Source organism: Hippoglossus hippoglossus, chromosome 7, assembly GCF_009819705.1.
Source record: "Hippoglossus hippoglossus isolate fHipHip1 chromosome 7, fHipHip1.pri, whole genome shotgun sequence".
NCBI lineage: Eukaryota > Metazoa > Chordata > Actinopteri > Pleuronectiformes > Pleuronectidae > Hippoglossus > Hippoglossus hippoglossus.
The window spans coordinates 7,982,077-8,227,436 of NC_047157.1; the positions used below are offsets into that span (position 1 = coordinate 7,982,077).

Sequence of the window (245,360 nt, forward strand, 5' to 3'; positions counted from 1 at the left end):
TGAAACACTCTCTGATGAGAGTATGTCTTAGGGAGGGGCTAAGAAGAAATGATTGAGTCAGCCGATAGGCAAATCATTTCGGATTTGGGCCCTGACTGCAAATCCTTTGTCACTTTTAGATTTCAGCTGGTAGTCTGGGACAGGAAGCAAACCTCTGGCCGAGGATCTCAAAGTACAACAAGGAGAGTGGTGTATAACAGATCAGAGGGGTAAAATTCACAATAGGAGGTACACATGTGGAATGATATAATATGATATAATTGGTATACGTTATACAGATATTGTGCAAGAGGACACTCGTGCAAAATGATTACTGTAATTAATTTTAGTGTAATAGTTTCGTTAATTAATTTTGTTCATATCAGTGCCAATCTAAAGCAATTTTACAAAACAAAAAGAGAATTCCACAGTAACAGAAATCCACATGTGCTTTAATTTGCATTGCGATGAAGATGCATAATGTGACCGTGTGTCATTACTTCACTGTCTTGTTTTCTGCATCAGGTCACATTGAAACCAGGTCGAAACCAACCGGGGTTGAGTTCAGGAAATGTTGTGGTTGTTACGGGGAGCACGTGAAGGCAGCATCAGCAGTGACGCCACACATGGGCGTGTTGTCATGGCTGCGCTGCGGGACGGCTCCGCGCTGTAAATACTTACCGAGCTGAAACTCGTCATGTCGGCGCTGGTGGCGGACGGCGACACGGAGTCACAGCTCCGCGCGGACTGAGCAGTCCGGACGGAGGTCTGGTAAGTGGCTACAGAACAGGACCAGCGGTGTTCACAGCGATGGACAGACGCGAGTTAGCTAGCTAGCGTCAATGTGACACCAGCTAAAGCACTATCACTCTGTCACCGGAGAGTCACGCAGCGCTCCGCTCACAATTTCGCCAATTTGAACGCAGCGTCTCTTTTGTCTGTAAGCTGCGGCACTTTACAGACTGCTGATGTGTTTACATGTGAGCTGCCATGTTGCACTTCCCTGCTGCTGACACCCAACGTGTCCAGTTCGTTCGCCCGTCAGTCACAGATGAACATTACGGTGGCTGATAGGAAGCTGGTGATAAGGAAGCCTGTTCACGTCAGCTGTGAATGTTAGCAGCTGTCCTTTACTGCTTCTGATTGGTTAGTGTATGTGTTTATCAGACCGATTAATCACAGCTCTTCTCTTTTACACCGTGTGGTTGCTCTTCCCAGAGACCCAAGTGATTAAATTACCAACATTTTGAACGAGGTTTGGTGTAACCCACACGAGAAAACCGAAAGTGTCCGGGCTTTTTGGTTTGACTAGCTAGGAAGCTAAGTCAGGCTAGCTGATCAGTGGGAGGTGTCGGTTGTTCTACGGCACCGACAGCTCTGGTCAGGTTTGTCAGTCTGTACATTACACGGCGAGAACAGTGTTTCACACCGAATGAAGCATCATGGGAGTAAATGCCGCACAATGATGGAAGCACTAGCTGTTCCGTTGGGTTGTTGCTGAGCTCACATGTGTTGCAGGGCTGTGACATTAAAGTCCTGTAGCTGTTACAGGAGCCTTTTCAGCTGTCATCCCTCTGCTCATCATCGTGCTACAGTGATGAAGCAGAGCCCAGCTGCTGCTGCTGCTGGACATAGTCAGGATTGCTCTCAGCCACACCCACTCCGGGGAGCAAAGTTTCAGTCATTTGCCGTTTCTCTCTGTTCTTGTTGTTGTCCCTGCTTGGCTCCACACATCTAAATCACAGTAATCAAGCCTGAAGTGCTCCCCGGGTTACATCACAGAGATGACTAGTGGCTCAGAGAAACAGAGGTGATCAGCTGATTGCGACTTGAGAAGAAATGGGGGAAGTTTTGAGTGGAAATGGTCACGGTAAGACGCTTTAACACTTGGCTTAAGTTATGGGAAAGCTTTGCCCCTGTGGTCATCCATCTGTTGGGAATATCGAGGCAGCTTGTGCAATTGCTAGCTTTACAAAAAAATAGTACTAATTTCTTGAGAGCTCTTTTTGTTTGATTGATTGTATTTGAGTGCTTGGTTTTCTGAACAGCTCTTTTCCCATAGATTCTTGGTACGCAAGTTGTCTCTGTCAGCATTTGCGAGGCAAAATACATAGTTTCTCCAGACTCCGTTGTTTTATGGCATCCTTTCTTAGAGATATTATAATTTTAATACAGAGTTAAAATATTCAGTTTGTGGATTATAGCCGGCTTCAAAATGCTTCTTTATGGAGGTTATGTTTTCACCCCTGACCCTTTGTTTGTTGGTTGATTTGTTTGTTTGTTTGTTTGTAAGCAAGATTACATAGAAACAACTAACTAGATTTCTATAAAATGTTGTGGAAGGATGAGACATAGGCCAAAGAAGAATCCATTACATTTTGGTTTTGATCTGGATAAATGGGCAGATCCAGAAAACTATTGTTAACATTGATTCAATCAACATTTTCTTTGATCTCTCAGAGAATAATTCATGGATCTTGATGGCAAAACATCAGACAGACTTCTGGTGAACAGACTGATGTGATATTGAAATGTAAGAGCTTGACAGTTGGATCTAAATCACCACAGTGCAATAACATTTCACAGTAGCATGTATTGTTTGAGTATTAGTATATATATTCTTTTGTATATTTAAATAAAATGTGTATATTTTTGTAATGTTAAACTTTGCAGCAGGATATGTTATAATTCCTCTTGGAGTATAAACAACTCAGCCAGAGGAAAATCAACCTGGAGCACTTGTATGAAGCAAAATGAAATGTTGCATAAGTGGGCAACCGATCGTATTGATTCAGTCATACATTATGTAATCAATCAAACCTCCACCCATCTGTTATAACTCTACTGGATGACTCTCACTGGCCTGTTGAAAACTGAATGCAGGTTTTGGTGAATCAAAACATGATCTTAGGGGGGAGATCTTGAGGGGAGACTGTAATGTTCTTTTTCCCCTACCATTAACTTCCCAGCTGGTCAGACCAATAGCCTTCTGCCCACAAGTCTGTAATAGTTTAACAGACTTTAGGTGACAGTTTGAGTTGCAATGTATAAAGCTGTCCTGAGAGAGTCATCCGCTGTGATATAGAGTGAATCAAAGTCATTGATTTCTTTCAGAATAAATGTTGTTATTCATGGCAGCAGTTTAACATGCTGTAGTCGCAGGTCCAGATTTGGAACCATTGGTGCGTTTTACCCTTAAACTGTGTCCAACTGGCCCATATGGATTTTTCTGGACAGATGTCGATTCCGATATAAAGCAGTAAAAAAATTCAGAAACTGTCGATTGTCAGTTCGAAGGATGTCCTTATCAAACCATTATGACAAAGAAATATAATTGTGGCTTGTGTGGGCCATCCATCCACCCTCACATTACATATGTAAACCCTGAACAGGCGGCCACGTGTTTATCTATATAAGTACAATGTAAACATGAATGCACATTGTCTTTAATTTTTTTTTTATTGTTTATTATAAAATACATGTATCATGCACTGATACCAATATTTTTGTCAAAGGAAATTGGGCAACTGTTGAATTGATCTGGTTCTAGTACAGTGTTTTATAGACTAATATATTAATGAGGTAAAGGGTGACATGTCATCATGGTGCTAGATTAGAATTCACAATGCAGCGATGTTTGGGCTTTTGCCTTAGTAATGAGGACGTTTCGATCAAGTACACAAGACCAGAGTATTTTACTTTATATGAGAGGATTTTTTAGCTTTACACATGTTTGCAGTTGCCTCCTGTCTTTTTTAATATAATCAATTACCTGCAGAATAATCAGACACATGATGATCAGTTTTTCCAGGCTGCAACATGCCCATATTTCAATAGTCCCCCTAGTCTCTTTGGTCTGATGACTACCATGTTTGTGTGTGTGTGTGTGTGTGTCTGTGTCTGTGTCTGTGTTTATTGGAGGAGGAGCTGTGTGCATGAATGCTTCCTTTTATATGATCTAGACCAACAAGTCTATTACATGGACAGTAGCAGCTTTGTTTACTAGGGAGAGTGCTGTAATAAACTTCATTATAAGCCTATGTCTCAACCACTTCCTAAGCCCCCATTCATTCTCCCATTCATGGGCTATTCACTCCCTGGCAGTGCCAGCTGTACATTCATATGTGTGTGCATCAACAGAATGCCGTTTGCCTGGACTTTTTTTGGAACCATATTGTGGATGTCTCCCAGAGCTGTGGCCTCAGTAAATAGTGTTGTTCAAGGTTAGAGAAGCATTGGGAAAACAATACTACTACTAGGCTAACCTAACCTAAAACCAACCTTATCCTAACCTTAAGACATAAAAACATCGCTCAACATGCACAGTAATACCACACACACACACACACACACACACACACACACACACACACACACACACACACACACACACACACACACACACACACACACACACACACACACATAGAGGTTGGTATTGCTAGCTCATCAGCAACAGCAGTGGCACAGACCAGTTTGCCACTGAAAATGAGCATCATGGCAGGTGCCCATTCATCAAACATCCTCCAACCCCACCCCTTTTCTTTTTTTGCTAAGCCCCCACCCCCCCAAAAAAATAACAACATGCAGACCCTCCCCCTGAAACGTATGCCCTTCCCCCCTCCCCTCTGCTTGTCTGCTCATTGGCAGTGGAGCGAATGGTGTCCCTGTGGGCTATGAAAGAGAGGGCTGCACATCCTTATGTGGAGCGTGATGCGCATGTTTTCGTACATACTGATCCATAAACACAGTGTGTTGGCTTCAAATGAGTGTCACTGAAGCTCACGTCCCCCCGGTGATTGACTTCAGCATCAGGGGAGTCCTATGCCGAGCAAAGCCCATTGGCCTGTTTTTATGCGAGAGCCGGAGAACGTCGACCTGAATGCAGAGCTCGTTGGGCAGCCGCTCTCGCTGGCCATCCTCCTCCCTCTCCTCTCCTCTCCTTTCTGTTCCTCTCCTCCTCCTACACGCTGGTAATCCTTGCTGACACAACGCACAAAGGACTAAATGCTGGCTGCATCCTCCAGCAGCAGGGCTCTCTCCTCTTCCTCCTCCTGCTTTGATCGTCTACAGCTCGGCTGTTTGCCTTTACAGCCGGACACTACTCGCGGCTGTATATCACGTCTCTGGAATACCGGCCTGGCTGCCCTCCTCCTCTGCCCCCTGCATCCCCTCCTCCTGCTCGGTCAGTTCATTCAAGGAGGACGTTAGAACACGGCTTCAGCCCTGAGGAGGCTTCTTTTTTTTTTGCTGGTGAAGCTTTTGGTGGCACGATGGTAGCATATTTTTTTGTCCATCCTCTGTTGCATTTATGTAGCAGGAGGTAGGAGCTGCTACCTCTCCTTCCCTATTTTTGTTGGTGTCTTTATTCGCTCAGCTGCACATCACTATACCAACAGGTAAACCAGCTAAACAGGACATGCTTTATCAAGCATGCATTATCTGTTTGGGTAGTTTCAGTCTTTTTTCATGAATTGTTGATGCTGTTAATATTTGAACAAAGAGCAGAATATATTCTTCTTGACAATTTTTGTTCTCTTTGAAAATAAATTCAAGTAGCATTTCAGAAAAAGGATGAGTCCATCTATTTTCAGTGAAATGTGGCTGCTTCTTTGTCATCAGTGGACAAGTTTTCTGATATCTCGTGCAAAGCCAACACGTGTGTACCCGTGTCCATGGCTGGTTACCACTGTTGTGCAACATGTCATTGCAATCTGAAGTAAAGCTAGTAGATGTGCCAAGCAGCCGGGCTGGTAACACCTTGCTTGCCTGGCTGCTGCTTATTGCTTTTTGTGTGACTGACTGGTGACAAACAGGCACATAAATGGTTGTTCTACCTGTCCTGCAGGTCGTTTTGTGTTTCAGTGTATGGACCTTTGATTGTTGGCAGCTTAATCACAGCATGTGCATTGCAGAGGTTAGAGGCATTTGGGTTTACTAGTAGCTTTACAACATTTAGTGCTAAGTAGTACTGAATTCAGATTGAGAATGGCCACAGCAAAGTAAGGATCAGTATAAAAAAAACAGACTTTAATCACATTGTGTAGGTGAAGGCTTCATTTAAGGACGTTTGTGTTGCTGAGAATACTGTAAACATTTTTCAAATTGAATCATTAAATTCATCTCTCGAGCACTGATTGAAATTATCCTATCCCAGGATTGCCAGATAAAACTGAATGCTTTTAATGTTTACCTCAGATGAAGTTAGGGGAGCTTAATACATAAGTACCAACATGTGATTCAATATTGACTTTTGACTTGACGTTTGACTTGAGGTCAGTTTGCACTTTGAGTTAAGTGAATCATGCTCATCTTACAAGAGAAGCCTAACAAACACTGCAGATGATCAAAGCTCCCACACAGCAATGATTATGTGACGGAACAATGCCTCATGTTTATAAAAAGTAAAGTCTTTTCCTGAAACACAATCCCCTCATAGGATCACAACTTCTTTGTTGTAAGTCATTTCGTTACCTAACTCAGCCAGCTGGTGAGAGTGTTTTTTTGTTCAGATAATGCAGTAGGCTTATCCAGTCTTAATTGAGCAACATTTGCCTGACAAAAAAAAGCGGAGGAAGAAAAAGTCCTGCATGTTCAAGAGCAAAGTTCAAAAGAAACCAAATAGTAAGAATGTGCCAAAAAAGGGTTCACTCCCCTGTTAGCAGGATGACCGTTTCGTAGCACTCAGGGTTTTCAGATGATCCTGCAGGTTGACCTGGGATAGCGGCAGAGCGAGGCTCGCGGTGATACATCAAACTGGAATCGTAACAGCAGCCAGCATGTTCAAAAGTGGGCTGAAGATCATGGGGAGTGAGTATGATCATTTACAATGAGTTGATATGATAATTTCAGCAGTGTTGAATGTAAAGTAAGTGTCCAGTAAGGGAACAGGCTTCACTGTGCTGCAAGTGTCTTCATGAAAGGCTGCAGGGGTATAGTGATATATAGGTACGGTTCTGCTGGTATTAAGTTGTCTTTTTGAATATTGTTGCGAGCGTCAAGTTGTGTAAGGATGAGAATCTAGTACACTGTGGATTTGTTTCAGTAGTTATATGTGATCATTGTGAATTATTTCCCACATTCAACACTCAAAGGCTGCTTTTCTTAATGGAGATATTGATATCGCTTTGCTTAGTGGGATTTGAGAAAAGATAGGCAGACCAAGCAAAAGCCTGAAATGTATTATTTGCTCACTCTGAAGAAATCTTTGTAAATGTGTTATTTACTCAGGGTCCTTATTGATTTTCCTGAAAGTCACCCGGCCACCAGATGTTTCAGACATGAACCAGTTGCAGCAGGCTCATATTAAGGTTGATGAGGCTAAAGTCACAGGAGCCTATGTTTAGATTACACTTTGCTAAGCATTTAGAGCCCAGTGGCTACTGCGAAAAACAACACAGGCAAGCAGCCTATTCTTATTAGACATTAGAGTGGGGATACAATCCAGTTAGACCACGTGTCACAGGACACACAGCCCCAAGTAGGCCTCAGGCAGTAGCACATGTCTAATTGTACTGGTTCTGCCAATAATAATACTCTTGACTCATTTTCCATTTTGAAACTGCACAGTGACAATTATTACAGTGCTGCGCTGGGTCTGGCTGTAGGTTTGATAAAGAGCTGCGAATATGCTTATCTGCTTCACAGTCGATGTGTGTGTCCCGACCTCACTGAAATCATCCAAGTCTGTAGGTAGTTTGTCTGGTTCCTGGCCTGTGCGCCTGAGTCTTATGTAACACTGGCCTGCAGGGACATGTGTTACAGTGTTGTATTGATTCTTAAACGTGTTATATGTGGTCACTTCAAACCAACTATTGTTTCCGTCGTGCACCTGTAGAATTTGAAATCACCCCTACCCACTAACTCACTCACTCACACAGATCCACCGACTTACGTTCCCTCAGCTGAGAGGAAACATGCTGATCTGCTCTATAACACAATGGCAGACTGATGTAGAGCACAAATGGGGAAAGGATACAATTCAAAAAGGCCTTTAAGCTGAATCTTTGGAATCATAATAAACATATTTAATGGAAATGACATAATATTCCAGAGCAAATATTTTGAGTGTGAGCAATATGTATTGTTATGGTGTGCATTAGTGTTGTGGCCACACGCCTGGTTGTTTGTGTGATTGGCCCTCAGCAGTGTGGATGACGGAATCCAGTCCATCTGTTATTGCAGGCAGAGAGCTGTAATCCTGCCTCTCTCAACCCTTGGTCGCAGATTGGCAGCGACATTTCAGCAACACAGGTGGCCTGGTCATGGCTGCCTTTAACACGCACACACGGACACACACACACAGACACACAGAAAAGAAGATTGAATGTATGCTGGATAGTCAACCTCTGGAGGAACCATGCTCACTTTCAGCTGCACCTGGTGTATAAAGCTATTAACCTGCATTGTTGAAATAAGCTGACAACAGACACCTGGAAAGTATAAAAATAGAACCAAATATTTGTAAAGCTGTTGCTAAAATGTCAATTTTGTGTGTTTTATAAACAACAGACAAAACCTTTTCATACCATTTTAATGGCTCATCTTTATGAAGCTTCCAACCTTTCTCTGTTTTTTAAACTTTTTTCATTTGCCAGCTGTTTGTCAACTGTAACTTTCACATTGAAAAGTACATAATGGCTCTGAATCATATAGAAGAGGAAATGTTTGACTAGTTCTGTCCTATAGTTTATACATCAGGATCTGATGTAGTATCCAAAATAAACCAGAAAATGGGTTTGGTGACAAATTACAAAATGTACTTGAGACAGACATACATTTATGTTGAATTAGTTTAGTCTCTGCAGCCTGTGGCAGATGTCTCAAATAATTCAATAAGTAAACTGCTATTGGTATTAAACTGCTATTAACAGATGGCATTTTATTTGAATTGGTTACTATCATTTATTAAAAGAAAAAAATTTGACCATAACCAGGATTGGATGTTTTTCTGATGCTGATTTATTTATACATAAGTGCTCTTTCATGTCTTTTAAGTCACATGATTTGTAATCTTCGCTATTGGTGATTTGAGTGATTTTCAGTCCTGCATTTAATGTCCGCCCGATCATTAGTGAACTATAAAAAGATCCATTACAAATTGTTGCTGTCTGGTCCATCGGCACAGCCCTGGAATTTGGCCTGTGACGTTAAACACAAGATATGGAAATGCCTAAGTCAACATAGAAGTGCAAATACAAAAATTGAAGTAGCAGCGCTCATTGTTACGTCAGGCTACAGAATAGAGTTGTTTTCACTTCTGCATTAAAAAACGTTTAGAACTTAGCTCCTAAAATTTCTTGAAAAACTTCTGAAAGTCTTTTTTTTTTTTTTACAGTTAACCTTTAATATTCTGTACTTAAAAAGGTGCTGAGTAGTGTTCTGTAAAGCTAGCGCAGCTGCTTTATTATGTACAGAGGAAAAAGATAAAGCTGACAGTATGAAGTGGTTTCCCTGTAGATGTGTGATAGGAACTTGTTGTGTGGGTATAAATTCATCCCCTGGTCTATTTAATCATGATGTCAGTGTGTTCAACCTGAATCCTCTCTGGAGCACAACGTGTGGGAGCAACAGAGTGGGAGGCGGTGGGTCTGTATGGGTATAGCAGTTTAAAATGTAGGTGGTAGGTAGAATTTATTTATGTCTACAGTTCCCCAACCCAGAGTGCAAGTTTGTTAATCGGTTTTATCATGAATTTTTGTTTTCAGCATGCTGTACCTTTCGAACAGAATGTTCTCCTCCCTAGTTTCGGTCACTGAGAAAATTCATCGTGATTGAATTCTCTGTTCTCGGCAGATCTAGATCAACTTGGCATTTCCTGCATCCATCCACACCCAGCATGCTGGGATCTGTGTGTCTGTGACAGCGTCTCTGTTTGCACGCTGATATGGTAAATGACTGGCTGGGATATTATTCCAGCGCATGAAAGAGGCTAAGCTGTCGTTTTGGACAGTAAAAGGAGCATAAGCAGCCTGCTTTCCCTCCTCTGATCCCCTACATCCCATATGTTTTCATGCGTAAGCAGATGCCTTTAATACCTAAATGAAATTGTAATCTTGATAAGCATGCGAGTGTAATCTCAGCTACATTACAGACATCTGTCCACCCTGTTATTGAAAGATTTTTTTTTTAATAAACCCTTTCACTGAGCTGTCATACTGAGTGAAAAGTACCTGACAAACGGAGGGTGTTAAGAAAGATTCTAGGATTTGTTTCACACAAAAGTGGATTGTGTTGAAAGTTTGTGTCTACACCAGCATTTATAGATGATTTACTCGATTTTCTCTGTCCACACTAAAGGCTTAAGTGTCTTCATTGTCCTTCTAATTTAGATCTGTGGTTCTTGTAAACAGGGGCATGATGGATTATCACCACCATCTGCTAGGGAATGTGGTCAAATGTATGACCCCTTTGGCAAGCACGAGACGTGATTTCAGGGTGCAGGCTGTTGTGTGACTTTAGACTGTTTTCTGTTATTACTTGTTTTATGTTGAAATACAGTCTGGTGCTGTAGTCCAGGTGCTGCTACTGATTGTAAAAGTACAATCAAAACAAATAGGTTTTTAAAAAGTCAATTTTCTTCATCTTCACTGCAACACATAGGGTGGTATTGTTTGTATGGGGTGTTAATTCAAAGCAGGAGCTGTGAGTGTGAGTCTGTCTTAACACTGATTGGTGACAGCAAGTAGGATGTGTGCCTGTGTGTATTAACTTATAGTTTAACAGAGGTTTTCTGAAAGATTTTCTAAAAAATCTATATTGCTTGTCCTCTTCTTGATGCATATAAGATATCAGTTGTAAAGGAAAGAAGCATGAACACACAATGTGGATACATTTTGTTCTCTCTGTCATTTAAAGCTGTAGTTATATTGTTGGTAGTGCATATGAACAAATGTTATCTACAACTTGTATTGTATGATTATACACAAACAGCATTAGCTATAGCAATTACTTTTAAACCTTCTTTATAATCGTAGTGTTGGAGGTGCAGTGTATGAAAGTGTACCAGTGTATATTTCTGATTAATGCGTGTGATTGGATGAATCCTGCTGCTCAGGTTCCTCTGCAAAAGTTCATTTTTCTGAGTATATTGCTGACTCAAGCTTCCCCCACTGTAAATGCTGCTTCCTTCCTGTATTAGCGCCTGGAGGAATTTGTTCAAACACTGCAGTCATCAGTCACGGGTGTGAATGTGTCAGTTCTTGTACATCTGTCCCTGTGATGAGATTTTGACTTTTTTTATGAGATCAAGGAAGGTTCATACAAAATGTTATCTGAGTTGTACAGTGCTGAGCATTCCAGATTCATGTCAATTTGTTTGTTTTGTTTCCTTTAGGATCTCTTAAGTGTTTACAGCTTACACCTCAAGTATAGGGTTATGTTTAAGTAGCTGTGTGTTATGATTAGTGCATGAATGTGGCCAATGGGCTGTCTGTTAATGTGTGTGTGTGTGTGTGCGTGTGCGTGCGTGCGTGTGTGCGTGTGTGTGCACCTGTGTGTGTGCATGTCTGTGTCAGGTCAGGGCGTGATTAGCTCACTAGGGCGTTGCAGTCGAGTCCAGCTGCTCTCTCCAGAAGTGTGCCATGACACGCAGCGAGGCCTCCAGTGCAAGATCCACCAGCAGAGAAAACACTGCTCAGAAATGGAGACGTATGGCATGTTGCTTTATGAGTCCCCTCAGCAGCCACTGATGGACACGAAGAAGCAACACCCTGGTTGTTTGATTACCTTGTTTAAAAGCAGTGAAATGGTCCCACTGAAGCTTATTTGAAGATGTGACATGAACTCTGGACAAGGATCAGCTGTTTGTTTTGACTCAGTAAAAAAAGTTAATCCACTTTTATATTTTTTAACTTTGTTACAGCCATTTATTGACTTCATAAATACTAGTATTGTACCGTGATTTGTTGCTGTGTTTTTCATTGAACTTTTTTCTTCTTTTATCTCCAGTCTCCCCTGATCTGTTCCCGGAAACACCCCTGGTGCCGTCCCTACGCGCAATATCGTCGGTGCGAGCCGGTCCCGCCCCTCATAAGCCCCAGAGGCGCAGCAGCCGGAGTGACAGTGCTGCCAGGCCCCACCCATTGCGCTCAGCTCCCAGGCTAGGCCCCAGCAGAGGCAGCATGGAGGTGGGTATGCGTGTGGTGCGCGGCCTGGACTGGAAATGGGGAAACCAGGATGATGGCGAGGGCCACGTGGGCACTGTGGTGGAGATCGGTCGACAAGGCAGTACTACTACACCGGACAAGACAGTGGTGGTACAATGGGACAGTGGCACAAGGACCAACTACCGCACAGGCTACCAGGGTGCCTACGACCTGCTGCTTTATGATAATGCTCAAATTGGTAAGCACTCAATCCAATCATCAATTGAATGTATTTTTTGGTGTTAGCCACTTTGCACTTTGTGTTTCTGTCCACAGGGAACACCAACAGGTGTTACAGTGTATTCAATATTGTTGCAATGTAATTCAATGTTGCCAGCAACACAGACCCTTTATCAGATATTGATAGTGTAGAAGTGGCAGTTTCTGAAGGCAAGGACCCCCAAAAAAGTGCAGTATGTTGTTAAGCCTTTAGAATCCCACCTCCTAGATGTTAAAGTTTTCCTAATTCACTTGTCCATCAGCTGCGATGGTCATGTTTTTGTTGAAAAGCTGTGTCCACATGTTTATCTCACTTGCTTGTGTCTGTTGGTCATGGCGTTGGTGGCTCATGCAGCCTTCACAATGCCCAGTTTGAGTAAGCCTGGTGCCATTTCTTGTCATCAGCCCATCCAGTCCTATTTTTGACTTGAATGACACAAACATTAATGCTGGACTCTTAGCATTTTGCTCCATTTAATGTGACATTTTTCTGCCTCAGAAGCTTCAATTAATGGAGCGAAAGAAATAGAGGATAAGAGATGAGGAACTGAGGTCGTGGAATTTTTGTCATGCTGTTTATGCCTCAGTTCTTCTACTTCTCGCGATATTAGCGTTTTTGTGAGACACGAGATATGTAACTTGCAAATGTGAGTTGCAGTACCGGAAGTAGATGTTGTTGGAAGAATGTATTTCTTAGCAACAGAAATGAAATAGAAAGACATAGAAATAGGAACATATGTTCAACCACCTCTTCTACCTTTCCAGGCGTGCGTCACTCCAACATCATCTGTGACAGCTGCAAGAAGCATGGCATCATGGGAATGCGATGGAAGTGCAAGGTGTGCTTCGACTACGACCTCTGCACCCAGTGTTACATGAACAACAAGCACGACTTGAACCACGCTTTCGAGCGCTACGAGACGGCACACTCCCAGCCGTGAGTACTGCGCTGCCACCGTTGATCCTCATTTGATTTCTAATTATGATGTCGTCTATTACAACATCTCTGCTCGACTTAACTTGCTTTCTTCACATCCAATTCAACTCATAGGAGGTAAGCCTTTATTTGTGCTGTTGCCTTAATTCCGGCGACATTCGGTTCAGGCAAGGCTTTCATGGCAATATCATCACATTTTCCACTTTTGTTCATTCCTATACCCTCTGCTAAATTTCTTCTGGTAATCTGGTAATCAGCTCTTGTCAGCTTGTCTTCCTCAGTTAACTGACCAGATGGAGCATTTCTGGTTTCATTTTCAATACACTGCAGTTTTAAATTAATGACTTTGCCACTACTACATACACTCATATATTAGCCTGCAGTGTAAATGTCATGGGCAGGGTCTTGGACTCTGGTCAAATAATCAGCGTTGACCCTTTGATACAACAAACAGGTATTTTATTTTGAAGGGATTAGAGAGGAGTTGAGGAGATGTGGTGCTTTGGGCTCCTGTTTTTTTATTTCAGCTTTGTTTACAAAATACAAATTTTAACCAAAAGCCAATTTTCTAGGTGATTACATCATGATTCACTTAATTTGTGTCAAACACAGTCCATTCTAACTAAAAACAGAAAAGCACTTTTACTGACTATAGCTTTAGCCCGTCAGTGGGGCGGGGCAGTGTGCTTTCGGTCTGCAGACTGTGTCCTTTCTCTAAGTCCTCAGATAAAGTCGTCGGAAAGTGGGTCAGACTTTCCGTCGAAATCGTCGCCAGATCATTGTGATAATTTGATGATTTTTAAGAACCAAAAGGTGTTGTTAATGTTGTTTATCTCAGCTTGGTCAAAACATGCCTGGCCTTGTTATGGCTTAATGTTTAGTGAGCTGATTCCAAGTCTCCTACGTATGCAGATTTAATGGAGTGAGTTCTCCTCTTCAGAATCTACTCTTCTGCATCAGTTCACAGTAAAGCTCCAAATGGCTTTAGGCACTGTCTGAATGTCAGCTGGATAGCCTGTTCTCATTTTAACGAGGTGATATGTATGACCCAGATTTCTTCTATAGTTTAGCCTGGTCCGGGTTTCAACGCAGTAGCATTTATTTTCCTGTCTGATGTTCAGTGAAGTGTGTGTGTGTGTGTGTGTGTGTGTGTGTGTGTGTGTGTGTGTGTGTGTGTGTGTGTGTGTGTGTGTGTGTGTGTGTGTGTGTGTGTGTGTGTGTGTGTGTGTGTGTGTGTGTGTGTGTGTGTGTGTGTGAATCATGACTTGTCGCTTCAATACAACTAAATATTGAAGTCAGCCATGAGGTTTTTTTCTCAAGAGCTTAAAAACCACTATTTAAATCGGTCAGGATGAGCATAAAGAGTTTATTCATTAAAGTCCATATGGGAAAAATCTGCAAATGTCTGACAATGACAGCAGTGTCACAGACAGAACAACGAATTCACAGTTTTAGTGCGTATTGAAACAGTTCACCTCATGCATCAGTGAATCAAATGAATTGTTCTACCTCCAAAATATTTCCTGGTCGTGACTTGAACCTAGTATCTTTGCCATCTCTGTTCTATCACTTCATGCTTTTAATTTTTCTGTGATCACGTCTTCGCTAAACAGAAAAAACATCTTCAGTAGAATCTAATTTTAGATTTTGGTTGTGGCCTCATTTGATTGTGTACTGCGTGGACGAGGGTGGAAGAGGAGCAGCAGATTTTGACTTTTAGTGAAACCCCGGCCCTCTTCCAGTGAGACAGAATAGCACAGTTTACCATTCTGACAGGAGGTAGAGTCTCATTTCATCTCCCTCCTCAGTATTGATTTATCATTAAGGCCCAAATGTTGTTTGGCTCAGCAGTGTCCTTCATTAAGGTGATATTTTATTGGTGGAGCAAACACATTTATAAATGTGACCCTCCCAACAGGTCATTGCTTTCCATCTGTCGACACTGCACAAACACTGGCTTGGTCTCACTGACGAGTCAATTTTCATTTTGCTGAATTTGGAACATTTTTATAATCTTTTTATATAATTTATACTATACAATTTCAGTTTTAAGATAGTAATCAATAAATAGAAATTGATTTGTTTGATCATTGATGTTGGTTTAATCTTTAATCTGCGTTATTTAGAGGCCGTTTTAATCCCACTTGAATTGGGGTGGTTCATAGCATCTGAGTGAGATGAAGCTAAACTTAGACAACTAAAAATAACTCAACAGAGATTCCCTTCTTGAGGATTGAGGCGTGTTAATACCAGAGCTCCAATTTAAATGCGTAGTGTGTTAATAACACAGCCAAAAGTATTTTAAAGACTCAGTCATGCTGTTGTTTGGTAGTCCAACACTAGGGACATATTCTATTGTAAGCGTCCTCCTGCTCAGTGGAGTTAATAAGAGTGAAGTAAAATGTGGATGAAATTACAGTAACATAGCACATTTTAAAACTGTTTATCTTTATAGAATAGTCAAGATTGATATTTAAAAGTCTATATAGGAGATTGAGTGCTACATTTCTTAAATGGATGAATATTGCGTTTCAAAATTATGTCACCCCTAAATTAGTTTAATTTAATATGAATGATATTGAAAAACATAATTGCGAACAATTCAGGCATCTGATCTGCAGAGATTTTGAATGAATTGACGTCACTGCTAACATACTGGGCCTCTCTCCACTTTGGCTCTCAGTGAGATTATTTTCATGGTGTCTGAAACATGAATGGTATATTGATGCTCATAAGTGGCATAAAAGACCGTGACTCCGCTGAAGTCATTCAGTCATGATGTGAATGAAGTCGTCAAACATCACTTCAGAGCCTTTGTGACTTTTGAGACAGTGTATCAGATGTTGGCTTGGTGTTCATCACTGACCACTGTAAGAGGACAAGTTCCATATTTGTTCACGACAGCAGTGTTGAGAACTAATTTACATAAATCCCATCATGATTTTCAATATTTTTTGCCACTTGGCTACAGGATTGCTCATTCTGCTGCTCAATATTCCTATTATACCCTTTAATTAAATTGCAGTTATACACCCTCTGGAAGTGTAATTACAATGACATTTTGTACGATAATATAATATAATATAACGTGCAGGCCTGAGCACTTGCGAACTCGGGACCTGATGCGGCTGCGGGGGAGAGTGGACAGGGACCGGGGGCGAAACGATACTTATCACGTATTACGGGGCTTACTTCCAGTTGCCAGTAGGTGGCGCTATCACTACATACAGACTAATAGATCAGTTCAGGTCAGGACTCTGATCATAGGTGAGATTTTTGGGGCAATGCACAGTGGAGTTTAAAAACATCCTTTTCACAGTGAATCAATAGGTGGTGCTATGACTGTGACTTAATATTGACATATGGAGCTGTTCAGGCATGGACTCTGATCATGTGACAGAATTTTGGTGCTGATTGGACAATGCACAGTAGAGTTATGACAACTTCGTCTCCTTTGGCGAAGGATCAACCTTCACCGCACCTTAATGTTTACACTGTTTGATGAAATTACAATTCTGACCATGGTCTTATAGCTTGTCTGAGGTCATTTGAACTGTATATTGTAAAGCAGCCAGGAGCAGTTCATCAAAGTATAAAACATGTCACTTCCTGTTGCCAGCAGGTGGCGCTGTAACGATGAGTCAATATTGACAGATGGATCTGATCAGGGCGGGACTGTGATCGTGTGAAAGAGGTTTAAGGCTGATTGGACAATGCACAGATGAGTTATAATAAATCCCTCTTTTCTGGCGAATCATCAAACTTAAGACGCCACACCACGGTCACACCGTGTGACGTACACTAAAACTTTGAGTTAGTTTTAATCTCCATGTTGTTGAGATAATACTCACTGAGTTTAAAGTTGATCTGATGAAAGCTCGAGGAGGAGTCAATCAAAATACATGTTTAAATGGTCAAAAATGACCACTCAATTAAAAATGGCCAACTTCCTGAATCAGTGGTCAATTGGACCATGTACAGGTGCATCTCAATAAATTAGAATATCATGGAAAAGTTCGTTTATTTCGATAATTAAATTCAAAAAGTGAAACTCATATATTATATAGATTCATTTCACACAGAGTGAAATATTTCAAGCGTTTACTTCTTTTAATTTTGATGATTATGGCTTACAGCTAATGAAAACCCCAAATTCAGTATCTCAGAAAATTAGAATATTGTGAAAAAGTTCAATATTGTAGACTCACGATGTCCCACTCTAATCAGATAATTAACTCAAAACACCTGCAAAGGTCTCTAAGTCTGGTTCAGTAGGCTACACAATCATGGGGAAGACTGCTGACTTGACAGTTGTCCAGAACACAGTCACTGACACCCTCCACAAGGAGGGTAAGCCACAAAAGGTCATTGCTAAAGATGCTGGCTGTCCACGGAGTGCTGTATCCAAGCATATTCATAGAAAGTTGAGTGGAAGGAAAAAGTGTGGTAGAAAAAGGTGCACAAGCAACAGGGATAACCGCAGCCTTGAGAGGATTGTGAAGCAACGGCCATTCAAGAATTCGGGGGAGATTCACAAGGAGTGGACTGAGGCTGGAGTCAGTGCATCAAGAGCCACCACGCACTGACGTATCCAGGACATGGGCTACAGCTGTCGCATTCCTCGTGTCAAGCCACTCCTGAACCAGAGACAACGTCAGAAGCGTGTTACCTGGGCTAAGGAGAAAAAGGACTGGACTGTTGCTCAGTGGTCCAAAGTCCTCTTTTCAGATGAAAGTACATTTTGCATTGCATTTGGAAATCAAGGTCCCAGAGTCTGGAGGAAGAGTGGAGAGGCACGGAATCCAAGTTGCTTGAAGTCCAGTGTGAAGTTTCCACAGTCAGTGATGATTTGGGGAGCCATGTCAGGCGCTGGTGTTGGTCCACTGTGTTTTTTCACCAGGAAATTTTAGAGCACTTCATGCTTCCCTCCGCTGACAAGGTTTATGGAGATGCTGATTTAATTTTCCAGCAGGACTTGGCACCTGCCCACACTGCCAAAAGTACCAATACCTGGTCTAATGACCATGGTATCACTGTGCTTGATTGGCCAGCAAACTCGCCTGACCTGAACCCCGTAGAGAATCTATGGGGTATTGTCAAGAGGAAGATGAGAGACACCAGACCCAACAATGCAGACGAGCTGAAGGCCGCTATCAAAGCAACCTGGGCTTCCATAACACCTCAGCAGTGCCACAGGCTGATCGCCTCCATGCCACGCCGCATTGATGCAGTAATTCATGCAAAAGGAGCCCCGACCAAGTATTGAGTGCATATATATATGAACATACTTTTCAGAAGGCTGACATTTCTGTATTAAAAATCCTTTGTTTTATTGGTCTTATGTAATATTCTAATTTTCTGAGATACTGAATTTTGGGTTTTCATTAGCTGTAAGCCATAACCGTCAAAATTAAAAGAAATAAACACTTGAAATATTTCACTCTGTGTGTAATGAATCTATATAATATATGAGTTTCACTTTTTGAATTGAATTATCGAAATAAATGGACTTTTCCATGATATTCTAATTCATTGAGATGCACCTGTATGTCCGAGATACAACAACCTTGTGTTTTAATGGCGACCCATCAAAATTTGATGCCCCGCCACGCTCACACCGTGTGGCGAAAACTCAAAAATAGAGGTTGTTTTAATCTCCATCTTGTTAAGAAGACACTCACCAAATTTAAAATGTTCAAAATCCAAAATGGCCGACTTCCTGTTGCGTTAATTAAATTGGTGCCTCTGACTTTTTTCTTTCGTTCGGTCTTAATAAACGTGTGTACCGAATTTTGTGAAGATTGGTTAAACGGAATTGCTGCGTTTTAGGGGGCGCTGCCCATTTTCGAATTACTCCAGAATACGTACATTTTCATCAGGCCTGCACACCCGCGAAGTTTGAGTTTTCGAGTATGTTCAAGCCGTCAAAAATGCAATTCATTTGCCTGAATAATCAAAAGAAAAGCAATAGCACTGTCGGTGCTCGGGCCCTAATAACAACTAAATTCGTTAGATTTTCTTTAATGCAATTGCATTTAACAGCAGCCAGTGTTGAACTTCCCTGATAGTAAAGAAACAAGTCAATGCTTGCACATTTTCCAGCTCAACAAATATAAATAAATCAAACAAGACATTTTTTATCAATATAAGTCACAATTTGCTGCATACCATTTTAACATGAAATGGTCTATTCATAGTATCTCTGCATTCTTTCTTTTATCAAATACATCTTTGTCTAATTTTAGTGAAAAGAGTTGTGATTGTTGCCTGGCACTGGGACAGAGTGTACATCTGGGAGAACATCACATGAAAGAGAGGAGCACTGTACAGTATGTGATACCGAACACACAGCACTTCTTTATTTCCCCACTACACTGACCCATATTTCACTGACAGCATTTTCAAAAGACTGATTTATTATCTGGCAGTCATGAGACACCCTGATATTTGCCTGGAAAGGCAAATTTAACTTGGCTTCATAATGAGTGGGAGTTATTGTGGTGCCAGCAGTGATTTATGTGAGGAGACTGATTTGGGCTCAGCATAGTTAAAAGGGAACCGCTTTCATGTGGACCAAACATGTGTGAGACTTTAATGGCAACAAAAGCAGGGTAGATCTATTTGTAGTTTACAGCCAAACTGTAGGCAGAAACTTTATTAGTGTCCCGAGGGAGCAATAGGAAGTTGTCAACAAAATAAACTGCTGCAGTAAGCCGACACCGGAGCGGCACCATCACAGACACGGTGCGAGACATGATCTGGATGTACTGTGCACGAGTGTTCCATTGTAATTACAACGGATTTCACAGGATTAGCATGCTAACATTCTCAGATGTGCAGATTAGCATGTTAACATTTCCAGTTTCCTAGAAGACGTATTAGACAACAGGTGTCAGATGGGAAGTAAATCAAGGTGCAGGTTTTATGTGCTGTTCCTAAAGCATTAAGCTGTTATTAAGGGACTGTTGTATATTTCCTCATTTTTTTAAAATATGACTTTTAAATAAACTATATTTGAAACCTAATTATTCGGATTCAAATGCAGAGAGGTGCTGTCGCTGCTTGTTAACTGTGTTCAGTGTTTTCTTTTTGGGCATGTGGTTTAAGTCTTGTAGTACATAGATGTGTGTGTGCATGCTGACAGTGCTCAGGGCATATGTGTGTACCATATGTTTACAAGTGGGTGGTTGGTATGCAGTTTGTTAATCAGCTCTTCAACTCACAAACAACACACGTGCACTTTCTAGGAAACCTATCAGTCTAATCCTTCCTTTGCTTATCAAGATACAATGCTAAACCTGACCTCAACAGTTTGTGTTCAAAGTATATCATACCCGTCGCTACAACTTTCCTGCAGGGGTTTCCGGGCTTTCTCTGTAAAAAAAAAAAAGGAAGTGACTGGAATTTGCAAAAACTTGTTTCTAGTGGGGGGAGTGGAATTAGAAAATCTGTAGATTTTACTCTTGTTTCCACTCCCACCACAAAACTGCTGTCTTTATAAATGTATTTTGAAAAGGGTTTCGTCGTATGCAAGATGTGGACTAAAACAAAGTTGGTGCAGATGACAAGTCAATGTATTAAGTTATTTTATGTCTCACCAAGTAGACTTAGTCTGGATTTGTGTTTTCACAGTTGTCAAGTTTCCACTAGGCCTTTAAGTAGAGGGTAAACAGGGCAGATATTTTAAACCACAGCCGTTGTACTTGAGCTAAAAAACTATGATACCTACACCTGTTATAATTCCATAAATCCCTGTCACCTTTCTCGTGAAAAATAAAATGTTCTCGATAATTTCTTGGTCCTTTTGGTTCCTGCATAACAAAGGTTAATCTGTGTATCCCACTGAGTTTGTTTCAGAGACTCACGCTAACCCTTGGCTGACTGTTGACCTGGCTGTTGTGTCAGTTGGTGTAGGCCTCTTGTCTTGATCCTGTCTGGGAGCAGAGGTGACATGCTCATGTAGGATTAGAAATCTTAATCCCTTGAAAGAGCTGTTTTGTTTTTCAGAGTAGCTTCACTACCAAACAACACAACAAACCCCAAGGTCATGTATTTTTTATGTGAATTTGGGCCATCTGTCAGTTTACATCCACTTTACTCATGAAATATTTTTTAGTCAAGTTTTAGGAATAGTTTTCTCTTGCTGTAGTAGTTCTCCTGTCAAAGAGCGTTCTCTGGTATGGTTTTAATTCTTCAATGCTGAATTAAATATTATTTTTGCCATCAGGAAATTGGTATAGATGTGCACAGTATCTCCATGGACCATAAAACTATGAATTCAGGAAGTCTGTTAACCAAGTTTGATATAGTTGTCTTTATCACAATTGAACCATATATACATATCCTGAATTCCTTGAAAAGCTCTAAAACCACAGATACACTATAGCAGTGCAGACTAATGTACGCACAAACCTTTTGTACTGTTTCTACATGTGCAGTGTTTCCATCTTATATACAGTAGATATTGACATAAATACATTCACAGACATTCATGCTCTTTGACCTGCCCTGAGGTAGCCTGCTTTCTGATTCTCTGCTGTCAAGGGATTAGTCTCAAAGCTCTGTGCTCTCTTCTCAGAACAGACCTGTCGAAGGTCAGTCTCACACAGGAGACTTCCTGTTAGTTGACTCAAAGAGCCAAGCGTACGACTGTTTTCCACTGTAGCACCCAGGAACCTGAGAAAACTTGCCAGTGAAGAAGGATGAAGGTAGATGATACTACAGCATTAACCTGGTGTTAGAGAGACAAGGAGGCAGCAAAGCCTGAGGACTACGGCTCTTACGAGGCTCGTCTTCTTCGTCTATATGATTTTGACTTCATCCAAAAAAGGAAGCTGGGGTTTGATTTCTTCAAAAAAGTATGGGAATAGGCAGCTCCTTTGCACCAAGATCTGATCAAATCTTTACCATAAGGTACGTCACATTTTAGGAAATGACTCTATGATTGCACTTCAGTAAAAAGTGAGGTGTTGACACTGGTGTGGAATGTTTCCTTAGTGTATTTTAGTTTTTCAGTCAAAGACCTTGTCTCAAGTTTGATATCCTGCTTATCTCCTGGCCATTTTTGGAAGAACGACCACAGAATAGACATCATTCAAAAAACTTATAAGAGATCACCTTTGGAGCCAGGAGACCTATCAGTATTATACTTTGATATGAGACTGGAAGTCAAAGGATTTGGTTTTCATGACATTCAGCCCATTGTTGATTGTGCTAATTGTGCTAGTAACTCCACAATGTACCTTTTTGTTGTCAGGAGATCACAGCAGACATGTATAGTATGCTATAATATGCTCAAATGCTCAAGCCTTATCACATGTGTGTTCTTTAGGAAGGTTCCACCATATCTATTTTAATTGGCTTTTTAATTATAATCTGTCTATTGAATTAAGTCAGACAACAGCATTTTGTTGATTTGATTTATGGATCAAGTTCATGTTCAAATATACCATGTTCATTGGTCAGAAAGAATGTTTTTCCTTGATTTGTATCTCATAAGGTTTAAATGCTTTATTAATGTTATTTGGCCGACACATTTTTTATACCTCAATAATTGGTATTCCAACTGTGCATATTTGTGTGTTTTCTATCGTGTTTTCTAAGACATAAAATGCTTTAACAGTATATGCATACTTAATCAATGTAGGACTGTCGCAACATCCTAATATTGATAATAATAATAATCAATATCAAATCAAAATATGATATTTATATTGCACTTTCATAAACAGCTACTACAAAGTGCTTCACAAAGAGTACAAATAAAAACAAGACAAATAATAAAAAACAACATTTAGAATTAAGGACAACAAATTAAACAACTCAGCATCATTTAAACTCATAATCATAATAATAATAATAGACAATTATCACATGAGTTATTGATATTGTGTTAATAAAAATCATATGATAACATTGTGTAAATCAATCCACTTCCCCTTTATCATAATGGGGAAATTTGTGTAAATAGTATTGCTCTGACCATCAGCATCTGTCTGCACAACCCCACTTGGTATTAGTAATTTCTATTAGTAGTTTTGGAATAATTTGAGTGTCATGAATTTGCTAAACTACATAAAACATACTTAAAACAATGTTAAAACGTCAATTGACCAATTCCATTATTGTTGTTTTTCAAACCTAGATATCACTATATTGTTGTGAATTCTTTTGGCCAAGATAATCGTTAATTGTAAATCCGATATTGCAACAGCCCTAAATCAAAGTGTGATGTCTTAATTTTTTCTCAGATGGTGTGTAGTCAGTTTTTTTCAGCTGTATGTCCATGCTCTTTAAATCACAGAGTAAGCTTGGCACCGAGGCAGAACCTCCCACGGATCATCCTCAAAGGAATCTTCCAGGGGGTTAAAGTCGTTCGAGGACCTGACTGGGACTGGGGCAACCAAGACGGTGAGTTGTGTGTGTGTGTGTGTGTGTGTGTGTGTGTGTGTGTGTGTGTGTGTGTGTGTGTGTGTGTGTGTGTGTGTGTGTGTGTGTGTGTGTGTGTGTGTGTGTGTGTGTGTGTGTGTGTGTGTGTGTGTGTGTGTGTGTCGTCTGTTGGTGGGGGGGGGGGTCGCACTGCCATTGCCAACTCAAAAGCCCCCCTACCTTCCTGAGTATGGAGCTGTGCCTCTTCAAAGTGTTCCACTATCCATAACCCATACCAACACTGTAACCTCACGTCTCATTAACCCATGAAATGTTCAATTAGTATGTGTCTGCATGCACTTATATTGCCAGTGACTTATTTGAGTCTGTTCCACAGATGTGCCCGTCTCTGTGTGTCCTTGTTTTTCTTTGTTCAGACCTGTTAGGTTGCACAAACTGAGAACCCCCTTCATTTAGTCACTATTGTCTGCGGTGCAAGTAATAAGAAGGCAAAGACTGGAGATTATTTCTTGCCTTGAATTATGTTTTCGTCTGCATTTTTTTTATCATGTGATAAGCTGTGAGTCTGCAGTGTTTTGAGAAATTTGTCGCCTATCAGATACAAACAGCCCACACATGGTGATGTTTGAAATTGTTTAAATAGTAATTGAAAAAAACAATCTTCCACATCAGTGGACTAAATTTAAACCCTTGAATGTTCCCTTTAGGGAGAGGGAGAATGTTAATATGTCTTTATGATTCCTGGTCTGGGGTCGTGGTTGTCTCTGAGAATAGTAATGGTCCCTTTTCTGGGCTGGAGCGAATGAGTCAAAATGTCCCTTTAGTGTCTTTGAAAATCAACGCCCCGGGGTTAGGTCAAGTCACTCATCAGGCTCAAATGGCGTTTGCGATAAGTGCATTCGGGACGCTCTGAGGATGCTCACAGACCCCCATCCCACCATGTAGTCTTACGGGTCACTGGATTAGTTGGTGTGCTTACTGAGGCAGCTTGAGGACTTCAGTGACTTTAGGGTTCTTCTCATTAAAACCTGATGTATGGATCTCAAACCATCCTTTGAAACAGCATGGACACTAATAATGTGGCTTGGAACTATGTTATTGTTTAATGGTGATTCTGCTTCTGATTTTTCTTTTTGATGTTTTTGTATTTTTGATTTGAGAAGGGTAGCTGTGTTGTAGGTAACATGAGAGTGACTGAGGCATGTTTCTCTGTGTCATCTCATTTGTCTCACATGTCTCTGTCTTCCATTCTTACCTGATGTTTAAATATTGTCTCTGTCACTGCGTGTTCACTCTGTTGAAATGTTCTCACAAACATAACAAAATCCACTTTATCTTTCTCTAACCATGATTTTCTTTAACGAGCTGATATGCTATTGGTTCTTGCATATTTATCTGTGTGCATTTATGTGTGTGTAGGCGGGGAGGGTAAGGTTGGGAAGGTAGTGGATATTCGTGGCTGGGATACAGAGTCTGGTCGCAGCGTGGCCAGTGTCACCTGGTCTAACGGCACCACCAATGTCTACCGAATGGGCCACAAGGGCAAGGTAGACCTGAAATATGTGTCTGACGGCCAAGGAGGCTTCTATTACAAAGACCACCTACCAAAGCTCGGTAAGACTATTTTATAAGTCTATTTTATTTCATTTTATTCTATTCTTTTATATATTAGTCTATTTTATCTAAGTTTGCACTCCTGAGACACTTAGTCGTTAATTTCTCAGTTCTGTGGTTCACATTTCAAAATTAGAAGTAAATCAAAGGATATTTGCTTTCATGCATAATCAGATCATAGTCTGTAATATCACTACGTTGTGATAAGTATAAAACTACCCTCTAATTTACTTAATTATTGGGTGACAGCTGTAAAGTACTAACAGTAATTCTTTTTTTTATCACTGCAATGTCCTGAGACAACACAGCGATAAATACTAGTTTTAAACTATTGTCACTCTTAGTTTTGAAAAGCCCCCATGAGTGGGGGTCTGAGTTTGATGCTGACACTTGTCCATCCAGGAGAGCACGCAGAGCTGCAGCGCCAGGAGAGTGCTGATGGCCACTCCTTCCAGCAGGGAGACAAGGTCAAGTGTCTCTTGGAGGTGGACATCCTGCGACAGATGCAGGAGGGCCACGGAGGTTGGAACCCCAAAATGGCCGAGGTACTAAACTGTTTCCTTCAAGACACAAAGACAAATAACACAATTCAGATGAAACAATTGACAGCGTCACATAACTCCCTGTTGAACTGTTCTATAATGCACAAGTACAAAGTGTACAGTGGCTTCAGAAAGTATTCAGACCCCTTCACTTTTGTCCCACTTGATTGTAGATTTAATTTTAAATGGATTAATCTGCCATTTCTTCCCACCTATCTAAACTCAGTAACTCATCATGACACAGTGAAATTGTGTTTTTAGATATAAAACTAAAAGTGCTAATTGCAAGTATTCAGACTCTTAATTCATTAATTTGTTTGCCTTTCTAAACTGTATTCAATCAATTCAGTTTGGCACAGTTTGATCCCAGTGAAGTTTGAGACAGATCTCAAGGACTAGACTGGCACTCAGGACAGTTCCCTTGAGTTCAATCTAGCTGCTCTAAATTTCACATACTCATATACTCTAATGTTGAAAAATGCTCTATGTGGCAATGTTAAACTGATGAAAAAGAATCCTCAATCTGTCCTCTGATCCGGATCCACACCAACATTTTGTGGGTTCTTCCCTGACCCATTCCGCATCCTTCAACCAAGTTTTGTGGAAATCTGTTTTGTTGTTTTTGTGTGATCTTGCTTGCAATCATACAAACCAACCAACAATACAAACCAACAGGGATGAAAACATAACCTCCTTGATGGAGATAATACATTAAACAAACCTAACTCAAGTGACCACAATTTTATCATTGAAACCTGTTAAATTCAAACCTGTTATACCAGTTTTTTCCAACAACATAATAAACTGAGTGCATGCATGTATTTTTTGTGCTTTAGGAAAACATGGCCTCACACATGGCTTTTGAACCTGGCATATAGAATATCTGTATTATATAAGTAGCTCAGTTTGATGTTGGCGTGCAGTGGAGTGAACAGAAACAGAACATCCAACTCTCAAATCACAGCTGCTAAAGGGAACATTAAGGTCACAGACATGCAGAGAGGGACACCCGGGGTGAAACAGTCTATTTGTGTTTGCAGTACATTTGTCGGATCGGGACTGTCCATAGAATCACTGACCGAGGAGATGTCAGAGTCCAGTACAGCAACAACATCCGCTGGACTTTCCATCCTGGGGCCCTGACCAAGGTACAGATAAGTTTCTACTAAAGGATAGAGACAGTGTAGTTACTTAATCAGTACATCTTTAGTTGATTTTAATAGCTCCTCAACTTTGTCTGTGTGTCAATAGTTTGTCCGTCTGTCTTTCTCCCAGGTGAACACGTTTGGAGTCGGTGAACAAGTCCGAGTGTTGGAGGACATGGAGAGTGTGAAGAGACTGCAGGCTGGCCATGGAGAGTGGACAGACAGCATGGCTCCTGTACGCTCATTTAGCCTGATAACTCTTTGAATGCAGCATGACTGATGAGACAATACTTCAGATTAGAGACGATGCATTACAATTTCACATTCAGATAGACACAGCACACTGGTGATTGAAAAACAGTTACAAATAATTGCAGTTTTGCTGCAGGAATAATGCACCATAACAGGTTTTGATATTCAAAAATGTATTTGTAAGCAATAACAAACCATAAATAATAAGATTTAGTATTTTATTCCTGAAAGTTTATTGAACTAACTCAAAATTAAACAGAAAACATTTATTGCTTTATTTAGGATGTGGTTGTTACTCTTGATTTTTCGTAACCAATATTTACTTTTACAAAACAATGACTTCTGCCTACTTCTATATCCAGGTGTCCTCAGGTTACTTGTTGTCAACAACTTGCTAAAATAAACACCCTATTTCACCAAAATTGACTGTACACCTGGAAGTTGTCAAGTTCCGATTTGTTTCCTTGATTACAGTCTGGTAATTTGCCTAAAATTGAAGAGGTGTAGAAAGAAGTAGTTTCTGCTGGATTAGTTTTTCCATTGTTTTTTTTTTTCTTGGTCCCTGTCTCACCCACCCGTGCCCCATCCACCTCACTTACTGTTTTTTGTCCTAGGTGCTTGGCCAGGTCGGGAAGGTGTTGAAAGTATATGCTGATGGTGACCTTCGGGTGGCATTCGGAGGTCAGACATGGACGTTCAATCCAGCGTGCCTCTCGGCCCAGCCCGTGGAGGTGGACGCCAACCTCATGACGGCCGAGAACCCCAACGAATCTGGAAGTAAGACCTCTGCCGGGACGAGGGGGCTCATCTGTAACACTCCAGCTTTGGCTTTACCCTCTGCGTGCATTCACTCATCTTCCCCTGCCTTCAGCTCTACTCTTCCTTCGCCTCATGCATGCTTTCACATACAGGCTGCTGTTGTGTCTTTTTTCAGCGACCGGTGGACAGGGTGTCCATTTATTGAAATGTTCTTCTCTGTGGCATGTCATGATCCTGCATGTTGACAGCGAGATGCTCTGGCCGCACAGCAGACATTTGTCATCATGTCAGAACTTCTTAGCGGTCTCTTAATCATGACTAAACCTTTCCTGTGCATGTGTTCACCTCAGCAGATGGGAGCTTGTCAACAGAGTGATGTGTGTGCATGTGTGTGTGGTCCAATTGCACTGCATGGGGGGACATTTTGACTCATTCCTGTGGTTTTTGCATTTGGCTCAGCCTTGAAAGATTAACCAGTGTGACTCTGTTGTGCTGTTTTGGCCTCTGCAAGTCTTTGTGACAACATTTCTAATCATGTGGTTCCAATTAGACTGATTAAGTTAGTTAATCACTTTTTCACTCTTCTCTCTCCCCTTTTCTTCTCCTTTTATCCCATCTCCTCTCCATCTGACTACGTCTGTGTGCAGGTACTGTCATCTCAGTGTTGGAGAAGCTGCTGTCTCAGTCTACAGAGCAGGACAATCCCAGCCGCTTGGTCATTGAGGCAGCACATGGCAGTGCCAACAAAGTGAGGGAATTGGTGCAGAAATATCCTGACAAGGTTAGTGCAGCACTCCCTTCTCTTTGCTGCAGTCCACTGCCCGTTCCAAGAGCTCCTTCCACCAGGACACCAAGACTGGGGGTGGGGAATTTAGGGGGTTAAAGTAACTTGGTGACATAGGATACACTGGCCTTTGCTGGCTCTGTCAGATAAAGTAAAAGACTGAAATAAATTTAAATGTTCACATTGCACACCTCTCCAACAACCCAGCACCAAAACGTAGGGTGAAGCAGTTGTCTCTCCACTCTTTGTTGTTGTGAATATGGTGCTGTATATTGTATCACTCTCCTAGGTCATGGACTCCCATATAATAAGATTTACACACACAAGAGTCAACAGCTTCTCGTTTTTTTGGGTTGTTAATTTATGATATTTACACCTATAAATATGGAAATTAGATGAATAATTTAGTACTGGACATGATGAGGATAACTGTGTCCATTAATAATTTATGAAACTGATTCTCATTATGTCATCGGCTTGTTTAGTCAAGACTGAGGTTGAATAGTAATGATAATAGGAAAATAAGGGAGGGACAAAGTTTTCTTTTTCAACAGCCACCATAAAAATTATTTACTTAACTTCTGTGGAATTACATTGTAATATGACAGTTATATAAACACATTATATAGAGTAGAATATTATATGAGATGTGTTTCTATTAAAAAATGAGTAAGAAAAGTAATATCTTGTTGCAAAAGGAAATCAAAGTAAATTTCACTTGTGTTCTCAACTGCATTTCTGCATCTCCATGTTAATGGTTACACAACATGCTCAGATTATGTATCATGTGTATGACGCTGCTGGCTGTTCATGCTCAGATTATCTCCAGTCGGTCTGTGCTCAGCTCTGTTAGTGTCTGAGGCTCCCTCGTCTGAAATGAATCTTCGACCACGTTTGTGTCTCTGGCAGGTGGATATAAAGAACCAGGGCAAGACTGCACTGCAGGTCGCTGCTCACCAAGGCCACATGGAGGTGGTGAAGGCCCTGCTGCAGGCCAACAGCTCCGTCGAGGTCAAGGATGAAGATGGAGACACGGCATTGCACTACACTGCCTTTGGGTGAGGAGGACACACACACACATATACATACTGTATGCTCAGGTTTTTTTATCAGAATACAAAACTGCCATGGTAACACACAGACACACTCCCACTTGTTCAGCAGAGCTCTCCTACCATGTTATGTGATAATCCATTTACACCAGGGACAGCACTTAAGTGTTGCCTAATCAGTCAGCAATATCTCCTCCCCTCCTCACAAGATGAGCACATGCTCAGAATCTCCGCATCTGATAAAATCTCTGTGGGAATTTATACTTGTTCAAAATAACTTTGTAATGCCGACGTCTTGCGCCATACAAACAAAATGTCAGCCTTAGCACGCAACCCTGGAGCTTTGTGTGGCTCCTGGTAGGTTTACACAACAAACACGTGAGATTCTTTTATATACTGCTTTAAATTACCTTAATTCAAAACACTGTTTGGACAGGTTGAATCACTCAACGTAAATGAAGGACAATGAGGATTAATCTGCGTGTGGGTCTTTTTGTGTCTTTTTGTGTAGTAATCAGGCAGAGATCGCTCGGCTGCTGTTGAGCAAGGGGGCAAACGTCAACCTCCTGAACAACTCCATGTGCACGGCGCTCCACATCGCTGTCAACAAGGGCTTCACTGATGTGGTGCGGGTGCTGACTGAACATTCAGCTGACGTCAATCTCCAGGTGAGAGGATTTAGGATGCTTAATACTTGATGCTACTCCATTTAAACGTTTGGATCAGATTTAGTGTTGAAAGGTCACGGTCAAAACACATGTTTTGCCTTGTGAATGTGATTTCACAGGAACACCTCAAGAGAGTTCTTTCAAATTTGGCACAAATGTTCACTTGGACACATTAACTGATTAGATTTTGGTGGTCAAAGGTCAAGGTCATGATGGCCTCTTAAAACATGTTTTTGGCCTCTTAAAGGCAGAATTCCTCTACTTTTGATCAGTAGTCACTGAATTTCAGTGGTTCAGGGCTATTGCGGTATTTGTATTATTCTTTTCTTTTCTTTTGTTTATCTTATTTAACTATATCAATGTTGTGGTAGTGTTGATTAATTCTGCAATGAGGCAATAAGTACAAGTAATAACCAGTCTGTGCTGGTGTAGTTTGTAGAGGACATCAAACGATTGTCTTTGTAAACATGACCTGATGAAATGTTTGTTCACTTTTGTGTCATGTGTGATAAGAGAGAGCAAACCTTTGTCCCACTCCTCTCTGGCCCATCAGGACTGAATAGAGAGTGACGTGTAGCCAGAGATTGAGCGTAAAAAACTGAGTGTACATCTGGGCAGCAATAAACAAGCTTCTGTGCCAGTGTCAGTCATTTATTCGACACATGTCATAAACCACTCACGCATTGCTTTTTTCAAGCAGTTGTAAACACACATGAATTTATGGTGTTTGACTGTGGCCCTGTTTCACTTCATCCCTCAGCCTCATTAAGGCAGTTTAGTTTCTCTTTTAGGGCATTTTGTCTTACACGCCTCCAACCAGGCCCCGAATTCATAACTCTTCTTTTTCTGCTTGAGTTGTGTAGCTACTCAGCCAAAAACACGTCGGCACAGAAATTGTTCGTGTGCAGAGTGTCTGTTAATGTGTGTGTGTACTATTTAGAGACTAAACTCATTTAAGTTTACTAATTAGAACCTTTTTGAATTACAGGATATTATTCTGTAGAGGTTAATGATGCTCAAGTCGACTTAAGTTACTGCAATTCATATAATTGCCGTTATAACAGAATTGTGATTTTTTTTTTTGGGGGGGCATTTTGTTTTCATGTTACAGCATGTATTAAGAAAAGGTCTATAAACCTGCAGCACCAATTTTGATGTGTTGAACAACCTTTTTTTCCCCCCTCCCCAAACAGGATTCATATGGGGACACGCCTCTTCACGACGCCATTGCGAAAGATTTCCGCCAAATCATTGAGATCCTGGTTGTGGTGCCCAGCATTGACTTCACTCAGCAGAACCACAGAGGCTTCAACCTCCTGCACCATGCTTCTCTAAAAGGAAACAAACTGTGAGTAGAAATAAAAGATGGAATCTAATATATCAGCTTTTGACGCTCAGACATGGATCCACATGCCCCACACGTACTAGACGAAGTGAAAATAAATGATGACATCCAAAGTCAAAACGAATTGACTTTCTATTTTTCAAGAGGCTAGCGATGTTTTGTCAAACACTTTAACACAATTGAAGTTCCCTTGGAGCTAATATCCAGAACTGGATCTTATGGTATACTTTTGTAAAGGCTTTAACTTTCAGTCTTTGTGGTTGCCACTTGGTAGAGATTAACAATAAGACCTAGTAAATAGTCTCACGTCTTTTTTCTTAATTATCAGCTCAGTTGTTCTCATGTGCCTGCGTCTAATGGGAGCAATGGAACTGATTGCTATGGGCTTGTGTGGGAATCTCTCCTGCGTGTTTGAATGAGGACTCAAAGGTCAGCTCTCTGCACTATCAGTACAAATGGAGAGCTCATCTCCCACACAGCTTCTGCTGGTGTCAGCAGGCTGGCGTTCAATATCCGGTAAAAATGCAGCAACCTTTACTTTTGCACCCAGCACGTTGACTTGTCCTTCAAATTTTCTCCCAAAATACATTTAGTCCAGCTATTTCTCGGCAATGCAGATTTGGGATCCTTGAGTGGACAAAAAATCTAAACAAATTCTTAACAGTGTGTAACAAATTATTTCCCAGGAAAGAATGACTCAACTATAGGTTGTATAACTGCTTTGTCACGGTGAGAGTCAGAAGGAAAGCACTTTTTGATTGATTGATTTTAACCCAATTACCCCCCACATGGCTCCATACGTTTCATTCCTCCCTACATCTGTCATTAACACCATGAGGAAATTGGGGAAAGATCAGCTCAGGCCATTTTAATCCTCACCAAGGTGCTTGAGGCCAAACATCAAGCTTGCCTCCAAGGTTCCACAGTGTTGATTTTACGCTGATTGACGCTGATCCTCATCGAGGCACTGACCCAGCCTGGCTGAAAAACACAGTACTTAACTGAACATTCTCACAATGATAAGGTTTGATTCCTCAAACATGACTGTTATGTCTGGCTCCTTTTGAGTGTATCAGTGTGTGCCTCTGTGCATTTTTTCACATCAGCTCCCACACACCCTGAGTAGCCTGGAAATGTTGTGAGAAAAAACTAAACATGGAGGATCAGTGGTTACCTTTTTTGGGGGGTTTTATCACAGTTCTCATTAGTACTGTGACTATGTTACGAAATCATGTTATTGATAAATTTAGTACTGTACAAGTTATGTAATTCATACTTTTCCAATCCCATGACCCGTCATTTTAAACCAGTCTGTTCAGTTTGTCTTAGGTATGATAATTGTTGACTGTTTGCAATGTGCGTCATCAAATAACTGCTCAGACATCATCATTGATCTTATATATGCATGACTGCAACTGACCAGAGCTGATTTGATCACGTGTGAAGATATCTAGACAGAGTTCAAAGTAAGATGGATCAAGAAAATATCTTTTTTTTTTATACCTGTTTGAAAAAATAAGTAATATACTAAGTCTTCTTAAAAGTTTGAAGGATCTCTTAGAGTTGATATTTTTTACTGTGTACAGAGTCCGCCTGACTGGTCTGGTCCTTGGCTCCAGGGCTTTTACTACCTGATATGAACTTTCCTTCCCAACTTATAACATAGCCCTGTAATGGAGAATTGTCCCTGGCCAAGGGGCCATGAAGGAAAGGAAGAAAAAGGAATACATCTGCCTCATAATACCTCTTAATATACTATTTCTGCCCTGTAGTGACACCACATCACTAAGGTCTCAGTCTGAGACATTTAAGGTCTTTTATGTCATTTGATGCATAATATCCTGGAAGTTTAAATTTCAAAGAGGAAGGGATCGCTGTTCTCGTCAACAGAGTAGATTACCATAGTTGGTCCATTTGCTTGCAGACCCTCCACTCAACGTGCGCCAACTGTCAAATACTAAACCAGTCAAAAATGAGTCACACACACGTCATTTCTCATCAAAAGAAAGCCGTAAAGAATCTGACATCCTATCTTCTCCTTCCAGTGACCTACATGTCATCACTCCTACTGTCAGCCACCCTTCTAGAAATGATCCCACGAAAAATACAATCTCAGGACAGCCTTGTACATGAGCACATGTGCGAATGTCGGACAGAGCAGGAAATACATTCGGCAAGCAATAACTGCGAGAGAGGAAAAAGGAAGGGAATGGAGGCCGCAGTGGACGGTCATTTATTAACATCCAATCTGTTCTGGCTAGTGTCATATGTGCGGTGCTGAGTTTAGGCCATGCTCCCCAGCATTCATTTAGCCTGACATCGGCTGCCGAGCCAAAAGTAGAACCACAGAGGATTTACAGTGTTCAGGACCAGCTTGGTTCAGCAGTTCATTCATATATCATTAAGCCGGCCTCACATTACACTGATACAGTCCAGGTGCAGTGGAGTCGCTGTGTGTTTTCCTAGTTTGTTTTGGCTTTAATACAAACCATAAGCTGCAGTTGAATCGATCCAGACTTTAGATTGAGGGTTACTTTAACCTCTGTAGAGTGAATTAAAGATTAATAGTATTTTTAAGGGGTTTAAGGATGATTTTTTTCCCCCTGCGGTACCTAAATTGATGGTTGCTTTGAGAGTAGAAAGACCATCCATAAAGTATATATTTTATGTCTGACGCTACTCTGGAGCTCCTGTCAGCAGCTGTGACCCTCTGTTGTTTTTTTCTGACAGAAAGTTGAAAATGTTTTGTTTATTAGACTATTTATTTATTGTGGGGAAATGGAAAAAAGGGTCTAGAGGCCAAGTTCACTAACAGTCCTGGGAAAGAAATGAAACGAGGCAAGCGGCCAGATTTTTTTCCGACATGACAGAAGAAGCAAATAGATGTAGAGGATGGTTAGTCTGTTTACTGTAAGTTTACTTGGCTGGATTCTCCCTCTTTTCCTGTAATCTCAACTCCTCATTGCAGCTTTGTTTTCTCCTCACTTTCACCAGAAGCACTTTGACCCCTACAATTTCTTCTAATTCCACAACATACTCACTATAATTATACACAAAATGAAAATTCTTTATTTTCATTGTTTTTGTCATTTATAGGCGTAGAATTGGTACATTTCTTCAGATTTTATCAGAGTTCTATCAAATAGTGATGTTAACTCCAAAAATAACCGAATGATGACATCAGTCTCCACAAAAGTCATTAGCAGTCTACCCAGGATGCCCTCTGGCTGTTTTTTGCGAAGGCATGTTTGCACAAAACTGCCTCAAAACGTCAGCCCAGGTCTGAATATTCATGAACACGCTGGAGTAATGATTATGGAAATAATCCAGAGGAGTGAGGCATTGTGGGTACAGCGCTGACACAGCTGACACGGCTGTTATCTAATCTGAGAGGCTTCTCCCGAGTAGCCAGGGCGAGCTGCTCTTTAAGTTAATTAAGGTGCGTTGGAGACGACTCAGATGCAGGAGCAATATTCCCCCTTTCATTACCTTCACAACACACACTTGCAGATACACACACTTGCAGATACACACACTTGCAGATACACACACTTACAGACACACACACACACACACACACACACACACACACACACACACACACACACACACACACACACACACACACACACACACACACACACACACACACACACACACTGAGTTGCATAGCAAGTACCAATGACCTCCAACACAGTGTGTGTGAATGAGTGATTTCAAAACCGTATCATATTATTCATTTGGGTCATAGCAGAGTTTTAATTTTATGTTATAATTTAAAATAACAGGTAGAGGGTACTTATTGGCACAGGTCGTCCTCCAATGCATATAGTTGATAGTTTAATCAACCATGTACATCATAAGTATAACGAACTTAAACTAAAATAAAAAGTGAACAAAAACAAACATTTTAGGTCAATCATCTGTTCCCCAGCTGTAAGGTTAGCTTAAGACTGAATAATTGTTTTCTTGACATTCTTTGCTCCTCAGTATGTATATTGTTTATTTATTGATTATATTTCATTTTATATTAATAAGCTTTTTATTGTTGTATTGGCCATAAAATAGCTTGGGTTGTATTTTTGGATGGATATCACATTTACTGGTAGCTCAATAGCTGTTGGTGTGCAGGTTTTCTGTACTCTAGATATTGAGCAATACATTTACATACTCTTGTTTTTTATTTATTTGAAAGAAGCTGTCTTCCTATTCAGTGATGGAAGTCAAAAAGTGAACCTTAAGTAGAAGACCAATAGCATCGCTTATGTGCTGTTCCTTCTTTTTTTCATTTAGATAATTATAGTTTAATTTGTGCAACACCAGTGTTTACAAGCAGTTAACCCCAGTAGAGCTAATACTAAAATAAATCTAATGTTCATAGAAAGTTTAGTTCACCTCACACTGAAGCCTCCATGGTGACGAGGCAGCTTGCTGTGCAGCCTCTGAGGCTGTCGGCTTCAATTTCACACGTCATCAAACAAACTCAGCGACGGAGCAGAGGACAGCTCAACAGTGCAGCCCTACCTCGCACTGCAGCATCAGCCAGTTGCATAAATCAGAGAAAACAAAGTTCTCATAGTCTCACTTTACTGAATGTGGCCTCATGATGCACTGCAACTGACCTTTTTCTCCTTTGGCAAGTTTCACTTTAAAGAGAACAGGACACAATCTGATTTAAGTAAGAGAAGAGATTAAGATTAAATGTCTGATCTAATGTCTGAATATAATGGCAAACTACGAGGATGGCAGTGATATATTATTATTTAGAGTTTAAAGCAACAATTTACATGGAACACTTAGAGGACACTAGAGGAGTGCAACAGAAAGGGCTGGCTCTTTTCACCACGGACAGTCGTTCATCAGGAGGTCAGGTCAGGTGACTATATTTAGTGACAACTGTCTGCCTGTTGTGTCTCAGTGTTTTCTTGTTAGATCCACTTGTTACCAGTTCTGCAACAGCTACATCTCTGTCCAAGCTCATGTCAAGTACGCTGTGACACAGGATAAGCCTCGTATTCTGAGAAGTTTATGTTGTGTTCCTGTTGTACTGTCTGAACTTGTGTGGTTGCAGTCAATGTCCCTTTGTCTAATCAGGATTGTGGGCATAATACCAGACTAATAGGTGACGAATTAACCTCTGTCATGAAAGCTTATCACGTTCAATTACAGTTGAATTGTTACCTTCAGCAGCTTTTAAAGTATTTTTTTTTTGGAGATTGTAAAAAGCACCGGGGCAGCTATTAAAGATATAACTGTTGTTAATTAGGGCCATGAGTCATGAGGGCTGTTTTGCAAACTGGCTAATTGAGTCTTGTGTTGTTTGACCCGGCGGCAGGGCTACAGAGAAGATCCTCGGCAGAGCACGGCAGCTGGTGGACGTTAAGAAGGAAGATGGCTTCTCCGCACTGCATCTGGCCGCCCTCAACAACCACAGAGATGTTGCTGAGATGCTCGTCAAGGAGGTGAGCCGAGGACAGGAGCAAAACAGAGTCCTTTAAAGCTCATATGTCCAGACATCTTTTCTTCACTGCTTTTTTCATTTTGAATTTCTGGCACACGTTCCTAGTAGGGAATTTCAATATCCTTTATTCCATACCACCTCTTCCACAGGGACGCTGCGACATCAACATCCGCAACAACCGCAACCAGACGCCACTGCAGCTGGCAGTGACACAGGGTCACACCGAGCTGGTGCAGCTTCTGGTGGCCGAGGGGGCGGACGTCAACATGGAGGACGAGGACGGCGACACGGCCATGCACGTTGCCCTCCTCCGCCCACAGCTGGCCAACGTTATGCTCAGCCCCACTGTGGGAACCAGCAGCACAGAGGAGAGCAGTGAGGGCTGTTCCTCCACGTCGCTCTACTGCAGGGTGAGAACCGACAGGATGGCTGGGAAGTAGCATATTGTTGACCTGTTGTTTAAACATATGTTTCTGTTTTTAAAGAATTGATATTTATTTTAAGGGGAGCAATTTATTAAATCAACTATAGCTGGAACATTCTATCATTCATATTACTTTCAGTAGCTATTACTATTATTATTTTTTCAGGATTGTTAACAGGCCTTATTCTGTATTTACTTAAATTACTCAACTCATAATGGGCAAGAGTCATTACTTGCCTATAACTCATTAATGCTGAATTCTGGGTAATGCTGGGACTTAAAAATGACATAACAAAACTTTAAAAAGATCCCACAGGAAGAAAAAGTGTGTAAATACAGACTAGTCAGCGGGTAAATAAAGACTGTTACGAAAGGAAGAGAACAAAATAACATTCAAAGAAGAGTCAAGATAGATCGGTAAATTAAGACTGAAGCTAGGAGAAGGGATTAATACAGTCTTAAGGAGGTAAATACAGCTTAAGAGTCAGGTAAATAAGCAAATAAAGCACAAGGAGGGAATGGTAAACAAAACCTGAGGGAATGAGTGTCAGTGTTATTTGCTTATCGTCTTGGGGGTTTAATCTAGGATAAAGGAGCTAGTTGCCAGGTACACGATGGAATGAATGGAGTGAGTCAGGTGGGAAGACTTAAAGAGATGGTTAATTTAAGAGTATTGTGTAAACAGGATAACGGAGAGGGCTTAATTTAGGAGAAAGTAATCAGATAAGAGTGCACTGCGGTGGTATATAAGCAAGAAGCACCGAATGTTTCTTGGGGGAACAAGAGAAAAGAATCAAAAAGCCAAGTAACCAAATGGATTAAATTATTTTACTGTATTTATTAAGGATTTATTTTCTTAGAGATAAAATGTACCTTTAATTACAAGTTTTTAAAGGATGCACAGGCAAAAAAATGTATGTAGGTATTTATTCAGACATATGTCAGAATAATGGGCTCCAGACGTTGTGCTGAGTTTTGCATTTCATATATGAAGAATGCAGCAGGAGATTCTACGAGCATCTGAGTAGATCATGCAGGACGCAGGACATAATGTGTAAATTCCATTGGGGAGATCACGTTATTGTTTACAGCACATTGATACAGGCGTTGGTCCTTACTACCAAAAGCCCTTGAATCTCACTGTTTTTCCAAGTTGATGTCTTCTTTGGCATCTTCTTCATATATGGCCCCTCTTTTCCTTCCTGAGATGTTTGTATTGTTCTTGTTTTTGTCCGTTTTTGCGTCTGTTGCGTGATAGAAACCTAATCATCACGAACACTCACTCACGGTGAATCCTCAACATCCTGCGGTATTCTCTGTAGATTCTACCGAGAATGTCTGGGAAGAAAACCTCCAGATATTGTCCAGAGCCTCGGACATCAATTTGCGTTCTCACATACAGTCCCTCTGGATAATTTAGGAGATTATTCAGAGTTCAGTGCATGTTTGAAAACATCTTTACAGTGACAATATTGATATGGCAAAGATGGCCCTCCAGTTAAGATATATGATAAATGTAAACTGAGTACAGTGTAAACACACATTGTGCCACTTTTCCCCAAAGGATATCATGATCTAAGAAAAAGACCAATTAATCCAGGGATTTTAAAAGAAGTCATGTGGTATTATTTACTCCCACAGGCACAGACATATCTGATTGAGTCCTCAGGATTCCATCTAGTCTTTGTTGGTGTTCAGTTTTTTATCTCTATAGTCTATCTGTGGAAAGAGAATTCCATGCATCACTGCTGCACATAAAAAAAAAAAACCTATGGCAATTCCAATTTTTATTATCACAAGCGAGGATAAAATTATTCATGTTGATGAAGCGCATGAAGAGCTTTTATGAAACCGAAGCTGCATGTGACTCTTCACTGGAGTTTGGTAACATTACACTGAAATTATTGATTATCTTTCCCACCTCGAGACAGAGCAACGAGCTGTCAACACATCAGGGACACATCATCACCTTTATAAAGCAAATAACACAAAGCAGCATTATAATAACATTCATTTGAAGTCATATAAGTAAGTTTGAGATCTGTTTAGCTTTTCTGAAAGAAGCATCTGCGAGGCTGGTAGTGTACACTAGGTTTATCAGAGTCTCACCTGCTGCTGGGAGCGGTGAGACTGAATCAAAACAGCAAAAGTTGTGGACTGTAAAACCAAAACAATGAGCTGAGAGATGCTCCGTAGATCTGATAATCCTCTGTGGATTCATGCTCTCATTATTACATGCAGTCATCTGACCTGTTCTTAATATAAGTATATTGATTAGAGCAGCTTTTAACACCCGCTAAGGGATTTGTACATAATATGTTCACATTGTAACTGTGTCCACACTGTAATGAGGATCAGAATTTTAATTAATAAACCTCCTTCATGCTGTTGAGAGACATATACTCTCGTTTGGTTTTCATCATTAATAGACCTTGACTCTCTGATCTGTGCTGCACTTTAAATACTGTTATTACTCAGTTAGTGTTAATATCATTGCACTGATGAAGAATGTCCTTTCCAGTCTACATGACCGCAAACACTGCAGCTCCACTTAACGTCCTGGGAACCTGCCAAACCGACCCACAACCCCCTGCGCGCACACACGCACACACGCACGCACACACACACACACACACACACACACACACACACACACACACACACACACACACACACACACACACACACACACACACACACACACAGCCTTGAAGGTGGTCAGACTTAAGTGCTCACAGCTGTTTCGACCACTGTCAGCAGATGAGTTTTTATCAGTGATGATTAGATTTGGGGTTATGTATCGGCATTAGCTGGATTGCACTGGTTTTATTTCAGTGACCGCTTTGTTGTTTACATCGTTGTTGACAAAGTTTTCTAGTCAGCATTTGCATGAGTGCTTGGTCTTATTGAGCGTGTGTTTTGACGACTTCTGCCTTCTTCTGTTTATTCTCTTTCGTTCTCTCTTCCCTTCCTCGTTGTGTGGATCCACAGCTGAGCGCTTCAGGTCTTCTGGGGAATACGGAGCTGAGCGTCGGGGCAGCTTTGGCCTGTTTTCTAGCACAGGAAGGGTCTGACATCAACTATGCCAACCACAAGGGCAAGAGTCCTCTGGACCTTGTGGCTGACAGCACAATGCTGCAGCTCATCAAGAGCTTCTCAGAGAAGCACAGGTAGTTGTCAGATTCTTCATACATATTTTCTCATATACAGTATATTCCATTGACAATGTGATGTGTAAAAAATTGTACTGGGTTTTATGCGTTGTTACAGTGAGTGTTGTGTTGTCCATCAGGTTGCAGCGTCTGCAGGCCATCACATCTGGACAGGGCTTGAGCAGTGCGAGCCTGCGGAGGGTCCACACTACGCCCAACACCATGACCAACCTGGTTCTTCCCACGCCACCGGGGCCCAGCGAATGCCTCATCTGCTCCGAGCTGGCTCTGCTGGTTCTCTTCTGCCCCTGCCAGCACAGCGTGGCCTGTGAAGGTGCGTTATTGAGAAACATGGATCTGTACAAACGCATGCTTTTTTTATCATATTGATCTGCCTTCAGAGTTCATGTGTGTGTCTTTGCTGACCTGGTCCTTGTCCAAACAGAATGCGCCCATCGGATGAAGAAATGCATCAAATGCCAAGTCACAATCACAAAGAAAATTAGACAAGGTAAGACTAAGCATTTTTATGTTGGAATGTAACTGCATGTACTGTCTTACATGTTTCACTGTTTCCCTCCAACCAGGTTTAACTTTTGCATTCAGTCCTGTAATTGTTACTGATCTAATGTTCATTCGTGAGTTTTTTTTAGTGATTTAAAGTTTTAAAGTCACCATTTTTGTGTTTATGACCTCTGCCAAGGAGTTTAAGTTTTGATCTTCATTTGTTTGTAGGATTACTCAAAAACTCTTTCATTGATTTCCATGTAATTTTGGGAGGGCTGGGACATGGCCCAGGGAAGAAACCATCCAATTTAGGCGCGGATCCAAATAATTGGACGGATCCAGAAATGTTATTCTCAATCCATAGTGGTAGCAGATTTAACAGATTCTGGGTGACTGAGTGAGAACTGTATAGCCACAACTGCAGCTAAAACTCTGAGGTCTGACTGACTGCTTGGATGGTAACAACTTTATGGACATAGCGCCAGCACATGGCAAATTGTGCTGCAGATACAATGCAGCACCAGAGCCAAACACCAAGCCTCAGATCTCTTCTTAAATTTTTTTTCATTGGTTCATTATAAAGCTGTGGCAGGACAAATTAAACTGTGGCGGGGGCCACAGATAATGAATGGGAAAAGCTTCTCTGACATGGTGAGATAGGGTATTAAGCTCGACGGACATATACTCTAAGAGGGCCCTTGTAGTTTTCCACAATGTGTACATCGCAGAGAGGACTGGTCCTGATCAGGTATCAGTGAGACACAGCTTTGGATGGTAGATTAAAGCACCTCTATGTCAAGAGCAAGACACTAATGAAAAATGTTTGAGTCATGCTATAGTTTCCATAGTACCCAGCCATATATGACCCAGTAGCTCGGTGAAAGAGCAGGGCAGTAATCTACAGTTATTGTCTAAGTCTGTAAATCCAGTCCTTAATTGACATTTACATTACAATCCTTTACACACACAGACCAAACAGAGGTAGACTGCAGTCCTGGAAATGAGAACTCGGAGCAGCACAACCTGCTGGAGCAGCTGCAGTCCCGCTACCGGCAGATGGAGGAGCGGATCACCTGCCCCATCTGTATCGACAACCAGATCAAGCTGGTCTTCCAGTGCGGACACGCCTCCTGCATCGACTGCAGCGCTGCGCTCAAGACCTGCCCCATCTGCCGGCAAACCATCCGCGAGCGGATCCAGTTGTTCGTCTGAGCTCCTCTGTAGCTCTTACACGACCCAAAGAGGATGTCGGTAGGGGATTGGAAAGATGTATGGGTGGGGGTTGGGGGTGGGAGGGGGCAGCTGTTACCGCTTGAAGACCCAGCGACCTGTATCTGCCTGTCGCACCCTCCTGCTCATGCCCACCACACGTAATCAAATGCGCACTCTGCCCATGATGCTTTACTATAAGATGCTGTGTTACATCATCCACTGTTTGTTACATTCTCTGTAGTTTCCCTCCTGAGCAGCACGGGCAGGAACACGTCGATCACTTTAACTAAATTTTTTGCCGTCAGTACTGATCATCCGTCGAGCTCAACAGGAAGCAGACAATGCGAAGCTGGGAGAAAAAGGTCCTCAGCATCTTCTTTTCCACCACCTGTAATCTGTCCTCTCTTTGCTGCTTTAAGTGGATGTCTGTTACCCATCATCCTCTCTGGCTGTCTGGCCCCTTCTGTTTACAAAGCTGCACAGAATCAGTCCCGTGTCCGCGCCCCCTCGGCCTGTCCTGTGAATTATGTTTGCTCTCATTTGTATCAATCGCTTAATAATCAGTGTTAGTCTCTGCAGAGGGAGTTGGTATAACTAAAGGCTCTCTTTATAGTCCCCAACCACTCGCCTGTATGCAAGGGGAAATACACACTATATATGCATGAGTATATGCATATTGTAAAGCTGGAAATGACTGTGTCGTCATGGGTGATTTGTCGTTGTTGTCGTTGTTTTTATTTCTCTCTGGTTACATTTGTGGTTTTTAATGTACCGATAAGTGCAGGTTTTTATTTATGTGTGACAGGTGGTTTTACTTGGTAATGTCCTTTTCTCAGTTGGTGTTTGCTTGGCAAAAATATTATTGTTTCTACTGAAATTCACCCCAAGCCTATGTCCTCTACTCAGGGTATCAAATTATTGAAAGCACTTGTGATATCCATGAAAGGTTAAAGAACCCCCCCCCCCCCCCCCCCCAACACACACACACACACACACACACACACACACACACACACACACACACACACACACACACACACACACACAGTTTGTCAGATCATTTTAGTGGAGGGTCACTGAAGGAAAAGGTCATTGATAACTAACCCTGTAGATGGTGGAAAAAACCCTTTTTATAAACCCATAACTATTGTTTTCTCTCATTAGTGAATTGAATGTTTGCAGATGAGTTTCTGCAACAGACTGACATTCTCCTGCATTCTACTTCAAAACAATACAAAATAAATGTCCTTAAAACATCCCAGAAGCACCACTCAGCTCTAACTCTGTTTTATTTTGGACAGAAAGAATTGTGTTAGTCTGACCACAGTCTGTCTGTCTGTCTGTCATCTGACTGATGTTGAGACCCCTGTGAGATCCAAGTTCACACTTTCAAGGAGGGCGCTCAAGTTTCTGTTATTTATCCACCAGACGTATTGTAAGATAAAGAATCAGAAGGGCAAAAACATGACACTGTTGTGTTGCATCTGTGGTTCCTTGTTCTTAGTCGAGTCAATTCAGTATAAACCCTGTTCCCTTCCTTTCTCCTCTGGAGTTCTGGATTGTACATCATCCTCATCCTTTCTGTCTTGGTGTGTTTTCTTGAAGGGCTTATGCATATGAGAAAAAAATTTGTATTTTAATCTTTTATTTAATTTTAATTTTCTATAATAAGCTCCAGCAGACAGGAGTTTTTTTTCTTTTCTTTTTGGTCTTTGTTAGATCCCAAATTTTGGGAGAGCCAATGTTAAAGATGTACATTTGAATGTCGAGGGGGAAAAAAATGTATCCTGTCTCACTCTGCCTTTTTATGTGTAAAAGAAAAGGTTTAGGAGAAGGAGTAATGTGTTTACCACAAGGTTTATTTTGAGGAAAGAACTTTTACATCAGTGCCAAATCGCATGAGGATGTGCATGGGCATGTACGCCCGAATTTATCTTAAAAAAAACCCTGCTAAGCTCAAGCGAGGGTTCTGTAATTCCAGCAGTGTGAAGTAAACTAAAAGCAAACTTTAAACGTCAATGTTTCGTTACGCAACTCAGCACACCTGGTTACAGTACTGACATTAGCGGCTGAGCTAATGGCGTTAGCTGTAGTGCTCCCAACCTCCTCATGCTCTCAGTGACAGGTGACCTTACGCTCACTTCCAAAATATGATCAGTCCCATATAGTTTGGAGCTTTTTACAAGTATATATATATATCTATATGTATCTATAGATGTATATATATTTATATTTTGTGAGACATCAGTCGAGCAACGAGTTTCTTACAGAAATGGCACCATTTTAAGGATCTGTCCACTGGTGTTCTAAGATGATGGATTCACAGGCAAAAGGCAATAATGTTTTAGAAAAAGGGGGAAGACGTTTGAGTTCTTTTTTTCCCTCCCCCTTAAAGAGGCTGCTGCAACGGCGAGAAACAATTTATGTATAAACACACGATAAAAGCAGCAAACGTTACTATTGGTGTTTGTACAGTTCAGCTCTTGGAGTTCTGATGTTGGCCTTACTGTCCATTCCTCCTCTGTTGGTGTTTTTTCAGTTGTATTCTGTACAAAAATATTTTGCAATAAATATGGAACTGTTTTCTAAGGACCTGGTGTCGAGTTTGTAATTGTAATTTTGAAGCTATTTTGAAATGATTTTATAAATGTCGTCCCACTGCAGACGAGTCACGTGAAATAAAAAAAGCTTTGACTCATGAATTGCTTCCTCCCCTTTACCCCCTGACCCACCTGAAAACATCATATTCATATTATACATTTGATTCTCCACAACATCAGTGTTGTCTCTTTACTTTGATGACAGCTGAATATCTTAGTGGTTTATTTAAGGCAGGTAGTTACAATATGGACGTGACATGGTTAACATGGAAATTATTGACATTCACATTATTAACTGGTTTATATTAATTTCTTTGACATTAATTATTAACATGATGTCCCAAACATTTTGTGATAATATTTTAGTGGTGTTAAAATTTAGGAAGTTTGAAAAAATAAATTCAAACTTTCCATAATGACATTTTGGGAGAAATACATGAATATGCTGATGTGATGATTTGGGGATTTTGTTTGTAATTTACAGTGTAAAGTATTATCTTAACATTTCTTGACCTGTTTGGGAGTCACTCCCTCCTCGTGCGTTTCTCCACAGTGCAGGTAAACAGCAGGCGAGCAGGTTGTGATTTCACTAACCCATTTAGACAGACTGGTATTTGTGCAGCAGTCTCCTGCTGCTGCGTGCCACTTCTCAGTCCTAATTGTCTTAGGGCTCAGATGGCTTTGGCATATGACTCAGCGCTTTAGCAGTGACGTCCTCTCTGAGGACAGGAAGAGAGCTCTGAACACTGGGAACAAGCACAGAGCCACTGTGTCCTACCACCAATGTCCTGTTTATATATATATATATATATAAATAAATAGTGACCTTTATTAATAGGTTGTTCTGATACACAGCATATGTATGAAATTGTGTCAGCACATTGTTTATTGAACTGTTTTTATTCAGCAAAGAACTTGTGTATTTCTTTATCTTACACATATTTGTGTTTATCCATCAGAGTGACACAGTATCTTTTCATGACCAATGTACTGGCCTGTATATCTCCACTTATATGCACACAGATCAAAATAGCTACATGATGTAATTGTAGGTGTGATTGGCAGCGAAATAAATCAATGCAAACCCCCTGACCTTCATTTTCACTTTTGAAATATGACATTGAAATTAAAAATGAAGTTTCCTCCTTACAATTATATGAAAATGTTAAAATACCCAAACATTCAAATCAATTTGATTTTGACTTAAAACTTCAAAATGTTACTGCAGCTGTTAACAATTTTTCCAACATTTTTGACATAGGCTACTGAACTATTTCAAACTATTATCCAGGGTTGTGAATATTATCATGCTTTCAAATGTGTTCATAGTTTACACTCCAGTATCCATCTACATGTATGTATCACTGTGTACATTCTGTGTACATGTATGTTCTTTTATACTGCTCTACTATTTTCAGCTGTTTCTATTGATCTCTTTGTGATGTTAATACATTTTGACACAATATAACCTCCAGTTGTCTGACACTAAACATTTACCTTCTGAGCTTGTGCTGTTTGCAGGTCGAATGTATGTTATCCACACCATGATGGGATGAGAGCGCCATCTAGTGATACAAAAAAAACAGACAGACATTCAGATCACGCACACGCACACACACGCACACACACGCACGCACACGCACGCACACACACACACACACTCCATGAATATGTTATTGTTAGAATTGTGTGAATGCATTTCTATGGAGTGAATTTGAATATTGTCTGAGTTTGTCTTTGTGTAATTTCCTTTGTGATTTTCTCCACACCACCTGCACATCCAGATATGTGTTCATGAAAGTTTCCTTAGTGGCCTGTAGGGGGAGCTGGAGGACATTGAGGCTGCAGTTTCAGGGCTGCAGCCTCAATGTCCTCAATGTAACAATTTAATCATTGTCATGTTTTGGTATGTTTTATTCAGCTTCTGTGAATTTTATACTATGTGTGTTTTACTATGATTACATTTGTGCATTTTGTGAATGGAGTTTGGCTAGCGTCAGAAAACTGACTCAGGCAAATAAGTAGCTGGATCTACAAGACCAACGAGGCAATTTACTCAATTACCCCACAAGACTGTTATCAGCCACTCTCTGTATTTTCACATGAATTTGCATTGGATTTTAACAGTTGGTTATCAGGGAGGATCAGCACTGTGTAGCCTTTACTCCAGGGGGCGCACTTGTTAACAGAACTGCTCCCTGATCTCCATGTGAGCTGAGGCTTCCTCCTCCTACTGACACAGTAACTAATTTTTCTCCAGTACCTTTCTCATATCTCTGTTTCAACATTAACTGCCGAGCACAGTCACATCAACTTTTACCCCCTTCAGATTAAAACTCTTGTTTCCTGCTTGGTTTTTAGTTGACGTGTTTTCATCCTGCTGGAGCTGACCTCTCACTCACTGAAAGACGAAAAGACAATCCCTGGATTTTATAAAAGTAGGTTTAGATTTAGTTGAATAAAGTTACACTCGTTGACAGGTCAACAGTTCAGCTTTGTTCAAGTGAAAAAACAACAGAGTTTCGCTCAGGTTAGAAAACAGATCATAAAGAGTCACGTATTTTAAAAGTGTGTGTTGAAACATTTGGACAGGGTCTGGTTGTTTTCCATTGCTCTCATATTATAGCTTATGTTCCTATAATTTCACAGGGGTCAATTGTTTTCTGATTTATAAAGGAGAGAGGTCTTCTCTGCATGATATTAGATGATATTGCAGATTAGAGGGTTTATTTGAAACGTCTAGGTTTTATTTTCCCGTTGCTGTTCTGTCATTTGCTCCTGCACCGTAAATATAAAGATAATAAGCAGAAACCATTGAGTTAAGTTTTATGAATCTCACACAGATTTGTTTCTACAATGGACAAACCAGACACTGGCTCCTTGAGAGGAGCTTTCATGTTCTTACATCACCTGAGAGCCACTGTAGCTTCTCCTGTCGGCCTCGAGGGGGAGGCCACTCAGTTAGGTTTAATATGCAACTCCACCGCTAGATGTCACTAAATCCTTCACACCGAGCCTTAAATAAAGTCAATGATTATTGAAGCTACATACACGGCTCAGAGATTTCCTATGATTACACTATTGCCTGGTTACTGGTGACTGTTATCGCTCCATTATTATCTCTCCAGTCTTGTTAACTGTCTATCTGATAAATTCTGTTTATTTTCCACCGCTGCAGTTTGCCAGACACTCTTGTCAAACATTTCACGTTTCAGAAAATGCAGCAAACATTTCCATCCCCAGCCAACATCGATCAAACACAGAAACCTCTGTGTCCTGATTGTGTTGTGCTAAGAGTTCATGAGCTTGATGCAATAATGATGATCAGATTCACTTGTTTGAATAACAGCTTCCATATCTGGAGCGTCGACTTACTCTGATGACAGTGATGCTATGTTTTCACTCCTGTCTGTTTGGTTGTTGTATTGTTGGTTTGTTAGCAACATTATGCAAAAACTATATAATGGATTTCTGTGGAATCTGGTGACAGAATGTGTCAGGAAAGATTCCATTAAAGAGGATCGGGATCAGGGAGCAGATTCTGGAAAAAATAAAATTCCGCTTTCTTTAACATTGTGACATAGGGAATTTTCACTGTTTTCCCATGCAGGGAATAATTCATGGATCTTGATGGAAAAAAGTCTGATATATTTAGGGACTGATGTCTATGAGTGTGTGACATTTGGTGCAGCTTGATTGGATATAAGGAGACTGTTGGGCCTTGGCTGAGGTACGAGCTCTGCTGGGTGCCATTCCAGTTAATAGATGTAAACAAACTGAATTAAGTTAAAGACTAAAGACATTACAATGAGCTGTATGTTACATGGTGTGGTGTCCTGACATCACATTGACAAAATACTGTCCCAGCAGCCTTTGCTCCTCTTCGTCATCTGAACTTTATACAGTAATCAGGTGTTTTGGAGGAAAGCACCATGAGCTCCTGGGATTTGTTTTCTTTTTTTTTTCGCAGCTTAGGGCTTTATAGAATCGACTCTCGTGCAGGACAAAAGAAACCAGCAATTCAAGATGAGGTGGCTTTGTTTACACTGTCACTACACACCTGTTGTTCCATCAACAAGTTGCGCCGCATCATTGGCTTTTCCGAAAACGAAAAGATCGCCGGCAGTTGAGCAGTTGCAGAGGATTTGCTGATGGGGTTTGTGTGGTGAAACTGGGTTGTTAGGCTGGGGGGAGACGGCGTTGTTGTTACGTTATTGTTTGATGAATGCAGCGGCCGGCGGTTCCCTCCGGATCATCTTACTGCTCTAAAATGTCTGAAAGCAGATGCTGGTTTCAGGAGAAAAAAGTTGAGTTGCAAGATCAGATAATTTCAGTCACTCAATAAAATGTGACAAAAGGAGGAGGACGGGACGGACAAAGGAAGGAAGATGTGCCTCTCCCTCCTCCCCTCCTCCACTCCTCCACTCCTCCACCCCTCCAACACACACTCAACAGCTTCAAGCAGAAACACTGAGCTCCTTTGGCTTTTTCTGACACTCTGTCAAACCATTGTCTGTGTCTTTGACATTATTTATCTCATACAAATATTTATTATGAATAATTTCAGTTTATCACAACAACACTTCATTTAGATTTTTGCCACACAACATATAACAGCAAAAAAGAATTATAATAGAAGAATAATGTGACAGATTACATCATGAACCAATGCTTATTATTCAACACTTACTGTGACTGATGACAGTTATTGAGATTTCTGGGAATTTAGTTATCACCTCAACCAAACTTGTTTCGTAATCTAAGATGATATTTTAATACAGCTCTATATTTGTCAGTTGTGTGCTTCATTGTGCCACTTTTTCCACCCTGTGGAATTTCTTTTCCATGATTTTTTTTACATCATGAACAAACACAAACACACTGTAATGATGTCACCATGGTTATGTTTGATCACAATTTGTAGATAATACAGTTAATTCAGCCTGTGTTACCAACTGGAAGTGTGGTCATTACTGAAATGGACATTTTAGACATACAGGCTATAATGAAAGAAACTAATGAATTATGGGAAATGTAAGATATGGGTTTTTGGAGCATTAACATCAAAATCGAATGGATTCTTCCCTGACACATACGAAATCCTTCCACCAACAGGGGTGAAAACATAACCTCCATGGCTGAGGTAACTACAGCAACTATACAGACTGATTTTTGAAAATGTAAATCATCCCATTACTTGATGATGACACATGAATAACACATGACACATTATATGTTATAACTCAGATGAGAAAGGTCCTGATTCACGTTCATTGTTTTGCTGATGTGTATAAAAGAGGAAAGATAGAACAGAAATGTCTTTTTATCCTGATGATAGTGAGTGATATTAACATTAATGGCCTGACTATTGGCTGCCACAGTCACTTCTTTGTCATCGGTGGTTAATGATTAAGGACCTTCAGGTTTATTGTTCTTTGTTCTGCTTTGCTGTGTCACAATGAGATTTAAAATAGAAAACACATGTACAATCGATATGAATAATATAGGAGCTTGTGTGTGTGTTGAATTTGAAATGATGAGCTGATGTTCACTCTGGGAGGTGAGATGAAGAGAGAGCATCTTGTTTTTCTCCGTCTCTGCCTCTGTCTGCAGCCTCCCAGGCTGACGACAGCCACCTGGTTGCTATGATGGGATTCCCACTGATGCAACATCGGCCGAGCTCCGCTCCCCTCTCTGGGTACACGCACACGGCCTAATTTTAGTCTGTCGTGTTTTCGCTCATGATATTACAGTTGTTATGGGAGAGGTGTAACAAGAACCAGTTTCTTTGTGTGTTTTCCAGCACCAGATCATGTTTCATGTGACTTCGTATCTGCTATAAAATACATTTCCACTATTTATTCCACTTCATATGCCTCTGTGTGACAGTGAATCACCTGAGCAGCCATGTTTTAATGTATAGCCTTCTTTTTTAACTCCCTTCAGACCAGCCCCACCTTTGTGTACCTGCTTAACACTTCAATGGCCTGCCCATGCTACGACTGGTGGGCCCCCCTCCTCCATCCCACCCTCATTGTAGTCAACCTGCTGTTGCCTCGGCCCAGAGGCCTCTGCTGCAGCGGATTTGTTAAGAAGGTGGTCATTACATTTCCTATAGGAGAATACAGGCCATATGTAGAGAGACTCACCGCAGCAGATGGGTAAATTGGATGGGAAGCAGGTTAGTTAACGCCTGATGAGACCCAGATAACATGTGATGCCTTTTCTTTGGAGATTACTTAAACAATTATATACACGCAGGAGGTTTAAAGTCCAGTCTGTCGAGTTTTTGAAAACCATAAATAATATCAGAAAATTACTCATCAGGATTTTATTTTTCTATCTTTAACAACAGAGCCTTAGCATAACTCATCAAAAACAGACAAAAACAATACACAAAGAAAACACAACACCAAAATCACACTAAACAATACCAGACAACTTTAGGTCCAACAGCCTACTTAAATAACAAAGGGAATTCCCATAGGCTTTTAGTTTTGTTCCCCTCCTCAGCTTCAATAAACTTTCCACATCTATTGAAATATTTTCTAAGTTCATCATCGTCATATCCTTCCAAAACAAAACAAACATTCTAAATTGTTAAATATTTAAGGAATCCACATCTCATAATACCACATGAAAAAACTATAATATAATTTCATTGCATTTACATAACTCATTATAACTTTGCCAAACTAACAAGCAAAATAACCCCAAAAATCTACTCTGGTCTTCACTAGCAGAAAAGTGAATATTGGTAATGTAATTTACATTCCCCTAAAAACTCTGTCTTCTCATCTCCTAGATGTTCCCATAAAAACAACCCCTACAGCCTATTGTTATGCTCAGTAACCCAGGCTACCTGGCAGAGGGGGGGAGTCGCAGTGACCAGTGACTCTACTAGAAGTGGGCAGGGGTCACCCTCATACCCTTAAACTGGTTCAGGTCACACCTTTCCAACCAAAGTTTCTCAATGACTATGACCGGCTCAGTCTCACCCCCCTCAAACGTGCAGTATGGTGTCCCACAGGGTTCAATCCTAGGTCCCATTCTATTTTCTATCTATATGCTCCCCCTTGGTAACATCATCTGTAAACATAATGTCCATTTTCACTGATGACACACATCTCTACATTCCAATCAAACATTGCAACTCTCCACAAGTGCCACACAGAAATAAAACACTGGATGGAAAACAACTTTATCCAACTGAACCTCTCCAAATCCCATGTAATTGTCTTTGGTCCCACCTCCAGCATGGATGATATCACGGCAAACCTTGGTGAACTAGCACCATTTACCAAGTCCTCAACTAGACATCTGTGCGTGGTCTCTGACTGAATCCTGAGCTTCAAACCTCACTTTAAGAAGGTTGTGCAATCGTGTTTTTATCATTTAAGAAACATTGCAATGGTTAAATCTTTTATCTCTCACAGACCTGGAAAAAAATCATTCATGCCCTTATTTCTTATCTTCTTAACTGTAACTCCCTTTATATTGGTCTTACTCAGAAATCAATCCACGTCCACAGTAGTCCAGAATGCTGCCGCTTAGCTTTTAACAAAATCCAAAAAATGCAACCATATCACCCCTTTTTTAGCATCCTTGCAATGGCTGCCTGTTTATTTTAGGATAGATTTTAAAATTCTTTTAAATATATTTAAAGCCAGGCATGGGCTGGCCCCGCCCTATATTTCCGACCTTTTATCTCCCTATGAGCCAGGAACACTTTGTGAATTTCATATTGTTGGTTGTAAAGCACTTTGTTACCTGCATTGAAAAGTGCTATACAAATAAAGGTATTATTATTATTCATTTTATTATTAAAACAATGTTTTCATTCCTTTCCCCCCTCCCACAACCAAATCTGCATAGTTTTAACTGATCATCTCAGTCGGTTTCCTCTCACAAACTGTAGGAGACAGAGGGTGTTGTCTTAGCTTTTCCTGCTGCTGTTGAAGCAGGTTTTGCATCTTGGTTTGACTTGAACAAAAGACATCAGGAAGAGACCCGAGCACGAGAGAGCAGCCTTGTCTCCTGCAGCCGTTGCAGCATCCGAACAGTCAATGCAAAGTTATTTGCATAGGAAAATACAAGTGAAGTCTTTGGGAGTAGGGGAGTTTGAGTGTGGCCCACCACTCGAGGATCCACTTAGGAGAAAAAGTGAATGTTTCCTAACACAAAAAAACAACAATAAAAAATGTTTTTATAAGTGTATTATAAACTGTAGTACATATTACTACAGCTTTTTCCAGAGCTGTGACTACAAATTCCTTTTAAGCTGCTTTACCTTTTATGTTTCTGTTACAAAACATATGGCTTTTACAGTGTGATCTGCTCTGTAGCTGCAGCTCTGCTAATAGGCACAGTCTCCCCCACTCGTACAGGCCGACTGACTGATTTGCCTCTGATGCAAATATCAACTGAAGACATGGTGCAGCCATGACGCAGCTCAGACGTCAATGAAAAAAATAGCTGTAGGCAAAAAAGAGAGAGATTTGACTTTCAGTACCAGGAGTTATCTGTTCACCTGGTGAAACTTTGCTTCCACTGAATCAAAACAGGTCTCGTTATTCCATGTTCAGTTTTTCATTATCAAAATATATAATGGTATATGGAATCTGAAAACACACTGAGTAATGGACATTAAATTGTAATGTTTGCATCACCCTCACATAATAAGTGTGACCATTTGAATGCTAAATTAAGTTAATTCTTAGTTTTCCAATTTTCTTAAAAAATGTTTTACATCGGTACTACACTGAGATCACGTGTCAATCAAAAACTTTGCCAAGGAAATATAATGCTTTATTTGGAGTTTTTTAGTTTTTTGATCCATGTGCAGCATATATAGTGCAACACAAAAAACTTTCTCTCTCAGGCTCTTTTTTGATTCTTCCAACATTTTTCTTGGCAACACCATGCAGACTGTCCTAAAGTGTGTTTAATCCACATTAGTTTGATTAGTGATTGGTGATCCTAGAGAAGCTAGCAAGAGCAGGCCACACTTTGAGAAAATGCAACCAATACATCCCATCTCCTCCCATGGGGCCTGTAATGAAAGTTACGCCCATATGAACGCACACTGTGTGACAACTGATAGAAGACAACTTTTCCGATACCCGCTCACTGACTTCTGTTCTCTTCTCTGCTTCAGTGGTGTATGTCTTTCCGAGTTTTGGAGACTCCGGTCATGTGCAGTGTGAACACGGGCAGGTTGCGTTCAGGCAGCCAGGCAGGTAGGTACAGTAAGTGACAGAGAGGTACGTCAGCCAATCATTTTATTTGGTTCAAGTCAAATAATTGGTCGTGTCCATTACAGTCCTCTGAGGGCCACAGACACAGTTTATTAACTTTATTTATTGATAGCTTTCAGCATGTGAGGATGATTTCAACAAATAAGAGAAATCGTGTTGCAGAAACATATTAACGACCCTACCTTTAATTTTATCTCCATGATGATACAGATGAATTCGGACTTGAATGAAACAGCCTTTAGAAACAACATCAACAGCTCCTGGATGAATGATTCTTATACTGTAGTTCCAGCTGTGAGTGACCATACAAATTAATTTTCCAAAAATAATCAAGACATACCATGTAATTAATGTAGCTGCCGCCGGTCTTTGTGCTAAGCTAGCTAAGCTAACATGTTGTCGGTACTAGACACACAGAGATGAAAGCCATTTAAATCCTCTTACACAAGACAGGATAACAAACATGGGCATTTCCCTAAATTTTGAAGCGTTCCTTTAAAGTGCAGAGCATGTCTGAATACAAGAAGTACAAAACCAGAGAGCTACTGAAGAGATGCACTGTGCGTCAGGTATTGTAGTTCTTTCACAACCTCTCCATGAGTAATACATCAGGTTATGTGAACAGAAACGTTGGTCCCATTAATGTAAATATGGTAATGTCCTGTGTTTATAATAATAGTGTGAATCTGATGGAACAGGTTACACACACACCTTTCTTTGAACTGTGTGTGTGTGTGTGTGTGTGTGTGTGTGTGTGTGTGTGTGTGTGTGTGTGTGTGTGCGCGCACTGGCGTGGTCCCTGTCTGCGGTCCCCCCCACATGAATGGAGTCGGGCCTTGTGCAGTCGACAGCTGTCTCCTTTGAACGACCAAAGACAAAAAAGGCCTTAAATCCAGCAACCTCCCTCTTTCATGTGTTCATCCGATACCAGTCTTCCTCACCTTACTGTCACTCCATTCAGCTCTGCGGCCTGAGGCTGCAGCTTGTTACCGCACTGTGTTCTACCTGCGGACCATGTGGAATCATTTGGTCCCCCTGAATGTTTACAGGAGAGAGAGGGAGAGAAAAGACCAAAGTGCAGCTGTGTTAGAAATTAACAGCGTTGTTATACCAGGGGTCAGGAACCTTTGTCCAATCAGGGGCCATTTCCATTTTGATTACATCCTTTGAGGCCACTCTGAATTATGGAACATGTCACACTAACTTCTTTCATGTGATGGTTGGAACTGCCTCTCTACGGAGAGCCGTCTGATGTCGATGATGATGATGATTATACTCGCACCTGATTTGAACCCAGATAATAAGACAATAACTTAGTCAATTGTTAAAAAATCTATGTATAAACAATTGCCTTTTTATATCGTAGAATTAACTAATAATTCATAAAATACTTTATGACTATTTCTGTGACTGTTGTGGTCCTCAACAGTCTTCAAACACTTCTCAGGGTAATGCACGTTGTTTGATTTGAGGCGTGTGTGAACTAGTTGTGTGTAAACACATCCTGCATCCTGATCATATGTTGTTGTAGAGCTGCCTTCAGGAGGGAATATGATCTTCTATAACTGTTCTCCTTATTAGACTGTACATTTAATTGTCACATGGATCATTTTTTTGACTCCAGTTGTTTTAATCAAATTACCGCAGACATTAAGACAAGGAAGGAATCGATCCACAGGCAATTTTTACCCTGAGGCCTCCCAACCTGTAAATCCAGCCACGCTAGACACAAAATAAAAAGTTAAAATATCCCAAAAAATACTGAACATGTGTCTGAGGCAATTGACAGAGTGAAAAGCAAAACTAAAAAAGTCCAAAAATTTACGTTTCAGTTTGCATACAGTCAATAAAGACCCCCCCCCCCGTTTGATATTTTTCCTTTTTTCCATTTAAGAGCGTTTACTTGAAAATGTAAAGACGTCTGTTTGTTTAGATCAAGCACTAGTTTTTCTGAGGCCTCTGCAGATCATTTCCTCTGAGCAGGAGAAGAAGCTGGCAGTGCATCGTTTTTCTTCTGTATAATTTTTTTACATTTTGGCTCAGGGTACAAAGTTTCAGTTAAACAAGGTTTATATTCACCGTGCCTCCCATACACCTAATGCCCTCTCGGAAAAAAAAGTTAGAGATGAAAGCTAAAAATAGGACATTTGGAAGAAGTCGGGGAGTCATTGTGTTTGTGTGTGTGATAACCCAGGCAGTCAGCTCTGTGTGTGTCGGACTGCCTCCCTTCACTGAGGGTAATTAGAAAATCCTTAGGGCAGGATCTGCTTGGCTCTGACTGTGTGTGTGTGTGTGTGTGTGTGTGTGTGTGTGTGTGTGTGTGTGTGTGTGTGTGTGTGTGTGTGTGTGTGTGTGTGTGTGAATTTCCCCTTTGCAAAAGGAGGGCTGAGGCCTAACACTGTACCAGGCAAAGGTTTCCACCGAATCGTTCTTGCATAACTCAGTGAGTGATAACACCGGTGCATTCCTCTCAACACACATCACAGCTGCCAGCATCTTTGGTTTTTTCCCAGTTCCCAGTTAAATACAGTCTGTCTCACAGCCCAGGATGAGCAGATTCAAGCTGGACAGAACAGGTTTCCCATTCTGACCCTTTTCAAGAGGAGACAGGACTTAAGGCGTTGTGTTTGAAGATTCTCCCTCTTGAATAGACGGAGAGGTTGGCTGATCTGCGAGGGCAGAGGCCATATTCATCAAGAGGTAGGTCAGCTGGGGTTAAAGCTGAAGGTGTTCCCACATCTATTGAGTGTCTGTAGCCTCCGACCTGATAGGAGACAGAGGAGGTTTGACTCATGGGAAATGTACAGACGTCGGTTTTGTTGGCTTCAGTCTTCTTCAGAGGTATAAAGAATAGATGAAGGCAGGTGATTAGGATGCATTTGTAAATTCAAGCCGTTTATATGCAGCTTGTGATATATTTCTACTGCACAGCTAACTTCCACAATGTTGATTCAGAGTCACTTCCTGAATGGCTCGTGGATTAGACTCTGTAAACTATGCAAAGTTTACTGACTGTAAAACACCTGCACCAGCAGCTCAGTGTCTACACTCTACCTGCACCCTCAACACTTCCTTGCCCATCACCGTCCAACGAACAGCTGGTCTCCATGGCTCCTGCTCTGCTATAGGCTCTCATGGGACTGCGTTGCACCTAGCTGCCGCTCTGTGATTGGCTGGGAGAACGAGACAAACCAATGTTCCTGGCGTCTGGAGACTACAGTGTTTACAGAGCGGCACCCAAATCCAAAGGGTGTGTTTGGAGGGTTGTAAAAGCCTGGCTGAGCTTTGAGAAGGGCCAGTGTGCTGAATGTGTTAATGTGTAGCTCTTTACAGTGACGGCTCTGCGTAACAGAGTGGCTTAGGTAATGTTTAGGCTTGTGGACTTTGATACGCGTTTCTGCCTGATTCATACAAAAGAATGAAATCTGCCGATCATTTACCTGCATACAAATTCAGGACAGACTCAGGGCTACTCAAGGTCGAAGCTGATCTGGGATTTTCCAGAGTAGGATGCCTGTATAGGAGTTTTCATTTTTTAACCTCACTTCTATTCACCCCTTCATAGCAACCTGCAATTCAAGGATTTTGCCATCACATTACATTGCACTGATGGTTTTCCACTGAGGCTGAAGTTACTACATACGATTGGCTCATATCCACTCAACAACACAGCCTTTGTACACATGTTCTATGTATTATAAAGCAGGTGTATTTCTGTGAGTTATTGTAACTAGTTGAGCTCCTGGCGGCTGAGGCTCAGGAGGTAGAGAGGGTTGTCGGTTTGATCCCCGTCTCCCCCATTCCGCGTGCCGAAGTGTCCTTGGGCAAGAAAAAAACCAAATTGCCCATGACCGATATGTATAATTGATGTATAAAAAAGGGCTCCACATAGATGCACTGTATGAATGTGTGTGTGAGTGGTCATCAAGACTGGAAAGATCTATGATCTAATCAGCGAAGCTGGGAAATCAGTTCCCTTTAAAATAACCACTCAACCACCTTTGTCATAGTTTTATATTTGAGGAACCTGAGCATTGTCTGCATGAGGAACAAAAGAACCAAAGTCATTAACTTTATCTGCATAGGTAAAATCTGTAGAACTCTCAGTAACACTTTCTTTTAAGGATAACTTCAAGAAATCAGTGCTCTCCTTCTCTGTTTCCCATTGCAGGTCGGATGAGGTGAGGACTATAACACCTTTAATCGATTTTCTTTTTAAATATCTTGAATCATACTGTATATGTTTAAGATCTCCGCCTGATATTCTCCTCCCTATGAATATTTATGTCTTTTGAGTGGGAAGGTTGACTGTCCTGGTATCTCTCTGCCCTGCTCGCTGCTGAGGTCTGATGTACATTTTGGCTATCAGCGTTACATAGAGCAGTAAATTTCTCCAAGCTATAAATCTCACTTAATTGCAACGGTCTTACATTTCTCAGCGGTAATTTACTGCCAACTGGCCTTGATGGGAAACAATTCTTTCAAGTTAGTTTTGTAAGCTGAAATCATGAGAAGACCCGAAAAGTGGTTTGTCATAGTTCTGTGTGCAATGCACGTATCTTTTGTGTTGAAAAAAATCTGGTTTGTGGAAGATCTCTGTGCAGAAATGCATCTTCCTCTGAGGAACAATAAACAAGTGAAAGTTAAATAGGAAAGAACAAGCTAACAATGTCATGCATGCAGTTAGTGTCACCTGTTGTGTTTGAATCAGCAGCATTTAGCCTGATGCAGCAGGTTTCTCACAATGACGATTTTCTCCAGGTGGAAACGTTGAGTTATATCTGACAGTTGTTCTGGATGATGAGGAACAAACTTGAACACGAGGGACACGTTTGACAGCTTCCATTTTCTTTTTCACTGTATTTAATATTGTGCGCAGTCAGACCAGATGTGCAGTCCCATTTGCGTCCTTCTTCTAATTCCACAAAAGTCTGTCTGAGTGTAAAAGTGGACCTCATATCTCACGAACCGTTCATTTTATTGACTTCACACCTGTGTGTCCTTAGTGGCCCAAGGAAGTGCAGTGTTGCAATTTGGACACACAATATGTTCATTATTAATAGGATTGGGATAAACAGGTGGATTCAGTGGGGGCAGGGCAGTGTGCCTTCAGTCTTCGGACCGAGTTGAACATGTCTTCCTCTATGTCCTCAGATAAACTCAGTAACTGGCAGCCTGCGGTCAACAGTAGGTTGCAGGTTTCTGAGTTTTGTTTCTCCATGTCGGACTGACACAGACGTTCACGGGTGTTGCAGGTGCTGATCTCCATCATGGCAACAACATTCACAGAGTCACTTCTTGTTCGGCAATTTGTCCTCAAAGTTAAAGCTCAACGTTTGATCTGTTGTTTTGTATTCAGCTGAATTACAAAGCTTTTATTTTGAAATGTTGGGATCTTGGATCTAAAGGTCGGAAGATTGTGTCAATTGCTAAACAGAACTCTGAAATTGTTGACATGCAATGTATGAAAAAAAAAACACCAGTATAGTAAATAATTAAAATGTATATGTAAATCACACACATGAACAGTAATGAAGCAAATTCAGTTTCAGTTAATGAAAAATATTGATTATTGAATCTTCACTGCAGATAAACCAGTTAGGACAAACATAACGTTTTCTAACTTCACTCTGCACCATAGACAGTTTATAAAAGATCTCTGCACACAACATCCAGCACACAAACAATAAAGAGTGACAGTATATTGTAGAACTGTTTGAGGAGGACTCACGAATGACAAGGAATCATTCAGAAGTAGCTCTGGACCATTAACACAGGAGATCAGCCCAAACAGGCAGGTTTAGAATGACTCTGCAGTAGTTCCTTCACCATGCATAGAGTAAAGAGGGCGTTGTTCTTCAGTAAAAAGCGACTGGAAAATGTGCCCTGACATTGTGATTGTTTTCAGTTAAGTAAATGATGCAGGAAGAGCTGGGGAGAGTTCTGGGAAATGTGGTGATATGGTAACAGACCCCCTGATATTTCAGTTTATATGTTGATTTAAAAAAACAAAAAACATCCTTGTTTAACTACAGTAGATTTAAGTTTATTGACCTACTTCCAATTTTCCTCAGGCATTTTAAAATGTCTGATAAAGTGTATGATTTTACTTTTGGCCCAGCCTTCGCCCTGACACACACAGAGGAAGTGGAGAGGTGCAGTGTACAGGTGAGGGTGTTGGGAGGGGGCTGGTGGGCAGTGTTTCTTGGTAACTGGTCCCACTGGGCTGCTTTCCGACTCTGGCTTCACCTGAACCCTGCCTCCCTGGAGAGCCTCCACATCAAAAACATGTCTTGCATCATTCGCAGGAGCTGCTGTTATCCTGCAGCCAGAGCCCATGATACACTCAGTGGGAGAGATCAGTCATTATCCAGCACACAGTGAACACCCTCTCTGTCACGGCCTCATATCAACCAGCAGGAACACACAGAGAGATGGAGCATTACACTGAAGGATGCAAAAATATAAAGTTATAAAGCATTAATACTATAAAAACCTCTATATTGTGGGTTATACAGTTGTGTCCTATGATTAGCTGTACAGTGTTTGGGGAGATTTTTAACACAGTTCAAGTCACCACAAAATAGCATCTTCAAAAGAAAACCAGCTGAATGAATCTTTTTAAATAACCTCAGTGGTAGGACTGTTGCTTTTTATGAATTGTCCTCAATTGTCACATTGAGGAATGAGTTCCTTAAATTTGTTCCTCAAGTTTCATTGCTTTGAAGAGTTGTGTTACAGCTGAACAGTATATACAGTATAGGATTACAGCATTTATAGAAGATGTCATACATCTATTGATGGTGATGATAAAAGTACAAGTAATGAAGTAATAACATAAAAAAAAATCCATCGCACTCCCACATCCACTAGTTCTTATTGCTGATGTCCTTAAAAATATTTTTAAAATTCAGATCTCCTTCAATTACAGTAATGTGAACTTGGACCTCTTGTAGTGGTTGAATATTTCCACTTGTGACCTTTTTAACCGAATAGTGATTTTTATGTCTCAGTGCTGGGACAGCCAGGTTGTCCATCTGTCCAGCGTTGGATTGTTGTGAACACAATATCTCATAGACACCTACAGGGGCAATTTCTTCAGATTTGGTACAAACGTTCACTTAGACTCAAAGATGAACTGATTACATTTTAGTGGTCGAAGGTCAAAGGTCAATGTCACATGTACTTTTAAATGTGACACATCAAGAACACCCATTGGGAAACGAATCACATCTGGCACAAAAATTCACTTGATTTCAGGGTAATATCATTAGAATTTTGGTTGTCTAGGGTCAAAGGTCAAGCTCACAAAACCATCTTTTTGCCTTGTGAACCTTGTGAAAGGAAACCTTTATTGCACAAATGTTGACTTAGACTCACAGATGAGATTTGGGCGGTTAAAGGTCCAGGTCACGGTGGCCTCAGAGAACATCTTTTTGGCCTTTAGAGAATTTCAAATTTTTGGACCTGTTGTCACTTGGACACTGATTCGATTTCAGTGGTCAAAGGTCAGGGTTACCTCATATGAGTCTGGAAAAAGATTATGTAGACTGAAACTGCACTGGTTGGCGACAGAGCGGCTATTCTAGTTCTTTTATCTTTTTATCTTTCAAAGAGATAAAATAGTTATTCACAAAAAAAATGCTAAATGGTTGATGTATGAAGTATGAAACCACCTCTCTGCATTGTGTAAAGAGACTTGTATATTTCCACTGATAAAACCCTTGAGGACAGAGATGTGATGTCAGACTGACACTGGGATCCAGCAGGAATCTTTTTACAGATGAAATTCTTGGTAGTTCGGGGCATTGATACAAAGAGCAGGTTCTTAGTGTGAATAGTGGTGAGCAGTCTTAGATCTAAAGTCTTGTGATGCTTTATTTTGGGTTAACTTTCTTCTCTTTGATATAACATCCTGTAGCCCTTTTCCACCACAGGCCCCTTTCCGGGTACTTTTTTGTTAGGAACTTGACCTGCATTTCAGTAGAACTAAGTCAATTTAGTTCCTCCTCCCTTCCCTGAAATGGCCCCTGCTTCAGAGGTTGCACTCAGGAACTTTCAGGGCGGAGTTTGGTCCGGTACGAGCCATTCATGACACTGTGGCAGCATTCATTCAGATAAGAAGCCACTGAGTGAATCAGTGAGAGGACATTACTTGCAATGTTTCTCGACAGTGAAAACATGTGCAGTGGACTTCCTGTCCGTTGTGTGTTTGTGAGCTAGAAGAACAACATGGTGACTCTGTCGTCTTTTAGCATCATGAGCAAAGATTGCAAAACAGACTTTCAGTGAAAAGGGAAAGTAGTGACATGTTGCCTGATACACAAAGAGACCAAACCAGACTCATCAGCCATGTTTCTTACAATGAAACTATGATCCTACAGAAGCGTTTCTAAACCAGTTTTGATTCTCCTACAAATTGTTCTGGAGCAAGAACCTTTCTCTGGACTGATCTGGAGGAGACAGGAGTTCCTATTTAATGTAAATGTAACTGTGAATATTACTTTTGTCTATCATAAGCCTTTCCACTAATCTAATAAGTGTGAAATTGACTCAAATGATCCTCAGCTGTACAGCTTCAGCTTCACAGAATAACGTTTCCTGCCCGGAGGAGTCAAATGGCTCATGTAATGGTACACTCTCTCTCTGTCTGTGCCTTTCATATGTTTTCATGCCTGTATGAATTCAACATACACACACGAGCTAAGGCCTATAGCCCTTTCTCTGAAAATCATTGTCATTCTGCACATGCTAATGCCTCAGTAAACACGTTAGACAGTGAGCTAATTACCCTACAGAAAGTCTTATGGAAGAAACAGGCAGGTGTGTTTGGAGACGGTATGCTCATAATGCCCTCAATGAACACACAGACACGCGCACACACACACACACACACACACACACACACACACACACACACACACACACACACACACACACACACACACACACACACACACACACACCGTTCACAGCCTGACAATGCCATATTCGACCACGAGGCACGCAAAGGCTGACATGCTATTTAGAGTCGGTCACAATGAATGATGACCTTGAGGTCGGCATTTAAGCTCATTTCCTAAACAAACTGCAACGTCTCGGCTGTGAATGACTGAAACTCGACCCGGCCAGCAGCTCTGCAGGTGTGTTTGACAGTGACTGTGTGTGTGTGTGTGTGTGTGTCACTGTTTGTGTAAGATGTGTGCACATGGATGTTTAAGGAGGACAGGGTTCCATACAGAAATACACAAAGAAGTTTTTGCCGTTGGCAGTGACAATGCATCTTTTATTGTTGCAGCCAAAGATACATCATGTGTTTCAAATCATTAACTATACAGAACTAATGTTTAATTTAGCTCTGTTCTCTGGAGAAAACCATTACAAACGGTACACTGGTTATACTCTGAACCACACCACTCAACATTTCAACTGCCATCATGCATTGCACATGATCTGAATAGTGTCAAGTATTGTTTTTTGCCTCTGAAACACTACATACGATTATAAACAACTTTCCTTTCACTTTTCTAATGACCTAAAACTAGAGTCAGGTCAATGATTATAACTGGACTATATCTATAGTTGCATCAACCAACATCTTCCTCATTTTTTGTGAGCAATTCCGGAAGAAGTACAGAACATTTTGAGTCAGTGCTGTCTTTAAGGAAATACATCTTTGAGTGACAAGATTAAATTGTTCATTGAGCGTCGTACATTTTGTCATAGCTGCCTCCTCACTATGCTGGTATTTGTATTTTTAAGTGAATTTGTTTCTCCTGATCCATGTGTTCCCTGTGTTTCTATCAGTCAGTCTTTTTATACTTTATCTTTCAGTGTTTTGTTCACAGTAGAAAAGAAGCAGAAGCAGATATTACATTGTTTAAACATATTTATAGTTTTAGCTTCTAGGATATCATATGTTAATCCTTGAAAATGGAATACAAACAAAGGTTGATGTAAACCGAAATGTTACTTCACTAGTTTTCACAGTAAAATGTGATTCAGAGCCAACATTTAGTGCCATGCACAGAGCACTGTGCTGTTTACAGAGTGTGTTGGAGGATATGTAGGCATCCCAGAAGACATCCGCATTTAACTATGACCAACCTCCTTCTCTAATTTAAGCTTTGAACCAGCACATAACTCTGTAGGTATTCTATTATGTTTTAACAGAAATAATCAGCTGAGAAATGTTGGAGGAAAACATAAACCTAACACAACAACTTTTCTCAAAAACATATATTGCTAAAGTGAAAAGCGATGTATATGATTGTATTTGTAATGTTTTGGGATGTTTATTGTACATTTATATATCCTTACTAATAAACATGGGGAAGTTTATGTGGCTTTTGATGTGTATATATTATTGAATTATTGAATATTAGTAAATTTGTCTTGTTCCTTGTCCCGAATGTCAGACTCATCACAGCAGCAGTTTGGCTCCGACCTAGCAGATGAGCCAAACAGGTGTGTTGTGGAATAAGATGCAATAATAATTGGTATGCCTCGCTCTGTCTCTCTATGGCAACGTGCCCCATCGGAGATTATGGGATACGACCGCACCATCCACACACACCATCCCACCCTAAATCCTTCGGGGGCCAATTACCCGCTGCTGGTGGCAGGCGGCAAGTCAGAGCACGGCTGTGGCTTCTGGACCGCTGGTGTGCACGCTGCTCCCCTGAGGATTCTCTGGCTTTTGTGAAACTAAATCAGACTTGAATCACCTCACATCACCAGGCAAAGACAAAACTTGAATATAATACAATTTTAAATATTGCAATACAGGAAAAATCCAAACTCCTAAAAAGTCATGTAATTCATATATCTGCAATCTCCTATACAGTAACGTGGTGTGGGACTTTGCCGTCCCGGTAGTGAGGCAGACAGGGAGCTAATTGGTGAGAGACTTGGTAAAAATCAGTGGTTGAGTGCTGATCAGTGTAATGAGGGGCCTTTATACATCACACCTGGGCTAAGTCCTCCAATTTCCTCATAGACAAAGTAAATCTCTGTAATTATCCCACAGTCACCTGAGCAGAAGGGCAGTGTGGAGGAGACAGGTGGATAAAACAACAGAGAGGACTCAGCAGACAGATGCTGCATATTGAGAGATGAGGCCTCTAATTTGGGGAAAACCTATGAGAATATCATCTGTTGATGGCTTCTCACCACGTCTATGAGTTTTCACAGAGCATGGAAAGATTGTTATCCATTATTCATCACTGATGAATTTGTTATAACACACTGGGTAGTGTTCAGGATCAGTTTCATGAGCTGCCTGGTTTACAGTACGAGGTGTCTATTTACTTCAGGACATGCAAACACAGCCTCATCTGAGTGCTGTGACTCGTCCATTACACGCAACATTCACTGCTTTAATAATCAGAATCTGTGTAAATTGCATTCACAATGCTTTGTGTCTGTTCAGAGGACAGTGTCAGAATATGTGATAGGGTATATCTTAAGTGTTTATATAAAGAACAAAAATATTCCAGATACTACAGCATACATATAGATATATGTATATATATATATATATATATATATACAGTATATAGAATAATTTGGGTAAAACATGCCCAGCTGTCTTGAGACAGTTTTTCTCTCATATCTCTGATTTGTTTTGTCTCAGTCTGTTAATGAGATGTTGAGCAAGTGTATATTAAACACTAAAACTAATATGGTTTCTAAAGTACTACACTGACTTTAGCATTTATCTCAAAGCAACACCATGTCCCTGTGTACAGACTCATACAGGCTGTAAACCAGCGGCACACTGCTACATTAAGGTAGATTCACTCTTTCTATCAGGTTCGAAACTGTCCTAAATTCAAACACTGTGTGGGTGAGTGTAGAAAACAACAGTCAGACAACAGTTTTAAGTATTAAAAGCCCATTGTTGTTTATTTGTTGTTGTTGTTTTGGGCTTAGTTCTGCCATGATCTCAAAAGTGCTTGGACACGGATCTCTAGTTAAGGCTAGCAGGCTCTAAATTTACTTTATCCAGTTTTGTTCTGAACCAAATATGAAACATTACAATAGTTTAATATTCATGCACATAAACAGGTTTGTTATGTGAGAGTAGCTTAAGACAATTTAATATGGTATTGTAGCCATTTTAACACAAATTTTATATTTAGTGCTTTACACTATATCCTAAATGATGCCACATTTAAATTCTTTATTTCTTTCATTGAATACCTTGCTTTGCATGCTTCACCTGGTTTCTGTTCATGTCAGATGATCTGTATGAAACTACTTGCTGAGGCGTGTAACTCACTTCAGACAATCAATATAGCAAAGTCTTATTCACAGGTATAATGTCACACATTCATAAAATTAGCAAAGGAGATAGAGAGAGTGAAAAATGATATGTGATATATCGCTGGTTGCAGCTTCCTCTCCGAAACTGTGAAAGTGACCTGCAGTAATTTTGTGGCAGTGAGTAAAGACCGACTGCAGGACTCCGCAGAGCACTGAAGCTGCACCACCGCTGCTGCACGAAGAGCTGTTCACCTGTTTATTCAAAGTTAAGGTAAGCTCTACCCAGAACCCAGAACTGAAAAATCAGCTGTCATTGTTGTTAACGTGTTGCTGTTGAACATATCACGTGTCCAAATCACACCAAAGTTGACACTGCACTTCATTAGGCCTTTAACAATACACATACAAAGTGTGAAGCCAATAAGATGCACAGTTCTTGAGATATGCGAGCCACATTCAGACACACAGAGATTTCTGGAGTTATTAAAAGGTAAACTGTAACAAAACCAGGAGAAAATACCACCAGTGATTGAATAAAATAATGATTAAGTCATACTTTAACATACAGATGGACACATAAAGACACAGCATGCTGAGGGATTGACTGATACGTCCAAGTTAAATGATTTATTCCTTTATCTTTCACGTGTTTGATGATTAAAGAGGTTACACTCTCACTGTCTTCTGTTTAAAGTGAACCCTCCAAGGTCACCTCTTATAATGTCATTCTCAGCTTGCTAAGCACCATAAAAGCTGCATCATGACTTCCGTTAAAGGGCTGAGGGGAGATTCATGTCCAGCTTTACTAGTAACCTTGGATACTGAACGAAGATAAGTGGAGGTTTCTGCAACAGCGCACGGGGAAAGATCAAAAAAACATTCGTCACTGTCTTTCTTCTCGCCGTTGACGGAGCTGTGGCATGGATCCAGACCGTGATCCCCACGTTGGCTGTTACTGTACAAACGAGATACATACGAACCTGTCAAACTGTCCTGTTGTGTGTCCGTTAATGACGTTAACTGTTTTCTAGTGAGCAAGATTGTACATGTCACAGGTTTGTCCCCACAGTTCAAACCTCAGTTTCAAATTTCAAACTGAAAAGGTAAGAAAGTAAAAGTGTGACAACAACAAATCAGTTAAAATACAGTGAGGTTTATTGTATAGAGCAGGGAGACGTCATGGAGTTTTATTTTCCCAGTTTGTGTGAACAATTTAATCATTTTATGTTTTCAAATAAAAAATGTGTGCACCTGAATTACTCATGAACATCATATATTTCGTCCCTACCCCTCTTGTATAGGCAGCGGTGGAAAGTAAGTACATTAATACAAGTACACTTTGAAGTGTTTATATTTTAATTGTGTAATTTCTATTTTATCAATGTTACTTTTACTTAAGCAGGGATATATGTCTTCCACCACTGTGTGAAGGGCAGCATGTAGTCAGTCTTTTAGATGTGTTTATGGTCAAAACTATCCACATTTCTCAGTCCAATATCAAAATAAATCCAAGAGATGTATAGCGTGAGTCTAAAGGTTGCACGTGACAAGACTTGTGGCATTGGGTGATAATTCATGCTTCACTGAAAGCAAAGATTATTATTGTTAAGAAAGCCCAAACTATGAAATTGTTTAAACTTTTTTCCTACATTATTTCCTTTATGTTTCCTCATTAGGTTTTTTATATATATATATAAATCCTTGCATAAGAGTATTGTTAGGCAGAGCTTGAGCGTGTGTATGTGAGCATATGTGTTTGCTCCTGTGTGTTTGTAGTAGTAATGTATCTGTTGGGTCAGTGCTGCTGATGCATATATACATATCCTGCCTTGCGTGACCTGCAGGCCAGATAGCCATCAGTACCCAAATAAGTTCAGGTCAGGCCCCTGTGCTTCACTCCACATCTCATTTGGTTTGCAAATGAAAAACCTAAACAAGGCAAAGCTTTCAGCACAGAGCCATTTACCAACCTGTGCCTTTGAAGAGACTGAGCTTCACTCAGGTTTGACGCAGTGACAGACAAAAAAACGAATAGGTTACCTTTAACGCTCAAGCATATGATTTCTGTCACTACTTACTAAGTCTAAGTCTGGCGGTCTGGTTGAGTGTTAAATGAAGCAAAACTCTGTTTAATAAAAATACAAACTACACTTGAATCTATTTTGTGGCCTCAAATATAACTCATATCTAGAAGATTGGTGGTTTTGACTGTTTCATTCTTTTATTTTGTTTTGTTCTGCAGTGTGGATATGGTATATTCTGTTGAGGAACTAACCATTCAGTGTGAATCAGCTCATTATCCACAGTGTCATTTGAACCAAAGCTTTATTGTAATGACTTTCCTAGAATTAAAGGTAGAACTATTTGATTGGTGGATTATGGGTGATTTATGGTTGTTTGGCCCAGTATTTTCCCGACTGCTGTTTGTTTTATGATTTACAAATTCAAACAATCGCTGTCCTCCATCTTTGCCAGGTAGCTCCGCAGCAACCCTTGCCACGCCCCTGCTGAAACAGGATACGGTTCTGGCATTGTGCTCATTGTGAGAGACTAATCCCGACAATTACACCTCAAGACCGAAAGTGGCTGCCTTGCCCAGCATCCAGCCAAGCCCTGGCCATGCAGGCTCTGGACTGGGCCCCTGTTTGCCCCGAGGGGGCCAAGAACCCCCCCACCCCACCCCACTTGTTGCTGCTCCCCCACCTCAGACTGACATCACTGTGCTGGTGGATCTTTCTTAACTTTTATTCACCTGCACTTTGTTCACCTGCCGCTCTCGCTGTAACTCAGTCAGATTATTGTCAGGAAAAAAAAGGTGTGTGAACACAAAGAGAGGGAAGGCTTGAGAGCAAAGGGCAGGTATTTCAGGTTATGGCGGAGCTATACAGCTGAGAAGCAGGTGAAGGTTTGTGCATGTGAAAATACCTCACAGTTTTACAGACAGTATTTTTGAGTAGCTAGGCCCCCATGGTGCATGTCGGGCCTCATGATTTATTTTCTCGGCTTGGACAGGATGGGTGTGTTCTACAGTTAAGGATGATGGTGGTTTTGCTGTTGTCTGTGTAGTAATAGGAGCAGAGGAGGTTGTTCCCACAGAAGCCTGAGCTGACATCATAAAAAAACACACAACAAGGTACCTGGGGGCTGATCAGGAGGGTGGAGGTGAGCGAACCGGTGAGGTGGGAGTCGGGTGGGGGGGATTTGGGTTTGGTCTCAACCACCATTGGCTGAAGGCTGCATGGGGGACACACCTGTGAGCGCCAGAGGCTAAGGACATTGGCTGCGACCTGAAAATTACACCTGTGGGGGAACGCGGGAGGGGGGGGGTCAGGCTACATGTAAACCAAGCCCTTTACAAATTCAGTCTCTGTCTACTCGAGGAGCTTAACCGCCTAACACCGCTGACAAGAGCACCTGGGAAAAAAAGATAAGTTCCGCTCGGGCAGCAGGAAGATAGCTGACGCTCTTCAAACTGGTTGGTTTTGTTCCGGGTTTTGTCTACAACCGCATCGACCTGAGAGGGACGGCTTTTCTCCTCCTAACCACCACTCCAGAGGTCGACTGTCCTTCAGCGGGAGCAGGAAAGAGGAAGACCAGCCAACGGGGCGTCAAGAGCCCTCATACAATGCTTCCTCTTGTCTTGGGTTTATGGCTCGGCGACCACACCTGGGAAAAAAGACGGGGTAAATTCACAAACGTGATCCCTCCTTTGTCTTCGTTCTCCATCTTTGAGGCTCGAGCTGTCGTCATGACCTGTTGAATAGCGGTGGCATAGTTAAAAAACTTTGAGGACATTTGTTCAGCGGCTAAGATCAGGAAATGTGCGACAGACAAATTAGATCATTGTACGAAGCCCTCGGCGATTGGGAGCGGGTCTAGCAGGGTATAGGTAGTTTCGATGGGAAGTGAAAATAATGTGTATCGAATTCCAGTTCCATTTAACCACAGAGAAAGAACAGGAAACAATAGAAGCCAACGCTCATTCCTAAACTGGATCGACCAGTTGGGGCAGGTACAGGCAAACTGCCAGACTTGTCAAAGGATATGAAGACAGCGGCTGACTCCTTCTTCTTTTAGAGCGCTCAAATACGCTTTACGAGGAGACATCCACCAAATTACGGTATGAAACAGTTTTACGAATTTATAATCTATCAACAGCAACACACTAGTTTAACAAACATTATTGTTATGTAATAATTAAATTAGTTCAGAACTAATTTTCTTCACAACCTGTTGAACTGTAAAGCCTTAGTTACCTGTTCAGAGTTTTTATTTCCACTGTCAACCTGTTTCTGCTTTTCTCTATTAGCATTTTAGGATAGATATTTGATAGAACAGGGACAGTTTCGTGCACTTTTAGAATGAAAAAAAGGAAGTGGATAATGAAGTGGATCTCTGTCGGACATAAAATGTCTGCTCGTCTGTTTTCCTCGCCTCAGAGGTTTTGCTGCGAGTCTAGACAGACGGCAGTGTTGGAATTATCAGAGCAGAGAGTTTCGACTGGATAGAGGCGGGTATATGGTACTGAGTTAGATATTTTTTAAGATGATGAACACGGGATGCAGTCTGGGAAGAAGGAGGGAAAATGGAGGGAAAATGTCGACCGCATACTGTACGGCGGCGGCCCCAGAGCGAGGTGGAGGATTGTGATTGGTGGAAAGAGAAACATTTGTTCGTTTCTTTCATAAACCTGAATAGCTGCGAGTCACATGAGCGCGAGTCACTCTGCCAGAGTGTGACGACGGGGGCGGGAAGTGCAGAGTAGAATTTCAGCAGAACCCGGGATTTGAGACCAGATGAAATGGTGGAGCGGTTTTAACGCTGTTTGTTCCTGTTTCCAGTTGCAGGGTTGAGAGGAAGGGGAACTGTTGCTCTTATCACCTCATAGGGTGAGAGGTGAAGTTAAAGCTGCAGTTTGATGCAGCTGATAGGAGGAATGACCCAGCATTATGGGCCGTTTAATGGTATGCTAATGTTTGAACAAAGCTGTTTGCTTTTTTCCTCAAAAAGCCACGATAATAAGGAAATATAATATATATTAAAAAAATGATTTCCTCTTTTTGGATTTATTCCACATTTAATCAACTTTGGTAAACGTAATGTAACATTTTGTGCCTCCAGGGACGCGACGACATGTTAATATATAATTATTCATAGTATTATGAATAATTCAACTTTTTTTAAACCACTGAAGCAACCAGTAAAAAGGAGGAGCCATGGATAGGCAGCTAAATTTAAGTCTAACTCTAATTAAAAAAAAAAAATTGGCACATGACAACAAAAGTTCAAACCCCTTTTGATAATCAAACCTGTTGAATATTTTAATCCTTATTTAAAATTTAACAAACCACAAAGGTTGAGTAACAGGAAAAGAGAGGGAGGAACTCCTAGCTTTAATGTGTAAATTATAACTACAGTATACATTCATGAAAAAGGTAGGTGCAGACGGATGTGGTGATTATCACTATCATAGCCTGAATATGGCCCTCAGTGGTCTGAGGGCCCAGTTAGGTGGCGCTGAGATAACGTCTGCAGTTAAATAAGGTTTTGGGTTTCCCCCCGCCATTGTTTTCTCACAAAGAGAGCAACTATTGATTAAGGGCCAGGCCAGTTTGCCTATCGGGTTGTTCACTTCACAGTGGAGTCACATTCCAGCACAGAGGGCAGAGTTACCTGATCACGCCTCACTTCCAACAGGCAAAAAGCACGGGCAGCCGTCAGTGGCTGAAGCTCCCGCTGCATGTAAATGAACGAGGAAAGGTCTGAAGTGTATAACCTTGAGAGGGAGCAGAGGAAGAGATATTTGGACTAAAGGAAGGACAAAGTGAGAGGAAGTTTGTTGGACGCAGGGGTCAGACATTTCGAAAGGTAACACAGGACGTGCTCCACTTTGATCTTTCTCTTTAGAATTTTCTGGGCTAATCTTTTTTTCACTCTTTCTTTCTCTCTCTCTCCCTCTTTTCTTCCTCAGAGGGCCTGCAGATCTGGTTTATAATGCTGATGATTAACTAAATAGAGTCTGGGAGAGCAGGTCTGCTTGGCTTTCTCATTTCATGGGGCCTGACTGACCGGGAGGAAGACGGAGCATTCTCAGGCAGCGGGCTGGAAATTCAAGATCCTTTTTTTTCCTCTCTCTTTCTTTTTTCAGCCCCCTCCCTCCAAATATACTCACTTTACTTTGGTTTTGTTACATTCTTTCCTTGGGGTACCTTTCATGACGGTAAGGTTACAGGTGCATTCTCCATTTTCCTTCTCCACCTTCTTTCCCTGAACTTTTCCCTCCCTTATAATCTCTTTTCTTTCTCTCTCCTTCTCCCTCCCCCTCGTGCTTGTGCTCTACTTTTGCATTGCTTTCAGGATGACTGGAAACCTGTTCTTTCTTACCGAACACAATAAGATCTCACCTTATCATCAGGAGGCTTCTGTTCTGAAAGAATTTTGTCATGTGCTTTTAAGAAGAGAAGAATGTTTTTTTTTAAACAAAATTTTACACTTAATCAAATCTTTGTTTGAAAGAAAAAGGGAACTCTCCACTAAAACCAATGGCTTATGTGATGACATATACAGGATAATATACAGATTTTGGACGGATAAGTGGATACAATATTTCTTTAATGTTTAAGTAATTGAATAATAATGTTAAAGCGTCCGTTTGGGGTGTGGGTTTTCACGCAGTGTACCTGTGAATGATCCACGTTATTCAGTAAACGAGGGCTGTTTCAGTGACCTTCTGCATACATGGTGTAGCCTCAGGTCGAGCTGAGCAGCATTCCATCAGCCTTTCATCACTCAGTAAACAAAGGCAACGGCCTGAGAGGTCCACCAACGAAAAACTGAAAAAATATATATATATTTTAAAAAGAATTTGACGGTATAGCTTTATTAGAGCCAAGATGAGATGTTGCAGCAGAAAAACACAGTTTCCCATCCGCTGGGATACAGGAGCAGAAACAGCCTGAGGCATGCGTTTGACTTGGTGGCATTTTGGTTTGCACCTATGTGATGTGATGTGCTGTGTTTAAAATTAGTAACCGCCATGTATTGTGTGAAATGCAGCCCTCCCAGACTTGCCGTGCCGTAGATTTAGACTAGTTGGAACAGGTTTGGGCAATCATTAACAACTACTGTGGCCCAGTCTTCTGTGACAGCAAGTTTAAGCTAAAAACCTCAGCCACAACAAGGACTCAGTAATTATACTACAGAGAGGTGGTCTCCAAATATGGACTTCCACACTCTTATTTACAATCATATTCTGCTTTTCAAACCACATATTACTTAAGGCTGAGTTCCCTTTTTTCTTTCAGACAAAGATATGTAAGTTTGGTGTACTGCTCTCACCTCAGTCTGCCTCAGCAGATATCACATTGATTTATTCATTAACCTTTAATAATGGGCACTGATATCACATTATGTTCCAGAGGCAAAGGTATCTCAGCCTAGTATCAGTAAGTGCTGTTCACCTCAGTGGATTTAGTTACAAGATGTTTTTGTGTTTGGGTGATTATCTCCATCTTACGAGGCAGCATTGGATATCATCACTTTCTCTAATACTGCCTGGTAATGATGATGATAGTCATCTGCGGCCTGCACAGGACAAACCACCGTTGCAATGTTAGAAGCGGCGTGCCCCTGGCGGGGGCCCTGGGACGGCTCAGGTGCTTGAGCGGCAGAAATGGCTCTCAGGATCCATCTTACCTTACAGTGCTGGATTGTACAACTGTTGTTCTAACACTGTCTGGTAACGATGTTTCCTGGGTGACTCCTTGGTCTCCGGCGTGACTCTTGGGTAGATGCCCATTGAAATGTATCTTTTAATCCCAAACTGTTCAAATCTGTAATTCTCTTTTTGATGTTGTCACTGGCAGTAATCACATGGTTAGCTCTGTTTTCTGAGGTTGAAAGCTTGGAAAATATTGTCAAGTTTGTCACTCGAACTTAAGTTTCCTCTCTGGAGTAAATTCTTTTGAAAGAGATGGATTTCTGTTACAAACCGATCTTTTACACAGTGATAGCCCTAAAGGCCAGCTTTCATGCTTTTTTTTTTACTTCTTTACTTACTTCCCTGTCTTTTTTTTTTACTTTTATGGCAACCCCACCGCACCCAAAGAGTAGCAGTCAGTTGATGGTTCCACCGGTCCTGCGAGGCCTTGTTTCCTTGTTCCCTCCCCTCAACACTGTTGGTCTTTGTGTTGTGTAGCATTGATTGGTCCAACTAGACTTACTTGCGTGGCACATCTTGAAACTGACACATGAGCTCACCTGAGAGCGCTTTACTGGTTAAAGAGGAAGAAGAAGAAAAACCGCTACAGCCGCTTTTGCCTCCTCTCTGGTTTCTGAGGCTTTTCTAAGACGGTTGACAGATACGTTAATGCTTCAGGCAGACACTAAACAGAGTTCTTACCTCAAAAAAGAACTTCAGCTTGTACAATTAAATATGTAGAAATGTAAAACTTGCACTGATTCCGTTGCACTGTTGATTTAAAACAATGGAGATTAAATATGATTTAACTGAGGACATTGAGAAGTCAGAAATGCAGAAATGCTAATTTAATGCGTTCAGCCTTTCAACAGACAAAAGAAACAAAGGCAAATAATAGACTTAGGCGAGCAGAAACCTAATATTTGTTTAAGGAGGGAGAATTACCCCGCAAACATGGAGCCGCACCTTTATTTGCCCACCCAGCTCCATTATCCAAGCCACAGAGACATTTGCGTTGGCGTCACATATTTGTGTTTTAATGCAATAATGTAGAAAGATTGGAACAGAGTTTACCAAGCTTACTCTGCTTCTCTCCTCGATCTGTGTACTCTCGCCTTTTATTCTCGCTGTGCATGAAGGGTTGTAATTTAAATGGATGAATGGATGAAAGTACAGCTTAGTACGTTACAGCATCTGTGATTGCAATAAAAAGAGGAACTGCTCATTTCACTCTGTCTCTGCTACACACTGCTCTGTTTCCTGCGGCACTTTGTTCTTCCTCCTTGCACAGGTGAAAGCTCAGAGGTCATCCTTCCAGCCTGTTGATAGGCGTCTTACCAGACATGGTTAGATGTAATAATTGGTGTCTAATACTGTCTGGTAATGCCGTCCATTAAATGGCATTACCTTCTGCTCTCTTACTTCCCCCTCTGTCGCTTTTCCTGCAACTGACGTGCAGCGTATTGACAAAGGGCAGTCCAGGGAAGCACATGAACATATTGACAGTAGTGGCAGATCGGGCCAAATGACGATGACTATGGAACTATGATCCTCGCACTGGAAGAGTGATTGATTATGGGGGTTTCTTCCATGTGACTTGAGTCAGAGTTTCTTCACTGAGCAGCAGTCCAGGTTACAACCGCTCTACTTACAATAGGCTTTATTGATGAAGTCTGCACCGTGGAGCAGCAGGAGTGTTAATGTGTTAATAAGTGTTAATAAAGCCATGTAAAAATAAATGTCTAATAGAAAATACCTTTATCTGTTAAAAGATCCCTATTCCTCTAACCACAATAAATAAATTCCTTCTAGGAGCTTTCAGGTAAAGTACAACAATGTGCACAAGTTTTGTGATATGATGTAATGTAAACAAAAAGATTAAATAAAGTTGGATAAAATTTGAAATGTCTGTCCGGTTCATTTTCTCTTCCCTAAGAAGTTTTTACAAACTTTCTTTTTCACATCTCCCGTGCTCTGGCCCTTTGTTGCAGCTTCTGATGATTGTGAACTCTTCCCTCGGACAGACCGGAATGTCGAGGCCCAGTCAGGTGTGGATCAGGTTACCACTGAACAGAGCTTCTTTTTAAATGCCTCAATTTACCCATGAGTTCCCCCCACCTGCTAAGCCCTCATTGTGTCCCAGTCTATAGCTGCACACAGTAGGCTAACTTGATAAACCGAGAAGCACAAGGCGTGTTTTCACTGCCAGGAACCAGGCGACTTACAGTGGGTACAGTGCAACTGAGATCCATGCACTCACTCTGTTTGGTCACTGGTTAAATTACATGGGATTTTTTTTTCAAAGCACTGCTCTTTCCCTCTCACAGTGACTCACACACAGAGCCAACGTGGTGTTTAAATAGACCTGTTAGTTCATGGGTTCAGTTGACTGGTTAAACGCACCTCTGATTTTATCAGTTGGAGCACAAACACAAAAACCATTTAGCCGTTTAACTTAATCAGCCCCAAGCCTCATTGATGCTGGGGAGGAAGACATCATTGTGTTTTCACATTCAGGCTCAAGAAATGACCAAAGTCCCAGAAACATCACATCCTTTACAGCAAAGTTCTAAATATTCAGAATGTTTGTGGTATTTTTTTATATGAAAGAAGAAATAAATACACTTAACTCTGGCAAATTATCCTTTAAGTTATTAATATAAACCTGTTTCACACCAGTGGGCCATTTGTCAGTTAACAAACAAGATTTTTCTCTGCCGGAAAAACTAATGACAAGGAGAAATATTTGTGTCCTGTTGCAGCTGCTGTTTTCCCCTTCCTACTTTAATATTGTTTTTAAGCATCAAACTCTGCAAAGAATAAAAAAAAGATAAATAAGTGTCCCTTCTTTTTCATGTTGGTTATATATTAGTTGATTGCAAATAGACATGAGTCTATCCATGTCTAACAAAAGACATTTTGTCACACGTGGAGAAACACACATTAATCAGTGAGACGTCTGAAATCAGTTTTAGGGCCCTGGTGTTGCTGGCTCAAAGTGAAACTGGTCTGACTTACTGGGACATTTGAAAAAAAAAACAGAACCACATGCACATCTTCTTCTATGATGAGTCCAAATTTAAACAACTATATTTATATGGCTCAAACATAAACATAACTAAAACCAATTGGGTTGTGAAGCTTTATTTTAAGGTCTTTGGTTTAATCCTTGTTCAGTGCAAGTAAAGAAAATACATGTGTGTTATTATAAGTTCAGCACTTGCTTTATGTGGTTCAAACATTCTTCATAATTTACAGTAAAATAAATTTGAGTCACATAATATTAAGCTCAACAACCATTCACACACACGTGGTCTTTTCTGTGTAATATGAAATGATTGAAAGTAAGGTTTGACTAATTTATGTAAACTTCTAGGATAAATTACAATTCTGAAGTCTTTATATAATCTGTGATTAAAAGAAACTCCACATTAATCAGGTATTGCCAAGTGTATGGCTTATTTGGTTTTACCAGCATTAAGTTAAGCATCAATGTTGCCTGGTTGGAGAGGTTTTTCTTTTTCTGTTTTCAACCCTTCAACCGATATAAAACCATCAACCCTTTTATAATGAAAAATGTCACTTATTCTATTCTTAAATTGCTAGAGAATATTTGTTTCATTTTTCATGAAGTAATCTCTTAAAAGGGTTATTTACTTTGTGATGCACATGGTTTGACAGAGCAGCAAATGGAGACATACAAGTTAAAGCATGTATCAATAAAATGATAATGCAACCGCTTCAAATACTGAATAGTAACAGGAGGTAACTGTAATTAGTTAGTTCCCCCTTTGGTGACGTAACACTACTGAATCACATTCCTGGCTGGCGCAGAGCCTGTAGAGGATTCCTGCGCTGGTCTGTGCATGCTTGGTGCAGTCAGACCAGATTCCTGCAGCACTGCCGGCTGTGGATCAGGAGGCCAGGCTCACTGAGGAGGGTTTGTCACTCGGGTGGAACAGCTGCACAACCAACCTTAAACGGCTGTGACATACCTGAGTGCTGATGTACATTCAAAGTGACAGGCTGTTGTATGCGGGGAACTCCTTTAATGGTTAATCACAAAGCAATGGGTTGGAGCTGAAGTACGTGCAGATCGGGTAAATATGTCAACTGCATCCGTCCCATCCTGTTAATGAGCAGTGAGGAGCCACAGCGCAGCAGCCAGGACTAACTCCAGGTTTGAGGTAGAGGCACCACTGCAAACCCGTGTCCTGCGTGACACTCAAGCCCCTTTTCCACTGGTCAAAAACACACGAACACCCTCTAACATCTGGATTTGTGTCTGCATTCACTCCCGGGTCCAATGACTCTGCAGTAGATGTGGGTTTATCAGCTCTGACTCCAGTCGGCAGTGATAGACACGAACCACCCAGGTGAATGTACTAATTTGATAGCCATGTGAAAGAGTGCGTCAGTTTTGCCGCTATTGGCAATGGGAAAGACGCCAATCACCTTTTTAGAGATTTTACCCGGATTTAAAAATCCCACATATACTGATAATTTTGGTGTAAAAGAGGTGTTATACTATGCTGCCAACAGTCCCTCCCCACACTTGCACACCAGCGTCAAAATGCAGCATCATTTCACATTAGGACTTAAATAACTAAACAAAATGAGCATATTAGAAACGTGCACAAACATTTAACCATTTTCAGATACATTCAGAATACACTATGACATAGTATTATGAGATACTTATGAAGAGAATGACTAGGCCTCCTCTCAAACCTGGGGCCCCTGAGTAGTGTTATAGTTTTACACACTCCATCCACCACCCCCTCTTACAGAAAGTGGTCAGATGTGGTACTTTGTAGGCGCCATCTTTTGTGTATTTTGTGTTCAGCTCTTTTCTGTTATTTCTGAAAGGCAACATTTGGTACCTGAAGACTCGATCACTGTTATGATGCAATATAATCAGTCGGCCATTGTCAGCTCAGTGTTTGAACAGAAGTAGATGACATAAGAAATCACACACACACACACACACGCGCACACGCACACGCACACGCACACACTTGTGTGGATTTTAGGCCAGTCTATAACAGAACAACAACAAATAACAAATAACTGGTTTAGTTTTTTACTTACACACAAAACTGCTACTCCAGATGTCTGCCTCTGCTGTTAGACTCAAGCCCTGAGCCTCTCTTCAGATTTTGTCTTGTCTTTATGTATCCTTTCAGAACATTATTGTAGATGTTACATGATCATTTAGCATTAACTAACTTTTCATAAATTGTGTTATATTGTATAAAACAAATTAAAAAGTGATGCAGATATTTATTGTTGTATGTATGACTACAAAGTTGCTCCCTAGACACTGAAATATTCCCCACCTGTTAGCAATGTTAGCTTGCTAACATTTGGTTTATAAATGTGCCAACAGCATGGACTGTATATAAAGATGGCCGACATGACAGCACCCCAAAAGTGAAAGCAAAGCTTCTTGATTGCCCCCTGGTGGCTGGCAGTAGTATATGTCATAAACACCACCCAAACCATGTTAGCAAATGGGACATGGACCCAACTGAAAAGTCAAAGTACAGATCAAAGGTTTAGTTTAGTTTAATTTTAATCATTTGTTTCTGACATTTTATCTGTTGATAGACATCTGCTGATATATATATATCTGTACTTAAATATATTTCTACATATTATGTTTTTTTACGCTTTTGCATTTAACAAGTACATTTGTCCATCAGTGGTACTTCAGTGTGCTGAAAATAAGTAATCAGATTCCTACCAATCATTAAATTGATACCCTATAAATATAGATGAGCATTTTATTATTAAAAGTGTGCCATGTAAAGTTCACACGTGTTCAGTTTGTGTTGTTAGAGCACTGCGCTGTGGCTTAGTTGACATACAGACACAAACCCAGGAACATTAGAGGAGGTATTACTCATCCCAGTGTGTTTGTATTGTATCTGATTTCATTTTAAACAGGTCCTTCTGCTGATAAATTCCTTAGTAGCTGAATGGACTTAACTCAGGTACACAGACATATGGTGGCCTGCAGCTGGTAGTTACTAGGAGTAAGAATGCATAGGATCAATGGTTAAATAGTTTTGATGCTAATTGATGCATGTATGGTAATTTGCACAGGTTAAAATACGATTTGTCTTTTAGAACAAGTATGATGAGTTTCACTATCTCTGGCTATATCTCTATATGTATTGTTACTGCTTGTGTCCCATTAACTGAGGCCTAAATATTCAGCAGAAAAACCGCCATAGCCCAGGTCACCTCAAGCAGTTTGAATACCTAGACTGTGTGTCAGTGGTATTGGTTTCCTTGACTGACTTCTGAAGTACTGGTCAGTGAAGCGGTCTCTGCACTCCTCGCTTCAAGCACACTTCTCCTTAGTTGGTGTATTTTAAGACTGAACCTGGAGAATCTCACCAACTGCTGCTGTTATTCCTGCTCTCCCTACTCTGTCATACTTGTCTGCTCCAGTGTGATTGGTGAGTCATTTTCCACCGTGTCTTTTCGTTGCTCTGGAGGGTGTAACCATCATCATGAGTGACGTTAGTCCAGGAGGTTGCCTTGGATCACCAGAAAACAAGCACCTTGCATGTTTCCCTGCATTTAGAGAAACCACAGAGGCTAAACCCTTTCCCTCCCTTTGTGATGATGACGAGATGCACCCAAGTTACATGGATCACATGAAGTCTTTGTTTAAGAGCCATTTCATTACATTTATATGACTCAAACTACGTTTTTTAAGATGTTCCCAATGTCACTGCCATGAACTATCAGTCAGGCTCTGGTGTTAAAGACTGATGATGACCTATGGATGTGTTCAGTCAACAAATATCGCACACAGACGCCATGTTGATAGAATAATACGTATAATACAAGTCTGACCTAATGATGTATAAAGACAATAACGGCACCACCTTCATTTAGCACAACAGCTGTTTATCTGGCTTAAAAAACATGCTTGTACATTTTCCCATGTTAAAGTCAGTCTTGGCTTCGTGTCTCCATCTCCAGCGAGAGTGAGTGAGTACACACCCTGGGAACATGGTGTTCCCACCCGCCTCTGCAACCCTCTCTGCTTTATTGGTGTAATTCTATAAGGAAATCATGAATAGCAGGGGAGTGAGAGAGAGACCCTCTTTAAATGGCCCTTTCTTTACATTGTAACTTAACTCCATTTCTTCCGCTATAACACCTTGACAAGGAGAATCCCTGCAAATAATGGGTTGTGCAGGGACACCATTGCTGCAGGCTGCATCCCTGTAATTGCTAAGCACTTCCTGGTACAGACGGCAGTTGAGATGACATGGGAATAGGCGAGTCTCCAAAGACACACACACACCTTATGGTGTCACCGCCCTGAGATACCCGGACTAGCACACACACACACACACACTTTGACAATAATTAATTTCTATGTGTTTCATTTAATTTCACATTACTGAATATAAGTTTTGTTTCTCTGATAAAATACTTAAACCTTATGAAAAGCCTTGTACATTTTCATTCCCCTGCCTCCACATGGAAAAACCTATGATGTGACGTGATGTGGGGATTTTGTGTAAAAAGAAGAAAGGCCGAAACAAAATAACAATCATTAACAAAATGCAAATAAGAAGAAAGGTAGCACAACAATAGTAACACAGACACACAAATTACACAGGCATGTACATTTACACATTTATACATGCGTTTTCACACACACACACACACACACACACACACACACACACACAGACACACACACACACACACACACACACACACACCACACACACACACAGACACACACACACACACACACACACACACACACACACACACACACACACAGACACACACACACACACACACACACACACACACTCAGCCTCTTGGCAGATGGTGAACCATGAGGTTGACAGGGCTGTAAAACAAGCCTGTTCTCTTTGTCCACCTACGCAGCACTTTGCACACTGTGTCTATCAGATGGCAGCGTTTTATCAAGGTGTGGTTGACACTGGCTCCATACAAAGCTCTGTTCAACAGGAATACTGGAGGCCTGCTTCCAGCTACTGGGGTGTCGGTGCTGGACTCACGTTATTGCCTAGCAGCTCTTGGTTATCGCTGCCATTTTGCGCCAAAAGTACATGGGACGTTTACAGCCATGTGTGTGTGTGTAAATGACTGAACTGACGAGACTGTCGGGTGACAGCTGCTTCCTTCTGGTACATGTGAAATGTGTGATAACACATGCTGCAGGTTGTGATGACAGCTGCATTTGTTCTTTTATCTGAACTATGGAGGAAAAGAGTAATACGGACTCATTAGCAGTTTACGGGACATGGTTGGTAACCTGTGTCCCCATCCGATATGAGCCTATTAGTGATGGGGCAACTAAATATGACTAAATATGACTCAAACCATGTTCTCCTGTGGTCGTCACATTGCATTTTAAGTGTCAGTGGGACTCAGTTCTTGTCAGGATTAAAAGACCAGCTCCAGAGTGACTCCAGACTTTGACTCGCTGCTCCAAACATTTTCCAAATACACTCTGCTAGACATGATGCACTTTATCTACATCAAACTGAGATGTATAATGCATACATCTCAGTTCAGGGTGACCAGACTGCATGTGTAATTATACAGATGCATAGATGCTGGGTCTTAGTGGCACCCGCCCCTGTCAATTATCAGGCAGTTGGGAGGAAGAGGGGAGATTATGCATAATTGCCGATGCCGACCATGGCTGTGCCTGGGTGTTTCCTCCTGAGTCAAATCACTGAGACAGAAGGTGATTAGTGGATTTGCCATGCGAGCAGACAAATACTATGTTGCTCAACTGCATACTTGCTGCAGGATTTGGCAGTAGACAGAATGAGTAATGATAATGTCTGCTAAATAAAATCCAAGAATGATTCGACCTGATGAATGGATTTCAAAATAAATCAGGGTTGACAGTAAAATAATGTCTAGAGGCTTTAACAAGTGGTCAGATGAACGTGGAATGTATTTAGGCGTTTTGCACTTATAACTCATAGTTTTTTAATAATATTAAAATATGTCGCCTGGTAAGATTTTTTTTCTGTTTGCGGGAAACAAATATTTCTGAGCCGGCAGAAAATATTACTTTACCTTTTGTGTCAGGATATAATACTGTGGAAAACTGGCAAATCCATTTTGATTGACACTCCACTCTCATGTTACCATCGGGTTCATACAACAGAGGCTTACAGGCAATTAATATTGTATGAAGCTAAACTCAGAGGCGGGGTGGGGGGGTGGGGGGTGGGACACATAATCGTAGTTAGCTCGTCTTGAGCTGTTGTAAGATTCAGTGCGCAAGGGGCAACTGTTGCTAAGGCCCCGTTACCCGGGTAACCGCTGACTGTTTACTCTGGTCTAGTGCGCAGAAGACTGCAGTGGGCTCAACTGCAGACAGGCCGAGTGATTTCAGTCTCTGTCAAGTCCGTCGGTTTGCTGCTTGTCTGCAGATGGACTAGAAGGTTGAGCACACATGGCGGAAAGAGAGTGGACTGAGTAGGTTTTTCATGAAGTCAGACGGTGCACGTGTGTGACACTGGAGTGGCAGGTAAATCCATTTGCTTCCAAATGTAGCTACAACAAGGTCATAGTTCAACTCCTGCTTTCTATCACATTACACTGCATTTGTTTCCAGATGCTACATGTTCTTAACATGACATCTTTAAAAAATGTTATTGCCAAATGTTACATTGGGGAGCAGGTTCCCGGTTTGAATCCTGGGTCAGACAGGGCTTTTCTCTGTGTGTTTGCATGTTCTCCCTCTTCCCACAGTCCAAAGACATGCAGGTTGGGGTTAGATTAATTGGAGAAATTGACTGTAGGTGTGATCATGAGTGTGAATTGTTGTTTGCCTTTGTATGTTGGCCCTGTGATACACTGGCAACCTGTCAAGCGTATACTCTCACGTCTTTCACCCAATTGGCTCCGTCTTCCCCCGCGACCCTCAAAGGATAAGCGGTATAGATAATGGTTGGATGGCTGTTGTAGACAGAATCAGTAACCATGGAGATTGAGGTAATCTGATATGAGCCTTAACAACTAGACTAACACAGTGACAACATCCAATTGTTGTTTAGATATTTCAGTCTGAACCAAGGCATTGAACTGACCCACATTGCCACACAGAGCAATGAGTTCATCATAGTTTAAAAATAATATCATGTATCATCTCATTAATTGTGTACAGCATTATTAATGAAGAGTAAACTGTTACCCTTCCTTTCCACACATCATCAAATCCTCAGTATATTGTGACTAAAGGTAAAACAGATCTCATACCTAATCCCATTTTCTCACACACTAACACAGGTCTACTCTCCTCCCCTGGTGGAACATTTCTAGCCATCACTAACAAGCTGCTCATGTCGTCTGAGTCCTGGGTGGAGTCGTGCACTGAGGGCCGGGGAGACACGGGGCTGGAGAAGAAACAAGATGGAGTGCAGACAGAGGAAGTGGAGGTTCCCTGCCAGGACGACCAGCCTGCAGAGCCGGCAAACCTGAGGCAAGAGGTATGTTCGTCAGTTGAGCACAGTGGAACGCAGGAAGTGACATCAGCGGGTGGACTGGAGCAGGTCCAGAGGGAGGAGATGCAGAGAAAGAAGTTTTCCCACATGAGCGTCAACCGGGAGGGCCGAGCTCGAGGGTCAGGTGTGTGTGGGACATAAATAGAGATTTGTAATTGAGATCCTGTCTAAACTGTGTTATCTGTTTTTACACATAAATATACAAATCTAAACATCTGTAAATCTTCAGAAACCACCTGAAGCTAATGAAAAACTGTTGTAATCCACTGATTTCTTTTTTGTAAATTTGTATTATTCTGCAGTGTATTGTAAGTGTTCAACAATGTCAGTGTATTAACACCATATACTGACATGTACGCGTGATAGAGCTTATGCGAGTGTATAGCTAACTGTATTCCTGCTTGTTTTCTGTGTGTTTGTGTATGTAAAAATAACAGGTGCTGGCTCAGTGCAGCGATGTCTCCGTAGGTCCTCTCCCAGGGGCTTGTCAATTTGCTCCTATCCAGACAAGGACAGAGAGCGGCATCGAGATGAGCCCCGGGGGCCTGGTCCTTTCTTCTTCTTAGGTGGAACCAATGGGGCCGAAATGTAAATAGAAAAATATGAAGTGCTAGATTTTTCACATTAAAAAAAATATCATATGAAAGGTTTTCCTGTGATTGTGATGGAAACCTTAAGAAAGTTGATCATTAATAAAGAGAGACACAGTTAAAACAAATGTCTATGTTATGTGTTCAGTTTAGTTTCAGTTTTTAGTTTCCTCTGTTGTGTGAGCTGAAGTGTGATTGATTTCCTCTGGGGTTTTTCCTTCAGCGTGAGCAGTTACTTTGAGAGCAGAGGGTGGAAGAGGATTTACAACAAGCACAGGGAGGATTTCAAACTCAAGTGGTGTGAAACCAAATCACCAGCCAACTACTGCAACTTTAGAGAAGGTATAAGAGTGCCTAGGACAGAATCTTAATTAATGTGTTTAAATATATCTACTACCCCCATATATCTGTAGCTGAAAAATATATCTGATGTTTCATTCCTCTTTCTATTCCTGCTCTCATTTTGCTTTTGGTAGAAATAGGTGTATGGCCTTTTGTTCACATAAAGAAATCCTCACGTGTTGTTTCCAGGTGAACAGTTGCTCTACCAGATTCCTAACAACAAGGTGCTCACCACTAAGATCGGCCTCCTCAGCAGTCTGCGGGAATATGAGCGAGTCAGCAGCAAAGTCAGCCACGGTCAAGGACTGAGGTGAAGTGTGTCCCTGTCTCCCTGCTGCGTTCGTCTCTCTTATCCAGACACCTTGTATCTATTAAAAGCAGACAGATGTAACCGTCGATTCACAGGACCGACAGTTGTGGCTCAGATCTCTTAGCAACCATCTGGTACCACCATGGAGAGTCGGCTCTGCCTGACTCTGCAAACATTGAAACACGTATCAGCTTGTGATACTATTTAATAAACACAGGCAAATTGCCTAATCAGGAATTAGGTCTACACATCTGAGTCACACAAGCACGGTTTAAAGTTTTTAATATGTCAACTATATAAAGTTCTTCAGTCACTAACACACACCTTTAACACAGGAAATATGACTTAAATACCAAACATTTGTTTGGGTGTTTTTGTTTATAAGCAAGAAGGAGGTAGAGTTGAAAAAAAAATGATGTGACCCAAACTAACAGAACTTTTATGGTGGAATAAAACAAACCAGACACAAATTATTTTTCAAAAGCAGGATATTTCTATATATTTTAAAGGAATAGTTTGACATTTTGAAAAATAGAATCAGATATTAGAGTTGAAATTAGAGACTGACAACATTGTCATGTCTGTATGCTAAATATATAATGTAAGTAAAGAAAACATTTGGGCATCTCTAAAATGATTAATGAGAGATGAGATTAGAGAACAGATTGTGATCAAATTTCCCTAATACCTGAAAATATCAATTTATCAGAAAATTCAGCCAAAAATATGACTGCTGACATTTATTCATTGAAAAATAAACTTGACCTAAACCTGGAAACTGTACATTTGTGTTCATCACCTTGTGTTCATCACCTGTGTGCTGCATATAGTAGAGTGTGTCGGCAATAATAGCAGTGGTTCTGTATATTTTAGCCCATTTATACTTTGAATTTCCTCTGCACATAAACATACTGTAGTGTTATGTTTTTTTCCTACCTTCAGCCAGTCACTGGCTTCCAGTCTTTTAATTACATTACACCTGGGATTTCAAATCACTGGCAACATAACTGTTCAAATTTGTAAAGTAATCTGTAGTAATCTGGTGTATTTAAAAAAAAAAACCTGGCAGGTCTGACTAGACAACTAGCTGAGGACATGTAGACATTCACTCTCCTGGTTGCGTTGTACTTCACAGGAGGCTGAAGATGGAGGAGTTCATTCCCATCACCTACCGCATGGATGTGAGGGAGGAGAGGGAAGCTTTCTTTGCCCAGCAGGAGGGTAAAACACCCAAACACATCCCACCCACATTAACATGCAACACATCCTGATGCAACAACAACACAACACCACTTCAGTTCGATATGTTTTGTTTGAAGACTCCCAATCAAACATGACCTATACTGCATCCAACAATGAAAAGAAGCAGTATGCGCTCAGCAGTGTTAAGACAACAGTTGCCTTGGTGATTGTTTAATCAAGAGGTTGAGGACGTTGGAAAATAATGCACTTCACCTCCCATAAGGCCCTGATAAAATCACCTAGGGAACATGCTGTTTCCATAGAGATGAGTCAGCAGAGGGCAGGGCTGAGACACAAACACAAGGAGAGACGCTCAGCAGGATCTGGATGCAGAGTCCCTGCAGCTCTGATCTGAACTGAGACAAATAATAATACCTTTAAGATTGTAACACGGAAACCTAAAAATGATTTTCATTATATTACAGACTGGTTATTAAATGATTTACCTGATTCTGTGTTGTTTGTAACAACTGATAGCACAGCATTATGACCAGTGGTGTGCAGGTTATGACAAACATGGTTATCACTAAGTAAACAGGAGAAAGATGGACAGGTGGGTTAGATCTCTAAGTGATGGATGAATCTACGGTGGAGAAGAAAGGAGAAAAGTAAAGGAAACAAAAAGAAACAAAAAAACAACACAACCATGAAGGAAATAAATACTGGACACACTAAAATCGCTTGATAATTCTCCTGTTGAGTATTTTCAATATAATATAGCCACTGCCATCATGAAACTTCAGTTGTTACAAGTCCTGCATTCATAAGATTACTGTTATTTGCAAAAGCTATCACTTGATACACACACACACACACACACACACACACACACACACACACACACACACATTCACACAAGATTAAAAATGTCATTACTTTTAATGATATCTGAAATGGCATCACGTAGATGACAATAAAATCATAAAATACTCATTAGACATCGAGTGTCCCCTGTCAGTGTTATTATATAAATATATATATATACTTAATGTTTCACTACTCCATAATGCTAATTTTCAAAGGGGAAGAATTGCATTGTGGGATTTTTACCAGCACAAATGTTGGGAAATAGAGGGTGATTCCACATACGGAATAAAGATTATTCACAGAATAAAAAAATGCTATATTGCTACCTTTTCACAAAAAATACTTTATAACCAAACACAACACAACATTCAAAAATTGTACAGAGCAGAACAGAAAAACCTAAAACAGCACAGATTTAGAGTAGCATTTACCTTTTGTATCTGTGTGACTGTAAGCAGGTGAGGGGAACAACGAGAGTCGCATGTGGATCTGTAAACCGACGGGTCTGAACCAGGGCAGAGGGATCTTTCTGCTGAAGAGCCAGGAGGACTTAGCCGCCCTCAGACTGAAGCTGCAGCACATGGACGACAGTCAGGCCGACAGGAAGCTGCATCACTGCCAGGCTCAGGCTCGCATTGTCCAACAGTGGGTGAACTTAGCTTCAAAATTAAATGAAAAGTTTGGAGAAGTTTTAACAAGCACCGACAGACTCGGAAATTAAATTTAAAATGAAATACAAATCTCCACAATTGCAAATGTGCATGCCACAGAATGTGGATGTACTGTCGTTCTTACTGTCTTGAAGCTAACCTGCCATTGTTGCCCTCAGTTACATCAAGAGTCCTCTCCTCCTAAAGGGGAAGAAGTTTGACGTTCGCTCTTACCTCCTGATCGCCTGCACTGCACCTTACCTGGTCTTCTTTCGCCATGGTTATGTGCGACTGACCTGTGACCTCTACGACCCCAGCTCCAACAACCTCTCTGCCCACCTGACCAATCAGGTACACGCAACGGAACCAAGCGCAAATCAAGAATTTGAGATGATCTGCAGTGATGTTAGATTGAGTCTTTTTTGTAAATCAGGCACTTACAATGTCTTAATGATTCATCCCATCAAAGTAGATTAGAACATGGGCAAAAAACGTTAAGTGGTTATCTGCACTGGAAAAAAAACAGAGTACCAATGTAACTATAGTACTATTGTACTACACTGAGTTCATTTGGGGATTTTGAAAGTTTTCTGTCAGTCATTCACAGTGTGATTTTCTGGGTCGTAATTTCAGGGGACATTATTTCATGTGTTTGGTCTAAAGGATTTCTAATGTTTACACAAAAAAGACTAAATTCATCATGATAATAGTGAATAAAAGCAGCGCTCGCCTCCATTACTTCCAGTCAGGCTGTTTAAATCAAATGCAGTTCTGTCACCATCTATCTCTCTGCCTCTGCTCTGTGTGTCTGTGGTCCCCCTGCTGTCCGTCTCCAGTACATGCAGAAGAAGAACCCCCTGTACAGCCAGCTGAAGGAGGACACCGTGTGGTCCATGGAGAGCTTCAACGCCTACATCAACGACTGCTTTGGGGTTGCCAAGGGTCTGCCCAGGGACTGGGTGCTGGGCATCTTCGCAGTGAGTTGCTGCTGTGTGATGGAGCTCTCAGGGACCAATTACCATTTTAATGATGACTGCTAGTGCTCGCAGCTAATTGAGATTGTGGTTTGGTTTGGGTGATTTCATCGCTGTCTGAGGATGAATCATCCTCTTACTGAAATGAAGTATCACACTGTTTGTTTTTTTAATCCGATGAGTCGTACATTAAACAGCGTGCTGTTTAGTATCAGTGGCACATGTCAGAATAAATCCTCAATCCCTGACAGTGACAGACTTTGAAATGAGTCTGTGCAGTTCTACATAAAACCTGCTGCTGCTTCACAAAGTTAGGATGAGAATCTTCTGCACACACACGCACACACACACACACACACACACACACACACACACACAAAGAAAGACTGATGTCAGCTAATGAAGACAATAACGAAGGCCATTACAATTAATTGAAAGACACTATGTTCACCTAACAAGTGCTCCACAAAATACATATGAATAAAAAACGCCATTAGCCTTAGTTAATAAATGATAACTTTATAAGGGGATATATTATATTATTTTACATCACTGTCAGGCGTAAAGGTTGTTCTGCTGCCCCCAAGTGGCCAAAAAACTATATATTGCAGTTATATCAAGGGGCAACATCCCGGGCTGAGCGATGAGGCCAATACGGAAGTGCAAAAAGCTGCAGTTCACTGGGTGGCCACTTGAGGCTGGCTCCAAGAAGGAGTCAATTCCCATTGACTCCCATGTTAAAAAGCCCGACTTTAGAGCAGAATTAAACCTGTTTACAGCATGGTTCAAAAATCGGTTTTAGTCTCAATCACTTAGTTCTTCCTTCATGACAACTCTGAGGGGGGTGAATTTTTTTCTAACTCACTCGTTTAAATTATATAGAGGTTTGATATTATGAATAATTATCACTTGATGGACAGGTGACGTCACCGTTAGCTCGCGACTCCAGCTCCTAGCCTGTTGCCTGCTCGGCTTCACCTGAGCTAACAGGCTAACAGGCTAACCCCCGTCACCGAACAGGACCTGAGTCTGTGGAGAGGTTTCACTCACATATCGGATGAATAATACGGTTTGATGTTCGGCTTGTTCCCCGGACGGAGAACTTAAAGACGTCTGCGCTCCCGTTTCTGTGGTAAGTAAAGTTTATTTTATGTATGTGTTAGTAGTGATGAGCAGGTATCGGTGTCTCTGTACCTGGCTTGTTAGCTTAGCTCCGCTAGCCTGCAGGCAAGATACCAGCAGTAATGGCGATGCTAACGGGACCGTACGGGAGTTATTACCGACATGAACCGAGACAGGCGACTGTGTGTGTTTGGAGAATAAGCTCCACCACGTAAGATATCTAATGTTATGTAAAGTTGTTTCACTCGCCAACCCATTTGACTTGACTACGTTACACAGATTATTATTCTGCAGAAACAGATTTACTGTGATCAACTGAAACGTGAGTATTTAAAGTCACATCTGCATTTTCAGAGCAGCTGTTTAAAGTAGCATTACGTCTCCTAAAGCTCTTTATTCAGAGTATTGGTGTTGATGTGTTGTAACGTGTTAGTGAAAACTATACCTGTCGGCTACATTCAGTTTTTACATCGTTAATCTTAGGCAGACTTTACTGAATTATTGTGTTAAATAAGTGGACATGCAGAATAATGTATTTTTTTGGTCACATAAATAAATTATAGGAAGTGTAACTTTACTAGAATAGACATTCACATAGAGAACCTGAGGCTGATGTCCACCACCTATTTCCTAAGCTGAAATGATTATGATCTGATGAACTTTGAAGTAATAAACTTTTAATTTTACTATGTAAAAGTCTGTTAAGGAGTTAACCTGGCACATGTATGACTTTACGTATCTGTGTATTTGTGTTGAATGTTCCTCTAGGTGACTCAGACAGCCTGCACCTGTGGATGTCCAACATGAGACACAACTGGAATCCAACCAGACTGAACACTGAGGGTCATCACTTCAACACTGACTCCAGGTACAGACCTGTTTCCATAACTTACAAACAATCAAAGCAAAGTATTGCACATAATACATAATGCATTAAATTATAAATGCAATACTATTAATGTGGAAGAACTCCATACTGTACAATCATTGTCTTGGTAGTGCACTGTTTAATCCAAAACCATATTCAAATACATAGTTGAATATCCACAGAAAATAAGGATACAAACTTTGTTCATAAGTAACACTTCCTCTACAATAATGCCATACTTTTATGTTTCCTGTCAAGCTGGTGCAGGTCGTCCTCATGTTGACCAGCCTGAAGCTGCCGATCTCCACCATGTTGCTGCTGCCACAGTGGATGCTGAGGACATCAGGTGCTGCAGTGCTTCATCTAATGAAAAGAAGAAACTCACTATAAAAGGATGTTTTATGTTGTGTATGTTCCAGCAAAGACTGGTTCTTACAGTTTATTCTGTGTTCAGCAGGTGGAAGCACCACAGATTTCAGACAGAACCAATGTACTGGGCTCTGGGTTTGTACCCTCATGGTTAAATGCACATATTGTAAGTCGCTTTGGATAAAAGCGTCAGCTAAATGAAATGTAATGTACTGAAAGAAATAAAACATTGTACAAATAGATAAAATGTCTTTCTACCTCATCTGTAATATTCAAGGTGATAATCTCCCACAGAGCTGTTGATAACAGTCCACATCAAGTCTCTCCACTTCTCTCAGTGTGAAAACATAATTATATAATAAATATGAGAACCAACAGTGGTGTGTGGAGATTATAATCATATCTAAACTATCTAATTCACTGTAAATTCCATAACAGGCTAAATAAACAAGGTGGCAATAGTAATGGTGGTTATACCAGCATGTATCACAACATTTGTGAAACATAGTTACTATCACATGCAACTTACACATGTAGCGTATTCATATTAACTTATTAACTTATTAAAATCAAGTCACAACCAAACACGACTGTAGTAGTGTAGTTAATTTGCTTCAATCTGTTCATTACACGTGTTAAATAAACGGTACCTTTTATAACAATTACATATTAAAAACCACTTGAGGCATGTAAGCAAATGATTATGATAATAGATAAAGCAATAGGTTTTGTTGTTGTGTAGTTTCAAGTTACTTACCTCTAGTGAGTTCGTTGTAAACATCGCGACCATCCTGAAGCAACAACACCGCAGCGCTAGCCGGTTAGCAGCCGCGGGTAGCATGTAGCCTAGCTCCTTAGCCTGAGCTAACCAGGTAACGTTGAGCTCTGCGGGCGTGGCTCAGCTGTCAGTCTTCACTCGCGCTCCTCCTCTTTGCCCATTTATTGGTTAGCCAGGAACTAGGAGGAGTCAGCACCGGCAAGATGGCGCCGGGTGAACGCCTACTACTAGCCTAATTTTCACTCTTCAGAAACCAACGGGTGACGTCACGGACCCTACGTCCATTATATATACAGTCTATGGTGTGTACACACACATCAAAGAGAAGCAGCTAGTCTGACATCATAGCACCAGGCTTTAGCACCAAGTTCTCTTTGGTGTGTGTGTTCCCTTTGGTGTGTGCTATAATCTCATTTCTGATATCTCCTTTGTCCTAGTTGATCAGTGTATGGTAGGGGTAGTACACGGAGAACAGAGAGAGCACTTCCGACAGGAATAGTACGATTTTTAAAAACTAAGCCAATAAGAGAAGTATTGAAAAACAATATCAGAAACATGAAGATGGACATCGACAGCATTCTGCCCATTGTGACGTCCTTTTTCCAAGGCATGACATCAGAACAATGGAATCTTTCGAAAAAAGGCAAACCTGATGTGGCCACAATGACCATACTCGGAGAGAAACTGCTGGAAATTGTCATTTTGATGACACAATCCATCCTAAAGGATCTTGAGAGCACAGCTGTGCCTGTGTCTGAGAAGAGTGTGATTTGCTCTTTGGGCAACACACTTCCTCAGGTTTTTGCTCAGGCTCTTGACGTTCCAGATGAAATCAATCTTGTAAGTTCAGAGAATTTGACCCAGTTGACTGCTAAAGAGATTGCAGAGTGTGTCAACTCTGTCCTTTCCATGGGCGTGGACAGTGTGAAGGCAACTACTCCTCGTGTCACACCTCCAAAAAGACTACAAGGTATGATTCAACAGGCCGGCAAAATGATCAAGGGACTCATGAGGAATCTGAAACGTATGTGTGCACCTTCTAAGAGCAAAAAGAAGGTCTACCAACTGGTCAATGAAGATGACAGTCAGTCATCATCCTCATCCCAGAAGACAATCTCAGAAGACAGGGAAAGTCTTCTGTCTGCAACATCCACAACTGTCCAGGAGATCATTAAGGAGGAGGTCTCTCAATACACAGAATCTACTAACGTTGAAATATCCGACTATGATTATGATCAGTTGGAATCTGGCTCCACTCTGGAGATTAAGAATGTTGCAGATGACGTTGCTGAGGTGATTGTGGATGAAATCATGTCGCAAAACAAAGATGATCCAGAAACAGCCCAGAGCACACCCTCTCTGAAGAAAGTGTCTGAAAGGATTAGGACAATCGCTGCAAAGCAGTTTGCCCAAGCGTCCATTTGTCGTATTGTGGGCAGACTGAATAACAAGTACTTTGACAGCCTTTACAACCCGGCCTTTGACAAGGTTTTGGGTAGGCAGTCAATGCAATCTGTTACGAGTGATATTGACGCTCTGCTTCCAACAGCAGTTGGTGAGATACAGCAGGGGCAGAATGGGTCTCAATGGATGGATGATATTTTCAGTGGTGAAACCCTCGAGTTAACCAACGAGCTGAATAATATCCTCAGCAATCACATAGATAGGATGAGATTTAAGATGACCTCAAGACCAAAAGCCTCACAACCACGGTGCACAAGCATAACGGTTTGTCCGCCACGTGCTATAATATCAGCTGACATCCTTGCCATTGTGTGGTGTTTCCTTGGAGTAATGAGGTGGTGGCTTCACACACAGTCAGAAACTCTCACTTCCACGGTGATAACACATAGTTTAGAAAAAGCTGTGTCAGAGGGCCCGATCGGTGGGGCCAGTCTGCCTTCGGCACCTGGTAACGGGTCTGGCTCAGAAAGCAAGGTGACCACTCCTGAATTCAGTGAAGAATACAGAGAAGAGCAAGAACCAACAGTGGAAGGAAGGAAATTACCCATCAGGATAATTGTTCTGAAGCTGGTTTCGAGGATCTTTGCTAAAGCAAAGTTGTCGAACACTCTCAGATCACCAAACACCATCATCGAGCGTCTACTCGAAAACATATGGGTCGAAATCAAGGATGACGATTTTGAGATCACCCCAAAAATGATGAAACAACTTGACAAAGCCGTTTTCAAAAAAATCTGCAAAAAGTGGCACGGGGTTGTAAGTGTGCTGTTAGAATTGGAAATGGAAGACCCAACACTGGACAAATATATTGTCTCTGTCGTCAAAGATCTGCTTGTGACACCACCATCAAGATCCAGCGCCATCAGCAGGTTCTTCTCCAGACTGTGCAACGCCTTCTCCAAACCTTTTTAATCAAGAATCTTGTTACCAGATTACCAGAATGAAAGTGTGTAACTTGGATAAGTTTTAGTCTTTAGTCCCCCACAGATTCCCATTTCCATTTTAATTGTCGTTGCCTGCGACATTTGAAGGCTTTTGAACAAAGATTTTCAGCAAAGTGACTCTTTCTCCACAGCAGATGTTAAAAAATGAATGTGTGTTTTTGATTGCCCAAAGGCAGCTCCTTGCCGAGTCCTTGCAGAGTGATCACAGTACAGTTCCTCCGGCTGCAGCAATAAAATCTGTACCCTAATGACAAATTATGAGAGGACTTTTAAAGGGGTGAAGAAGAAATGTAAAGTAAAACCCTCCAGCTTGTCTTACTGTGAACATGCGTGGTTTTGACAGATGTTATAATGATGATGCAGTTTGCACATGTTCTGGTGTTTACTGCGGCCGTTGAATGTTGAATAAAGTTTAACAACGATAGTTTCCGTCATTTTATGTACTTTTTTATGCACCCAGGTGCTGCAGCTGAAGGAGAACAACTGCACGGTCTGATTGCAGCTGACTCGCTCCCACAATATTTTAAGGTCATGTGACATGGTGATGTTTTGCAGCGCTGGTAAAAGTCAGACAAAATTTCTAACCAGCATGCATCACGTTAAATCAGTGCGGTGCAGAGTCACATGAAGTCAAAAGAACCCATGGCTTCCCAAGGTAGCTACCGCTGCTATAGCAACAGTCAATATTTGGGGGCGTGGCTTGTTGGAAAGCCTGGTGCTATGATGTCAGACTAGCTGCTTAGTTATCTTGGATGTGTGTGTTCTCTTTGACGCAACAGTGTTCTCTCTGGTGTGTACACACACATCAAAGAGAACTAAGCAGCTAGTCTGACATCATAGCACCAGGCTTTAGCACCAAGTTCTCTTTGGTGTGTGTGTTCCCTTTGGTGTGTGCTATAATCTCATTTCTGATATCTCCTTTGTCCTAGTTGATCAGTGTATGGTAGGGGTAGTACACGGAGAACAGAGAGAGCACTTCCGACAGGAATAGTACGATTTTTAAAAACTAAGCCAATAAGAGAAGTATTGAAAAACAATATCAGAAACATGAAGATGGACATCGACAGCATTCTGCCCATTGTGACGTCCTTTTTCCAAGGCATGACATCAGAACAATGGAATCTTTCGAAAAAAGGCAAACCTGATGTGGCCACAATGACCATACTCGGAGAGAAACTGCTGGAAATTGTCATTTTGATGACACAATCCATCCTAAAGGATCTTGAGAGCACAGCTGTGCCTGTGTCTGAGAAGAGTGTGATTTGCTCTTTGGGCAACACACTTCCTCAGGTTTTTGCTCAGGCTCTTGACGTTCCAGATGAAATCAATCTTGTAAGTTCAGAGAATTTGACCCAGTTGACTGCTAAAGAGATTGCAGAGTGTGTCAACTCTGTCCTTTCCATGGGCGTGGACAGTGTGAAGGCAACTACTCCTCGTGTCACACCTCCAAAAAGACTACAAGGTATGATTCAACAGGCCGGCAAAATGATCAAGGGACTCATGAGGAATCTGAAACGTATGTGTGCACCTTCTAAGAGCAAAAAGAAGGTCTACCAACTGGTCAATGAAGATGACAGTCAGTCATCATCCTCATCCCAGAAGACAATCTCAGAAGACAGGGAAAGTCTTCTGTCTGCAACATCCACAACTGTCCAGGAGATCATTAAGGAGGAGGTCTCTCAATACACAGAATCTACTAACGTTGAAATATCCGACTATGATTATGATCAGTTGGAATCTGGCTCCACTCTGGAGATTAAGAATGTTGCAGATGACGTTGCTGAGGTGATTGTGGATGAAATCATGTCGCAAAACAAAGATGATCCAGAAACAGCCCAGAGCACACCCTCTCTGAAGAAAGTGTCTGAAAGGATTAGGACAATCGCTGCAAAGCAGTTTGCCCAAGCGTCCATTTGTCGTATTGTGGGCAGACTGAATAACAAGTACTTTGACAGCCTTTACAACCCGGCCTTTGACAAGGTTTTGGGTAGGCAGTCAATGCAATCTGTTACGAGTGATATTGACGCTCTGCTTCCAACAGCAGTTGGTGAGATACAGCAGGGGCAGAATGGGTCTCAATGGATGGATGATATTTTCAGTGGTGAAACCCTCGAGTTAACCAACGAGCTGAATAATATCCTCAGCAATCACATAGATAGGATGAGATTTAAGATGACCTCACGACCAAAAGCCTCACAACCACGGTGCACAAGCATAACGGTTTGTCCGCCACGTGCTATAATATCAGCTGACATCCTTGCCATTGTGTGGTGTTTCCTTGGAGTAATGAGGTGGTGGCTTCACACACAGTCAGAAACTCTCACTTCCACGGTGATAACACATAGTTTAGAAAAAGCTGTGTCAGAGGGCCCGATCGGTGGGGCCAGTCTGCCTTCGGCACCTGGTAACGGGTCTGGCTCAGAAAGCAAGGTGACCACTCCTGAATTCAGTGAAGAATACAGAGAAGAGCAAGAACCAACAGTGGAAGGAAGGAAATTACCCATCAGGATAATTGTTCTGAAGCTGGTTTCGAGGATCTTTGCTAAAGCAAAGTTGTCGAACACTCTCAGATCACCAAACACCATCATCGAGCGTCTACTCGAAAACATATGGGTCGAAATCAAGGATGACGATTTTGAGATCACCCCAAAAATGATGAAACAACTTGACAAAGCCGTTTTCAAAAAAATCTGCAAAAAGTGGCACGGGGTTGTAAGTGTGCTGTTAGAATTGGAAATGGAAGACCCAACACTGGACAAATATATTGTCTCTGTCGTCAAAGATCTGCTTGTGACACCACCATCAAGATCCAGCGCCATCAGCAGGTTCTTCTCCAGACTGTGCAACGCCTTCTCCAAACCTTTTTAATCAAGAATCTTGTTACCAGATTACCAGAATGAAAGTGTGTAACTTGGATAAGTTTTAGTCTTTAGTCCCCCACAGATTCCCATTTCCATTTTAATTGTCGTTGCCTGCGACATTTGAAGGCTTTTGAACAAAGATTTTCAGCAAAGTGACTCTTTCTCCACAGCAGATGTTAAAAAATGAATGTGTGTTTTTGATTGCCCAAAGGCAGCTCCTTGCCGAGTCCTTGCAGAGTGATCACAGTACAGTTCCTCCGGCTGCAGCAATAAAATCTGTACCCTAATGACAAATTATGAGAGGACTTTTAAAGGGGTGAAGAAGAAATGTAAAGTAAAACCCCCCAGCTTGTCTTACTGTGAACATGCGTGGTTTTGACAGATGTTATAATGATGATGCAGTTTGCACATGTTCTGGTGTTTACTGCGGCCGTTGAATGTTGAATAAAGTTTAACAACGATAGTTTCCGTCATTTTATGTACTTTTTTATGCACCCAGGTGCTGCAGCTGAAGGAGAACAACTGCACGGTCTGATTGCAGCTGACTCGCTCCCACAATATTTTAAGGTCATGTGACATGGTGATGTTTTGCAGCGCTGGTAAAAGTCAGACAAAATTTCTAACCAGCATGCATCACGTTAAATCAGTGCGGTGCAGAGTCACATGAAGTCAAAAGAACCCATGGCTTCCCAAGGTAGCTACCGCTGCTATAGCAACAGTCAATATTTGGGGGCGTGGCTTGTTGGAAAGCCTGGTGCTATGATGTCAGACTAGCTGCTTAGTTATCTTGGATGTGTGTGTTCTCTTTGACGCAACAGTGTTCTCTCTGGTGTGTACCTATGAGTTATATTAACACGAGTCCAGTCATGTGAGTCTTTAAAAAAGACCCGCCAAATAAATGAAGAAATGCAACATTTCAAATATGAAGCTGTAGATCTCCAAAATGGCCGCTATGCTGTGTGTCTCTGTGAAGCCTAATGAACAATGGCTTGACTGTTTTCTTCCTCCCCATGCATCAGAAGCACATGCAGCGGATCATGACTCAGTGTTTCTTTGCAGTCAAATCCAAGTTAGACTGCCGTCTGGGTTTCTTTGACTTGATTGGCTGCGACTTCATGGTCGACGAGGACTTCAAGGTGGGTGAGGAGGTGCTGGTAAATGTCCAAACGGGGGTCAGTGTCCAACATGTGTCTTAATGATGTCTCCATGTGGTGCTAACAGGTGTGGCTGTTGGAAATGAATTGTAATCCAGCTCTGCACACAAACTGTGAGGTGCTGAGGGAGGTGATACCCAGCGCAGTCGTGGAGATGCTGGGTGAGCTCAGACCTAACGTCATCACCAGAAACTCACGTGTAGCAGATAGCCATGTTGTTACCAGCCCGAGTCTTGCAGACCTGCCTTATGGCCTCCTGAGCACAGCCTGCTCAGGTGTGCTGCACCTCTCACCAGGTCTGCGGTCAGAAAGTCAAAATATTCTCCTTTCCTAACCACTATTCCTTCAACCCGATGGAATATGTCAGACGAACCAGTGTGCAGAGAAAACCTAAGTTTATTTACGACATAAAATATGTACTCACTTTATGGTGAAGTGACAAATAATTCTGGTTTCCTGTCAAAAACAGAATGGCACCTGGTAATAAAAGATGTTTTCAGTTTACAGAGGAAACATCTAATAATTGAACCATATTCACAGGAAGCATTAACAAAATAGATTTTTTTGAAAATGAAAACAAAAGGATCGAAACATTATAATAATATAATAACATGAGGAATATACGTTACACAAGTAAACTTGTAAAATTGTTAGTTTCATGTATTCCACAAGAGGGATTGGAATGACTTTATTATTTAGTATTGCTGATGATATTGTGACATAGAATTTCAGTGTGCTTGTTGTTCACTGTGAGTCCTGACTGGACAGATGCCACAGAGAAGAAATCAGGAGCTTAGATAATCTGGAACTGGATCGTGTCAGGAGAATGAAACAGTTGTTCTCTTTTTATATATTTACGTGGGTCTGTCCAGGTGCAACTATGATGCTTTAAATGTTGCTGCTGCAATGAATTGTGGGATGGCATTTCCTCCTTTCCTTTCTTAAAGGATAGTCCAGTGTCTCCTATTCTAATGGAGATAAGATAGGAAGCATTGATTACCTAATCATTTAGAGAATTCAAACAGCTCTTTTCATGGCAGCCACTGAAATACTTCAGTTATTTCATTCAGGTTCCTAAGCAAAATTGACTATTCGAACACACCCCTGGTCTCAGCTCTTATACGTTTAAATATCCTGAAACAAAGAATACACAACCAAAACACAAGGAAAAGATAGAGACCCCCCTTGAGGCCATCACAAAGTCAACCGAAGACAGCCTCATTATTTCATTGTTTGCATGACACAGTCACAGTTCCTTTAATCAACGTTACATTTTTCTAATTTGTGTATCGGTTAACAGTTTTTTCTTTTATTTGCTGTGATGCTTTTCTCTAGATTTAACTCTGGAGATCTTCAACAAGTGTCGTCTCAGGCAGAGAATCCTTCCTTTGGCCAGCCAGAGAGAGTTTGTGCTTCTCTACAACGGAGTTTTTCCTCCTGATTCAAGGCCGGCCTGCAACAAGAACGACACAAACAGTGAAACCCTCCAGAAAACCACCAACAAGACACAAAAGGCTGAACCCAGAAGGTGCAAGTCAGGATTGGAGGGTAAAAATGTCTCCGAGAGTGGTGCAGGACGGGGCAGTTCAAAGTCCGGCCATCATCCTACCTCCTCCTCATCATCAGCGCAGAGAGCTTCACATCCACACAGCAGCAACTACAGCACACAGAGTGTCAGGAGTAAAACCCTGAAGCCTCAGCTCCAGCTCAAGCTCAGCAAATGTACTCTGCATCACCATTTGAAGGCCACAGGTGACGTGAAGACGCAGGTCATCATGTCACCGTCATCATCAGAGCTAATTGAAGGGGTCTCCGTCTGCGGCTCTCAGAAAACAACACAGTGTGCTCCTCTATCTGGACTTCCTGAGTGTGTAAACAAATGTGAAAGAGGAGAGGAACCCGGTGAAGAGAAGCTTGGAGAGGATACAAAGAGTTTAGTGTTAGAATGAAAAGAGGAAGTGTGAAACATAAATGCAAATAGCAGTGATCCAAACAGCTAAAAACAATTGACACCTCGCCCACATGGTGCTTTTATTTTCAGAGAAATGCCAAGAAATGCTTACTGTGACAATAAAGAAACAAATTTTGTCTTCAATACGTTTATTTTTTTTTGTAGGGACTACGCCATAAAGACTTTAATTCAACTTTAATTCAACTTTAATTCAACTTTAAACTGGAAAAGCCGTGGAGAGATTACCTCCAAGGTGCCGAGGGCCAACAGTCCCCTTAAATTCAAGCTGCAACAAATTTTACACACTTATAGATATTAGTTTCCTGATTTTTTCATGTAGATCCATGAATTATTCCCTGGTCAATTGGTGAAAACACCCCCCAAAAAACCTGCTCTATCTCACAATGTTAAATAACGTGAAAATAAATCTTAGATAATTGGGATCTGCACCAAAATGTAATGGGTTCTTTCCTAATGTATACAATGTGATTCCACAAAGTTTTGTGGTAATGTGTACAGTAGTTTTTGTGTAACGCTGCTCACAATCAAACAAACTAGAATGGCATCAGTGGAGCACAAACCTCCTCCAAGCCCACAGTCCTCTAATGAAACCACATTTAAAGGTCCAGTGTGTAAGATTTAGGTGAAAGGGATCTATTGACAGAAATTTAATATAAAACATCCTAGTGAGTGTTTTTCATCTAAATTATACAAATTGTTGTTTTATTTATCCTAGAATGGGCCCTTTATATTTAAATACTTAATATTTACATCGGGAGCAGGTCCTCTCTATGGAGGCCACCATGTTTCTTGTAGTAGCCCAGACTGGAAAAACTAAACACCCTTTGAGTTTTTATGAAAACTGAAGGTTACCACAGGTTCTCTTTCATGTTTGGAAGGGGAGGATGAGGTGAGGGGTGTTCAGCTGCCACATGCAACTTCACCACTTTATGTCACTAAATTCTACACAATGCAACTTTAAACTCATTACATCCAGAGTTTTATTTGGATCTTCACCGAGTTACACACACTCATAAATATCAGTTATAACAATTTCTTGATCTGCACCCTTATCTGGATCCACAATAAAATTGAATGGCTTCTTTCGTAATCCATAGAGTACCTTCCGTTTCGTGATAATCCATCCAGTAGATTTTGTGTAATCATGCTAACTAACAGACAAACAAACAAACACATATTTTAAAAAAATGACCTCCTCGGCAGAGGTAAAAAGGCTTTTCTTCCCGTATTTATTTTCTGTAACTGAACCACATGACCAACAGCATCAAAAGGAAAAAAACATCCGTCATGTTGCATCAAGCTTGTGTCACTTCCAGACACAGGAGAACAGCAGCTCACTCAGACATGGTTTTGTACAAACCCTCCCACCGTCTAATTCTAACCAGTAAGATCAACGTGAGGCTCCGCTCTGCAGTTGTTGTGCCTTGTTGTTTTGACTGCAGCCGTTTACCTCTTACCATTTCATAACTCATAATTATCTGTCCAGACCCAGGGCTCCGTGCATGTAAACACAGGCAGGTATGCTCCCAGCTCTCGTGACAGGATGCTTGCTTCATCCATGTTTCTCAATGAGGAGGCTGAGAGCATCCGAGAGTTTAAAAGACAAGCTGCTCAAGGGATGTTTTCTCTCTCCGTCTCTTTTGTTTCTTGTCCTGCTGAAGCATCAGCCCGTTCCCTGTGTGAGTTCAGAGCGTCAAAGTGAGGAAGCTGCTCAGCTCTGTGCAGACAGCCAACTGACAGGAAGGAAGGAACAACTTTAACTACTACGCCACAGCTCAACAAAAACTCAGAAACATCAGACACTGGGCGTCTGTGGAATCAGACACTACAGGCTGGCAAAAAGGGGGAACTGGAGCTTAAGCAGCAACCCCCCTCCTCCTCCCACAATATCCTCTTTTGGACCCAACCAGCCCCCGTTTTAATGTTATCTCTTTGGTTTTAGCGTGGCTCTCGCTCACACACAAACACACGTGTGAGGATGATTGCCCGGGCAGATGGTGCTCAGTGTGTGGACTAGAAGCTGAGAAGAAGCTGAGAGGGACAAACTCCTCGTCCATCATGGGATGCTGCAGTGTGACCCAGAGGCATACTGGAGTGGACGAGGTGGGCCCCGATGAGATCGAGCTCCTGGAACTCTCTGGAGACAACTTAGGGTAAGACACAAGTTCACAGTTCAAAGCTACAGAAATGTTCAGAAGTAGAAAAGTACTGGTAGGAAATGGATACTCTCATGACAGCACTTTGATCCTGGAACAAAGTTACAATGGAAACAACAAGAGCATTCATCCAAAATGTGAATGAAGCCATGTTCACAGCTTTAGAGAAAGTGGATTGGATTGGTTTGTTAAAATGTGGTTTTAATGCATGTTCCGAAGGAGGAAGCAGTGACTGTCTCTGAAGTGAACAGAGCACCATCCTGCAGCAGCTTCTCTCTAACCTCTGTGGTGTTCTCTAACATGTGATTACGTTACGTTGTCACGTTGTGGAGGTGAAAATGTAACAAAAAAAAGGAGTGTAAGCCGCTGTGTAACCTTTATCAAAGCTGCAGTGACACCAGGATGTACTTGTTGTCACACGGTAACAGGATGTGCTCTCTGACAGAAAACCTCCAGGTTCTGTGGTGAAGAAAAGGTTCAATTACAAACCATCATGAAAACACCTGCAGAACAACAGGTCACATCGACATGATTTTCACCCGTCAGCACCCAGCACAACAACAAGCCAGCCAAAATAATTGGCTCCTATTTAATCAACATGAACTTGGGAACTCGGTGATGCTGCACTGATGTGATTAGCAGATTACTATAAGACAATGGCTGCAGCGTGGAGGGCTTTAATACAGAGTCGGGGCAGGACAGATCTCCACTGGTTCTCAGGCCCATGGATTAACTGAGGCTAATTACAACAGTGGCTACTGGTCCGTGTGTGTGGCTGTGTAAGGATTCATACTTGTGGTCACAGGCCACACATACAGATGAAGATGTGATTTATTCAGACTTGAGTTCAGACTTATTCAGACTTTACTCATAATTGAGATCACATTTTTCTGTGAGTCTCATTTCCATATATGGTAATGGTTAGTTTGCAAAAAAGGAGGCACTTGTGTGTACAGGACATTTATAGACGGACTTCAGGTATAGATAGATAGATAGATAGATAGATAGATAGATAGATAGATAGATAGATAGATGTACATCCAAATGTTTTAATAAATTAAAGCGAAGACAGATCAGTCTATATCTATAGTCATGATTGATCTGGTGCTTGTCATTGAGGTTTTTGATATTTTGCCCTGTGATAAAAGCGATCAACATGAACCCCAAACAGAGAAAGATGTTGTCCAAAGGAGAAATTAGAGAGAGCACCATATGATTCCATATAAACCGACTCAGAAATACTGTGTCCCACTTTAATAATGGCAAATTATAAAACAGAACATATTTAGTAAAATAACTTCTATGATTTTTTTTCTGTTTTGAAACTGCTTTTTATTGCCCCTTTTCTGTGTATGTAAATCCACCACAGTTTAAAAACCTGCTTAGCATTAGTTCGTGGTGACACTGGGATAATTGAGGCAAAGCTTATGTTTGCAATGGAAACAGGCAACAGAATATGGTGGTGAAGGGTCAGCAGGTGGGTCTGTCTCGGCTGTGACTACTGTAAGCAGATTATGTCTGGCTGCTGCTGCTTGAGGGTCAGGGCAGGTCATTGAAATAGTTGCATCTTCTCTGCTGTATTTTTCCTTGGAGCTGACTGAGGGCTGCATCCAGCCCAGGCTCACACCATCTGGAGATGCAAACAAACAGCGACTCATAATTACAGTTCTCACACTTTAAAGCCTGCAGTCAGCCTGAGTCATGTGTGTCTAAAAACTGACCACATACAAAATAAAGTAAGCAGTGAGCCACTGAGGGTTTAGTGCTGCTGCACTGACAGTGACGTCTGGTGAAATGTTCTTATACACATATGTGTTCTCTCAGGGTGTGGAGTCTGGGAGAAACCAGGCTGCAGTTGAGGAGAAGCAGCAGAGATGAGCAGCAGCCACAGCCGCCGCCACTACCGCCGCCACGCTACCCTTCAGTACGACACCCGGAGCAAGAGGTCACTGTGTGTGTGTGTGTCTCTGCTTGCATGTTGTGCACTTTTCACAGTCAGACACTCTCACAGCACTCTGCTTGGTGTTTAAGTGTGGTGAGAGGTGCCTCACATGAATAGCAACAGTTTCCACTTGGTGCAGTTATTTGTGTGTAGGCCAGACCCAGTCTGTACACACACACACACACACTGTGGGAATTTCCATGACAAATGCGAAAGATGCCACATTTTTGTGTTTGGTGTGATTCAAACTTCACAGGAAATAAAGAGGGCACACAAAAACCTGAGGTTTCACACGTCGTTCCACTTCGATGATGAAGCATCCAATCAGCCTGCAGTTGTTTTCAAATGTATATATCAAATTCCCCTGATTATGTGACATTTTTGTTAAACAACAATTACTGAAACAGTGAAACACTGTGTAATGCATGAGCCACTGTAATGTTGAAACATGTGGACACACACGCACACACACACTGATGGAGGCAGTAATATGTGACAGTAGCTTTGAGTCTCATCATGAACAAATAAAAAACTGATGATATTCAGTATGTATGGACTGACAGAGTTTGCAGGTGGTGCTGTGGGGCAGGAGCAGAGATGAGCTGCACCATAGGATTTATTCCCAGCAGCCAATCAGAGGCTGGGAGGGTCAACCAGCCCACATGTATGGAGAGGTTACCCACTCCTCTCTGGTGTCTCTCTACAACAGCTACACACAGGTAACATGGCACATCCCAGTCAGCTGAGAAATGAAGACTCGAAGATCCTATAATCTTGCAACATATCCTAAAAATCACTCGAAGATAGTTATAGTTTCTGTTGTTGGATGCAATTAGTATGGCAGGATGTAGGTCTTCATACACCCCCTAAAACTGAACGTTAAACCTCTATGTTTTTTTGATATATGGTAAAATATCTTAATTTTATCGATGTGAACAGAAGAGGAATAAACACAAAGTTGATGAAACAGTTTTAAACGTGATGAAATCATGGGCTCTTTTGTCTCCGCAGGAAACCAGCGAACACTTCCTGGTGCTGTTCTCATTTCACCTGCTGATCCTGTCTCTGGACCACTCTCGACAGGACTTCATCTATCAGGTATATTCTACGACTTCAGGGAGACAACTCTTCACAAATGTCAAACAAGTCCTGGATATTGAACAAAAACTCACAAGTCAATTCGCTCTTGGCAGCACAGCTGTCTGCCTCTGTTTCTAACAACAGATCAAATGTCCGTTAATGTAAAATGTGAAGTTCTGAATCTCTGCAGATGTTTTTACATCTACAGACTCTGTTCTCATTTGCTCCTTTTCCAGCTGCAACATTAACTTTTTTTTAGCAGAAATCTTCTCAAGAAGCAAATTGTTCAAACTGCCCAGAGGTGGTGGAGTCCTAACAATAATGTAAAATGCCTGCGTCTTTAAAACACCACACTGTAGGTTTTCTCTTGAAACTTCTTTTTCTTCATACGTTAGACAAATTGTCATAATCAGAATCTCAGACCAGACTAATCTCTAGAGACACGAGAGATTACACAGTACATGTGATTTTTAGGTGCAAGTCTTAAACTTTAAATTGAGCTTTGTATGTTCAATATATTGAAATGTGCACATATGGAAGAAGGAAGAATGATTAAATGTAATTCCATTTGTGAATGTGGGTAGTGGTGGCATCTGATTGTGGATTATGATTATGATTACAACTAGAAACATTGTCCATATACTGAACACCTCTTTTACTATCAATACCGCCATCATTTCAATTGTCATTGCTCCTCCCTCAATCTCTGTAAGACTTTTTCTTTTGTATAAATACTCTAAACATTGATATTCTTCTCCATTATATTATACTATAATGGTATTTTGTTGATGTTGCTGTTACACTTGACATCTACTGCAGTTTTGTCCGTCCTGGGAAAGGGATCCCTCGTATTAGACTGTCACCAGAGTCATTAATGTTGGTTTTATGCTGATTTCCTACACTGAAGCTCAATGACATGAATTATTTTTGTCTTTTCTTGTCTTGCAGGGCATCCTTCCTCTTTCTGGCCTCACCTTCCAGGCTGTCTCCCTGGAGGCCGACACGTCACATTCACCTCACATGTTTGAGATCAGCGGTGAATCAGTGGAAATTACCTAATTCAGTTGAAACACAGCGACGCAATGTAGAAATGCTGAGCTTGATCTATTTTGGTTCCCTCTTTTAATCCAGGACCAATGGTGGATTCCAAGGTGTTCATATGTGACAGTGTTGCAGCGTTACAGACATGGACGCAGCAAATAGAAGACAGGAGATACAAGTCAATGACACAACCCATGAGTCCCTCTCACTGCGCCCTCTCCTATCTAGTAATCCCCTCTTCTATATCTGGTTATCACTGTGATAGTGGTTGAGTTGTAGTTTTGAATTGTTCACTCATTTCTCCTGTAGTTACCGTGTGATATGCTCTGGAAAAGAGAAGAACTGCTCAAATACTTATTACAAGCTCCAATATGGCAGTGGGAGGGTTCACCCATACAGCACATGGGTCAGCCAGGATACATATCGATCGTCCATATCGTCAACTCACAGAGACAGGTAATCACTACTCTCACTCTGTTGGGATAATCTGCTCTATATTAGTTCAACTAAACATCTCTGACCAGAGAGGACCTTTGTGTGTAGTTGGTTCATGTACTTGTTTCTTCTCATGACCACAACATCCTATTAGAAGCCAATACTCTCACTATAACTACAAGCTTATCACAAAATACATTTTGTGTTTGAGTTTCATTGAATCATAAGAAGAATTACAGAATGAATCAGTCTTGTGGAAGATATGAACGTATGTGGTTTGACAGAAAAAACAGCCCCATGTTTTCACTTCCACTTTTTATTTTACACTTTATTATCATTACATTAGACAGAAGTAAAGAAGTAGTTGACGTCCAGTCTATTCACGCTCTGTAAGAAAAGGGTGCATGGACACAGGTAATGAAAGCAGGAAGTATGAAGTAATAGATACCTAAACACAAGTCTTTTGTCAGCTTTGGATTAAGGCTCCACATAAAACAAAATGTACGAAATCATATAGCAGCGCCACTTACAACAAGACGTCTTGTCTGTGTATTTGAAAATCAAAATCTCCCACAAGTCCCTTCATTTCTTTTGTATATGATGTGGGTAAACATGTGGCTCCGTCTGAACCCTCTGCAAGTTTTCTGACATAAAAAAAACCTTCTAACAAAGTCAGGCCTCAATTTAAATATGAACCTGTACTCGTATTAACATGACAATGTTTTTTTTTTTCTCGAGGATAATTCATTATTATTATATGATCATAACTTAGGTCTTATTTTAGTAGTTTTGACAAATGAAAAAACAATGAGATTGGTTGTAAGCTAACTATCAGTATATATATATATATATATTGTTTACAGTATTTTGTATTTCCTGCCCCCCTCCAACTATTATTATTATTACTAAAGTTTCAATAGAATATTGTATGAATAGTACAAATTTGATACAAGTTGTATTACGTGTGCATATGGTAAATAAACATGAGTAGTCATGAAGGGAGAATATCTGATGTGTTTATGTGTCACAGTTCGTCTGCAGTGGTATTAACTGTAGACAGCTGCACCAGTAACAGTGGCCTTGTTCTCTCAGGGACGCCAAGAAAGACTGATGGTTCTCTTCCCTCAAGACGTCCTGCTGCTGTCAGTTGACAACAAGCGGCTGAATATAAGATATGAGGTAGTGTAAAATGACTCTATGGGAAAATCCATAGTAACGCCTCCTCCACCACTGTGGCATTACTGCGTGTCCCAGTAGTCATTACACAGTGCTTGTTATTTTGACACATGACATATATCAGGGGTAGAACATTATGTAACTCAAACCTGCTGCCTGAGTCATCACTAAATGAGTCTGCAGATAAGATGAAGTGATACTGACTGTACGATCAGTTGAATAATTCCTGCACATCTTATTTTCCTCTGGTCGTCTCCATTACAGGGCAGGTTGCCTCGACACAGCATCAGAGCAGTGGAGCACTCAGCCTTGCCCGGACGGCTGGAGTTTGAGCTGACAGGTAATCTGTACAAACCTGTGACTCTTTTCTCTGTATTTATTTCAGTTATTTCATATAATCTGTGTTTTGTTTCAGGTGATCTGGTGGAGCCCCTGCAGGTCTCTTGCACCTGTCTGGAGGATTATCAGAACTGGATTTTTCAACTACAACAGGTTAGACTGTAGAATATATTATATATACTGCAGGAGAGAGCTGAACATACAAAAGAACAGATTAATACTTATTTAAAACTGCTTTAAGACCATTTTCTGACACATACTGCAAAGTTTCTAGCTCCTGGGCAACCACTGGTTTTAGTTTGGCAACTTTGTTGGGGATCAAGGACATTTTTGGGTTATTCTTTTTCAATTTTAGCCCTGTTCCTTGATTCGGGATAAAAGAGTACCTTCTGAAGTTGCAATACAAATGCACCAAGGTGATGTCTGTGAAGCCACCTCGCATCAACAAGGTTTTTGTCTCTGATCTGCAGCCGGACAGAAGCAGCCACATCCCTGTGATTCAGGCTGCACCTCCAATCCTGCCAAAGCTGCATAGGAGCAGGAAGGAGTCCCAGGAGCCGATAATGGCCGCCGACCAATGTCACATCAATGGACGCAGCTGACTCACCAGAGAGTGAAAGTTCACTGGAACTAACTGTGTAGATAGCTTGTACATATTACTTTTACATATAATTTCTGCCACAGAGTTGAGATGAAGATGCCCTAATTTTGATGCATGAGGTTTCGTCACAGAGGAACTGAAAAGATACTTAGTTCTTTCATGTGGGGACAAACGGAAATGAGGCCATGACCTGGATTCTGACCAGATGTAGACATTGTAGAGCTGTATTGGTTTTAACAGAAACAGAACTGATGAACATTACTTTTGCAGAATAAACTGTTTAAAAAAAGAGTTCAAATTCATTACTTCAACACAACGTAGAATGGAAGTGTTTTTATTTCAGTGGTTAAACATTTACAGTAGTGTTGAGATATCCAGTAAACATCCAGTGTATCACAGTATCTTTATTCACTGTGGTATTAGAAATCACTCTGAATGCAAAGTTTATAACTATGGAATGTCATGATATCTTTTTTATATATAAATTACTGTTAAAAAAAGTAAATGAACAATTTTCTACTCTTTATACATGTGGCCATCTACAGAAAAGTACATTTACATCAAGAATCTCCTTAGAGAACAACCAGCTAGAGGAGTATAAATACACACGCAGCCATAGCAACCACTTAAATTACAACTAACAACTTAGATAAAGAAAAAAACTTTGGGTTATAAACATTTCATGTGCTACTGGTAGAGTTTACATTTGAATGTTGATTATAGTGGTTCATTAACGACAGATTCAGCACAGTTACACTGCACTATTGATCATGTGGGGATTTTAACACTAATGATATAAAGGCCTTAATTCAACTCAGTGCTATTGTTTTGTGTTTTATTAGTGTAATGCAATAACATCAAGCTTCACTGAACTGCTGCTAAATTGATCTGTACTTTTGAAGCTACATTTGCACATTTTAAATTTGGTATTGAATTTTTTTTACTTTAAATGACAAGGCTCGTGCTATTTTAATTAAGTATTCTTCTGCGGTGAACAAATTCCATGAAAAGCTCAAATTCCACAATGTGGTGGTAAATGTTTTTACTTTTTCAGTTCCTCAAACCAGAATGTGTATTTCAGCACCAAGCCCATTATATCCTGCCAGGGGCTCAATGCCTTTAAAAACAGACAGGTCATGAGCATATATCTAAAAAAAATATTTCATAAATCACTAAAATAGCTGGGAACTTCAACCTGAGTAAACAGTGAATTTGTCGGGGACTATATTCAGTGGCAGATTAATATATATTTAATACTCTAGTCGGTATTTACAACAGTAGGATGGTGTGAAGTCCCAGTAGTAACTTTATGAAGCAGGAGAATAAGCTCTGATAGACAATTCTTGTCAGTAAGATCAATTTATTGTTGTGATTTGGTTCTTTCATGGAGTTTTACAAATATTTACTTTAACATCCTATTGGAGCATTGAAAGTATTTGTGTAGTGCAGCCTTCTAAAGAGACAGTCAGACATTACTGCTTCAGTAAAAAAAACAAAAAACTAACCCTAACCCAATTGTGAGTGTTCATGCAGGCCGGATTACTGTTACTACACACCATTTACAGTACATACGGGGACGGCGTTGTCCTTTTTAATAAATATTAAGGCTTATTTTGACAATCCACGTCTTTAACACATGGAGGGAAACTAACTGGTGCGCTGTAGTGCTACTGTTGTGTAGTGTACTGAAATGAAAGCAGCAGAACAAAGACCAAAGATAAGAAGCCTGTGATGTGTGTGATGAAGCTCAGCAGCAGGATCTGCCTCAGGTAACTTTCTACTGTGGTAATAATACATGAATAAATGTCCTGCACCTCACAGAGATCAGTTTACTGCACAAGAAAAGTCACAGATGCTAAATTAACCTCATGCTACTGATAAGAGTTGATCTCGTCTGACATGAACACATTTATCTTTAGATGTGATTAGGATGCATTCTACTTAATGTGCATTCATGCACAGTGTACTCCACATTTATAATAGAGATACTATATTTTTTTCTCTGATTTTGAATGGTATTAAAATGCCTTCACAGACAGCATGCACAAAGCAAAAGCTCATAAAAGGTTTAGGAAATACAGAGTGGCAAACTGCTAAAATATCTTAATGTGAACTGTTGTCAACAGACTTATGTTGTATGAATTTGTGTTATTGTAAAACTGTGATGGAGAAGCAGAAGCTTTGTACTGTAATAGTTAGCATGGTAAAGGAAATTAGTAAGAGCAGTCAAAAGTGGTGGCTTTTGAAAGAACCTGCAAACTACATAAGGCTCCCACATCCATCTAGAATTAAAAGAATGATCCAGAAGCCTTAAAATTAAACGGCTAAATTGCACCTCTGACACAGGAAGAGCTGCTGTTGAACTGGTCACTCATCTCCCTCCAGTTTCTGTGTGACACATTTGATGCGGATATTTTCCCGGAGGTTGCGAAGGCGCGCGCTGCGACTCGTGATTTCCTCCACGTAGGTTTTGGGGAACCAGCCCCGTTCCCCATCTGACAGTCGGATGCCTTCCACCCAGCCTGGTGAAATACAACATGCCTCAGACATCAAACAAGCCATTACGTATTTTTTATTTAAGTTCAGACAGTCAGTGAGAATCAAATAAAACACAAACTTTTTATGGACACAAGTTAGATGGATTCAGGTGCAGGTTGAAGGTGGAATGCAATTAATCCAGAATAAGACTTAATCCAAATTCTTACCATCACTTGTAATGGTCTTAGCGTGAAGGATGTCGGCCTTTTCCAGTGTCAACTCATCGTGCTCTTGGGCCTGATAGCTTTTGATGCACTGGACCTGGGATATATCTGAGAGGGAAAGAAAAGAAAGAAAAGATGAATGAAAGCACTTTGGAGGCTGGTTCATGAACGTGCAGCTCTCTACTGACCATCGTTCTCATTGGCCTGCTCGATGTCTTCCAAAGGATCAGATGGAAACATTGCCGTGATCCACCTCTGCTTCCCGCTCCTTGGAAGCCACAAAACCAACAAAGCCAGTTAAAGCACCATCTGCTAGCATCTTGTTTTCATATGAGTTAAGTTATCATTGAAGGGATGAAGGGCTGTTACTCACTCAGTGTGGGATTTGAGCAGGATCTGGTGTTTGAGCTGCTGGCCTTCACACAGCTGCAGGTGGAAGATGAAGCCCGAGATGCCCTGCAGCTTCTGACTGAGATCCTTCACTTTCAGCTCTCCTATCTTGGCATGTACGAACACCATGAACTTCCAGGTACTGCAAAAAGATGTCCATTGTTTTCATAGTTAGAATAGAGCCATGTTGTGTTGCTTTGAGCCCATTTTCACTGTCTTTGCATCAGATCAATGGGGATGTGCATCAATGTCTGCTACAAGGTTGAGATCCGTACTTGGCCGAAGTTGGAAATATTTAAATTCTTATTATTAATCCTTCATATGGAATTAGAGAACACTCAGAAGCTAATTAGCTTAGCTTAGCTTAGGCCATTTTAGCTTGTGTCAACCTCATTGACAACAATACTCCAGGAAGTCTTTGCATCCAGCCTAGAAATGGTCCAACAAATAATCCCCCAATAGAACCACAATGTTGTTTCTTCTACAATTCGGTTTCTGCTTGAAGTAAACAAATGAGATCTAAAGCTGTTTGCCCATGCTTCCAGTCTTATGCAAAGCTACGCTAACAGGCTGCTAGTTATAGCCCCACAGTTAGCAATTAGTTAGTTACAATCATGATGAGTATGGTATCAGTCCTCTCATCTAACTGTCATCAAAAACACAAGTGTATGTCAAACAACTTTATTTCTATAATGTGATGCATTGTTATGTTAGTTACAGTTGATCAATGGTCCTTTGGGGTATTGTATAGACTTATTCTAGACTTTACACTTTGGACCAGAAAATGAGAACTCTACAAACATTTAAAGAAACCTTTTGTTTTATTTCAAATCCATATTGACTGAGGGTTTAAACCTATTTAAACCAGTGTTCAGAGCATAGACTGTAGGATGGTTCAGAGGGATTAGTTCACTGCCAGTTTGAAGAGACCCAGTGACTTATTGAACATACATAAAGTATATGCCATGTGATCACTGCATTAAATAGACCTGACAAAACCAAACCTATCCTGTAACTTAGGGGGAGAATATTGTATATGAAGAGAATCCCTGTTATTTTGTTGAATGTCCTCAATCATCAGTTCAATATCTTCCATCGACTGAACATCACTTACTCCTTCCTCCTGGACAGCAGGAGACAGTCGTTGAACAGGTGCAGGTACACAGGCTTGGTGGGTAACTTCAGCTTGGATCCAGAAATACTCATTGTTTGCGTGTCCACCTCCAGGAGTTCACCGTGTTTCACCAGCCAGCGAGACTGAGAGATCAGAGGAAAGATCTACAAAGAAAGGAAATAAGCTGTTTAACAATAACCACAGTGCAATAAGATGGTACATGTGGCATATATGGGCCATTGTGGGTAAACATTTTTTAGCCCCAAATCACATTATCATTAGCATCCAGACTTTGAATAGACCCAATAAAATGTGTTTGGAGGAGGAAGCAACTTTTGAGCTTCAGCAACCAAAGTCTGACCTACAGGTGAGGCCAGGGGAGGTTGGCTCCTCTTCATAAGACAAGAAGGGTATCTCCAAAATACCGACATACATTTTTTGCCACAGGTCTATATTGTTTTTTGTATTCTTATAACACACATTATTTAGAAAATTGTGCTAATATATTAACTATATCTTCATTTTTAATGTCGTAGTCTAATGTAGTTTTTGCAGATCTCAAATCCAAGTTTTTTTCCCATAAAATTATGACAAATTTACAGATTCATACTTTTTCTCAGAGTATTAACCTCCCTCCCATGGCTCCATATGTTTTTTCAAACCTACAATGCCCCCGATATGATACAGCTCTATGATGCTTTGATTCACAATTTTAAAGGAAGACAGAAAAAGTTAATTCTTCACCATCCGGACTTTAGATCAATGCATAAAGACTTCAGTCACCTTTCCCTCGAAATTAATTTTCTTATTGAGGTGAATCAGTTCCTCCATCCTCTTCATCGACTGTACACTGGAGTTACATTCTTTGATGATCTAAGAAGACACACACCAACACAGTCATTACTGTTGTGCCTCACCAGCCATAATACTGAAGCTTATCCAACTGACTATTAGGGATGATAATCACCACCTTTTTCAGCTCATTGAAAGCTTTCGTGGCAGTGTCCTCATCTCGGGAGCCCGGTGTTGTCCTCTTTAAGATATTCTGAAAAATAAGAACGTTTTTGAAGATATGCCGAGGAATAAAAAATGCTCTTGTCATGTTCTGTTAGGGAAGGAAACCTGCTGGGGCAAATTACTTGGCCAGTCCCAATATTAACCCATTTACAGTTTCACATAATTGGGTTTCAAGTGCGAACACGAATCCTGCAGTGAACATTTAATCATGTACCTCCACCAGCATTTTAAGCCGTGTGATCCTCTGAAATGGGAGGATTAGAAAAGAGGTCAGGGGAAGTCTTTGGCAGATGGGGTCCTCCTCCAAACGAGCCAGGATGCCGGGGAAACGAGGGTTGTCGTGCCTGAGATGACAGGACGAGCACATTTAGAGAAACACCTTAATGACTTTTATGAGAAACTCTGAAGATTCCAGTACCTTGTTTGCTTTGACAAAAGAAATTCTTAAGCATACATTTCAATGAATCATGTGCAAGTTAAGTCATGCAGGTGTAAAACAACACGCTCAGAGGAAATTCTGGACATTCTGCATGAAACAATTGGATTTTCTGCATTACAGCCATGAATGTGCACAGATAGAGAGAGCCTGCATACATATACATATAAGTTCAAGTTTGGTTGGTTCATGTTTTCATTATACATACAGTGGAGGCAGTTACTCACAGCAAACGCTGGTATGTCTGTTCTTGGTAGGCCTGGTTGGTTACATAAGGTAAATAAACCCTTCGCAGAGCCGGGCAGTGATCCAGGACAATGTCGCACACATCAAAGCGCAGAATGTCGAGCTCCAGTCTGCGTTCCAGATGCTGAAGGAACCTGCATACAATAAGTGAGCAGAAAATACAGTCAATGAGGGAACAAAACCTGGTCACTGAGATGTTAAAACAAAGACCTGAGCACAGTAGAAATATATTAAATATCAGTTGCAATTTATTTCACCTCTCACTGACATCTTTGACCTCAGGCAGCTTGGAGAAGAGCCACTGCCTATCCTGAGCTCCAAGACACTCGGCAACCTCCTGCGACAGCATGAAGTGGTCCACAGCGATGGTTAGGCTGCGGATGTACGATGCTTCAGAGGTCACCAGCTCAAACTTTGCCTGAGTGGAGGAGGGAACAGGATGTCAGCCTGCCATACAGTGCATGAACAGCTGTAGCAGTTCAATAGAAAAACAAATGAAAACCCAAATGTAATCCATCATAAGATGTGAAATCTCTTAACTCACCTCTTGTAACTTCCTCTCCTCATTGCTGAAATTGTCAAGCTGACCACTGGTTCGTACATCGGGAATATCCTGCCAGAGTGCAAAAGCAGAACCTCGTGAGGAGCGGAAGGAGCTGGATGGAGACAGGTTTGATGGAGATGGGGCCCCGTCAGACCCCTCGTCCCTGAGCCCCTCGTCCTCTGTGCCCGGCTCCTTCCCCTGTTGCCTCTGAATCTCTCTGTTGATGGCGACGTCACTGTATTCCTGGTACAGAATCGCTACAGGAGGAAGCAGGAATGAAATAAATAAAAATACTGGCTATGGAAAAGACAGTTAGGGGAAAATATCTAGATAGACAATCTAAATAGATGCAATACAAACACTTTGAAAAAAATCTTTCTTCAAGGCAAACTTACAACTCGGTAACAACCTTGACAGCCGATTTGAATTAGCAACAGTTGGAAGGGCAGCCAAGTCGTCTTCGATGGATTTCTTTCGCATTCTGTAATGAAAATGTGAAATGACATTGATCTTTGATTTTTGCACGTTTTTGTGTTGAAACAACGGAAGTCTGTATTTACCCGAGTTTTGTGCTCCATCTTTGCAACGGCATCCCATTGTCACTGCTGGGCAGAGGAGGTGCAGGTCCTACAGGACTGTGGGGGGCGCTGTTACTTGAACCTCCTGAGCTGCGGTGCCTGGAGTTGGACTTATCTGAAAAAGATAAGAAGCAGGACTTGAAGATGAGGTGAAGGGATGAAGCAAGACACCTCATGTAATAAAGGGTCAAGAGGCCCTGTACTGTAATAACCTCAGTTTAAACCTGTCTGGATATTTTCAGACATATTGTTTGTTGTTTCGTGCTCACCTTCCTTCTTAAGCCATGTACCAAATATATGAATGTCCAAGCTTTTAATAATAAAGTCGAGCTGCAGCTATATATTTATATATTCTAGTAGTTTCAGGCATTTTTAGCTCTTTACAATCAAATGGCCACAACATATTTTTTTGCCAATTCTTTCCTACTGACTAATTATATGTATTATATTTTATATTATGGTTGATGCAATTGCTCCCCTTTTTCATTACTGACCATTACAATATCCCTTTCTAATATGATTCTGATGGAGGTGCTGGGAAAACAAAAGTGATTTCTTTGTGTGTGAGTTTATCTGAAGTTAAAATGAGAATGTGGCCTGTTGGATATGTTGCAAAATGATATATATATATATATATACATAACATTCATATATCCATTATGTATCTTACCAATTAATGTAATATAGACTTTATGTAAAGATGAGTGGCATGACTGCTCCCCAAAATGAAGCCAAAGCATCTCAATCGCCTCCTGGTGGCTGGCTGCAGTATAGGGTTAATCATAAATCCTGCCTCCTCCATGTTAGTGGATGGGACCCTATGATGAAACGACATTAGATCTTTTGTCTACTCACAGTCAGGGTTGGGACAGAGGCTGTTGGAGCTCTGTCTGTCCCTGGAGGCTACCCGTGCTGACAGCGACTTCCCCAGCTTCAGGGTGAAGGAGTTCTTCCTCTGAGACAGCTGAAGTCTAGATATGAGTTCTGAGGCTGAGAAGCGTCGCCGCTCTTGGTCCCCATGACGACTGCGTGACAAAATGCTCCCCCCCGTGGCACTGGACATCTCTACACTCCCGCTATCTTCCCTCATCCCCAGTATTGAGTCCTCTATTATCTGCAGTGGTTCTGTGTGTAGATTAAAAATATCATCATGACTGAGGCCTGGGAGATCTGTAGCACCGTCTGTGGATGAGGGACTTGACATAGCCTCCAGGGAGGATAATCCACTGAGGTCCTCCTCCAGAAAAGAAGCAAAAGGTCCAGGGAAGATGTAGTCCAGGATCGGGCTGCTGAGAGACTCATCACTCGTGCTATCTGGAGAATAAACCTGCATCTTTCGCCCTGGAAACCAGAAAAAACCTTAAGAAGAGCATATAAAGCATTTTTAAATCGTAATTTGTTGCGTCTTGTCAATCTTGTTAGTAATGAAATGAGATGCACACTCACGGATAGACTTTTCTTTCACTGAACCTTGTGATGTTCTCCTCTGTAGCGGGCAGGAGTTTGGGCTCTGACACCCTGGACCTTCAGGTGAGGATGGTGAACAAGGTAACTGAGATTCCCATGAGTCTGTGTTTGTGTATAGAGAGGACAGAGGGAACGACAGAGGGAGGCTAAGAGCTGTGTGGGGAGGACGACATACTGTTGTGACAGTTTGTGGCTTTTCAGTCTGCTCAGGTTCGCCATCGCCCACAGTTGTATGAGAGTTTAAATTCAAAGTTGTTTCATGTTCATTGTCTGTCCTCTGGCAGTCGTTCTTCATGTCATTCAGCTCATTTAGTGCGTGTCTGTAACCATTCAATGAAAGAGTGTGTGTTATGCATTGTGCATCTGGAATAACAGCCTGCCTTGGGGAGCTGAGGCCATTTAGTTTCGGAGTCACTGGTGGTTGTAGCTCAATAAAAGCCAATGTTTCCTCCTGGCACACTGCAACATGCTTGAGATGGCACGGGTGGAGGAGAGGCCTGTCCTCCTGGACCTCGCTCAGAGCCTGGGACTCTCCTGAGCCAGGGATCCACATGCTGGGGCTCTCTCCCCCGCAGCGAAAAGCATGAAGGTGAGGTTGGAAATCAGGAAAAGGTGAGAATCCATACCCAGGGAGCATGGCTGAACGAAAACATGGGAGCTGCAGAGGGAGAGTGGGGAAAAAAACAACTTATATTTACTGTACAGTTTATACACCAAGATCCAATCAACACTTCACAGTGATAAAGTTTGCTGTTTCACCTTATGACAAAACTAGAGGAAGTGTGCACCCAAACCTGAGAAGGATGATGATTAAAAAACAAAAGCGGGTTTATATAGACAAAATGAATTTGAGTTTGGTCACTTCAGCAAACAAGAAACTTGGATTATTAACGAAGACATATTATGCTCATATTCAGGTTCATAATTTTTACATGGGTTATTACTTGAAAAGGTGAACACGCTCTAATGTTCAGAAAACACGTGACTTTCCTCGTGCTGTCCAGTACTGCGGCCTCTCTTTTCAGCCTCCGTCAGAAAACACTTGGTTTTAGCTCCTGTCACTTTATCACTTTTGGTTTTTGTTTGTTGCTCTTTCTACTACGCTATGTGCATGTCGAAAAAAAAAATACTGCCTAGGGACACACTGGGGTAAACTGGAATGTTTCCACAAGAAACAAATCGGTGCCTTAGTGTAAACCAGTACAGCAGCAAACCACTTATCCTGCAATCAGGTACGGTTGACTGGACACAATTTACTGCTAGCTACTTAGCTGAGACTCGCCGGAGATTCCTCAGACCCAACTGAGTGTTACACAATATATACGGTTATAATGAACAGTAATCAGACTTATGTAAGTTTAATAAACTAGACAGTCTGTGGATGTTCAGTCGACGGTGGTCGTGTAGGATTGACTTTCTAAAAGGGCTTCTGCACATTTTTGGGATTCATATATCAAGATACACACACACACTGAGCAGACACCCTCAAACTATTGACACGTGCAGGATGTTTCTGACCCAGTCCTCACACACACACACACACACACACACACACACACACACACACACACACACACACACACACACACACACACACACACACACACACACACACACACACACACACACACACAATCTCACACACTTAAGTCTAGAGTAGAGTGTCTCCTGAGCTGTGTCTTCCTGCTCTAATTAAAGACCTCTCTACACACAGCATCCAACCCCTGTATTTAACATCTTTCTGTCACACACACACACACACACCGACACACACACAACACACAAACCAGCTCCAGACAGAATACCACAACAGATGCACAGGCAGAGGAAGAGAGCACATCCTCAGCACTCTCACCTTGCACCTGAGATCTATACTCACCTGTCAATCTGGTTGTTGATCTACCTTCCTGTCCGCCCACAATAGCGAGCAGGCACCATTCCTGATTGAATATTTACAGGGAGCGTGTGTTAGAACCCAGCAGTGGGTCATAAAGTTGGCTCTCCTAACAGGCTGTTTAAACACACAACAGAGGAGCTCAGAGTCTTCTTCCTGAGCAGGTAATCCTTAACTTCTGCCAGGTAAACACCAGGTAAAATGAATAGTACAGACACACACACACATGCGTGCATACACACACAAAGGAGTTTGCCTCAATTGTTTTTATTTTTTTTCACATTTTTCAACAGTCAAAGGTCCAAATGACCTTTGAAATAAGTTTAGATAGCAGTACCTATTAACAAAAATAATCTACTGTGGACCATTCTTCTTTTTTGGAAATAAAAATGTGTACATTGATATTTCAGGTCCAGCAGCTGAGACATTTAGTATTTGTCATGGGGATTAAGAAAAGTCTTTTTGAGAAGCACTAAGCTAAGTAACAAAATAAGCAACTTTCAGAGCTGATTTCCTGTGTGAATATCACAAGTCATGGTGTATTTATGTGTTCTATTGGTTAAGAGGGTGCGAAAAGCCAACACGATAACCATCCACATACAATGACAGAAACCTTCGCACGTACATTTTAAAATATCAGCTTCCTCACATTGAACCACTCCCTCCACAATTTCAAGTCTGTTTGAATATTTTGTAAGATGTTGACAAGGCCGCAGCGCTTCTTTACCTCTTTTTTTCTCTCCCTTTACAGCTCTCCTGGAACCATTGTGTGGTGCTTTGTGAGAGAAAACTACTTATCAACTCTACACTTAAAGCTTGTGCTTTTAGTCAGTGACTCTGACATTTCTAAGCCAACTTCACTTTGTCATTATTCCATTGCAAACTGCTACATTCTCTCAAAACACAAAATTACTACACTAGTGTGCAATTTGGGGCCAGAGTGAGTGTTAATAATTAACACCTTGTCTCTTTTCATTTATTAGTACACACACACACACACACACACACACAGCCTCATGGTCATGGATTTACCATTCAATTGATGCATTTGTAATTGTAATTTAGACTTTATTTATAATAGTAACATGTTTTTTATGAGACAGTTATATTTTACATTATAGTTATTGAAGTAGTATCACATTACATTGTATTAAGCTGTGCACCTGTAAAGTATCAGAGTGTCCCTTGAGGGGATACAAGCATAAATTAATATGTTTGTTTACTGGAGGGTTTATCTTCCTTTGTTTGTGCTGTATGTGACTATGAGGTTACTGAAAAGCCACACCTGTTCTTGTGGAAACTGTAGGCTGCTCGGTCAGTCCAACTGCTCTGTTTCTCTCTTAAAAACACACAAATGTTTGCATGTATGGTGTACACACACACACACACACACACACACACACACACACACACACACACACACACACACACACACACACACACACACACACACACACACACACACACACACACACACACACGGAAGTGCAGGCACAAATGGTTACCTGTTCCCTACTGCAGACAAAGGCGGCCTTTATGTGTGAGCCTGGGCCCGGCTGCCCTGAGCACAGGACACCTGAGAGGGTGTGGGAACTGCTTATACTGATCCACCCATATAGTGCAGCCACTGAACCATATAAACACATCCAGACCACAGCTGCATAATGACTCAAGCTTTTTGGTGTTTGGATGTGGTTACAGTATAGTCCTGCTGTAGATGCGCACCATTGTATGAACTTTACTTTGTTCCCTCCCCGGTCTGTCATATCAGATCAAATATGAATTACTTCCGTGTTTACAGAGTATTTGCTGACAAAGTATTGTGTCTCATCTTTCAATACTGTCATAATGAATGAATGTTGACGTAATCCTCCACAAACCACCAACTCGTCATCAATCAACCTAATCTTTGTAGAAAATTTGTTATACAGTACATTCAAGATCCCAGAAAGTGACAATAAGCCTGACCGCCATATTTATCAAAACATGAAAGAATCCGATCACACGTACTACACATTCATCTCACTGACACCATTATATCACACTATTAAAGTTTCAATTCCAAAGACGTGTAATTTCCCTTGTCATAGCAGGCTGTTATTTATGACTGTTATGGACTTTGCTGCCAGCGTTTCCCCCTGTAATTTCACAAGGCTGCTCTAAGACGACATGTCTGCGTACAGCAGTTAATGAATGGCACTCTGGCATGACTTTATTGCCAGCAGCCATATGAGAAGCATTTCTTTTAATTGTGACATTCTTCATCTTAAAGGTCTCAGAATAATCCTTTAATGGAGTGTATCACATGAATATGAACATAAAATCTGCTCCTGATTCAGCTTCATTACAGAGTCAATGTTGTGTAATCGGTTCATTAAAGTTTGCTTGAAGTTTGTCGTGGGGAGCTGTGTTGGAGCTGTTTGAGCTTTTCTAATGTTAGGGAGTGACATTTTATCAGTATCTGCAACCAATAAAAATTAAGTTTCTATACAAACAATCTGCAACAGCAAATATGTGTATGAAACTTGTGCCTGGATTACATCTTTGTAAACATAATAAGGATGTTGTTCATATATGAAAATGTGTTCATACTGGAAGTATCAGTAAAATATTCAAGACAATGTATTTCTTTTCCACTGAAATATCCAGTCTTGCTTTACATGTGTATATTGACTGCAGCATTATCAAAAATGTATGCAGTTTTTTTTACTCACTGACTTGATCAATTTCACTCAGTAGAGTTCGTACAACAAGACCCAACAGTCCCCTTATAAAAACACATTTTAATTCACTAGAATTAAACTTCAACTTAAATTAAACTTACACACACTCATAAATTCCAGATTCCAAATCAAGATCTATAAATTATTTATTGAGAAATCGAGGAAAATGTGGAAAAAACTAGAAAAATCCTGGATCTGTCCAGTAGTTTTTGTGTAATCCTGCTATCGAATGAGCGGACCAACAAACAAACAAATAAACGCAGCAAAAGCATAAATTCCTTGGTGGATGTAAAGATCTGGTTTCATTCAGAAAACGTTCACAGTGACTTTAGCCACAATCTGTTTATTTACATAAAAAAAAAAACTTTGCCAAAATGTCCTTGTTCACTAACTAAACCACAGGTGGGAGTGTGCACACCAACCGTCATCTCTGGTGTGACAGTTTGACTTGTTGTTCACCCACACCCACCACAACCAACTCCACTACTAATAATAAATGAGTTCAAAACAAATATTTTCCTACCTATTTGATGTTCATGCAGTGATGCAGTTAAATTATGTACAAGTGTCATATCTATCAGATACAGGGTTGTTATCTAATGAGATCTCTTAGGTTGGAAACAGCAGTCTGCTTTGTTCAGTGTGGCCGACTGTCAGACAACAATTCTAACATCAACATCAAACATCCTGGACAAGTCTGCCTCTGACACTCTAACGGAAAAAAACAAGAAATCTATCAATTCCACCTAAACTACAAAACAATCTTTTAAATTCTTCTGAAAGTTAATAAAACCCTCATGAACAAAACCAAGAATGACTTGAAGTAACTATTATTATAGAAATATGGACGCTGTACTTTGCATTAGTTTATGCCCTTATATAGTGTCCTACTGCTGCTCCCCCGATGAAAGAACAAACAAACTCACTTCTGATTTAGCTGAAATCTACAGTTTCATGCTGGTCCAATAAATAGTTTAGCCTCAAATGACCTTAGCCTCCTATGACCCAGTGTTCAGTTTGGGGATCAGCGCCACCTCCAGAGTAGAGAAGTCAGACAGAAATGAGAGTTGGACAATTACATAACAGAAATACAGCATATGAGGAGCCTCATCATGTAATCGTGCTGAGCCATGGCAGACTCACAGTAGGAATAACAGTGTTGAGTCGTGCTGTTGCCTGGAAGCTGGGTCCAAACCGTAGGACGTCACAGGCTGCCACTCACCGGACTAAAATTCACATCTCGTGCAGGAGCCTTTTGAGACGTTGGTCCAGATTTATGTAACAAACTGCATCAGTCATGTGTTGCTGTCCATGTTCAAAGGCGAACTGATAACATTTCTATCTTCTCAGTTTTATGATTATTTACCGTGTGTGTTTAGTTTCTGTTTGTAGTGGGTGCAGGGTTTATTAATGCTGGGCGGTTATTTTTCCGTGCAATGGTTCTTGTATTTAAATTGTCTTACTTCTTTTGTTGCTGTTGCACCAGTACCCCACAGTTTGCTGCTCTTATTCTCGAGGGATGTTTTCCAGGCTCAAACTGAGCTTGTGAGATTAAACCTGCAGGCTTTGGCAGGACAGAGATTTCACACCATCCTTTTGTGCGATATAAAAGAATAATCTTAAACTAAACTTTTTGAGTTCCTAGATGTGTCCAGTCTTCCTACTTACTTTTCAGCTGCACAAACATGAATGTTGCAACAACAAGGCAATCAAGGATGCAAAAAATGTCAGCTTTAAAGTCTTAAAAGCCTAAAACATTTTTCAAATACTACAAGGTGATGTACAGGATAATTAACCTGGTTACAGATATCTAGATACTGGTGTATTCACTATGAAAATAGAAAATTGTTGGACCAACCTGAAAAAAAATACTTTGGCTGATAAAACACATATTAATTTAGTTTGTTCAACTTGCACTTCTCAACTTATACTTACAAGTTACTTACAGGTGTTTTTACGAATTTAGATGTTTATTCTAAGTATTTATTTCAAGTTGGTAATTATTTTCTTTTTTCAGTGCTGCTTCCCTAGTTGAAAAAAAATGAGCTCATCCCAGCTTTGTAGGCAGGATAAGGAAGTGTTGGAAATGATCTTCCTGTACTTGTTTTTCAGGTCATCCTGATGCTCTAGTGGTTAAGATGAATACCATAAAGCAGAATAACAGAGTCTACATAAACTACAGCTCGTTCCAAAACGCAGCAACCAGAATTCTCACTAAGCTACTAAAAAAGAGCATTTTACTCAGATGTTAGCTTCCCTTCATTGGCTTCCAGTAAATTTTACAATTGATATTAAGATTGTATTGCTGACTTTCCTGACCTGAGGACCCTCAGAGGGCCCTGCTTACCATTTCACAGTCCCGGCTGAGGACCAGAGGTGATCAGGTCTCTTCCATCAGAGCTCCCACTCTGTGGAACAATGTCCCTGAGGAGATCCGTCTGGCAAACTCCTTATCCTCTTTTAAATCTTTCTTAAAGACACATATTATAGGTGTTTTTCCATCTAGTTCATACCATAACACCTATTTTAATCTTTAATAATGTTTTATCTTATCTTGTTTTTACTGTTTTCTCATCTATACATTTTTTTATATCTGTATCTGTATATTAACTTAGCACCTTGTAATTGTGTTTTCAAAGGGGCTGTATAAATAAGTCTTACTCTGTATTATCATTATATCATGATTGATTTTGGCTGCAGACCTTTGTTGCATGTCATTCCTCACTTCCTGTTTTCTGTCAAATAAATCAAGACAAAAAGTAGCACCCAATCATAAACTTAAGTGTGTAGCTTATAGCAATCAGAGTGTCAATGACATCAGAATTTAGTTTGACCATGAAACTGCAGCATAAGCTCTTAACGGGTTATACAGGGGGGGGGGGGGGGGGGGGGGGGGGGGGGGGCATTCTGAGTAATTTGCACTGTTGAGGTGTTGGGGATTCAAATCTGGATATATATGGATATTCAATAATTTCCCAAATTGGGATCAATAAAGTACATCTATCTTACTTATACTCTATCAAATCCCAGTGCTCAGTGTGGAACAATATGACCAAACCTCCTTTAGAAAATGAGAGTGTCTGCTCCTTCCCCCGCACGCTTTCTGTCTGTGAGCATGAGTCCGGTGTGTTTGGTCAGACAGACTGGGGTGTCCTGACAGTGTGGTGCGACCAGCTCATGTGTGTGTGCGAGATCGCAGTTTAACTCAGTCACATCAGACCACTAATTGCCAAGCAGCAGACTCAAGTGCTGGCATTGTCTGCCGAGACAAGACGTGACATCATTCAGCGTCACTTTTGCTCCATGTGCTCTGTGCTGCGAAACCAGTTTTAGTTGTTTTTGCAGTCAATCAAAGTTCAATCAAAGTCTGTTTTTTATTTATCTGTGTTAGAGAATACGTTAACAATCTCTGGTGATTACTGAGTGATGGAGCAGTGTATGCACTTACAGTCAGTAATTACCTGCTGCCGTCAAGCTCAAACAGCTTTAAATGGTTATCCATGGAATTATTGTGATGTAAAGTATCGTGTTGTCATAAAAAGTGCAACTGGGTACTTGATGTTTAAATTCAGACATCATGCAATACGTTCCTGTGCTTGTGTTAGGTTGGCAGGTTTTTACTGTTGGTAAATTATGTGGCCTTGAATATTATGAAACAGTAAAACTTCTATTCCACGTGTCCTCCCTTCTGTCTGTTGAGCTGTTTGACGACAATGTCATGCCAATTATTGAAAAGCATCAGAATTCTTCCTGCAGATGCTGATGGCAATGCACATGACTTGAATTTGATCCTGCAAAAACATTTTAAATGTTCACCTTGTTTCACCTTGTTTCACCTTAAATACCTGGATGGAAATCCAGCAGATATCATCTTGGTATTTTAATGGGCTTCATCTGAGTCACTCAATCAAAACAAACTCCTCAGCGAGACTTGAATTCCAATCAGTGAGAGCGCACCAGATGTGAAGGGGACAATGTCTGCGCAGTGTGAGAATAGTCGAGTAAATTCAGGTCAGGGAGTTTCTTGGCATTGGTTCCTCTTCCAGCCTCAACCCACCGAGACAGGTGAGCACCCCAGAGGCTATTTGGGGGGAGGGGTAACACAAATGTTTACACATGGTGTGGGACCACCTAATCCTCCCCTGCAGCCTCAGGCAACTTACCCACGACCTTCTGAGACACTATGAAGATGCATTCTGACAACCTGACTTACGATCATACAAAGCTAAGACACACACACACAAACACAAGGCACACCTGATGTGAGTTTGTGTGTGCTTGAGACGCTATGAGCCCTTAACTGAAAGTGACAGGACATAGAGAGGCTTCGTCTCACTCAGTGGTATTTCCTGAACAAGGACAAACAGCAATCTCTTATTTAAAAGTCTGAAAAAATGGTGAACATCTCACATGTAAACGCCAGGACTTTTTGACCTTTAACCTCCCCTCCCCCTGCTTTACTGCCCCACCATAACAACTGCAGGAGGAGAAGCTGACATGGGAGAGGAGACAAACAGCCAGGATAGTACAGACACAAAGGGGCTATTGACGAACTTATGGAAATAACCTGATCTAATTATGGTGCTTTATGATAAGTCACAAAAGCTACCAAGTTGATTGAGGGGCAAGGATCCAACACACAGTAAATCCAGAAAATCCCATAATCAGCAGCTTCTGACAGATGACGGTTGTTCGTATGAAACGAGTTTCGAAACAAAAGAAGCTCTGATTTAGGATTTTTTTCTGCAGGTTCCATGAACATATGAAAAGTTAAATCCAACACATTAGTTACATATCTAAACCCTGAAGATTTACAGTGTGTTTCTCAAACAACATGTTCAAAAACACACACACAGGCCATTTTAACTCAACATGAGACCATTTTATGTTTCAAATACAGCTAAACAACAATGTTTCCAATAATACATATCTAAAATGCAATAAAAATTATGAGGCAGTGTGTAACTTTTCAATTTGCCTCATTTGATAGACAGATATTCTCTAAAATATATTAAACCTCCGACATTGAACTTTAAATTTTCGTTGATTTTAGCACCTCTGTAGACCAAGCGGTGTTTCCACTGTCACCTGTCGTAATAACCTCAGTCCAAAGAGCGTGAAAAAAAGACACATGTAGCAAGTTCAGGACACAAACTAAGAAAACACTGCGACACCACAGCCATTGAGTATTTAATACATTTATACAGGTACGAGAAATCCATACTTCCCCCTCTTATGGTGGGCAAATGGAACAATCCCACCTGAGACTATACCAAGTCACTCAATGTATAGGGGCTTAAAGTTGGCTGGAATATCAAACCACACCGTAACAGACAGCTGTTTGCAGGATGCATAGCAAAGACGTAATGTATTGTAATTCTCATTCCGATCTCATCCATCTTGTTTGTAAGAGATGTGGAGTTGGCGAGGGAGAGACTCGGGAGTGCTGGTCTGTACGGGTTAGCCTTTACCCTAGCGTGTAGCCCGGTTCACTACCCCCGCTTCTGTTTCCTCTCTCTCCACTTAAACATAGGCTTTTCTCGCCTGACCATCATAAATCATTGCTCTGACCTTGCAGGTAAACTGTTCCGACCACAGTTGTTGAGAATAGTTGGAAAAGCCAATTTTCTCCCTGATTGTCTCATTTTGCTGTTGTAGGTCATAAAGTAAAATAGGACTGTTTCATAACCAGTTAAAAACTCCTTGTAGGGGCTTTAAACACTCATAAATGATAGACTGAGTGACTTTTAAGTCATTACCATGAGGCTAGGCACTGTTGTTCATTCCAGTATATCAAACACACATAAATATTTATCACTCCGCGGCTGAATATAGTCCCCTACAAATGGACTATTTAATCCTGTCTACTAAAAACTACAGCACCCATTTATTAGGAGATTGCTCAGCCTTTATTAAAACACAAAACTCAATATTTGTGACCTATTTTAAAAGAATCACATATTCAGTGGGAACCATTCAGGCTGGAAAGAGACGGAATAAAAGCATCTTTGGTTTTGTTCTTTTTATGGGATTTGCTGACGGTATGAAAATGTTAAATCTAACCAACCTTATCTGTTAAATATTAAAGTTACAAATCAGAAATGCCAAACTATATTCTTGGATACCTTTCTCAAAGTGATACATTTTCTGTTGATCCATCATCATATCAGAACCAGAGGTTTTTTAGTAAGTGGGTATAACATAAAAAGTGTCATTCATGGATCTGCAGTAATTTAGTTTCATAATTTTTTTCTTCAGCTATAAAATAATTAAAAAAATTAAGTGGCTTGCTTTGCTGTACTCTAATAGTCAATCAGAGCACTTTCATTCCTTTGCCACCGAGCTGACCTACTTTACGTCAAATTGCTGAAGCATCTCTCGCTTTCATCTGCTCTTGTGTTCACTCGCCTGCTCTTCCATGCTGTTATTTAGCTCTCTGCTCCACTTTTTCCCAGCTGAGCACCAGCAGTTTCTCCTCAAACCCCCTCCTCCACCTCCTCCTCCTCCTCCGCTTCTTGCTTTCATTATCTGGACAGGTATGCACAAGCAATCTGCCGGCCTGCATGTTGTTTTGAAAATACGATGGGGAAAAAGTGGAACACGCCAATTGAGCAGACAATCCTGAAACAATTCTACCTTAGCCCACAGCTAAAGCTATAAACTATTGAGACCCCAAAACCAGCAGTGCCAACAGTATTAGAGCAATGGATTAAGAGAGAATGTGAAATGGCCTAAAAAGGAAGGGGTAACACCTGGTTTGTCTTTTTTTTTAGAGGAGCAAAGAGGCACAAAAATGCATTTCAGTGAAGAGGCAATGTCTCCTAAGCCAGAAAGTGATTATCTTGCATGAGTGCAAATGTGAAACACAGACCACGCTGTATTGGATAAGTCACCAAGTAAAATGACCGGAGGGCTGCAGTGCTAGACAGGTGTGCAGCAACGCAGCCAGGGCAGCGATGTGCACACAGCAGCTCCAGGCTCCACTTTTAACACTTTGTCTGTTTTAACCTTCACATCTGGGCTTCAATATTCAGCCCAGAGACACAGATTTATATCAAATAATGAAGCCTGTGCACTCCTGCCTTTCAAAGAGTTTTCCATCTACGAGTCGAAGCAAAACACAACATCATATTTTAATTAACTGAATGCATGAATAGCACCTCAGTAGGTGGTCTGTTCTACAGTCCAGTTTTGAAGACAAGTTCATGTCCTACTTTAGAAGTGCCCAACCCCAAGATGAAACCCCCCTGACACACGGAGACACTTTTCCACATTCCCTGCATGACTCTGCAAACTCATTCCTCTGAAATTGACTACTAAGCTGGCCAGGAGACAAACAAAGCAACTCGACGATACACGTGCAGGAGCGAGGGCTGTTATTACGGGCCATTAGCGCCACAGTTATTTAAGCCACAAGTCAAAAAGCTAGGAAAGTGACTGTGTCTCCAGAAGATATCAGTGTCACTGATGTTTACAGGGCAGGTCGCTTTCAGTCAATGATGCCTGTAATGATTTTAGCCTGGTTTCGACCAAGACAGGTAAGTGCAAAACACAGAGTATAGACACCAAGTCACGTTCAAATTGGCAGCTGAGCTTGTGTGTGTGTGTGTGTGTGTGTGTGTGTGTGTGTGTGTGTGTGTGTGTGTGTGTGTGTGTGTGTGTGTGTGTGTGTGTGTGTGTGTGTGTGTGTGTGTGTGTGTGGTAAGGGGTAGGATGAGGGCAAGGTGTGGCATCCTGGATCGCTTTCCTGCAACACACTCCATGCACGCACGCATCTGCTACAGATACACCTGGCGTCCACAATACTCTGGAGTTTTAGAGTCAATAAAATTGGAGAAGTTTGGAAACGCTGCTGGCCCTTAGTTTTAAAACTCCATGGCTGTGTTATGGTATAGACGGGCAGAAACTGAGATGTTTGGAAACGATGATGTAGACAATCATAACCGTTGTCTTTTCTGTCACGAAAGAAGAAAGCAACCAGCATTAGCCTGAGCTACCAGTGTAGAACACAGCATGAAAAGTGTTGCTGACCCCTCTTTGCTAACAGCTGTTGTTCACTTAAATTCTGTATTTTACAATAATACAAATGCTTACATGTAGGAGACGAGTTATTATTCAAGCAATCTGTGACAATTCAGAGATTGTTTTAGTTTGAAAGCGCCATTTTCAAAAGAAAACGTAGTAGTGTGAATGTAGCTTATAGATCTACAGAAGAAACAAAAACAAGGACACTCAGACAGACAGACAGACAGACATGTCTGAATGGCAGGTGATGGGGCAGGTGCTCTCCAGACGTATAGTCGTGGGGGGAGGGAGGACGTGGGAGGAGGAAAGGGCCCTGCGGTGAGCTATAAATCTTTGAGTGATAAGAGGAGGCCTAAAGAGTGACATCAAATCTACAGCAGAGTGCTGACGGGACAGAAAATGAATTCACAGCTAAATGAAATCAAACAACCTGGATTTTTTAAAAATGTATTGTTATGAAGAGTTGTACTGTGGATCTCCAGTCTGTAATAAAGTCCTGACTCAATGCTGATACACATCTAGCACAACATCCAGGTGGTGCATTCGAGTCAGACATGCCGTAGTAAATCAGATAATCCAGAAAACACCCATTGCTGTCTAATTGTGCTCCAGCCAAAATATGCACCTTTCAGACGATCCATACCCACAACACACATGACAGTTAACTTACTCATCAGGACACCAGACGTCCCCTCAGCTCGCCCTCTTGCTGATGTTGAGCATATGTCTGGACAGCCGTAAAGTGTCTCACAATCTCCACATGAAAAGGGGGAGGGGAGCAGTTTTATGTGTCGTATTAAAAATTAAACCCTGGTTGCTGAATGTCATCACTGTGTTGTTGTTTATCTCTCATGAAGCCGTGTCAACAAATTGACCCGCCAGAGGCTTCACATGAGTGAACAAACAAACAGAGGGAGACAGAGGAAAATAAAACACACTCATTCACACCGAACCATGTGCAGGCCTCAGTTGACTACCACACACTCTTGCTTCATCTCTAAATACAGGCAGAGAAGGTGTTTGAGTCTTATGCTAAAATGCCCCAGAGTGTGTGTGTGTGTGTGTGTGGCGCCATGTGTCAGCCATGTACAGTTTTTAACAACCCCTCATCCAGCATACTCCAGACAAGCACTTACCTGCCCTGCTCTGCAACAACTCATTGCTGCACTGTAAGCATCACATTGGAGGCTCAGCTCCCTCTGCACTGCCTACAGGGAGCTTCCTGCTGGAAACACGAGCGATGCAAGCTGCAACTTCTTCCAGGAGAATAAATTAATAGAGAAGCAAACCCTCGCACTGGCAGGATTTATGCATCTACTTGAGCTGCAACATTTTGTGATGCAGAAAAAGTGGGAACGGTGTCAGGCTGAAGGGCTGTGTTTAAATCGCTGGTTTGTTTGGTAGAGAAGAAACTGGAATCCAGACAAACAAGAGTGCAGATAACCCATCTCATGGTGGTATTGTTTACTGACTCCCATTCACAGACAGTGTCTACCTTTGTTTTCGGAGCATGTAGGTTGTCACATGTATGCAATGCACCTGGCAGGCTGCACAACACTACTTTCTGCAAGTTGCACCATACAAAGAACAATTTGCACTCTCAGGCCAATAACGAGACTCAACTTTTCCATTCCAGCAGCAAAATCCTCCAACTCTGAGCATAACGTTATTGGAAATATAGTGAAATGTGTGTATAGATTTGCTGCTTTTTATTTTTCATTTTCGTGTGTAGAAAGGTCTGTTTCTGTTTTTCAGTACTGTACCTCATTGGCGTTAGCAGTCTAGTGCGTGTGCTGGCTGGTGGCCAGCAGCAGTGTGAGAATCCAGGCCATCCCAGGGTCAGACTGAGCCACTCTTCTATCCATTGCTGCCTTGTGTTCCTCCTGGCTTCTTTCCCACTTCTCCTCCTACAGCTTCTTCTTTCTATCTTTTAAAAAAAAACACAGCTAAGACTTTTTCAACCCTGTGTTCTTCTTCCTGACACTTCTCCTTCTCGTTCTCCTGCTCCTCGAGAAAACAAAAACAGGTTGAAAAACGGCCACCACCACTTGCTGCTCTCAGAGCTACTTACAATGCAGATCCCCTCTCTAAGCTCCTCTGCTCTCCCTTCCCTCTCGTTCCCTCTTCCTCCCTCCCTCCCTCCTTCTCTCTCTCTCGCTCTCTCTCTGCTACTGTTGGGGAGGTGCTCTCCCATTTCTCTTTCTCCTCCCCCTCTCGCCCATCCTCTAACTCTAATAGTTATTTAGTGTCTCATTTCAGCACCTGCTTTGAGACAGAGAGACAGTGAGCTAGCAGAGATTTTGTTCCTCATCAGAATAAAACTTTGCATGATAATAGTTGGGTCTAATTAATCAGACAAAATGTGTTGTATCGTATATTTATGTTATTTGAATGTGTGAGAGGGGAAGTCACCCAAAACAAATTCAGGGCACCAATCCTTGCATGCTAGTGCAAGTGCACATTAGCATGTTCGTCTTTGTGCATGTATGCATTTGCATCACTGTGGGAGCAGATCTATTATTGCCTGTGGCTGTGTGTGTGTGTGTGTGTGTGTGTGTGTGTGTGTGTGTGTGTGTGTGTATGATGTGCACATGCACCAACATGGGGCTTCCACTGAAAGTCTGCCTGTGAGATAGGAAAAGATGGAAAGAAGCTGCTACTCCCTCATCTGTTTGAGTGCTCCCTGATGTATCAGCTACATTCACTATTCAAACATGAAAAGAATGGTAGTGGGTGGTGTTGGGTGAGTTATAGCCCAGCACAGCAGTTTACACAGAAGTGGTGGACGTCTAATTGTCTCCATCTTTTGCTGGAGGAAAACAGGTCACTTAATGCCTTTTTGGCGTTTTCCTCTTGTAAAAACATTCTTACTAAGAAAAAATGTTTTTCTGGCAAAATTACTGAAAGTTTACTTTTTTTGCATTGGTAAAGATGTTAATTGTAAAATAAAATGATCAATCCACCAATTTCATAAATCTCTGTGTGCATGAGGTTTGCATATCTCAAGATTGTTCATCGTCTCGGCTTCACACTTGGCATATGTATAGTTTTGGACCCAAGGAAGATCAGTGTCGAATTTTGTACAATTTGACCAAATTGCAAATTCAATATTGATAAACTTTGAAAAAACCAGCGGCCAGCGCTGAGCTGCATCATCAGTGTCAGTGACCTCATGGATCACGTTCACTACGACAGCAGCAACAAATGATTTTCCAGTTCAGGGTTCTCTGTACACTTTGAATAAACAGGTGAGTTTCTCTTAGTGCAGCAGCGGTGGTGGAGCAGCTTCAGGTTTCTGTGGTCGGCCTTTACTCAATTACCGAAATTACAAATACTGCAGGTCACTTTCACAGTTTCAGCAAGAAAGCTGCAGCCAGCATCACCACAGGCAAAGCAAACAGCCCATTCAAACAGGCTGGTTTACAGTGGACACTGCATTTCAAATTGGTCATACGATAGATGGGCTGTACACCGGTATTTCAAACCCCCCCTTTTATAAATAAAGTTCCTTTCTGTAGGAAAAATCATCTTCTTCCACATTGTTAGACAGTATCCACATATTTATTCTGTTGCTCAGCTTGATTACCGTCTAAACATCAAGTCCATGTTATTTATGGTTGCACCACCCAATAGAGATACTGTAGATGTTTTCGTCATTATTGTTTACACATTTTGGCAACATTCAGCCTTATACGCTTTGACTTGTTGAAAATAAAGCTGTATGTTTAGATTACAGCATGAGATTGTGAAGTCTAACCAACTGACAGGGCTGTAAGGTTCTCAGGTATTTATTAGAGGACTTTAAATATTAATCAATTTGTGTTGTTTTCAGTATAAAACCTTGCCATATCTGCATAAAGGTGGATGATAATTATGTATCATTGATAAATGATCAATACAGGATTTCTATGATTTTATACATGAAAATGTAACAATGTGTTTATGAATAAATCTCTCTCATGGGCAATGTTGCATTGATTTGTTCACTGCAGTTAACATGTGGTTGACTCAGGCGTCTGTTTTGCATCTCTCTCCATATTCCACCAGAAGGTGAAAGAGTCAGCCGGTGTCCACGGTGCATACCTGTGCACACTGACAAGTACCAACTCACTCTTCCTGCAGGCCATGGCAGAGGAACGCACAGCAATCATAACAACCAGCAGACGAAAGTGGCAAAGAGAGAGAAAAGGAAGGGAAAAGAGCATAAATTAAAAAAAATTAAGCAAGACAAGGATAAAATGAGAGGGACAGAGGAAGGAGAGATAGAAAAAGGTAACAAGGAAGAGATTACATAAAAGTCAGGAGTTGCCCAAGGCCATTTGGGTGGGTGTGAAGGGAGGAGGGAGAGGAAGAGAGAAATCATTAACCAACACCTGTCTGTATCTGACTCCTAATAAATCAGTGCCCTGCAGGGAGCGAGGCTACTGTACATCCAGAGGTGAGATGAACAGAAGAAGGTGGAGAAGGTAGATGGAGAAGAACGATAACATTTCAAGTTCATCCCTACAGCAGAGCGGGTACAGTAACTACCAGTATTTCAGAATCCCACGCTGAGGAGCCATTCATCAAACTAGATTTATTTTAATGCAAAACAGCTCACACACAAAATATGTCCTATACTGAGGTACTGTTTCACTCCTGTTTGTACAGGTAAGTACCTTGGTAACTCTCTGAAATGCTCCATATGAGGACTGTGCAGATTCAAGTAAAAAGACAGGCATGCTCAGCATTTATGGACAGTTTACAGTATGTGCATTGCATGAACATAGTGCATACATTGCAGATGTAGGTGTAGATAATTGCATATTTTTTACCCCATAGTCACAACAACAGATCATCAGCTTTAACTAGGCACGTAACATAGTCTAATCGAGCTGCTTTTTAAAATGAAATCCTACATGTTCTTCAACACAGAAACACAGGATGCTCCTGGATAGTGCAAGCATAATATGTTTATGTTATGGTCAACAGTTAATTTTTTTTGTATCTGGTTTGACATGGCAAAACATTTTAATACGATAGCCATGAGCTTCGACCTTTGTTGCTATGGAGAAGAACTTGGTCAAAAATCGGACTGGTAATGAATTCAAAACACTTTAATACATTCATCCAAATTTGTACTTTATCATTTTTATAAATGCACCTTTTGAGCCTTTGTTATCATTTTTATTTAAAGGTCCACTGTGTTAGATTTAGGTGAAAGGGATCTACTGGCAGACATTTTATATTAAATAATCCTAGTGATATTTTCACTAGTGTTTAATCATCTAAATTTTACGAATTGTTGTTTTCTTTACCCTAGAATGGGACCTTTATATTTAAATACTTTATATTTACATCGGGAGCGGGTCCTCTCTACGGAGGCCACTATCTTTTTCACAGTAGCCCAAAGTGGACAAACTAAACACCTTTTTCTTTCATGTTTGGAAGAGGAGGGTGAGATGAGGGGTATTCAGCTGCAACACGCAACTTCACCACCAGATATCACTAAATTCTACACACTGAACCTTTAAACAGGCTTGTACCCTTGTATCTTTTGAAGGAAAGAACCAACTATTTCCAAATGCATTTGCTCATCTTTTGTATTGATTAATATACCAGGGGAGTCTTCATGCAAAATTATTTGCCTCCACATTATGCCAGATTTACCAAATAACTCCTCCTGCTATATAAAATTGCCATCAAACTGCATTATGGTAAAGATTAATGGAGTCTGACCCACACTACTGGTCAGCCTCTGCTGTATTGCCCCGTCAGTGCATAGTGTCCGTTTAACATTATGGCCTTCACTGTTCAACCTCAGTCTGAGTCTGACTCACACTGCTGCAGGTAAAACTATGTCATGTTAAAATCTGGCTCGACCCGATGAACCCTAATGACAGTGTGAGAGCGTTAACTATGCTGCAACTTTAATTATCCAGTAGAAACACAGTACAAATATTGACATGGATGTGGCGTCATTGTGGTAGAAATTGTGCCTGTTACTTTGAGAATGTTGCATTTTTTAACGTTTTACCTCGTAAATTTAAATTATATTTATGTGCATTTTTGTCAAGACAAAAGAAAAAATAAATGCCCTTGTTCCAACATCTTACTCTAGTAATGCTGAAGTTGCCAGGTAATTATCAAACCATTTAAATTGTATTTTATGACGTTTTAGCCCCTTCAGGCTGAGGCCCAGTTGCTGTAGTCTGTACCCAGTGTGGATAAATGGTTCTTTTTAGATCAGGGACAGATTGGGAAGATATTACCTTCGATGTGTGGCTGAAAATGTCGGTGAGGTGGGTAAACTGACCTGGCCTCTATTACATAGCTGTTGATCACAATGTCTGTGCAGCAGTATACATTTGTGACACAAAATCCCAGTGCGAAGACAGTATTTCACCCAGGGAAAAAGTTGACTTCCAGATGCAGAGGTGTGTCTCTTACTCCTCTGATATTCTCTCCCACCACGGCTTTTCCATGGTAGACTCCTAACTCATGTTTCCAAAGGACGTGTGGCTTGCTTCAGGGGAGGCAGTGCAGTTGGGTTTGGACAACGCAGGAATGGGGAAGGAGAAGAGAGACAGGAGAGAGAATCAGTTCTGACAGACTAACCACTGTAAGAGGTATGAAGTTCCAAAAAAAACTGCTGACGCATACAATCTTTGCTGCAACATGCTACTGAATTACAGCCTGCAACCAAGATCCTACACCCTGGTGACACACACTGGTCATAAAAGTGACACAGGCAATAAAACATGTACTTTAGTTACTGTGAGTTTGAAGGCATGATTGGAATAATAATAAATAATACGTATTTACGTTCTTTTCAAGGGTGAGAAATAGAATCGATGCCAATCTCATCTCTGATAAAGCTAGAGTCACAGTGTGTTCTGCCTGGCTAGCTTAGCTTATTATATAAACTGGAATAAGGGGGGGAACCACTAGCTTGGCTCTGTGCAGAAAGAACATAGTCCACATCGCAGAACATAAAATGCTCATTACTCAACACGTTTTTTTTAACTTAATCTGATCAAAAAAACACTATTTTAAAAGGGATTATGTGTTGGACTATTGCTTGCAATTTCTTTCCAGCCAATGAGCAGACTCCAGGAAGTTACTGGTCCCTGTTTCCAGTCTTTTTGCTTCGCTGCGCTAAGCTAAACAAAGCAAAGTTCAGCTACGCTAAACTAAGCTAAGCTAAGCTAAGCTAAGCTAGCTGGTACAGACAGTCATAAGAGTAGCATCAGTCTTCTCATCTCACTCTTCACCGGCAAGCTAATTATTATATTCCCTAAAAAGTGAACTATTCCTTTAAAATATCACATAAACTGAAGTATAAGCAACTTAAGGTTGTTTTTTTGACTTAGGATCATAGACTATAAATAAAGGTGGACGACAAGACAGTTCCATAAAGGGAATACCAACATATTTATTGCTACCTGGTGTCAGGCTGCAGTATAGGGCATACATCCCACCTCCTCCATGTTAGTGGATGGGTCATGGATCAAACTAATTGAAAGTGAATGTCAAATATATTTTCTCAAAGATGGCTTCCGTCATTTTCACTATTTCTAATAACACTGATGTACGTTAAAGAGCCTATCATTCCAGTGAGCTTTTTTGATGCAATAAAAACAGGGTGAAATATCACGATTGACAGCTGAGACTGACTCGTGATTGGTCGAGGGGTTATTTCAGCAAGACCTTGACAACATGGCTCCAATCCCCGATCACTGCTGCTCCTTTTCATTCAATTTAACTGGAGTTAAACTAGAGTTGATTTAATCTGATAAAATAATGAGGTCCACCTAGAGAATTCCATTTACTTACTTGTGATGTACTCACCTGCCATCATCTGGCATAATTCACTACATGAGACACATGGCAACAGCATGGGTCAGAGCACAGGGACACACACACACACACACACACGAAGATGAGTCTACACTTTATGGGACTTTCTTCTCTTTTTGAATGCAATGATTTTTCTTTTTTTCAGGTAAATCATTTGAGTCCTACTCTTCAGTTAAACACTGACATTCAAAACAAGCCAGCAGACACCAGCCATCGGTCTGTGGATACGATCGAATGCATCTGACATCAATATATTTGTCTCCGATCCCACACAAATTACCTTTAATGATCATGTTGCGTGCGGTGTAGCAGGTTTATAGCAGCTAGTGCAGCTGCAGGTGCTTCACAAACACTCTGAGGAGGTGAGCTGGTGGGTGGGGGAGCTTTTAAAAGTCTTTAAAATGTGGAATGTATTTATGGGAATCAACAGCATAAGTCAGGGTTTAACACCTGTGACCTGTGAACTCTGCTGGTGTTATTGACCGCCTGTGTGGATCCATAGAGACCACATAGATACTGTCTGTAAAACATGTTTATGACTCTGATATCTGGGTCAGATCTCATAAAACTGAATAGAAGGAAATAAGTATTTTATTACCAACGTCAAAACAGTGAGGTTAGTCACTGAAGGTTAGTAACACCTTGAATTTATAGTGTGTGTGTTGCATGGCGTTGTTTGTGTGTGTGTGTCCCATTTTCTACTGACCTGGGCTAGCAGTGCCCGCACAGGCAGTGGCAGCCCCTCGGTTTCGACTCACCAACAGAGCCTCCTGGTTTTCAGCCAGAGCTTGCTTGGCCAGGTAGCGCTCCCTCTTGATCTTCACCTCCAGCGACTCAGGGACGTCAGGTACGATCCAGTCGATGGCTCGCAGCACAAAGAACACCACGTGCTGGAAGAGGGGAGACACCCAGACGACAAGATATTAGACCTCCACATCAGACTGAGGAAAAAGACCTGTCCTGTAACAGTATCTACAGTTTGAATGGTTAGTAAACAAGTAGTTGGACATTACATAAAATAGGACAGCAGGAGGTGGGGCCCCTGTGCTACCAGCTGAGCTAGTAGACATTCCAAGATGTGTTTTTGTGTTAGAGCTGGTATTTCAAGATAATTCCCATTCCCATAGATAATGATAAATAAATAATAAGGTGTAGGAATTTAGCTATACTTGTGTATCTTGTATAACAGTGTCAACCAGATAGCAGACATATCAGTTCAAACAAAGAACAGAGGCGGAGGGAGGGACTTTGTAAGGAAGAGGAAGCAAAGGTAGATGCTCGACAGGAAATTGGAAGATGAACTGATGCGTCACAGAAATTGAGAGTGATCGTAAGACAGGAAATGTCATCATCTACAAAATAACACTAAATGATCTGACGATATAGGCAAACATCACATAAAATAGTCAAAACTAAAACGTAAATACACTAACAGAGGGTTAAACGACCAGAAATTCAAGTGTACTCGTGAAAACAAAGGGACAACTGACAAGAGAGATGTGGATGAAAGATAAAATAAATAAATAAATAACAGGAACATCATTCGAACGCACAATAAAATAACAGAGAGACTGAGTAGCTTCCTTGTACCTCAAAAGCAATGATGAAACTAAGTCTGACAGCGAGGAGCTCCCAGTAGAATAGTGTGTGGTTTCCATTGTTGTCTCTGTACGCTTTATATCTGGAAAAGAAAAGTAACATCAAACTGTGTAATGGTGTGTGTGTGTGTGTGTGTGTGTGTGTGTGTGTGTGTGTGTGTGTGTGTGTGTGTGTGTGTGTGTGTGTGTGTGTGTGTGTGTGTGAGTGTGAGTGTGTGCGTGCGTGTGTTCTGCAGCAGAACAGATATCAGTTATGCTACCCCCTATTGGTCACATCTATTACATGAAATCAACATGATAAAAACTGAAACCCTGACTCTGTAGAACTTTTCAAGGTTTTAGCTAAAAGTAACACAAAACAAAACATCTTTGAGAATTTCAAACCAGAGATTGTTTCCCCACTTCAGATTGCATTCATTGAAACAATCAGCATACCTGCAGTTGTCAGTGTAGTTAAGTGGGGCGTAAGCCAAGGTAAAGTTGACGTATCCGTGGAGCTCATTATCGAATTTGTACTGGTAGAGCAGACGAGGTAAGAAATCGGACGTGAAGGCTATTAGAAAAGCCTGCAGAGAGACAAAATATAAAGTCAAAGAACAAACGTGGTCAACAGTGATGTGCTGTGATGATGCTGTTATCTTACATTGGCGATGACAGACAAGTGCGACAGGGCTTCCAGTATGTTGAACCACACTCCGATGTTCTGGGCACGCTCGGCCACCGGCCTCCGATACTCGCACACAAACTTGTGCGCGTCCAAACGGATTTCCACCCAGTTGTTGAGGAGGGCGAAGAGCGGAGCGAGGGGGAAGGCAGCCACGAAGATGGTGATGAACCCGAACTGGAGCACTGCAGCACAAGAGTCGTTTTTGTATATTTGTGCAATGAAAGACAGCCGACAATTTGCACACGCAGATTAAACTGCAGCACATTCTTTACATAGAGTTCCAGACTCTCACCCATTTCCAGATACTCTTCAAAGAGGCCTTCACACTCCACCAGCTTGTAATCTTCCTCCCAGCGCCGAGGCTCATGGGATGCCTTACCCCCCAGAACCTTGGCCAAAGTTCTCTTCTGGCGCCAGGCCTTCACTTTACTGTCAGAGCAGAGAAAAAAAAGTATAATCACGGATTTGAAATAAACATGAGCATAGTGTTGAGATGAAGCATTTACACAGGTTAATCAGAGGTCAGGCTCATTTACAAAACACAGGTCTGGAGCTGGTAGATATACTGTTGTTTTATCTAATTCTAATTTGATGTGTATATTTTTTATTTCACACTGCCTTTCGTTTATAATTACTTTTCTGGTCTTTGCCCCTGCAAACTGTGATTCAAATCTAGAACTCATATTGAAGATCTTATATCACATGGCTAACTGAGTTAACTTGTGTCAGTTTTAATAATTTGGGATGAACGTGGGTTTTTCATTCTTCAAAGCTGGATTCATTTAGAGCTGTTGTCGCAGTAACTAAGAGGCCTAATCCTTAAAACGGAGCTGATTCTTGCTTTTCTGTAACACATATCTGCCTCAAATCTCACTGCACATGTTCAAGCTTCCATTTTTTTTCATACTGAGACAAAGGCACAATCTTCTTCCTTCCATCTCTAATCCCAAAGACAAACAAACAACCCTGTCCTCCATGTTCACTCACATGCAGATCTGTCACAGGTCAAAGCAGTTTAAGTTAAAGCCGGTATGAAACACATCGAGGGCTTTATAGGTTTTATTTAAAACGAGCCCATTTTCTCTTCTCTGTGGCAGCAATCCTCTCAGGTTTAAGCAAGAGAGCACAATAGGAACGCTGATCCAAAGAGGAAGACGCTGCCTCCTGAAGGAAGTCCTGCCAACGTCAGGGTTAGATTAAGCCAGTGGTTAGTGAATAGCATAAAAACTCTGTGGGCTGTGTTCCTCAAAGGATTTGGGCCCTAAATCTGGATACAGCTGCAGTAAAAAAAAAAAGAAGCTGAAAACCACTTACACAAGCAGACAAAACCTGGCTCCAACTCACTCAGCTACGATCAATCATTTAATCGATCAAACTGCAGCAGGCTTCAGTATTATATATATATATTATATATACTATATATATATATATATATAGTTATTCAGTTTTATTCATTAAACATTAAACATGCCATTTATAGCTAATGCCTTGGAAGAAGCTCAAAATGCACAACTGCAGTATGAGACTGGGTGTGATCTGTGTTTTCAATATGATAAGAAGAGGAGAGTCACTGGACCACCACACATTTGTAATCAGTTTTTCCATGAGCTTTCGATTCTGCTGTCAGTTGCATTCCCTTTCACTGCCCCTCGTACATCTCTTTTTGCATCACAGTGCCGCTGGTGGTCAAAACCTGGAAGAGCAGCCTCTTCCTTACTTTTCTTCAACATGTTTTGTTTACTACAGCCAGTGTTGTGCAAGTTCACACCTCTCATGAACTAGTTCAAAGTTCAGTTCATACAAGTAAACATGAATAGTTCATGTTCATAGTTCACCATTTAAATTCTGAACTAGTTCATAGTTCAGTTCATTTCATAGTTTTAAGGTGGAAAGTGAGAATGAAAGACTTAACTTGTTTTTTAAAGAAAACTTTATCCATCACTACCCCTTGCCTTAAACTGTACTTCATATGTATCAATTCCTAAAAGAAATGTTTTTAAATTTTTTTTTTAAATTATTGCTAATTTTGCCTGTTTATTTATTCATACCCTGCACGAGTTTGTCTACCTGTTGCTGTGAAATCATACCCTTGAAGGCTGCAGACAATGTGGTTTGGGTCATTTGGGGCTGTTGGCAGGGGTCTTGGTCTTTTTTTGACTTTCAATTACTTGGAGATAACTTTTTAGGCTAGCTGGATGCTTCAGCTCCACATGCCGTTTTAACTTAGATGCGGATGAGGCTGACGTCCGGACTTGCTTTTTCAGCGCAGGACACAATTTGCACAGAAAGGTGAGATGTTTACTGTCGGGATCTTCATCAGACAGTGTGTAAAAATCCCGCAAATAATAATAAGGTGCATCGGATGTAGTCGCTGAGTCTGCGTCTCTGCTTTCACTTGCCATTTTTATATGAGACCGAGAGCTGTTGTCTTGGAATACGTTGCTTGTTTGGACTACATGTGTGTGCGGTGAATCATGGGTAACGTAGTGCGAAGTCGAGTTAGTTGGTTTAGGTTAGGCTACATCGCGGAAATTTGACGGGCACTGAGCAACGACATGGTGCAGGCATTCGATTTAGACAGCGTCTCTCCTCAGGAGAAGGAAAACACTCCGTAACGTTTTACCTAGACCTCAGATAATATGAACGTGTTCACCGTTCAAATTCATTATTTGTCATTAAGTTGCGTTCAGTTCATCGTTCTCATAAAAATGAACGTGTTCAATGAACGCGTTCTTTTGAACTCGTTCATGCACAACACTGACTACAGCCCCCTGCAACCCAGATTCTGCACTATTGTCTGGACACACACACTGTGCCAGCGCTGCAGAGGAACCAGGGTGAGCATTACTGCACCAAAGAGACACAGCTGCAGTCAGGATGTCGAGCAGTCTAATGCATCACTTTAAAAAAAAGCCATGACAACACCGTGAAGGTCCAGTACAACAAAACAGAGAACACTGATCAACATGATTAATAAGGTTAAATAAATACAAATCCTGTCCACTGGGTAGCTACCATTGTATTTGTTTGTATCTTTAATCGAAGAACAATAGAGCACAACAGTGGCTGCTCATTTTTAGAACAGCTCTGGTTCTGGAAGTAAATTTCGTTAATTAATTTTCTCCATTGACGTTTCAGAAGGGAGTTGCAACCCTGGAGCCACATGGACCAGCTATGAGATGAGTTGTGACCATAAAACATTAAATTCAGAGCAAAAGAAACTAATATTGGAAAATGGAAAAAAGGTATAAAACTGTGTACATATTTTTTAAAGAGTGAAGGAACTTTGCATCCCATAAACCGTTGCGAATGATCCCTTTCCAACGGCAGTATTTCTTCTTGAATTTAACATTGTTGTAGTGACTCTCACCTTTAGACTCTTTTCCTCATCTCTAATAAAACGCAGCATGTTAGAAAGTGGAATCATGGTCGCTCTGTGGTGAACGCAGTGTAACACTGAACGAGCCGATCCTAGCAGATATGATTTTTGCAGTTCTGGTAGACATTTCTATGGTAACAGCAAGCTTCACCAATCACAGTCGTCACTACCTGAGGATTGTTGGTAGTATAGTAATTCTCCTCGACATTTTGAATATAAACTGCTATTCTTAAAACACTGCTGATGTCATAAGGACTTATATATTTATATATATATATATGCCCACCTTTATTTTTAACAGTTTAGATCAATCAGAAATCCGATAGTGGTACATCACAAAAATGATAACATACGGGATAATGAACTCCTGGATGTTGTTGATGAGTTGCTTTCCCACCATGATGATGAAGAGTTGTTCAGCCAGTTCAATGAGACAACCCCCAGGACCACACTGCAATATGAAAACACACAGAAACACAAACACAGATAGATGTAAGTTTTCTTTTAACTGCTTAGATAAAAAGAAAAAAAAACCACAAAAAAACAATTGCAGGATCAATAAAATCATCCTCTTTTGACATTTATCATCCAAAAGTAGAAGAGGAGACTTACATCCTCATTTCTCATCCCAAACAAGGTCCCATAGTTGGTCGGGTAACCAACAAACCTGCACACAAGCAGAAAGAAAGACACTCAAAATCGTATTGATCGCAACGTTTTCTTACTTTCTCTGTGCCTGACTCAAGTCTCACCTTCCTTTAAAGAAAGCCACGTAGAAAGGAGAAGAGTAGAAGTTGACAAACTGGAAGATGAACACCTTGAAGATGAAGGCATTGTCATACTGGGTTTGTGTTCTGTGCATCTCTGCCACAAAGAAAACAAGGATGCACAGTGTTAAAGACACTAAACCCTGGATATCAGTTTTACTGTTACCTTTGTTTTCGCTCTCAGATAATCTGAACTAACCTCAGGGTCTGTTTAAAACCTGTCTGATCATGTGACTCAACTCCCCCTGACTTTTCATAGCAGTGTTGCAACGTTCAGAATGCTGCCAGATGTGGCTGCTATGAGGTGCATCTGTACTTTGTAGAAATAAGCACCAAAAACAACAAGAAAGACAGACGGGTGTGACGCAGGGTGCTCAGCAGTCTGCTACCCTCCATGCTGCAGTGTGTGTTTGTTGTCCTAAGTGATAGACTATTTCAAGATGATAGCAAATTTAAGATGTTATCTGATCTGTGAGAATCCTCCACCTTTAGCGAGTTTAGTTGAGGGGTTTAGCCTCAGTGAGATGCTGATATCATATTACAGAGCAGTAATGGTTCTTACCCCATTTAGTGAGCTGCTCTGCTAAAGCAGTGTAGACCCGGCCCATCAACAGGATGAGGCCCAGATTCACGATACTGCTGGAGATGTTGGCTATGGTCCCTGCCTGATGAGGAAGTCACACACATGGATGAATGTACACAGTCTTCACAAACTAGCTCCTTGACACACAGACCTACAGTACAGTACATGTATGTAGCATAACAAGAACAACACTGCCTTCAAAATAGAATAGCATATGAACTACATCGGTTAAAATACAGCAAATTAAATGCACACATCCACGGTAGACACGATGTGTGGCTCGGATGTACCTCTGTACGCAGGACCGGGCTCTCAGTGTGGAACATCATCACAATGATGATACCGCGGCACATGACCACCGTCACCAGGAAGATCATCACCACACACAGCTGAGAGGAAAGACACACGGAAATTGATTTTAAACAATGAAGTTGGTGATTTTTGTTTTTATTAGATGCACACCATTGGCTGCTATGTATGATGTGGCCCACCGTGCTACTTACACCACTGCCTAGTAAATTATTAATTATCACACTCAGTTCACGAGGGTGTAGGGAGCTGTACTGTATTGATCCTAGTGTGTTGCTGTAATCGGCATGAATCTGAAGAGATTTGTGAAACATGATCTCTGTGTGTATGTGTAATGTAGTGTGGTTGCTAGTGGGATCTACACACATGTGCTCCTGTTCAACTCCTGTTCATGTGAATAAATATGAAGTTTGCTTTTTATTGTGACTCATAGTCCGTGAAACAACAGGCAGTAAGTTGGCTTTGTGAGGCCCAATCAGAAACACTTTCAGGAAGCACTGATTAGCTATAAATGCGTATTATCTTCATTCATGATGCCCATGTTTGTATTTTGACTGTCTCGTAGCAAATCGTGTCAAGCAGACAGTTCTCAATTCTCACATGTTGGAATTTTTCCCACCAGCCCAGACACACACCACAGCAGCAGATCTCCAAAACTGTATTTATAAAATAGATTCTCTAAATGAAAAGCACTTAGTAGCACAATGTGCTTATGCTTTCAAGGCCGATCCACAATAAACCATGTGTTTTCACAGTTTCTGACATTGGAAGAGAAATTGCTTCATATAAATAGATTGTAGATTGTAAATCAGAACCAATGAAAGTAACAATTAGTTTTTTCAGCAGGAAATAGTTCCTTGCCCCTTTTCAACAAAACTGAATGTAAATTACATAACCCTGATGCAGAATCTTCCACTTCCCACCTCTTTCACTGTCGTCAGAAATAAAGGCTGAGGGAAAACTGATCCTCAGAGTCTTGTCCAAGAGGAAGTGAATCTTGGATACAGTATGACAGCGTGTAGCTGAGATTATCAGATCATATCCAGCCCTGTGGGCAAATGACCTGGATTCATTATTAGAATAGGGTTCAGTTACAACTTTAGGATTCAGTGGGACAGCACACAGGTGTAAACCCCACCTCTCTTTCTCTTCAGGATGTTAAGAGTCAAAAGACACTGAGACTCTTCACTGAGACCAAGAATAATGAGACTGATTATACCAATAAGACAATGAGAGTTTATACACACAGTACATGTGTGGGAGCTGATCAGGATGTTGCAGTAAAAACACATCATGTGACTCTTGGAAAACAAGTAATTAATCCAGTGACACAAGGTGTATTATATTCATCAGATTAGAAGTTTGACAACCAATATCAGACTCATATAAACAACTGTTGAATATTCTTATTATCAAACTAGGTCTTAAGATGGACACAATGAAAGAATGTTCTGCTAACCCAAATACTTCCATTTACGGTATGGCTACTATAAACGGATGAGCCTGAAGTTCATAAACAGCTCCAGAGCTGTCTTTTAAACATTGTAACAGTGTCTCACCATCATTATGATGACCATGGAGCCTGTGAACATGCGGGTCAGCCTGGTTTTTTCTGGAAAGTAGGGCTCTTTGACCCCAGTCACTGGGTTCTGCTCCATAGTCGGGGCCTTCGCTGCAAACTCTGGCCGAGGACGCTCCTGAGGGAACATAGTGATGACATCAGCCTCAGTGGTAATGTGTAATTGACTTTTTTCCTGTGTTGTTTACTCCTGGTTGCTCGAAATGAGAAGGCAACTGTACTGCAACATAAAAAAAACTGTTGTCCATGGAAGATTAGGAGGAGGTTATGTATTCACCCCTGTAAGTTTGTTTGTCAGCAGGATAACATAAAAACTGCAGAACAGATTTTAATGAGACTCGTGGGGAGGAAGCAACACAGGTCAAGAAAGAACTCGATACATTTTGGAGCAGAACCATGAATTTTTCTTACATTCTGTCTAGCATTGAGTTTCGGGTTGGTTAGTTTTTCTTTTATACATTCAGGTCTTTTTGACAATCAGATTTTCCAGTAAATAATTCATTGATCTTGATGAAAAATATCAGGCAGGTTGAAAGAGCTGATATCTATGTGTGGAATTTGGTGCAGCTGGATTGAATTTAAGGGGACTGTTGGGCCTTGGTGGAGGTACACGCTTTGAGCGCCACCCAGGACTTTGAATTCTGATCATTTTTACATCAGGCTTACATCACCTCAGTGGAGCAGGGATTTTCTTTTCCACTTTTTTAATATTGCAAAATAGGGCGCTTTTCAACAGTTTTGTGAATTTCTCAAGATATGTGCAGACATCTTTGTAGCCAATCAGCCTTGGTGGAGGGATGTGACCTTCTAGGTTAGTAAGTAAGAAAAATACTGAGCTAGCATTTAAGATTGCTCTGTGGCTGTTAAACTTTCCTGTGTGGAAAACTCATTGTTAAATCTTGTTAAGTGAAGTTCTTTTGGAAAAGGTCTACAAACCCAGAGGTTTTACCAATTGGGATGTTGGCAGTTACCAACTGCCTTACCATGACTTACCCAAGAACCATAAGACAAATGTGGCCACACTAATACTGAATTCAAAAAAGAAAGGAAGGGTTATGAGACCTCTTCTTCATGGAAGTCCATGCAGTCCCAGTGATGGGCCAGGGTGGACATCTTTCGCTTCCAGTACTCCAGAAAGGTTACGGCCCAGAACGACATGAACACACTGAAGAGGACCGTACCCGGGTGGTCGAATAAGTAGCCCATCTGCAATGCAGAGAGGTTCACACATTAACTCTTAGTCTGTCTACATTCTAATTAGTAAAAACTCTTTAGTTAACCAGCGAAATGTCTTGACAGTTCTTTACCTTAGCCATGGTGCAGATTTCAGACATGTTCCAGGCGTTACAGGTGTTACAGAGAGGACACATCAGATAAGTGTCTCCACTCGTACAGATTTCCTTACTGCCGACAGACACACAGATCAGTCACATCTGAGGAAATGTTTTCTAAAGCTTTCAGTCTAGGACTGCTTCTTTCCAGATTTTTGATGATTTGTGGGGTTAACCACATCTACTCATAATTATTAATGGGAGAGCCGAAGGACACACACACACACACACACACACACACACACACACACACACACACACACACACACACACACACACACACACACACACACACACACACACACACACACTTTGCAATGGGGTGATTATCCTGCACTAATTGTGTATTATCACATGGGATGACTGCAGTTTATTGCTGCTGGAGGATTCTCTCCATCCATTCTCCACTAATCAATGGTTTTAATCTACAGTGTGAACTAATGAACGTCATGAATCTAAGCCATTGGATTGTTTTCCTTCCTAATGTATCGACTCATCTTTCATTCTCTCTAACCTCACGTGTTATGCACCATAGTGGGAGGAATGGTCTAGTACTGAAATCTACAGGATGTCACAGAAAGAAAACAGATGCTAAGTCAATATTAAATATACACAGTATAGAGAAGCCAGTCCACAGTGCTGTGAATAATGTATAAAACACTAGGCACAGACATACCCCATGTGAATTGTATAGTAGTTTTGGTTTTTGTGCAGACCAGACTGTGTTTTCAACTATTTGCCTCTAAAATTGTGATTGTTGGACATAATGTGGGAGGAAAGAAATTTCCGACCAAACATTTTAGGAACTATACTTATTTGTTTTATTCCTGGTTAGATCGATACTGATATCATGCCTGAGTGTTGACTTCAGAGCTACACTGTGGCTATGGTGCCAGATGCTACATAAGGACTGCAAATCCAGGTTTTGGTGCACAATGATACGTCACTACTAGTGATATCAGGACTGAGGAAAGTATCTGTATCCATGTAGTTCAGGTACATAGTACATTAGCCACCCTAATGTATTGGTCATACCACACCAAGTAAGGCTTTAGCAGAAAAATGTCTGATTATTGAGTCAGGATGTTATTGTTATGAAGTCATTTTGAATTTTTAAGAGCAAAAACCTATTCTTTATTTTATCCCTTACAGATACCAGATGCCAAAAACATGTATTTTCTACAAGGAGAAAGATACTGACAGGTCAAAAAGTTTTATATAAAGTATTTGCTGTTGTCGCTCAAGAGATAAAAGAATATATATTTATGAGTTGATATCTAGATATGTCCTTGACTGATTGTAATTTCATGTCTTGGGGAACATCACTAACTCACAGAAGCTGTCATTGCTTCTTGTTTATTTGGTGATGATAGAAATTGAAGAGCATTTTATGCCTTAATGATGAGAGTGAGATGACAGGAAATGAGGAGAGACAGGCGTGGGAGAACGATATGCAACAAAGATCCTTTAAGTTAAAGCCCTTGATAGATGAACTAAATCAAACCCATCACTCAATCAACTGTGTTTTAATGTGTGTTTAGAGTGTGTGCGGACTCACGCTGGTGTGTTGGTACCCATGGACATGACTCCAGAAACAAAGACTAGAGTTCCGACCACTGCTGCCGGCAGCAGCCAGGCTGTGTAGAAACCTGCAGAGACATAAAGCTACATTAGGCCACAGCTCTCAGCTGATGCAGGGGGAAGGTGCCATTACACTGCTGCACTGCTGTTTAATGCTGGAGAGTCCTTGATCAAGATGTTGTGTTGGCATCACAGAAAAAATACAATGTTTGTCATGCTGAGGAGATTTTATTCTCTTTGTTAAATAGGAGGAGAAAAATTGAGACCGAAGGACAAAAATAATTCATTCCCCAATCAGGTTATTATGCATTAAAAAATAAAGGGTGATGAAGATGTGTCACAATAAACAAATACTTTTTTTTACATAATATTTGTATTTTTTAAAATAATTTGTAGAACTTTGATTTCTGTTCTGCAGTTTCAAGATAAAAATCATTATGGGAAAGTTGAATGGGGCTGAATAAGAATGTATATTTACCCAGCCATGCAAAGTAGAGTGCAATCTTCTCTCCAAAGTACTCCCTGATGTGGTCCAGAGGTTGGTACTTGTACCATTCGAACCAGCGGGCCCAGTAGTGGTAAAGAACCTGCCTCTGGTTGAGTTCATCAGGACGGATCTCACACTTAGGAAGTTCAAAAGGGCCCTGACGGAAAAAAACGAAACAACCCAAAATACACATGCAACTGATAAGAGAAGGAGGACAACACAAAACCTTACATCAGATTTACGAGCAGATAAATAACATCTGACCTCATGCAGGGGGAACGCTGCAGTGTACGCCCCTTCGTTTATCAGTCTGTCCACGCCAACTTCAGACCTCTTCTTTTTGCCGTAAACCGTCTTGGTAAGAATCTCATACACCTGATATAAAACACAAACTTTCACTCCATTAGATTAAGTAAACACTGAATACATTAAATATGTTGTGGAGGAAATCCTGATACTCACAACACGGTGTCTCTGTGTATTAGTGAAGTAGGATTCCTGGTCCTCACAGCCGAGGAATCTGTAAAAGCCAGTTACACTCTTACTGTATGTTCTACAATACAATGTGAGCTGATTCTGTTATTGATCGACGTTAGTGAACTCACCTGCTCATCTTCGACTTGCGAAATGCACATGTGTAATAGTCCAGTGGCCTGTTTGGCACCGACTCTGTCATTACATTAGGTATGCATAGTCTGCTCAGTACCCGAGCAGATGTGTTTAAATCCAGATTTGGCTGTGCCTGGAAGCCCAACACACACTGATTCAGTATTCATAATATTTGATCAACATATTCCTTATATTCAGTGAAGTTGTAATCCTTAAAATCTCATTTAATTGTGTGACAACCATGGTTGTGCCAGAATTTCATTCAAATGGGAGATGTCCATTGAGTACTGGGAACCGCAAACACCTTCAGAGGTTAATCTGTCGGTGACGCAACAACAAACCGAGGACTGGGAGGATTCACGGTGTCATTAGGAAGAGGATTTCACAATCAATGATGTCGCCCAACACAGTAAGACTCTATATCCTCTACAATAAATCCAGTGTGTGCACACATAGCTCCCTGTGATTCTCTTGCGCATTAACATACATTTGAATTCCAAAAACTAGGGTTTGGTGTAAGAAGAGGAATAAAAAAGGTCTGTATGCTTACAGCTCTACTTTGAGTTAAATGCTCATGTCAGCATGTAAATATGTAAGTAAATTGAATTTGTAATGTGCCTTTTGGAATAAAGGTTTACACGGTTCTGCACAAAAAACAATAATGTTAAGATGCCCAAGATAACAATGTTAACATTGTAGCAGGTAAAACGTGTGTATTTATCTAATATCTCAGTTTGCAAATGTTGGCTACTTAACTAAACAATGTACAGTTGAGGCTGTTGTCATTATATCTGCAGATCACAAACCAATGTATTGGACAAAGTGAGATGCTGAGCTGATGATGACAATAAATGAAAAGTTAAGGGATCACAAAGGGAATAAGGATTAAGTGTATATGTAAGTGCCAGATTTCAAGAAAAACAAAAATGTCAACCTTTTAGTGGTGCTGGAGTAAAACCAGGAAATCCCCAAAGTCAGAAAAGCACGAGGATTCATCATGTGGGCATAAAGAATGTCGATAAAAAATCTGGAGAAAATCTATGTATTAGTTGTTGACATATTTCAGTTGGAATCAAAGTGGTGGACCCGAACAAATTTAGCCAGAATCAGAATCAAAGAAGGGCTGTGATGTAATGAGAACTTTAAGGATTAGAACTATTTAATAATACTTAGTTCTAGACAGCTGTGTTGACCTGTAATGGAGCTCTCAGACAGAGTTCCTCAGCATAACACACCATCACATCCCAGGGAGCATTCACTTTCAGAAAGTGTATTGTTTTCTTTTCATTCGCTGTTTCCTCCTAAAGGGACGACAGGCCACATTGAGAAGTTGTTAGTGAATATGTCCATAAAAACAATGATCAGATTTTAACCTCATGATTAAGATAAATAATCTGATGTACTGAACCTTTTCCATGAGCAGTCCAGCACTCTCCAGGTTCTGAACAAACTTCTCCCTCCACTGTTCCAGCTGGGCCTTCCTTCGCTCAGAGCGGCTGGTCTCCTCGGGGGGCACGGCCTCCCCCTCCTCGCAGGTCGCCTCACTCTTCCCCTTCCCTCGCTTCTTCCTCCGCGAGCGAACCTCCCACACCAGCACGAAGTCTGAACTCAGATCGACCATAAAGAGCCAAAAGTTTCAATAGGGACTGACCCGGTCATACATTAAACAGTGAGCTTACGACAGCTAATAGAAAGTGCTGCTGCTGCCTACCAATTTTAGTTCTTCCGTCTCTGAAGTATATCCCCGGCTGTGGAACTGGCTGGTTACTTCTTGTATTCCAGTGATGGTCAATGGGATCGTCATCGTCCATATCTCCGTCAGCAGCTGCTGCTGAAAGCTGAAAGCATCCACAATTTAGTTATCATGATTAAAAACAAGTTAGATCAGCAGGCAAAAGATTATTTCACTTGTGCAAGTAAACCATCTGTTCTGTATGAGGATGGTTCATTTCCTTGGGATGAGGTGTAACAATAAATTCCTGCATGTGCCACTGCACAGCATCATAAAAGCCTCCTCTTAGAGTCAAGGGAGACATGATAAGAACCATTTTCTACAGAATGACTGAATGAAAACAATACTTCAGTGCAGAGAAGTCATATCTCACCAAAAGATGATTTTAATATACCACACCGCCTGTGGATATCACATTAAGAAGAAAACCCTTCTAGATTCACTGCATCATGTTTGAGGTGTGAAGGCATGAGGTAGAGAAGCAGCTGTATGAACCAATGTACAGTTATTATCAAAGTTTATGTCATTACTTGTATATAAAAGTAGCAGTATGAGAAAATAGTAAAACTGTGCTCACATATCTTGGTGGGATGAAGACTCCGTTCTGCAGACTCCCATAGCTCTCGGTGGTTTGTGCTTCGCCTCCATAGTCCAGATCCAGGAGGACTTCTCTGTCTCCCTTCCTCAGCATGATGCGTCTGGACACGTTAAACTGAACAATCGCCTAAACTGTACAGCCGAAGAAATTTGTGCTCATTGCTGAAGTATTTCACACATGACGACTCCAGACATGCTGGGGAAAGAGACTGGAAGGATAAAAAAAAAAAAAAGAGGTTGATACAGTACCTTTGCTGGAGAGAAAATGAGGCTGCTGCTGCTGAGGATTTGCACCAACCTGTGCTTTTCTCTCCCTCGTCTCTATCTCTGCATCCGTCTGGCTCCACTGATAAATAGCTGTGAAATACCGTAATGGACGTAGAATACAGGCAGTGGCTGATACTTTTGCTGCCTGCGTGAATGGAAATGTACTTCAGGACATACACTAGCGGCTGCGCACATCCCCGCCTCATAAATAATGCAGCAGTCAGTCAGGGGGCAGTGGATGAGAGAAAGATGCCGGATAACACATGAGGGAGAAATCTCCTTGATGTTAATGGGTATTCCCTCATCCATACAAGCTATTTTAATTTTCGGTTTTTAAAATGTACACACAATTAACATAAATAATAAATTGAGGAGAATCTCCAGCCAGCCATCTACGCTCCATTTTCTGATTTGCAGAAAGAAATCACATTTTTCCTCAGAGAAGCTTCAGCACCACAGGTCACATCATTTATTTTCTGCCGCATCTTGCCTCTTTTTCGCTTGACTGCATTGCTGCAGTCAAGACAGGGCTGGATGTGAGGAGAGAATGGAGAGGTAGGTAGAGAAGAGGAGGAGAGTATGGAGAGGTAGGTAGAGAAGAGGAGGAGAGTATGGAGAGGTAGGTAGAGAAGAGGAGGAAAAGGGAGACGGCAGGGGGAAGTTGGACAGTGTTGGCCTGACGTAGAGACCGAGAGCGAGGGATTAAAATTGCATAAGAAACTGAAAAACTGCAGAGTGAAATTAACGAGGGGGAGCAGAGCCTGTTTTACACGCAAATTGAATTTAATGGGTAGAAATACAGTTTGTTGTCTGATAATTAAAAGATCAAAGTTCCCTGAAATAAAGCACTGCAAATACAAAGTGTTTTTAATGATCTATACAACTGCATATGACTCCACATTTTCAGTTAAAGGTTCAGTGTGTAAGATTTAGGTGAAATTGATCTATTGGCAGAAATTGAATATAAACATATTGCACATACGTATGTTTCATCTAAATTGTACGAATGGTTGTTTTCTTCACCCTAGAATGAGCCCTTTATATTTAAACATTTATATTTACATCCGGAGCGGGTCCTCTCTTTTACAGTAGCCCAAACTGGACAAACTAAACACCTTTTGAGTTTTTATGACAACTGAAGGCTACCACAGGTTCTCTTTCATGTTTGGAAGGGGGGGGTGAGGTGAGGGGTATTCAGCTGCAACATGCATCTTCACCACTAGATGTCACTAAATTCTACACCCTGAACCTTTAATCTACAGTTCCAAAAAAACATTTGAAAAGTGGAAATAAACAAAACTAAAAACTAAAACATAGACACTAAATGTACTGTAATTTCGTTGTGAGGATGCAGTTGCCTACGAAAAATGTCTGTTGTACTGCAGAGGTTATTGGGGTATATATTATGTGAATGATTTCTGTAATACCTTCAGGCCGACACTATTATGCGCCCCAACAGAAAACAAAGCAAAACTAAGAGAGCCAGGGTGTGTTCACCTTCTGTTTCTGCCATTTTGTGTTCTTTATTTATGAAGTTTATTTATCTAAACTGCTTAGGTTGTGAAAATCTAATCTGATGTGTCTTACTCTACATGAGTTACATTATGGGGAATATATGATCCAGTGTTAGAGGAGCCTCTACTACTGCCTGTTTTAACCATATTTACAAAACAAAATCTCTCATGATCAACAAAACATGTTGCTGCTGCTGCTGCTGTTGTGGTGTAGAACTTGTGTTGTGGGTTTTGTGTGAATGAGGTGACTCTGCAGACCTGTTTCACAATATGATCTTAAAGTGTTTAGACGGAAGGACAGTCGTGCCTCTTGTTTATTTTTCAGCCAAAGCATTCAGAAGAGCTGAAACATCAGAGTGGTGTTAATTCAACCCGCTTTTTGTTTTATTGCTTTTGAAAAGTTTCTCTGGGGCAATCGGTCTCTATTTTTACTTTTTCTTAATTACATTTAATTTCCTCCAGCTCTCTTGTCTCCATGAACATCCCAGGGGGACATGACGCACTCTTTTCATCCATCTCATCAATCTGATACTTTCCCTTGTCTCGTCTCTATCTTTCTTGTGCTGAGTCATTGTGTGACTGCAATTTCGAATTAGAATGAATCCACTACAAGTTGTCTAAATCAGGCCTCACACCTTCAGCAGGTCACTTCACTGTTGTGTTCAGTTCCCTGGATGCTGGTTTATAATTTCTGCTCTTTTTACTTTTATATTCCAGTCTTGTCTTGTGATCTCAATAAACTTCTAACTATTCAGATATCTGGGACAATCTGATGGCTCACGCTGGGTTCTCTTGCTTTCCTGCAGTGGATCATTTTCTTCCCCTCTTCTTTAAATCTGTTGAATCTCTGGCGGCTATTGTTTTTTGCAACACTTCTTGAAATATGGATGAGAAAAACAGTTTCCTATGATGTCTGAACGATCCTGTTCTAAATCTTTGTGGTCTGAAGACAAGGAGGAGAGTTACTGGCTTTGTTGAAACTGCAGCAACAGCAAAAGCAAAAGCAAAAGCACACCCAAGGTGGCATTATTGTGCTGCTCAAATAACAACAATGAATTTGAACATGACAGTGGTTACTTGTTGCCCTAGCAACTGCAAAACCTGTGCTGAATCATATAAGTGAGAGTGTGGGAAACTTAGTGTATTTCTTTGCTTTGACAAAATTACTAAAATAACTTGGTCATGAATTTGTAAAAAAATCTGTTTTTTTCCCCGATTGGGTGGGGGTTAATACTGACGCTTCACAGCAAGAAGATTGGCGGTTCGAATCCCAGTTTGGACCGTTCTATGTGGACTTTGCATGTTCTCCCCGTGTGTGTGTGGGTTGACCGTGGGTGCGAATGTGACCATGAATAGTTGTTTGTCTCTGTTGACCCAGTGACACGCTGGCGACCCGTTGAGGATGTACTCTGCTACTCCCCCAATGTCAGCAGGGATTGGCCCCAGCTCCCCCCCATGACCCTCAAAAGGATAAACATATAGATAATTAATGGATGGATTTTTGGGTTTAAAAGAAATGTCCTACACTCTTCAGTCAACAAGGCCTTCTGCAAATTAATCACCACTCAAAGTTGTGGCACATTTTTTCCCGATCTTTACTCAAGTCTTTCAGTTTGAGAGCAGGACTTATTGATTTCACGTTCAGATTTTGTAATGCTCTCACTCACACTCAAATAGCCCCTGCTTGTACTTAGATTTGCTTCGCTTGTGCCCAAAATGTGCGCTTGCATTCAAATTTTTTGTTACTTGGACAGATTTCCTGTGCTCCAGCTTCAGCTTTTCTTCTTACGCTCATGCTGCTTCTGTGCGAGCATGAAACATCTGCTCTCGGGTTTCTCCAGGTGTAATGTTAACAAATGTGCTGAAGGGCTGCAACTGGGATTGTGAATAACATGAAGCCATAACAAGAAAGGTATATAAAATTGTATTATTTCTTTACACAAGATTTTGGAGAATGGCTACAGACATTTTTCAGGCACAAGACTGTTTGTGTGGTTGGCCACCAATGAAGGGCTGTCAGGGTCTCACTCTTTCCAGTTCAGCCCATATGTGTTGGATGGAGTTGAGGTCAGGGATCTGTGCAGAGTGATAATGTTTTCTACATAAAACTCAGGAAACCAATTCGTATGGACCTCACAAAGTGCACAGGGAATAACTAACATGATGAAACAGGAACGGGTATTTCCCAAACTGCTGCTACACTGTAAAATGCTGTGGAATTAGGATTTATTTTCATTGGGAGAAAGGTGAGACATTCATTTCTCAGGATACAATAGTAGTAGACAGGGATCTTTTTGGCAATATCTTATAACAGATAAATGATGTCACTTTTTGAGTGTGTGTTACTCGCCATCTGTGCATTATATACAGCTCAGTAGAAAAACTCCATAACTGTAAGTAGCTTATAACAGGGAAGAAACTACATATATGACCTCTACTGGTGACTTGGGAGAATAGCAACATTGACAAACCTTGCCTATGACACTGCTGTGGAAACATCAGAGTTAATTTGACTAACTTTGTTTCATATCGTTTTTTTAAACAAGGCTTTCCACTCACCATAGTGTAACAGTAGTCTAGCAGTACTGGTATAAATGCCAGGGTGTGAGTTGTGCTCTAACATGACCCATGAGTATTTCACTGGTTTGAGCTGAAACACAGATGAAGACATTAAAACAACTGACACAGACACCGTTATCACATGTTTCACCACAGGAGCCATGGTTTCGTTTCAGTTTATTCAGTTACGCTGTCCGATCACAAAGGTTTATTTGCACATCCATTACCATTATGAACAGTATAAAACTGCATGTCTGGACATGCATGTCTTTCAACGGGACTTTACAGTGTTATATTGATTAGTGCTATATTTACAATTTAATAAAACTACCAAACATAACATAAATATGACATGCATTATACATTTATGAACAAAAATCAAAAAAGCGTCTTTTTCACAATGCATCATTCAAAAGATGTCATCCACCATTGGCCAGCAATGACCTACATTCAAAACACAGCTCAAAAAGACTAGTTCTTCTTTACATACACTTCATAGGTCACAACTCTAAGCACTTGATTTGCTTATCATTGATAATAAACTGTTCTCTTCCTGGTCAATAAGTCCTTCAGTAATCCACTGGAGGGAGAAGGTTTCAATCAAACAGCTGACCAAATCCTGTTTTGGAACCCACTGAATTATTCAAGGATTTTAAAATAAAACCTTCTCCACCTAATGGTATCACTTTGCGGTCTCCCCTGTGCACGCAAAAATAAATTCATAATGCTGCATGGAACATGGGAGGAACAGAAGTAGAAAAATGGATTTTAAACAACGTGTAATTAGACAAAACAGCAGCAATCTTATAAAATGCACGGTGACTCTTAAGGTTTTGGATGTGAAGTACCTTTTTCACCTGAGATTAGATTTCTTTGTAAAAGAGCAGAAGATGAGCAAGAACAAGTGGCACTTCGATGGCTTAAAGCACTGAGTGATGCTGACTTTGAAGAAACAGTGCGATAGAGAAAGACGTATGCATGTGGGAACATGCAAGTAGGAGACACACTGTATGTGTGGGGCGGATACTGGTGACTGCTCAATGCCTCTGTTTTTGTATTTTATTTTGCTGACCATGCAATTTGTGGCAGGACATTATGTCTGTCGTCAGAGTTTCCGACTATTCCAATAATCACAGCATAAATTATGATGATTGTTTACGTTTTCTAATGCAGCCAAATGTACAGTGTAAGGCAAATGTAATAACAGTGCTTATTTCAATTTAAACTAATTGGCCAAATTGTCCAGTTCAGTCAAAAAAGACAATTTTCATGGCGGAAGAAACCACATTTTTCTCTGCCTTGTAATAAGAGCAGTTACACACTGGCACTGACACAGCAGCAGGCCTCAGTGTTGAGGACAGATTGTAACATGCATAAACATTACCATCCACTCCCTATGTCATTTACAAGGAATATAAGATAATGTTATTGGTGAAGCATTTGCTCTAAGTTTAAAGTCTATTTGAGGATTATTTTAAAACCTCAGACGTGGTCTTACGTCGCAAAAGAATGACCAGTGAAGTTACTATTATCTAGTGTTTTATAGCTGGTAGATTGCCAGATTAAATCAATGTTTGCTGTCACAAACCACTGGTGTATATATAAAAAAAACAAAAAAAAAACTCTTCTAGCTCTTATTGGTTAGTGATTCTTATTTAACCAGGCTAGAGAAGTACACATCTTCTGATTCAGACACAGAAATCTACACTAAGACAATGTCACCACTCAGCAAATCGTTTTGTAACAATTGTTCCCGCTTTCTTCTAAAATGGAAAGAAAAAACAGGACGTTTTGATGATAACATAAAAACTAAAATTGGTACCAATTTAAAAAAAGAGACTAACAGCAAAAAAACGTTGTGCAAGTCTGCATGGAAGCCTCCGCTCGTCTCGAGAGGGGAGGTAAAGGCAAGTCTGTTGCATTTCCTGATAGTTTATCTGACTGACAACATTTCAAGTGGTAAAGCAAGATCTCAGATAAATGAACATGTCATGTAGCAGTGCAAATATCCAGGCATACTTCATATTGAGATCTTCATTCTATCAGGATAATGTACATGAAGAGGATTGTGTCCTCACACAAACTGAATCAGACACATACACGACCATCAGTGATTATGCATTGATACTGTACAGTTGCTCTATAATGACGGTGCAGTGTAACATCTTGTACAGTAACTCTGTTAACCAGGAGTCATCATCCCACAGTTGTGGGTTGTGCAAGACGAGACGGTATATATGGATTATGTGTGTGTGTTTGCAAGGCAAGGAGTGTGCATTTTTCCACATCGCAAAAGAGCAACGACATACCGTTCATATATGGCTTTCTTGATACATATATTAAGTATATAATAAGAAATCATTAATGATTTTCTTAACTCGCTGTGCAGAGAAACTGGTAACAGATCTTATATCTTCCTCCAAATTCAATGTATGTGTTTATATGTGTAGTTTTTTACTGACTGAAAGTCAAGGGTTGAATAAGGAAATTTAGTATTGAGTATTGAGACAAAACTCTCAATTGTCAAAATGACTTAATTCAGCAGGCTACATCTGAGTGCAAGATGTATTGAAAAACAGTTTCAAATTCTTAACATGACACAGCTACTCTATGTGCATTGTACATTAGTACATCACCATTTCCTTCAGTGAGTTTCTCTGATGTAAATCACATCATGTGATACCAAACTTTTCCTTCATTCCTCATATTTCTTCCTACATTGCTGCTATGTCTGAAGAACCTCTGATAAATGAATAACAGTAATGTATCAACAGGATGAAATGAAAAACACTGTCACTCTACTAGAGGTTCATTCATTTCATTTCAAGGGAGGAAGTCTCACAGCTGCACATCTTTGCGATGTGCAGTGCCATATGCATTGGTACTTATGCAGGAGGTTTCTCTGATAGAAACACTTCATCGTCCCCTGACTGGTTTGTTATGTCTTTCTACATCAGTCTACTAGTGTGTTTCAGTGGTTACCCAAAGGTAAGCTATATGTGTGCACGTGTGTCCGTCAGCACCAGGGTTCACGTTGGGCTCTGCCTCGGGCCAGACTGTCTGCCCTCTGCCAGGCACTCTTCATCAGGGCAAGGGCCTCGCTGCATCGCTTCTGCACCGACGGATCAGACACTTCTCTGCGGGGAAGGTCAACCTGTGTAGAGTGGGGAAATTCATGAGGGGTCAACCAGAGCCAGCAGTTGTTGGATTTAAGATCGTATTTGCTGATATTCTGGAACAGTTAATATTGCAGTTCTTGCAATATTACTGTATTTTCCCTTAAGCCCATGTGACAATGGCAGTCTACAGTGTGTTCTGACCTGGTAAATGTCTTTCCACGTCTTGTCCAACGCCTCCAGCAGCCGATCTCTCTCTTCACAGCCGCTGAAGTACAAGACCCATGGAGGGAGGAACTGGGTTCGATCTGTTGCAAACTCCTGATTAAAAAAAACAGAGGGACAAGTTTACATTAAAGGCCTTAAACACAAGATAAAAAACATTTTACAGTATTCAGCCCAATACAGTATATTTTTCTATCCAGAACAGTAGAGAACTCATAACCCTAGTTTTCTATTCATCCAGCTCAAAGACTGAGTAAAATCACTTGGCCAGATTATAATAACAGTCGGGAAAATCCTGTTTAAACCCATCAGAGACACATGATCATTGAATACCAATGATACCAAAGTTCAGTTTACAGTTTGTTCAGTACCAAGTGTAGTGTGATGTATAATGCAATGAGTGCGGGGCCCCTTCTTCGACTGGAAATACTTTACATAAACTCATTGTGATGCTCTCTCATCTAGAACAGATCAGTTTAATTCATTTAACATCTAACTTGATGTGTGACTGTTTACAAATAAACCCTGTTTTTCTATGTTGATAGCTATGTTTATCCTGATCAATTTCACATTTCAGAAAAACAGAGAAGAATTAAAGGGATAGTTCACCAATAAATGAAAATCCACTCATTACCTACTCACCACTACTTTATATGTTTGAAGAAGAGTTCACCTTTTACTTTAATTGTATTGGATTTGGCTGCAACACTGTTAACCCCTAACTCCAAGTGTTTTATGGTCCCAAACACTTCACCCACCCCTCCATCATATTGGTGAGTAGATAATGAGTGAATTTAGATTTTTGGGTGAACTATCCCTTTAAATAACTGTTGGTGGTATGGCATGGAGATCACACATGAATCAAATAAAAAGATTTAATATAAATTCTAACATAAAACCATATAATCCAGCACCAGGAGGCACTGAACAAATCGTCACTCACAATGACACAGTACTCCTTGTCGGCCTCCAGGTTAACAGTGGTGACATCACAAACATCGGCGCTGCCCAGAGAACGGAAGAAGCTGGTCTGACAGTCCTGATGGCAAGTTAGCAGCTTCGTGTCTGTCACCACCAGGCAGCATGGGATACACGGGGTGGGAGCCACACCCTGAGGGATGACCTGGAGATAACATGGTTGTAGTTTAATAAGACCTTGCTCATGTGAATGCAGCTTAGATCAATCCACATTGAGATGCACACAAGCAAAAACCCGATGTTCCCGGCAAACAATGAAGATCAGCAGGTCCTGTAACAGACGATTCAAACAAATGATCCAGCACTGAGAATCCCCACAGGGATTATTTGACCATGTGCGTTTATCCATGGTCACTTCCTGTTGAAAGCTGTAAGAAAAGCCAATCCAACCTGACTTAGAGGGGCTTCCCTTTTCAGTTGAAAACACCAATGTGTGGGATACCACAATGAGAACTTTGCTTATTATTATTGTCACAAGAAAACTTGCACTGTTTCAGCATGTTTGCATGCCTCCAGGAAAAAGTACAAAGACATGCTTCATCTGTAACTGCTGAAGTGAGAGTAAGCACACAACATGTGACTGAGGGGTGGAATGTGTTTAGTATTACAGCTTGTACATACTGTACAACATTAAATACTTTTAGTTTGAAGTTGTACTGAACAGACAGTATCACTATCTCCCTGTCTCTCTAAAAACACTGAGATATATGCAACGAGTGCATTGTGTGACTTTCTCTCCTTACCCCTTTGGAGACGGACTGGCAGAGCAGCTGCATCCAGTCGGCCATGTCCTGCTCATTGTTGGCGCTGAGCTCCAGCGGCGGGCGCTCTGTCAGGATGACCTGGAATGCATGGGGACGCTCTGTGCTGTTTGAGCGCCGGCAGCCACCACAATGCTCTCCTCTGTTGAGTAATAAGGAGGGGGGAGCAATGAGCATGAAAATATACTAGTGCTAATCAGTGAACACAGTTCTGTTTACTGCTTTTGAACAGTAAAATACTCAAATCGGTTCACCATCTCCTGTATCACCTTTCAGACTCTTCAAACTTACCCCATAGTGACGGACAGCTGAGGTATCCCATCTGTTTTTTCTGCATACAGGTAAAGAATCCCTTTGCTGCAAGAAAAGTGGACAATTGTTTATATCCATCTAATTAGAAGCTCATTATATTGCATAATTAGACAACAATTGTATATAATATTGATAATACCACAAAAGCTTCACCACTTGTTTCAAAGCATTTTGGTCTTGGTGGGGCTTTTTAATTTCTAATAACTAATAATACAATAATGATCTAATCAAATCATTAGCACCTTCATTTTAATGTATTATTACAGGGGCTATGTAGGTTTCAAAAAGTTCAGTTTAAGACTTTTAATACCATAATCTGTGTCAATTAGAGAGAACATTGAGTAGAGACATAACATTTTATACAGGTCACCAAAATAATTCTCTTAAAATTGAAGCATGATGGAAGTGGCATTTAATGAACGGTAACATCAAGACCTACCTAAACATATTTACGACCTAGTGCAGAATATTTCAATTTATTTAAGGCTTTTTTTTGGGACTATTTTTAGACTAAGATTATTGTAATAGACAAGACAGCAGTCTCTACCCTGTATTATATATTAAACAGTGTGTAATGCTGGTTAGAAGCCTGCTGGATTGATTTGCTCTACACCCACAAAATGGAGATCAAGCTTTCAGCATGTGTGAGAGTGGCAGACGCTGAGAGGAGGGACAACCTCAAGGAGATATTTACATCCAATATGTTTCGCATCTTTCACTAAAGCAAAAGTGTGAAGTGAGGGCGTTTGGAACTGAGGATCATACACTGCACTCCTCACAGGTTTTGTGAGGTGTGAGACTGAAATACATAGGATGTGAAAAGAATGTTTTTTGTGAAAGAAAGTGAAAGCTGAAACATATTGTAATGTCATGTAGTATGAAGTGTGGAAACAAACAAATGTATATTTAAAATAACATATTAATGCCAGTGGAAAAGGGAAACAATATGTTTGAGCTGCTCATACCTGAGCACAAGGTAGCAGCTTTTCCACAGCTCTTTGCCCAGGTACGTGTTTCCAGACCGGTACTGGACAGTCCCCTCCTTAGTACTGGAAGGGCCTCTAGAGCTCGGTGGGCCACCTTGGGGAGACATAGTCATGTCCATAGGATCCTCCCAGTGGACCAGTGAATAGAGTTGGATAGACACCTCTGTTACCTGGAAATGCAGGCAAGTATTCACTGATTAGTGATAAAGATCAGAGTGGAAAAGCAGGGACAATCAAACATTTATAGAGCTACAGAAATTTGTATTCACATGGTCCAAAAGACCAGACCTATGATGGAGTTCTACATTTCTTTACCTCACAGTGAGATTCCTGGGAGACAAACTTAGTGAGAGCCAGTTTTTCCATGGTAGCATCAGTCAGAACGGAGGGGTAAGGTGGCTCACGACAGCCCTTCACCATGGCTGACTTGAGAACTGATAGGAACCAGCTGTATTTAAGAAGAAAGATAAACTGGATGAAGTTACACTAGTTTGACACGTTCTTGTAACGTCACGTCTTTAAACACATTGAAAATAAGTCCAACTTTTGCATACACACAGTTCATCTGCCACACACAACTCGAGACGAAACATGAAATAACCAGAACAATCTGGATTCATGATAAAACATCATCGAGTGATAACTAAATAAATGTGGTTGTCAGTTTGTGTGAAGAGAGCGACTGAGACGAGCACACACACACACACACACACACACACACACACACACACACACACACACACACACACACACACACACACACACACACACACACACACACACACACACACACACACACACACACACACACACACACACTTCGTTTTAACTTCATTGTTGCAGAACAAGGCGACGGCCTGTTTATCCATGAACATAAATATGGGGAGGGGGGGTCGTTCATTAATAATAATCAAGGTATAAGTTAGAAATAATAGCGATATTGATTTGAAGTCATATCACCCAGCCTATAAGTCAATGGTCTTGCTCTACAGAAATAACGTTTAACAACCTCTTATCGTTGCAAAAGACTAGGTTCAAGGTTGAATGTAGGTCACTAGATTCCTGACACATAAGACCACAGATGCACACATGAGGAGTTGAGATTTTATGTGCACTCTGCCCACTGGAAGAATTGTGCAACCACCTCTTCGCCAACAACCCACCTGTGGATGTGCGTGGCACAAACCCATGGTCCAAGCTGAAGTCTACGAGCTAAACTAGTTTTTTTCTGAGGGACTCAGACAGTTGAGCATTTATCACAGAGACATATTGATGACAGGTGGAAATTAATATTGGCTGCTCTGAATAGTACAATAATCTTAATGTGTCTGATATAGTACTTAGTCTTAGTATTACGAAACATATGACAATGATATAAAGGGAAACTCACATTGTCAGTGAGGAATCAGCTGTGTCCAAAAGGAATTTTCTTCGTCTGTTGGTGCAAACCACTGTCACCGTCTGTTGGTCAAGGCCCACCTTCAGGAACACAACATTACAACCACTTTATTAGACACATCACTAATTATGTGCTCTGTTACATCACACTTGAGTCTTCATGAATATCATGTAGTTAACTCTCCATAGATCACATGAACAGCCTGAGGCATCGACGAACATGAGAATATGATAAACCTTTGTTGTGCAGGACACTTACTGAAAGATAGTCCACATCATTGTAAGAAACAGCTTCTTCTACTGTGTAGGGTTTCTCTGCAGCACCTGTGATGAAAATCAATGAAATGTATTTTTAGACATTGGAGCAGCCTTATGTAGAACTGCTCTTGGACAAAGCGTACATCTTATCGGACTAGTGTATAATGATCTCAACACGTCATCTCAGACCTGCTGGGAGCTTTGAGAAATAGAAATTCTCTGGGTTGCTTGTACAGGTAGACAGTGTACAATTTTATTCGATGAATAAACAAATGAATATGTCCCAACTTGAGACCTGACCTGTTCCACCCTATCCATCGAATAATTCCAGAAATCGCTAAACTTTCATCTTATCACACTTAAACATGTATTGTTAGGGGCATAAGGAAGTGCACTGTCGAGTTTGGTGTGGTTTGGTCATGCAATATGTTCAATATTAATAAACTTTGAAAAAAACAGGTGACCAGTGCTCTATAGCAGCAGTGACTGGACCTCAACGTAAGAGACAGTGTAGATCACAACAGTGCGTTCATAACAACAGCTGATTCTCCAGTTCAGGGTTCTGTGTACTTTGAACATTGAATAAACTGGAGAACAGGTCTTTGTGCAGCAGTGGTGGAGCAGCTTTACTTTCTGCAGCTTAATTACTGCAGGTAACTTTACCAGTTTCAGAAAGAAAGCTGCAACCAGCATTAAAGACAAGCCAAGCAAACAGCTCATTCCAAACAGACATGTTTAGAATGGACACTTCAATAGTATAACCAAACAACGCCCATGCATTCTGGGTCGAGCCACTCACCCTTCCGTAGCAGGTAGATGTAACAGTCAGTGATGAGCAGGTAAAGGGGCTGCAGGTCCCCCTCCATGTGGCCTGTACTCATCCTCAACATCTGAAAACACAATGATAAAGATTTGGAAATGTCTATGTTCATCAGTCTCAAACTGTTCCTGTTCATTTGTGATGGGTTCTGGAAACTGGATTCTACATTATAGTATGCTGCTACATATATAAGAGACTGTTGTTTTAGAGAACAGCAGATCTTGGTTTTCATCATGTATCACAAACCAGTGTCATTTTTATTACACTAGTTACAACTGCATCTATGTTAACACAGTTTGGTGATAAAGTGTGAATAGAGGTTTTTACTTAATGCCAAACATATATTTTTACTGCCTGAGTAGAAGCTGTTGAACGGGAATTGGAAACTGAGCCTTGCAACACTTCCACTGAGCAACAGTCTCCAAACCACTTTGATGTCCAAACAAGTGTGACAGCAAAACTGGTTAGACCATGTGAGAAAGAGCAAAATTGATAAAGACAGTTTCTTTTAAACCGTCATACTAAAAGTTCATGTCACCACTGTGCTGCTATACTTAAATTTGTCATTCAACTATTCATTTTAAAGCTGGCCATTAAAATGCATGCTGTGCACTTTCACATCCCTAAAGAATGTAAATCCTTTCAAAATGAGTAAAAATAAAAATCTGTGCCTGCCTTCACCTTGAAGAGCTGCTCCTCATTCTCTCGGAATACATGGATCATCAAAAGAAGCAAGTGATTATTGTCCACCCTGATGAAGAACAATGAAGAACATTAGACACACTGGATAACATTGCAACACTAACAGCTCATTTTGAAGAAACTTCATACCTAAATTCTGCAGGGTGAGAACTCTCTAAGGGACTAAGCTCCTCCTCTTGTAGCCGTTGTTGTGTTTGCACATTAAATGAATTATTGGCCATTTCTTCTTCTTGTACATTTTCCTCCTTTATGTCAAGCTCCTGTCCTGTTGGCGCTTTTGCCTCTCCTTCATCTTCATGGCAACCTGAAAGAGTCTGTGATTGGCTATGCTCTGTAGAGTCATGGTGGCCACCACCTGTGGGAGCAGAGTCTGGACTGTTGGCGGTAAAGCAGCATATGTCTGTCGGTGAAGGAGAGGCCTGCAGGAAGTTGAAGCCTGTGGCCAGAGTCTCTCCTGGTACCGGGTCAGGTGGCTCGCCCCCTGAGTCCTCTCGAAAGGGCTGCTGTGCAGGGGGCTCGGGGCCCCGGTCACAGCCATTATAATTTTTCTCCTCCTCTTCCTCCAGGTGCTCCCAGGCTGCCTTCCTATCCAGAGCCCCATTGAGCCGCTCCATGACGTCTCGGAGGGGCTGGCCCACGGTGTCCATGGAGGTGTCAGTCATCTCTGGCAGGCGCAGGAGGCCTTCTACCCCGTCCTCATCACCCTCATCAACTGCCTCTGATCCCACCCTGCTTCTCCTCAACTCTCCTTCACCATCCAGATGAATCAAAGTGCAATTTAATGAATCCACATCCTCCGAGGCCTCGATTTCCATGAGGTCAGAAGAGACGGAGTTATGGATGCTGCTGCTGGAATCTGTGGAGCCCTTCCCTCGACGTTTCTTGGCTGGTTTCCTTCGTCTGGCCATCCTGGAAGAAAACAGTACTTAGATGCATTTTTCCTCTTTACTAAAACCAATGTGAGCTCACTAATACGTCTGTAGCTACTGTACCTGATGACCTCCAGCTCATTGCTGGTGTACTCTGTGTCATCTCCAGCCGTGATGCTGTTATGGCGGCTCACTATGTGAACTGGCGTGACGTCGGCTGAGGTGTTGGTGGTGTTGGTGTCTGAGTCCTCATTGAAGGGGTTGTGTCTGGATGTGGGGCTGTGTGGAGGAGGATGAGCTGCTACCTTCACCTTCACAGAGCTGACAGAATGCACCACTGTGTCGCTAATGACTGTTTGGGGATCAGATCCACTGGATCGGGGGCAGCTGGCCTGGTCGGTCAGGTCACCCTCTATCATTAAAAGCCACAAATAAACATTAACTTAATAAAAAAGCAGCTGTTACCAACAGTAATAAACAGTCTATATATTCAAAGAAAAACACTTAAGTTTTGGTGCCGTCTCGCTGGTAAGTGGAGCTGCAAATGTTGACATTACAAGGTTTTGCTTGAAATGGTAATTTAGAGCAGAGTTATTTCTATTCATAAATTTGTGAACATGTATTTAGTTTTATCAGTATTATAGAGTTGACCAGCGAGACAATTTCACAAAAACTTTGTGCTTTCCTTCATCAGCATCGCACACAAATGTTAGGGGCTGCAGCGTTCTTAGGCGAGAGGGTCAGAGAGGCACACAATCCAATGCTTAAGATATCAAGTCGGTACACAGGCAGCAGCTTTCTTTGCAGTGGCACAGGCCGAGGTCAAACTCTACTGGTGTGAAACAGATGGGTCATGCATTAGAAAATGGACTGAATGCGATGTATATAGACTAGGTCACTAGAGAGCTTTTGACAGTTATGTCTTCAGCCAGGTTAAGGACAAACTGTTCAATGTCAGATAAGATGTAAGGATCATCTCACATCCTTTAGTTATTTCTAGAAATCAGGAAAATGGACTTAATTTTAAATGAAAACATTTAGTTCATTCAAGCAAAGAATACTATAAATAGAATGAATAATGAAATAATCTATAAAGACAACAAACATGTACACATTCTGTATGCAGCTTACTGCAAACAGATGCTGTAGTAATACACAGCAATTTTTACTTTCAACCTTGAGCAACTATTTATTGAGTTTAACCTCAACCCAACAGTGGAGCTGAACCTAGGCTAGTGCCACATATCATACAGGAAGAGAAGGAGTTACAACAACATTACACCAGACAGGCAAATACACAGTGTACTGGAGATAGACTGGACAAGGGGAGTACCATATACGCCAGGTATTTATCTTGCTGTAGTGAATAAAGAGGCCAAGTGAGCATTAGGGTCGTTCCCCAAATGAGTAAAACATGCAGAGCATGACAGAACAGTTCCCATGTGCCCACCCAACACTTCCCAGGAAAAAGCAAACTTACCAGTAAACTTAACATGAAAAGTGCCACCTTTTTATCTCTGTTCAATTACTTGTGTCCACACATTAAATTATCAAAAGGTTTGATAAAAATGGATGAGCACTATCAATTTCTTTCTGTTGCATCAACATTCAGGTATGTTTAAAGGAGGTCTGTTAGCTCTATAACAAGTTAAGCTATAGGCTTCATGAAATATTTTCTAATTTCCAGTTATGCAGTAATTACAGTTATGTGCCATCCAACTTAAGATGGAAACACCAGTTTTCCCACAGAATTAGGTCTATGGCGATAATAGGGTGCATATCACAAAAGTCACTCTCATGTGCAACAGATTCAGAATGAGGTACATTGTCTAAAGAGTGAAAGACTTTCTCGCATGAGAGAGAGAACTGAATTGTATGCAACAACTGCAGCTGGAACTTTTAGGTCTGACTGTTCATGGATGGTAAAAACATTATGGACCATAGCGCAAGCATGCGGTAGCTCGACAGTGCGAAAAAGCATGCGGCATACATCAGAGCAAATTCCACACCAAGCTAGGGATCTCTTATGTTATTATTAGAAGTGTAAAATGTTTTGGTTCATTATGAAACAATTCAATATGACAGGGTGCCATGGTCTCTAGATAATTAATAGGAAACACTGAAACACCAATCCTTTCAAGTTGAATCCATATCCCAAAATATAAGGCCCTTTCAACCAGGTCTAGCTTTCATGTCCTCAGATCAGCAGTATTTTATATCAGTTAGCTTTTTTTCTATTACCATTTCTAATTACAGGCTAAAGGACCCAGCATTAAATTAAGCACAAGCTGTGGAAATGCCATGCAAAAACAAAAGGAAGGGAGGTAGGAAGGATGAAGGGGTTGACCAATGTCCCACCTTCCCAGTCTGCACTTTGCAATGACGGCAACACGGGGAAGATGTCACCAAAATCATAATCTAAAAAAAGGAGGGATAACATTCAGCATTAGATAGATGTAGTAGAGAGAGAAGATTGAAACATAAAAAAACATGATGTGTGGTTTTCAAAATAACTGAATCAATGGAGAAAGAGACAAGTGGGAACTAAAAGAGGGGAAGTGACTCAGTAATTGGTGAAGAGTGATTGGGAAAGTATTCACTGGCCGCTGCAATCACACCAATGAGAGGATTCTGTAACCAAAGGTCTCTAAATGCCACATGATCCGCTTGATGAAATGCTCTTAGGTGTCATGAGTCACGAGAGTCTGCCAAGTTTCAATCCAACTTCTGCTTCAAATGCCATTAGCTTGACATCACTGTATGAACTTGTGCCAAAGCATGTGACTGTAATTTTAAATTTATGATGTAGTCTGGTAGGAGTTCATATTTAAAAAGGTGGCCATTCCCTGTGTGGTAGTTTAGCAGCAAAGTAACATGAGAACAATTACTGTCCAGTTAAGCACTAACAGCCCATTGAGGTGACACTAGATATTTGATGGGCTAATTTTAAGAAGTGTAACACTGCCTTTCATGAGCCATTTCAAGCCCAAATTGGTCTCAAACCAGTTAAGTCTGTGTGTCTCCTCTAAAAAAAAGACAATTACTTCTGATTAAGTGAAGCATGGGAGCCAATAAGGAGGGAGTTATTTATGGGTATGTCTCGTCATCAGAAAATCCCAGAGCACCTTACCTTCACTGGATGGGGCTATGGCACTGTCATCCCACTCCAGGTTGGTGGAGGTGAGCGATGTAAAGGAGTGCAGGGACAAGCTGTCTGAACTGGGCAGCCGTTCCTCAAAGTCTAGCAGGTTGTGGGGTTTGTAGTATTCTGGCATGTAAGGGGCCACATCCAGATAGGGCACATCCTGACCCAGCAGGACACAACAACAACGTTACTGACATGCTGCTGATGTTAAACCTCTGTATTTATATTTATATGAAATGGATGCTAACCAGCTCCAGATCAAAGCGAATGAACTCCAGGCCGGACACCAGCGTGAGGAAGAGGGTGAGGTGGTCATGACTGCAAACCAGTGCGTTCCTAGCAGAAAAGGAAAGTAGTTGAGGTTATGTGAGCGACTTTTAAGCTGCTTTCAGACATGCACTGAACTCCGCAGTTGCTCTGTATTTTCTCTGGAGACGGTGCATGTGTGAACGCAAATGTCAGAGTGAGACGCTCAGCAGTTTCTACAGAATTTCTCCACCTGGCCTTCAAGTATAAGGTCTGTAGAAATTCAGGAGAAGTCGATGTGAGAACACAGCAGGGGATTCCTGCTGGATTCGCCGTGAGTGATTGGGAGGGTTGATGACGCTTCTAACACTCGACAGACGCAAACAATTTTAAACAAATATCTCCCGGTGAAAAAAGCGGTGACACACACATAGAAGACACCGACAAAGATGTCTCGAGAATTTGTGGTGAGAAGAACTGACGCCGGTGTGTTGTAAAGAAGATCATGTGATCTCTGCTGTGAAGTTAATATATGTCATTTCCTGCCTCTGCCTGCTCCCCCTCTCTTTTGAATAAAGCAGAGGATTTTAAAAGGAAGTTACTGTTGTGAACGAATCGGTGCAGAGAACCTCTTGCTGTGTTGTGTATGTGTGAAAGGCAAACTGCGGGGAAACTCCAGAGCCAATTCTCCGGATTTTTCCCCGAGGTCATGTCTGAAAACGGCTTTATTTACCACATAAATACATAAGCAGTGTTTAAAAAATGATGATGGAAAATGCAACTTTATATCAGTTTGTTTTTCAGGATAAAAGATAAAGAAAGCAATTGTTTGAGGTTTGATCGTCTTCATGTATGTACATCATGTAATCAAGGATTGCTGGATGACTTACTTGAAATAATACTTTTGTAGTAAACCTTGGTTCTCCTGGAAGAGACGCAGATAGCTCTCTAAAGAGCTCTCACTCAGTGCCAGGTATAACCATGCACGACCTGAACAGAATAGAGAACACAGACAGTATAAGCCCACTGCTTGATGACTGAATCTTTACCCCCCAGGTACTGTCTGAATGAGTGAGTTTGACTGTGGGAGAGGGATGTCTCACTTCGACCAACGTTGGTTGCTATGTGCTGAAGCTCATCTATCTGGCGGACAGCCTCTCTCCGGGTGAAGTGAAGGACGAGGACCCAGTAGCCTAAGGAGATGTCCTGCAGCCTGCAATGTTGAAAACAGTCAATGATATCAAACGTGTGAAGCCTAAGGAAGAGAGGGGAGTGGAGTGATGGTACCAGAGCTAAAATCATCGAATCACAAAAGCTTGATCAATTACATGTAGCTTGATAAACACTGTCAAATCAGGCAAAATGCATGTGTCGTGACATGAGACTTGAACAAATGTTAAAAAGGCAATAATAATAATAATAATAATAATAGGATCTATAAAAGGACTTTTTGTACAATGAATAAAAACAAATCCGATTACTATGTGCACTATGCACCTTCCCTCTTTACAGTATGCAATTTACTTTCAATAAGCCTCTTACCCATACAGCAGAGCATGGTCAAGGTGTTCACACAGGCGCTGCAGGACCCGGTCGTGATTCCGTATAGCAGGAGTCTCATCTTCACAGGCCGCAAAGTAACTCTGCAACTGTAGAGAGACAGGATTTCTGTTCTGCTTGTTTTGGTATGGAGAGGGAAAAATCTGATCCTATTCTAGAAACAAAGTTGCCACAATTTCTCTTTTCAATACATGAAAATAAGTGAAAAGTAATGATAAACAAGATACATTTTCAAAATTATATTCATTGGGGTTGTTTGTCATGGGCTGGCCTAAATGCATTGATCGGCAGAAAGTATATATTGTTAATAACAATAATAATGATCGTTATTGCATGTATGTAGGGCTGCAACTAATGATTATTTTGAAAAGCTAATGATCAAGTCACATCATTGTTTTGGCTCTGTACTCAAGCAAACCTTACATGAAACAAAACAACAACTACATCAAGCATGCATAATGGTGTTCAACTTCACAACACTGGAGGAACTGTAACCCTTTTTATACATCGTCTCTAAGGTTCAGGAGAGTGCAGCAGGACAATTATCCTCCAGTAAAACTTAGTCAAAGTAACAAAGGAATTTAGGGCCAAGCAGTGGAATGTTCTTGACCTAATTCCAAACGAGTATGAGTTTTACTGGTGATTCCAGTGTGCCTGTACTCCTTGTATTTCAATTTTACTGCTGAGGTCCAGAATTAAGGCAAAAACACATTAAGCCAGTAAGTGCAGCTGGCTGCAGCACAGGAAACATGCTGCTAACCCTTGGGTTAGAGACTTGAGGAGCAAAGGTATTTTCAAGCTTTTCTGGTTGCCTAAAATGGAGGACAATGTGTTAAAAGAACAGCTCAGTCCATATGGAATTTGGCCGGCAATGCTTAGGGAGAAAAATTATTCTAATACTAATATATTGTATTGGACTAATCAGTATTGAATATAGACATATTGGATAACAAGGTTCTAATCAAAAGGTCTACAATTCAAATATTGTTGATCTGATGTGGATTTAATTAATGATCAAAATGTGCCACTTTTAGCTTTTTATAGTCATTATCTAATTTCAAACTCATTCTCAGTATGTTGAGTAAAAGCAACACAAAACATACTACAGTAGTAATGTTTTCCATTCTGAACGGACTACAGAGACGTTGAGTGGAATGGAACCATTTGAGTAAGCAATGTTTGTCTGAGGTAAACACTGAACACTTTCCTGAAGGCTTGACACATTCCCTTTCTTCATCACTTCACTCTTTGTCTCTACAATAAGAGATAAACTGATGAACTAAAAACTTATTAGACAAATGTGGATTCAAGACACAGTACTGCTGAGCTTACGGCACTAGACGTACAACGGTGGGCCCTTCTAATGCAATCATCTGATCATGGAGCAGGAGGGGTTGAATTGGGAAATACATGAGAAATATATCCTATAAGGACATACATGGAAACTAAGATTTGAAAAGAGAATGTGCCAACAAGCAGGTAGATGAGGAAGAAGATGCTGTGATCTCTATCAGGTTATAATAGAATTCATTTCATAATGCCAGAGATTACTGGTCAAACGATTCTTTATCATGTATTTCATAAACGATGGAAAGTTGAGCAAAGATCAAGCAGGTAACCTTTGTGTTGTAATGCGTGTGTGGTACGGTTGCAGGTGTGTTTACGACACATGCCGCAGTGGACAAACAGCAGCTTGGCTCCACTGGTGTTTACAGTGATCAAAACTGAAGCTACATGACAACAGAGTCAGTAACACATGAAGGTGATCGAGGAAATTATAGGGAATTCAGTGCGTGTTTGATTCCATCACTGAGGGCAAGGCCCTTCCATGACAGTGAGCTGGAAGTGACCCCCCCTACGACTTGAAAGTTGCCCTGTTTCACAGACAATAGATCATGGCGTTAGCTCCAATACTTCAGATAAGATGAATAAACTCCGACAGTCCGCCCGGGCGGCGCTTACCTTCTTCACAGAGAGGGAGATGTTTTCCAAAATGCGGTCCTTCACTTTGAGTTGATCCATCACTGGTCTGTTGGCAGCTCACGGCAGGTTGTCAGCTGACTCCCACAGCACAGCTCTTGTTTTGCTAACGCTAACACCGCCCGCGTTAGCTAGCTATCATGATCAGAAGCAGCTAAGCAACGACAGGGCTGAGGCTGACAGCTGTAAACACGGAGTTGTTATGTGTTTTTAAACGGAACCACTATGTCACAACAGCCATGTCAACGCCTGTGAAGCAGCGGGATGTGTCGACCTCTGTCAGCCGGTCCTGTGGGGTCCGGTTAGCTAGGAGCTGTAGCCACCAGACTTTTTAGCGCTAATCAAGCTGGGGGCGGCTACTTTCACATTCCGCCTGCGGCTAACTTTACCAGGAGCATGGTCACACTGTCGGTCCCAGCTCTCTGGTTAGTTACCGATAAATACTTTGTGTTGTCTTTAACCGTATTTACCAATAAAGCTAATTACGTCAAACTTTTTTGTCCTTCTGACCTAAATACTCTGAAATCAGAGCAGGTGACGTCACTAGTTGACTCAGTGTGCTGGCGTGGGGAGGAGTGAGGAAACTGAACCTTATGCTCATTAAATTAAATAAAAAACAATACCCCATTAAAGAATGGTTGATTTGAATCGTATGGAATGACACTCAAATACGGCGCATGTACAAGACTCGTGTTTTATCTTGAGTTCCTTAAAAAAAATATTCTATCTATATTTATATCCTCTACAAATCTGCTACCTGGCTGTTTGCACTGTTTTTTTTACTCACCTCTATAAACGTACACAGTATACACTTGTAACTTAGGTTTTACACTTGCATCCTCTAATGTATTTAGTATTGTATTTGTTTTTTATATATTCGGCTCCTTTATGTAAAACGTCTTCTTTTTCTCACTTTATATTCTCTGACTTTGCTGTAATTGCATTGCTGAGCTGACCTTTCTCGTCCAACACTTTTCACTGTACCTTCGACCATGTGTTTTCTTACATGTGACAAATCAAAGTTGAAACTTCAGATTTTTTGAATGAGTTCACGCTGATCTACTTCAGTTCGACCACTTGTTGAATGAACAGACACAGCAAAGTGGATTCATTTATACATTTGACTTGTAGCTTCTCAGTAGTAAGTGGAATAAATTAACTCATCCTGTATAAACTGTATCTTTTTTGCAAAGAATATGTAGATCTAAAAGTGTATTTTTATATTAATTATGGGGTAGATAGTCTACGTACCAACGATCCAGTTCCCATTGCAGCATATCACTATAAACAACATTATGCAAACCCTTGCAATATCAAAACTATCAAACTTGTATGTCCACAGCTCATTGTGAAAATCACACAATTATACCAAGTCATAGAAATGGCAGGGGTTTCTGAGTGGAATGTCAGTATTTTATTAAGATGACTCCAGCATTTTTTGGAAACACATTAAAAGTCATATAAAAAAAAAAAAAAAAAAAAAAAGTTGGCATATTCAGTGCACGTAGTTACCACAATAATATCTCCTGTCTGAGAAAATGTAGGTCAAATTTTAATATGGACTTCTGTTCCGAGGCAAGTGCTCTACTTTGGAGCTAATCCTAATGTAAAGCAACTTTATTCAAACACTGACTGACTTCTGAACATATAATGGGTCAAAGCAGAAAGAAAAAAAAAAAAAAAAAGAAAAAAGGATCCCCTTTGGCCTTTGAGCTCCAACAAGTGAACAGAAACTGTATTTTTAACACAGGACTGCAGTCCAAGTCCCTGTGTGAGGATTCAAGCCACCAAAGACATTCAATTTCAACTCTTCACACCACAAGTTCAAATTTATAATCTCGTTTTTTTCCCCTTCCACCATTGTTTCTCTGCATTAGTCTGATTTCTCCTTCTCTTTCATGTGCAGGAAGACTATGCTGAAGACAAAGAGGCCAATCATCATGGAGAAGACGCTGGCGTAGTATGGGAAGGCTGAGGGGATGAAGCGCTCGTACTGAGTGTGCTGCAGTGGACGCACTGAAACCTGTCGTAAAGAATCCAATGTAGAAGTTAGCCAAAACATCAAAATCATCAACAAGGAACCCTTTCAGATAACCATTAGATGCCATAAATACTTTTTCCATTAAAAATTATTTCCATTTAATCAACAAATTTAAAATAAGCAATTCATTTGTCTCTTTACATGCAAGGAGATTTCCCATGAGTAACCATACTGTTGTTTTGTGTATGTTCAGGTGAAGTGAACTGTCTGATTAACTTGCCTGGGTGGAGGAGTAGAGGTGTGTGTATCCCAGTCGGTTGTAGTCCACCTTGAACTGGAAGACTCCATATACATCAGGCAACGTGAACTGGATGGTGTATTTACCTCCTAGCAAAAAGCAACACAGTATTTAATGGATACAAATGATGACAGTGAAGATGTGTGAAACTCAAATCCTAGGAAATTCATTTGGGTTGTAAAGATTTCATACTAAGCTCAGTGGGTTCTGTGAGCTAAAATACCATTTTTCTTGAGGTAAGTCCTGACGAAGGGATCGATCCTCACAAACTCGAGCTGAATGTCCTCTCCGTCAAAGGGGACCCAGCGGCCCTCGGTCAACATCTCAACGACGATGCTGTACTCCTGCATGGGAAAGTTTTACACTGATTGAGATATAAAGTACAAATACACAGCTCCTCACTCAGGCTATAATAAACCTACAGAAGGAGGACTGTGCAAAAATATCACTGACAATTTAAACTCACCACAAGGTCAGTGATGGTGTATGCTGCAGGGGGACTGATCTCTCCCACAGGATGATGGGTAACAGCTCCCACCCTGAGTACACCGGCCTCCTTAAACACCCAACGGGACAGAGCCTCAGCCAGATCCATGTTCCCTGTTTGCTCATACCTAACAAAGACAACAACAAGGAGAGGAGGGCTTCAACCACAGTAGAATGAAATCTGTACTATACTGAATTTTTATCAAATGATCAATGTTCTCCTGTTTCTCAGTGAGAAGATACAATAATCTATTTCCACTCTTTACTTCCTTGGTTATATTTGAGAGGTTTCAAACATGCCTAAGTGTAAATTTCAAAATACTGATGATTTGCAAAAAATATCAGCAGTCTACCCAAATCAACCAATACTACATGAAAGAATAAGCAACTGTCAATACTGTCTCACATATTACAAGTTAACGACACATGTTTTTAAATATAATAAACAATTCCAAAAACTTAGGCAAACTAAATTTGCCTGAATTTAAAGAAAACATTAAGTTTGCACAACTGGAGGCACTCATTAGAAAGTCTTAAAATGCACACAAGTGGAGGATCAGGGCAACATTAACGGACTGATAAGACACAGAACTAATACCATCTTAAGACTGAGTAAGAACGACTAATGACACAACACCTGTTTGCATGGCGAGACACATCAACTGACAACTAGACTGAAAGTAACCAGGAAGTCAGTGAACAGTGAGGCCTACCTCTGGGAGCCAGGCGTGGCCTTCTGCACAGCAGAGTTGAAGAATGCATCGCTAAAGAAGTCAAGAGAGCCGCTGAAAACCACTCTGGCATTGTTTCTGGCCTGAAGGCCAGCGATCAGCAGGGTGTTCTTGCCGACAGCATGGGGATACTAGAGGAGGAAAAATGAATGAATGGTAACCTTCAGTAGTTCATTTTTAATCACAAAAAATCGAATGCCATCGTCAGCTTCTGATACTCCACCTACTGTACATGCTTATCGCATTTCCAAAGCTACAGATGACGAAAATTTATTGGAATATCCATTCAGGCCTCCAGTAGTTAAAGCCCCTCATCCTTATCTCATTAAGTGACGATAAGAGTTTCAGTAAATAAGGTGCTACTATTCAAACTCAGGACAAAGGAGGATCTTCAAAGCATTAAACCTCTTCTGAATTCATAATCTGGCATTATGATGATATGTAAGGCATGTTACCTGAGAGATGGGTCTGTCAGGGAAAAAGGAGTAAGCGGTGGAGGAGCCAGTCAGGATGTCCAGGACAAGAGGGTTCTCTGGGTCTGCCACCATGCTGGATGAAAGGAAGGTGAGAGGGTTAGAAAATGTTCACATAGTTTGCATCGCGAGTACTACAATGACTCTTATCAGATGACTAAACAAATGAAAAATCTAATAATGTCTCTTCTGTCAAAAGTCGTTGCAATAGTCAAACCTAGGGAGGTGCTGCTAAAAGTAAAAAATCTAGCATTTTATTAGTTTACAGGGTAAACATCTAAAACGTGTAAAGATAAACAACAGCGAGTGTCAGTTTTCACTATAGCTATTTTGCATATCAGCGGTGTCAACATAGTGAGTGTTGTTCCAATGTAAATTGCAGTAAGTCGTGCTTACCCAACACCCTTGAATAAAACAGGTTTGCCAGTGGGTTTGCCGACAATAGTGGGAGCTTTCAGCAGGTTCTCGGGACCAGCTACAATCAGGGTGTGCTGGAGAAAAGAGGGACCACTTGTAAATAACAATGTTCAATGTCAGATATTAACTACAAATGTGTAAAACTAGATGAATAGCCCTGTTGTCTTAGACAAAATTCAGTTTACCTCTCCAGGATCAGACACATCATAGTTGTGATGGTCAATGACAGCAGTTTTCTCCTCATCGAACTCAATGCCACACTCACTGCCCAGCTCCCTCAGAGGGTCACCTGTGTAACAGGGGAAAATCGTGAATATATGACAATATTCCAGTGTTTTAAATTATATAAAATTGGAGCAAATGCTGTTAGAGACCCACTGACCAATATCTGAATTGGCAGCAACCAGGACGTTTCCTCCACCATCGATGAAGGATGTAATAGTCTCGACGTTTATATTTCCTCCAAAGTCTGCAGATGACAACAAAAATATATTATGCAAATTGATTAAACAGTGCAAAGGAGCCATAAAACTGGAAACATGATGATGAATAAGTGTCACATTTACCCTCAACTGATGGTGCAAAGATGATTAAATGGTCGTACAGGAACTGGCCATATTTGATCAGAGATAGGGAGGGATCATCGGCCGTCTTGATTGTGAGGTCAAAGCCACGATCTAAAAACGAGAGGTACATTATAAACACAGAGGATACAGATAACAAAACTGTCAAAACAGCTGAAGATTGCATTGGTAAGTGAATCATACATGTAATATAACATTTTTACAAGTCCTATTCACAACCTTGTGTGGATTCATTTGAAGTTGTTCTAATGTGACATCGAATCACTTTGAAACCAGTGAAGCTTTATTGAAGAATCACGGCTAAATCGTAATAATAGTCATGTATTGACTATTTTATGTGCCAGACGTAAGCCGCAATGAAGACTGGCCCCGTATAGATTGAGTGCAGTATTAGTGAACCATAGGAAGCACGACACGCATCATTAATTAGTTAGAAACATGTTAAATTATTAAATAACTGGATGGAGTTTGGTGAGGCAGAGCGAACATGGTATGGCTAAGCTAAAGTTAGCATCCTTGATGTGCAAGTCTAGATGTGCATGTCGCTAAGGCTTAATATTCACTACAGAGAACCGTCTGTAACAAAAGGCTGAAGTGGGATCGTTTAGAGGAGCAGAGGTATAGATCTAAAAGAAGCATTAGTCGTGTACGCACCTGCCAGACTGCGGAAGAACATTGAATGGGTGTCTCTGATGTTGAAGTTGTCCAGCAGCACCAGCGTCTTCCCGTCAGCCACAGCACAATGCAGCACGGAGGCTAGTGACAGGACAAACAGGACATTGTTGACCGACAGTCTAAACCTCCTCTGGGCCATCGTAGCGGTTCGCTTTTTGGACGGTGATACAGAACCGGGGCGGTTCGTCTGCACGGCTCCTGTCAACGACGCCATTTTCCTGCAGAAGTGGACGTCAGCGTTAGCAGCGGAGTTAACTTTGACCCCGGGATCCAGCCAATCACAGAGAGGAACGCGTCATCATGACTGTCACTCAGCCAATGGGATGAAAGTTTTATTATGAAGAGTGACAATCGCGGAAATGTCCCAAATTCTACACATTTATTGAATAATCACAAACCAGATCGGTATTTTCTAAATAATATGAGTTGGTTTAAAGTGCCTAAATTATTTAAAATGTTCATATATGTTTGTGCATTCTTATCTTAACGAAAACAATTTAAATACAATTAATGTGAACAAGTTATTATTCTATGCTAATCCAAAGTGCCTAATTTTCCCATACATTTTTATATCAAATATTAGTATGAATATGATTTAAAGGAAAATCAAAGTGCAACACAAGGCTGGTCAGACTGCGATGGTTCTTTATTGATCCAATAACGACCATTGATTCTTACCAAGTATCTTGTAGATGTTAATGTAAACAGACAACAAAATGACACTGAACTATCTTCATACCAGTGAGATCGTCTTACTGCAACAATAGAAAAAAGCTGTCTTACAGTTATGGTAAAACTGAGAATTGACCTGTTTCTCATCAAGACAAATATTTATTTCAATCTTCATTTAGGGGTCATAAGACTTATAAAGGACACGTAGCAAATCTATAAATATTACACATCAACAGCATTTACAGTGTTTGCCAGAACATGAATAAATCACCCCTCCGATCTAAATCCTTATTACCCTACATGTCCATCTAAATATTCTTTGTATAATGAGCTTTCCATGAAAATATTTCAACTAAAAGCAATAAAATAGTTTGACTGTTTAGGGAAAATGTACATATTTCACTTAAGTGAAATGAAAAAATAAAACAGGTGTTTAAGTTATATTTGGAATTATTGTGATCTAAATGTTTAATAGAAATGACAAATGCACAATCCTGCATTTCATTCTAAAAATAAACAAATTATACATCGTATAACCTTCTCTAACAGAATTCTCAAAATGATTTACAAAATCACTGAATTTCATCTGGTGTGTTGGAATTGGGGCTGCAAACATCATGACTTATGACCATAAATCTTATCGAGTTTACATTAAGTTGACCTTATTCGGAAATTCTTGGGCCTCATAAACTCCCTTAATTTACTGTGCTTCCTCCTCCTGTATAAATTAGATTTCTGCTATAAACAATATTTAACACATCTTTTCACAAATCTGATCCAGTACACTCTTTTCCCTATGTGTGGAGCTCAGTGTGGGTTTCCACTGCTCATCAGTCACCCTTCGTGACCGTTCTTCTTGTTGTCGTGTCTCGCCCACCATCTTTCTGTCTGCCTCTTCCTCTCCGTCATTGGCATGGCAGATCAGGTTTCCCCTTCCTGGATAACCTGCTCTGTTGTGGGTTGCCATGTTGTAGCCGTTTCCCCCTCAGCGGAGGTGGTTGTGGTGTACTGGTAAAAGTCTGAATCGGCCTGAAACATGACCAAGGCCTGAGCTGTGTGTATGCGTACGTGCTGGGCAAGGGAGCTCGCGTCCAAGAATTTATCACCACAGGAATCACAAGCGTATAAGATCTGTGTGTTGGGGTCTGGGAACAGATGAAGAGTTGACAAACAAAGTAAGCCATTCATATTCCTCGTGCTGTATAACATCCTATCGAGAGGTGTTACATGTTATCACACCAACTTCCCCTGATCTTTTCCAATTTACCATTTTACACAAGTCCATAAAGTTCGAATTTGGTTGGATTTGGTTTATCAATTAAATTGGCACTACACTCGCTGTCTCTGCCATTGGAGTTAAATAATTTTAATTTGAGAATTACTAACTTATTCAAATTTTATCATACAAGAAGGTAAGTAAGTTAGTTAAGGCCTCTTGAAGCATTTGTTTGCATTAGATTCAGTGAGAGCTCTGGCAGTGACTGTTAAATTGTGGCATTTGTCTATTACATGCATATGTGCATAAAATATTTGTTATCAAGTTGTTCCTATAATATGTGTTAATAACAACTCCCAACTACATTTTAGAATCAATGGGATGTGTACATGGCCAAATCCCACGTATTTAACTCAAAATATATGTTTTTTAGGAGAATCAGTATGTTTGAGTTGATATCAAAAGTACTTTTAAATTGTACCTGCTTCTTGCACTTTCTCTACTGCCTTGGTGATTTCAGCTTTCAAAGCCTCTGTCTCATCTGCAGACACTGAAGCATCCACTGGAACAACTGTAAACAGACAAGTGACACAAGGTAAACAAACACTTGTCACTGCATAAACCCATTCATGCTTCTCTTATCACCTGCAGGATGCTATCTGCAGCACTTGTCAGCTCCTCTCCAGCATACACACATTTCCCTGAAAATCAATGGATTCAGTCTTGAGGATGCTTTCTGACCTGTCAGCTGAGCCACAGCACTTCCTGCCAGGGTGACAATATCATCTGTGGTAACAGTCACTATGTTGATCTCGCTGTCAGAGTTGGCTGCAACTGTGCACCCATCAGCCACCTCGTCTGTGCTGCCCGTGGCTACTATCAGCCGCTTCATGCCGGCCTTGCCGTGGTGGACGGTCCTGACATGAGAGCGCAGATTGTCCACTCGATTAAATCCTCTGCCGCATTTGTCACACAGGAAAGGTTTCTCCCCTTAGAAAGCCGGACAGAAAAAACAAAACACTCAACTGGTGGGAAGCAGCAGTAAAGGAGACTGAAGTTTCTATCAGTGTTCCTCCCTGAAGCAACATAATAATTGGGCACAAATTTTGTCCTTACCTGTGTGTATGATGATGTGCTTCGACAGGTCTCCCACATTGACAAATGCCTTGTTGCACATCTGACATTTGTGTGGTCGGACGTTGTCATGATGGCGAATGTGATTGGCCAGTTGACTGGACTGCACAAACCTGTGCAGAGAGAAACATAAGATACATTGCTCATCTAGCTTCCTGTATTCACATTGTATTTAAAGCAAGAGTTCACAGCAACAATTTGATCATGATTTAATATCAGTAAACTTTTGATGCAAGACTGAACAAGGTCAGACTTTTTTTAAAAGTCTGACCTTGGGGGCCATACAGATACATACAATCTTTGGTCCCTGTGCAGATTAAATCAATAGCTAATGTTTCCAGACATTATCGATGGATAACTTTACGTAATGCCCCTTTTCTGCTGGTCAAAAAACCCACTAACATCCACTGACATCTGGCTTTTGTCTGCAATGGGAAGGGATTCAATCGACATTTACTGCAGGTCAAATGACTCTGCAGTAGAAAAAGGTTTTTATCGGCTCTAGATCCGAACGGCAATGTCACTTGGGTGAACACACTAATTTGACTAATGGGCAGACAGAAGGTAAGAGAGCGCCTCTGTTTTCAGTGCATTTGCGACGTTGAACACGACACACCAGGGGTACAAAAAACTGAGAGGTGAACTCCTCTACTGGCAATGGAAAAGAAGTGAATCGCCTTTTTAGCAGGCATCTAAAAAACCTGCATATAAAGAGGTATAAAGTACAATTGAGTTTTGAAAACCGAGCCTAGTATTACTGCATCGCTGTGTCTATTCTGTCACGCCACTGACCTTTTGCCGCAGCGATCACACACATAAGGCTTCTCTCCCGTGTGCTGGCGGACATGAGCAATAAGGGAGCTGGCCTGGGTGAAGGCTTTGCCACAGACAACACAGACGCAGGGCTTCTCTCCTGTAACACATGAATTACTGTCTCACTCAGGTGGATTGTAGATATCAACATAAGTGTGCAGTTCTGCTATGAAAAATTTGAATATTGCATGTTGCTTTCACATTACATAGTCTGCCTGAATGTGACGGGAATACCTGTGTGGATGCGTTCATGCCGTTGCAGAGCTCCAGGATCACTGAACGCTCTCATACAGTGCATACAGGTGTAAGGTTTCTCCCCACTGTGAACCCGCAGGTGTCTCTTCAGATTCCCTACACAGCAGACACCATCACACAAAGGTTAGACTGAGTGACTAAAAGCAAAGAAACAGTGACACAAGTCACCTGCCATTATATAAAGTGCACACTTAATGAAAACAGCCGAAAAAAGCTGAAGATACACAACAAAATAGAAATCAATAAAAATAAAGTCGGACTAATGCATGTCACTGTTTCCTTAATGCTATTCTGTTGAATGGTAAATCATTTTATTTGAAGTTCAGTTCAGTTTGTTAGAGGTTACAGTTTGCTACGTGTCAGTTACCGAGGACACAGAATCTCATTGTAGTTTCCTACACACCATACCCCATCACATGTCTCACATACCGCAGGAGTTTGTATGAACGGTAAACTGTGGCTCTGTGTAATGACTCTATCGACAACACTGGTAGCGGCTTTGTCACCTTATCTGAAATCATGTGATGATTATGGGACTGAAACTGACAATTATTTCCATCACGAATCAATCTTTTGAACAAGAGTCCCAAAACATATCATTCAAAAATAAGGAAAAACTGAAAATCCTCAATTTAAAGAACCTGAAACTTTTTTCACCAATTTCTCATATAAATCACTAATAAGCATTAACTTTTAATTGATAATTGGCTCCTTAGTAACTTCATTTCTGGATGAACTATCCCTTTAAGGGCAATGTTGGGCCTTGGTGGAGGTATGGGCTCTACTGAGAGCTATTCAATTTTTTTGATATCAGCTGAAACAAAGAAGAAAGTAGAAACTAAGCATAACATCTCCTTTTTAATATTTTTCCTCCTCATTTAACAGATGTAATGTTTTCTGTCACTGAACTGATCTTTACTGTTCTTGCTTTAGGTATGGGGGGGGGGGGGGGGGGGGGGGGGATCCACATGCCACTAGTACTTCTTTGATAGGTGGAGTTTCTATTGATTGAGAAAACAAATAGCTCTTACTGTCTTCTTACCTGAAGTTGTAAACTGTTTGCCACATTCTTTGCATTTAAGAGGTCCATCTGTAATGTGGATCTTTAAGTGAGCCTTAAGATTTCCCACCTAAAGAGAACATATGACAATCAGACTTAAAACAGACTGTTCTGAAACACAAATGTGGAAACTAAATGCTTATGGAACTACCAAATTAGAATTTAAGTTATCCAAACACCTTTCTGAAAGGCAAGTTGTGTTTTAATGAAGAGAGGTGTAATTGTGGGAGCTATATTTCCACAGAAAAAAAACATTCAAATACAAGCTGTTACCTGGTTAAAGCGTTTTTCGCAGTGCGGACACTTGTTGCCCTTTCCCGTATTGTGCGTCTCTAGATGTCTCATCTTGGCGGTGGGGTCAGAAAAGGCCTTCTCACAGAAGTCGCAGTGATAGGGCTTCTCACCGCTGTGCACCAGCTGGTGCCGCTTCAGGTTGCCAGACGTGGTGAAGAGCTTGCCGCAGACGTCGCAGCTGTAGCGTGCTTCACCTGTGTGGCGCTTGCGGTGCAAATTGAGCAGGCTGATCTGACGGTAGCTCTTTCCGCAAATGGAGCAGCAGTACGGCTTCAGGGGGCTAGGAGACAATAACTCAATTTAGTACTGTAGCCTGAAAGAGCTCAGTAGGCAGGTGTGATGAGAAAGACGTGAACTACACATCTCTGAATAAAAGAAGTGATTCACCTGTGTGTTTTCTCGTGGGCTTTACAGGCTGCTGGGTCCGAGAAAGCCTTGTTGCAGTCCCGACAGCTGAACGGCTTCTCTCCTGTGTGAATACGCATGTGCCTCTTGAAGTTACCAGTGTGGGTAAATTTCTTCCCACAGTCCTGCAGTAAAGAAAATAGGCCACTTGGAGTGAGCTGATTTATATGCAAAAATAGGTACAGGATCATTCGCGCAAAGATTGCCGACAACGCTGCATCAGCTGAATGTACCTGTGGTTGTCTTATTCAAACCTCAAAATCATGATGACAAACATGGAAAGCTTACCTCACATTTGTGTGTCACAGAGCTGTAAGGCTTTGACTCGGACCGGTTGCTCATTGACGCTGACAGAGTTTGTCTCCCCTCCATCTCGCTGCCGGAGTCGACTCCTTCCTCCTGCTGGCTGACCTCGCCATCTTCCTCTCCATCCCCATCTTCCTCTCCATCCCCATCCCCATCTTCCTCTCCATCCCCATCTTCATCATCAACTTCCCCATCACCGGTCTCCACAAACTCATCCTCCTCTCCTTCAGTCACCTCGGTCGGCTCCGCCACCTTTGACTCAGGTTTTGTCTCTGACGTGCCTTCGCCCTCTGAGTCACTCTCTATGAGGGTGGAAATAGGGACACATGTAACTAACATACTATCTAGAATCTTGAATAGAAATTGTTATAGCTATGAAAATCCAACACTCTTTCAATAAGCTGCTTCTAAAACAATTAACATTTTACAGAGATCCTGGAATTGAATGTTGAACTTAAAAAAAAAAGAGGAAACACTGCAATAATCATATTGATTCTAATCAATCTGACTCATGAAAAATGAATTACTCCTGATGAAATCCTGACTCCTTCTGTATGATGGTACTCAACACATTTCGTAACCAGTTTAAAGTCTTGTCGACAGAGGGGTTGTCTACATTGATACAGCGGAGCCGTCGTGTGCTCACCAGGTGGGAAGTTTCGTCGCAGAGGTTTTCGGATTCTTCTCCCTCGAGAGCTCGAGTAAGATGAGCTGCCTTCAGATTTTAACTGTAATCCTGTAAATGCAGAGAGATAACTCTGAGTTTGTGTGTCGAATAAAATTAGCAAAGCTTGTTACAGACGCTACAAAGCATCATGTGGGCCTTGAACACGATTTTATTTTTATTAGATGCAAGCACACATGCCAAATGGACTTTCTGTAGGTACTTACCGGGTACATAATTGGTGTCGCAGGGGTCATCCTGAAATTCAGGTGTATCTTGTGCAGTGCTTTCTATGTTCTTTTCAACCGAAGGGGGCTCGGTTTTGGGTGTTTGTGCTGCAGGACTGGGCTGAGAATCAGTCTGTTGAGTTTCTGTAGCGGTGTCTTCCTTTAAATTGTCCTGATTTTGCGTCGGTTCTTTATCTTCTGTGATAGGGCAAGAAGCACTCTCCTCTGCTTGTGCTGCCACTTCAGCCATGTCACTCTCCTGCGCCAGTCTCAGCTCGCTTTGACCTGTTTTTTCATCTGGTTTATTCAAGGACAAAAGAAGAAAGTGGCTTATGTCAGACTCCATATTTTCATATTTGGATTACAAAGTAAAATCTAAAGCCGTTTTCAGACATGAACTCCGCAGAACATACCCTAATTTTGTCTGGACATTCTTCTGAGTTTGCCTTTTACTTATGAACTACACAGCACATGATTCAGGTTAGGGGCTGACCTGCATGCAGCGAGACACGCAGCGATCATTTGGTTTTATTTACAGCACATGACACAGGTGACGACCCTTATCACCAAAACTCATTGTCTTTCTAAATTGACTTCATCTATGTGTAAGGCTCCTCTTTTTCATCCTGATATGTTTGTGTTTTGGGCTCATTCTGACATTATGCAGAGTTTTTACTCGTGGGCTGGCAGGAGAAACTTTGGAGAATGTCAGGAGCCCCTTACTCTGTCGTTTGCTTCCTCACATACAGACCCTCTGGAGAGTAACAGGAGATCATAGCTCAGTGCATGTCTGAAATGAACTTAATCAAATGTTGAATCTGAATCAGATTAGGTTGATATCTTCACATGAAGTGATATAACCACTAAGCAGTTTCACACTGATCAATTCTGCACAAACAATTTCATAAAACAGTATCATAATCATCATATCAGAGTGATTTATCTCACTTCTTTACAGTACAGGTGAATACAGCATTTGTAATGGCTGCAACCAACCATGGAAAGAGTGGAAACACTTCTCTGACACTACTAGTATTACAAACATGGGATAACTTGAAGATAAAGTTAAGGTTCAACGCGTTAGGTTATTGAATTATCCCTTTCAACACGAGTATGTAATTATTTCCCTGGTTTAGCACTTGTGAAATTGAGGGCACAGATTATTAAGTTGAGGGCAACAACTGTTGGTAAAGGCATAAAAACTGTGAAGAGGGTTTATTTATTATAGGTCCAGTGTGTAAAATTTAGGTGAAAGGGATCTATTGACAGAAATTTAATGTTAAATAATCCTAGTCATGTTTTAATGAGTGTGTTTCATATAAATTGTACAAATTGTTGTTTTATTTACCCTAGAATGAGCCCTTTATATTGAAATACTTTATATTTACATCAGGGGGGGTCCTCTCTATGGAGGCCGCCATGTTTCTTAGTAGCCCAGACAAACTAAACATCCTTCAGTTTTTATGAAAACTGAAGGATCACCACTAGATTTAACACACTGCAACTTTAATAATAAAAAAAAAAAGTAATTATTCTGAGTATTCACTGCATTGAAATGACTCACAGAGCAACGTGGAACACTGAACTCACCCACAGTGAAATCCAGTGTTATGAGGGAAGGAACTGGATTTGCCATCGACTGGTACGCAGAGCAGGCGTTTACAATCTCTTGCATTTGTAAAAAGTTAGCAACGGCCAGCACGTCTTCGACATTCTGCGAACTTAAACTCAGCTTGGCTGTGTACATAAACTCCAGGACATGACCCAAACCTGCAACGATAATGAGGAAAACAATAAGTCTACTGGATGGACAGTAGGGATGATGAGGTACATTTAGCGATATTTAAGCAAGGTACTGTAGATGGTGTGCAAAATCAAAGCACTGGAAGATGAAAAAGACAAAACAAATGAAATACACAAAACAGAAGTATAAAGACGTGTGTGCCCACAGTCAGGTTGAACCTACCTGCTGCATTGCTGATGTCCAGATGCACCACATCTTTCTGGTCCAGGAAGAGGGTGCGGAAATAGATGCTGCAGGCTGCCAGCACAGCTTTGTGGGCCTTGAAGTCCACCCCGTCCACAACAAAGGTGCAGTCACACAGCAGGCCCTGCTTGCGCTGCCGGTTAAGCTGCTCCAGGACCTTCCCGCTGTGCCATGGGAACTCCATCGCGCTGAAAGATTGAGGATGGTGCTGGCGGCCAGGCACCTTCTCTGTGGACCAATGACAAGAAAGAATGTGGGACATTGGGTGAGGTTAAAATGGCTAATACAAATACAATAAATAAATAACACAATAAATGGCGGACCTTGTAAATGGTCTAAATGGTGTGTATTTGTATAGCCCTTTTCTAGTCTTTATGACCGCTCAAAGCACTTTACATTACAGTTTTGCCATTCACTGGCCTTTTATTTAACAACACCAATCAATCATTGTTGCCCACCATTGATATGATTATGTCTCCCCCCTGAACATAGTGAAGCTGTACAATTCTTTTAATGATTCAGCTGACAGACCAGACTAATCGCTCCATGATTTGGGATGTGGGTGTTTAGTGAAAAAAACAGTATATATCAAAAGCCACATTATGTAACACTGACATTAATACATTTACATAGAATTAAAATAATGCCACAAACCATAACTTTGGATGTTTAGATAACAAAAAATCATTACTTAACTGCAATAAATCACCTTGTTTTGAACACTATGTAGGGCTGGATGATATGGCCAAACATTATATCTAGATAAAAGTTAGTGGAGGTTGATGATTATCACAATAAATGTCATAATATTAATATTATTTTTAATAGAGAGTTTGCTCCTGAGTGAATTTAGTGTTTTTAAAATCTTTTGCATGAGCAGAGAATGACAAACACTTGATAAACATTTTACAGATCTGTAATAGATCAATTATGTGTTATACCTTTTTATTGTGCTTAGACAAGCCATAAGCATTATATCAATATATATTACATTTATTTTTTTGATGAAAATCCTATTGCGATAACTATTGATCAGCCAGATAAGAAGCTCAGAAATGACAGCATTTCTCAATATCCTCTTTTCAAACTGGCACGTGGACCTACTGTACATGGCAACTTTAAAAACACTGTGGAATATGGGAAATCATTCTTATTCATCTGTAATTATCCCACGTTATGTCCATGGGTTGTATCAAGACACTTTACAATGCACACTGTTCTCGTGTGCGTTGAGGCATGTCTGGGTTAGATCTTTATTTATCCTGCAGGTGTCTAATTTGGTCGGTGTTGTTTACACTCATGGTTTTAGACATCATCAGGCTTCCTTTTCCTACACGACACCACCGTGGGAATAGCAGAGAGAGAGAAAGACAGGATTTTACCCCCAAACTGTAACTTAGCAAGCATTGGAAACACAACTGAGGCCAAATGAAGTAGGTGTGTGGCACCTGATGGGACATGATACCGTTAGCTAGCTAAAGGAACAACGAGTGACATTAGCCAGAATAACACGATCATTCAGCTTTAACTGGTGTCATGACGTTTTTGCGACGAGACAACAGCACCGAGGATCTTTTCAGACTGTGAAGTTGTTTTTCCCGAAAACTTTTCAAAGATTAGCTTGACGGCGCATCGATTACAATTCCTCCATCCTTGCAGCTTTGTTATCCGGGATTAATTTAGCATGCCTTGACATGCATGTATTGCAGGAACAAGATGGCGGCTCGGGGAGTCGGGCCTGTGTCCATCTCTTATGTTTTCCTCAGTTCGCTCGCCCTGGGTTCAGGTGAAGCGCCATTTTAAGAGAAACTAACTCGGGCTTTACCTCCGTGTTGTCCGCTCTTCAATCCGGGTTCAAACCCTCCAACCAGGCGCTGTTTCGCTGCCTTTGGCTCAGTTATGAACAGCGATCCCAATCGAGTTTTTCGGCGATCGATCCTGCGGCGCTGCCTCCATCCACCGCCATCTTCCTCTCTCTGATCGATTGATAGGGACCGGGCGGATGTTTCTGTGGAGCATGCGCAGTGTGAACACGCGCTGTGGCCATGGTGCCCGCGAGGTGGCGCTAAAGGCTCTTTCTGATTTCTATGATTGAAAATAAAGTGTTTTTATTCCTCATGTGCAAACAAAGGTTTTCTTTGTAACCTCTGTGTATTACTTGCCAAGATCCACATACTTAACTGTAAAGTACTGAAAACTAAACCTTTTTGATTTGATTAGTTTAATGTTCACCTCCTATGATAGACAAGCCTCTTTATACAGAGTCTATGTAGAAACACATTAAATCTTTGCACTAATATTTGTTTACATTAAAAATAGCGTACATAATACATAGACGATCACAAACTTGTCATGATAGCAAAAAACATGGCGTTTACATCTTGAAATTATAACATATCGACATAAAACAAGAAAGTAAAAGTAAAAAATGGAAATATCAACATGGACAAAAAGAAAAAGAGTGTATTATGGATATGTTTTCATCAATATATGGTGTAATCTATATGATATGATTACAGTTTTCCCCCAAAAATGTGAGGCTACAAAGGCCTCGTTTGTTTTATTTGTTTGTTGTCACAGAGACGTTGTAGATCCACACAAATTAATGACAATAGCATCTTTATCTATCTAGCATTTCTCAAAACATAGTGCAAGTATAAACACATAATAGCTCAGTTATAAAGGAAAAACTAAAACAATATAAACAATAAACTCTTGACAGAAATTTAAGCATGGAATAAAAAAAAAAACGCTTGCAGACTTCAATGCGGCTTTCCCCCTAACTTTATAATATTGTATTTTAAAATTAAATGTAGATAGCCTGTAATATATTTGAGGACTAATGTCGTCTGTATGAATATGAGAATGAAAGAACAAGGAAATGTTTTGGACAATCTGAAGTGGTAAATAGCTGTTAATATTGAGGTGATATAATAAATAGTCATTGTTGATTTTCAATCATGAATACTGACATCTGTAAATACACTTAAATATATTTCCCATATTATAACACTCATTCTTGCCAGAAGTGCCTTTTGAGTACTTCAAGCTTTATGTACTCATTTCTAGACAAATGTTGGGTAAATTTTGGGTAAAACCAGTATGCAGTACATTTAAGCTTTTTAAAAGCACTCTGGCTTGTTGTATGTGATATTTACCAATCAGAAACCTGAGAGAACTGTTTGTAGAATATAAGTCAGTGTTACAGTTCAGAAACAAAACCACTTCTTCTAATATGGCCAACCAATTTGCGGAAGCTTTCAAAAATCTGCTGATTGAATTCCACCCAGAATATTTGAGATTCAAAAATAAATGAGAAATAGGAGGTGCCTAATAGTAAACACACACAAAATCAGTTACCTCTTGCAAGGCTGTCTTTGATGAGAAGTATGAAAGTGATGTAATGTGTTTTGTCTAAATAATGATGCACTATCCCCTTTTACCTTCACTTTCTGATAGAAGTGCACCAAAACACAGTTCAAACACAGTGGAGCAAAATTGTAGCCTCACAACAAAAGGCTTCCACATTATTTTTGCTTGAATGGCACCTTTGAAAATCTTTTTTCATGAAAGCAGGACAGCCTCACAAATGCCTTTATACACAAAAGACTGAATAGAAGCACCTTCCATTATCTGTAGGGTAGTTGTATGCTATTCTGTCTCTATTGATTAGGAGAGGAGTTTGCCACGTGATGCTCACAGCTCATCCATCTTCATACTGCCCTTATATTGCCTTTTTTTTCATTTGGATGTACGGTGAAGAAAATTGCAACCAGGTCAATCACAATTTCTGAAACGATTATGTTTTTATTCACTGGAATGTAAAATTAGTGATGATCAGAAAAGTCTGGCTCTGTCAATTGATTTTATATTTTCATGTTTCATTTCTGTGGCTCGGGAGGTAGAGGGGGTCTTCCACTAACCAGAGGGCAGGCGGTTCAATTCTACTCTCACCCATTCTGCGTTCCTAAGTGTCCTTGGGCAAGATGCTGAACCCCACATTGCCTCTCAAGGCTGTGCAGCTAGTGTGTGAGTAATGTGTGATAGAGAAAGTACAACACATAGATGCACTGTATCATGGGTGAATGGCAAAACTGTTCTGTAAATCACTTTGAGTGATCATCAAGACTGTAATTCTTTACAATGGTCTGCTGTTGTAGAACAGTTTTTCCTGGCCTTAAAACAGTAACATTTAAAAATAATGAGTATAGGAATATTGGAATCAGTATATTTTTATCATATATATAAATACACATTTTAATTTCTGTTCTTTCTATTAATATATATCAGTCAGACAACTCACGTTCAAACGTTTATTGCAACAGTAGGACAGGTTTAGTGTTTGGCGTCTAGGCTCAAACTTAATCACTCCCCCCTGATATGATTACACAGGAATGATGGGAGTGATGAGCAAATATGAGGGGCTGGAGCAACTGGTAGCAATACTGCAGCAGCAGTGCGAGCAAAGGGGGTGATAGGAAATCTCTCTCTGCTTAAATAGGCCGCCTAATAAGGTGGGTGTGTATTATAGATGGTTGTGGAGAGTGAGGTATGTCACATGATTGGAGCAGCGCAGCTCGAGTTGGCTGCCTATCCTAGCTTGCAGGGTTCGCTTCATTAATTTTCAAATCAACTCATATAAAGTGATTGAGCTCTTTCCCCAAACCACATGTATCAGGCAGAAGGGGAAACAGAAGGCATCAGCATGTTTATTGTCAAAGAAGGAGTATTTTATTCACACAAATAATACAACAGAATAAATTATTAATGAGAAACCATCAATTTAAAAATTCTGAATTTAGACAAGGGAGTAGAACTGTGTTAGACGACACAAGTGAAGTACTGGACTGATCAGTACAGTGTGTGTGTGTATGCTTGTCCAAATGCTGTACATGTCCAAGCTTCTACGTCTCAGCCTGTTATTTGCAGCCATGACCTATTGCAGCTGTGTCTGGTGAACTATCTCAGACTATAACTGAGTTGCAGACACAGCGGGAGGACGTGGTTGGTTTTACAGCGCACGGTGTGAGTGTTACATGTAGAATGGTTTCGGTGAAGACAGGAAATCAAGGAAGTTGCATAAAAAAACCCACAAGAAATCTGGTGTTCTCTAGATCTTGATCTCGGTGCGGAAGGTCTGTACGAGCTCGTGCTTGGCTGGGTGTCGCCGCGCACGGACTGTTAGGGTTCCCTCTGTGTCCAGTGATGACGTCACCGAGGTGGGGTCTACATCCTCAGGTAGCTGGCACTTGTGGGTGAATGTGTTCATCACTGAACCGTCCTGGGCCAACTGTTGAGGAAGAAATAAAAGATTCAGTGAGGGAATGTAACTGTGACACCCTGAAGTCCACAGATTGTCGTCCCAGGGTTCCACCATATGGCTAAGTCTGTTTTTTATCACTTGCAGACACACAGCATAGTACCGCTCTGAATCAGGAAGAAAGCTGCCCACCTTTTCTGCATGAACTTCTATCTGGTTGTTGGACGTGGTGACAATGACGTCTTCAGGGGAGAAGTCTCGCACGTCAACTGTGAACTGGTACGAATCCCCGAGAGTTTTAATGTTTCCAGCTCCACCTGAAAGCACGACAAGATGAGAAAGCATGTTTGTCACCTCTGGTTTTGTTTACACCACCTGCCACTGAAAATGACTTCCCATTTCAGTGAGTTAAGCACCATCACTGGTAATTATAATAGCTGCATGCGGTGTTTCATTAGGGACTGATTAACTGATGTTACAGGAAGTTGATTCACCATATAATTGAAATCATGTTTTTTTTCTTCATACCAAGACTCTAGTATACTGTTGAATAGTTTCAATTAAAAAAAAAAGAAGCTAAATTCCATTATTCACTATTCAGACAAATTATTTTCTCTTTTCTTTTAGTATTTCATTACTTTTGCAGAAAATGGTCATGTATATTTATATATACACACAGGGGTCCAATTGATATACATACACACGTACATGTTATATGACGTGTGAACTTCCAGTGAATATTTGTTAAAAATGTAATCTAATGACTTTTAATTATAATTATACCCAAATAATTATAATTAAAAGTGGAACACTGTCTTTTTTTTACAGAAAACATGATTGTATCCTAATGGTATTTGTTTTAATGTATTAGTAAATACAGACAAGCAGAATGGCTGTATTGGTAACACGTATGTTTTCCATATTATTGACAAGACTGACAAATTAGTATTTCTCAGCATGAGTGACTTAATGTTGCTGCTTTGGTCATATTACAAATGTGCTCACTACTGTACAGAAGGCAGATCGACAGATGTGATTATTTTATGGAAACGTACATCACTATCAACGAAAAAGAGCTCTCTTTGGCCCTCCATTTATTATTTAGTTATTTGCATCACAGCCTTTAATCTTTATTTAAATATTGGTTTTGTCATTTGTTTAGTTTCTATCAATCCCATGTCTGGAGTCTGAGCAACAATCTAATTTCAAGCTTCAACAGATTTGGATTTGAAAGAAATATTTGTTCATTCGGTTTCATCAAACTTTACTAAAGCAAAATTATAACAATTCCAAGTGATAAGTGAGAAAGAAGCTTCTCTCTCAGGCTTTAGAAACTTGATGATAAGGCTCCCTGCTGCTGAAGGTCCCCACTGACTCTGAGCTCAGTGAAGAACTACGTGGTAGCACATGATTTCACACACGACATCAGACTGAAGTCCCTGAGTGTGTCAGTGACTTCAGCTCTGACTTAACATATGAGGGTTAGTTTACTTATGTGACATCATTCCAAATGTGTGTGTGTGTGTGTGTGTGTGTGTGTGTGTGTGTGTGTGTGTGTGTGTGTGTGTGTGTGTGTGTGTGTGTGTGTGTGTGTACACTGGTCACCAGGCAACCATCTGATCATTCCTTATGCAGGCGTCATCCCAGATACTCGGCGTGTGAAGTCACACTGCTGGCCGTCTGTTCTGCATTCCCCTGTTTGCATGCATGAGTCTGCGTCAGTGTGTGTGTGTGTGTGTGTGCCTTGCTTTGCTTTGCTTAGTGTCCTAGCATCAGTCTCTTGTGCTGCTACTATGGAACACCAACAATTCTATACCCTGCCCCTGAGTCACAGAGTCCATTTAAGGTTCAAATGTCACACATTCACACATCTGTGTGCACCTGCAGTGAACAGTTCACACCAGCTCCACACATTACTGAGCCACAGGGCGTACCAGACACTGTGACGATAAGAGCCTGCTGATTTTAATGTATATTTTATATAATAAAATAATTTTATATTTATTATAATATATATATATATATATACACACACATAGTATGTTTATAAGCAAACATCTCTTTTTTTAATTTGTTGACATTTGAGTTTAAACATGTACGAATCATATAAACATATGTATGAATCATATATTGAGTAATTAGAGCTCACCCTCCACCCCACACTGTCAGATCCTCCACATGAAATTTAGTTTTGAAAAAGAATGCATCATCAAATATACACATAATGTAGAAGTGCTCTCATGCTACAGTTAATACAAGTTAGTGCCCTTAGACTGAAATCCTCCCCCAGTTTACATTGGTTAGATTATCAAAGTAAATCATTGAAGGCATCATTTTTTATCTTGTTCAACTTAAAATGAAAGATAACATCCCTGATCCATCTTCAAGTTTACAAGTATTAGACATCAGGTCAACAAGGTTTTGAGGGTCACCCCATTACGCAGTACAGTCCTCAGGTCTCAGGTCACTGTGAACTTGAGTTGCTCCGTCAGTCAGTACCATGGCTACACTCACACCACAGTCCTTTTACCTTTTAAACTCAGTCCTGCCTGTTGTCTCCTTCCACTGAACTGTCACCTCCGACAGGCTTTATCACCACTTTATGGAGAAAAACCACACACTGCACACAAGTCGTTTCCAAGCAGCCATAAAAATCTTGTTAAAAGTCAAAACTGTCACTTCAACCGGCTGAAGCTATTATATTTATACCACTTGTGTATACAAAGGGTGTTACAGAAACCTGACATTGCGCCCAACTTACCGGAAAACCCCAAGGCGTCGCTCCCAGGCCTCATGAAGGAGCCAAAGTCCTCAGCAAACAGTCCCCGGCTTTTCTCCATGTATGGGTTACTAGAGGATGAGGATGAAGATGAAGTCTGGTGGAAACTACGCTCCGATCGATAGGCAGAAGAGTTGGTCACACTCATGGATGGGTGTGAGTGCTGGGTGAGGCAGAGGAGGTGAGCAGAGGGGAGAGAAGAGGGAGGCGGAGAGAGTTGATCCGTCTGGTAGCTCCTCTGGGAGTATTAAATGTTAGAAATAAGACACACAGCTCCTCTGTGTTTCCTTTTTTCTTTCTATGTGTTTATTATTCTTTGTGTGTCTAAGGTAACTGTTTTCCCACTATCCTGCAGCCACTCTCTCATTGGCCCTTATATACTGTGTGGTCCTATACGTGGTTGGGAGGTTCACACGTGTGTCACAGCTCATTGGGAGGGAGAAATAACGTTCTATATTTATCGTGAAACACACAGAGTGATGGAGAGAGGGGTCCGTGGTTGGAAAAGTTCTGGGCATTGACGGGCCCTGAGGTTAAGAGAAGGGGAGAGAGTGGGATTTGATAGAGAGAGGTAGAGAAAGAGCAGGGGGGGGGGGGGGGGCAAAAAAGTTGTCATTCCACACACACCATCCCTGAAATAGCTCCCCTCTCCTGTCTTTAATTCCCCCGCACTCCGTCACTCCATTTGTCTGTTTCTTCTGCTTTCTTCATATTTAATGCCATTTCTTTGGTTCTGTGAAAGTGACGTAATGGCCGATCTTTCCACAGCGTGGTTTCATCTCATTAGTAAGATTTTTTGTGTTTTGTCGGGCCCCGTCTCATCTGCTTATTGATTTAATCTTTCTCTTTCTGAGCATGCAACATTAAGAACAAATGATTTTCTGGAAGACTCTGCATTCTCCCGCTGAGCTGGATGAAAAGAGAGGAGAGCGAATGGAAAAGTGGAAAAAGGAGACGTGCCTCTTATCTCAGAGGATAAGTAAAGAGCAAAACAAAGATGGAAAGAATGTGCTTGAAAACAAAGCCGCCAGCAGCGAGAGCGGGGGACTTAGTAGGGGCATTGCTTTGTGGCTATAAATATCAGCATGAGGAGCAGTGATTAAACAACACTCACTGCTCTCCCCTCTAGTGTCGCTGACAGCAAATCCATTAAGAAAACCTTTAAGGACTAAATCACTATATGTCTATAATGACACTATTAGTATTTGACTGTTGCCCTAATCAATCATGAGTAGGTTGCCTAGAGTCTGCGCATGACCTGTACATGACACGTGCAACAAGTGACTGATTTACTGCGTGACATCACAACCTCAGTTCCTCAATCACAATGACACTGAAATGGAAACCACATTGTTCAAATAAATCCAGCACGTGTTGTCGTCTTTTGTTTTGAAGCCACGTTCGAATAGAAAGGTTATGGCCATCATAACAAATGACACCATACAGTGTTATGTGCCTCTTGTCTTATCAGTACAGAGCTGAAATCCCCCTGTTGAAGGTCTAAATCCAGCCCAGCAACTCAGCAGCTCCCTGCCAGGAAGCACACAGAGCCTGCTCCCCTCCATAGTAACAGCAGGAATATTGTTTATTCATTTTATAAATAAGATATCTGGTACACTGTGTTTGTTACTGCTGATGGTGCTTTAGTCGAGAGCAATGCTGGAAGAAAACGGCAAATGTGCTATCACATGCTATTGACAGTATTCACTTTATGAAATAATATATTAATGATTATCATTATCAATTACTCAATAATGTCTCTGGGGATTGTTTTCAACATAAGAAAGGTCAAAATGATCTCCGCTGCTGTCTCAGTTTTCAAAAGTCTGATGACATTTTACAGGATTGTTTTCTTTTTTAAATTATCCAAGGAAATAAAGTAATTTACTCAAATCAAAGGTTTTTAATGTCAGGGTCAAGAGGCCCATAGGAGTGGTATGGCACAATTTTGATGAGTCACGAGATGCTGAACTTGTCAATAGACACCAATCAATCGAACAAATTTTATTTGTATAGCCCAAATCGCAATGTGCCTCATAGGGCTTAACGAGGAGTGTCATCCTCTGCCCAAATAGGATGAGGAAAAACTACCAAAACACCTTTTTTAACAGGGAAAGAAAAAATATATACCTCTGAGAGCCAGAAGTGAGAGATCCCTCTCCCAGGACCGACAGAATAGAATAGAATCAATGTCATATGTAACAGGGCACCTTAACAAAATAGACAATGTTTACAACAATTATAAAAAAAAATTATATAAATGGAGAGGTGTATCAATGTTTGAAGTTTATACAGAAGATAATGCCAGACAGAGCAGCAATGACGATTGGAATTAGTATTGCTAGTAATGGTAGTATATGTCAGTAGGTATCTAAGCAAACTGATTGTAATCAAAATCCATGATCAGCTGCCACCACAATCCAGGAGAAATAAACAAGAAACAAGAAGAATGTCAAAGAAAATTATCCATCATAAACCTAAACCTAAACAAATATAAGTAAGTGTCCTGTGAAGTTTTAACTGGAATAATAATGTTAGTAGTATCTAGTTAAGTACAGCATCAAAAAAAATTTCAAAATCCAAAAAAGGAGAGAAAAATAAGACTCAACAATGAGTAAAGAAGATAAAATATCAGTATTATTAAGTTCAGGCAGTCGGCCAGGAACACTGAGTTTAAAGGAATCACAACAGAGAGGGAGGAAATAACGAAAGCAAGTGAATATGATCCAGTGGTCCGTATAATCCCTGCTGTCCCACCGGTGACATTGAATCACCTCTATAATGTGTGTGTTTGTGTGTGCATTCCTATCTGTCCACAGCTGACACGCACGCAGACACACACACACACACACACACACACACACACACACACACACACACACACACACACACACACACACACACACACACACACACACACACACAGGGGTTGAGTCTGCTTCAGCTGCCGTATGTTACATAATGTCCCAGACAGATGAATACATTCCAGTGATTGACTGTGACTGAGCTGGAAGGTCATCTCACGGCTGCTGTCGTATTTTCATAAGCAGACATTTCAGCTTTGTATGCAAATGTGGTCACACTGGCATCAGTAAACAACAAGACCCTGAGACACAACGAAAAGTGTCTTAGTTTGGTGCTGAACTCTATTCTTTCAAAAGATGTCCCTTCACAGAGTGACTTGGAGATGCTGGTGGAGAGCAACACACCACTGATTCTGCTGTACTAACTGGAAAAACACTATCAAGTTTGAAACAGTGACATATATGAAAGTGGGACACAGTCGTGACTTTGAAGGACACAACATATGATTAACATCACCTTCCTACCTATCAAACCAATCAGTGACCCCCCTGCGCCCTGTGGATGAGCCGCTCACTGTAGGGGGTCAAAGCCTGTTCTGTTCTCCTGGTATGAAAACCATATTTTCCACACCACTATCCACACTATCACTGTAGATCATTATCAGGGATTTTTGTGCCATCGAACTCTCAGATGTGCATTCATGTTAGTAATGAGGGGTTTATTCACTGCAGACCTGCTGTAATATCCCTCTTAATGTCACACTCTCTTACATATTTCACACTGCAAGCCTTAGTGCTCAATTCTAATTTTGTGAACTGGACATAGCCCTGATGTGACTCGCATACGTAGAAGAACAACAGGACCCTGTGTATGGAAGTACACAAGGAGAAGAAATCAGTATTAAACATGGAGGCCACAGATGTGAGAGCGTTTACAGTGTACATTTTCTCTTGATATGCTCTAAAAACACAGACAGGTTACAATATGACCCCTCAAGTTTTTGTTGGACAGACGTTTCACCCCAAGATCTAAAACCTCACTGTCCCTCGACTGACTACCTCTGTCGCAGCTGTCTTCCATGTTTGTTTTTTTCGCCTGGAGAGTCCCGCCCGCCCCTCTGCCTGCGCAAAATGATGGGGAATGTTGATCTAGAGTGACGTAAAAGCCGCATTGAATTTGGATACGGGTCAAATGTCTGTTCAGACTGAGGTCGCATTTCCAAAAATTGGATCTGTATCTGATTTAGAACCACATATCTCATTTGAAAAGATCTGATTCCATGTGATTTGTGCTGTTCACATGGGGGGGGGGGAATCACATGCAGGCCACTTGGGCCCTAACGAACTGGGTTTTATTATAGTAATTTCACTGAAAACAGCTGCTTGCTGCAGCTGGAAAATGGGCCTGATGAGAGCAGAGTTGATTGGATTTGGTTGAAGCATCACTCAAGTTGTTTTGAATGGCAAATCAATATTGTGAGGACATAGTTAAGGATAATTTTTAAATAAAGTCTATTACCGTTTTTTCCCCCTCTGGGTTCGCTGAGATACTGTTGTTATAGGAACAGCACAGATGTAGTTTTGGATCATGATAAAACAGAGGGTATTTAACTTGTGATGTTTTGTTCTCAAGGGTGGGGATATTATTCTATTTATTTGTAAAATGTTTCATATTCAGTTTTGGGATTTTGTAACTGTTACATAATTTGATTTACTTATTACGTATTATTTGTCAGAGAACAATTCTACGATTGGTAGATATGATAGTTTATGGGAAAAAAGTAAAGTACCCTCCTGTCTGGCTCTAGTCGCCTCATTTTGCTGTTACCATGGAAACAAGTTTTTATACGAGAGGAGCAGTTTGTATGTGTGTACATTTCTGTGGTGTATATGCAAGTGTGTGTACATGTGCGTGTGACTAACGCTCACAGTGTGCAGATTTCAAATCTCTATAATAACACACATGGTAATTGAATGCCTGAAGGGGAGGAAGAGCTGAGGAAAATAAACATTAACTAAGAGCTTTAAAGTTTCTCTCTCTATTGCTTTGTGTGTGTGTGTTTCCAGATCTGAACGATAATCACCTTGACCTTGAGCTAAAATTCTGAATATGTCGTGAGGATTTTTCTGCTCCCCAGGCGCTATTCAAATGAAAGTCTTTGAAGCCAATCACTGACCTAAAGAAGGTCATTGCAATGACATCATTCACACCACATTGTTGATCTCCATCTGAGCAGTAATATGTTTATCATACTGACCAAAGCTCTCATGAAACATCATAAAGGCGCCTTGTTTCTTAAAGTTGTAAACTTTTATACAACATAACAACAAGTAATCTGGGTGTGTTTCGATCATAGACTGTATATAAGGTTTTGATCCCACAAGGACCAGCATCACATTGTTTAATATTTCACTGCCGAATAAAGAACTATACATGTTTGATTTTAAACATTTTTGAAATTTAAATCGGGCCAGGACTTGATATAAACGAGTCAAACTGACATTAGGTGAGATATATGGAAGGAAGGAAGGAAGAAAGGAAGTAGAATGCTCTTTGAAGTGCAGAGTATCAGCTGTTATGTGGGAGGGATGGGAAGGAAACCTGCAGGAGATCTCCTCATGGAAAAGACAAGGTGATGATGAGGCAGCAGCTCTCAGCAGGGTGAGCTGTCAATGACGAGAAAAGATACAAGTCAATGCGACCAGTTTAAAAGCATCGGTAGAAAATCTATTTCTCATGCTCTTATTGAAAAATATATATCTATGTGTACTACCACAGCCAGTGTAACCATTTTTCTTAATACATCAACACATTTTTATTGCATATTTTACCATATAGCTCTTCAAAGGTGACCAGCTGTTCTGTTGTTGATAGAATATCAACTTCCCATCTATATTACATTGAAAGTACTTCCTGTGCTTCTTGAAGTTTAAATCAAGTTTTTAAAAACAAATGTCCCCCTTTTGCCAATCATATGATAAAAGACATACTTTGTGGAAAATAAGCAGTCAACACCATGGCTGAGTATTTCCAACCGGACACTGCAGTAAACAAATGCCAGTCTGAGGCTACGGCCATACCACACATCACTGCTATAGATACACCTGGTGTCCACACTTCCTGGAGTTTAATAGCCGCTAAAACAGAGAAGTTTGGAAACTCCTGGCCCCGTTTTTGAACGAAGATGTTTGGAAATGATGATGTAGACATTCACAACCACTTGCTGATTTGATTGTTTTGGTCATGATTTGTCAGAGGGCCTCGGCCATATTAACATTTTCATGGATCCAAATCATGAAATGAGGAAGGAAGGAAGGTGTAGAGTCTTCCTGGTTTGAATTTTTTCATCACAAACATTTTGAATACCGCCTAAAACAAAGTTTTAGGGGGTTTAATAAAGTGCTGGGACTTTGAGAGAATCTATTGTCTTTATCTTTACAATTCTTGTTATATTTTTCTGCAAATGATCGTATAAAGTCTATCCACATGGTGTCTTTACCAACATACAGTATTACGTACTAGTAAGTTACTTCTTGACCTTGTTAAGTGTAGGTTTATGATAAGCTGAAACATAAATTAATACATTATCATGATAATCTGTTTTACTAGTTGTTATATCTTATGTTTACATTTCTACGATCAGGTATTATGAGATTATAATTTTTTTCTGCAGCGTGGTTAATGATATGACCAGGAATCTATTCAAAAGTTGAGTAGCATGAAATGTATTTTTTCTCTAACTCTGCACAAGACAGATGAAGGGCACTTTCCTCCATAGAGTTATTAGCAAACTTTTCAACCATGACTGCTCAATATGCTAATCCCTTCAAAGAGGTCAGCTGAGCTACTGACTCACCTTCACTACACAACACCAAAACACAACCATACCACTTCCAAGGTAAGTCTGTCTGCATTCGAATTTCGCTGTAGCTGTAGTAACTAAAACGTGGATTTGGTCATTGATATTTTTTAACCTCTATTCATACAGTGTTTGTTTGAGCCTGTGTTAACCTCACAATAACACAACCACTTCAAGGCAGAATGGAAAGTCTGGTTGAGGCTCCTGGGAGAGAAAGAGGTGGAGAGAGCAACAACCAAGAGCGAGAAGATCAATACGAGACATCCCATTATAAGAGTCCGCTCTTCTCTGATCCATGGAAACCATACCAACGGCCCCGTGCCATTATCAAAGGTCAGACTGAATGTCAAATCAATAGCTCACAGAGTAACTTCATTATGCTTGTGATAACATACATGAATTTGATCTTAGTTTGACCTTAATCTGAGATGTCATAGATTATGGTTGACTTCAAGGACAACATGATCAATGTGGTTGTAGACATTCTTACCATAATACTATTTATATGATAATGCCTCAATACAGATTTTTGATACCTTATTAATATTTATCACTAATACTTCTACTAATATTATAGATTAGATAGATTGCGGTTAGGTTAATTAAATTAGGTTAAGACTCATAATTTACCATATAGGTGTGAATGTAAATTGTTGTTCTTCTCTGAATGTTTGCCCTGCGATATGCTGTGCACCCCCCCAGTGACCCTCAAGAGGATTATCAGTATAGATATGGAATGGATGCTATTAGAGGGCACTGCTGGCTTATAATTACCATTAAGATATTCAGTATATATTAAGATATATACGGTGTGTGATAGTGTGCTCTATAAATAAATTCAGCCAATTGCCCTACAAGCTCTGTATTTGAGTATCAGTTCAAACCCAGAAAAGGCCCCTGTGTATGAAGAAATCTAAATATACTGTGTTTAATTGTAACGCAGGAAGGTTAACGCACACGTTGTGTCCACAGAGTGGCTGCTGGGTCTGAGGCGTTGTCTGGGATCAATGTGTGGGATGGAGTGGTACGGCTACGCTGCTCTCGGCGTCATGATGGCCTTCCTCAGCTTTCTCATGGACCTGAGTGTAACAAAACTGCTGAGAGGTACACACACAGAGAGAGAGAGAGAGAGAGAGAGAGAGAGAGAGAGAGAGAGAGAGAGAGAGAGAGAGAGAGAGCAAAGGGAAGAAACAATTGATGTCTCTCTCACTTCACTTGCAGCTCACCAATGGCTTTATGTGAATCTAGAGGGCAACAGTCTGCTGCAGTTCTTCTGTTGGACTCTTTACCCAGCATGCCTCTGTGCTGTCGCATCATCATTCTCCCACAACATCTGTCCCTTCTCCACAGGTCGGTCATACATAATTCAGTGTTCATTCAAAAAAATTCAAATCAACTTTTGTTTCATCACTGTTGTCATCACTCACAGTAGAGTGACTCCACAAAACACAAAGACCTCCAATCTGCTTTCATTCACTGGATTTACTGAGTGCTGACAGTTTAATGAGCCTCAGGCTTTACATTCTTTTTCCATACTACAATGTGAATGTTTGAGTAATGGATTCAGTGTGGACAATATAGGATGATAGTTATTCGTTAAAACAGACAGGAGATAAGAATCTTATAAAAATAAGTCTATGTTTTGAGACAAATTTATAAATTAAAACCACATAGATTCTTGAAGTACTTGCCACTATATCTTAAATTTGGCACACATCTTTCATTCCTATCTAAAGTAAAAGGCCTTGAGTGAAAGTCAAGTGGGATATTTCCTGTAAAATTCAGCAAGTTTTAAAGGGGGACGTGCGTATGAAAAGTCAGCAATGATTTGATCTGCTTTTAAAGTGTAATGTAATTCCAGGAAGAGGGGGTCTCTATTGTCCATCTTCGAATGTGGATGTGTGGTACTGACACTGCAGTAAAAGATGGACTGGGACATAAGACAGCCCTAATGTAACGGGCATGAAATCACAATGTGGTTACCATGACAGCAAGCAATGTAGTAGTATCACAGATGCATCAATGATATAAATTTGATGCTGTGTTACATATGGCATGTAGTTAATTCTCTCTTTCTAGTTTTACAGTCACTCAGATATAGCATGTAGAAGTAGGTATACTCTCGTTCTGCAGATATGTTTTAGTATCTTAATATGCAGCCAAGGCTTATACCTGGTTCTGTCTGTCTGAAAATGAAAGCTGAGTTCGATGATTGCTTTGGTCTGACCCATGAGTACTGAGTTCCCGTACTGCAATGAAGTGTTGACAAGTGATTAGGCCTTCTGGTGCCAGAATGTCGACATAGTACCAGGCGTTGCAGCTGGTTTGATCCAATCACAAGATGGTCTTTATAATTGAAAATCATCATCAGGCGCAGACAGAGGTGCCACGCAAACAGCAGCTAATACATTCCAGATGATCCAGCTGATTGCACGAGTACATGGGGCTGATGATGTCAAGGAAGGTTTATGTCTGCTGACAGCGAAAGCTCCTTTAAGCTGCAGTATGTCGGAACATTTACTGTAATTACAGCTATTTTACTTGTATTGTATATTAACCGCAGCTGATTGTGTTCACCAACGTAATCTGGAAATCAGGCAGTCCTCGGAGTGGCATATATTATCATCTCTTCAACCAGGACACTTGAAGTGATACACCACAGACATTTTTAACAATCCTCAGTAGATATAAAGTCAGAAGTCTTCATGGACTCCCATATTGTTGTCAGCTTGATCTACTTTAATAGATTTTTCCTAATTTCAGAAAGAGTTCTATTTGAATCTGTTCTCTAATTTTCGGATGAATCAATATTTCAGGACAAAAGTCTGTCTTGATATCCCCCAAAGGTAGAACTTTAAGCTCTTATCTACAAAATCGTTCCATGTCTTGACCTTTTAATCAAGACACAGTTTCTGATTACAATTACTAGGCTTATGACACAAGACTTCTGATCCAATAGGGTTTTTATTTCTTTGTTCTTTCTTAGATTTACTTTACTCTTATTATTGCTGAATATAAGATGATCTCCTGGTAACCCTTAATTGTCTGAGAAAATGCTGCAGAATGCTTTTAATGTTATTAAAATTAAATTTTTGATTTAACAGTTGTCCTTAATCCTCGACTAGGTTGGGGAAAAATTCCTAAAAAAAAGTCAATAACTTTAACGATTAAAAGGATTTAAAGATAATGAAGCTAATAGATGGATGAAGGTAATGAAGAAATGTTATTGATGTTTCAGAATGACATGGGCATTGTTAAGGCCAATGGAAGCCAGAAATTCAGACTGAGGCTGTTATGTGTTCAGTCCAGTGGCAGGTCTGGACTTTGTCACTCTCCAATTATCAGTCCACCTCAGGCTGATTGTTATTTGTTAGAGAACATGGTTCTACTTTTCTCACAGGCCCTCACCCTGTCTCCCCCTGTCTCCCCCCTGTCTCCCCCCTGTCTTTCCCTTGTCTTTCCCCTGTCCTCCCCTGACTTTCACCAGCCAGGTCTTACCTCAGTAAGCTTTGGGTCCATGTTTATGGCTTGTATCTGTACTCCCCACTCCTCTGTAGACTGGCAACACTGCCCTCTCACTGTCAGGACAAAAGATTTCAGGAGAATTTAAAATGTGTCTGATTTGTGAGACCAGACTCTCAAACCCAACCTGATGACATGGTGTAAACATTACCAATCTAAAACAGACTCATCCTTTATTATTACTTTGTTTGTTTTATGCTGATTTTCCTTTACATCCCACAGAAGGTCTTTCTATCTCCTTTAACCTCTGTTGAATTATTCTGAAACTATTCCCCTTTATTAACTTTGAATGGCTTTAATTGAAGTTTTTGATTTATTTAGAACCTTCGGGCTTTTCCAGAATCTTGTCCTGTTGTTTATTTCTCTCTAGGCTCGGGGATACCAGAGGTACGAACAATGCTGGCTGGCATTGAAATGCCTCATTACTTGTCTCTCACTAATATGTTTGCCAAGTTCCTGGGCCTTATCTGTGTACTGGCAGCAGGCAGCACTGTTTCCCTGGGCAAAGTGGTGAGAGACCTCCCAGTGTACCTGTCTACCATACAAAATATGTAGCTATCTTTAAAATTGTGTGTTAGCTTCATTATGAGTTATTAATGTTTTTGTTCCTCCTATCATCAGGGTCCGCTTGTGCATCTTTCCACCATGGTGGGAGCCTACCTTAGCAAACTCTGCACTCTCATACAAGACAAAAAGAAGGTAAAATCACAAGTAATTCAATTTTAGTGAAGGCTTTACCACTTGCTTTTTTATAAAATTACACCCTTTTACTTCTGAATAAAACTGTGTAGCATCAAATTGCAGACAGACAAAGTCAGGGTTAGTTGGTGGAGCTTTTAACAGATAGCTAAATGCTAGCCAGCTATTTCCCTTAGGCAGTAGATGGTTCGTAGGGGGATGAAGGAAAAAAGCTTCCCCCTTAAACAACCTGTTCATTTTGCCATCCGCTCTCTGCTATACCCCTATCCAGTATAAGAGAGAGGGTTGCGTGTGAGGAGATAAATAATTTATATGTGCAGTTGAACATCCTTATTGTTGCTAACTAAGTCTAAACGTTGAAACTGAGTGAGAAATCCTACCTGTGTCATTGGCAGTTAAAACATCCATTAAAACATTATCATCTTCGGCCGACAGGCAGGCAGGATTCAGCATAACAAGATACTGCTTTTGCTGCGTGTGTTTAATTCTCTGCAGGGGTGTCGTCCCCCCAAAACCACACCACCAACAATCAACCCCGAAAGTTAATTAATTATACTGTCCCAAGTAATATTTACAACAAGGATCACTATCGGGACCACAGGACATCACCCCTGGTAAAAATGAACAAATCCAACCAAAACAAAACGAAAAGGAGAGAGAATATTGGACTTACGTTCATTTGACATGTGATATAACCTAATTCCAAATCAACACTGTTGTGCGTATAATTTCACTCTTGCTGTCTTTTCTGATCATATACTGGGAACAATGTGCACATAACTATCTATATTGCCAAGATTTATTTGTCAAAATACAAATGTTGCCCCACGTTCTCTTTAAATTCGCAACTGATCACTGACACAGTCACAAAAGGGCGATCATGTGAGAGATGCTGTGTTCTGCCCTCAAGTGGCCAAAAAGCAAATAAATAAACAAGATTGAAAGCAGTGCTGAGAGAAGCTTTTTTCAAAAGAATATACTCGATTATGTTTTTATGTATTATGACATTAAATAACTCCAAGGTAAATGTTGCTCTCCCTAAAAGGAAAGGGACTGTTAAATTCTTCGACAGAAATGGACAAACTGGGAATGTTATATATTTTAAAAATAATGTTTTAAAAAATCACTTTCTATGTTATCGTATTTCTCTAATATGTAAAAACAAATACACAAAAGATGTTTAAATTATAGACTCTGTCTTTTAGGACAAAGGAGCTGGAGAAATGTTGGTTGTAGCTGCTGCGGTCGGTGTAGCCAGCTGCTTTGGAGCTCCCATCAGTGGTGAGGCGGTTCGGCATTAAGCATCGAAATACTTACTCTCACTATATCTGTCCTTCTCACATGTGTCTGGTTAATGCATCCACCTTTGATTTCAGTTTCATAAGCGTCACATATTTACCCGTCCATTTGAACTCTCGTCCTACACCGCTGCTCCCCCATCATCCTTTTCTCTCACCTCTTCCATCTTTGATTTCGCACATCACAGGTGATTTCCTTTTTGAAACCTTGCTGGGTGTCCAGCACCTCAGGTTCAAACTCCATTTGTACTCAGCCTGAAAAATGAATTCACATGTCATATTCATATGTGATAATGTCTATAAAATATGAATCTGTTTATTAACACCTGAATTATACGTATTTTTTAATATTGGATTTTCATGGGACTTTTTCTTTCTACATATAAAGGCAGAAAAACACCTACTCTTTAAACTTGACAATACCTGCTGCTGTTTTGTCTAAGGCGACTTAAACACCCTCTTCTATTTTTCTGTTGTACCTTTGTCTCTCCCTCACCTCTGCTCTTGGAGGTGTGTTGTTCAGCGTGGAGGTGATGTCTTCTCACTTTGCCCTGAGGCATTACGTCCCGTGTTTCTTCTCAGCTGCCTGCGGGGCGTTGACCTCCCGCCTCTTCGCGGTGTGGAGTGGAGATGGAGGTAAAGGAGGCCCGGATCACCACTCGCCAACTCACGGTTGTCAAGGATAAGGTTCAATTTAGAATCACTGTCACAATAGTCTGAGGAAAAGTGACCACAAAGCCAATAACATGATCCCAAAGCTGAGATTGTATTTATGTATGCTCTTTGAGTTTAGTGTGGCGGCAAATCCCCTGTTTGAGAGCCCTTGCTGAAGATTTGGATCGGTTAGTAATGAGGCTGTAATGTTCTCCTGTCCACGTACTTTAGGACAATGTAGTGCGTTTGCTGAAATCAACAGACAGCCCTAACAATTTGTAAAATATCTTGTATTTCATATTTTTCTGAATGTATGCTTGCCAAAAAGAATGGTCATTTCTAAATTGAGTTTGGTTTGAGCATTTTCCTGGAGAGTCGCAATACAAGCTAGACTGTCATTTTAGCTTGTTGATAATGTTGACAGCTATATAATCACCTGTCACAACAGTAACCAGGAACAGCATTTGCAGAATCATGTAGGATGACAGATTGTATATTTCATTATAATACAATAAAGTAAGGGAAGATTGAATTTTTTGAAAAGCTGTGGGAGAAAGAAGAGCGATAACTCCAATTTATTCTGTCTCCACAGAGACTCTTCAGGCGCTGTTCAAAACTAATTTCCCCACTGCTTTACCTTTCTACCCGCTGGAGATTCTGCTGTTTGCTTTGTTAGGGTAAGTGCATTTACATGACGTCTGTTTGTTCCTGTCTTACAAATTAGAGCTGACATTTGGTGGTCATACTCATATCATTAACAATAAAAATCATTTGACCAGTTCTTTTATGTTTTCCTTCCTTTCTAGTTGGCATTTAATTTTTTTTCCTTTCATTCATTCGATCATTTCCAGTCCTCCTCCTCCCCTTGAAGATCCTAATGACATTTGATAGACTATTGCTCCCAGGGTTAAAATAAGCCTCTTGTCTCTCCCTGTGGATTCAGCTGGCTCTCTCTCTCTCTGAAAACAGGCTGCTGTGTGGAGCTGTGAGCTGCTGCTACCTCTTCTGCCATCGGTGGATGCTGCGATTTACCAAAACAAACACGGCCTTCGTCAAGATGCTGACGACAGAGTGAGAGCTCAGTCCTTTACAATGTGAAAGCTGTATTGTGATGAGTCACCATGCTGCGTAACACTGACTCGGGAGATTTTGTCTGGAGTATCAATTCAAACAGTTTTATGGGTCAGTGCTGCAAAAATATGACGTCTTCCGTTATATTGCACCTGCAGCATATCAAATAATTTGGGGCATTTCAAGCTATATTTACATAATAATAATAAATATCTATAAATTGTGGGTAAAAGAATTCACAAAGACATTTTCACGTTAGGTATGACCTACATTGTTTATATATTATAACGTGGCTGTATATGACTGACCCCCTCCTCCACTCCACCACTTGCAGTAGTTTTCATTTCTGATGCAAACTGTGCCCACTCCACAGTGTTCATACTATTCAAACAAACAATTCAATTCAATTAAATCAAATGTAATCTTTATAGTGCGATATCACAACACACTTTTTCTCCAGACACTTCACACAGTAAGGTCAAGACCTTACAATATTTTAGAGAAATCCGACAGTTTCTCAAGGTCAAGTGTATTAATCTGGGCCCAGGTCCCTCATGTGAAAGCATATACTAGATAAAGAGCAGAGTACGTGCAGGGCTGATGTTTATTCTGATGTTGTCACAAGAAGCACTCAACTGATAAAAATGCCAATTTTTTTAATAATTGAAAACGAGCATGACTCTGTAACAATGGTGTCTATTTGTGAATGTCTGTCTGCAGGAAGGGTCTATACTCAGGCTTGGTGGCCTTCCTCCTGGCATCTGTCACGTTTCCCCACTCTGCCGGACAATTCATGGCATCTAAGGTGGGAATCAGCTCTCTACGACTATTTGTTCTAGGTGGAAACTGAATTCATTGCTAGTCCATTAATTAACTCTGACCTAAATCTGTACTTTCACAAAAAATATTCATATGCATTCGTCTCTCAGATTTCAAATGGCATTTCTTGTACTATAGCATGATGCCATAGTACAGTTTGTCACAATTGTGGTTTCACACCAGGGTCTTAAACAACACAATTTCCGAATGATCTTTGGAGACTGACACTTAACCATCATTGTGCAACATGTCCAACGCCACAGTGAGTGGTTTCATGACTGTGCAATATTCTTTGAGAAAATGATGCTCCTGTTCGATGATGGTTGTAATATCGAACTGATTGCAGAGAGGGTTGAACTCTGGGATGTGAATTTCACTGAGGTGGAATAGTGCATCATGAAATCAGCTCTATCTTGTTGTTGTCGGCATGAAGACTTTTCTTTACACATATCCTCGATGAGGATGTGTAGTCTGATTTGGACTCAGTGTTTCAGCCCTTTGCCAAGGTCATTATACTTGACATGGAGTTATGTGAATATGATGCACAGCTCAAGAGAAAAACGAATCCTCTATGTTGGTACCTCCAACACTTGTGAATGTCACATCTTGACCCTAACCCCCCTCTTCTTCTTCTGATGCTGCATTATGGAGTTTTTTTTATGCGAGAGCATGCTCTTTCATTTTGAGAGTATTATTTCTTCATTTCACATTCAGATTTTCTAAAGCTTTACCTCAAAACCCTGACGTCTCTCTCAAATAGCCCCTTCTCACATGCGCATTTGCTCTGCTCCTGCTGCACAAATGTCCTGTGGTTCAGTTTGCTACTTGATTTCTGCTCTCGCGCTTGGATTTTTGTAAAATGACCTTGTTAAATTCCCCCACCGATAGAAAGCCAGGTCTGACTAAAGACTATTCATTCTTGTATACAAATTAAACTTTATATGTTTTAACCCATTTCTAAGATTTTGAACTTGGGCTGAACCTGAGTGCCAGAGGAATGTTGAAAAGTCTTTTTTAGCAATTCAAATTGTTTTAATTGTAGTGCCATATTGATCTTTTGTTTCACAACAGCATCCACTGCATTTCAGAAAGTAATGTGAATGACATTTCTTTCCCAGTATACCATGAATCAGCTCCTCACCTCCTTACTGGACAGCAGGCAGTGGAGCTCTCAGCACCAGAATGCCTCTGTGCAGCTGCAGCCTGAGCCTTTGTCGGAGTGGAGCTCGTCAGGGAGTCCTGTCTACCTCTCTTTGGCTTTCTTTCTGCTCATGAAGGTACACACAATGATAACACAAAACCTATGTCTGTCAACAAGATAACCCCCGTGTGGACATTTTTGCAATGCAAACAGTTTATTCTACCAGTCTTTGTATTGCTTACAAGGAGGTGGAGGAGTTGACCTGATTTAACATCTATTCGCTGCGATTTCCCTGCTCACAGACTGACAGTGACTCATGCTCACAGAGCTGCTGTGGCTGTTTGACAGGGATTTGACAGTTTGTGTTGTTGTTTCTTCTGAGATGTGGATGTTGGTCCTCGCCTGCACTCTGCCCGTTCCAGCTGGATACTTCATGCCAGTCTTTGTCTATGGTGAGTGGGGGGGAAAGGGAAGCGACAAGCTTCATTTTCAAAATAACGAAAATTTAAGTGTGAGGGATTTGCCTCAGAGCATCCTCTCACCACAATGTGAAAACTCTGTGAGGGGTTTCCTGGAATATAAACATAGAGAAACTCTTGTGATGTGTTATTCTTTTTCCTAGGGGCAGCTTTGGGCCGTTTGCATGGAGAAGGAGTAGCATATGTGTTTTCCATTGGAGGGACGTCAGACCAGCAGCAGGTTTCCATAAATCCTGGGGGCTACGCACTGGCTGGTAGATAAACAATATACATTTTTTATTTTACTAATGGTCCGACATGAAGTCCTGCCTGTATACGTGCACCGTTTTTAGTCCTCTTACATGTTCCTTAATTCTTCTTTCTTGTTTCACACAAAATCTACCAAAAATATATCATATACCAATTTTTATTAATTAGATTATTTTTGGAAAGATGTGCAGGATGTTAATTGGGTTAATTTAACAAATTGGATTAAGTAGACTGATAGGCATCCACATATCTTGAGTATGAGCTATAGTTCTCAAAAATGTTTTTCTGAATTAAAGGTGCAGCAGCTCTATCTGGGGCTGTGACACACACCTTGTCCCCAGCTCTCCTGGCCATCGAGCTTACCGGCCAGTGTAGCCATGCCGTGCCCGTTCTCCTCGCCACTCTCCTGGCCAATGCCCTTGCTCGCTCGGGACACCGCCCATCCTTCTACGACGCCCTCTCTATCAGCAAGAGGCTCCCACACCTGCCCTCTCTGAAGAAAGCATGCCCTCGGTAAGATTAAAAAGTGTCAGTGTTAAGTACATGATGATTAGTCTTTAGCATATTTTGAGTGTAAGACCGTAAAGATCATTTTTTTGTCAGAGCATGAAAATTCTCAACCAACACATTTTTAGTTTTTTGCACTTGATAGTGTTAAAAGTAAAAGTAGCCAACTTGCCGATTAGCCTGTAACCTAATGAAACGGTCCACTACATCATCATGGCTCAGTCTCGGCGATGGCCTCCTCTAAATCCATTTTAGCTGCTGCAGGTGAGTTTCGAGTTCTTATTGGATCAGTGGACCACTTTTAAAAAAATAAACACCACCAACTTCCTTTCTTTTTTGGTCACAGCATGAAAATTCTCAAACAACAATTTTTTTGGTTTTCTATAGGACGTGAGAAAATTAAAAACTGAGATGTTTAGGTTGGCTTCACTAATAGCAACTCTAGGGGATCACACTCGTATTGCTCCCCGGAACAATACAAACTAGGAACAACAATTCTATTGTTACACTAATGAACCAAGTACAACCAACAATTTGTCAAACTTTCATGTTGTCCAACTCTTCTGTTCACGAACCAATACCTCAAAAACTAATGACTGAATCCCTGTTGGCCTCAGGTGTTTACTTTCAGATCATTGCTGACATAGCATGCTTACTTGCTAAATCTTGACCAGATGCCAATGTGCCAAGCTGCTAAATATCACAGGACCAAACATTAGCGTGTTATCAAGCTGACGATTACCCATGCTTTTTAAAGCTGTTCAATTTAGCAGTTAAATAAAAACAAAAATGGCGCACAAGAACAGAGTCTGAGCGACAACCATTCAGATTTAAGTAAGATGTCATTTCTCATAGCACCAAACACAGAACAAAGTTTTCATTGTTTACCTCGCTAGTGGTAATTGTGTAGAAATAGTAGTTCATGCTACACTTGTTTGCCTGGCTCGCAGCCACCTGTAATTGCCATACATATAACTCAGCTATCGACTCTAACCTGTGAGGCTGAAATGTGTTATTTGTGTTTTTTTTAAAACAGCAAGAAAATCTCAGGAGCCGACCAAGTAATGGATGAGTCACTGTTAATAATGAAGAACCCCATGAACCACCCACGCATCTATTACTTTCAATTTGTACACCGAGGGAGGAAAACCTTACCTACAAATGAGCGTACACACAAAAATAACATTTAGAGAGTCTTACGTGGCAACTGACAGCAGCTGTTCAACGAAAGCATCTCTAGTGATGCAAGCTTTCTGAGTAATGCAATTTTCCCAGACACTACACCTGCCAGAAAGCTCACTTATGATATAAGTGCTTAAAATATGTGTACTTGCTGAGTGTAGCCTATAATGAAACAGTCCACTACATCATCATGGCTCAGTCTTGGATTGCATTATAAAAATGTGTTGGAGTAGAAAGTACAGATATGTACATTATGTAGTGAAGTAAAAGTGAGAAGTACCTGGAAATTTGTACTTAGGTAAATCACAGATCCATGAAAAATGTTAATGTACTTTGTTACATCCCACCACTGCCACATGCAAGTGTGAAATGTAAAAGGACAAATAAGAATTCTTACCATGACTCATATGAACACAAATTTAAATGTAGAGATTTGTAGACCAATGTAGTCAGGATGTAAATATCATAGCAATCTCATGGGATGAACGTATGCCCCCATATTGCCTCGGTGATAGCAGTTAGCTGCACCATTGAGCTTTTTTTCTTTTATCTGCCGGTCACCGGACTGATTGACAGCCACTAATAACAACACGCTGAGATAGAAATCAAGACATCATTACTAACGGCTCGTTGTCAACAGCGTTCAAACTGAGGTGACTTCAAATACTCCTCAAACCCAGACACCCCATGGATCATACATTTGACTGATGGACACCTCAAACTATTTGAAAAATGTTTTGGGAATAATAAAACCTTTCAAAGCTGGTTTAAAGCTCTGCGCTGTGTCTATGATGACAGCAGGAACTGCGCTGTCGGAGCATCCAGCTGTCATCATAGGACAGTAACCTCAGGGCTAAACCTTTAATTATTCAACAGAGATTTTTTCAAATACAGATACAGATACAGATACAAATACAAACACATACATTCAAATTCATACATGCAATATGTGTATATATTTTTTAATTTTACGTAGAATTCAATGTAATTTAACTTTCCAGACCACTCAGCAATTGATTCAACCTGTAAGAAAATGTAATTTCCGGTATGACTTTGTGGATTACAGTTTATATTTTAGTTTTTTTTTTTAGTTAAAGTATTTTTATGTCATTTACACTTAATTTAGGAAAAAATAAACTATAAAAAAATGTTTTCACATACTGGTGCATAACCTTGTTTGTGTCTGAGTACATACAGCTTAGACCACGCCTTGTGTAGCCATCATCAAATTAAAGCATTCATCCTTGAATTCTTTTAACCATTAACATTGAAAAAATCGTTTTAATATTGACTTATTGACAATTTACTTGTTACATTTGCTCATTTCATTCAACCTGAGCTGCTTTTATTCCAGGTGTAACATCACTCTTCTCTCTCGCAGGCTTCCCTCCACCACAGTTGGACAGTTTCTGGGAGTGAAATCGGTGCAGCTTCAGAAAGCAGCTGGTTCAGCAGAGATTCAACATGCTGTCAAAACCAGCAGTGAAACTCAAATCCCTGTGGTGGAGTCCCACGGTGCGCAGACAAGTATTGAGCCCCGGTCTTTTAGCTAATGAGTCACATTTTGTCTAAATCTTATAATGAAAAATAGAATATATTGAGAGTATTGACAAATCAAGTAAAAAATCAACAGGATCTCAAAAAAGATCCTGTCAAAACATTATTGGTTCTGGTCACAGATAGTTGTGGCATCACATTGAGCCACTGAAGAGAAGAGAGAGAATCTATGAGAGAATATTTGGAAAAATTCTAACTGCGGCTATACAGCAGCGTGAAAGGACTTCGATAGAGACAAGCTGACAAGTGAGAAAATAGTAAATCGGCCAGCTAAGCCTTTCAGCAGCAATCAAACAGACAAGTTTAGTTTGCGACAGACAAAACAGCCCACTACAGACCTGCACACACTCAAGCTACAGACTGTGGCAAAGAAGATTGATTTTCCTTTCTTTTCTCCTGTTGAAGAGTCACAGATTTTACTGGGGTTCGTGCTTCGATCAGAGCTGCTGATTTTCCTGCATCGCCCCAAGACTGAGGTAAAGGCCTGGACTGAGTTCAGATGGTGTAGCGCAGAGTTCAGATGGAGGCGCAGGATTAAACTGTTTGACACTGTTGAAAAGGCAGGCCACGTCTTTACAGACAGTTTGACACTGACTGAATGTGAAACAGTTCCACAAAGGAGGACGGGAGCAGGATGCTCAGACAGTCGCTGCCTGATGTAAATGCTAATCTCATGAAAGCACACGCTGTTGTCATTTCTACTGCCAAAGAAAAAACAAAAACAGAAAAAGGATTTATGAGCCTGTAGCAACACCCAAGCATACAGTCAATAAAGTGTGCAGTCAGTATTAACTGTGGATCATAATTTCTACTGAAAACACCACACATCTGGTAGAAATGTTAAAGTATGAATATGTTTGTGCTGTTCTTCAGACTCTGGAGAAACATCTGGATGAGGTCTGTAGTATCCATCCAACCTCTGTCCTGTTATCACCTCACAACACTGTTCAGGAGGTAGGAGAACCTAATGTAACACAGTTGTGACAAATACGAAGGAATAGTTTATAATTTAAGTAAAATAATCTTTTCCTTTCTTCCACAGACTTAGATTAGAAGATTGATACCAGTCAGCTAGTTAGCCTAGCTTAGCATAACGACTTGAAGCCTGGCTCTCCTCTCTTTGTTTAATTCAAACATAAACATACAAATGTAAAATAATTTAACAGGAAAAAATTGTCAGTTCTGTCAGAGCCCGTCCACAGAGAACCTTTGCACCTATTAATGCTGTTGTACCCAAACTAGCTGCGATTCACCTTGAGGGCAGTGGTGACCTTGTCCTAAATGACTATTTACATTTATTAGCATATATTATCTATTGTATATCAGAATAAAAATTAAAAGAATAAAAATTCTTGCCAGGACTGTGATTTTGCTCACATCAACCTCCCATGAATGCATGCCAATTGGTCATTTTAGGATTTACTACTGATTGGCACTAATTGATGCCCCCAAGTGGCTAAAATGACTTAGTTTGGTATCAATTTTCTCATCTAACTTGCAGAAAGACAGCAAATCAGCATGGTCACCTAAATTGTAAATTTTAATATGTCAGAAACTTGAAAATGTCTTGTGTCATTGCAGGCCCACAGAATACTGAGTGTCGTTGGAGACCAGACCTTGTTTGTCACAGAGAGAGGACGTTTGGTCGGGTTACTAACATGGACACAGGTATCGATCAATAATGTTTTGTGTGTATTTGCACTCACCAACAGTATAATCTTTACTGGTTTTAATGATGCAGCCGGATTTTCTTACCTTCCTCAGTTGTCATTTGTCTAATCCATATAAACACGACTATATCCATGTATGGATTGGTTAATATTGTGCAGATTGTTTTAATGGTAAATTATGAATTAATAATATCTCTCCCTCCCTCCATTTGTTTCTCTAATTCATCCTCTAGATGAAGAAGATATTGGAGGACTTGGCCAAAGAAATCTAAGCTTTCACACATAGGAACTACGTGAATCCTTTGATCTTTTTTGAAGCATCCATGAATCAATCCAAGCCCGGCTCTTATAATGACACGATGTCTTCAGTGCCCTGGCATCACAACATTTCCACATAAAACAAAACTTTCATTAGCTGGAGGCTCCTGTAATACCTGAGCTTATTGTCTTGGCTTTTAATGAAAGTTGAAGGCTTTTGTCCACTGAGGAGATAGTAAACGTGCTTCATCAGTGAACTGCACTTTGTGACACAACTATATCAAAAGTGTTTCGATCCAGAATGGGATCATGGGGGGATGAAAACAAAAAGCCAATAACTAATCAATGAACACATCAAAACCCTGCTGATGGGTTTTGAGTGGACATCTCGCCCCAACACTTCCATTCATTAACATCAAACACAGATATTGATCATGCAACATTTTAGACTTTACACATGTAATAATATTATATTGATGGGTTTTTTAACTTCTGTTATTCTCTGTCTTGCTTTTGTGACATAATCTTGCTCATGTTTTGCAACTATTGTTCTCATATTTGGGGATTTAAGGTTCGGTTTTCAAACTTAATAAAACATTAGGAAAGATACATTACATGCATCCATACTGCTGGTGTGTTGTCATCCAAGTATCCAGAAGCCTCCACATTCGTACAAACCTTGATTGCAGTCCAAATTATTGTTAGTGCTTTTATGCTCTGATTAATAAAGACAAAAAAATGGTGAATCATAAATAAACTTCATAAATCAAAATAGATGATTATTGTTGTTAAATTAATCTACTAACGCCATAGTTTGTACAGTTGTGATCAGGGGGTGGAGCCACATTATCAAGGTCCCACCAATACACGTGCTCAAACAATCGCGTGTCAGTCTCAGCTGTCCATCGTGACGTTTCACCCAATTGTCATAGCATCAAATAACTAGTTAAAAACAAAGTGTATTAGTAAATAAAATATCAGTGTAAAAAGAACTACCTAGATGAGAGAAACCATCTTGGAGAAGATTTTTTTTATGTGTACTTTGACTTTTTGTTTATGTCCCATCCACTAACAGAGGAGGCATGATTTATGGCCTATACTGTAGCCAGCCAACAGGGGGAGATAGAGACACTGGCTTCACCTTTGTGGAGTTATGTTGTCCATTTTCATATACAGTCTATGATCTTAAACAATGTCTGCCCAGGTACGAAATATAAATGTTTATGATTTGATGATCATCCAATGTTTGTTGGTTGGTGGGTTGTTTGTCCTGTGGAGATGTTAATTTGTTTTTTAATTTCATAGATTTATGCATCACGTCTATCAATTAATTAAAAATTAATCGAAAATTAATTAAGAAAGTTGTTGGTGTCTCTAAACTGCGACGTCACTAGCGCAGACTTTCAAATAAGTTTTAATAAACTGCAATTAGCGTCTAAGGAATTATTTCAGTGGTATTATTTTATAATTTGACTTTAGTTACACCTGTAAATTCTAAGGAAATTATTATTATATCAAGTCGAGTAAAAAGGAAAAATGTTTTTAGCTTCTGACCAGACTCCTCAGACATTGTATTGATTTTGACAAATCATTTTTGCATATATTTCTCTAAAGCCATAAGCTTGTAAACACGCAACACTTCAATAACCTGCAGCCTGTCAGGAGGTACCTGCGTCCAATTTGTCACATTTCCTTCTCACACCACAGCGAGTCCAGATTTTGTTGCAGCATCACACTAATTACACCTCGGATCAGTTCTGGTCTGTTCTGCTGAAGGAGTTTGTTTCATTCATGCACAGCCTTTTGTTCTGTTTTATCCACATCTGTTCTACACCATTCAGAGCTTAGCACTGAGACACCCACAGGGGGAACAGCCACAATCCACACAATACAGCTTCACGTTGTGTAGACCTGTGATAATAGAATAACCCTGACAGGTAAACGTTAACACCTGCAGTCTTAAACCATGTCTCAGACAGGCGTGCCGACATACATGCAGAAATAAACAGTGACCATACGCTCGTCTTTTCTCTTCATCGTTTCCCTGCATCTGTCGCTCTCAGACAGGGGAATGGGAATAATAGCTAATCATGACTTAGGTAATTTGGCGAACACTTTCTTTCCAATAGATTCTTTTGCTGTTGACTCAAATGAGAAATCTCACTGGAGACCCATTTTCTATTTCTTAGTGACTTATTCACTGATGGTTGGACTTCAGACTTTTTCCCCATATTCAAGTAGAACTCGTCAATGTGCTAGAAAAAGGGATCGAAACAGAACTGGACAGCGTTATACAGAACGTGTATTCAAATTTATATTTTATAACAATATGTGACATATTTACACCAGTACTGTTTGACTCTTCACTGTTCAGTCCAACATATGATATGTACAATGAATAGAAAATTAAAATGTAACAGTAGAACTGTACACATTCACAGAGTTGAGAGTCTTAATATCTGAAGACCAGGCTCTAGAAATCTTTCATTTTCTCTGCATACAGCTCACAGATGTCTGTAGTTACTTTCTGCGTCCGTCACTGTGGTGGTGAGACCTCTCAGTGAGGATCATTTCAGAGTTTGCCAGCGAGATTGCCGGTTTGTTTTCCTGCTAGTTATAAAAGACATCGTCCTCGGATAGCGAACTGCTGTCCACGTGTCGGACAGCAGCTTCTGCAGTCACAGTGCTTCTGTCCTCAAAAGGGTGGTGATCTTTGTCCTGCTGAGTGGCTGATGTTGGGGAGATTGGGTCGACCTGTGGCAGGGGGACCAGGTTGGCTGCCCTGCTGTTGCCGTAAGCCGGGGTGTGGATGCTGTACAGGTGCTGGGGAATGCCGATGCTGCCTCCGTCCAGCAGGAACTGGGACAAGAAGTGGCTTGGTGCTGCTGAGGAAGGATGATAAGAATAAGAATAATCATAATCATATCACAATCATCCAAATAATCATAATCACAATCATAACAATCATAATCGTAATAATAACAGACATTTTGTTGCTTCTTGAAGACACTGAAAAATTATTTGAAGCATGTGAGAGAAAACAGTGACACCTGGGGCCTCTCAGGTTGTTGAGATTTTTGAAGCCGTAGCTCTTCACACTGGTATCTTACAGAAATAGTACAGATGCACTCAGTAATGAAATTGGTTTTAAAAAAGGGGCTATTATTTTGAACCAGCTGCCTTACGTCATGAACGTTTTATCTTATCTTATCTCTTGATCTATTGTAAATCTCATGTAACTGCTATTTCTATACACAAAATATAGGTACTATTAAGTAAAAATAATATATTTCAGCAATCCACTGGTGAATATCAGTCCAATTCATTTACATAGTCACACCAGAGGAGATGACATATTTCTAACTAAATCAAGGGTATCTCTTCTGTATGTATGTATGTATATATTAAAACTCAGCTGCACCAATACATTTGTATCTAGCTATGAGTGATGGTTGTATGATAGGCAGAGTTGTTTCTGTTGAGTCAAAACAAAGTGCAGTCCTAACCTAACTTCACTTAACCTAACCTAACCTAACCTAATCGAACCTAACCTCACCTAACCCGACCTAACCTAATTTAGCCTTACCTAACATAGCTCACCTCACCAAACCCAACCAAACCTAACATAACTAAACTTGGCCTAACCGAATCAAAGCTAACATAACTTAACCCAACCTAACTTAGCATTACCTAACATAGCTCACCTCACCTCACCAAACCCAACCCAACCCAACCTAATCTAACCTAACCTAACCTAACCTAACCTAACCTAACCTAACCTAACCTTACGTAACCTAACCTAACTCTACCTAACCCCACCTTGAAAGTGAAGCCTTTAATACAAACAAGTGTATATTTATAGCAGAGTAATTTAGAGTAAATTAGCATTACATCCAAAACTGGATTATGGTCATTATGTGGTTGTGGATATTTTAACCTGGTAAAACGTCGTGGTATCTCCTAAGTCAACAGTCTGGAGAACATGAATGTCTATTTCAATTTGTGTTTTCTATTTCCTTCAAAGAGATCTCATTTGTCACAACACATTCATAAGCTTATTAACGAGGGCTGTCGTCTTATCTGATTTCAGGCTGCTGAAACAATTGTCATTACATTTGCATCATTTTTTAAAACACTAATGAATTCTGTTATCTGTCTTATTTGTCTCAGACATCCATCATCAACATAAAAGAAAAGGCTTCTGGCTAAAATAACAACTTTGAGATGACAATAAATCACAAACTCAGACAGTGACTATTTAAGAAGAAATCCACAGATATTTAATGTTGCCTCATTCCACATGGTTGTAATTTTTTGGAGAGGAAATCAGTTGTAAATGGAGCAGTAAACCCCTTTGAAAATACTTAGAATAAAGGCCCCATTGACACACATGTTCTCCTTTTCCATGACCGACCTTGTAAGCTGGTGGAGGGCTCATCTATGTTGTCGTTCAGTGACCACACATGCATAGACGCCTCAGCCAGGGCAAACTGCTCCGCCACTCCTGTGAAACAAAAGGCCCTTAAAAACACATTTCATGGGGCTTTTCTTGGAAGTCGACACCTGCTGTTTGTCACCATGTGAACCACCATCGCAAACAAACGGAAATTGAATAAGTGCACTGGATTTGAGTCCCCGTGATGGGACGTCTTAAGGGATATAGATTTTTGTTGAAGCTCCCGCTGCACAAAGCCAATCGAATGAAAACGCTGCCCAGAGGGATTGGAGCATCACTTCATCTCCACTGACCACATCTTGTTTTTCTTGATTTAAATGCGTCGGTGTGTCTCACCTGCAGCGAAGCGAGCCTCCTTGATTTCGTCCGTCATTTGAGAGTAGAATTGTTCATCCTCCTGCAGCTCAGCCCCCCAGCCTCCTCCTCCTTTCCCACATGCCCAGCCGCCTCCACGTCCCCCGGCCTCGCCGCCTCCGCCCCAACCTTTCCACTCAATCAGGTGAGCGACTCGCCCCTGAGCCATTGCTGTCGGCTTGGTGATATGGTCCTTTATCGTGGCCACCAGACCTAAATAAAGCGAGGAGAGGGGAGGGGTACATCTTGATGAAGCGGATTAGATAAAGGGTAAGTTTCCTGAAAAGATGGAATAAACAGTGAGTGTGGTAGTTGAGGAAACAGGGAGATAAGTTGAGGAAAAGGTAAAGTGATAGGATGCATGAAATAACACGCAGAGGGTGCGAAGAAGGGAGGGGAACGGTGGGAAATGCCAAAGCATGGAACAGGGAAATTGAAATGGAAAAATGTTGCACATGAAAGAATAATCACATGATGGTTAAAATGAATTCTAGTATTCATTTACATAATCTGAAACATGAAAAGCCGCATTTCTGCTGCTGCCTCCTGATGTAGAACTTCACACAAAACTAATAGAAGAGGTTTGAAAATGAAGGTGAAAGAACGTCTGAGGTGATATTAAATAAATTGTAACTTGTGGCTTCAGATCTGTCTGCTGCACTGTACGAAGCTCACATGGACAGAAAATCTGATTCAAAATGCTATTACTGACCACAGCATTTACTATATGTTTATTCCCAAGCTATCAAATCATTTCAATGCATATCAAATAAAGCAACAAGCACATTTCAACTGTAGAGACATTAGCTGTAATAAGCTACACAGATCATGCAGACATCATGTGTGTGTTAGTCTGTGTGTGACTGTGTTCAGCTCAGCCTCTGGGTGGCTTGGCTCAGCCTTAGAGACAGGCTGAGGATTTCAGTCATCCAGGGGGAGCTCAGAGTAGAACTGTTGCTCCTTCATGTCGAAAGGGGACAGTTGAGCTGGTTCTGGCATTTTGTTAGGATGCCTCTTGGGAGCCTTCTGCTGGAGGTAGACCTACAAGTCGCTGGAGGGACTTCATAACCCATCTGGCCTTGGAAGAGCTGGAACGTGTGCCAAGGAGGGGGGCGTCTGGGACACCCTACTCAGCTGGCTACCTTTGTGACCCGAGCCTGGATCAGCCTCTTACTATTCTCAGAAACTGTATCTGTTCTTTCCTTCCAGTTTCCTTGTCTCAGACATTTTAACTTGTATGGATCTCCTCCTCGGCTCATGCCAGGGGTGGGTGATCTCACCAAAGATTCAAATCTTTGGTACTTTTGATACTTTGTTTAGCTTTTTATCAGGCTGGATATCTGCAGATAGCTCGCTAGCTGCAGCTACCCAGGAGGTAGGAAAGAAACGTAACAAACCTTCACACTGTTCAGTCGACTGAGTTGGCTCTGATACCTTGTGACCAAACCCAAACCAAGAGCACAGATCAGTGTGTGCACATCTCTTTTCATTCTGTCTCGCTTCTAGATAGCAACACTCAAGTAGGGGAACATCGAACATTGATTTTGTTTTTTAGACATTGTGCAAAAGTGCACTTTTGAATAAATCAAATCAATTAGATTTTTTGCCCAGTCTTAGTTTGTGTCATCTGGAACATAATTGCACTGACGACTTCCACCTGAATCTTTCCATTAGTTTATGCAGTCAATCTTCAATCGTCTGAACTCACCTTAACAGTATAACATTCAGTCTAAAATAATAGTTTCTGTGCCACTGTACATGCATCCGATGTGGAACATGCCTGTGGGCAGACACCCAGTGATCTATAAATAAAACTGCCTCCATTATTGGATATATCATTTATTTATATTCTATAGTTGTATGATTTTGGCAGGTCAAATTTTGAGACATCGAGATAAGTAATTTGTTATTCATTACCCATAAATCCCTGGGCATAACTACAAAGACGCCATCATTTCTTTTTATCACATCAGACAAGGGTAGAAAGGTCTTGGGAAATGAAGAGATGAAATGAAAGTGACTGCAAACCTGGGTCATACTGCAGAACAGGAAAATTAAACAAGGTAAAAAAAAAAAGGAAAGGTTGAAGGTGGTAAAGGCAAAGGTGGAAAAAGAGGAGGAATAAAGGCTAAGATAAGAAATTATAAGGCATAAAATGTCAAAACCAGGACTTAAGGAGGACAGGGTAGAGAAGGGGAACAGAAGTGGGAGGGAAGGATATTTCAAAGTGAGAAATGGATACAGTGAAATGAAAGACAGGAGTCAGGAGAGCTGGCAGTCTGGCCTAATTGAAACTGAGAAAAACATCATGACAAGTTATTTTCATTGGATTCAAGCTCAGCAGAGTGCGTTCTGTGTTTTGTTATCCATTACAACACCCACTGCTGTCCCACCTTTACCCATGCTGTCACAACTCTGTTGAGAGGCTCTGCTCTGGCTGCGCGTTGATGGAGAGGAGGATCTGTTACATATATTTTGGTTGTGTTAAAACAGCAGAAAAATTCTACTTGTTGTGTTTTAAGATGGGAGTATTATGGGTTTACTGTCCCACTGCAGCACAAAAACAACCAAATCACATTAGGTTGGCATGACAGCCCACATGATTTGTGTTTACTGCACCCTGAGAGGGCAAGAGGTTCCTCTGTTGATTCGTAGCTACAGTGCAGTGAACAAACATCTGACGCACACTATGTTGGATATTTTGTATAACAAAATGTTAGATTTGTATAGTCTGTGTGTGAGTCATAGACTGTGTATAAAGATGGACGACATTACAGCTCCCCCAAAAGTGAAGCCAAATCATTTGGATTTCTCTCTGATCAAACAAAAAAGTCAAAGTCGATAAATACATTTTTCTCAAAGTTGGTTTGTGTCATGGCGGCACTGACTGATAAAACAGATCAAATTCAAATGTGTAGATTTTAAATGCCAATGTCCACTGTGCACTTGCCTGTGTGAGAGTAATAAGCAAGTTGCTTCGTGACTCGTGTTGGTTTCAAGCAGTGGTAGATGGAAACAATAAAAACAACCGAAGCCTATTAAAGCTGCAGTGGTGACTATAGTAAAAAAAATAAAAATAAGACAGCTAGTAAACAATGCCATTGAGTAAGACTGAGGGCTCTATTTTAACAGTCTAAGTGCATGGTCTAAATCGCGTGGCGAGAGTGCAAGTCTGATAAATAGTGTGTTTTGTGTGTAACATGTAATAAACCAATCAGAATTACATTTAATCCCTTTAAAATACTTTTGTACTTGGAACTTGGCAGATTTTTATTATGAAAGCAGTTTTACCAGATAGTAAGAGAGAATGCTTCTCTGCAGGGAAAACAGATCTGTGTGAAGTCAACATGTGTAAGAAGACCATCTGTGTGTATAACAAGCAGTTTACGCGAATTGTGCACCTTCCTACGGAGGCGGATATTACAATCTTAATAATATGCCCTTAAAATAACAGTGAAATAATGTGTCACTGATGGCAGAGCAAAAGTGTCTCATACTTGCTTTTGCATCAGGTGCATGTAAGACTACAGCTCTGTTTGCTTGCACCAGCACAGTATAGATATTAAAGCTAAATGCTGACATCAGCATTGTAGCAGGGGTAAAGTCTTGCAGGCGTTTTGTAGGCACCATGTTAACCATCTTACTTTAGTATGTTAGCATGCTAATTTGCTGTGATTATTATAAATAATTGTTGCTGTTGTTGATAATAATAATAATAATAATAATAATAATAATAATAATAATAATAATAATAATAATAATAATAATAATAACCCTATATTAATATTACTATTATTATTAATATAGGGTTAGTTGAAGGCCGGCAAAATTGAAATATTGAATAATAGCAATATTTCATAGTTTTGTTTTAAATTAGCCTTTTAAATTAGGCAAAATGCTACGTTATTTAAACATATGGATTGAACAAAATTACATCCTGTTATGTAGGTAAGATTATGTTTGGATATGAGTGGATCTATAGTTATTTGTATCATTACAAAAATAAGGTGGATCTTAAAAGAGGTCCTAATTCTAGTTTCACTTTAGCCCTCCATTCATTACTGCTTAAAGCAAAAAATAGCCGTAGTGCAAGAGGAAAATTCGGAGGATGACCGAAAGTTATTGTATTCATCGTCTGGGCACCATATACAGCATGTTTGAACCAGTGCTGGGCGGATTGACCATGTGACTCACTTGCTCCCACTATTATGCTGTAAGAATTACAAAACTGTCATTACCCGTATCTCATTTGTTTGGTTCAGCAGAATTGCATTTGCAGAATCTAATGAACATTTCACTTTCTCCGAGGCATGAGCAGGGCCCATTACTGTGACTAAAATGTCATCAGCCGGAATTATCTATCAAACAGCATCATACGAGAAGAATACAATCAGCAGTCTGTGCTGTATTCTTCTTTATATGATTATATTCATATAATATTTGCGTTTGCACAGTGTAATCTGATTTGAGCAGTTACAGGTTGTCAGCTGCACTTTGTGACTGATCAAGTCTGCAGGACGTTCTTCACTGTCAGACATGACTGACAAGTGATTATGTCTGAGTAAATGTTAAAAAGCTTTTTCATTTCACCGATTCTGTGAAAGCAGGTGCCAGCCTCTCAGCTGTCTGCCTGAACGTCTGTATTTGCCTAACGTATTCATGAGCTTTCCATGGGCTTCATAATTATACTGTCAGGGTAATAAAGGGGCTTTCACTGGGAAAAGTTCAGCAAGGCATAACACATTAACTCAGATAATTAACCTCCCGCAGAGAGATGTAAGCAGTCGAGATGTGGCAGACAGACACAGGATGGGGAAGAGGAGATAATAAAAGAGTCGGCGGCTCCGACGTGAAGAGAGTAGGAAGCAGTAGTCAGTCGGAGAGGAAAATCAGATAGGAGAGGGAAATGAGTGTGTGTTTGTGTCTGATTGTTTACTCATGTCTGTCTGGGTACACTTGTGTAACAGCATATGTGTGAGAGAAGGAGAGGGCATTACGGAAATTACATTACTGACCTCCCATGGTTCCTAATTCAGTGTCCCTGCTTGTTTTTTTTCCGGTCTTGTATATTTGATCCGTAATGAAATACAACGTGAACTAAACACAACAAGTAAGCCTGTTTATGTTTGGGCTGTGTGTGTGTGTGTGTGTGTGTGTGTGTGTGTGTGTGTGTGTGTGTGTGTGTGTGTGTGTGTGTGTGTGTGTGTGTCCAGTCTCACCGATCAAAGAGGAAGTGGCTAGCTCTCCGATGTCGTAGCGGCCGGTTTTATCTGGCACGTTTCCGTTGGAGGGATTCTGCGGATATGATACACAAGAACAAGAAGATCACTATATATAAGGTGAAATGTTGTTGTTGTGTTGTGTATTTCCAGTGGGAACTAAGGAAATAGCTTTATATCAAATGTTCATTGACACATGAACTGATTAGAATTTGGTGGTCAAAGGTCAAGGTCAGAGTGACCTCATATGAGTCTAGAAAATAAATTCATGCAGACTGAAACTCCGCTGGTTGGTGGAGGCATACAAAACAGATAGCGATCATTCTAGTTGACATTTTCAATGGGATTTGAATGGGTTTAGTGCCCAAGATGAAGAGAGCAGAGTCGTGAGGTTTTGACAAAGATAGCACAGACACACATCTAGTGTACGTACAACACAACCACCCACACATGCACACACACAAAGAACATTTGCCTTCATCCTCTTTTGACAGTCACCTCTTATGTGGTGTGACACAAATTTCCCACTTTTTTCCTTGTGCGGTGATAATGACAATAACAGACAGGATTTATGGAAATCCTGCAACATTCACACCCAGTCTGAACGAGCTGCGAAAAAGGGAAGGTATTTTAAACTCCAAGCCGTATGGTGTTTGCATCCAAGTAGCTGCAGTCAATATGGAAAGAGGAACTGCACTTGAAATAGATTTCTTGGTTTCGTATTCTTGGCCTGAGAGAGTGAAACCTTTAAGCTTTTTTTAAAGCCAGTGCAAGTGAAATGGGATTGCTGGTAAATATGGGCTTTTTAACATCAGTGCACGGTGCATGGTTCCAATTCAAACTGCTGGAGTCCAATGCATTTTATGTTTTATAGACAATATAAATCTGAATAAAATTAACTTGAATGCAAAATGACCAAAATGGTAAAACCGAGCATCCTCTTGGGTAAATGAATGCCATTTCTGTTTTTCCGCTTCAACACACTGCTGCTTCATTGCCAGATGTGTGGTCACTGCAAAAGCACAGAGATCTTTTCAATTCCTTTGTCTTTCCTTCTTCTTATTCCAAACTAAATACTGTTGAACAAATTGTTATTCAGTTTGTTTCAATCTGTAAAAAAGTTATAGAAGCAAGAATGTTTAATATTGTTTAGCAGATTAAACATGTATTTTAATTTGTAATGCCATAAATAGTATATTATAGTGGCAAATAAAAAGGATTTACAATGGTTAGGTGTAATTGTAACTTGCAGATATCCAAACATAATCTACTTTAGTAACTCTGTAATAACATTAAAATGAAAGTTTTGGGCTTTTTTTCTGTGGTGGTTTCTTCTTGCTTGTTTTGCTTAGAACTAATTTTAGTGTGATGGAGCCTGGATGAGGATCAGACAGAACATATTATCTGTGAGAGAGATATCAATCTTTAAATGGAACCACTCCTCCCACAGCTACAGTAAATTAAATATAAACATAGCATAAGCAGATGATTTGATCATTTTTATTATATATATTATATATATATAAGATATTCTGAGCTATCAAAAACCTCCATTAAACATCCTGCTTATTTCAATCTTATTCAATCAACAGAGCTGCATACACACTACATCCATACTACTATGTTTTTCCACTTTTAATCCCCATCCATACTAACATGCCTGAAACCACATATCACATGGCCACTCACATACATTGTGCATGCGCGTGCCTTTGTAACAGGAAGCATTTGGTTGTTGGTTGACTAATTGTCGCAGATTGCTGGAATAATAACTTGTAACGCTCAGCATGTTGGCAGTTGTATCGTTGTGAAAGGCAGAATTTAACTGCAAAACAGGATCAGTCATGCTTGTAATTGATGTTCCATGTTGTGTTCTGCACTGGTAGGTGCCTTGCTGACGTCATCTGAAAGGAGTCTGATGAATCCACTGAACACATCATCAACTGTTTAAAACCGGACTATTTTATTCTTCTCTTTTTGTGTAAACAATGTGGTGAAGGCTGTCTTCTGGTAAATGGACACAGTTAAAGCCAAGATACATTGTCTGTCTACATGTGGGACGGATCATGCAGACACAGTGAAAAGGCCAGAGCCAGGCCGTGAACTACAAGGGGAAGGTTGGGTCTTTCACTGACCTTGACAGTGGATGGCTGCTCCTCCTCTGTCTGGTCCTGCAGTGCTGTCATGGGAAGGTGGAGCTCTGTGGGGAAACACACATAGAAACCAAACACTGCTGCTAGATTCATGCTCTGTGTGTCAGTTTCTATCGTGTGTGTCTATGTGTGTGTCTCTTAACACGAATCATGGTCTTTGAAGCTTAAACGCAGTCCTCTCTAACGGCCAGGGGTCCGAGAGAGCGAGAGAGAGAGACAGAGAGAGAGAGAGACAGACAGACAGAGAGAGACAGAGAGCGAGAGAGAGAGACAGAGAGAGAGACAGAGAGAGAGAGAGAGACAGAGAGAGAGAGAGAGACAGAGAGAGAGAGAGAGAGAGAGAGAGAGAGAGAGAGAGACAGAGAGAGAGAGCATTGAATACTCATGGCGTCATTTAACCGCAGCCTGTCAGTGTATTTAAATTCGTCTTGGCCTACGCTCTGTCTGTTTGCTGTATAATTGATGGTGATGAGGCTCATATGAATGACAGTGTGATGGAGAATTAACATTATTAGAAAGGTCAGTGGAAACACACACACACACAAGCATACAAACACACACTTAGGGTATCCCCTGGGAGGTGAAGTGTCTTCAAGACAATTGGCTGTCACTATGGAAACAATACAGCAACAGGATGCAAGTGATACCCTTCCGATTATTTGAGTCGAGGTTGCCAGCACACACATCCACGCGCACACACACACACACAACAACAACGGTTTATGTGGTCTCTGGCCTCATCAGATGCTATTAACATACCTAAACACCCTGTCATGATGACTGAACCAATTCTCTGTGCTTGTAGGGGTTAAATCCCACCTTGACACACACACACACTTTAACATTAACCTATCCTTAACCTAACCTTAACCTTACTTAAACTTAACCTACACCTTGACCTAACTGAACCCTAACCTAAACCTTAACATTACCCTTACCCCTTAAACATTTCTTAAACTTAAAATCCAATGATTTGAATAATGGGAACTTTCTTATGTTAGGACAAACAAGCCCCCCCCCCCCCCCCCCCCCCCCACACACACACACACACACACTCTTCTTATCTGTTTGCCTTCCCACTTTCTTCTCAGCATGAAAGCTGTGCTCTCATTGCCCTCCACCTTGTTAAAAGACACTCTTCCTGAGCATAACAGACTTTTGTCTTACAAAATATTTTTAGATTGCATCGCAGATTCAGGCTGAAAATAATGTGCGAGACTGTGATGTGATGTTAAATGTCATGTACTGACAAAGTAGCAGGTGATTGTTGTTTGGAGATATTACAGAACACTTCAAATCCTCTTTTTAGTTTTTCTCAATTTTCTGTTTTGACAGCACAGTTTAGTGTGTGTGTTCTTCCTCAAAGAGGCCCCGCTGCCCACTGAGCCACCGTTACTTCATACAGACACAACAAACACTGCCTTATTTTCACCTAAACCAGTGACAGGAAATATATGAAAGAGTAAATTACAACCCGAGGCACAACTTCAAGTCACGACAAGTTAAGGATGAGCTTTGAAAGGAGCCATCACATAGTTAAGCCAGCGCTGTCCTCCGCTGATCCTCACAATCCCTCTCATTAACCTCCCACCCCAGTCTGGTTTCCAGAGCATCTCCACAGATTCACTCAAATACGTTTTGGAGTGATTGACAGGGTTTGTTATTTGCAACAGTTTCATATAAATTATTCCTATGTTAGCTACACATCATAAACACACCTTTCTGATGTAAAAATATGGTTTTACCCTCCATCTTTGCAGTCGACAGCTCGACGATGTCAGTCAGTCTGCCTGCATTCAGCTACAGGATGAAATGATTCCATGTGATAATGTAAATTCTCCTGCTCTCTAGTTTTAGGTTACTGGCTCCTGTTGCATACCTGCAGGTTGATCCAGCCTTCACACAGACACAAACACATGGACGCACAAACAGGTGGTATTAGACACTGACCTTTGTGACCTTTGCAGAGGCAGGCACCCATGGTCGCAGGATGGCCGAACGGTTATCTGTTCACCATGGTGGCTCGAGGATGAGGAAGATGAGGAGGACGAGCAGCGGGAAGGTGGAGGGGAAAGAAGGGTTGGAGAAAGAAAGTGTAGAGGCAGCACTTGTAGCAGAAGTACAGTGTCTGTCAGCAGCAGGAGCAGGGAGAGAAGTGAGGAACTGAGGAAGGGGAAAAGTAAGAGTGGATGCCCGATGAGCTGTTCGGCTGATGCGAAAACCTGACTTCTCTGTATTGGAGGAGAGAGGTGAGAGAGTGACACCGACCAAGTGTGGGGAGGGGGCATGGAGAGAGAGAGAGAGAATGAGAGAGAGAGGGGGGAAACGGAGAAAACATGAATGCCTGTTTGGAGACGATTTTGAATCCCCTCCCCTCTATGTCTCCTCATCTCCTCCCACTGTAATCTTCCTGTCCATACAAAGAGGACTCATTTTACACATTGTCCATCTATCAATCTATCCATCTATCTATTTGTCCTTCTGCCAGTCAATCAGTCAATCAGTCAATCAATCTAGGTGCCTATGACCTATCAGGTCTGTCTGCAACACACACACACACACACACACACACACACACACACACACACACACACACACACACACACACACACACACACACACACACCAATACTGGGATGATATACCCGAGACTTTGCTGACATCACCTGCGTCAACAGTGGGGGGGGGGGGGGGGATCCTGTTGCCACGGCAACCAAGCCAATCTTTGCATTTGGAGCTTTTTTTCCTCCACTAATTGGCCAGAGAGGAGGCAAAGAAACGTTGTTCAATAGACTGGGGATGATGGTGCTGATAAAGTTTGCAAAAACACCAGATACTGATGTCAACACTGGAAAATATTCCTGCTCGGTTAGAACGAGCTGTTGTCTCTTTAAAAAAAAGCTGCGTCTGCCCTCATTTATATCCGTCCGCAGCTCATCACAGGAATATGAATATAATGCATTAGGCCATGACTATTCATTTCAGAGGTTCTCCTCTATTGTAAAAAGAAGCACATCTCTGACGTCCAAATGGTAAATGCTCATAAGATTGCACTTAATGACTTAAATCTTAGTATCACATTCACCAGGGGACCTGCTGTGGCCATCAGCAGTGTCTTACTTCTGCATGTGGACAGGATGGATCAATTCACTAACACTAAATACATCTTGCAGCAAAGTAAGATACTTGATACTGATACTGCAAATTTAACAGAGCATGAGGAACTTAAATTACTTTATGCACCTTTTCAGTTTGTCTTTCACAGCTTTATGTCACCACAAACCATAAAGGGATTTGGATTAGATAAATATAGATTTAGAAAGGTGGGTAACATGTCCATGACAGAGGAGGCAAGAACAGCACCAAACGAAGGAAAGAAAAAGAAAAGAAACTAAATTAGCAATGAGGTTCAATAATGCACAGGACACCAGCAAGGACAAAATAATATCTCCTGATGTCTTTAACAGTGTTATAGGCTCTCTAAGGTTGACTCCTTCAAGAAACTCATAGACCTATGGAACCTCTTGATAACAGCCTGAAGATCCCTGAACAGAACCCCAAACTGTTCAGTGACTCCTGTATAGTAAGAGGAACCTGAACCCTTTAAAAAAACAATTCAAAGGCTCTATAAACTTTTTTTTAACCTCCAAGGAAAAACCCTGTAGAACATTTTCTTAATTTCTGATGTGTTTTCCAAGACTCTTTTTAGTCCCACAATCCCAACGTACTGCAGAGGGCAGGTTTAGGAGCAGTCTGACCTCTTGTGGTAAAAAGGCAAAAGTGCAGCAGTGGCGTTATCATATATCTTATAATGTTATAACTTTCTACGTGTTCTCAGTCTAAAAACCTTGTCAATGCTTTGTTAAAACAAAGGGTCAAAGGTGGAGGGTTCGTGATATTACAGAGAAAGTGTTTTGTAAAATGTTCCCTCAACAATTTCTGATCGGCAGGAAAAAGTCTCCCTTAGCTCCCAGGGGTCAGCTCCTGCCTCTCACTTTGCATGTTCCAGAAAAGTCGATTCTCTGGTTGTTGTGTAAACCTGTGTGTTTCTGTGTGCAGTTCTGACATACTGTCTATAAAAGTGGTTTACTGTGTTTCTTTTCTCCCGTCGGTTTTGATCTTCCGTCTAACTGAATAAATCTTGAATCTGATTAGATGAAAATGTCTTTTTTTGCCCAGTATTTGAGGAGGATTGTGTAACGTCCACACACACACATACACAGTGAGGCTCCCAGCTGCAAAGCCACAGACATTCGGCAACACTCATTTCTGTGGTCCCTCGAGGCAAAGCAGGAATTGGAGGCCTTTCAGTTCTGGATGATTCTCAAATATCGCCATTTATGTGCACATCAAACAGTCCTTTATTTTATACTGTCAAAATTGTATGTGATTGATTTGATCCTCTATTGGAAATGAGTCATAATTCAGCTTCTGGGAACAGTTTTACATCTTTATAGCAGTCTGAATGAATGTGGGAACTCCCCACCCTGATGTAAGTGAAAATTGATGACATGATTTTCTTGGAGGTATTTAAACCTCTAACAAGGTCAAACTGACAGAGTACCATGTTTTTTTATAGACCCACCCTGCTTCACATCCACACAGAACCACATTTAACACTAAGAGCTGCCCAGTGAAGCCCTGAGCTGCCGGCCCGGCGGGAGCTGACAAAAAAATCAGCAAGTCAAAGGTCTTGTGTGAAACCTCAGCTCATGTTTTGGCTGCAGTAAATTTATTTGAGGTTGTACGATCACGTGCAACAACAAAATCAGTCCAGCTGAGGCTCCGATGATGGCTTGTTTGGCAAATGACTTAATTCTTGATCAAATAAAACGTGAAACTGAGATGAGCGTTTAGAGTTTCTTGGTTTTCTGGAGTCCTGCTATGCTGGTTTGTATCAAAAGTGGCCACTTCAGTATGGAAAAGGAAAATAGCTGTGATACTGAGATTTTAATCTTCCAACTAAGGCTAACTGAGAGCAAAAAGTAGAATTTAACCACAATTACCTGATGCAAGTTTATTCAAATTAGTTAGATGAAAAAGAATGAACCCTATCTGTGACATTAAAGACAGCTCTTCCTCTGGTATCTTAGTGTAGATGCTGGGATCACTCGGCAGATCAGATGACTGGCAGAACCTGATAGGACGAATCCCAGGCCCTTTTCACGGCCGACTCTTTGGCATGTCATGAAAGTACAGGTCTGATTTTAAGGTGAGTTGTTTCCGCAGGCTGCCTCCCTGTCATGGTTTACTTGGAAGGGACTGAGTCATGGTTTCGGCTTTTTCTGCCTTGACAAGCCAAAATGTTTTCTGTGAAAAATTCATGCTTTCAACCACAGGATCAAGTTTGATGAAGTATTTTGATTTATGCACTTTTTATGTGAGAACTTGCCAAATTGAATTATTAGAACTTGAGTATAGTGTTTTTGAGTATTGGACACTTGGATATTTTTAAAGAAAGACCTCCACAAATGAGCTTATGTTTTCATCTCCGTTTGTCTGTCTGTCTGTTAGTCAACAGGATTACAACATTTGGACGGATTACCATCATTTCGATCAGGAAACAATCGATTCAATTTTGATGTGGACCCAGATCAGGGGGCGGATCCAGGAATTCCTTTTCTCTTTTTTTAACATTGGGAGATAAGACGTTTTTCAACATTTTCATTATTTCTTTGAGAATACTTCATAAATCTTCATGAAGAAAACCAGGCATGTTTAGGGGACTGATATTTATGAGTGTGTGCAATTTAATGAGGTTCCAAATAAAAATCTGGATCGAGTGAATTTAAATGTGGTTCACAAGAGGACTGCTGGGCCTTGGAGAGGTATGTGCTCTCTTTAAGTATACACATTACTACTATTAATTCAGTATAGATTAAGTTTTCAGAAGTGGATACATTTTCAGTTCTTTATAAGATTTAAATTTATACATTGAGTATTTATACAGCAAGCCCTCCTCCAGTTTAGCTGGAGGTGGCAGGCAATTAGCTTAGCTTAGCATAAAAATCAATACCGTAACAGCAAGTTGGCCCCTCTAAAACACAAAATGTAGTTTTAAAAATTTTGTTGTGTTTTGTTATGATTAAATGAGCAAGAAAGTATTAGTTAATATGAGCCTCTGATGTTTTTGTAGTTTTTCTCTCTGTTTCCAGTCTCCATGCTATAAGCTACAGCCTTACACCCTACAGCTCCAGCTCTGTTCTTGATGAGCACATGTGGAAGTAGTGTTGATCTTTTCCACCAACTTTGGAAAGCTGTATTTCCCAGAATGTTGAAAAGCACAAATTCCCTCATTTCCTCATGTTTCATTCATTCTTCACTATATTTGATCCACATTTTCAGAACTCCGGAGTTTCCAGCACCCGTGAATAAAGCACACAGCACTAATAAAAGAGTTGGCCGGTGAGTGATGTGTTGCTATGATCTTATCTTCAACCTGCAGGATTTGGTTTGCCTTTCTTTGCTTATGTACTCTAGAGTTATTACAACATCTAACATTTCACTCAGAGATGTCATTCATAAGTCAGCAGACTGAACCTGTATAGAGCTCCTTGTTCCTTCACTTAGGCTTTTTTTTTTGTTCAGAGACTCACGAGCCAAACGCAACATGAAGTGTGCTTGGAAATCCCTCGCAGAAACAAGGGAGGACAGTCTGTTGTCCAACATGACGAACCTTCTGAGACTCTCTGAGGAAGTGTGAGGGACATTCTGTGGCTCTCCTGCACATGTGGACGGTGACTGGAAGTCTTACTTCCATTTCCCTCAATAACCAAATAATCAGAGTTGTATGTATTATGTGTAACAACCTCATTCTGCCAGAACTCCCACTGTGCGCAGCACCATGACACCATAATATTAGCTCTAGAATCATATGATAGACAGAGTATGTTGAAAACCACTGTCTGCAGATTGACCACTCTCCCCTCCCTTTCCTGCCACTTCTGATCTCTTTTTCTGTGTTTTGCCACAGAGGCACCAGAATAGCCCTCTTAGCTTTGCGGAAAACATATTTTGATGACACCAACATAAATGTCTGCTTCACCCCGCAAAAAGAAGGATGCGAAAATTTGGGGAGGACTTTTGCTGGTCCTGCATGGTTACTTGGCCTGCAGCGAAGTTGGCAAGCTCTCTCAAGGCTACACCAACAGGAAATTGCATTAATCCCGAGCTGGAGCTGAAGTAATTCACTCCCTTCTTTATTTAAGGCTTTGCCAGAGTTTCAGCAGACCACCTCGGCCGTCCTGGAAGAGAAGAACAGGAGTGGGAGGCCTCAGGGCCTTACTGAACCTCCCCTCCATGTGCTGCCTAATTGGTTTAATGACGGTGATTATCTACTGGGGTGAATGTTGTGCAGGGGACGATTAATGGCCTCTAAAACATATGCAGACAGACGGAAATCAAGGGAGGGGAAGTTGGTGCTAAAACAAAGAAATCGCTCCAAATAGGAGCCATGAAGTTGCAGGGAGAGATACATCCTGCTGAGTAAGAAAAATAGAAGAATGACCCGGCGCTTTAGCTTTTTTGTTTTCTTGCTTCTTCCTTTTGTGAACTTTTGTAGCTGTTTAAATGTTACTTCAATTTCTTTGACTTATTTTGAAGAGAAAAAAACCTTTTGAATAGACGTCCTATGAGACACATCTATACGAGACATACCACCCATGTAGGTTACAACTTTAATGATGTTCCAGAAAACCTCCACATGCAGGCACCGTTAACAGCCGCTGAGAGCTGGCTGACTTAAGCTGCAGTACCGCTAACATCTGAAACATCTGTCTGAAACATCTCTAAATTGAGACAATCTCAGCTTTTCACTTGAAAAAGTGAGTGAACCTCACTCTGGGTGCTGCGTCTTCTTTGATCATTCTGTAATTGTTGTTCACCACCTCAGTCCTGGTGGTCATTTTGGAAATTATTGTTCCATCTTTATTGTAATTGTTCAATGTGAGTCAAAGCAGGCTGCACTGCGTATACAGTACAGGCACACATGAAACCACTTCTGTGTGTAGAGTCTGTGTAGTTACACACTATACAGTACCAATGAGACCTCTATATGTTGTATGTTTGTTTTCCTGCGGTTGTTTAGCATTATTTTGCATTCCAATAATAGCTGTATGTTTATTTTTAATTGTTTGTGTTTGGTTGTTTTTGTATCTTCCTTGTTTTGTATATGTCGTCCACTAACTGGAAGGTCGAAAATGTTCCATCCCTGACTCCTCATGTCGACATGTCCAAATAAACTCTGGCATATTGAATCCCAAATTACTTCCAATGTACCATGAGTATTTGTGTGAAAATGAGTGAATGTGACCTGTATTGTTTGAGTGGTCAATACGACTAGGACGGCACTGGCCCCCTCAGCTGGTGTCCGGTTGGACCCAAATGTGCCCCTGTCCTGTCCGTAGCATTTTTTATAATAAACTAGTGACTTACAAACAATACTGGCAAGAAATATGACAATTTGTCAGGAATTTCTTATTTTCTGAACTTTTTCAAAGAACACAATGTGCTTGAACAAGGAAAAAATTTCTAAATATATTGAATTATGTGTGTCTTTGCTCAAAGCTATTGAGCTAACAGTGAACAGTAAATATTTAAATGTGCACCTCACTGAATCAGATATTTTGCCCAGATTTTGAACATATAATTGGCCCCTGTGTCAATTGTGGCCCCTTTGCTGCCCTGCCCCTGCTCCACACTGATTTCTGAAATGTATTATTTTGTCTAATCAGTTTGCCAAAACCCAAAGATATTCAGCTAACCATCATATGAGACCAACACACATTTTCCTTCAATAAACTGCCATGCAAAGACGCTCAACCATGAAACTCATATCCGTGCAAAAAATGCAAAATCATTTGAATAGAACTAAATGCTCGTAGGCTCCAGAGATAAATGACTTGCATATATTTTCTCTGATAAGGTTTGATATTGACAGGATCCCAGAATACTCCTCCACTTAGATTAGAATGTGTTGGTGGTAAACAGTGAGAAGAGGTTCAATGTACAGACAGTAGTTTCCTCTGTCAGTTCTGAATTATTGGGCTTAATAAGATCTTTGTTTATTAATTCATTGATGAAGATTATATATACACTGTATATATATGGTTGGTGCATCTTTCCTAACTGACCGATAAAACAACTTCTCTGATTTACAGTCTGCAAAGCCCTTGTGGAAACATTACCATTATAGTTCAATCTTTTTATGACCAAATATTATACTTTCAATTTAATATTTGTATCTACTGTAACTGCCTGTGGTTTCAGTTTAGCTCATTTCATTTCTCATTCACCTATATGTCGCTACAATAGAACACATACTGTCGGTTCAGAAAACATTGAACAAAATATAAATTCAATACATGTTGTTGAGACTGTCTTTTCATACGTAGGTGCACGCGTCAAAGAAACTTCTTTTTAGGGGCAACAATCTTAAATAAGAACCATATGAGCTGCTTCAAACTGCAGCCTCTAATCCTGCCACCTCAGTTTTGGACCAGACCCTTTAAACAAACATCTTAGAGAAGATTTTAGGTTATTTTGTTTGGCCAAAGATCAGGTACAGATGTTTAGTTTAAAATGTTTAGTCTAAATCTTAAACTGCATGATTCTCTCCTCGACAAAAAGCTTCTAAAAAACAGCAGCCGCCTAAAAATCTCCTTCGTAGCGGCGGCGACATGTATGTTGAGGCTCTCGTAAAGTCGGACCTGTGAGAATTTTTATGTGTTGAGTGACATCAGCGGTGCCATTAGTAGGAATATGGAGTGAATTAGGCCGGCATTGCAAAATATACAGAGAGTCTGCGGAAAGACGAGGCTTATGTCAACAGGGGCTTGTGTTTCTGCTCTCCACTCCCACTCATGTCGCCTCGCGCTGACATCAAACAGATCTCAGCAGCACAGTTTGGGGAAAGTAGGATGCTGGTAACAATTATTTGCTCCTCACTATCTTATTAAGTACGTTTATTACAGTGTTAAGGCCCAGCAGCTTACTTTGTTTCTACATGGATTAAACCTGGAGAGAGATCTGGCAGCACTCAGGGTGTAATCTTGGATCGTGATTTATACGGGTTTTTTTGTTGAGAATGCAGTGAAAATAGGAAAATTGAGGGGCTCAGAGGAGAATAATCTGCAAAAAGCCCTGAAGTGCTGGTGAGAGAAACGGCAGCGGAAAGACGCAGGAAGACCAATATAGACAGAAATTGGAGGATGTGTTTTCTGGTCAGGAACCCATTGCTAAAATTAGTGAGGATGTAAATTCCTCAGCGTAGCCGGTTTTCAAATCTGCGCATGACACTGAGAGTTGCCAGGAGAACATAAAACATAAAAAAGAAGAGGGAAGGCCGCGGTATAGGGAGAGGTCATACATGAACAGTGCCATGGTAATGTTTTCCTTCTTCCTTATTTCTTTTTAAATTGACCTTCGCCCAGAGAACAAAGACATCTAACAAGCCACAAGAAGGAGGGAAAAAAGCAGTAGAAGCCATGGGCCCCCACACACAACCGTCCACGGGGGGAGGCATCGGGCCCTGGACGCCAAGACTTCAACACAATCACCACACATGATATTGTGGCCTGCAGTAATGCCCTGGTATGATTCAAATCTCTCGGCTAACCCCCCTCTGCCACCAGGCCTCACTCTCCCCCCCTGCTCTCTCCCTGTCTCTCCATGCATCCCTGTCATTTACAGTCCAAATGACAAGACACAAACTTCCACACACTCAACCCCCGCAGAGCGAGGATAATCACGTTACAGCCGACGGCAGGGGCCACAAACCGAATTCCTCCAGCAGTCTCTTTGGACGCACTCAGACGGGCATTTGCATAAATCCAAACAGCACAATCAGCAGCTGAACGGTGTGGCGCTGCTCGTCTTTTTCCACCGTGGATGAAAGAGAGAGAAAGGGGAGGAAAGAAATCCACCACGCTGTGAAGCACTGAGGGCAATGGATGGATGGAGATGGAAAATAGTAGAAGGACTTTCTCGGTTTACAGTTGCCAGACAAAGCCAGGACTATTTCGAGGCATCCTATTGGTTTAACAGAGGCAAGAACACACAGCCAGCTGGAAGTCAAGGACAAAGGCTCATGAGGGACTTAGCGGTAGATCCAAGTTCCCATACTATGTCCACACTGGACTTTGTCTTGCTCCTTCCCTGTTGACCTACAGATTAATTCAATACCTAAATACTGACATTCTTCTTTCTGGTGCACAGCTCTTATCTGAGGAATGCATTTACGGCTTTTGTCACTTGCATCAATCAACCAAAGCTGATAATTTTCAAAATGCAAGGCGCCAGGGGACTTCCTCGCCACTGCAAGGTCAGCCTTGGCGAGATAAGGCGAAGTGGAGTAGTCAAGGTGAAGCCCGGAGTGTGTGTGGGGGCGTGTTTGGAGGACGTCTCCTGCTTGTACCGTTACATTTTGTTAACTTTTTTATGCTCAGCAGGTGTGAGCTATGAAACCTGATACAGTAACTGATGCAAAGCACCAACGCAACATTTGACGCTGACCTTTTCCTGATGCCCTGCCTGCCCGCTTCTCTGCTGACTCTGACCTCCCGTAAACAAAATGAACCAATAGGTAATTTGTGCAATCAGCTGATTACAACCTATAGTTTTTATGGTGATGTGACCTCTAACGCTTCTGCGAGACAACATCAGTCTTTTCAGCAAATGGCCCTAAACGACATGTTGACATTCAAGAGACAAAGCCCTTTAGTCGTCATAGTGATTATAACTAGAGCAAAAGGAAAAAGACTGTTAATACAGCATCAAAGTCTGCATAGGTTACAGTTTACAAGTACTAAAGCAGGGCCCATTCTAAACCTACCTGTTTGTAATGGGCTGTTCTCGCTCTGGAGCTACTTCAGAATAATTCCTTGTCATCAGTGAGTCCTCCTCAAACAGTTCCACAATATACTCTCACTTTTTTATTGTTTCTGGACAGATCCTTTTATATAAACAGTCTATGGTACAGAGTGATGTTAGAAAACTTTGCGTTCATCCTACCTGGTTCATCTGCAATGAAGATTTTATTGTCAATGTTTTTTGTAAAATAAAACAGAATTGTTATATTACTGTTCACGTGTGTGGTCTATATATAAGTTTGAATGATTTACTCCACATAGTTTACTGATTACAATTATGTGTTTCCCTTATGTGCAGACATTTTTTATTCTAAACTGAAAACCCACGTTTTCTTAATTCACTTTTTAGTGTCCGTTGGTTGGTTTGTTTGTCAGCAGCATTATGCAAAACCTACTAAACCGATTTTAAGTGGACTGTTGGGCTTTGACAGCGCTCTGGTTTTTGCACCATTTTAGTTTTCTTTTTCTTTTATTCTTGTACTTCTCTTAAATTTCTTTATTGTGCAGCACTTAGGTTACTCTGGTTTTTTTTATTGAGTTTTATAAATAAATGTTACTTGAATTGCCTACAGCGAGCAGCTTGGTAGGTTGGCAGGTTGGAAACATAAGTTGACCACTATTTGTTTCCTGTTTCAAACCAGATCAGCCTTGTATCCTATCGACATGTTTATATTATAGCCATGGCAACTGTCTACTAACTTAACTAAGTAACTAAGTCCGATTTAACCAACACACAATCTGTCACTAAACCTAGTTTTTGTGTGCATGAAAACTA

At 40.8% G+C, this 245,360-nt stretch overlaps 11 protein-coding genes and 1 long non-coding RNA gene across 28 annotated transcripts; 5 read left to right on the forward strand and 7 right to left on the reverse strand.

Annotated features, from left to right (window-relative positions):
- Nucleotides 1–592: 592 nt before the first annotated feature.
- Nucleotides 593–42,601, forward strand: mib2 (mindbomb E3 ubiquitin protein ligase 2). 4 transcript variants are annotated; one of them, XM_034591035.1, is made up of 19 exons: nucleotides 593–750; nucleotides 11,929–12,324; nucleotides 13,110–13,281; nucleotides 23,585–23,691; nucleotides 25,090–25,284; nucleotides 25,687–25,829; nucleotides 26,867–26,974; nucleotides 27,102–27,206; nucleotides 27,838–28,000; nucleotides 28,630–28,763; nucleotides 29,676–29,824; nucleotides 30,330–30,486; nucleotides 31,680–31,834; nucleotides 37,167–37,293; nucleotides 37,442–37,702; nucleotides 40,708–40,886; nucleotides 41,009–41,202; nucleotides 41,314–41,379; nucleotides 42,346–42,601. In XM_034591035.1, exons 2-19 carry the CDS (start codon nucleotides 12,102–12,104, stop codon nucleotides 42,585–42,587), a joined length of 2,880 nt encoding a protein of 959 aa, XP_034446926.1. In that variant the 5' UTR covers nucleotides 593–750; nucleotides 11,929–12,101; the 3' UTR covers nucleotides 42,588–42,601. The 4 variants fall into 4 exon arrangements, with proteins under 4 accessions (XP_034446926.1, XP_034446925.1, XP_034446927.1 ...); XM_034591034.1 differs by lacking the exon at nucleotides 593–750 and adding an exon at nucleotides 1,725–1,849; XM_034591036.1 differs by lacking the exon at nucleotides 593–750 and adding an exon at nucleotides 4,738–5,378.
- Nucleotides 42,602–43,594: 993 nt separating this feature from the next.
- Nucleotides 43,595–65,997, forward strand: LOC117764902. The gene is made up of 3 exons (XR_004614474.1): nucleotides 43,595–44,792; nucleotides 59,037–59,042; nucleotides 65,963–65,997. It is a non-coding gene; the product is annotated as an uncharacterized LOC117764902 (long non-coding RNA).
- Nucleotides 65,998–70,058: 4,061 nt separating this feature from the next.
- Nucleotides 70,059–101,687, forward strand: ttll10 (tubulin tyrosine ligase-like family, member 10). Of its 6 annotated transcripts, none has more exons than XM_034591049.1 (12): nucleotides 70,059–70,831; nucleotides 84,761–85,066; nucleotides 85,380–85,530; nucleotides 85,756–85,874; nucleotides 86,064–86,184; nucleotides 87,320–87,405; nucleotides 88,689–88,878; nucleotides 89,063–89,234; nucleotides 89,720–89,860; nucleotides 99,283–99,399; nucleotides 99,485–99,578; nucleotides 100,753–101,687. In XM_034591049.1, the coding sequence occupies exons 2-12, from the start codon at nucleotides 84,781–84,783 to the stop codon at nucleotides 101,364–101,366; spliced, it is 2,091 nt and encodes a 696-aa protein (XP_034446940.1). In that variant the 5' UTR covers nucleotides 70,059–70,831; nucleotides 84,761–84,780; the 3' UTR covers nucleotides 101,367–101,687. The 6 variants fall into 6 exon arrangements, with proteins under 6 accessions (XP_034446940.1, XP_034446937.1, XP_034446936.1 ...); XM_034591046.1 differs by having other exon boundaries at nucleotides 70,060–70,831; nucleotides 84,728–85,066; XM_034591045.1 differs by lacking the exon at nucleotides 70,059–70,831 and adding an exon at nucleotides 83,747–83,966 and having other exon boundaries at nucleotides 84,728–85,066.
- Nucleotides 101,688–103,184: 1,497 nt separating this feature from the next.
- Nucleotides 103,185–110,442, forward strand: LOC117764901. Its single transcript, XM_034591052.1, has 11 exons — nucleotides 103,185–103,542; nucleotides 105,370–105,490; nucleotides 106,060–106,206; nucleotides 106,499–106,585; nucleotides 107,516–107,603; nucleotides 107,699–107,835; nucleotides 107,918–108,064; nucleotides 109,136–109,222; nucleotides 109,484–109,559; nucleotides 109,635–109,711; nucleotides 110,029–110,442. The coding sequence occupies exons 1-11, from the start codon at nucleotides 103,448–103,450 to the stop codon at nucleotides 110,158–110,160; spliced, it is 1,194 nt and encodes a 397-aa protein (XP_034446943.1). The 5' UTR covers nucleotides 103,185–103,447; the 3' UTR covers nucleotides 110,161–110,442.
- A 1,841-nt stretch (nucleotides 110,443–112,283) lies between these two features.
- arhgef19 (Rho guanine nucleotide exchange factor (GEF) 19) lies at nucleotides 112,284–133,395 on the reverse strand. The gene is made up of 16 exons (XM_034591041.1): nucleotides 133,059–133,395; nucleotides 118,633–119,311; nucleotides 118,042–118,527; nucleotides 117,169–117,301; nucleotides 117,004–117,089; nucleotides 116,609–116,865; nucleotides 116,322–116,482; nucleotides 116,046–116,198; nucleotides 115,597–115,726; nucleotides 115,336–115,410; nucleotides 115,149–115,238; nucleotides 114,366–114,529; nucleotides 113,235–113,393; nucleotides 113,050–113,129; nucleotides 112,865–112,969; nucleotides 112,284–112,681 (listed from the first exon to the last, which is right to left on the reverse strand). The coding sequence occupies exons 2-16, from the start codon at nucleotides 119,288–119,290 to the stop codon at nucleotides 112,527–112,529; spliced, it is 2,892 nt and encodes a 963-aa protein (XP_034446932.1). The 5' UTR covers nucleotides 119,291–119,311; nucleotides 133,059–133,395; the 3' UTR covers nucleotides 112,284–112,526.
- Nucleotides 133,396–136,740: 3,345 nt separating this feature from the next.
- Nucleotides 136,741–154,793, reverse strand: ano11 (anoctamin 11). 3 transcript variants are annotated; one of them, XM_034591043.1, is made up of 24 exons: nucleotides 154,334–154,793; nucleotides 153,736–153,862; nucleotides 153,433–153,626; nucleotides 153,218–153,325; nucleotides 152,021–152,157; nucleotides 151,878–151,935; nucleotides 151,680–151,790; nucleotides 151,407–151,572; nucleotides 150,906–150,996; nucleotides 149,324–149,420; nucleotides 149,079–149,222; nucleotides 147,997–148,134; nucleotides 146,419–146,517; nucleotides 146,108–146,210; nucleotides 145,531–145,642; nucleotides 145,391–145,445; nucleotides 145,132–145,229; nucleotides 141,692–141,828; nucleotides 141,376–141,581; nucleotides 141,168–141,298; nucleotides 140,725–140,815; nucleotides 139,893–140,024; nucleotides 139,126–139,135; nucleotides 136,741–137,800 (listed from the first exon to the last, which is right to left on the reverse strand). In XM_034591043.1, exons 1-24 carry the CDS (start codon nucleotides 154,445–154,447, stop codon nucleotides 137,769–137,771), a joined length of 2,691 nt encoding a protein of 896 aa, XP_034446934.1. In that variant the 5' UTR covers nucleotides 154,448–154,793; the 3' UTR covers nucleotides 136,741–137,768. The 3 variants fall into 3 exon arrangements, with proteins under 3 accessions (XP_034446934.1, XP_034446935.1, XP_034446933.1); XM_034591044.1 differs by lacking the exon at nucleotides 139,126–139,135 and having other exon boundaries at nucleotides 154,334–154,792; XM_034591042.1 differs by lacking the exon at nucleotides 139,126–139,135 and having other exon boundaries at nucleotides 139,841–140,024; nucleotides 154,334–154,792.
- Nucleotides 154,794–158,932: 4,139 nt separating this feature from the next.
- On the reverse strand, nucleotides 158,933–176,584 carry plekhm2 (pleckstrin homology domain containing, family M (with RUN domain) member 2). Of its 3 annotated transcripts, none has more exons than XM_034591039.1 (20): nucleotides 176,032–176,584; nucleotides 174,052–174,158; nucleotides 173,613–173,722; nucleotides 173,400–173,499; nucleotides 172,512–172,599; nucleotides 172,249–172,423; nucleotides 171,477–171,536; nucleotides 169,242–169,530; nucleotides 168,379–169,158; nucleotides 168,229–168,298; nucleotides 167,527–167,617; nucleotides 166,729–166,793; nucleotides 166,462–166,550; nucleotides 165,387–165,519; nucleotides 165,051–165,241; nucleotides 164,065–164,130; nucleotides 163,756–163,915; nucleotides 162,978–163,157; nucleotides 162,014–162,130; nucleotides 161,595–161,847 (listed from the first exon to the last, which is right to left on the reverse strand). In XM_034591039.1, the coding sequence occupies exons 1-20, from the start codon at nucleotides 176,089–176,091 to the stop codon at nucleotides 161,710–161,712; spliced, it is 3,069 nt and encodes a 1,022-aa protein (XP_034446930.1). In that variant the 5' UTR covers nucleotides 176,092–176,584; the 3' UTR covers nucleotides 161,595–161,709. The 3 variants fall into 3 exon arrangements, with proteins under 3 accessions (XP_034446931.1, XP_034446930.1, XP_034446928.1); XM_034591037.1 differs by having other exon boundaries at nucleotides 168,223–168,298; XM_034591040.1 differs by lacking the exon at nucleotides 171,477–171,536 and having other exon boundaries at nucleotides 158,933–161,847; nucleotides 168,223–168,298.
- An 852-nt stretch (nucleotides 176,585–177,436) lies between these two features.
- Nucleotides 177,437–181,943, reverse strand: ddost (dolichyl-diphosphooligosaccharide--protein glycosyltransferase subunit (non-catalytic)). The gene is made up of 11 exons (XM_034590822.1): nucleotides 181,674–181,943; nucleotides 181,002–181,112; nucleotides 180,818–180,904; nucleotides 180,621–180,724; nucleotides 180,415–180,509; nucleotides 180,001–180,094; nucleotides 179,528–179,676; nucleotides 178,795–178,942; nucleotides 178,552–178,672; nucleotides 178,311–178,417; nucleotides 177,437–178,072 (listed from the first exon to the last, which is right to left on the reverse strand). The coding sequence occupies exons 1-11, from the start codon at nucleotides 181,906–181,908 to the stop codon at nucleotides 177,923–177,925; spliced, it is 1,401 nt and encodes a 466-aa protein (XP_034446713.1). The 5' UTR covers nucleotides 181,909–181,943; the 3' UTR covers nucleotides 177,437–177,922.
- Nucleotides 181,944–182,322: 379 nt separating this feature from the next.
- zbtb17 (zinc finger and BTB domain containing 17) lies at nucleotides 182,323–192,722 on the reverse strand. 3 transcript variants are annotated; one of them, XM_034590855.1, is made up of 16 exons: nucleotides 192,553–192,722; nucleotides 190,707–190,955; nucleotides 190,331–190,510; nucleotides 188,741–189,037; nucleotides 188,496–188,585; nucleotides 188,029–188,151; nucleotides 187,832–187,986; nucleotides 187,526–187,668; nucleotides 187,118–187,418; nucleotides 186,827–186,914; nucleotides 185,764–185,880; nucleotides 185,509–185,629; nucleotides 184,699–184,829; nucleotides 184,324–184,572; nucleotides 184,064–184,153; nucleotides 182,323–183,511 (listed from the first exon to the last, which is right to left on the reverse strand). In XM_034590855.1, the coding sequence occupies exons 2-16, from the start codon at nucleotides 190,909–190,911 to the stop codon at nucleotides 183,288–183,290; spliced, it is 2,514 nt and encodes an 837-aa protein (XP_034446746.1). In that variant the 5' UTR covers nucleotides 190,912–190,955; nucleotides 192,553–192,722; the 3' UTR covers nucleotides 182,323–183,287. The 3 variants fall into 3 exon arrangements, with proteins under 3 accessions (XP_034446746.1, XP_034446747.1, XP_034446745.1); XM_034590856.1 differs by having other exon boundaries at nucleotides 184,064–184,144; nucleotides 187,832–187,980; nucleotides 188,023–188,151; XM_034590854.1 differs by having other exon boundaries at nucleotides 187,832–187,980; nucleotides 188,023–188,151.
- A 2,652-nt stretch (nucleotides 192,723–195,374) lies between these two features.
- hspb7 (heat shock protein family, member 7 (cardiovascular)) lies at nucleotides 195,375–199,124 on the reverse strand. Its single transcript, XM_034591097.1, has 3 exons — nucleotides 198,749–199,124; nucleotides 196,180–196,304; nucleotides 195,375–196,017 (listed from the first exon to the last, which is right to left on the reverse strand). Exons 1-3 carry the CDS (start codon nucleotides 198,912–198,914, stop codon nucleotides 195,838–195,840), a joined length of 471 nt encoding a protein of 156 aa, XP_034446988.1. The 5' UTR covers nucleotides 198,915–199,124; the 3' UTR covers nucleotides 195,375–195,837.
- A 6,440-nt stretch (nucleotides 199,125–205,564) lies between these two features.
- On the forward strand, nucleotides 205,565–221,061 carry clcnk (chloride channel K). Its single transcript, XM_034590402.1, has 19 exons — nucleotides 205,565–205,763; nucleotides 206,403–206,534; nucleotides 206,652–206,780; nucleotides 209,323–209,462; nucleotides 209,574–209,651; nucleotides 210,857–210,932; nucleotides 211,460–211,585; nucleotides 212,196–212,280; nucleotides 212,573–212,674; nucleotides 213,395–213,479; nucleotides 214,612–214,770; nucleotides 215,017–215,086; nucleotides 215,257–215,367; nucleotides 215,659–215,875; nucleotides 218,433–218,566; nucleotides 219,014–219,084; nucleotides 219,482–219,562; nucleotides 220,190–220,276; nucleotides 220,512–221,061. The coding sequence occupies exons 1-19, from the start codon at nucleotides 205,613–205,615 to the stop codon at nucleotides 220,548–220,550; spliced, it is 2,073 nt and encodes a 690-aa protein (XP_034446293.1). The 5' UTR covers nucleotides 205,565–205,612; the 3' UTR covers nucleotides 220,551–221,061.
- Nucleotides 221,062–223,017: 1,956 nt separating this feature from the next.
- Nucleotides 223,018–234,994, reverse strand: fam131c (family with sequence similarity 131 member C). Of its 3 annotated transcripts, XM_034591203.1 has the most exons (6): nucleotides 234,669–234,994; nucleotides 232,701–232,765; nucleotides 230,566–230,641; nucleotides 225,329–225,559; nucleotides 224,951–225,040; nucleotides 223,018–223,421 (listed from the first exon to the last, which is right to left on the reverse strand). In XM_034591203.1, the coding sequence occupies exons 1-6, from the start codon at nucleotides 234,697–234,699 to the stop codon at nucleotides 223,147–223,149; spliced, it is 768 nt and encodes a 255-aa protein (XP_034447094.1). In that variant the 5' UTR covers nucleotides 234,700–234,994; the 3' UTR covers nucleotides 223,018–223,146. The 3 variants fall into 3 exon arrangements, with proteins under 3 accessions (XP_034447094.1, XP_034447093.1, XP_034447092.1); XM_034591202.1 differs by lacking the exon at nucleotides 234,669–234,994 and having other exon boundaries at nucleotides 223,018–223,418; nucleotides 232,701–232,883; XM_034591201.1 differs by lacking the exon at nucleotides 234,669–234,994 and having other exon boundaries at nucleotides 232,701–232,883.
- Between the last annotated feature and the right edge of the window lie 10,366 nt (nucleotides 234,995–245,360).

Excerpts from the sequence above, each read along its gene's own strand:
- hspb7 (XM_034591097.1), bottom strand. The coding sequence starts at position 198,914 with ATGAGTGTGACCAACTCTTCTGCCTATCGATCGGAGCGTAGTTTCCAC. Across the intron at positions 196,305-198,748 it reads CGACGCCTTGGGGTTTTCCG|GTGGAGCTGGAAACATTAAA; the intron begins GTAAGTTGGGCG and ends TCGTGCTTTCAG. Across the intron at positions 196,018-196,179 it reads TAGAAGTTCATGCAGAAAAG|TTGGCCCAGGACGGTTCAGT; the intron begins GTGGGCAGCTTT and ends CTTCCTCAACAG.
- clcnk (XM_034590402.1), top strand. The coding sequence starts at position 205,613 with ATGGAAAGTCTGGTTGAGGCTCCTGGGAGAGAAAGAGGTGGAGAGAGC. Across the intron at positions 205,764-206,402 it reads GCCCCGTGCCATTATCAAAG|AGTGGCTGCTGGGTCTGAGG; the intron begins GTCAGACTGAAT and ends TTGTGTCCACAG. Across the intron at positions 219,563-220,189 it reads CTCACAACACTGTTCAGGAG|GCCCACAGAATACTGAGTGT; the intron begins GTAGGAGAACCT and ends GTGTCATTGCAG.
- LOC117764901 (XM_034591052.1), top strand. The coding sequence starts at position 103,448 with ATGGGATGCTGCAGTGTGACCCAGAGGCATACTGGAGTGGACGAGGTG. Across the intron at positions 109,223-109,483 it reads GGCTGAATATAAGATATGAG|GGCAGGTTGCCTCGACACAG; the intron begins GTAGTGTAAAAT and ends TCTCCATTACAG. Across the intron at positions 109,712-110,028 it reads GGATTTTTCAACTACAACAG|CCGGACAGAAGCAGCCACAT; the intron begins GTTAGACTGTAG and ends TCTGATCTGCAG.
- ttll10 (XM_034591049.1), top strand. The coding sequence starts at position 84,781 with ATGTCGTCTGAGTCCTGGGTGGAGTCGTGCACTGAGGGCCGGGGAGAC. Across the intron at positions 85,067-85,379 it reads GGGCCGAGCTCGAGGGTCAG|GTGCTGGCTCAGTGCAGCGA; the intron begins GTGTGTGTGGGA and ends TAAAAATAACAG. Across the intron at positions 88,879-89,062 it reads CAGGCTCGCATTGTCCAACA|TTACATCAAGAGTCCTCTCC; the intron begins GTGGGTGAACTT and ends TGTTGCCCTCAG.
- mib2 (XM_034591034.1), top strand. The coding sequence starts at position 1,819 with ATGGGGGAAGTTTTGAGTGGAAATGGTCACG. Across the intron at positions 29,825-30,329 it reads TTGCACTACACTGCCTTTGG|TAATCAGGCAGAGATCGCTC; the intron begins GTGAGGAGGACA and ends CTTTTTGTGTAG. Across the intron at positions 30,487-31,679 it reads CAGCTGACGTCAATCTCCAG|GATTCATATGGGGACACGCC; the intron begins GTGAGAGGATTT and ends CTCCCCAAACAG.
- fam131c (XM_034591201.1), bottom strand. The coding sequence starts at position 232,811 with ATGAATCTAGCAGCAGTGTTTGGTTTCTATGTGTGTTTCCCCACAGAG. Across the intron at positions 230,642-232,700 it reads AGCAGCCATCCACTGTCAAG|AATCCCTCCAACGGAAACGT; the intron begins GTCAGTGAAAGA and ends TCATATCCGCAG. Across the intron at positions 223,422-224,950 it reads GCCCTCCACCAGCTTACAAG|CAGCACCAAGCCACTTCTTG; the intron begins GTCGGTCATGGA and ends ATCCTTCCTCAG.
- plekhm2 (XM_034591037.1), bottom strand. The coding sequence starts at position 176,091 with ATGGATCAACTCAAAGTGAAGGACCGCATTTTGGAAAACATCTCCCTC. Across the intron at positions 165,242-165,386 it reads CCCAGGAATCTCACTGTGAG|GTAACAGAGGTGTCTATCCA; the intron begins GTAAAGAAATGT and ends CTGCATTTCCAG. Across the intron at positions 162,131-162,977 it reads ACAAGGAGTACTGTGTCATT|GAGTTTGCAACAGATCGAAC; the intron begins GTGAGTGACGAT and ends TTTTTTAATCAG.
- zbtb17 (XM_034590855.1), bottom strand. The coding sequence starts at position 190,911 with ATGGAGTTCCCATGGCACAGCGGGAAGGTCCTGGAGCAGCTTAACCGG. Across the intron at positions 184,573-184,698 it reads GCACATCATCATACACACAG|GGGAGAAACCTTTCCTGTGT; the intron begins GTAAGGACAAAA and ends CGGCTTTCTAAG. Across the intron at positions 184,154-184,323 it reads TGCTGTGGCTCAGCTGACAG|TTGTTCCAGTGGATGCTTCA; the intron begins GTCAGAAAGCAT and ends GTCTGTTTACAG.
- arhgef19 (XM_034591041.1), bottom strand. The coding sequence starts at position 119,290 with ATGCTCCCTGGGTATGGATTCTCACCTTTTCCTGATTTCCAACCTCAC. Across the intron at positions 117,090-117,168 it reads AGATGGAGCACAAAACTCGG|AATGCGAAAGAAATCCATCG; the intron begins GTAAATACAGAC and ends TTTTCATTACAG. Across the intron at positions 113,394-114,365 it reads CTGCTGTCCAGGAGGAAGGA|TACCTGGAAGTTCATGGTGT; the intron begins GTAAGTGATGTT and ends ATCTTTTTGCAG.
- ano11 (XM_034591042.1), bottom strand. The coding sequence starts at position 154,447 with ATGCTGAGGAAGGGAGACAGAGAAGTCCTCCTGGATCTGGACTATGGA. Across the intron at positions 145,643-146,107 it reads AGAGCAGCTCACTAAATGGG|AGATGCACAGAACACAAACC; the intron begins GTAAGAACCATT and ends TCTTTGTGGCAG. Across the intron at positions 145,230-145,390 it reads TTGGGATGAGAAATGAGGAT|TGTGGTCCTGGGGGTTGTCT; the intron begins GTAAGTCTCCTC and ends TTCATATTGCAG.
- ddost (XM_034590822.1), bottom strand. The coding sequence starts at position 181,908 with ATGGCGTCGTTGACAGGAGCCGTGCAGACGAACCGCCCCGGTTCTGTA. Across the intron at positions 180,725-180,817 it reads TGCTGCCAATTCAGATATTG|GTGACCCTCTGAGGGAGCTG; the intron begins GTCAGTGGGTCT and ends CCTGTTACACAG. Across the intron at positions 179,677-180,000 it reads CTGACAGACCCATCTCTCAG|TATCCCCATGCTGTCGGCAA; the intron begins GTAACATGCCTT and ends TTCCTCCTCTAG.